The 239,828-nt window shown below is 54.3% G+C and overlaps 6 protein-coding genes and 1 pseudogene across 19 annotated transcripts in view; 3 read left to right on the plus strand and 4 right to left on the minus strand.

Annotated features, from left to right (window-relative positions):
- SLC25A33 (solute carrier family 25 member 33) overlaps positions 1 to 7,462 on the plus strand; it is a 64,451-nt gene extending 56,989 nt beyond the window's left edge. Inside the window, exon 6 of the transcript XR_009246834.1 lies at positions 7,444 to 7,462. The gene's annotated coding sequence lies outside the window, so the exon portion shown is untranslated. The remainder of the gene's footprint in view (positions 1 to 7,443) is intronic.
- The window catches only part of PIK3CD (phosphatidylinositol-4,5-bisphosphate 3-kinase catalytic subunit delta), a 40,360-nt gene extending 7,200 nt beyond the window's left edge, over positions 1 to 33,160 (plus strand). The window contains exons 2-24 of one of the 3 annotated variants that reach the window (XM_058674832.1): positions 11,209 to 11,324; positions 23,811 to 23,983; positions 24,937 to 25,165; positions 25,245 to 25,474; positions 25,781 to 25,960; positions 26,089 to 26,238; positions 26,509 to 26,598; positions 27,507 to 27,728; positions 28,194 to 28,290; positions 28,373 to 28,503; positions 28,871 to 28,921; positions 29,009 to 29,176; positions 29,259 to 29,380; positions 29,474 to 29,617; positions 29,764 to 29,863; positions 29,962 to 30,140; positions 30,221 to 30,333; positions 30,443 to 30,521; positions 30,734 to 30,901; positions 31,762 to 31,885; positions 32,067 to 32,212; positions 32,500 to 32,632; positions 33,020 to 33,160. In XM_058674832.1, the coding sequence (XP_058530815.1) occupies positions 23,843 to 23,983; positions 24,937 to 25,165; positions 25,245 to 25,474; positions 25,781 to 25,960; positions 26,089 to 26,238; positions 26,509 to 26,598; positions 27,507 to 27,728; positions 28,194 to 28,290; positions 28,373 to 28,503; positions 28,871 to 28,921; positions 29,009 to 29,176; positions 29,259 to 29,380; positions 29,474 to 29,617; positions 29,764 to 29,863; positions 29,962 to 30,140; positions 30,221 to 30,333; positions 30,443 to 30,521; positions 30,734 to 30,901; positions 31,762 to 31,885; positions 32,067 to 32,212; positions 32,500 to 32,632; positions 33,020 to 33,157 (3,135 nt within the window). In that variant the 5' untranslated portion in view covers positions 11,209 to 11,324; positions 23,811 to 23,842 and the 3' untranslated portion in view covers positions 33,158 to 33,160. Of the gene's footprint in view, positions 1 to 11,208; positions 11,325 to 16,712; positions 16,828 to 23,546; positions 23,685 to 23,810; positions 23,984 to 24,936; positions 25,166 to 25,244; positions 25,475 to 25,780; positions 25,961 to 26,088; positions 26,239 to 26,508; positions 26,599 to 27,506; positions 27,729 to 28,193; positions 28,291 to 28,372; positions 28,504 to 28,870; positions 28,922 to 29,008; positions 29,177 to 29,258; positions 29,381 to 29,473; positions 29,618 to 29,763; positions 29,864 to 29,961; positions 30,141 to 30,220; positions 30,334 to 30,442; positions 30,522 to 30,733; positions 30,902 to 31,761; positions 31,886 to 32,066; positions 32,213 to 32,499; positions 32,633 to 33,019 lie in introns of those variants that run through there. The other 2 variants (XM_058674840.1, XM_004596066.4) reach the window with 2 other exon arrangements.
- Positions 33,161 to 35,098: 1,938 nt separating this feature from the next.
- On the minus strand, positions 35,099 to 85,626 carry CLSTN1 (calsyntenin 1). Of its 3 annotated transcripts, XM_058674845.1 has the most exons (19): positions 85,299 to 85,626; positions 57,547 to 57,669; positions 49,148 to 49,177; positions 47,864 to 48,059; positions 46,753 to 46,961; positions 45,491 to 45,640; positions 45,221 to 45,406; positions 43,516 to 43,764; positions 43,133 to 43,254; positions 42,192 to 42,354; positions 39,792 to 39,848; positions 38,663 to 38,820; positions 38,293 to 38,441; positions 37,923 to 38,149; positions 37,485 to 37,655; positions 37,141 to 37,286; positions 36,303 to 36,438; positions 36,026 to 36,210; positions 35,099 to 35,681 (listed from the first exon to the last, which is right to left on the minus strand). In XM_058674845.1, the coding sequence occupies exons 1-19, from the start codon at positions 85,390 to 85,392 to the stop codon at positions 35,487 to 35,489; spliced, it is 2,946 nt and encodes a 981-aa protein (XP_058530828.1). In that variant the 5' UTR covers positions 85,393 to 85,626; the 3' UTR covers positions 35,099 to 35,486. The 3 variants fall into 3 exon arrangements, with proteins under 3 accessions (XP_058530828.1, XP_058530831.1, XP_058530833.1); XM_058674848.1 differs by lacking the exon at positions 49,148 to 49,177; XM_058674850.1 differs by lacking the exon at positions 39,792 to 39,848.
- On the minus strand, positions 57,548 to 151,875 carry CTNNBIP1 (catenin beta interacting protein 1). 5 transcript variants are annotated; one of them, XR_009246835.1, is made up of 6 exons: positions 151,583 to 151,875; positions 121,995 to 122,078; positions 117,954 to 118,074; positions 117,364 to 117,454; positions 91,162 to 91,247; positions 57,548 to 57,669 (listed from the first exon to the last, which is right to left on the minus strand). XR_009246835.1 is itself a non-coding variant. In XM_058674871.1 (5 exons), exons 3-5 carry the CDS (start codon positions 118,047 to 118,049, stop codon positions 104,750 to 104,752), a joined length of 246 nt encoding a protein of 81 aa, XP_058530854.1. In that variant the 5' UTR covers positions 118,050 to 118,074; positions 121,995 to 122,078; positions 151,583 to 151,867; the 3' UTR covers positions 104,501 to 104,749. The 5 variants fall into 5 exon arrangements, 4 of the variants coding, with proteins under 4 accessions (XP_058530854.1, XP_058530871.1, XP_058530881.1 ...); XM_058674871.1 differs by lacking the exons at positions 57,548 to 57,669; positions 91,162 to 91,247 and adding an exon at positions 104,501 to 104,808 and having other exon boundaries at positions 151,583 to 151,867; XM_058674888.1 differs by lacking the exons at positions 57,548 to 57,669; positions 91,162 to 91,247; positions 151,583 to 151,875 and adding exons at positions 104,501 to 104,808; positions 139,851 to 140,053.
- Positions 151,876 to 176,756: 24,881 nt separating this feature from the next.
- Positions 176,757 to 207,949, minus strand: LZIC (leucine zipper and CTNNBIP1 domain containing). Of its 2 annotated transcripts, XM_058675007.1 has the most exons (8): positions 207,939 to 207,949; positions 193,967 to 194,012; positions 184,362 to 184,488; positions 182,502 to 182,637; positions 181,544 to 181,642; positions 178,318 to 178,413; positions 178,071 to 178,152; positions 176,757 to 176,952 (listed from the first exon to the last, which is right to left on the minus strand). In XM_058675007.1, exons 3-8 carry the CDS (start codon positions 184,460 to 184,462, stop codon positions 176,894 to 176,896), a joined length of 573 nt encoding a protein of 190 aa, XP_058530990.1. In that variant the 5' UTR covers positions 184,463 to 184,488; positions 193,967 to 194,012; positions 207,939 to 207,949; the 3' UTR covers positions 176,757 to 176,893. The 2 variants fall into 2 exon arrangements, with proteins under 2 accessions (XP_058530990.1, XP_012785476.2); XM_012930022.3 differs by lacking the exon at positions 207,939 to 207,949 and having other exon boundaries at positions 193,967 to 194,100.
- Positions 181,698 to 182,263, minus strand: LOC101533133 (cytochrome b-c1 complex subunit 6, mitochondrial-like; annotated as a pseudogene).
- On the plus strand, positions 194,057 to 211,178 carry NMNAT1 (nicotinamide nucleotide adenylyltransferase 1). 5 transcript variants are annotated; one of them, XM_058674977.1, is made up of 7 exons: positions 194,057 to 194,205; positions 195,800 to 195,934; positions 198,288 to 198,396; positions 206,045 to 206,215; positions 207,453 to 207,636; positions 209,924 to 210,063; positions 210,616 to 211,178. In XM_058674977.1, the coding sequence occupies exons 2-7, from the start codon at positions 195,875 to 195,877 to the stop codon at positions 211,029 to 211,031; spliced, it is 1,080 nt and encodes a 359-aa protein (XP_058530960.1). In that variant the 5' UTR covers positions 194,057 to 194,205; positions 195,800 to 195,874; the 3' UTR covers positions 211,032 to 211,178. The 5 variants fall into 5 exon arrangements, with proteins under 5 accessions (XP_058530960.1, XP_058530973.1, XP_058530966.1 ...); XM_058674990.1 differs by lacking the exon at positions 194,057 to 194,205 and adding an exon at positions 194,452 to 194,570; XM_058674983.1 differs by lacking the exon at positions 194,057 to 194,205 and adding an exon at positions 194,505 to 194,797.
- Positions 211,179 to 239,828: the final 28,650 nt, after the last annotated feature.

A 239,828-nucleotide genomic window follows, 5' to 3' on the forward strand; every position in this document is an offset into this window, starting at 1 on the left:
GAGTGTTCCAGTGACTCTGACGTCACTGCGCAGTGCAGGTGGGACTTGCAGCCGCAGCAGGTGTATCTCCAGGGCTGGGAGACCCCTCCGGTTCCTTTGCTCCCTTTGTCATTTGGAAACTGGGGTTTGCAGACTTGTTGATGGTTTTCTGAGTGCCAAACTCGTCCTGGTGAGTGGTGTGTCCCTTCATGTGGTCAGAGAAACTGCAGCAGCCTGGGGGAAATTGCTGAGGGAACAACTTAGGGCTTGGGCATGGACTGGGGGCCCGGGACGCCTGCTGCTCTCGAAGCCCCTTGTTCCATCCCCGTGGACCCCAGGCAGCGCCGAGTAAGGGTCCAGGATGTGTTGCACGCATGGGTTTTCCTTAGCATCGCCCGCTGGCCACTGAGCAGGAAGTTCACACAGCCAGGATCCGTGTCTTGAAGCAGTGGCTTGGTGAGAAAGTTCCTCTGGGGGAAAAACACCAAAAACCCCAGCTTTTCCCCTTTCCCGCCCTTCTGAGACGATTCCAGTACTCACGTTTCTCGTGTTTCAGAGCCAGCGAGAGGATGACCTCAAAGAGCACACTCCCCATTTCTGAGCACCCCCCTCAGTCCAGGAACCGAATCCCTGGGGCGTCTGAAGGTGTGGCCTGCGTTCAGGTTCAGCGCAGTGCGTTCCATGCGCGGTCATGTCTGAAGCTGTGTGTGGCTTTGTGTTTGTGACAGGACAGGGATTGGGGTGGAGGGGGAGCAGTTGTGTTCGTGTCACAGCGAAGAGCGTGGCCTGCCAACGAGGATGTGTGCATCCCACGGCACAGCTCTGGCTCCCGGCTCCTGGCTCCAGCTGCTGACACACGCTGCAGCGGTGGCCCAGGCGTGGAGGTGCTGGCTCCAGCCTGGCCGCCACCTCGGCCGTAGTGAGCTTCAGGAATGAAGCAGCACTCAGAGCCCTGGGTCTCACTATCTCCGTTTCTTACTGTCTCTCTGATCTCACACACACACCCCCTCTGGTGCCCTGGCACTAACCTGCAGGTGCCCTGGAGGATGGTGTAAACCTCTGGTTCTCACCTGAGCTATCTTTTCTCTGGGCTGTTGGGATGCTCAGAGAGTGAGCGACCTGTCGTAGGTGCTGGGCACTCCAGACGTTGCAGCGTCCTTTTTTTTTTTTAGATTTATTATTATTTTTTTTTTTGTTAAATATTTATTTATTTTTATTACAAAGTCAGATATACAGAGAGGAGGAGAGACAGAGAGGAAGATCTTCCATCCGATGATTCACTCCCCAAGTGAGCGCAACGGCCGGTGCTGCGCCGATCCGAAGCTGGGGACAAGGCACCTCCTCCAGGTCTCCCACACGGGTGCAGGGTCCCAAGGCTTTGAGCCGTCCTCGACTGCTTTCCCAGGCCACAAGCAGGGAGCTGGATGGGAAGTGGAGCTGCTGGGGTTAGAACCTGCGTTCATATGGGATGCTGGCATGTGCAAGGCGAGGACTTTAGCCGCTAGGCCACGCCGCCAGGCCCAGATTTATTTATTTTTATTGGAAAGTCAGATATACAGAGAGGAGGAAAGACAGAGAGGAAGCTCTTTTGTCCAATGATTCACTTCCCAAGCGGTTGCAATGGCCAGAGCTGAGCCGATCCAAAGCCAGGAGCCAGGAGCTTCCTCCAGGTCTCCCATGCGGGTGCAGGGTCCAAAGGCTTTGGGCTGACTTCAACTGCTTTCTCAGGCCACAAGCAGGGAGCTGGATGGGAAGTGGGGCTGCCAGGACATGAACTGGTGCCCATATGAGATCCTGGTGTGTGTAAGACGAGGACTTCAGCTGCTAGGCTACCGCACTGGGCCCAACGTTGCGGTGTTTTGCCCTTGGGTGCGTGCCTCTTAGAGGCCCATACTGGGGAGACGATGATTTTTTTAAGACATATTTTTTATTTTTATTGCAATGTCAAATATACATAGAGGAGGAGAGACAGAGAGGAAGATCTTTCATCCATTGATTCACTCCCCAAGTGGCTACAACAGTTGGAGCTGTGCTGACCCTAAGTCAGGAGTCAGGAGCTTCTTCCGTATCTCCCATGCGGGTGCAGGGTCCCAAGGCTTTGGGCCGTCCTCAACTGCTCTCCTAGGCCACAAGCAGGGAGCTGGATGGGAAGCAGGGCTGCCGGGATTAGAACCAGTGCCCATGTGGGATCCCAGTGTGTTCAAGGCTAGGACTTCAGCTGCTAGGCTACCACACCAGGCCCGGGAGCCGATGATTTTAAGTGGCAGGCACACACCACGTGTGTGGTGTAGGTTTGCTCTGTTCTGTTGCCTCTGCACAGATGACTCACGTGGAAGGGGTGGAATGTGGGTGAGTAAGTACTTGCCACTTCGCAGTAACAGTGAGAAGTGCTGGGGCAGGTGCTTGGCCTGGCTGCTGCGATGCCTAAGTACTGTACAGGAGTGGCTGAGTTTGAGTCCCGGAGCCCAGATTCCTGCTGAAGAGGCCGCGGGTGAGTGCTCAGGTGCTTGGGTCCCTGCACCCACGTGGGGGACTCAGGGGCGGTTTTCGGCTTCCGGCTTGAGCGCTGGCTCTTGAGGGCACTTGGAAAGGGAACCTGTGGTTGGAAGCCCTTTCTGCTGCTTTGTCTGTCTCTCATTGTCTCTGCCTCTCAAGTGAATATTTTATTATTATTATTATAGTAATTGCAGCAGTAGCCTTAACTATTACAGGCCTTTCTGCTCCGGCTTTCCCAGCCACTGCTCCAGTCGGAGGAGATGGGCTGTGCTGTCCAGCCTGCAGTGGCCCAGCCCAGCCATGACCTTGCTTTGAAGTCTCACGCTCTATTTTGAATTTCATGCTCTGCTCCGGGCTGCTGCATGTTTATTTTACTGTGAAAAACAGCTCCCCTCCCCTTCCCCCTCCCAAGGTTGGTGCTCTGGGAAATGTCTGTGTTTTTTTCCCATGGCTTCTGCTACTCCCAGCCCAGTGACTCCAGCCTTATTTCAAAAAATGCAGATTCGCACAAACTTACAGAATGAACAAATAAATGTGATAAGAAGAGCCCTTTAGCCCAGGTTTCTGTGGGTAAAGAACAAGGAAAATGCCTAGGCTGCGAACTAAGCCTTTGACCTTGACCTGAAGCCTAGCAGTGTCCCTGCTTCCCTGCTCTGTTGACATGCAGCCAAGGGCTCTCGTTGGAGCAGGTGTGTCCTCGGGCACTGTACACCAGCACGCTATCACTCTCTATCCAATGTCTTTTTTAAAAAAAGATTTATTTATTATAAAGGGAGATATACAGAGAGAAGGACATAAAGTTCTTCTGCCCACTGCTTCACTCCCCCCAGTGGCCACAATGGCCAGAGTTGAGCTGAGCTGAAGCCAGGAGCCAGGAACTTCCTCCAGGTCTCCCACACAGGTGCAGAGTCCCAAGGCTTTGGGCTGTCCTTGGCTGCTTTCCCAGGCCACAAGCAGAGAGCTGGATGGGAAGTGGAGCTGCCGGGATTAGAACCGGCGCCCATATGGGATCCTGGCGTGTGCAAGACGAGGATTGAGCCATCATGCCAGGCAAGCTGTCTTTTTTAATTGCTGCCAATTAAAAAAATTAATTTGCCTCACCTGGTCAAATTTGATGATACATTGGCTTTAGGACTTGCCTTGGTTGGGTTCCTGAGGTATTCGGCTTTGATGTAACGGTCACCGGCCTTTTTTCTCACGCTCACATCCTGTCTGTGTGAGAACTGTACGATGTCGTAGGAGGCAGCAGACAGGCACTGATGCAGCCCCACGGGGCCGGGCCTGACCCCTGGCACCTGCCGTGCCGGCCCCGTGGGGCTGCTGTTGACACAGCAGGTCAAGAGGTTTGCAGGGGGCACCAGTCACCCCCCAGAGCTCCTTCCTGGACACTCAGAGCCCACTCCGGGGACAGGGAGTCTTTCTCCCATGGTGGGTGGGTCCTGTACTGAGTTGACTCACCCGTTTCCTCTCCTAGTTATAGTCATAGCTGCTGGCAACACTCCCTGAGGATGGGGTCTGAGCACCTGGAAAACATGAAAGCTGCTATGAAATACAGCACCATATAAAAGTTTGTGAACACATACACTTAAATGACAGGTTGTTTTATTCTTTTTTTTTTATTTATTTGAAAGGCAGGTTTACATAGAGCAGGCAAAACAGAGAAAAATCTTCCATCTGCTGGCTCCCCCTACACATACATACATTGGCTGCAACGATCAGAGCCGGGCCAGTGTGAAGCCAGTAGCCAGGAGCTTTTTTTGGGTCTCCATGTGGATGCAGGGTCCCAAGGGCTCACACCACCATCCTCCACCACTTTTCCAGGCCATAAGTAGGGAGCTGGATTGCAAATGGAGCATCTGGGACATGAACCAGCGCCCACATGAGATGTCGCCACTTGGAGGTAGAGGATTAGCCCGTTACTCTACCACCGCACCAGCCCCAACAGATATATTTTGCTGCAAACAAAATGTCTGGAATCCATTCAAAGTGTTTGCATAACGCACATCCCTGGGAACTCTTTGGGAATCCCTCATACATACAGATGGATTTGGGCGCTGCAATAAACAGCTCTTTTAATTCCCAATCCAAGGACTTTTTGAAGTGCCCTGTATGAAAGCAATTCTTTTTCGTGATGCCCCATGTGATCAGTCAGTCCTGCTGTGATGCCCACTGGACAGCTGGGAGACCAGGATGCAGAGAGCGCCCCTCGGCCCTGCACGGTGCTGCCTTCTGGGAAGGGAAGTGCTTAGCTGCAGCTGGAGAGATCTTCGGAGCGCCACCCCCTCCTTCCCTCTGTATCCCCCCCCACACCAGGACATAGTCGGGCTCCTGGGCGATGTCCCTGTTCTTCAAGGTCGCAGGTGGGGTTGGCTGCCCGACTCTTGATTCTGTTCAGTGGGTGGCCAGGAGCATGTGGCTTCAGTTCCCCAGCCCTCCCCTGGTCTGGCTGGGTGGAGAAGCAGGGCCAAGCCTCTCACTGGCCTCCTTGCCCAGTTTACGAAGGCTCAGGGGGGCGGGGAGTTGACCTGGCAGTCTTGGGTGAGCAGGTGGCACATCCAGCCCATTTGCATTGGCCTGAGAGAGGTTGTGTGGCAGAGTGGTAGGCACAGGCTCCGGAGTTAATTTAACTCCAAACCTTGCCTGTTCCAGCTTGCTCGCTCTCTTTCTCTGTCCCTCTCTCTCCCTCTTTCTTTTGCTCTCTCTCTCTCTCTCTCTGCAGGTATAACCTCCTGTGGCTGGTAACCAGAAAAGCCAGTCTGAGGCCCTGGCACGAAGCATCCTTGAGAAAACTGACATTAGGCCTCAGGGGTGGGGCTGCCTGTGGCACCAAGGGCAGATGTCATCTGTGGTCTTGTTGGGGTCAAGGTCTGAGCTGATCCCCAAGGCCGAAGTGGCCGTGGGGACCTGCTCTGAGAAAGGAAGGAGGTGGCTTGGGGGCCTGCCTAGAAGTGGCTGGAGTGTCCAATGCACCTTGTCCCCAGGGCCCTCCTCCCTTCAGCCCTCACACGCCGCCAGCAGAGCTGGGGTCTCCGGGGTCGTGGCCATGTGAGCCAGCCTCCAGGTGGGGAGGGAGGACAAGGGCAGCTGCTGGACAGAGCCCAGGAGGACAGGGGACCTGCCCTTGAGCTGAGTCCCACATCCATCTCATCCCTGAAGGGGAGGGAAGTCAGGCCAGGAGAGGGGAGCTGAGGTTCAGGCTCAGAAGACAGGAACTGCCTGGGGGTCCTGAGACGGGGTGGCCGTGTCTCATGGGAACAGCGACTGAGTGTTCAGTGTAGACTGGTGTGTGCTCCGTGTCTCACGAAGGTATGTGTGCCCACGTGACCTTTGTTATTCAGACAGGTAAGTGAGAATATATCTCTGAAATACAGATTTACCCAAAGAGGAAAAATGTCTACCGCCTTGAGATCGGCACGTTGGCTCCACTGGCTAATCCTCCACCTCCAAGTGCTGGCATCCCATGTGGGTGCCGGTTCATATCCTGGTTGCTCCACTTCCCAGCTAGCTCCCTGCTTATGACCTGGGAAAGCAGTGGAGGATGGCCCAAAGCCTTGGGACCCTGCACCCGTGTGGGAGACCTGGAGGAAGCTTCTGGTTTCTGGTTTTGGGTCGGCTTGCCTCTAGCCATTGCAGCCATTGCAGTGAACCAACAGATGGAAGATCTTTCTCCTCTCTCTGTAAATCTGCCTTTCCAATGAAAATAAACTTTTTTTTTAATCACCAGCTGCCTACCTTAAAGTCCCAGAGAGTCCCAACCCTTTTACCATTATTTTTTTCAAAGCATTTCTGTTGGTTTGAAAGGAAGAGAGAGAGATTTCTCTCATTTGCTGGCTTACTCCCCAAATAGCCTCAACGCCCAGGGCTGGAGCAGGTTGAAGCCAGAAGCCTCACTCCACCCAGGCCTCCCATGTGGGTGGCTGGGGCCCAGGGACCAGGAAGCTGGCATCAGAAGGAGAGCTGGGACTTGAACCCACGCACTGTGATAGGGAGGTTTCTTGGGCAGAATTGGTTCATGGACAGCAGGTCGGCCTGGCCTTCAGGCAGCCACAAATCCCTGTTTTGTGTCTCTGCATTCGGGATCCTGGCTGGGACATGGGGAGTCTCCTGGAGAGACAGTGAGGGGGTACAGTGCTGGCGTGTAGATGGCAGGGTGTAAGTGGGGGCAGATGGCTGGAGACCTGCTAGGAGAGAGAAGCTGTTCAAAGCTGCCTTTGGCAAAGTGAGTGGGGCTGGAACTTCGCACACGCCCCCTTACACACAGCCTGCTTATCTCTGACGGGTTTTTAAAATATTTGTTTTTGAAATGCAGTGCAGCACAGAGATCCATCTGTTATTCCTGGAACGTTTGCATCAGCCAGGGCTGGGTCACACTGAAATCAGAGCCTGGCGCTCCACCCTGGTCTCCCGCATGGCTGACAGTGGCCCAAGTACGGGCACTTTCTGCTGCTCTTCCAGGAGCATTCGCAGGAAGTGAGATCAGAAGTAGAGTAGCTTAGACCGGAATCAGCAATCCAGTACGGGATGTTGATACTGTAGATGGTGGCTTAACCTGCTGTGCCCCTGCAACAGCCCCTTCTTGATTTTACTGTCTCATTCACAAATCGCTCCAAATGTGGCCGTTGGGACAACGGGAAGCTCCTGCCTCACGGTTTCCAGGCTTCAGGAATCTAAGAGGGGCCCATCTGGATACTTCTGACCCAGGCTGTCTCCCTGGGGTGTGGTCAGGCTGCTAGCTGAGGCTGCAGGTGCCTGGGGCTGGGCTAGCTCAGCTCCTCTCCACGGCGCAGCTCCAGGGCCCTTACACATGGCTGTCGCTTTGGCCCAGAGCTAAAGAGCAAGAACCCAGGGCAGATGCTCAAACCTCAGTGTGACGGGGACAACACCAACCCGCTCCCAGTTACTCAGGGTGAACCTTGCTGTGGGACTCACGCCACACCGATTGCCGTCGTCTTGGATCATCTATTAAAGGTATAGGATGTCTGAGACTCCATGTCCTCTCAGAAGGAAGGACCCCATACTTGATCCGGCCCCTAGGACTCGGTGGCAGGGAGGGGTGTGGCCTGGCCCCCCACACCCCAAGCTCTGGGGAGATTAGGACACGCATCCACGGGCAGGTCCAGCTCCTGCCCTCCTCTGGGAGACTCGTGGAGCCATCCTCCAGCGCCTGTTCCCTGTGGACGCACACTCCTGCCCAGGGTCACAGCCTCCACACGCCTGGAGAAGGCAGGCTTCCCATCTCAGCTGGGAGAATTGTCACAGAAGGTAGGCGGTGTCGGGCTCCGATGAGCTCTGTAACTACAGATGAGCCACTTTCTGTGCTAACTGGGGTGAGCGTCTCAGAGGATCGGGAGCTCCTGAGGGCAACCAGAGAGCAGCGCCCTCCTGTAATTAGGCTCTCCTCCTTGCACGTTGAGAATAAAAATATCAAGGGGACAAAACAGAGGCAGCGCAGGACGCATCCCCTTTGACAGGGCCGCTTTCCGGAATGCTCCTGTTTGCCACGACACAGCGTCCTCTTGTGCTGCTGCACCGCCTTGTGGCTTCCCAGTCCTCACTGACCCCATACCAATGCTCAATGCAGTCTCAATGGGAAGAGGAAAGTGGCCGGGGCTGGGTGCAGGTGGGCAGCCAGGGGAGCTGGGCGTGTCCAGAGAGGCAGTGGGATCCTGTGACCACGCCTCCTCCAGGGCTCTTGGGATGGAGCCAGCCACCAGGGAGCTAGTGGTCAGGGCATGTCAGTCTGCAGAAGTTAACACAAGAGCCTTGGGATGGATTAGTTCTCTGCTTACTGATTTGTCAGAAGGTGAAATTCACCATGGAAACCCTGAGTTGGTGGCCCCAGTCTCCCCTGGCTTCAGGGAGGACTTGAGAAATCAGGAGGTTGAGTTCTGCCTTGGACCCACCCCCCGATTGCTCCTACACCACCCCCTCACCGTGTTCTAGAGAGGCCAGGGCCTGGCACACCACCACTCCCCCGCCCCGCTGGAGCCCCAAGCCAAGTCTTTGAGTTCCATTGCTAAGTGGGACCTTGTGTTTGAGCTTGATTCTGACTCAGGAAGTGGTGAGGGAGACAAGGGGGCGTCTCCAGGCTAGGGACCATGGCAGGCCCTGGCTGGTGAGGAAGAAGGCCCCCATGGTGGGGGAAGGGGCCCCCTATAAAGTCAGGGGCTGCTAAGGATACCAGTCCTCCGTGCCCAGGGCGGCTGGCACAGGACTCCTAACTTCTTCAGCTTATCCAAGGGGTGTGTGTGTGGATTTCTCGTGAGAACCCCTCCCCCACCTCTGTCCCCCTGCCCACAGGGTAGGGACGGCCTGTTGGCTGAGTCTGGCCTGCAGCGCCATCAGAAGTTTCCTGCCATACTGCGACCCCACCGCGGGCTCCCTGGGGACCTCACGCGGCCGTAGAGCACCCCCTTTCGCCCCTCCCAAGTCAGGCTCCCCTTCCCCAGAGATTGCCCCAGGCCTGGTGGGTGTATGGAGTGCACATGGAGCTCTGGCCTGTGCCGCTTACCTGACGGAGCCTGCACGCATGCGTGTTTCCGAGCACCTGTCCACTCATGTGCGACATCTAAGGATGCCTAGGTGGCCCTGCCACCCTCTCAGGTCTCTCTTCCTGGGGTGCCTCGGGCACTGGGACCCCGTCCAGGCTGCTGGATGCTGGGGCAGGCACAGGCCGCCCTTGAGGACAGGGCAAGTCCCTGACCAGGGCTGCGGCCTTGGCCCTCTCCTGGAGCAGCAGCCTCCTGGGGAGCCTGCCTTGGGCCCCACCCGCAGCATTAGGGCCACGGAGGAGTGATCAAGTCACTCCCCCACCCTGGGGGCAGGCAGCCTTCTTCCTCCGCAGCCAAGGGCATGCAAGGGCCTTTCAGGACCCAAAGGACACGGGTTCGGTGCCGGCCCCCATAGACCCTGGGTGCTGACAGTGCGGGCGAGGGGCTGACCGGTGCGTGGTCTGCAGAGAGCGCGTGCGGGGCAGGAGCACGGGTTCCTCCAGGGAGAACATGGCCCAGCCCCCCTCCCACCCCCGCCAGCAGGGAGAGCTGCAGGAAACGGGAGTCCCCATTCCAGCGGGGAGACCCGCGTGGTCACTGCGGGTCTCTAAGCGCGCGCGCAGCTCGCTGTCAGCAGCGGGCCTGACCGGCGGAGCGGCCAGGTCCTGCCCCAGCTGGGCGAGGAAGGGCCCGATCGGGGCTCCGGGGCTGGGGGACCTGCCGGGCTCCGCGGACGATGGGCGCTGGCTCGCCAGGCAGGCCACCTCGGAGGAACCGGCCGCGCCCCGGCCTCGGGGCGAGCGCTGCGGGGGCCGGGGAGGATGTGCAGCGTCTCCAGGGCGCGGCGCGCCTGCGAGCGCTCGGCCGCTTCGCCTGGCTGCGCCTGTGAGAATTTGCCGACGGTGCCCGCGCGCGGCTGGCCCCGGGCCTGTCCGCGCCGCCCGGCGTCCCCGGCCCCGCCCCGGGCCGCGCCCCTGCGCCGATGCCCGGGTGTCCGGCACCCTCCGTCCCGAGCCGGCTCCGCGCCGCCGCCCGCAGGCCGGCGCCCTCGGGTCACTCCGGGATCCGCGCGCCGCGTCCCCTGGGCAACCGTCTCCAGGGAGACCGGGCCCCGCCCCCGGCACCGGCACTCGGTACGAAGTCCACCTGTGCGGGCCGTCCGCCCCGCCCCAGCGCTGGGCTTTGTCCACCCGGGCGGGACGCGCAGGGGTCGGCCGAGGCGGTGGCGGGTGCAGGGCGGCGGGGGCGGCGGGGATCGCTGGGGGCTGGCCGTGCCACGCCGCTCCCTCTCCCCATCTGAGTGCATCCTTTTGTGCCCGCGACGGCGATGGGGAACCCACCGGTGGTCGGAGCTGCCCCAGGCTCTCCGCGAGCTCCGGAGCAGCTGTTTCCCCCGGGGTCCCGGCCGAGCGTCCCCGCGCATCCCCGGGGGCGCTCCCTGTGGAGCTCTGTCCGGCTCGGCGGATCCTGACCCGGATTCCGGAGGACGCGCTCACCACCCGCCTCCCGGCGCTGTCACGCCTTTCGCTTTGTCCGCCCTGTTTGGAAAGCGCTTTCGCTGGAGTCCGGTCTCCCAGCGGCTGCTAGGGACTTTGGGGGTCCGCAGCGGGAGTTGGGGCATCGTTATCCCTGGGCGCCTGGACCCTCGGGCCGCCCGGGAAGTCACCCCCTCCTTCCAGGGTTGGAGTGGGCTGCCAGGTGGGCGCCGACTGGGGCCTTGAACGTTGTGTTCCTGGAGCGCGCACCTCCTCTAGCGCCTCCCGGGCCGCTGTCCTTCCTCTCCCAGAGAAGCCCTTGCCAGCCCAGCTAGTGGGTTCCAGAGGAGACCCCTCTCCAAGGTCGAGGTGGCCATGCCCAGCGCCTAGGGAAGGGAGAAGAGCAGGTCTGCCCCACTCGTGCACTCTGCTGGATCAGATCCTGGGGCTGCAGCGGAGAGGTGCGGCCCGACTTGGGACCTTGCTGTTTGTTTAATTGGTTTTGGACAAACAAGCTCTCAAGTTTGTGAACTGCTTTTGCTGCCACGAAAAGGAACCAGAACCCGGACCAGGCTCGGCACAATCCGTGTGCTTTCTAGTCACCTGTGCGTGTCATGCCACCACAGGTGCTGCTGGGATGGGCTCCACGCCTGGAAGGAAGAGGCAGGTGGCATCGTGACCCATGGTAGGAGGGCCTATGGGCAGCACGCAGGCCTTTTGAGGGTCACTCGTTGTAAAACATTTTCTCCCTTTTCCTTTTTTTCCAGATGGATAAGGAGCTCAGAGGCAGGTGAGGGCAGGGCTGCCACTAGCCCTGAACCCTCCCTCCCCCGCCAGGCAGAGGGGCCTTTCCCAGGGGTCTGTCTTGCACCATCCCTGAGAGGTAGGTGGAGGGAAGGGGGCAGGTGCTGCGGGAGGAGGAGGAGGTGGTTTGTGGGTGGGCTGAGTTCCCCCCTAGGCCCGCCCTTGGTCTGCAGGCTGGGTAGGTCTTACCTGAAGAAGGAACCTGACCCAAATCAGGATGGGAGGGTGTGGGACATGACCCTGACCCAGGCCGCAGCTTCCCAGGGGAGGGAAAAACATGCAGTGCTGAGCCCCTTTTCCAGCACTTGGCACCTGCCATGCTGTGGGCCGGGGCTGGCCCGTGTCCTCCAGGAGAGTTGTGTGACTTGGTGCTGCCTCCCATGAGGTCCCGAGGTTGGAAGCAGGCTGGGGGCAGGTGCAGTCCCTGTACCTGACCCAGAATGCTCTGACCAGCCCACAGGACATCAGCTTGGGAGCTGTCTGCTTCTGTCACTGTGTGGATGGGCAGGCTGGTGCCCTAGCCGAGCACCCCTGTGCAGGCACTCAAAGGTCCTGGGGCAGCCAGCTGTGGCTGTCCTGTGCGTCCCCTTGAGAATGATGCGAGCACTCAGCATGTTCTCTGTACACTCAGAACCCTGTGTGTAAGCAGCTGCCGGCACTGCTATGGGGAGAGGGGCTGGGTGAGGGCAAGGGGCCATCCTGAGGCTGAGCTCCATCAGAACCTTCCGGACATCTCTGTTGCTTGTGAATGTCTTTAAATAAATAAATAGACTAGCCTGAATCTGGACCTAGCCAGCAAGTACCAGCAGAGCCACTGGTAGTCCTGACTAGCCTAGAATTCCCGCTCAGTGCTGCACACATCTGCTGCTGGCTGGGGAAGCCCAGGCCCCTACCGGGGAGTGGGCAGGACCATCCTGGGGAAGCAGAGCAACTTCTTAATGTCTGCTTGAGCTGTTTCCATCAGCAGGCCAAAGCCTCAGACATAAAAGAAACCATTTTCCAGTTTTGTTTTTTTTTTTTAAAGCAGAGATATACAGAGACAATTTTCTCCCCAAATGCCTGCAACAGCTGGGACTGACACAGACTGGAGCCAGGAACCTGGAGCTCCATCTGGGTCACCTGGGTGGGTGGCAGGGACCCAACAACTCAAACCATGAAAAGCCACCTCTCATGGTGTGCAGTTGTCGGAAGGGAACTGGCTTGGACAGGGCACACGGATATCCCGGGTGGCTGCGCTGCTGCCCCACAACCTCCCGAAGATGCATGTTCGTGATCCCGGCATGATGGCTCAGTGGCTAAATCCTCACCTGGCAAGTGCCAGGACCCCAGATGGGTGCCAGTTCGTATCCCGCCTGCACCACTTCCCATCCAGCTCCCTACTTGTGACCTGGGAAGGCAGTAGAGTACGGCCCAGAGCCTTGGGATCCTGCACCCATGTGGGAGACCCGGAAGAAGCTCTTAGCTCCTGGCTTCGGATCAGCTCAGTTCTGGCCATTGTAGCCATTTGGGGAGTGAATCAGTGGCTGGAATATGATTTTTTTCTGTCTCTCCTTCTCTCCATAAATCTAATCTCCCTTTCCAGTAAAAATAAATCAATCTTTCTTTCTTTTTTTTAAGATGTGTATTTGTTTTCGTTTGATTTTAGGTAAAGAGAGCTATTCATTGCTGGTTCACTACTCAAATGACCCAAGGGCTGTGGCTGGGCTAGGCTGCATCTGGAAGCCAGAAACACGAGTAGGACCGAGCCTTGCTCGTGAGCAGTGCCGTGCTGCCTCTAGGGCTGCATTAACAGGACGCTGAATTGGGAGTAGAGCCGCATCCCATATGGACACCAGTTTGTGTCCCGGCTGCTCCGCTTCCAGTCCAGCTGATGCACCTGGAAAGGCAGCAGAGGGTGGCCCAAGAGCTTGACCCACTATCACCCACCTGGAGACCCAGACGGAGCTCCTGGCCCCTGGCTTCACACGCACCCAGCCCCTTATGTTGCAGTTATTTGGGGAGCGAACCAGAAGATGGAAAATTTCAATATCTGCCTTCCAAATAAAATGAATAATTTTTAAAGTGTCCTTAGTATAAAATTTAAAACGAACCTTCCAGCTCACATGACGCTGACCTCAGGTGGACAGATGCTCAGTGCCCACCCTGGCGGCATGTCCGGGCCGGGAGCGTGACCCCAGGAGGACAGGGCGGGGCCAGGACGACACACAGCAAGTGGATTAATCCTGACTTCCCTTTGAAGTGACTCACTCACACACCCTGCCGTGTTGCTTCAGCTAGGAGAACCCAGCGACTGGAGCCCCTGCCCGGTCACATGTGGCCATCGCTGGTGCCCACCTCCCGAGGGCAGCCGATCCGCACAGCGTGGTCTGAGGACCCCGAGGCCTCGTCCTCCCGCCCATCTTGGCACTCACAATGTCCCGATGCCCTTTCCTCAACTGTGGGTCTGCGTGAGGCAGAATTTCCTTCATCCAGGAGAGCACCTGGCCGGCCGCTCTCAAGTCAGACAACAGAATGCTGGAAACGCGTGAACGTTTGTGTAAGACTCTTCCTTCAGCCCACCCTGGCAGGTGATGGCAGACTTCTTGAAGCAGGTGTTCGCAGGTGCAGGGAGGGTAGGGAAGGCCCCCATTGAGAACAGGAGGACTCAGTGGAAGTTTGCATGCTCTGCCGCGGGGCCCAGTGGTCAAGATGGTTGGGTGGCCATGTATGCGTGCCTTGCTTCCAGTTGTGCCCTCAGCCCTTGGCTCCAGAGTTCTGTTACTGCAGGCCCTGCACGGGAGTGGCAATGGCTCGAGGAGTTGGGTTTGTGCCTGACGTGGGAGACTCTGGTGTGGCCCAGTGCTGGCTGGTGCAAGTCCCTGGTTGGGAGTCCCGTGGTTGGGAGTCCCTCCGACACCTAGCCCCTGCCTCTCAAATACTCAAATGCAAATGAAAAATGTAAGATCTATCTATCTATCTATCTATCTATCTATCTGGAAGGCAGAGCGACAGAGGGAGACAGAGATCCACCTGCTGTTTCACTCCCCAGACAGTACAACAGCCAGGGCTGGGTCAGGCCAGAGCTAGTAGCTGGGCACTCCAACCAGGTCTCCCTGGTAGGTGGCAGGGACCCAAGCACTTGGGCTATCACCCATTCTCTCCTGGTTGCTTTGGCGGGGAGCTGGATGAGAAGCTACACACTCCAACGTAAGATGCGGGTGTCCCAAGAGGTGGCTTAACTCAGTGTGTGCCACAATGCCTGCCACAAACAGTAGTGGAGCCAGTCCAGTGGGTGCCAGAACAGGGCAGCCTGTCCAACTCAGCCCCTGGGCACAGCCTTGCAGATCACCCCTCTGAGGAAACGGAGCTCTTGGGCACATGGCCCTGGGCTTCTGCCACGGAGGAGACCCTGCTGTGTGCCAGCTGTGTTCCTTCAGACACCGACTGAGCAGTAGCAGGTCTGGTATCTCCTGGATCCACTTGGGTGGCCCAAGGTTCTCCCACTGATAGAAGGCTGCCGGATGTGAAAGGCAGAGATCCATATGGGCGACTCTGGAAGTGTCCGACGTGGTAGAAGTGGCGGTGATGGTGATGAAAGGTCGTGGGTAAAGCAGGCAGCTGGTAATTGCAGTGCCCAACTCCTACCTCCTGAGAGGCGGAAAGAGAGGGGAGAGATGGAGAGAATTTTCACCTGCTGGTTCACTCCACAGCTGGCTGCAGTCAGTGGTCAGGGCAGGGCCGGAGCTGAAGCTAGAGCCAGGAAGAGCACCCCAGCGCTGCCGTAAGGATGATAGGGGTCCCGGCCCTGCTGCTTCCAGGGTCGGCACTTGCAGGAAGCTAGAGTTGGGGGTGGGAGCCTGAAGTCGAACCCAGGTACTTTGACACAGGATGAACATTCTTTTAAAAGTAGTATTTATTTTCACTTTATTTAAATGGCAGAATCAGAAAGACAAAGAGATCCTGTTACATCAGCTAGAGCTGGGCCAGGCTGAAGCCAGGAGCCCAGAGCCGCATCTGGGTCTCCCATGTGGGTAGCAGGGACCCAAATACCTGGGTCACACACGCCTCCTACATTAGCAGGAAGCTGGATCAGAAGTAGAGGTGCCATGGCCTGAGCCAGGCACACCAGTGTGGGGTACAGGTGTCTATAGTGGGATATGAAGCATCCCAAGGGACGATGTCACCCCTGCACCCAACACCCACTCCAGGATGCACCTTAGCCACTGTGCAGGCTGGAAGGCAAAGCACCAACTGTGCACCCATGGGGGGCCGAGGAACAGGGAAGATTGCTGGGGACAGGGGGTGCCAGCCCAAGCAGTCAGACCACAGGCCACAGAGCATTTTGAACAAACCGTCGGAGGTGGCTTACTCTACTCCTTGCTGCCTCACGTTCACTGCTACGTCTGTCCCCCTGAGTCTAAGCTGGGAGGTTGACTTAGCCTGGGTGTCATGTTCCCCTGATCCTTCCCTGTCTCCCAGTGCAAACCCGCTGGCATCCAGCTACATCCTTGGCTGTCCCCATCTCATCTGCTAAATAGAGCTTTTAAAATGTTTGCAACTCACTACTTTATTTGAAAGCCAGAAAGAGAGCTCCCTTGTGCTGGTACAGTCCCCAAATGCCCACCATAGCCAGGGCTGGACCAAGCCAAAAGCAGGGCCCACAACTCCATGTGGGTCTCCCATAGGGGTAGCAGGGACCCATGAACTGGCTCACCTGTGGCCTCCCGGGTGTTCGTTCCTAAGAAGCTGGGGTCGTGGTGGAGCTGAGACCCAGGCACTCCGAAGTGGGATATGAGTATCCTGCATGGCATGTTTAACTGCTGTCCCGGGTGCCCACCCCATGCCGCCCCTGTCTCAGGGATCCAGTGACGCTCAGTGCGGCCCCGCCTCCTCTGGCCTCCACAGCCGCTTAGTTCCCTTGCTTCCACGTCTACCCTCTCCCTTCCCTCAGTCCTCCGACTTAGATGAAACCCAACGCCCAACCCCTTCTGAGGGTCCAGGGGAGCTGGCGTTGTGGCTCAGCAGTGGGGTGATCTGTAACCTGTGCCACCAGCATCCCTTGGGAGTGTCCTCTTGAGTCCTAAGTCCCGGCTGCTCCACTTCCAATCCAGCTCACTATATATGTGCTTGGGAAGGCAGCAGAAGAAGGCCCAAGTGCGTGGGCCCCTGTCGCCCACGGGGGAAGAGAACTCAGAATTCCAGGCTGCTGGCTTCAGCCCAGCCCAGCCCAGCCCAGCCTGGCCCTGCCCGGCCCGGCCCAGCCCTGCCCAGCCCAGCCCAGCCCGGCCCCTGCAGCCATCTGGGGAGTGAAGCAACGGGGAGGATCTCCTGTCTTCCCCCATAGGTCTGCCTTTCCAATTAATGAGTTAAAAAGGCCTTGAGATCTTAAGCTTTCTCAGTATGCTCACTCCATTTTATGGAATGGAATGTTCTAGGATGGAACATGTTCTAGGATCCAGTTCTAGAATGGAAAAGGAAACCAGGCAGGATCTTTGTTGAAAAGAGTGTGTGGTAAAAGGCAAAAGATTTATATGATCTGAAGAGATGAAAGTGTAGCAGAAATTGATATGTTCATAGATGGAAACAGAAATATATCCCCACGCGTAGGGATGGACTCACAGAGAAGTGGCTGATAATCTCCTACATTGTTGGGAGACGCCTCAGTGGCAACATGGTAGACTTGAAAAATTCATGAAAGACACCTATTGTAAGACTGGAGGGGAGGGAACTTGGGGAGGGAGAAGGAAGACCCCAGTGCCTATTAAACTGTGTCATAAAACAATAATAATAATAATAAAGTATGGGCTACAACATTGTGGTACAGTGAGTTAATCTGCCACCTATAACATTGGCATCCCATATAGGTGTCAATTCAAATCCCAGCTGCTCCACGTGCCACCCAGCTTTCTGGAAAAGAAGTGAAAGTTGGGCCCATACACCCGCGTGGGAGACCCTGGTGGAATTCCAGGCTCCTGCCCTCAGCCTGGCCCGGTCCCTGACTGTTGTGGCCATCTGGGGAGTGAGTGGGTGGATGGAAGATCTGTTTGTCTCGCTGCCTCTCCTTCTTTCTGCGTTTCAAATAAAATAAATCTTACAGGCCAGGCCGTGTTCAGCGTCCCTGGCAGACCGCCTCGTGGGCTCGCCTTGGCCAGTCTGAGTCCATGGCCAGACGCCACCACTGGCTTCCTCATTTGGCCGCAGCATGTTGAGCGTTGTAAATGGATCCTCCAGGACTCGTGGCTGTCCCCCAAGTTTCAAGGCAGAAGGAAAGCTGTTAGCAGCTTCCCTGCAGAGGCCTGGCTCTCTACTTCCGGTCCCCAGGGAGTGGAGCAGCAGGTGACATGATCTCTGTCACTCTGCCTTCCCCAAAATAAACAAATCTTGAGAAAAAACCCGAGCGAGGAAGGCGCGGCCTGGCCATTCTCGGGAGGAGGAAGCTCAAGTGGATGTGGTTTTACCATCAGGAAGTGGACCCTGGTGGTGGTGGCCTAACCCACATAGGGTGACTCCCAGCTCCCGCTGTCCCCAGCAACTTCCGTGCCCAGCAAGGCTGAAGCCGGACTGGTGCCAGATTTTTAAGGCTTGCTTATTTATGTTAAACACAGAATGACAGCGAGCCCCGAGTCTGCAGCAGCTGGGGCTGGGCCAGGTCAAGTCCAGGAGCTCCAAACTCCGCCCGGGTTTCCCTCATGCTTGGCAGGGACCCAAGCACCTGGACGTTCACCTGCTACTCCTAAGGTGCTTCAGCAGTGAGCTGAATCAGAAGTGGAGCAATGGGGACACGAACCAGGGCCCTCATGGGATCCCAGCACTTGCAGGGGAAGGATTAGCCAATTGAGCCACTGCGCTGGGTCCCAAGAGTAAACGTTTCTAACTTGTTTAATCAGCAAAATAATGGAATCGAGAACATACAAAGATATGCAACAAACCAGTAAAAATCCTCTAATCAGCTTTTCTGCCTCCAGCCCCCAGGCAAATGCACAAAGCTTACAAGCTGGATCTTTTTTTTTTTAAACATATTTGTATTGCATTTCATTTTTTTTAAATTAATTACATTGCATTATGTGATACATTTTTTTATGCACCGGGATTCCCCCCGCCCCTCCCCACACCCTCCCCCCACGGCGGATTGCTCCACCTTGTTGCATTTCCATAATTCAAATTCAGTTGACATTCTTTCATTGGAGGTATTTACCAAGCATAAAGTCCAGCATCTTATTGTCCTGGTTAAGTTCAATGGTTTCTTGGTGAGACCATCTCTGGTCTGAAGGTAGAGCCGGCAGAGTATCATCCCAATCAATTAAAAGCCCCAACATAATATTTCCAACCATTTACAACATTGTGGCATTAATTGACATGGTATTGATTAACCAATATGTTAATAGGAAAATGCAGGTTCTCAACCACAACCTGTGACTTGTTCATAGACATTTCAATTTTGGTTTATATTCAACCGTGTTCTATACACCTTAAAATGGCTTAGATTGCTATTCAGCTGTCTCATGCTTATTTTAATTTTAGTATTTAGCAGTTTATAGCATTGAAGCATGTTTTCGCTGAACCTGGCTGTTTTTCAGGTGGTCTAACTCTATAATTCTAACAGGATATATGTCAACAGTTTAGGTGAGCATGTTTAGGAGGGGTGTGCAGAGAAATCTTCCATACCCCAGTGAGGAGTGACTAATCTTTGTGTCCCACCCAGTGAGGTATAAGTGCATCCCCGCTGACCGTTTCCTGTCTGTTTCTAAGCTTTCCTTGTTGTTCTCTGTCTATCTATTCTAGTTTGTTTTGTTTGTTTGTTTGTTTGTTTTGAGGGGTTTCTGGAGCGCTCTTGATGGTTATTACGAGAGGGGGTGGGGACCCAAAATTGGAAGCAGGCAAGGACCAGAGAAAGCTCCTCTCCCTAGTCCCGAAGGAAGTTTACTGTTCTGTTTCTGCGGACCGCTCAGGGATCCTGGTTGTTGTTCCGATGACCTTGGATCCTGCAAGGCAGGATTTGGGCTTCTTCCATCCCATGTGGTAGATCCAGTTGGGGGTGGGTGACCTCAGAGTTCTTGGTCTCCGAAGGCACTCCATTTCCCCGTGGTCTCCTTGGCAGTAGGGATGTAGTCCTCGGTGCTCCTACTGATACTCCTTGGTGAAGATCTAGGAGTCTTCAGGTTTGGTATAAAAGCCTCCTCCTGTCCGCCTGCTCCACTCTGGGGTCCCCCCTCTGCTCTATGCATATGACCTCCTGTTAAGAGGTTGTTAGGATTACTCCTGATTCCCCCATTTGCCTTTGTAGTTTTGCTATTGTCTAATGCCAATTCAAGTCTGTTGTCTATGAGTTACCAGTTATGATCATGATAGGTTATATTACAAGCTGGATCTTTACAGAAGGAAAATGCTTTGTGGAAAATCAGGAAACTGCACATGGGAACCACAAGGCATCCATCCGCATCATATTGGCCAGAATGAGCAGAGCGGCTAGCCCAGTGCTGGCCAGGGTGGTGCGATTGCTAAAGGGCACCAAGCCCTCGGGGGACACTCAGAGAACAGCCAGTCGAGTTCATGACGTGATTGTAGCTACCACACCTGCGACTGTTAGCACCTGAAGCGTACCTGGCATGATGGGGACGTTTTAGGACATTCAGGTTGAGGTCATTTGAGGTTTAACATTGAGCCGTGATTCTTGCACTGGGGGAGTTTCTGGTGTGCTTGGTGGGAGCTAGGTCTGGGGGCACACCTTCTGCCTGTTCATTGTATGAAGTCTACCTACAAATCAAGTATATTTGACAAATATCTCGAAATGATATTTGCAGTGCACCCCAAGTGTCAAATATACACCCGACTCAAAGACTCAGTGCCAAAAAAGGAATGTAAACTGTCTCATTAGGACGTCTGCCATATTGATTATGTGTTTTTTAAAAGATTTATTTATTTTATTACAGTCAGATATACAGAGAGGAGGAGACAGAGAGGAAGATCTTCCATCCGATGTTTCACTCCCCAAGTGAGCTGCAATGGCCGGTACGCACCAATCTGAAGCTGGGAACCAGGAACCTCCTCCAGATCTCCCACGCGGGTGCAGGATCCCAAGGCTTTGGGCCGACCTCAGCTGCTTTCCCAGGCCACAAGCAGGGAGCTAGATGGGAAGTGGAGCTGCCGGGATTAGAACTGGCGCCCATATGGGATCCCGGGGCTTTCAAGGCGAGGACTTTAGCCGCTAGGCCACGCCGCCGGGCCCTGATTATATGTTGATATGACTGATCATTTAAGGACATATTGGGTGAAATAAAATAGGAGACTTCGGGCCTGGCATGGTAGCCTAGTGACTAAATCCTTGCCTTGCATGCCCTGGGATCCCATCTGGGTGCTGGTTCATCTCCCAGCTGCTCCACTTCCCATCCAGCTCCCTGCTTGTGGGCTGGAAAAGCAGTCGAGGACGGCCCAAAGCCTTGGGACCCTGCACCCACATGGGGGACCCAGAAGAAGCCCCTGGCTTCAGATTGGCTCAGTTCTGGCCATTGCAGCTACTTGGGGAGGAAACTAGTGGATGGAAGATCTTTCTGTCTCTGTAAATTTGCCTTTCCACTAAAAATAAATAAATCTTCAACATAAGAAAGAACTTCAAAAGGTTCCTGGACAGGGGAATACGTTTATCTTGCTGCAAACTGTGTGCTGTTTTCTTCCTAAGCTACGTTTCCATGAACTTTTCAAAGTTTCCACGCACCTTACGAAGCTTTATTTAAAACTGGATTTTCTCACCCTCTGGAATGGGTGCGAGTGTCTTCCACATTGTCGCTTGGTCACAGTGTATTTCTCTGGGCCAGCACTGAGGGAGCTGTGGACCATGAAGTGTGGATTATAACTGGAAAACACTGAAGCAAGCCAAGGGTTCAGCAGCAAAGGGCAGAGGCAAATGCTCTGTGGCTTCTCACGGGAAAGCACCACGCGGAATGACAATGGCTGAGCCACGCTCGCCAGGAGCCCCGAGCAGCCCCAGAGCCAGGCGTTTCCTCCAGGTCTCCCACACGGTGCAGGGTCCCAAGGCTTTGGACTGCCCTTGACTGCTTTTCCAAGCCACAGACAAGGAGCTGGATGGGAAGTGGAGCAACTGGAATACCAGCACCCATATGAGATCCTGCTGCACGCAAGGCAAGGCAAGGACTGTAATCACTAGGCTGCTAAGGCAGGCCCAGGAGCAAAAATATGTTTGTGGACACACCTGAGTAGAGTGAACATGTAAAAATGTGCATGGATGTTCTTGTTTCAGTGATTTATTTATTTCAAAGTCAGAGACAGAGAGAGAACTTTCATCTGCTGGTTTACTCCCCAATGGCCATACTAGCCGTAGCTAGTGGTCTGCAACCAGGAGCCAGAAGCTTCCCCCAGGACCCCCATTCCATGAGTAGGGGGAGCCCCAGGCACTTGGGCCTTCTTCTACTCATTTTCCCAGGCCATTAATAGACAGCTGGATAGGAAATGGAGCAACTGGGACTTGAACCGCTGCCCATATGGGATGCCATCACTGCAGGCAGTGGCTTTACCCACTGTGCCACAGCCCTGCAGCAGCATGGGCATTGTAAACCACTGGATCCTCAGCCTGGACTGGGAGCAGAGGTAGATAGTGGACGTGAAGGTCCTTTGGTTTGTTTTGTTGTGTTACTCACCAGGGATAGGCATGACAGGGAACTCCGTGCCACTGAGCTGTTTCAACATTGGTAGATGCTAAAGTCATTGTTGAACCATTTGTTGCTCTACTTTTGATTCAGTTCGTGGCTAAGGCACCCGGGGAGAGAGAGAAAGATGACTCGTGCTTGAGCCCAGTTCCGCTGTTGCAGTTACTTGGGGAGTGAACCAACAGATGAAAGCTCCCTCTCTCTCATCCCGCCTTTCAAATAAATCATTTCATTGAAGATTATTTATTTTTATGTGTCGCCTCCCTGGGCCCAGTATGTCACTTTTCTGGGTCCTATGTGTCACCACCTTAGGTCCCATGTCACCACTCTGGGTCCTGTGTCACCTCCCTGGGTCCCGTGTCACCTCCCTAGGTCCTCTGTCACCACCCTAGGTCCCATGTCACCACCCTGGGTCCTGTGTCACCTCCCTGGGTCCCGTGTCACCTCCCTGGGTCCTGTGTCACCTCCCTGGGTCCCGTGTCACCTCCCTGGGTCCTGTGTCATCTCCCTGGGTCCTGTGTCATCTCCCTGGGTCCTGTGTCACCTCCCTGAGTCCCATGTCACCTCCCTGGGTCCTGTGTCACCACCCTGGGTCCCATGTCACCACCCTGGGTCCTATGTGTCACCTCCCTGGGTCCTGTGTCATCACCCTGGGTCCCGTGTCACCACCCTGGGTCCTGTGTCACCACCCTGGGCCCCGTGTCATCACCCTAGGTCCTGTGTCACCTCCCTGGGTCCTGTGTCACCTCCCTGGGTCCCGTGTCACCACCCTGGGCCCTGTGTCACCACCCTGGGTCCTGTGTCACCTCCCTGGGTCCTGTGTCACCTCCCTGGGTCCCGTGTCACCTCCCTGGGTCCTGTGTCACCACCCTGGGTCCTGTGTCACCTCCCTGGTTCCTGTGTCATCACCCTGGGTCCTGTGTCATCACCCTGGGTCCTGTGTCACCTCCCTGGGTCCCGTGTCACCTCCCTGGGTCCTGTGTCACCACCCTGGGTCCTGTGTCACCTCCCTGGTTCCTGTGTCATCACCCTGGGTCCTGTGTCATCACCCTGGGTCCTGTGTCATCACCCTAGGTTCTGTGTCAGCTCCCTGTGTCCCTAAATGGCCATAGAAGCTGGAACTGAACTGGTCTGAAGTCAGGAGCCAGGGGCTTCTTCCAGATTTCCTACGTGGGTGCTGAGTCCCAAGGATTGAGCCATCCTCTGCTGCTTTCCCAGGCCACAGCAGGGATCTGGATGGGAAGTGGAACAGCTGGGACAAGAACCAGCGCTCATATAGGATGCTAGTGTTGCAGGCAGAGAATTAACCTGATATCTCACCACACAGATGGCATATTTTAAAATGAAAAAGTGCAAAAAAAAAAAAAAGCTGCAGCCTTGGTCTTTTCACAAGTTCCTGGTGGGTGACCAGAGCTCTTGCCAACTCCTGGCGTGCCAGCCCGTGGCCATGGTGGGGTGGCCAGTGTGTCTGTCGCACGGGAAAATGACTTGGTATGGGCACTGCTGAGTTCCTACCTGCCTGTGATGACTCAGTCCAGCCCAGACATTAGCCTGGGGCGGGGGGCCACAGACCACCCTGGACAGGAGAAGGCACTGAGGGAGGGCCAAGACCCTGCCCCCTGCACCTGCCTCCAGGTCCTAATCTGTGGGTGCCCTGCTAGATCTCCCTAGATCTCTGCCTGCTACCTGGTGGGTGTGACTCACAGCTTACCTGCCCTTGACCTGAGGCATGGCTCCAGCCGTCTAGGGTGAGGCATCCAGGAACTATGTCATTGTTGGGTAAAGGGACTGTAACCTGTGTAAGTTGTTGTCCTCGGTGGTTCTTGCAGCTCAAGAACCCTGCCAACTCATTCCTTGGTGGCCTCGGGCCCTGCTGGCAGGAAAAACCTCCCAGACTAACCCATCTTCCTTTGTCTCTTTTGCAGGAAAGCTCACATCCCAGGAGCAGCGGAGCAGGATGCCCCCCGGGGTTGACTGCCCCATGGAATTCTGGACCAAGGAGGAGAATCAGAACGTGGCAGTGGACTTCCTGCTGCCCACAGGCATCTACCTGAACTTCCCCGTGTCCCGCAATGCCAACCTCAGCACCATCAAGCAGGTACAGGCTTGAAAGCAATGCTGTCCTCTCACCTGGGTGCCCAGAGGGGCAGCCAGACTGGGGGACGCAGGCACAGTTTTTCAAACTCGGTGTTCTCAGATGGGAATTCTGAAAGATACATATTATGTCTGTGAATTGTTCAAAAATGTGTCATTTGGAAGTCACTTGTTATTCTGAAATCAGCTTCCACCGCAACTCCTCAAAAAATTGATACTTGTTTGAAAGGTAGAGAGACGCAGAGCAGAGATGTTGCGGCCACTGGTTAACTCCACAAACATGTGTAATGGCTGTCCTGGGTGGAACTGATGGAGCTAGGTGGAAGCCGGGCACCTAGGACTCCCTCTGCGTCTCCCATGTGGGTGTCAGGGGCCCAGGCATGTGGGCCATCTTCTGGTGCTTTCCCAGGCACATTAGCAGGGAGCTGATGGGAAGTGGAGCAGCTGGAACGCAGACCAGTGCTCACACATCGTAGGTGCGGCTCAACCCACTGCGCCGCAAGGCCAGCCTGAGTCTCTTCTGCTTTAACACATATCCTTGACTAGATTCTCAGATGATGATGCCCCCATTTCTAGCCTGAGACCCCTCCATGCTCCCATGTCACCTACCCTGGGTCCCGTGCCACCTCCCTGGGTCCCGTGTGTCACTTCCCTGCGTTCCCTTGTCACCTTCCTGGGTCCCGTGTGTCACCTCCCTGCATCCCATGTCTGGCCCCTCCATGAGTGACACACTTTTGAATCTGTCACCAGGGCTGAAAGATCTGAGTGGTGAGCCCCAGAAGTGAGCGGGGTGATCCCCGGGTTCCGAGGGACCGCCTGCACAGCCCCAGGTCGCCAGGGGCAGGGCACAGACACCCCCTGGCCAGCACCACTCATGGGGTGGGCCTTAGCTGTCCGGGAGGGTGGTGCCAGATTGGGCCCTCGGCCGGGCTGATGGCCGCGTCCCTATCCCCGCAGGTGCTGTGGCATCGCGCCCAGTATGAGCCTCTCTTCCACATGCTGAGCGACCCCGAGGCCTACGTGTTCACGTGCGTGAGCCAGACGGCCGAGCAGCAGGAGCTGGAAGATGAGCAGCGACGGCTGTGTGACGTGCAGCCGTTCCTGCCCGTGCTGCGCCTCGTGGCCCGCGAAGGCGACCGCGTGAAGAAACTCATCAACTCGCAGATCAGCCTGCTCATCGGCAAAGGTGCCCTGCCCTGGGGGGCCTGGGCTGGGGTCCCAGCTGCCGCCGCTGACCCCGCTAACCCCGTTGCTCGTGCCCTCAGGCCTCCACGAGTTCGACTCCCTGCGTGACCCCGAGGTCAATGACTTCCGCACTAAGATGCGCCAGTTCTGTGAGGAGGCGGCAGCACGCAGGCAGCAGCTGGGCTGGGAAGCTTGGCTGCAGTACTGCTTCCCGCTGCAGCTCGAACCTCCAGCACGGAACTGGGGCTCCAGCCCCCAGCCCACCCCGAGCCGGGCCCTGCTGGTCAATGTCAAGTTCGAGGGCAGTGAGGTGAGCCCACCCACATGCCGAGTCTGTGGGGGCCTTCTCCTGTGATGCTCCATGGGCAGCATGACCCCCCTCCCGCCAATAGCCTCATTTGGTACCTGACCCGAGCCAGTGTGTGTGCCCAACACCCCTCCAGGGCACGTTCAACAGGCAAACCAGGGTCGGTTCTTTGCCTGTCGTCTGTTGAATCAATACCCTCCAGGTGCCTGCATGAGTGGGTGCCCTGCTCAGGGAAGGGGGCTGTCCCTGTGCCCCCAGTGCCCATTGGGCCTCAAGGCCAAGGGCCTGACCCCCTCCTCCTCCTCCCAGGAGAGCTTCACCTTCCAGGTGTCCACCAAGGACATGCCCCTGGCACTGATGGCCTGCGCCCTCCGGAAGAAGGCCACAGTGTTCCGCCAGCCCCTGGCCGAGCGGCCCGAAGACTACACACTGCAGGTGAATGGGCGCCATGAGTACCTGTACGGCAGCCACCCCCTGTGCCAGTTCCAGGTGAGACCCCCACGGCCCTCTGCTGCGGGGCTGCCCACAGTGCACGCACCGTCCCGAAGCCTGCACCGGGCAGTGCTTGACGGCGGGAGGGAGGGCAGAGCTGGCCACTCACTCGAGCCCCTCCTCAGTACATCCGCAGCTGCCTGCACAGTGGCCTCACGCCCCACCTCACCATGGTGCACTCCTCCTCCATCCTGGCCATGCGGGATGAGCAGAGCAACCCTGCCCCCCAGGGCCAGAAGCCCCGCACCAAGCCACCCCCTGTGCCTGTGAAGAAGGTAAGGCGGTGTACCCCTCCCTCGCATTCCTGTCCAGCCCAGCGCCCACGGGTGACCCCGGCTGCACAGTGGGTGACTGTGGAGAACCAGGCCCTGCGTGGAGATCAGATGGCCAAAGGGCGTCCCAGCTGAACGGCTCCAGGGTGGGGTGCTGTTGCCGGGTGCCTGCACAGCCCAGCTGGTGTTGGGGCCGCCTGTGAGCGTGTCCCCGCCCTCAGGGGCCTTGGGCATGAGCTGTGCTGTGCCCTGACGGCCCCTCTGTGCCCCCAGCCCTCCTCCGTGTCGCTGTGGTCCCTGGAGCAGCCCTTCTGTGTGGAGCTGGTCCAGGGCAGCAAGGTGAATGCCGATGAGCGGATGAAGGTAGGCGGGGGCGGGGGTGCTGGGGGGAGCGGTGTTGTTTGCACAAACAAGGCGGTTGTGGCCTGGGATGGGGGGCGGGCAGCAGAGGAAGAGGGGCGCACGCGAAAGCCACCCAACCGCAGTACCGGCGTTGCTGCCTGGGCGGTTGGGAGATTCTTCAAAACAGGAAGGGGGGGCAGCCACGGGAGAGGCCAGTTCGCAGAATCCGGGGCGGGCTGAGTTCTGGGTACTAGGCCTTGGTGCAGAGCGCGGGGCCAGTTTCCATGAGGGATCAGGCTGGGGAGGTGCCAGGCCCCAGGAGGAGGAGGTGTTCCTGCAGGACTGGGGGAGCTCCCCCAGCGGGTTGGGGGGAATGGCTGGTGCTGTAGGTGCCTCAACCCTGAAACCTGTTCCCACACCCGCCTGCCCCGCCTCCCCCTCCTCAGAGCAGCCCGGGAGCTGCAGGCTCCCTTGCCCCATTTGGGCGACATGGGACCAGGCAGTCATTTACATGTGGATGTGGGAGGGGCTCTGGGCGACAGGGACTGGGCATCAGGTGGATGTGGGCGAGGGCTTGTTTAGGTGCACACACCTGCCCCACCCCCCAAAGAGTAGGTAGCCTTGGGAGGTTCCAGCCAGAAGGGCCCTTAGAGTCCTGAGCCCTGAATGGGGAAAATGAGTCCAGTGAGGGGAAAGGATGTGTCCCAAGGCATGGAGACACGTGCATGCACAGGGCCACCTGCTCTGAGCCTTCCGTCGGCAGGACCCCCTCCACATGCGACCAGGGTTCCGAGCTGTGAAAATCAGGATCTTTAGGGAAGAACTGGGGAGGTCTTTCCAAGGGAGGGAGGGAGTTACCTGGGGGAGGGCAGGGGGCTGGGCGGCAGCTCTCACTGGTGTCCCACCTCCCCTCCCCTGCCCCACGCCAGCTGGTGGTGCAGGCCGGGCTCTTCCATGGCAACGAGACACTGTGCAAGACGGTGTCCAGTGCGGAGGTGAGCGTATGCTCAGAGCCTGTGTGGAAGCAGCGGCTGGAGTTCGACATCAGCGTGCGGGACCTGCCACGCATGGCTCGGCTCTGCTTCGCACTCTACGCCGTGGTCGAGAAGGCCAAGAAGGCGCGCTCCACCAAGAAGAAATCCAGGAAGGCGGTGGGTGGCCCCAGCCTTTCCTGGCCCCAAGGCCTGGCACAAGGCAGAGGGGACGGCGGAGGCTGTTCTGGGATGGAAGGATGAATGCAGTCTCCTAGTGGGGCCCAGCAAGGCCCAAGGCAGCAACTGGCTGGCAGTGGTAGCTGGGCCTGACTCACCTGCCCCTCGGCCCTGCTGGCTTGGGCAAGCTGGGGGCTTGCGTGGTTGGTGCGGGGCTAGCAGAGTGGGGATGTGGGCAGGAGCAGCAGGGGTGGGGAGTGGGGGTGTGGGTCCCCACTAGGAACGTAGAAGCAGTGGGTCATCCCCCTACCTCACAGGGTCTCCCACAGGGCCTGGTGACCGTGGGTGGGATGTGGGACGGCTCGGGGAGACCGATGGGCTCAGGCCAGAGAGTGATCCCATTGCGCAGGTGGGCAAGAAGAGGTGTATGCTGGGCTGGCCCTGACTTGCCGTCTGCTCCCTCAGGACTGCCCCATCGCCTGGGCCAACCTCATGCTGTTCGACTACAAGGACCAGCTCAAGACGGGGGAGCGCTGCCTCCACATGTGGCCCTCTGCCCCAGGTGGGCCCAGCGGGGGGCGCGGCTGGGGGGTCCTTGAGATGGCAGGCCTCCCCTGGTGCAACTCCATCTGTCCCTGCCCCAGATGAGAAGGGAGAGCTGCTGAACCCCACGGGCACTGTGTGCGGGAACCCCAACACTGAAAGCGCCGCGGCGCTGTTCATCTGCCTGCCCGAGGTGGCCCCCCGCCCAGTGTACTACCCTGCCCTGGAGAAGGTGAGCCAGGACCCCGCCCGGGACTGTGCTGGGGGTCACTGCGAGGTGACGGGGGTGGCTGGGTCACCGCACGGGACAGGGCCACCGTGTGGGGAGTGAGGTTATCACACCGGGCAGGGTCTGGATGCCCAAGCACTGTTCATACCTGCCGTGGCTCTGCCACCTCAGGGAGCCGCATGCCCAGCGGGTAACCATGGGCAGTGTCTGATGACATTTTTTGGGAAGGACCTGGCATTTTGGAGTGGAGGCCAGCATTGCCGCTGCGTGTCCTGTGGCGCAGTGACCCGGGGTGGAGACACCCTTTCTGGGGCTCTGCCAGGGCTGGTCCCACCAGGTGGACACCTTAGAGCCAAGCCACTTCTTGCAGATCCTGGAGCTGGGACGGCACGAGGAACGGGCACACATCACGGAGGAGGAGGTGAGCATGGAGGGACTGTGGTGATGGTGAGGGGAGCACGGGTGGGGGCCCAGCCAGCAACCAGAGTGCCCCCCACTGGCCCCTCAGCAGCTGCAGCTGCGGGAGATCCTGGAGCGCCGGGGCTCCGCAGAGCTGTACGAACACGAGAAGGACCTGGTGTGGAAGATGCGGCACCAGGTCCAGGAGCACTTTCCGGAGGCGCTGGCCCGGCTGCTGCTGGTCACCAAGTGGAACAAACATGAGGATGTGGCCCAGGTGGGTGAGAGGATGCCGGAGGGCAGTGGGGTGGCTGTCCCCTGCTCCCACCATGTGCCGCCCCTGACCACTGTCCCGGCAGATGCTGCACCTGCTGTGCTCCTGGCCTGAGCTGCCCGTGCTGAGTGCGCTGGAGCTGCTGGACTTCAGCTTCCCCGACTGCCACGTGGGCTCCTTCGCCATCAAGTCCCTGCGGAAACTGACGTGAGTGTCAGCTGGGTGACCCCTGGGGTGGGCACTGGGCACCCCCTCCCGCTGCCATGGAACCCAGGTGCCAGCCAGGCCCTCTGCCTGCAGGGACGATGAGCTCTTCCAGTACCTGCTGCAGCTGGTGCAGGTGCTCAAGTATGAGTCCTACCTGGACTGCGAGCTGACCAAGTTCCTGCTGGACCGGGCCCTGGCCAACCGCAAGATCGGCCACTTCCTCTTCTGGCACCTCCGGTAGCGGTTGGCCCCTGTGTCTCCCTCTCTGGCTTTTGGCATTGCCTGTCGGGGGTCACGTCCACCTTGGCCTCCCGGGGGATAAGGGGTGGAGCCTTGGGGCCTTGCCCGTCCCAGCCCGGCTCAGCCTCTCTTCCTCCCTCCAGCTCCGAGATGCACGTGCCGTCGGTGGCCCTGCGTTTTGGTCTTATCATGGAGGCCTACTGCAGGGGCAGCACCCACCACATGAAGGTGCTGATGAAGCAGGTGAGACCCCGAGCACGGGTGCCTCTTCCTGCCGGCATCACTGGGCCTAGAGTTGGCTCCCGGGTCCACGGTCGCCCTTGCTCTCTCCCTGCCACCAGGGGGAAGCACTGAGCAAGCTGAAGGCCCTGAATGACTTCGTCAAGGTGAGCTCCCAGAAGACCACCAAGCCGCAGACCAAGGAGCTGATGCACCTGTGGCTGCGCCAGGAGGCCTACCTGGAGGCCCTCTCGCACCTGCAGTCCCCGCTCGACCCCAGCACCCAGCTGGCCGAAGTCTGGTGAGCGCCCCTCTGCCATCCCCAGCCGCGGTGGGGGAGCAGGTCGAGGAGACCCAGCTGATGGCGCTCTGGCCCAGCAGCGTGGAGCAGTGCACCTTCATGGACTCCAAGATGAAGCCGCTGTGGATCATGTACAGCAACGAGGAGGCGGGCAGTGAGGGCAGCGTGGGCATCATCTTCAAGAATGGGGACGGTGAGCCCGGCCGTGGTCCTGGGGTGCCCGGGGCCTGGGCGGAGCTGGGAGTGAACGCACGCCCCCCATGGGAAGCTCATGCCTTTGCCTTGCGGTCCGGGCTGTGCAGACCTCCGCCAGGACATGCTGACCCTGCAGATGATCCAGCTCATGGACGTGCTGTGGAAGCAAGAGGGTCTGGACTTGAGGTGAGGTGGCGTGGGCACAGCGGAGGGACCCTTCCTGGATGCAGTGCCACTTTCCCTTGGTGCTTTTTTTTGTCTGTCCCTGGCTTCCCACTTCGTCTCGGGCTGCAGCAGCTCCTGAAGTCCCCGTTGGGCACCTTGGGCTCCCTCCTGGCGATCGAGTGAGTGGTCCCAGGGGCTGCCCTGCATCTGCCCGCCCCTCCTTCACCTGCCAGGATGACCCCCTATGGCTGCCTGCCCACGGGCGACCGCACGGGCCTCATTGAGGTGGTGCTGCACTCCGACACCATCGCCAACATCCAGCTGAACAAGAGCAACATGGCAGCCACGGCCGCCTTCAACAAGGATGCCCTGCTCAACTGGCTCAAATCCAAGAACCCTGGGTAGGTGTGAGGGCCCAGGAGCGACTGCCAGCCCCACCCCCCCACCCCGGCTCCCAGTGCAGGGGCGGGACTCACAGTGATTTTCTGAGGCTGGTGGCAGGAAGGGGCCTGGGGAGGAGTCTGTTGGGCTCACGATTTTGGAGAGATGCAAGTTCTGACAGCTTCTTCAATTTGGCCTCTGTGAGGCCCGAGGCTACATGTCATCCCCTTGGGAAGCAGGAGGGAGTGAGCGTGTTCCACAGGAAGCCAGAAGAACTGGGTCCCAGCACTGTAAGTCCCCGCCCCGGGACCTGTGGGTCCCGCAGGAGGCCCTGCCTCTGAAACATAGACACACACACAGCTCACTATGCTACACTGAGGACCCTGTGACAAGCCACAGCAGAGGGGCTGGCCTGGGGGCCAAGGTGAGGGCTAGGGTCAGTGACCATCTCAGTGAGGACCAGCCTAGGTCTGGAGCCAGCGGCGGGACTCTGCTTCCAACATCACATGTGTACACATCACAGCGTTTGTCAGTGGCTCACGAATCTGCCACTTGAGCCAGGTTCTGCTGTCTGGCTCTTATGCTGGCCTTGCTTGGAACACCCTATGCACCTGCTGTCAGCCCAGTGTTTTGCCTGAGCCTGGAGGGGCCGAGTTGGCCACGGTCATACGCATTGGGCCCTGGCGCTGGCTATCAGCTGTCTGTTCCTCTGGCCTCAGTGAGTAAATGACCCTAGGAGACCCTCCCAGGGGAGCCTTGAGCATCTGTGAAATGTCTTCTGGCCTGGAACAGGGGCCTCATGTTCTGTTGGTCAGGGGCCAGGGTCAAGGGAAAGAAGAAGGTAGACAGAGCTGCACAATGGACATCTTGCCCCTACCAGGGAGGCCCTGGACCGCGCCATAGAGGAGTTCACGCTCTCCTGTGCGGGCTACTGCGTGGCCACGTATGTGCTAGGCATCGGTGACCGGCACAGTGACAACATCATGATCCGCGAGAGTGGACAGGTAGGGACAGCTGGGGGGCTGACCGAGGGTGCCTCTCCACAGGGTCCCCCAGCCCCACTGCCAGGCACACAGCCCCCGATGCCTGGAGCTGCCTGGCTGCCCCCCTCCCCAGGGGCTGCTGGGGTGTCAACAGCTGCCCTTTCTCTGATGCCATTTTGGTCTCTGCCCCTCCCTCTGTCAGCTTTTCCACGTGGATTTCGGCCACTTTCTGGGGAATTTCAAGACCAAGTTTGGGATTAATCGGGAGCGAGTCCCCTTCATTCTCACCTATGATTTTGTGCATGTGATCCAGCAGGGCAAGACCAATAACAGCGAGAAGTTTGAAAGGTGCGGCTACCTCGGCCCCCTCCCCACCCGGGACCAGGATACAGGGATGGGGCCTTAGCCCTGAGCCCTGCCCCTGACCCCCCACTCCACACTACATGCCCTGTGGGTCGTGTGCTGGCAGGGTGGGGGTGGAGGGCTCCTGGGCCAGGAAGGGAGGGGCTTAGTGTGCACCTGTTTCCAGGGCAGTGGTGGCTGCTAAGTGGGCAGGGGGGCAGATGTGGTCAGATACAGACTAGGTGTGGCTGAGGGAAGCTCCCCACTCCTTTGTGCTCCACCAAACCCTGCAGGTTCCGGGGCTACTGTGAGAAGGCGTACACCATCCTGCGGCGCCACGGGCTCCTCTTCCTGCACCTCTTCGCCCTGATGCGGGCGGCAGGCCTGCCAGAGCTCAGCTGCTCCAAAGACATCCAGTACCTCAAGGTGGGCAGCAGGGACAGAGCCGGGAGGGGCAGTAGCTCGCAGGTGCTCAGCCTCCCAGGCCCCGCATGCAGGCGTGCACAAGGTGCCCAGCCCAGGGGGTGTTAGATCTTCTTGTCTACATCTTCATATTGTGGGACCGGGATGCGGAGCCTCCGGTGCCTGCCAGGCTTTCTCCTGGTGCTGTTCCCAGGGGAGGCTGCCAGGCCGGCCACCCCCGGACAAGGGGACCGGGCTGGGTGGCAGGAAGTTAGGCCAGAAGAGTGAGCTTTCCCACGCACACGGGGCCCGGCTGTGCCCAGATGCCTGCCCGCAGCTGCCCTTACCCCTTACTGGGGGAGGGGGCGCGGCAGCCCAGTTGCCACTCACGCCCCCTGCCCGTGTTCTCAGGACTCTCTGGCCCTGGGAAAAACAGAAGAGGAGGCGTTGAAGCAGTTCCGGGTGAAGTTTAATGAAGCCTTGCGGGAGAGCTGGAAAACGAAAGTGAACTGGCTGGCCCACAACGTGTCCAAGGACAACCGACAGTAGTGGCCCCACAGCCGTCCCCGGGCCTGGCGGCCCCGCGGGAAAGGACCTCCACAAGCGCATTTTGTTTACACTGGTTATTTATTTTCTGACTTTAAACGCTCAAGGAACTGAACAGCCATAACCGGAAACGCATCCTCCGAGCCCCAGCTGGAGCCCTTGGGGGCTGTGGTCGCCTCATGTCTTCCAGGGCTGGGTTTTGGCCCGGCATTCTCTTCCTCCCTGGCTGCCTGGGTCTGAGCACCCAGCAGCCTCCTGGTGTCTACAGGAAGCCCCCCACCTCCGTGCCTCCTGCACAGAGCCAACCCTGGGCATCTGGGGACGCCGGTGGCCGGCAGGAACGGGATGGGGCACGGTCTCCAGATTCAGGGATGTTTGTCCATCACTGAAAGTGACTCTTGGTACGGGGTTCCCCCCACTCTACTGCAGTTGTATCTGCAGGTTAGAAAGTTTACAACCCACCCCCTTGCTGCAGGTCACTGGAAGCAGGTCACACCTAATCCATCGCACAGCACCCCACCCGCTGCTGCCCGAGAGCGCAGGTGCAGGCAGCCGCAGGACCCTCTCTCGCCCAGAACCAGAGAGCCTGCTGCCCGAGGCTCGCCAGGTGCTGGCAGCGTCTTTCCCTCCTACAGTGCCCAGCTTGGAGGGGTCCAAGCTTCACCTTGGGCTTCTCACAGACGTGTGTGGGCCTTGGGAAGCCCACGAGTGACACTCCACTGATGATCACCTCAAGACCTCCCAGAGGTTGCTCCTGGACTCCCCAGAGTCTCTCCAGATGTCAAAGCTGGTGCAAGGGCCTGGTGCCAGCCCCGCCCGTGTTGGGCTCGGTGACGGGGGCTACCCCAGGGCACCTGCCAATGCTCCCCCCGCCCTGATCCGTGTCACACCGCGTCAGCCCAGCTGTGGGCTCTGTGTGCGTGTTTATTTATTGGACCCGAGCTGAAGACTTGGTAAGCCCTTGGCAGTCTCTGGCTGGGTCTGTGCCACGTGCCTGGTGAGATACCCTCTCCCTCTTTTATTATGATTATTTTTTACATTATTTCAAGTTTCTGAGGAAGGTGAGTTCATTACTGCTGATGCAGCCAAGACCAACATTCTGTGAAAGCTTGCAAGGAGGGAAAGCCCGATGAGAGGAAATAAAAGCCTTTTTATGTTCCTATGTACTTGGCTCTGAAAGAAAAGACGGGAACACACGGTTCAAACACACAGACTCCACTCCGACTGGAGTTAGAACCAGAGCTTTATTGTAGCGGATACACATTCCGACCTATTCAATACACAACTGAACAGCATGGACCTCCGTCCTTGTCTGCACGGAGCAGCCATGGGGTGGGCGGGGCAGCAGCTAGACACCCAGAGCCGCCAGGAGCCCCGTGCCGCTGGCCACACACCTCTCGTTCTCCTTCCTGCCCAAGCCCTAGGCTCTGGGGGCCTGGGCTCTGCTCCTCAGGCTGGTGGGGGCATCCCACAGGGACATGTGCCCTGGGGCCCTGGGGTAGTTCTGGGTTGAGAGGCCTGGGCCCGTTGCCTGGCGGCCAGCACCATCACTGTCAGCTTTCACAATCTCTACATCTCTGTACCAGCACAGCGGGCGGGGGACACACACAGGTTAACAACAAACCACAGGGGTGCACGCTGTAAGTCCACGCTGCTGGTCTTCAGGGAGTGTGGGAGGGGCCAGGGGCCCTGCCAGCCCCACTCCCCGGTGCCAAATTGCAAACAGGTGGGATCCCCAAGGGGAGACCCCTGGCATCTCCCAGCCTCCAGAGAGGCCCCTGCCCCTGGGAGGGCGGCACCCACGGCACAGCGGAGCAGGACCCTTCAGGCTCTGCCCTGAGGCCAGTGTCCTAATCCTCACTTTACATTCCAGTCCTGGGTTCGGCCAGCACAAACAACACAGAGAATCCCGATTTATTTACAAAATATTAAAAAGTCAGTTAATCGTCTACATATTAATCCCCGTTTTTGCCATTTTGTACATGCACTAGTTTGGAAAAAAAATAAAAACTTCTTTTTTAAAAAAAGAAAACATGGTTACCAGGTGGGAGTGAGCCGTTTCTACCTTGGTCAGGGGGCCTTGCAGGAGGTGCCAGGCCAGGCCCTCACGTGGGCTCAGGGGACCGTCCAGGAGGGTGGTGGGCAGGCGGGCGGGCAGGCAGACAGGGCCTACGGGCTTGGACATCAAGCACAGGCGGCGATCGGCAAAGGGGAAGGGTCTGCAGACCTACTGGCCAAATGACTGTATACACCATGGACCCGCAGGGCGGGAGCAGGGACGGAGCAGCGGGCGGGCAGCAGAGGGACGGGAGCAGGGACGGAGCGGCCAGCATCAGTAGCTCAGTGTGGAGTCATCCCACTCCAGCTGCTGCTGCCGGCTGGCGCCCTGGGTGTCCCCGGGGCCGCCCCCTTCCTCCTCGCTGCTCTCCGACTCGGCGCTGGTCATGTCCTCCTCCTCCTCCCCGTCCTCACTCTCTTCTTCCTCTTCCTCCTCCTCCTCCTCGCTGCTGTGCTGGTCCTCGTATGTCTGGCCCGAGAAGATGACAATGTGAGCCCAGCTCCTGACCCCGTCACCCAGGGTGCATCACCAGGAGCCGCGGGAAGGAGGAGTGCCCCAGTGGGGGAGGCCAGAGTTGGCCCGGAGCCTTGGCTCCCGGACAGCAGTCCTGCCTGAGCTTACAGCCACACCGCCGAGGCAGGGGGGTCTTCCACAAGGTCTCGCCAGGCCTCGGCTTGCCCAACTAGGAAACGGGGACTGGACCCTACAGAGCTACTGTGTAGGCCCCGTGGTGCAGGCCTATAGAAACAAAAGGGCTTTGGCACACTGTTCCCGAAAGGCGGCCTCTCGCTGGGGCCGGCACGACTTCCTACCTCCATGGGGTTCACGGTGATGGTCAGGGCAGAGTCGTCCCAGTCCATTTCATTGTCCTTCCCGGCGTCCTGGTCCCGCACTGTTCGCTGGTGTGCGGCCCGAATGCGGAACACGCCCAAGATGATCATGAAGACCAGGAAGCTGACACACACCACGATGACCACAGTTGCCGTGCTAGGGACCACTGCCCAGCAGAGGGAGCAGTGAGCCGGGGTCTGGCCGGGCACTTCCCGGAGAGGTGTTCCTGCCCTCGCACACCACGCCCCGCCGTCTTACCTGCAAAGGGGTGAGGACTGGCCAGGTTGTGGCCCGACAGGTCAACGAAGGAGCGATGCTCGGGATGAACGAACTGCGGCTGCGCGGCCATGTGGCTGGCATGCTCGACGGGGCTGGATGTGTGGATCACGTTGACCTGTGGCAGGGGCGGGTCAGTGGTCAGCGCTCCCAGAACCCATCCATGACGAGGACAGCCGGGGAACACCCGCAACAGGCAGCAGGGTCTGGGGAGTCATGGTGACACTGCCAGATGGCCAGGGGACATGCTGACCCAAAGAAGGGACACGCACAGAGACCACAAGCCCAGCCCCACCAGACACGGCCCATTGCCTGCCAGGCCAGCTTCCCTTCCGCTCAACTGCAACACCCCTGGGTCCTGTGCCTGGGTGAGCTCAGCATCCTGCCTCCAGCAAGGTCACAGAGCAGGCGCAGCTGCTAACACCCCCTTCAAGCCCACAGATTTCTGAGCCTGGGAGCCATGGCACCAGCCCTGGTCCAGCCTGGTCCCCATGCCAGCACCTATTGCTGGGCCACAGACAGGGGTCCCATGGGCTGGCACAGCGAGATTCCAGCTCTCTGGGTGTCACTTATTCTGGAACGGCCCCCTGCAGTCCCTCTGGCGGGTACAACCTCAAAACACAGCCTGGCCCCACCCTCACTGATCTCAATCCTACCTGCCCTGCAAGCAGCTCTGAGCTGAGCCTCCTGGGGCTGGCCCAGCCTACACGTCCCATCAGCCCTGACCCACACGGGTGCCCCACGCCATGGACACCAGGCCAGCCCAAGGCGGCTGCAGATGTCTACAACGTTGGCGTTCCTGGAGCCCTGTGACACTCACCTCCACCTGGAACTCGTTGCTCATATAGCGGCCATTGAGCTCTGAGCAGCTGAGCTTGAACTTGCGTTCAAGCAAGGACCTGGTGTGCCAGTTCCGATAGCGCAGGAGGTGCAGTACCTCCTCGTAGCTGGCCATGGTGTCCACGCCTGCAGGGCAGAAGTGAGCAGACAGACTGCTGGGTGGCCTCAACCAGGAATGTGGGCAGCTCAGGCCTGCAGCATGGGATGCCCAGCCCAGGGGCCCAACGCTGGTGGCTCCTGACAGCAGGGTTGAGGGCAAAGTCCCACAGAATACATTTCTTCCTCAGCAGGGGGTCTGTGCTCTCGGGGTCCCCGGCCCCTCACCTGTGAAGACCATGCCCAGGGCAGAGTGACTCATGTCGATGCTCTTGTGCTGCATGCGGGCGCTGTCCACCTCCAGGCTCTCCTGCTCGGGGTTCAGCTCCTCCCCTTCCACCGTGACCTCACAGGTGTCCAAGTCGTGCACGACCTCCTCCGACACTAGGGACTCTTGAACTGCAAAAGCCGCCGACCAAAGGTCACTGTGGCCAGTGGGGTCGCTGGCACCACCTGGGGGTCTTCAAGGAGCAGTCTCCTGGGACCGGGGCCAGGGTGCCAGGTTCTCAGCCGTGAGCCCCTCCACTCAGAGAGTGAAGCAACAAGGAAGGGGCCTCACCAGTGTGCGAAGTCACAGCCCCAACTTCAGGTCAGATTCCGGGAGCCACCCTGGGACTCTGCCCCCAACCCACACACAGGTCAGGGGCCGTGGGGCAGGGCTGTCACCTGTGGGGTCCTCGGCTCCGTCCCCCTCGGGCTCCACCTCCCTCGTGATGGTGCTGATGATGCGGAGCTCCGGGAACAGGGCGATGCCCTCTGCGCTTTCAAACTCGGAAGCAGCACGGGCAAAGTGGTGGACGCCGCTCAGACTGATCCTGGGCTCCTCGGGCTGCAGGACCATCACGTAGCCGTCCACTGGAGGTACAGACATGCAGGTGGCCTCGCCGACACACCTGCCGGCGGACAGCAGAGGGCGGTCAGGACTCTGAGAGCCGTGTGCGCCTGGAAGGGGAGGGGACAGGGCACTGCGCACACACCACCCGCACTTTCCTCCCAAGTCAGCAAGGGGAACCCCTGTGAAAGAGCGCAGCCCTACTTGACAGTGGTGGTGATTGTGAGCCTCCGGATGCCGGGCGTGGGGAACTGCCGGGCGTTCACATAGGACACGTGCTGCAGCGCCTTCTCCAGCTCCCCCACATCCTCCCCCGCCACAGTCAGCGTGGACTGCCCGGGTTCGCCTTGGACCTGAAAGCAGCCCAAGGACAGGGTGCTTAGGGCAGAAGCTGCCACTTGGAGGCCCCTGGCCAAGGGGACAAGCCAGGACAGATCTGTCCTGGTGATCTTCAAGCTCGCCCACATTCCCTGGCACCCATGGTGGCATCTAAGGCATGGATGTGGCCACCACCGACCCCTCCCACACTCCACTGGCCCGACTGTGGTCCAGCAGCCTAGGAACGCTCAGCTACCTGCACACCGCGGCCACTGTCCCCGGGGAGCTGCAGGTCCAGCCCCTCTTTGCAGGTGTACAGACAGTCGATGACATTCTTGTGCGCAAGCTCCCCAGAGCGGACTGTGAGGCCGGCCAGGTTCCCACGGAAGAACTGCGTCATGCGCAGGTCGCCGCCTGGGGAGCAGGGGAGCACAGCAGTGAGGCAGGTGGCCTGGGCTGGGCGGGCGCCCCTCAGGGCAGTGTTACTGCTGGTGCAGCTCGGTGGATGGACATGCAGGTTAGTTCACGCCAAACCCTGTTAGCCTTGCAATCTACATGGGAATGCGATGATTGCGTTAAGTCATGTATGATCATGCATGTGGCCTGCAGAAACGAGCGGCGGGAGTCCCCAACTTGAAGCCAAAGGTGCCATGAGAGTCCCTGCCCACCCGGTCATGCCCTGGTGAAGATGGGCCACATCCTCCGAGCTAGGTACATTCAGAGGACAAATGAACATGAAGTTGAACCTCCGTGAGGATGGCTGGGCAGGCAGGGACGCTGGGAGCCAGCCTGCTGAGTGTTCCCATGGAGGCCGTCAGGGAGCCTAGCGCCCGCCTCCACGTGCAGGGAACATGGGAAGCAAGGGTGTGGGGGAAGTGAGAACTGGAGGTGTGGCGGGAACTGGAGGTGTGGTGGGAAGTGGAGGTGTGGGGGGGAAACAAAACTCAGCTCCAGGCGCACCTCCACCTGCTCCACGCAAGGGTGGGCCTCCCTCTAAGGCACCCATTCCTGGGAATCGTGGACCGGGATCACTATTTCTAAGCAGCCTCTGCTTGGAATTTAGCATCAGGACACAATATTTGGACGCGGGTCTTTTCCTGACCCGTGGTTCAGCCCACAAGCGCCGTGGGTGGCCCAGGAGATGGCAGCACGGGTGGGACACGGCGCACAGCTCGCAACCCCATGAATAAGTCCCATGCCCGGGGTCAGATGGGCAGTGGAGGGAAATCCCAGGAAGCAATGAGGGGAGCAGAAGGCAGGGCAGCAGCCTGGTGGGGCCGGGGCCCCGCGTGCATCGGGGCGTTTCATGCGACAGGTGGGATGAGTCACATCTCATCTTGAAATGAAACACAAGGGTGAACTGTAAGGAACAGAAATCCAGCAACCTGCCGAGGCCCAAGTCACAGGCTCAGGGTCAGTGTCATTTTCAACGCCTGAATACTCTGTAGAAAAGCAAGACAGAGAGAATAGGAGAACCAGAGGGTTAGGGTCTGGCAGCAGGGCCCGACAGTGGGGCGGGGAGCTCCGAGGGGCCCCCCACCCGTGAGGGGGACCCCCTTGAATGTGAGTACCACCTAGACGCCACCCCCAGTGCTGCTCTGTATTCTGTTCCAGCTTCCCACATCCTCCTTGCCAAAACACAGGTCAGACTCAAGCTGAATAAAAAGCACATGAGGGGCTCTTGGAGCCCCAGACCTGGCACTGCCAAGAAGGTGCCAGCCAGAGATGACTGAGGTCCTTGGTGTGCAGCCAAGCAGAGGGCATACCAGGGGGCCAGCGCCTGGTACCCGGGAGACACGCAGGCGGCCCTGCCTCTTGGCCGACCAGACTTCACCCTGATCCTTGCCTGACAGGAAGACCACGAGCTGCAGGGGTCCTCTCCTACGGTGGGCTTAGGAACCTCAACCGTCTACCGCTCCTACAGCTCGGAATGTGATGTGCAGGGACGCACACGCTGTGACCAGGTCCACAGCACCACTTCCCAGGTCCCACGGAGGGGAAGCGCTACCCACTCCACCCAGTGGCAGAATGCAGTGAGACCTGCCTCCCGCTCCTGAGGTGTGCCCATGACACGCCAGGATCGGGGATGGACCCCGGGGTGGAGACGAAGCCCAGCTCCCTTTCTGCCCACTGAGCACCTGGCTGGATTCTTGTGGATAAGGAGGTGGGGGTAACTGAAACAGAAACAGGATGGACAGAGGGTCACCGCTGCCCGCGGGCAGACAGGGACAAGGAGGGCCACCGCTGCCCGCGGGCAGACAGGGACAAGGAGGGCCACCGCTGCCCGCGGGCAGACAGGGACAAGGAGGGTCAGCACTGCCCGCTGGCAGACAGGGACACGGGCGGGAAGCAAAGCGGCGGGGCAGGCTGAGGCGGCTCCCATGGCCAAGGTGCCGAGGCCCCCACGCACAGAGAGTCTGAGCTTTTCACTCGCGCTTCTACTGTCACTATCACAGCGTGTATTCAGAAATCACCGTCTGACCTGGGAAGCAGGCATTTTGGCAACACTGGCTGAAATCCTACATCCCTAGTCATGTTTTTCTCGTCCCATGGGCTTAAATGAATGAACCATCACCAAATTCCAATCAACGAGGGCCCCCTGAAGGGATGCACCCCACCTGCGACCTCCCTCCTTCTCAGAAAGCCGTGACGTCCCACCCTCCCACAGTGAGCAAGTCTGTCCTGGGCACTGGGCTCCTGCCCAGGTTTCTAACCCAACTCTGTAAGAGGGAACCCAGAGGCCACTGTGATGGGGACGCCTGTGCAAGACGCCAGCAGCATCAAGAACTGGGGTGTACCAAGAGCCCCACGAGCCTGCGTGGGGAAACCACACGCTGCTTCCCCACCTCCCTGGACCCGGCTCCTCCTATGGTGCTGCCGCAGGCTGCGGGAGGCAGGGCCTCAGTACTCGGATGCTGCAGCTCACTCAGAAGAGCCCGGGGCAGCTCCTGCCTCTGGCCTCCAGCCTGTGCACCCCCCGGGGGCCGAGGTGCTGGCTCAAACACCCACCACAGAGGAGTCCTAGACGAGTGCCACGAGTGCCAGGTTCCCAGCTCTGGCCCAGGACAGCCCCAGCCACGCGTGACACGTGGGCAGTGAATCGGGGTGGGAGTTCTCAGTCCCTCTGTCTCTCCACCCTGGTGTGCACCCACGCTATAAGGCTATGAGTGGGTTTCTGCCTCTCGGTGTCCGCAGGAACTGTGACTGGTCACCAGTGGAGACCACATTGGGTATTGCACATCATGACGTCCCATCAGGAAGCCCCTCCTGCCCGGGGATTCTGGCTGCACGGGGCTGCTGTGAACCGGGGGCCTCTCATGAGCTTGTCTCCAGCACGCCGCTGACTCCTCCCACGGAGCTGCCTCTCCGTGGGGTCACGTGCACGCCATTTTACAAAGTAAAATTACTCCGAAGAGGGTTTCCTCCTGGGGCTCCACGCTCTGGGATTAGTCAGCCAGGCGGCCAGGGACTCACTACCTCCACTGTTCAGTGACACGCAGCAGGGCCACACCCTGGCAGGGTTCCAGGCGCAGCCCTCATGGAGCGCGTCCTGGTCCCCTGAGTGCGCAAAGCTCTCAGAGCCGCCCTGGACTCCAAGCGCTCACCATCGCGTCCCTGTAGCCACCAGATGCTCCTTCCCGGGTTTCAGGACAGGAGGTGCTGTTTACTGGCAGCCCTGAGACAGTCGCTCCAGTTGACAGCACCAGCGGTGTCCCCCAGAGAGGTGACGCACAGAGCGCAGGCAGGGCGACGTGACACCCGCCCTCGCTGCCCATGGCTCTCACCTTGCCAGCAGGCGCCCACCACAAGCTGCGTGTCGATCCTGGATGGATGCAGTGGGTAGTCCTCGGTCACCGAGAAGGGCTCGTGAGCCGTCCCGTCCACATACAGGGTCACACTCGGGAACTCCACGTTGAGCACGTAGTGGTGCCACTGCTCGTCACAGACCTGTCGGGCGCGAGGGGACTCAAACTGTCAGCCACTCCCCTGGAAGGGGCTTCTGCCTGCAGAGACTACAAACACAGAAACCCTGCGTGTGCGTGTCCCGGGCAACATGCTCCCACTCCAGGGGGCCTCTGTGTCTCTGCCAACCATTACTCTCTGCAGTGATGCCCAGCTCCACTAAGGCACACGTGCTGCCTGTGCGCCAATTTACAGCACCAGCATTCCACATGGTGCTAGCTAAGCACCCCAGCTATTCCACTTCTGGTCCAGCTCCCTATTGATGATCTGGGAAAGCAGTGGAGGATCTGGGGTTTCTGCACCACGTGGGAGATCTGGGGGAAGCTCCTGGCCCAGCGCTGGCTGTTACAGACTTCTGGGAGTAAACCAGCTGGCGGGTGAGTTCTCTCTCTCACTCTTACTCCCTGTTTCTTCCTCTCTTTCCATAGCGCTTTCAAAACAAAACAAACCAAACCAAATGTAGTATGATGTGTTAGCGCATGTGGCATCCCACGGCAGCAGGACTGGCGGCCTCCCTTACCTGCCGAGCCACAGGCTAGGAGTCACTGCCCTGCTGACAAACAAGCCAACGCCAAGCTCTCCGGCCTGATAGCTAAGTAAACGGCATATAGCTCGAAAGGCTGCCACATCCTGTGCCCACATTTTCAGTACAGAACAGGCAGGTGTGGACAAAGCCAGTGCATCAGAGACTAACAGGCCTGACGTGCTCCCACAGACCCCAGAAGCCACGGCCCAGTGGCGGGCAGGCACCTGCGCAGCTCACCTGGTTCAGCTTCCAGTGAAACTCGGCAGGCGCGTGCTGCTTCTCGCCGGACGGGTCCTGTCGCAGAAGGAAGCTCAGCCGGCAGCCGTGCAGCGAGAGTGAGTAATGGTGCCGGTTCCTGTCTGCAAAGACAGCTTCCGTGGGCTCGGGGCCAGCGTGGCAGGGCAGGGCGGGTGGGCTCCTTCCCTTAGCCGATTCTGAAGATACCACAAGCGACCCCTCCCAGCAGGGCTGAGGCAACCGGACTCTGGGCCAAGAGTCCAGGCCAGCCCCTCCCTCAACACTGCCGACAGGGCTGCATGTAAGAGGCAGGGAGGGGGCGCTGTCCCGGCGACTGTCCCACGGGACCCGGGAGGAGGATGGCATTCAGACCCCCCATCCACCTGTCTTGTCCGAGCTGCACAGAATCGTCTCCTTCCTCCGGCCGAAAGGCCCGTGCCTCATCCACACAGACACCGTGAAGGGCTCCCTGGGCTTGACGGACACGACGCCATCCGGGATCCGCACCGCCTGGGTGCCGTTGAACTCAAACACCTGGTCGCTGTCGTGGCCGTTGTCGGTAGGAAGGCCCAGGGTCCAGTTCAGGCTGCTGCTGGGCGGTGGGAGCAGCTCGGCGGTGCCGGCGGCGGCCCCTGCAACCACAGGTGGGGTTAGTGCCACCCAGCATGCACGGACGGAAGACCATGCTAAGAGACTGCCCTCAACTTCCGGCTACTAAACTCGTTCATTTCACTTCGCTTTGCTTCCAAAATAAGGATTTTTATTAATATATATACATGTACATATATGTATATTAGTATGCATATGTTACATAATCATTTATATACAAAACATATAACCATTCACTTAGATGACACCCTTGGGATGTAAGCGCGTTCTTTCTTTACAAGCACAGACATGGAGCATGTGTCTGTAACGACGGAATGTGTTAAGCACTTGGCAACACAGACAGGCCCGCCACCACCTTTCTGTGCGTGCCCAGCGGAGGCTGTCCCATCCCCACATGCCGACGGGTCTCAGGATAAACACCCAGAAAACACTTTCCAACAGCTGCCACATCTGGCCAAGTCAGGTGTCCTGTTAACATCTGTCTACTGCTGCTCTGCCGGCCGGTCCCAGGCTCTTCTGCTCTCAGGGGCAGGGGGACCCTGTCGGCTGCCTGGCTGCAGGCACCGTCTACCGGTGTTCTTCACACTGGCCAGCCTGCGGGAAGGGCCGCGTGAACACTGGGGCATCGCACTGCTGAGAAAATGCTCCCTGGGGGCCAGAAAACCCAGTGACACTGAGAGAGAAAAGTGAACAGAACCGGTCCAAAAGCCCTGAGCGTGCGCGTGCGCAGGTGCAGGGGCCTAGAACTGGGGGCTGAGGGCTGGGGAGGCAGGGGCCAAGTGCCGGGGGGAGGCAAGGGCGGTGGTGGGGGGCAGGCCAGGGGCTGAGGCCAAGGGCAGGACGTGGGGAGAGGGTTGAGGGCTGGGGGCAGGTGGGGGCTGAGGACTTGGGGGGCTCCTCTGCCTCCCAGGAGGAGCCCACAACGGGCAGCTCTCAGCCCGCTGACTGCCAAACAAATCCCAACTACCTGTACCAGAACGTCAGCTGCCCGCTCCTGGTGGCTGCTACCACTGGCCTCTACAGCCGGGGCCTCTGAGAGGTCTCAGGGACCCAAGCTCCCTGCCATGCTACTGCCACTCTGCTCAAGCCCCTAAGGCCCTCCCTGCCAATGACGTCACTGCCATGGGCACCAGGCAAGGAAAATTAGAGTCCCTGCTTTTCTTCCTCAGACAAGCCAGAGAACCGCCCATGGTCAGTGGTGAGGACTGGGGCAGCTGCTGCTCTGGGCTCCTGGCACTCCTGTCCCTCACCCGAGATCCTTGCTGGCAGCCGGCTGAGGCCCTGATGCCTAGGACAGCCCAGGCTTGGCATTGCCACTTTGGGTCACACAACACTCATGGCACTTACAGAATCCCCGTTCAGGAACGTCTCAGTGTGTGTGACTGTCTTCCAGTCAACTGGTCAATGCGGCCGCACAAGGCTGCCCCGAGGCCCTTGCTCACACCCACACACGGAGCGCAGCAGGCAGCCCCCTCTTACCACACAGCCGCTGCAGGGACTTCTCCGAGTAGGTGTCTCGGTCGCAGCCCTTCCCGATGTGACTGGTCTCCAGCCGCACAGTGGCCTGCACCGAGGCGACCGGCTCGCCGCACGTCTCCAGGTGGAGATTCGGGAAGACGGCCAGGGCGCCGGTGCCGGGCTCGTACTCCAGCCTGTCGCTCCAGCCTGGGGCGGAGGGGGGAAACACACGTGAGGCTCGTGGCCCATGCTGGCCGGCAGGCCGGGCGCGGGCAGAGGCGCGGCACTCACCTTGCCAGCCGGGGGTACAGGTGGGCTTGACGCTGACTTTCACCAGCACGTCCTCCGTGGCTCTCTTCTTCCCGCAGTCGTAGGCCGTGACTGTGAGCTTATACTGACGCTCCTTCCCGTAGCTTAGCTTCTCTGTGTTTTTTATGTAACCTGCCAGGGGCAGAAGAAAATGACCCTGACACCTGACACCCAGGCTGGCGTCTTCGCTGCTGCCGTCCTCTGCCAGAACACACAACAGGGCTTCAAGCGCTGCAAGTGCTAGCTCAGAAGCAAATTGGGCTCAGGGCGGTCGGCCGGCCAGAATGAGTTGGGATATGCACAGCCCTCCCGTCTGCAGGCAGCAAGCAGAGAGCCAAGGCCAAGAGGCCTGCCTGCCACATGGTGGAACCATTTCACACTTTCCTAGCTGGTACAAGAGAGAACAAAACTACTAAACAATTGAAATAGTCCAATGTCTCAAGCTGCACTAAATACTCCTGTTACAAGTGTGTGCACATGACGGCCAGCCAGAAAGACCCACAAGGCCCGCCCTTGACGGGCACAAAGACACTCCATGCTGTGGAGAGTGGGGTGCAGGCGAGAGCCACAATTCTGTCAGAGTCAGGGCTGTGCGTCAGGGAGTGGCAGACATGCCACGCTGAAACAAGGAAGCTCCAAATAAACACACAAATAAATAAAAGAAAAAAAATCCAAATAAGGAAGCTCCAGGCAGAGCTGTTCTGCCCACTGCCGTGCACGCCGGTGGCCTGGCAGGCCAAGGAGGCAGCAAGCCTTGTCTCCCAGGCAAACAAGACTCCAGCTCAACAGCGGCCAACTGGAAAGGTGAGATGAGAAAGAAAAGCACGCCGGGTGGACACGGCTGTCTGACCCTGGTGGGAAAGGAAACAGCAGGGAGGTGACACTCAGCCTCCAGAGCAGAGGCCACCAGGGACAGAGGGAAAACTCGAGCATGGAGCACGCGGCCCGCGAGCTTCACCGCCACTTGGCCTGAAGGCTCTGTCCGGGGCTGCGCTTTGTCCGCGACTCCCAGCCCCAGAACTTGACTCCAAATTTACATGGTAGTGGGCTGGGGCGGGGGAACAGGGTAGGGTGAAGTCATGAGGGTGGTACTCGAGCCCTGGCGTCAGACCTGTGCAGGGGCATCTGCTGTCCCACCAGGTCAGGTCTGGGCCAGAAGGCCCTTGCCGGGTGCTGGACAGACGCAAGGACTTGGCTGCAATCCTGAGGGAGAACGGTGGGCTGGGGAGTCCGCCCCGGCTCACCATCCTCGTCCACGGTGAACGGCACATCCGGGGTGAGGATCTCGTAGCTGCAGATCTGGCTGAACTGGGGGGAGCAGTCGGCGTCCACGGCCTCCACACGCAGGATGTTTCCGGGCGGCTTCCCCTCCACGACCGTGGCCTTGTAGGACTTCTCCTTGAACATGGGCGCGAACTCATTCACGTCGTTCACCTGGATGTGCACGGCTGCTCTGCACCGAAGGAAAGGAAGACAGCCGCAGCTCCTTCGGCCTCTGTCCTGCCCCGAGCGGGGGGCTGCTGTTTGGAGCCCCCTTTCACAATCTACACAGTGCGGACAGAGGGACAGCCTGGCCCCCCCGCCGTCCGGAACTCAGCATGGGCATGGTAGAGGCTGGAGGCTTGAAGCTGCCTCCTTGGTATTCAGGGGCAGCAGCGAAGGGGTGGCCGCAGTTGGCCACTCCTGAAGGCCAGACGGGCAGTGTAAGAGCTAGCAGCAGAAAAAGGTGGGCAAGAGTAAAAACTGGAACAGGACCTGGGGTGTCCATGAGGCTCTGTCCAACTTCTAAGGACAGGGGAGAGGCCGGGGTGGCCTGTACGGGGAGCCCCTCCCCGCTTTCCCTCACCCCAGCCTCATTATCAAGAAAACTAAGAGGCCAGCGGAGCAGAAGACAAAGCAACCCAGGGGTTCCGGGGCCACCCATCGGGGAGGCCAACAAGCTCTTTGGTAAAATCATGGTCTTTCCCAAAGGGAACTGGATCTCCACCCCACCCCACCCCCCAAGGCAAGGGGCACTGTGCACCTGGTACCCCAACTGCTCCCCACTGGCCTCTATAGCCGGGGCCATCCCACACAATTCTTCCTAAGTTGTCCTGGGGGGAATCTGAGACCCTCTAACATGGAGCTCACTTCATGCCCAGAGCCCAGGCAAGGCTACAATTGTGAACCTGCGCCTTAGCCTGCATGCCCAGCCAGCCACCGGCCTACTCAGCCTTCCGCCCTCGGGACAGATAGCAACGGGGAACTGCCTGGGAGCAGGGCCTTGCTGGCTGTTTCTCTAAAACAGTGCCTTCCCATGTCTAGCCTAAGTGCTTCCTTAGTGCCCCCAGTGCCCATGTGCCCCTTGCAGCTTACTTGTGAGACTTTTTGGCGTGGCTGCCGTCGGGCCCCTTCCCACAGTCGTAGGCCTGGATGGCGAAGGTATAGTCCTTCTGCAGCTCACAGTCCAGCTTCTCTTTGGAGCGGATAAGCCCCTCACCCGTGGACGGGTCCACAACCACCGCATCAAAGGGGACGTTCTGCCCGTGGATCTTAAAGCCACAAATCTCACCTGCGGAGGTGAAGGGGAACGGGTCAGGATGGCTGCCACCGCAGGTCCGTGCCACGCTGCCCTCCACCCGTCTCCCCACCGCCAGAGAAAATAAAGACAACAACTTCGCAGCCAGGGGTCAGGGGGCCCGTGGACAAAGCAGGGGCGCACTGTGCTTGGACACGGTAAGTTCTGGGCTTTAGTTAAAAAAAAAAAAAAAGAAAGAAGCGGCTCTGGCTTCCCAAGCAACTTGGTCACTTTGCATCCACTCATGCAGGAATACAATAGAGAGAAGGGGCATAGACAGGCATTCCACAGGAGCACTTAAGACAGCTCGGGGTACGGGAGTCCCGTTAGCAAACAGCCAAGGCCCAAGCCCCCAAGCCGCCTCGGCGCCCGGGGAGGGCAGTTCTCCGGGCCTGGACCAGAGAGGGGCCACACACAGAGTTAGGTGTTGAGAGAGGAAGCAGCGTGACATATAGGATCAGCACCACCATTACAGAAATTCTGTCCATAGAAAAAAATCAAAGTGACAAGTCTTCCTGTGCAATGCGCCTGGCTAAAATCAGGGAATCAAAACAGATCACTGGATGAAAAAGGTAGAAATACCAGCTTCTCAGGCATCCATTTAATGACTTGCCCGGTCCCCACCACGGGAATATGCCCGCTGGATTCCCTTCTGGATTCCCGCTTGGACTCCACCGGCCCCGGGAAGGGACCGCATTGGAGTGGGTTTCTGAGTTTCCCTGGGGGTGGCGACTATGTGTGCTGTCACCCCTGCCTGGGGGACAGCAGCCAGAAAAGCTGCCCATGGGGAAACTTGGCCAGAGCTTGCCCCAGCACCCCGCGGCTGGCGAGGCGCTGGCGGGCAGGGTCCTCGTGTCTGTCCCATGGGTTCAAATGGATGCCTGACGTCCCGGTATTTCTAACCGGGGGGTCTTGTTACAAACAATCTCCATCCACGGATTGAAAACAGAAGCAAGGTGGGAGAGCCACGGGGGAGGGGGACAGAGCGCAGCGGCTCTTCCATCTGAGGGCTGATTCCCCATTTTGCGGACAACGTTAGTGGGTTAATATTCGTAAGGGGGATAGAAAGAACCCTTTATCACCTTCTTTGGTGACTGTCACCTCAAAACTCTCTAAAGGAAGAAAAGATAAACCCATGTCAGTAATACAGGCAAGAACGAAGGCAGAACAATAAGGAAAACATGTCAGAGGTGCACCTGTCGCATAGAGCTGGACATGGACTGTAGCAGTGGACTCGGCAGGCGGCCAGGAGCAGCCCAGGGTCACTCGGGATCCAACGCCCACCCCGACTGCACATTTAGGCAGTCATTCTAACTCAGGGTGAGACGCTCTGGGAGGTGACATTTCTCTCGTAACAAGCACCTGGATGATGACCGTTTGTGAGTTAATGTATTTGTCTCTGGGGTTCTCAGGTTTCCTTTTTCAAACTAAACACAGCTGGATCCTGGCGATATTAGACTCATCACTAGAATGCAAGGGAGCAAAGCTGGGTAACAAAGGGCTTCAACTCAGTCCCTGAACAGAACCAACAGCGATGTTTTTGATTGAAAGCACACGACTAGGACGACACATAAACCTTTCTGCCGGGAGACACCTGCCTAACCGAGTGGGAATGAAGCTACCGCAGCAGTTGTCCTGCTGTGGAAGCCTGCCAGGAAGGGGGCAGGGGAGCAGACCCTACTGGCACGGATCTGCCCTGAGCAGGGGCGCCTGGTTTGCTTGCTTGTTGAAGAGGGCAGGCGTCACCCCGTCAAGGCTCCTATGGCATCAACCCGTCAAGGCTCCTGGGACTCCACCCCGTCAAGGCTTCTATGACGTCACCCCGTCAAGGCTCCTGGGACTCCACCCCATCAAGGCTCCTATGACATCACCCCGTCAGGCTCCTATGACGTCACCCCGTCAAGGCTCCTATGGCATCACCCCATCAAGGCTCCTGGAACTCCACTCTGTCAAGGCTCCTATGGCATCACCCTGTCAAGGCTCCTATGACATCACCCCGTCAAGGCTCCTATGACGTCACCCCATCAAGGCTCCTGGGACTCCACCCCGTCAAGGCTCCTATGACGTCACCCCATCAAGGCTCCTGGGACTCCACCCCGTCAAGGCTCCTATGGCTTGCTCACCCTTGCTGGCACATGAGGCTGCATCTGCTCCCCCACCACAACCCATAGCGGCAGGAACCCAGCGAGCTCAGACATGAAGTACTTTGAAGCAGTCCCTGGGCTTGGCACACCATGTGGCCAGGCCTCACCTCCGGCCTCCTGCTGCCTGTGAGCAGGGCCATACACGAGAGGCTGCTGCCCAAGCTTTCTGTGGCACACCCACCCCGCAGACGTGTGCTGCGCAGCACGTAGGCAGCAGCAATGACAAATACCACGAGTCCCCCTACTCAGTCACACTGGCCACAGCACAGTGCTGGACAGCTCCGCAGGGCTGGAGAGGCAGACCCAGGCCCACCCCTTCTCCCCCTGCCCCACCATTACTGCATGCTACGCGGGGCCGATAGCTCAGGACCAAGGGTCTGCAAGCAGCGACCTGCAGCGCGGCCTGTTTCCGAGGACAGCTTCTGCCTTCTGAAAAGATGTTCTGTAACATGAGGAAGTCAAGTGCATGCCCATGTCCGCTTCCACCTTCACTGGACGTAGTGACAGGGCATAACTAGAACGGGTTTATTTACTTGTTTATTTAAAGTCAGAACTACAGAGAGAGAGAGAGAGAGATCTCCTATCACTGGTTCTCTTCACATAGCTCCATGGCCTGCATGGGGCCGGGCTGAGCCCGGAGCCTCCTGGGGATCTCCTACCTGGGTGGTAGAAGCCCAAGCCCCTGAGCCGTGTTCTGCTGCTGTTCCCAGGCCACTGGCAAGGGACTGACTCAGAAGTGGAACAGGTGTCCATGTGGGACGCCACGCTGCACAACACCTACTCCAGCAGGAACTCTCCTCTCCCTGCGCAGTGACGCAGGTGTCAGCTGGCTATGCCTGCCTTCCCAGAAGGCACCGTCACATTTCTTCCCCACCCTGGTGGCACTGGGGCACCACCCCTTCCTTATACAAAGACGGGAGGCAGGGAGGAGAGCCATCCACGTGGGGCCCCTCCAGTCCCTCGCTCTCCTTCTCCTCTCTGTTTCTCCTCTTCAACCCACACGTGATGGGTGTTTCCTAGCATGGGCTACCCCACACTTGCACACGGCTGCGCTTCCTCCTTCACTGTTCAGCTCTGTTCCTGTGTGCACGTGACATTAGCCTCTGCTTCGTGCTTCTGACCTCTGTGGGGGACAAGAGCCTGGACTGGAGAGAGAGACCCTGGAGGCCTCAAACATGCAGCACGCAGCCCAGTGCCTGTGAGGTTCTCACAGCATTTCCCAAGGTGGGCTCAGCTGCCACGTCAGGCCCGAGGCTTCCTGCGAGGATTCCTGCTGCGTGATGAAGACGTGACTGGAGGGACACTCAAGGTGCCCGGCCTGAGTTCACGGGAGAGGCTCAGTCCTCAACCTGCAGCTTTCTGTTCCCAAGAACATGCAGAATCTTAAATTTCAGAATCCTAAATCGAAATCTATGCACTAAATCAAACTTCAGAATATGTATTATGAAAAACCTACATGTAGTTTTCTATTTATTTATTTTGCATCAAAATAACCTTGTCTTGGTGTTTAACTGTGGGTCATCCCACATCTAACCAGGGAGTACCTGGGTACAAGGCTCACTGAATCTGGTTTTCACAAGGGGGCAGTAGTGACCATGCGGTGAATGGCTGGGTTCCTGCCACCCTGCATTGAGACCCGGATGGAGTTTCCAGGTCCTGGTTTGAGCCCCAGATCAGTGTGGGCACCTGGAGAGTGACTAGCAGATGGGAGTTCAATCTCTCTAATAAATTTTTAAAAATAAAGAATCTTTATTTTATTTTATTTTTGTAAAAGATTTATTTATTTTTATTACAAAGTCAGATATACAGAGAGGAGGAGAGACAGAGAGGATCTTCCGTCCGATGATTCATTCCCCAAGTGACCACAATGGCCGGTGCTGCACCAACCCGAAGCCAGGAACCAGGAACCTCCTCCGGGTCTCCCACACGGGTGCAGGGTCCCAAAGCCGTCCTCCACTGCTTTCCCAGGCCACAAGCAGGGAGCTGGATGGGAAGTGGAGCTGCCGGGATTAGAACCGGCGCCCTTATGGGATCCTGGCACGTTCAAGGCGAGGACTTTAGCTGCTGGGCCATGCCGCCAGGCCCAAAATAAAGAATCTTACATTGAGTTCAAGTTCCCCCCATGTTCAGGGGCACCCTTCTATGTTCCATTCTGGAAAGATGCATCTGATTACTGTGCCCGAGTAAGGCCGTGAAGGGCAAGGGTGGCTACTGGCCAGTGCCAGGGTGGACGCCGCGGCTTGGACAGCTCGACTGGTGCTGCCCTGTCAGCGAGAGCCGCTGGGTCAGAAACAGGAACAAGCCCTGAGTGGAGGCACACAGCTGGGCTGCAGCCAGTTAGGGCATGACCTTGGCACCGTGTCTCCAGGCTGCGACACCAAATGGAAGATTCCTGACAATTTAGAAACTTGCCATGCACCCCGGGCTGCTCTCTGAGCCTGGACCCAACCCACGGACATGGAAAGCCAAGACGTGCGTCTTCCCCACACTCCTCCAATTCCGAAATTCAGGCTTGCAGAGGCTGCCTGGGGGCCTTGGTGCCCCTCAGCTACGGGTCCTCGCCAGGCTGCTGGCCACACCGTGTACCAGCTGGGTGACCCGCGTGTAGAACCCAGGGGTCCGCCACTTCATGCAACCCCGGCACGGAGTTTAGGGAGGACGGTGTGTCCTGGGGGGGGGGGCAGGTGCATGAGGCCAAGTGTCAGCGCTGAACAGGGCAGCCCCAGCAGGGACCCTAGCACTGAGGCTTGGGGACAAGGCCTTTGTGACAGTAGAATGGAGGGAGGAAGCCTGGGACCCTGGGTTCCATGCAGAATGAAGGCACAGGACAAGGGGGAGGTCCGTGAGGAGGCCCAGTGCTCCGCAGACCGCCGTAACAGCCAATTCCCGCTCACGTATCTGACACGGCACTGGGGCTCCTGGCAGGGGGCGTGTGATACGGCCACAGGCAGCAAAAAGGGACATTCCTCAGACAGTGTTACTGGTGAAACCCCTGGCCTCAGTTGGAGTTCTAGGCGGTCATGGGCTTCCTGGCTGGCTGCCACCCTGCTGCACAGCTCCCCAAGTCACAGCATCCTCTCACAGAGAGAGAGAATGCCCTTCTAGGACGGCCAAGGTTTCCCAGGCCTTTCCAGCCCCCCCTCTGTAAGATCCAATGAGACAGCGCAAGAACGGCGCTGAGGAGCCAAAACAGAACTTTACTGAGGAAGTTTTTAAAAGTGGAATGAGGGTCCAGCACAGTAGCCTAGTGGCTACAGTCTTGCCTTCTGGAGCAGATGCCACCAGCCCCTTCACGGGGACATGAGCCCTGTGTCACCTTCTTAGCCCCCAGCGCCTAAGCCCTCATGCGGTACAGGATCCCGGCGTCCAGGCAGCCTGGCCACTCCGCCCGTGTGGCCTGGTCCTCCCACCAGGGCATCAGTGATTTGAGGACAGGGAATGACGTGGCACCACAGCCTCCTGTGTAATCCCGGGCCCTTCCGAATGCCCAGGCCCAGACTCAGCACCGCACGCTGGCAGGTCACTGCCCTTGGTCAGCCCGTGAGACATGCCACGTCCATGTGCAGACACGGTGGTGTCACGTGGACCAGCCTCATCATCCTACTCAGTGCTGCCCACAGCGCTGGCTCAGGTCACTCACTGAAAAGGCCAGGTGGGCAGGGGCGAGGCGGGTGACCCCTGCCAGTCGTCCTTGGGCACACAGGCCACAGGGGACAGAGGCCACAGGGGAAAGTACCCAAGAGCTGCCTGGCAGCCCTCTTGGATTCTATTACACGGCAACTGTTCAACCAACCTTGCAGAAGAGCCCGACCGGGAAGGCAGGAAGTGGGCAGGCTGGGCAGAGGCGCACCACCACAGTACCCAGCCCCAGTGTGGGCAAAACACAGCAGCTCGTGCCAAAGAGCCCAAGGCCACACCTTCAATGGCCAACACACCTGCCTGCCCACGGCTACCGAGGCCTTAGCACAGTCCAGGAAACAGCCATCATTTAACATTCCTGAAATGCCTAACAAATACCAAGACACACAGTTTCATCCCAAGAACACTGTCTGGACACGACCATCCAGTAGGACCAGCCGACCAGCAACCAGACTACACGCTAGGCACCCGGGAAGGCTCCCACACAGGCGCCCTGCGGTGGGAGAACTCTGAACCAGGCTGGGGTCAGGCTGCCTGGCCCAAAGGCAGCTCCGGCACCCCTGAGCTGTTTCACTGAGCACAAACTCACCCACTCCTCCACACGTGTGCCAGGGAGTGAGCCAGGGACTGTGGACAGCCGGGGACTAGGCGGTCGGCCATGCTGCTGACAACACAGCAGTCTGCTTCCCTAACCAGAGGACAAGACTGGTGACGTGCCCGCCATGTGAGACTGCCCTGCCAGTCGGACTCAGAGGCCTCATCTAGAGCGCACCCTGGGAACATGCAGCCAGCACTGGCACCTGCCATGTCGCTGCCACCACGTCACCCTCCTCACCACCACTGGGCAGAGCCAAAAGAGCCAGACATGTGGCTCGGCGTTTAGGCTGCCTCTGCAGGGTGCTCAGGTTTAAGTCCTGGTTCCGGCTGAGACGCACCTGGCCTGGGGATGGAAGCTGCTGACTGCAACCCCAGGTTCCTGCCAGCCACGCAGGAGGCCCGGACCGAGGCCTGGCTCCCAGCCTCCTGCTGGCCTGGCTCCGGCTGCTGCAGGCCAGAGGCGCAGGAAATCAGGGAATGGATGGTCGCTCTCTTTCTACCTTTCAAGTAAAGTTAAAAATAAATTTGTTTTTTTTTTTTGTTTTTTTTTTTTTTTTTTTTTTTATCCATTTTATTGTATTGTTGTTGACAATCTTTACATAGTTAACTATAGTTGAAGGAAAATCAAGAAAAAGATAAAAATAAATTTGTTAAAAACTAAAATAAATACCACTGTGAAACCAACTTAAGATAAAAGCAGGCCCTGGACCTGGCCCATCTTCTTTAAAAAAAAAAAAAAAGACTCGTGCGACTGAGAAAATGGAATAAGAACGAAGATGGAGAAGCACCTCTCACTGTTCAGTGCAGACAACATCGTCCTTAAAAATTACAAAAAGAAAAAGCCTTTATTTATGTATTTGAAGACAGGAGCGAGCCAGAGGCCCTCCCTCTGCGGGTTCAGTCCTCAAAGGTCGCAGTGTTCACGACTGAACCAGGGCAAAGCCAGGAGCTTCTCCCACATCTCCCGCCTGGAGACGGGGGCCCAAGGACTTACACCATCTGCTGCTTTCCCAAGCACAGCACGGAGCTGGGCCAGCGCTGCAGCAGAGTGGGTTAACCTGCTGGGTGGTAGGCGGGTGCCTCGGTCCCTGTCGCTTGGCTTCAGCCCAGCTCAGCCATTCTGATACAGCCATTTGAAGGGGCAGGAGATGGAATATTTCTATTTGTCTCTCTTGCTGTTTCTCAGCCTTAAAGAGTACGGTGGCCACCATGGCAGAGCAAATTAAACCTCTCCCTACGGTGCCAGTATCCCAAATGGGTGCTGACTCCTGTCCCAGCTGCTCACGCTATGGAGGCCAGCTCATGGCTGCACACTTCCCATCCAGCTCCCTGCTTGTGGCCTGGGAGAGCAGCAGAGAATGGTCCAAACGCGTGGGCCCTGCACCACGGGAGACCCGGACAAGCTCCCAGCTCCTGGCTTTTTTGGCCTGGCCAGGTCCAGCCGCTGAAGTCATCTGGGGAGTGAATCAGAAAACACAAGACCTCTGTGTCCCTGCTACTCTTTCTGTAACTCTGCCCTTCAAATTAAAAAATAAATAAATTCTTTTTTTAAGGTTTATTTTTTACTGGAAAGGCAGATTTACAGAGAGAAGAAGAGATAGTGAGAAAGATCTTATGTCTGCTGGTTCATTCCCCAAGTGGCTGCAATGGCTGGAGCTGAGCCGATTAGAAGCCAGGAGCTTCTTCTGGGTCTCCCATGTGGGTGCAGGGTCCCAAGGCTTTGGGCCGTCCTCAACTGTTTTTCCCAGACCACAAGCAGGGAGCTGGATGGGAAGTAGAACTGCCAGAACATGAACCGGCAACCATAAGGGATCTCAATGGATGCAGGGTGAGGATTTAGCCACCAGGCTATCAAGCCAGGCCCATAGATCTTTTTAAAAAATGCATGAAATGTGTAATGGATCTACTTAAAAATATATGTTACACAATCTCACCAAAACAGTCTACACAGCATGGCATATGAGTGTGCCCATGGATAGCGAGGTGCCCCCATGGATGGCGAGGTGCCCCATGGATGGCGAGGTGCCCCCAAGGCCACCGCAGGCCACGACAGTGCAGCTGTCACATGTGCATGTGTGAGCACTGTGTGTGCTCTGCCGCTCGCAGTCACTGAGCCACCTGAGTTCCTTCCTTGGCATGGGGTGCCACGCCTGTACTGACGCTCGGACACCTGCTGTCACCAACACGCCACACCACACTCAAAGTGACGTTAAACCTGGGGGTAGTAAAAACGGCAACCAAAGGAAGCGTGGCTGCTGGACACACCCCTGGTCACAGTGCACGGGCCATCCTCCTGTCTCCTGGGAGCTCTCTCTCAAATTCAGTGAGCAAGAACCTCTGGGAGGTGTGGTTGGTGCCAGTCCACACAGAGGCCGCACGTTGGATTGTGTGACATGTCCTCGCATGGAAGCAGGCACGACTCATTGTTCACATTGCGCTCCCGTAACAAGCCCACCCCTGCACCCCTCGCCGTGCAGTGACGACCACACTGCTCTATTCGAGGCCGCGTGCTGTCTTCAGGAGCCTCGGCACGCGAGAGCTGCCCTTTGAGACTCAACCCGGCGCGCTGCGGGTGAAGCAGCAGCGTGGAAGCCCCCACGCACAGGTGCTGCTGTGGACGGGCGACAGCTGTGATGAGCCAGCACCCCTCCAGCACCCTCCCTCAGCACCCCTCCAGCACCCTCCTCGGGCTCTGCGCTGTCAACACACAGGTCACGATCACAAGAAGGAACTTGTCAAACATTAATCAAAAATGTAACTAATGCGCAGAGTCCCCCTGGGTAAAGGCTGGTCAACTCTCACCAGAGTCTCCACAGGGAACGCACGCAGCGCAGCCGGTGGCACCTGGTGGCCGGCAGGACCTCGGGCCTGCACCTGCTACACTACTCCCCAGCTGAACGCATCTGCAGTACCACGGGCATCTACTCCCCAGCTGTGATCTCACTACCTCGAGGTAAGGAACATAATGGTGCGATTCAACTAAACATCTTGTCCTCAAGGGACACAGACGGGTGTCGAGCAGCTACGCCCACAAATCAGAGGGAAACGTGATGCCAGAGTGCCCCACAGGCCCTCGGCCCACAGAGCGCTTCCCCACGTACCTGCAAAGCGCAGAGGCGTGTCCTTGTCCACGGCAATCAGCGGCGGATCGAGCAACACCGTGTTGTCATTCTCCGTGACGATGCCGTGGTACGTGGGCTCCAGCCACGGCTTGTGCTTGTTGACTGTGTTCAACAAAAGCAGGGAGAGAAGGAAGACAGACAAGCTTAGAGTGGCCACTCTAAACTCCACTGCCTTGAAGACACACACACACACACCCATCACTGATGAGTGGAATTCACTAAGCTGTCCAGCAACACTCCGGCTTTAATTGCAAAGTTTGGTATCAAGACTTACCTGAGATGAAATTTTAGATTCTGGAGAAAAAAAATCACCAGGGCCCATGAAGCAACCAGGCGTCAGACAGACACTGCTCTCAGGCAGGAACTGTGGCACTCGGCTTAGGCTGACACTTGGGGTGCTCACAGCAGTGAACAAACTGGTGCAAGTCCTTGCTCCGTTTCCTATCCCATTTCCTACGAGGGCACCTGGAGACGCAGCCCGAGAGCCTGGGCCCCTGCCACCCACGTGGGAGACCCGGACGGAGTTCCTGGCTCCTGGCTTTGGCCTGGCCCAGCCCTAACTGTAGGTGGGCATCTGAGCCCAGCTCACTGACTGCCCTCTTCCTTCGGTGTCAGAGCCCGGGCCCCGGGGAGGTGGACCCTCCCTTCCCCAGCGTCCTCAGCAGCCAGGGCTGCAGGCAGGCCGTCACACCCTTTGCCTGCCTGCAAATGAACAGCGGCCCCTGCTTGGGCAAGCACTGCACTCCAGGGTCCGTGCCAGGCGTGCCCAGCTGCCCCTGCCCACACCCTGCTCTTCATTCGTTCTTTCCCTGCAGGGGTGCTGGCAGCTCTCAGCACCCCTGTGGGAGTCACCTGAGCTGGGGACTCCTCCAAACCACCTGCAGGAAAAGGAATGGCAGACAAACTGCAAGACCCTTTCCCAAATAATCTTGGGTTCCCTCCTGCGAGCTGGATCCACTGAGCAGGCTCTCCGGACAGCATCACCAGCATGTCCTGTGCCCCTGGTCCCTTGATCTTGGGTTCCCTCCTGCGAGCTGGATCCACTGAGCAGGCTCTCCGGACAACATCACCAGCATGTCCTGTGCCCCTGGTCCCTTGCAGGTCACACACAGCATGGTGCTCCCTCAGACCACAGAGCCCATGGTCATCAACCCCGCACGTAACGTGCTCTGATGTGTCCACCACAAGGAAAGCACCCAGCGAGTGACACTCTACTGTCCTTCTCTGCTGGGCAATGGCAGGATGGTGTACCCGCCTGCGACAGGCACCTGGGCCTCACCTGCCTTCCTCCCCAATGCAGAGGTCAGGCCAAGACAGGAAGGGGACAAAGACGAGAAGCAAGCTGCCAGGCAAGTTCCCACCGTGGCCCATCCCCAGCAAAGCCCTGCCCTCACGGCAGCACAGGCCAGGGCTACTGAGCATGGCAGCTCCAGCTCCCTGGATGAGAGAATTCCAGGCTGGGAGACCCTGCAGCACCATGGCCGCACGCGGCTGAGCGGGAAACACGGTCACCCACCCACGCACACGGCCCTTTCACCTCCTCCACCCACCTGGACAGTCACGCGGGCCAGGTGACCCCCTCGGCCCTGGCCTGCACCCACTCCACCCAGTAGTGCCAGCAGCTCCAGGACAGACCTCACTGTCAGGGCCCCGGCCGGGTCTGTCTACCCATACCTCTCCTGGTATGGACTGTATCAGAAATCAAAGCCAAGAAAAATGTCAGGAATTATTCATTTACCAAAAATGGGAGTTGCTGGTGCACGGGGTAAAACCCTCCATGTGAGACGCCCACACCCAGGCTGGAGCCCCAGCTCCACCCCGGCCACTTCCGGGGGGCAATGGGTGAGGGTGACCCAAGTGCCCGCGTCCCAGCCACCCACACGGGAGGCCTCGAGGGGACGCTGGGCTTCGAACTTCTGCCTGGCCTGACTGCAGCTGCTGCAGCTAGTGAACCAGCAAAGGAAGATTCGTCTCGCCCTCTCTGCCACTCTCTCAAATACAAGTAAAAGAACGAACAGTAACCGAGGCAGCACTGTGGGGCAGCTGCTGGCACCCACTTGGCATGCTGGCATCGCACACTGGAGTGCCTGGCCTTGAGGCCTGGGGTCACGTCCGGCTCCAGCTTCCTGCTCAGGCACATCCGGGAGCAGCAGCTGATGAGGGCCCAAATACTCCCTGCCACCCCGTGGGAGACCTGGATGGAGTGCCAGACTCCCACCTGGTCCAGCCCCAACTGCTGTGAGCCAGCAGACGGGTGGGGGATCTGTCTGGGTTGCCGCTCTTCAAATAAATACAAACAAACTGAAAATGGGGGAACACCACTGAAATATGAAACCCATTGCACAGGAACAGAAATGACATTCCTACTTCGAGAACCCTGTTTTTGAGCCAGGTCACTAAGAGGAGTATCCACACCCAGCTGCTGGCTGCAGACCCCCCAGCTCACCAAAAAACAAAGCTCAAAGAGCCAGAAACATCACGAAGGGGCAGATGTGCGGCACCGAGTGGACACCACTGCCTGTGGCACCACGTCAGAGCATCTGGTTCGAGACCCAGTTACTCCACCGCCCATCCAGCTTCCTGCTAAGGGAGGCAGCAAGTGATGGCCCCCATCCCTGGGGCCCTGCCACCCACACAGGTGACCGGCTTCAGCCTGGACTGCGGCCTGGTCCGGGTATGGCTGTCGTGGGCATTTGGGGGAATGAACCAGCGGATGGAAGATCTCTTCCTGTGTGCCCTTTCTTCTCTCTCTAAATCTGCCTTTCTAATAAAATAAATAAATGAAATTTTTAAAAATGGTATTAGAGGACCCGACGTGGTAGCCTAGTAGCTTAAGTTCTTGCCTTGCATGCACCACCTGGATTCCCAATGTTTTTTTTTTAAAGATTCATTCATTTTATTACAGCCAGATATACAGAGAGGAGGAGAGACAGAGAGGAAGATCTTCCGTCCGATGAGTCACTCCCCAAGTGAGCCGCAACGGGCCGGTACGCGCCAATCCGATGCCGGGAACCTGGAACCTCTTCCGGGTTTCCCACGTGGGTGCAGGGTCCCAATGCATTGGGCAGTCCTCAACTGCTTCCCAGGCCACAAGCAGGGAGCTGGATGGGAAGTGGAGCTGCCGGGATTAGAACTGGCGCCCATATGGGATCCCGGGGCTTTCAAGGCGAGGACTTCAGCTGCTAGGCCACACCGCCGGGCCCGGATTCCCAATGTTTATGTCTTGGTAGCCCCACTTCCCATCCAGCTCCCTGCTTGTAGCCTGGGAAAGAAGTCCAGGATGGCCCAGAACCTTGGGACTCTGCACCCATGTGGGAGACCCTGAAGAAGCTCCTGGCTCCTGGTTTTGGATCGGCTCAGCTCCGACTGTTGTGGCCACTTGGGGAGTGAACCAGCAGATGGAAGATCTTTCTCTGTCTCTCCTTCTCTCTGTAAATCTGACTTTCCATTAATGATAAATAAATCTTCTAAAGAAAAAAAAATGGTACTAGAATAGTACTGGTCCCTCAAATCCCACCCGCGGCCTCACAGGGAACCCCTGGGCCACGGTTCTTCCAGCCCCTCCTGCTTTTCCACACTCCCTTGGTTCATCCGGAGAGACGGGCTCCTGCAAGCCAGTTTCCTCATCTGTGCGACGCGGCCAGCAGCTCCCCCAACAGCGCACACCACAGCTGGAACACTCAAGAACTCGGATGTCCAAACACCTCACTGTGCGTCTCTCTGCTTCCCTCCTTAAACCCCCAACACAGCCGATTCCCTGCGAGTGTGGCCTTCCAGGTCTCTGTGCTGACACCCAGCACTCAACACTGCTTGGCGTGTGGAAGCCCATGGGGTATGAGGACTCGGCGCCACAGGCTGGCCCTGGCACCAGGAGCTGGAGCACAGGACAAGCTGGGGCTCCCAGCCTGGGGCAAGGAGGACTCACTCCATCAGGTGGCTAGCAGGACCAGGGCAGCGCCTGGGAGATGGGACGGGGCGGTGCCCTGGGACAAGAGCTCTGGCCAGGGAGAGGAGGGAGCTGGTAGCCGTGAGCCCAGGCTTTAGTGTGAGAAGCCGCGTGGGCCACACGGCTGACCGCTCCAGCGGGTCACCGGCATGCAGGAACCACCTTCACAGATGCCCTTTTCCCATCAACCACGCAATGAGGCAGGAACTGACCACACCGCTCCCAAGAACGGGCTCCAACCACACTGCAGGGCGTAGCAGCCGGGATGACCCTGCCGGCGACCGCCACACTCCACACCAGTTTGTCTTGATGGTTTAAGGTCTGATTAATAAAATGCTCCATATGGGGTGGGTGGGTGCTGTGGCTTAGGGGCCCACAGCACCAGATCACATACGGGCATCGGTTCAAGATCTGGCTGCTCTACTTTCCACCCAGCTATCTGGTAACACACCTGGGAAAGCAGCAGAGGATGGCCCAAGCCCTTGGGGCCCTGAACTCCCATGGCAGACCCCAAAGCTCCTGGCTCCTGACTTCAGATCAGCCTGGTTCTGGCCACTGGAGCCATTTGGGAAGCAAACCAGCAGATAAAACATTCTCTAACTCCATCTTTCAAATAAATACACTTTTAAAAAACAAAAAACATAAAAAGCTCTGTGCAATGAACACAGAACCTGAAGACTGAGTATTTCAGTCCGTGAACCTGCCGAGACTCAGGTCACCTTGCTGCCCAGGCTGAACCCCACGGCAGCCAAGGCAGGGCGCCTGGGGGAGGCCACTCACCTGCAGAGCACCACCCAGGGTGGCCACCAAGGAAAAGCTGCAGCCCAGGACAGCCCGAGGCCCAAGGCGGAGATCAGCTGATGTCCCCCACAGTTCCCGTTTTGCAATTCAAAACCTCTGAAATGCTCCTTTAACAAAGCCGGCTGAAGTCCAAAGCTGAATGCTTCAATATTTAATGAATGATATTTTTAATATTTCATCGCACTCAGTTTGTAATCTAAAACCTTTACCGAAACAAGCGAGTGCTGTCTGCAGCCGCCCCCAGAAAGCCACAGAGCCCACCAGCTGCACACCCCGAAGGGGCTGCGGCTCAGAGCTTCAGCACCACTAAGGGACTGGGGCTGCAGCACAGCAGAGAAACCCAGGATCCCATATGGGCACTCATTCATGTCCCGGATGCTCCACTTCCCACCCAGCTCCCTGCCTGTGGCCTGGGAAAGCACGACTTGGGCCCCTGCACCCGCGGGGGAGAGCAGGGTGTGGCTGGGGTGCATGCTGATTTTCAGATGTAACTAGCCTTTGGTGGCTGTGGAAGATCTTAGTTGTTAGGAATTGAAGCTGCTTTTGGTATCATGCAAGAACGCAGGAACACCAGGGCTGGCTTCACTAGAGAAGGCCCAGGCACAGCCCACAGCAGGGCTGTGGGCGGCCCTCGAACTCTGCCCCTGGCTCCAACCATGTGCTCGCACATGCTGCGTGCTAACACATGCCGCACGTTAACACGCCATGACGTGTTTGCCGACATGTGCAGCACACTAACGCACGCCACATGCTAACATGTCATGTGCTAACACGTGCTGTGTGACAGGCGGTGAACTAACACGACAGTACAGTTACTGCTGGGAACACAAGGCCGCCAACGGTTCCCTTCCAATTCATTATCAGCAGAAACTGGCTAGTCTCACACAGGAACGGAATGTGCACCTCCTACCATTTTAACACCTGGGTGGGTCAGCTAGGAACCCCAGATCCTATTAGGAGTTTAGTTTGCAGGTTCAACTTCTAACGTGATTCTCCTAAGGGAACTGCAATTGGAGAATGATGCCACCAGGTGGCGACAGTTGCCACAGAGTGCCCACTGGCACAATGATTGGTCAAACTCCCACCAGAGGACACGGGTTTGGCAGGGCGCCTGAGACTGCGGCGTCCAGGTGGCAGTGCCTAGGTGTGAGGCCTGGCTCCACCGTCCTGCTACCGCAGATTCTAAGAAGCAGGAGGTGACAACTCATTAGCCACATCCCTGCCACCCACAAAGGAGACCAGCCCCAACTGCTGTGGGTGTCCCGAAAGCAAATCAGCTCTATTAAACCGAAAAGTAACTAAGTGAATAAACATATAGGTTTTTAAGAAATGCTTACTTATTTTTATTGGAAAGGCAGATATACACAGAGAAGGAGAGACAGAGAGAAAGATCTTCCATCTGCTGCTTCACTCTCCAAGCGGCCACAACGACCAGAGCTGAGCTGATCTGAAGCCAGGAAGCTTCAGGAGCCTCTTCCAGGTCTCCCTCGTGGGTGCAGGGTCCCAAGGCTTTGGTCGTGCTCAACTGCTTTCCCTGGGCACAAGCAGGGAGCTGGATGGGAAGGGAGCAGCCAGGATACAAACCAGTACCCCATGGGATCCCAGCGCATGCAAGGCAAGGACTTTAGCTCCAACGCTACCACTCCAGGCCCAATAAACAGATATTTTTAAAATTCTGCCACTTTACTTAAGGAATGTCAGTAGGCCTTGTGTTAAAAATTGTATTAACGGGCCTGGCACAATCTGGGTTTCCCACAATCGGCAACATCCATGCACTTGAGTCGTCAGCTGTGGATGCTCTCCCAGATGTTAGAAGGGAGCTGGGAGGGAGTAAGCAGCCCCAGCTCAGACGGGCACCAACACTGCAGACAGTGGCTTAAGCTGCTGCACTGCAGTGCCAGCCCCACACTACTGCTTCTTAAAATCTCCAGGGTGTTTTCTTCTTCAGCAAGCCTTTGGAACACATACAGCCATCTGGCTCCACAGCATGAAAAGACATGGGCGGCCCAGGCATGGATTCCTGCATTAGAACCTCGTCATCAGGGCCAGTGTCACGGCTCTGCACAATAATCCCTCAATGCAAGCACCAGCATCCACACGGGCACGGGTTCGTGTCCCAGGTGCTCTGTTTCCCACCCAAGCCCTTAGGCCTCCGCAGCCCTCATGTCAGCTCTTACCATTGCAGCCACCTGGGGAGGGAACCAGAGAGACAGAGCATCTCCCATTTATTGGTTCCCTCCCCAACCCCAAAGCCTGCACCGGCTGGGGTCGGGCAAGCCAGGAGCCAGGCACTTCATCCGCATCTCCTACCTCATGAGCCATCACCTGCTTCCTCAGAGACCTGAACCCGATTTCAGATAACGGGACATGCATATTCCAAGCGACATCTGGGCCTCCATGATAAGGTAGCTAACCCAAAGCGATTGCTCTTCGTTAGCCTGTTGAGAAGTGGGTTGCTGATTCCAGAATGTGGAATAAACCCCATCTCATCATGGTATATATAGTATTGCTCTTTTTTCAATACACTGTTGCATTTGATTTACTACTGTTTCCTCAAGAATTTCTTTGAAACAACTTCATTAATCTATTTTGAAAAATGTTTGCCACTGCAGGCTGGAGCTTCAGTTCTTGGATTTGGCAGGACCAAGCCCCGGCAGCTCCAGGCAGCTGAGGTGTGAACTAGCAGGTAGCAGACACTGCTATCTATTTTTCTCTCAATGAACTCATGTTAATATATTTCAACTCCATTTATTATCTGAAAATCCTACTGGCTTGAATGTGTGCGGTTTGTATTTTTAACATCGCCGGGCACCGAGTGTGCATGTGACTTCACACCCACGGACACACTCACCAAGGCTTTAGCTGCGGGACTGGGCAGGAGGCGGCAGAGTCATGGTGTTATTTTGGAGAAATCAGGGTGTGATGATGTGCTTTTAACAATTAGGATAAAAAAAGCCAAGTGGAATGCTGGTAAATCTGGCTTAAATATAGCAGCCCCGGCCTCAGGGATCTGATGTCTGTCATTACACAGACAGGCCCTTCTCCCAGCAAGGTCACGGCCTTCCCAAATTGTGGGTTCCTCCGGGAGCCTGACAATAGCTGTCAATTTTCTCCCATCCCCCACCAAGGATGTAAAAAATGCCGGGGTCGGGGGAGAGTGGTGAGACGCCAGTCCAGGTGGAAAACGACCCAGGTTTCTGTGGCTGGTGCCCAGAACGCATGTCTTCCCGCGGGACCTCAATGTGAGCAGGCACAGAGCCAAACATCCTTCACACCTACAGTCCCTCATGCCACCTGGGGAGTGAGCCCAGGAAAGACACGCAGTCGGAGCAGGTACCTCTGCCACAGGGCAAAGAGAGGCCAAGAGGGCCTGCAGAGGTGGGTCGGTGTGTGCGGCGTGTCGGTGTGTGAGGCATGTCAGTGTGCAAGGCACCTCAATGTGCGAGATGTGTCAGTGTACAAGGTGCTCGGTGTGTGAGGCGTTTCGGTGTGCGAAGCATGCCGGTGTGTGAGGCATTTTGGTGAGAGGCGTGTTGGTGTGCGAGGTGTATCAGTGTGTGAGGTGTGTTGGTGCGAGGTGTGTCAGTGTGCGAGGTGCAACGGTGTGCGTGGTGCGTCGGTGTGCAAGGTGTCAGTGTGCAAGGTACGTTGGTGTGTGAGGTGTGTCGGTCTGTACGGTGTGGCAGTGTGCAAGGCACACCGATGTGAGAGGTGTGTTGGTGTGAGAGGTGCATCAGTGTGCAAGGCTCACTGGTTATGAGACAAGCCAGATGTGCAAGACACACCAAGTATGCAAGACCTGCCTGCCATGTGAGACGCACCGGGTGTGCGAGACATGCTGGGCACAGGAGCCCACACTGGGCAGGCACTACCCGGGCACCCACGGGTGGCTGTCTCGTTTAATCTCATACCAGCAGGAACACATGTCTATTTCAAACAAGTCAGTGAAGTTTTAAAAAAAATCTATCACAAAGGTGATACTTGTCACAAAGCTGATACTTTCTTTACTTACCAATTACCTTAACTTATTCACAAAATTTCTAGTAAGCACAGAACATGCTGGGGGGGGGGGGCAGAAAGTGTGGAAGTTACTCCCAATTTCAATGCCTTTTTACTGATGGGCCAGCCACCACCCAGAACCCAAGCAGCAAGTTCAACAGCACCGCAAGCCACCAGTCACCTGCTGGCCTTTGCAGCAACTCTCCTGGGCACGGTCACCTGCTGGCCTTCGCAGCAACTCTCCTGGGCACGATGGGCGCCTGTGCTTGTTACAGGTTTTATTTACCATTGTTTGCTTGTTTGAAAGGCAGAGAGATTCCGCCACCCTCTGATTCGCTGCACAGTCAGGGCCCGGGTCAAGCTGATTCCAGGAGCTCCACCTGAAACTCGCACGTAGGTGGGCAGCGCTAGCACAAGCTCGTGCAGCCGTCCTGTGCTGCTTCCCAGTCGTGTCAGCAGGCAGCTGGATGGGAAGTGGAGTAACACGCATACGGGACACACGCACAGGAGGCTTTACCTGCCACGTCACAACACCAGCCCGGCAGCCGTTCAACATCACAGATGTGACGCGTAGCCACTCCTGCATGGGAGCCTCGCCTCCATCTACATCCAAGAGGGCTTCCAGAGGCAAATGCTTCACCCGTGCCAGGCAAGGCGTGTGGGGGAGGTCACTCACTGGGGCCATGGCTGCCACCACAAGAGACACCAAGCAGCAGCACTCTGGGGTCACAGCAACACGTGTGCCCAGGACACAGGTTCCTGCCCTGGTTCAGCAGCCAGGTCCTTCACCACAGCACCCGCGGGCAGAGCAGATGCAGAGCCAGAAGGGCAACGGTCAGGGCCAGTGCTCTATAACCCTATCTATCAAATCTATGTATTAACTCTATTTCTCCAAAATTCATAAAATTTACCATCATGCATTCAGTAGGGGAACCTGCGGAGGAAAACCGGGGCGGGGGTAGGTGGGCACAGCAGCTAAGATGCCACCTGGGACACAAACACCCTGGATGAGTGCCTGGGGGTGTGGCCTCCTGCAGCCCCGGCTTGATCCCTGCCTCCCAGGCAAGGGACCCAGACAGAGTTCCAGGCTCCTTGGCTTCAGACTGGCGCAGCCCTGACTGGAGCCAGAGGAGAGGATCTCTCTCACACACAGTTAATTCTGATTTTCAAATGAATGCTGGATGAAAAATAAGCTTTAAAAAAGGCGGCTAGGGCCTGGCACAATGGCTCAAATGGCTAATCTGTGCTCTTTAAGTGACAGGATCCCACTCGGTTACTGCTTCACACATGTCCCAGCTGCTCCACTTCCCATCCAGCTCCCTGCTTGTGGCCTGGGAAAGCAGTCAGGGACGACCAAAGCCTTGGGACCCTGTACCTGTGTGGAGACCTGGAAGAAGCTCCAGGCTCCTGGCTTTGGATAGGCTCAGCATGGCCGTTGCACTCACTTGGGGAGTGAATCAACGGACGGAAGATCTTCCTTTCTGCCTCTCCTCCTCTCTGTGTATTTGACTTTGCAATAAAAAATAAGTAAATCTTAAAAAAATTCCTGCCTTGGGGCGGCGTGCTGTGTGCAGGACGTTGTCGGCAGGGCCAGCAAGGGACCACTCAGGATCTCTGCAAACCATGTGAATCCTGGCTGCTCCACTTCCAAGCTGAGCTGCGCCTCGGGAAAGTGCCACAAGTGAGCAAAGCCATGTGTCTGGTCCCTGCCAATCCCATGGACACAGGGTTCAAGGCCCCTGCCACACCCACAGACACAGGGTTCCAGGCCCCTGCCAATCAAATGGGCAAAGGGTTCCAGGCCCCTGCCAATCCCATGGACACAGGGTTCCAGGCCCCTGCCAATCCCACGGACACAGGGTTTCAGGCCCCTGCCAATCCCACGGGCACAGGATCCCAGGCCCCTGCCACGCCCATGGGCAAGGGTCCCAGGCCCTGCCACGCCCACGGACACAGGGTTCCAGGCCCCTGCCATGCCCACAGGCACAGGGTTCCAGGCCCCTGCCACGCCCACGGACACAGGGTTCAAGGCCCCTGCCACGCCCACGGGCAAAGGGTACCAGGCCCCTGCCACGCTCACGGACACAGGGTCCCAGGCCCCTGCCACGCCCACGGACACAGGGTCCCAGGCCCCTGCCACAGGGTTCCAGGCCCCTGCCAATCAAATGGGCAAAGGGTTCCAGGCCCCTGCCACGCCCATGGGCACAGGGTTCCAGGCTCCTGGCTCTGACCTAGCCCAGCCCCAACCCTTTTGAACATCTGGGTAAGCAACCAGGGGATGAAAAGTCTCCTATGCCTTTTCCTCTCTTTTCTCTCTGGAACTCTGCTGCCTTCCAAATAAATCAATCTTCAAAAAAAAAAAGGCAGCTGAGTGAATTATTTGTGAAATTGTACACAGTATAAGAGGAACAAATGCACCACTGAGCCCTCTAAAACATACCCAGTGAGTAAGCAGTACACCTCAGGCCGTCAGCTAACACTCAATGCGAGTCAGTCGGAAACCCACTTGCGCAGTGAAGTCCACGCCAACACTTCCCTGCAGCTCCCACTCGGCCACGTTATCAGCAGCCGCAGACCTGGCCTGTCCTCTGCGTTCTTGCCCGGAGTCTACAATGGACGGGGCGCTGTCCTGAGTCATAATAGTCCAGGAGCATGAGTGTGCTTTCCTGGGCTCCTAACCTTCACACACAGTGGACAACTTCAGCACACACACACACAGAGTTCACAAAGGCCACATGATATCCAGACCAGCTGACTGCCCTTCTCGATGCCAGGTTCTCCAGCTGTCGCCAGAAGCGCCGCCCTAACTGGGAGTGCCACGAAAGCTGCTCAGAAAAACTCCGGCTCTGTCCTGGCACACCCACACCTTCACAACCTTACAGCACGGCTGCCGGCGAGACGGCAGCTTCCCCGGGGCGCTCCTGCTAAAGGAACACATGGCACAGGGTGGGCAGCCGCTCGAGTTCCCCGACTCAGGACCTCTCAGAAGGTCCATCCGTGTCCACCAGAATGCAGAACCAGGGTGCTGGTGCCAACTCAAGCCCCACACCACGAAGGGCATGCTTGGCCCGCGGGTGCTGCACATTTTCAGTTCCAGGCCAGGGGACACTGAGGGCCTTGGCAACCTAGTGCCCTTGGGGAACCATCAACTGGGATGCAGGAGGAGCAGGTGAGCGTGACACCAGTTCTCGCTCCCACATCCACCTGGAGCTGGCGACATTATCCACGTTTGTCCTCTGAGAAGGCTGTGAGGGGGAACTGGACAGCGCTGGAGGGGTGACCACATCAGGTGTCATCCATGAAGGGACAGTGGGGGTATGGGGACCCTCTTCCAACCCTGGAAATGGGGTCTGAGGCAAGAGCCGGGAGGGGCAGAGACACCTGCTGTCTGCCTGGGACCAAGGACGAGACGCTGAGCCAGGAACTAGACACCAGAAAAGATGGGGGGCCGGCGCCCAGTGACAACCCTGCACTCGGGCAGCCATAGGACAAAAACCTCGCAGAGCCAGGCACAGCCCTGTGAGCCTTTTAAAGGGCCTCCGCCTGGGTTCACTCCCTATAACCACTACGTCAGACCTAAGTGTAACGGGAAGCTGCAAAGGCCAGACAGAATGTGGGGTCAGGATTCAGAAGCGATCAACAGAACGCAGCAGAGGGCCACATGCAGCGAGAGGAAACAGGACGGAGAAACAGCAAAAACCTGTGCGAGAACAAACCGTGAGGGTTACGGACAAAGGCGGGGGCCGGTCACCAGCAGGTGGGCAAGGAAAAGTCGGGGTGCCCAGGCCACACGGAGGGATCCCAGATGCTCAAGAGCAGCTGCTGCCTCATGGAGGCAGCCAAGGAGAAAGAAACCAGGCAGGCTGGCAGTGAGCATGCCAATTACGTGGCACAGAGAAGGGTAGACAGAACGGGGGTGATGGCGGTAGGGGAGGAGCAGGGACCACCTCTGCGGGTAGGAGCACAGACTGGCCTCTGGACCCAGAGTTCTGCTCCTAGAACAGCAGAAAGAGCTGGAAACAGGCTCAAGGGGCAGGGCAGCAGCTGATGAGGCAACAACACCCTGGGGTCTCCACACCACGCCACCAAAGGGGAAGACACACTGTGGCTCCCGGGTGCATGGACCTCCAGACACGGGCAACCCCAGAGCATGGCCCAGACGCAGTAGCCGGCCAAGCTCCTGGGACATGTCACCTCATTCACAGGAAACACCCAGAACAAACGACTCCAGAGACCAAGACAGAGGCTGGGGGAGACAAGAGGGAGGAGTAGGGTAACTCCACGCGGAGCCATCTCGCCGTGAGGGATGTCTACACTTGCGTCCCCCTATCAGAGTGTCCGGACCCGTGCCCAGCCCCTGTGCTGACAACCCAGTTTCCCGATAATGTGCAGCCCTGGGAAGAAGGCCCAAGCGTCCCTGCTAGCCATGAGAGGCGCCCAGAAGCAGTTCTAGCCTCCTGGCTTTGGCCTGGCACAGCTCTGACTAATGTGGGCATTTGTGGAGTGAACCAGCAGGTAGCTCTCTATCCGTTTCTCTGCTTTGTAATAAATTGAAGAGCTGGCGCCATGTTACAGTACACTACGCCTCTGCCTGTGGTACTGACATCCCATATGGGCACCAGTTCAAATCCAGGCAGCTCCATTTCCCAACCAGCTCCCTGTTCATGACCTGGAAAAGCAGCTGAACACGGCCCAAAACCTTGGGACCCTGCACCCACATGGAAGACATGGAAGAAGCTCCTGGCTGGCTCCTTGCTTCAGACTGGTTCAGCTCAAGCAGTTGCAGCCATCTGGGGAGCGAATCAGCAGATGGAAGATCTTTCTCCCTCCTTCTCTCACAATAACTATGCCTTTCAAATAAAAATAAGTAAATATTATATATTTTTTAATTTTGAAAGAATTTTTTTAAAGACTTTATTTTTATTAGAAAATCAGATACACAGAGAGGAGGAGAGACAGAAAGATCTTCCGCCTGCTGATTCACTCCCCAAGTGGCTGCAACAGACAGTGCTGAGCCAATCTGAAGCCAGGAGTTAGGAGCCTCCTCCGGGTCTCTCATGTTGGTGCAGGGTCCCAAGGCATCGGGCCGTCCTCGTCTGCTTTTCCAGGCCACAAGCAGGGAGCTGGATGGGAAGTGGAGCAGCCAGGATAAGAACCGGCGCCCATATGGGATCCCGGTGTGTGCAAGGCAAAGACCTCAGCCACTAGACTACCGCGCTGTGCCCCAAGAATTTTTTTAAAATGTGTGAGGTTTCTTTCTCAGGGGTGACAGAGACATTTTGGATTCAGACAGGTGCAGGGACTGCACAGCACAGGAGTGTATGAAATGCCTTTGAAAGGCCTATTTTAAAACATGTGGCAACTTCCGGTCCCTCATGTGAAAAGCCTGGAGAGCGCCACTGTGACCTGACAAGAGGTAAAAACGACCCAGCTCAACAACAACAGATCAGACCCACCAGGGAGACGACGTCACACAGCACGCGGCTGCCTCGCAGACACAGGGACAGACTCACACCTTACAGAGCAGAAGCTTCCGGCAGTCAGGGCTGAGCAGGACAACCCGAACCACACTGCACGCAACTGGCACTCAGCACCCGCCCCTCCCACTGCCAGAATTCCAGCCACAAAGCTCAATTCTGCTAATGGCTGCTTCTTTTTTAAGTTTGGAGATTTAAAAAAGGATTTAAGTGGTTGGCACTGAGGCACAGGGGGCGCTAGGTGGCCATCTGCAACAATGGCACCCAATATCTGAGTGTTGGGTCAAGTGCCCATTGCTCGGCTTCCTCTCCAGCTCCCTGCTAATGAGCCGGGGAGGCAGTGGAGGATGGCCCACCCTGAGGGAGAGCGCTGGGCTCAGGGCTTCAGCCAGGCCCAGGACAGCCACTAACAGCTCTGAACCAGTTTATGGCGAAGACTTCTCTCTGGCTCCTTGCCCTCTTGTGTCTCTCTACCTTTCAAATAAATACATTTTTTTAAAAAGATGCATTTATTCATATTGCAAAAGCAGATTTACAGAGAGGAGTGGCCGCAACAGCCAAAGCTGAGCCAAGACAGGAACCAGGAGCTTTTCCCAGGTCTGCTACACAGGTGCTTAGGCGTCCTCCACTGCTTTCCCAGGTCACAACCAGGGAGCTGGCGGACAAACTGAACAGCTGGGACATGAACTGGTTCCCATATAGGATCCCGGCGCATGAAAAGCAAGGATTTAGCCACTGAGCCATCATGCCAGGCTCTCAAATAAATAAACCTTAAAAAAAAAAAAAAAGAATTCGTAAGATTCAAAGGCCCACTGGGGACCCAGGACCCGCGCAACATGGGCCAGCTCCCCACTGTCCCCTGACAAGATGACACCTACACGTACAGGCCCATGCATCCCATTTCCAACATAAAAGAAGATTCTGCCGAAAACCCCAAAAGAATGTTCAAAAACATAAAGTGAACAGGGGCACAGGCTTATTGTTCTGGTAATTAACAAAGTATTTCACAATGAAGTCAGCTATTTCAGGTATCAGAAAGTACAGCAATTGAGCAAAACCAAAAACAAGAAACCTAAATAACTGAGCTGAACACGGGAAGAGGGGGACGGGGACTGGGCACAGGCAGCTCGGGACACGTACGTCCTGTACTGGGCTGTTGAGGTCAAGTCCAGGCTGTTCTGCATCCCGCCCAGCTTCCTCCCGGTGCCTGCCCGGGCAGGTGGCGGTGACGGTGCAGGCACACCGGCTGCGGCTCTCCACACGGAGCTCTGGACTGCCAGCTACTCTCTGGCCAGCCTTGAGTATTGCGGGCATGTGAGGGTGTGAACAGTGCAGGAAAGATTTCTCTCTGCCTTTCAAACAAAATGAAATTTATTTTTAAAAATTGTGATTATTTCTTTTATCTCATTAAAGTACCAAGACTTTCAAATCTTGTGGAAATATCAAGAAAGTGAATACTCCCAAAGAATAAGTCCAAATAAACCAGATTTGGACACTTCTATATGTATTCTTCACGTATTCTCGCCTTCTTGGGGCTGGTACTGTGGCACTGTGGGTTAAGCTGTCCCCTGCAGCGCAGGCATCCCATAGGGGTGCCTGCTTGAGTCCCGGCTGCTCCGCTTCCAGTCCAGCTGATGCACCTGGAAAGGTAGCAGACGATGGCCCAAGAGCTTGACCCACTATCACCCACCTGGAGACCCAGACGGAGCTCCTGGCCCCTGGCTTCACACGCACCCAGCCCCTTATGTTGCAGTTATTTGGGGAGCTAACCAGAAGATAGAAAATTTCAATATCTGCCTTTCAAATAAAATGAACAACTTTTTTTTATATTACAAAGTCAGATATACAGGGAGGAAGAGAGACAGAGAGGAAGATTTTCCGTCCGATGATTCACTCCCCAAGTGACCGCAACGGCCAGTGTTGCGCCAATCCGAAGCCGGGAACCAGGAACCTCTTCCGGATCTCCCATGCGGTTGCAGGGTCCCAAAGCCTTGGGCCATCCTCGACTGCTTTCCCAGGCCACAAGCAGGGAGCTGGATGGGAAGTGGAGTTGCTGGGATCAGAACCGGCGCCAATATGGGATCCTGGCACGCTCAAGGCGAGGATTTTAGCCGCTAAGCCATGGCGCCAGGCCCATAAAATGAATAATTTTTAAAGTGTCCTTAGTATAAAACTTAAAACGAACCTTCCAGCTCACATGACGCTGACCTCAGGTGGACAGATGCTCAGTGCCCACCCTGGCGGCATGTCCGGGCCGGGAGCGTGACCCCAGGAGGCCAGGACGACACACAGCAAGTGGATTAATCCTGACTTCCCTTTGAAGTGACTCACTCACACACCCTGCCGTGTTGCTTCAGCTAGGAGAACCCAGCGACTGGAGCCCCTGTCCGGTCACATGTGGCCATCGCTGGTGCCCACCTCCCGAGGGCAGCTGATCCGCACAGCGTGGTCTGAGGACCCCGAGGCCTCGTCCTCCCACCCATCTTGGCACTCACAATGTCCCGATGCCCTTTCCTCAACTGTGGGTCTGCGTGAGGCAGAATTTCCTTCAGCCAAGAGAGCATGGAAGGATGTAGGACCTGGCCAGCCGCTCTCAAGTCGGACAACAGAATGCTGGAAATGCGTGAACAATGCCCCTCTTCTTCCTACAGGATCCTTCCGCTTTGGAAAACATGGTTATTTCCATTAAAAAAAACGTTGTCTGTCGTACATATAGGCAAGCATGGGAACCAGGGCAGGGGGCAGGCCTGGTGGGGGTTATTGTGGGTCGCTCCGACTAGGCTGCAGCTCCCACTGGTTGGCATGAGGGCCGAGTGTGTGGCGGGCAGAATCAGGCTGGACTGCAACACCCATTGGTTTGTGTAGAAGACAGGGCTGGAAACAGAACTGACCCAGCAATTGCAAGCAGGTGATTGGGGTGACGGACTGTGCCGGACCCTGTACTGGCAAGCACACACAAGAATCTGGTCTGGGATCACCACAGACAAAGTTTCTTTGGGGATCCCTCCAACTAAACTGCTGATCTCAGAACCCTAACCATGAAGAGAAGTGCAAGTGTCAGAGCCGAGCCTCCTCAGCGGCTTAGGCAGAGCAGTGGACAGCATTCCCAGGTGCACAGGAGGATGTGGCAGTCCATCGGAACCTGCAGAGGACACCTGGTACCACACAGAGGACAGCGGACAGAACAAGCCAACTTCCCCAACCATGTGCTGGCAGTGAAAATCTGGGCAAACGAGACCATAGGGTGGACTGTGTCAGCCAACGGATTCTGGAGCAATTTCATCATGCTTGGAATGGTGAGCTTGGCAGCAATTCAGAACTGTTGAACTATCAAAACCACTTGAGCAGGACCCTCGAACATACCCCGCATGGGGGAGCTGGGATGGACGGGAGGCTGGGTGGGGCTTCTCCCTTTATCTTCCCCCTTACCCCAGATAGAGAAAAATAATAATAATAATGTGGAAATAATGGTCTTACCCACTTTCCTGTAGTCCTTGACCCTTTGTGCATTAATCAACTATGTGAAGATTGTCAAAATAAAACAATCACATAAATAAATAAATAAGTAAATAAAATGTGTTCTTTAATGAGCTGGGGCCTCAGCACAGCGGTTAATGCGCTCGCAGCCACATCAGCTGCTCCCCTGCCCAGCCAGCTTTCTGCTGATTGAGCACCCTGGGGATGCCACACCCCTGGTCCATCCTGGCCCAAGCCCAGCTCTTGGGTCATCTGTGAAAAAGCCAGAAGCTGGGAGACCTGTGTGTTTGTATGGGTCTCCCCTTCAAACAAAAATAAATTTTTTAAAAAGTACAATGTTATTTTAAGTCACCACGTAATGAGCTTATTCTTGCTATTTTAAACAAACAATTCAATCAGATCCCAGGATAGCTCTCAATAGGGAATGCCTTGGGGTGTGCATTGCAGGGTAGCAGGGGCCCCTACTGCTTAGGATGCCCCCATGCCACACTGGACTCCAGCCTCCAGTAAGGGGTCACCCACATGGGAGACCTGGAGGAAGCTCCTGGCTTCTGGCTGCAGCCCAGCCTAGTGCTGGCTGTTGTGGTCATTTGGGGAGTGAACCAGAAAATGAAAAATCTCCTTTTACTTCTGTACCCTACCTTACACATATATATCTTTGGAGAAAAAATATAGATAAATTTGCACAGGGGAAAAAAAAACCTAGAAAGACATCCACAAAATGTTAACACAATTGCCTTTAACAGACAATACTTTAAGTCACTGGCACAGAGACAGGGAGGGGGAGATCTGTCCACTGGTCCACTGCCCTAGATGCCTGGGCCAGGCCTCTGTTCAGAACACAACCCAGGTCTGCGGGGTACAACCATCTGAGCTACGCCCTGCTGTCTCCAAGGGTGCCATCAGCAGGAAGCACAGCCAGGACTCGAACCCAGGCCGTTTGTGATGCGGCTTTGCCAAGTGTCATCTTACCTGCTGTGCCAACTGCCAGCCCTTGGTCACTTCACCCAGTCTTTTATCGGAGGCATACTTTCCTTTGCCACAGGAAGAGGGCTGGGCAGGGGGCTTGCTGGAGAAGCAGCTCCCGAAGACGCTCCAGTGAGAGGTCAGGGTCAGGCCGGCTGGGTAGATGCTGACTGAGTACCCTGCTTGGCAAGTCCTACACACGCACAAGCACACAAACGCTTCAGAGGAGTCCTGCAGCAGTGGCCTGTTCACGAGCTGGTCAGACCTCTTACACCAAGTTACAACACCCAGCCCGGGGACCCCCTTAGGGAGATAGCCGAGAGACCCGCCAGGCCCCCAGGGACCTTCAGAGGAGGAAGCCTGGGCCACCCTCTCCTGCCCTACCAGGACATAGTGCAGTTGGAGGTGTCTGGGCGACAGGTCTGGCTTCAGTGCTGGCTACCCTTCCCAGCTCCCTGCTGATGTGTCTGGGAGGCAGCGGATTCGTCACCCACATGGATCCTGGCTTCGGCCTGGCCCAGATCTGACTGCTGTAGGAATATGGATGAAAGACGCCCTCCCCTCTCCCCTACAGTCTGCCTTTCAAGCAAGTAAATCTAAAAAAATAAAGGTACTTAAGAGTTATACTACACTTATTTTGGTGACTTATCTTTATGAAAGTGTAGCTCATACAGATTTAGGTACTTGCAAAATCCAAGGAACAGGATTCAAGAACAATTCTCAAATTACTGGGTAAACCCATGAAGGGCACCTGACCAACCCCTTCACACCTGTAGGACTCCCAGAAGAGGGACCACCAGCCACGTAGCTCCCATGGAGCAGGCACCTGCTCCCTGCCTGGCCTCTCCACCCAGACAGCCCAAGAGGGAGCAGGGAACGGACGGGCCTCTTGCCCTCCTTGCCCTCTCCTTGGCTCAGCACCCCATCACTCAGGGCACCTGGCCCCACCCTTGTGCCCTCTCCCTTCGGAGTCCCTCTCAGCCCGTGCAGAGCCTGGAAGGCCTAACAGAATCCCCTAAAGCCACCTCCAGCACAGCACTGAAACAGCTAACAGAAAAGGACAGCTGGGCCCGGCGCCATGGCCTAGCGGCTAAAGTCCTTGCCTTGAATGCACCAGGATCCCACATGTGCGCCGGTTCTAATCCCGGCAAATCCACTTCCCATCCAGCTCCCTGCTTGTGGCCTGGGAAAGCACTCGAGGACGGCCCAAAGCCTTGGGACCCTGCACCCACATGGGAGACCCGGAAGAGGTTCCTGGTCCCGGCATCGGATCGGCGCGTACCAGCCCGTTGCGGCTCACTTGGGGAGTGAACCATCAGACAGAAGATCTTCCTCTGTCTCTCCTCCTCTCTGTATATCTAACTTTGTAATAAAAATAAATAAATCTTAAAAAAAAAAAAGGACAGCCACCACTCCTGGAGCTCCTGGTCGAGCCCAGAGCACAGCGGCCCAAGGGGTCCTACCGGCAGAGCTGGCTCTGCAGCCCTGCCCGAGGCTCAGGCAGCTGGGGCTCAGATAAGCAGGTCTGAAGCTCACAGCCAGATGGCCTGGCCCCAGTCCTCACCAACTTTCCCTCTTCACCCCAAGAAGCCCACCACTGTGCCTCCCTCTTAGCCCCCACCAGCCAGCAGAGGTGCCCACATCCTAAGCCAAGGGGATGCCACGCCAGTCAGGATCCAACCAGCATGGGCTCCCCCTGCAACCAGGGTCTGCCTGATCCAGCACAGGCCCTGGCAACCAGCCCTCCAATGTCCACAGTGGACAGCTCTGTCCACACCCTGATCTTCTGAACAGCATGACTGGCCTCTGGGTCATGGCCAAGTACTCTTCTCTGTCTTCTATGACCTCCGCAATGCACACGGAAGACCACTGTAACTTGGAACACCTCCTCCTCACGTCGGCAGTCCCAGCCCAGTCCTCCAGGACCCCCAACATGCCCAGGGCTCTCAAAAGAGAAGGCAACAAGGGCACAACCCGGACACTTCTGCCATGGCATTTCTTTTTTTAAGCTGTGCTAAAAATAACAATAATAAACTCAAGACCTTTTAAAGATAGAATTCTTCTAGGAAAAAAAAGGGGGTTCACAGACTACCAGTTGAATAAGCAAACACATATCATAGGCTGGGGCGTGAGTGACCACTCTAAACCGCACTGCAGTACGTATTAACATGTGGTCAGCACTGAGGGTACCAGAGGCGGGCACCACAGCCTGCCAGCCAGCTAGCCAGCCAGCGAGCCACAGCCTTGGGTGACGACACCTCACAGCAGCCCGGTGCAGTCTGCGTAAAGGGCAAGCAGAGAGATGTGTGGGAGACCCAAACAAAGATAAGGAAAAGGAGGAGCTGGCGACCCGGCTAGCTTGCTCTTCACTGTGGCTATCTGTTAAAATATTGCACCGAGTCCCACAAAACCCTCTCAAAATGTTAAGGCTGGTACTGCAGCATAGAGGTAAAAGCCTGCACCTGCCATTTTGGCAGCCCAGATGGACGCTGGTTCATGTCCCGGCTGTTCCACTTCTGATGCACTTGGATAAAAGCAGTGGAAGACAGACCGAGCACCTGAGCCCACGCTGGGAGGTGGTGTTCCCAGCCCCCAGCCTCCCAGGCAGTGAAGCAGCACACACAGGCTCTCTCGGTCTCTCTCTGCCTCTCTTTAACACTTCCAAATAAATAAACCCTTCTTTTTTTCTTTTTTTAATGTAAAAGGCCATCAGAGGTGGAGTGATACAGTGATCCCGGTGGCTCATGTTCCAGCTTTCACGATGTGTTTCAGTGGTGCTTAGCCAAGCAAGACGGCCTCGTCCACCTGCCACAGGCTTTCTTAAGCCCAGCCGAATGAGAACGTGTCACTCACGTGTGATGAACAAGGGGCCAAGAACGCGTCCACAGAACTCGGGGCCTGGTGACCCAGTTCCCACCTGTCCAGCACTAGTGAGAAATGGAGGGGCCAGAACTCAGAACAGGGACGTGTGTCATCGCATACGAGCTGAGCCACAGCCTGCAATGCTGGCACCCCACGTTGGGGTGCTGGCTCAGGTCCCGGGTGATCCAGCTCTCCACTGATGCACCTGGGAAGGTGGCAGATGACGGTCCAAGTACTTGGGGACAGAGATCCTGGCTGCGGCCCAGACCAGCCCGTCATTACAACCATTTAGGCAGTGAATCACTGGATGGAAGATTTCTCTCCCCCTCTACTCTTCAAACAAATTTTTTTTTCTAAAAAATTAGAAGAAATAGGGCTGGCATGATGGCTTAACTGGTTAATCCCTTGCCTGCAAGCACCTATATCTCATACGGGCGCCATTCTTGTCCGGGCTGCTCCACTTCCCATCCAGCTCCCTGCTTAGAGCCTGAAAATGCAGCAGAGGATCGAACCCTGCACTCATATTTGGAGACCCGGAAGTAGCTCCTAGATCCTGTCTTTGGATCGGCTCAGCCTTGGCTATTGCAGCCACTTGGGAAGTGAACCAGCAGACGGAAGATCTGTCTCTCCTCTCTGTAAATCTCCCTTCCCAATAGAAACAAATAAATCTTTTTGTTTTATTTGAGACTATCCAGATCTCCCACCAGGATGGCCCTGCAGACCCTGTCTGCTGGTCCCAATCCGAGGATGAGCTGTCACCCTCTCCGGCTGGGGCTGTGCCCTGGGTGGGGACCCCCGTTAGACCCAGGCAGAGCTGGCCTCCAGGTTCCAGGGCAGCGCTGCACCTGCCTGAAAGGGGCTGCCAAAGACGCTGCCTTTCTTTTCTTTTTTTTTTTTTTTTAAGATTTTATTGTTATTGGAAAGCCGGATATACAGAGAGGAGGAGAGACAGAGAGGAAGATCTTCCATCTGATGTTTCACTCCCCAAGTGAGCCGCAACGGGCCGGTGCGCGCCGATCCGATGCCGGGACCAGGAACCTCTTCCGGGTCTCCCACGCGGGTGCAGGGTCCCAAAGCTTTGGGCCGTCCTCGAGTGCTTTCCCAGGCCACAAGCAGGGAGCTGGATGGGAAGTGGAGCTGCTGGGATAGGAACCGGCGCCCATATGGGATCCCGGGGCTTTCAAGGCGAGGACTTTAGCCGCTAGACCACGCCGCCGGGCCCAAAGACACTGCCTTTCTAAAACCTACAGCTACCTTGGAAAGTGGCATTACTTCCTCAACACAAATTTTGGTGATAAGTGACTAAAAAGTGTGCTTTGTTAGAAAGTACATTCTTCAGTCTGTTTCTTTAAATTTGTTCTTTGACTAACTGTTCTTTATTTAATCAATCTTCAATCATTACCTGAAACACTTAGCACTATGTTTTCAAAGTGAATTTTGAAACAGTAAAGTGAATGTCATGTGCTGAAAACCCAGCATGCATTTGCCCCGAGCTCTCTCTTATCCTTGAAGCGATTTTTTTAGATGTTCCTTTATTCTAAAGCCACCTGGAGACTCTGAGGGTCAAACATTTAGGTCGAAGACAGGACACTTTGGAATGGCACGTGGTCATTTCCAGGGGCTGTGATGGTGTCACATACAGCTCTGGCCCTTGTCCTGCTTTCTGGCATTCCTTGGACTCGACCGAGCCATATGTCATCTTGCATGTATCCAGGAAGCGACTGGGGGCTGGTGGCCTCTCCAGCAGCCTCAGGACAGGGCTGGGTCAGACCAGGAAGGGATGCCAGGGTGACATCTCCAGGGCACGGACAGGGACTTCAGGGCACTAGCAACTGGTGACGTCACCTGCCCAGAACCTCCGTAAAAAACCTCCAAAAAAACCTCCCAGACAGAATTCAGGAAGCACCCAGTCCACTGCTCAGGGAGCACCTAGAACCAGCTTAAGGAGCACCCAGCCCACCGCTCAGGGAACACCCAGCTCATGGTTCAGGGAGCACCCAGCCCACCGCTCAGGGAGCACCCAGCCCACAGTTCAGGGAGCACCTAGAATCAGCTTAAGGAGCACCCAGCTCATAACCCAGACAGAGCTCAGGGAACACCCAGCTCATGGCTCAGGGCTCAGGGTGCACCCAGCCTGCTGCTCAGGGAGTACCTAGAATCAGCTCAGGGAGCACCCAGCCCACCACTCAGGGAGTACCCAGCTCATGGCTCAGGGAGCACCCAGCCCACCACTCAGGGAGCACTCAGCCCACCACTCAGGGAGCACCCAGCTCATGGCTCAGGGAACACCCAGCCCACTGCGCATGTGCTCCAGCTGCTACAGTCATCTGGGGGATGAACCAGTAGAGGTATCAGTCTCCTTTCCACCGTTTCTGTTGCTCTGCCATTCCAATAAACCTTTAAGAAAACAAAACAGGGGCCAGTTCGAAGCCTAAACTGACTAATCCTCCACCTCCAACTGCTGGCATCCAATATGGGCAATAGTTTGTGTCCCGGGTGCTCAGCTTCCCATCCAGCTCCCTGCCTGTTGCCTGGGAAAGCAGCAGAGGCCAGCCCAAAGCCTTGGGACTCTGCAGCTGTGTGGCAGACCAGGAAGAAGCCCCTGGCTCCTGGCTTCAGATCAGCTCTGTTCCAGTCACTGAAGCCATTTGGATAGTGAATCAGCAGAAGGAATATCTTTCTCTCTTGGCTTCTCCTTCTCTCTGTAAATCTGACTTTCCAATAAAACTTTAAAAATAAATTTAAAAAGAGAGAAAAAGAAAGCCTGGCATTGTCCAAGTCTCGCGCAGTATGTAAGTCATCACCCACTGCCTTCCCAGGCATCTCAGCAGTGAGCTGATATTAGAGCAGCTGGAACACAACAGCCAGTGTTACAGGTAGTGGATTGACCCACTGTGCCACAACCCTGGCCTCAAAAAAAAAAAAAAAAAAAAAAGATGACAGGAAAGATAGGAAAGATAATCTTTTGCCCTAAACAATCAGTGAAAGTTGAGCTCAAGGCCGGTTTAAAAAGCAAAGGGTTCAGTAGCTGCTCTTATTACAGGAGAGTGAGGCTGCTCCAGATGGCTGATGGGTTACCATTCATGCCTGACCAAAAAGGTGATCAAGGAAACCACCGCCCTCCCCAGCCAGTGCCACCGCCCACGCGCCTCTCACTGCGGGAACCTTCAGATGCGCTGTGCAGGCTTCTGAGAGGTTCTAAACTTGGCTCCTTTGAGGTAGCTGAATCTTTGCCAAGAACCTTTAAAAACAAAAATGCCGTGGCAACAGATCTTGGGAGGATGTTCAGTCTAACTCATCACATCCTAAAGCTAAATGAGCAAAAATAAACCTGCAACATCTCACTCCTAGGAGGTGGCAAGCTGGGGGACCGCCACCACTGGGGACTCAGTCCTTGGCCTCTCAGGTGGCATCCAAACGTCACCTGAGAGGGAGTCATGAGCCAGCACAAGAACATGGCACTCATTACACTTCTACCAGTCCTGGACCCACAGGAAGCCTGACCAAAATCTCAATTTCAGAGCGAGCTCACATTTTCAATTTCAATGATGAAGTCACAAGATTTCTTCAAGCAACCCCTACCAAACCACAACCCAGAAATTCCAAGTGATGACCCAGACCTCAACCACACAGTCTGCCAGCCATCTTCCCGCGATTCCTGGCGTGACCCACTCTCCATGATGGTCAACTGCTCTGAAGCAGTTAACAAAAACAACTCAATCCTCTTTTTGCTTTTTCATGTCCTAAAATGTTAACGAAACTCAGGTTCCTCACTACATTTATTTCTATCTGAAAGGCGGAGAGCTAAAGCGAGCTCTCCCATCTCCCGGTTTCACTCAGATGCCTATGACAGCAAGGGCTGGCCAGGCAAAAACCCGGAACCCAATCCAGTTTGCCCCTGAGTGACAGGGCTCCAATCACATGGGGCATCACCAGCCCTGCCAGGTAGAAGCGACAGCTGTGTCACAACCGAGGCCTGAGAGGTTCCGTGCTGTGGTACCCGACCCTCACCTGCCAGGTGAACATGACCACTCACCCCACCCCCGCCCCACGCTGGAATACGCTGTGGTCAGTCTCTCAATTGCATGGCAAACTCTGGGTACCAATGGGGCATAGGCACCAACAACCCCCCCCCCCGGCCCTCCAGGGGCATACATCCTGCTGGAGCAATGTTTGCCTAGGAAGGCTGATCCGAACCAGGAAGGGCTGTGGGTAAGTGAAAGGTAGAAGCAGGGCAAGGTAGATTCCAAGGTTTGGGAGAGATGACATTTCAAATCGCAAGGGGAGGACAACCCCCCCCCCAAGAAAGGAAAAGTAACAGTGACAATTCCCCATGTGCTTCTGGATGGCATTTAAACAGTATCCCTGGAAGCTTCTTCCTAGGCTCTGTTCCTGCTGTCCGCTTCCGGGTGAGGTTTCCCAATCCCCATTCCAGGGAGAAGCAGGCCCCGGCAGCCACAGCCCTGCGGGCGAGTCCAGTCCTCCTGGTACTGCAGGTCACTTGACTGCTTTGCCAGTCTTTGGAGAACTGCAGCTACAAATAAGGTGAAATCTGCAAACGACCGTTCACAGTCAAAGGCAAACTTTCATTAGGAGCCTACCATTCTCTGCCATGGTTCACACAGGCTCTTTACCCTGCTCATCCAGGTCAGAAATGGCTCGAGTGGGAACGGCAAACAGGGCCCGTCGTCCCCACAGTGACCAGAGAAAGACCGCAGGCGCTAGCTGCAAGGACCGCCCTTGAAAACGAGCCCCCAGGAAGCGGCTCCACAAACCGCCCCTTTACCGGGAAAATACAATAGCAATATTTCAAAATGAAATCACCTTAGTAGCGTTTGATGCAGCCTTCAGGAAAAATCCAAGGACACCGATGAGTTCAGGCTGAAGCCAGCTTTATTTTCAAGTACTGAGATACTACACCTGTACTAAGAAAGGCTCGGAGCATCCGAGCACACGACAACACACTGTCACGTGAGCTTTCTGCCGGATCCCTACAATTAAGGCGTTCAGTCGTGCACATTTATGCTGTCTCATGATCACCAGTCAAAATCCTCACACAGGGACCAAGGGAACTGGCAAGCAGGAAAAATCCCAATTCTAACGAGATGTTCTTGGTAGGATCCCTGAATGAGCCCCCGAATCTCCAACCCACGCACGCATTTTTAAGACATGTGAGTTTTCCCCCAGCAGAACCTGGAGACCCCCACCCCACATCCTGCAGGAACACCGCAAGTTTGACAGAACTTTTTCAAAATGCAAGGCAGAGCGCCGCGACCAGACACTCGTGGCCGAGCTCTGAATGCCAGCAATCAAACCCCATACAGGAACAAAAGCCACATCGCCTCCCTGCCCTCCAACTTGAGGACACCACGCTTCCCCCTCCGCCAGCCAGGCCCAGTGGGGGCTTAAATGCGTCCAGCACGGGAGACCCTCCCAAGCCCGCTGGGCATCCATCAATCCTCCTCCTTAAAATCCTTCTTGACAGAAAAACCCGAGCAGGTTCAGGTTTGCCGTGGCAGGCACCTGGGTCAGCTCGCTCCAAGAGAGGCCGAGGCCAAGGTTTTCGGCTTCGGGATCCGCGGAGAAGCGAACCTCTGCAATGCGTAAGCTTTCCACGGGCAAGGCCAGGCAGCAGCCGAGCCCACGCAACATTTCCAAAAAAAAAAAAAAAGGTTAAACGCGTGCAGGTTCAAAACCACACAGCATCACTGATCTTTCCCCAACCCCCAAGAATCACTGCTTGCCGCCTAAACGCAAGGTGATTTCGCACTGATTTTGCACTCGCGGAGAGCAGGCGTCCGAGGGGCTCCCGGTGGCCGCAGCCCACCGAAGCCTCGCGCGCCCACCTTCGCCGCCTGAGAACCCGCGGCAGCCGGGGACGCCGGCGCGCCAGGTGGCAGCGCGGCCGCAGCCCCCGCCCCGCTCACACCTGGGGGTGCAAGGGGTGGGAGGCGGGAGAGAAGTTTCTGCCTTCGGGCATTCGGGAAACAGATGGCCATTTGAGGGACCCCTTCGGGGAGGGGCGGGGGTGTCCAGGGAGAATGCGGGGGTGCCGGCTCTTATGTAAGTCCCGCAAGCCGGGCGTGCGCCCCACCCCCGGGGGGCCCTACGGGAAGGGGGCCTGCACCCCGCGGCCCTCACGCCCAAGGCCCAGGAGCCGCGCCCGGGCTCCCTCTCTCTCAGAACCCCGGTCCCGCGCTTACCTCGCGAGGCCCAGACGCCGCCGCCGCACAGCAGCCCGGCCAGCAGCAGCCGGGCGGCCGGGGCCAGGGCGAGCGCAGGGCGGCGGCGCAGCATCGCTCGGGCTCCCGGCAGCCGCGGCCGGCGCCCGACGCGGGAGCGGCAGGGAGGCGCGCGGGGACGCCGAGCGGGGCTGTGGCGGGAGCGGCGGGCACCGGGGTGCGGGCAGGAGCCGCCGCCGCGGCCGCCGTGACGCTGGGGCCGCGCGCTCGGCCGCGGGCGCCTCCTCTGCTCGCGGCAGCGCCTCGCTGGAGGCTGCGGCGGCGACTAAGATGGCGGCGGCGCTCTCTCTCGGGTCCGGCGAGGGTACCCGGCCGGGGGCGGGGTGGCGACGGGCGGGGCGGGGAGGGGAGCGACGGCGGGCGCGCGCGCGGGCCGGCAGGGAGGGGCGGGGATGTGCGCGCGCGGGGTGGCTCCCGGCGGCGGGGAAGGGCCTGGAGGGGCCTGGGGGGGACCGCATCCCCGGCCCGGGCCGCAGACCCAGAACACCGATTCCTGCTGCCCCTGCCCACGGGCGCCCGTGGGCTCGTGACGCCAGGCGCACCGGACCTTTCTCCAGCCTGCATCCCCGGGGAGTGCAGATTCCCCCAAGGGAAGGTGCCTCTGCGGGCCAGCCAGGACAGTGAAAGGTGTGCAAGCGGCTGAGGCACCTGCTGGGTACCGCCTTGGCTTGCCACGATATGGGGGGAGGTACGTGTCCCCAGGGAATCTGCCGTGGCCTCTGAAGGTGGCTTGTGTGTCTGTTGGATCTGCTTGACTTTCACGTCATGTGACAAACTGAACAGGCCCAGGGTGTCCCCCAGGGACTGTGCAGTCCTTCCCTCTTCCTGCGACCCACCTCCCCGCAGCTGGGTACCTGGGGCAGACCCACCCTAGAGAAAAGGACTGGAGCGTCAGTGCACAGGCCCTGGATGTTGGGCAGTACTGGGGGCTTCACTCGGCAGATGGGGAAACTGAGTCGGAAAGGGCCACCTGCACAGGGGAGGAGACCAGAGAGCAGCGGCCCTTCCCCACCGAAGGTCTCCAGCTCCATGACTGTGGCTGGAAGGGCTGCCCATGGGGCTGGGGGCCAGCTTTTCCTGAGAGGCCTGCTGCAGTGGGGGCGGGGTGGGGCTGTGTGGGAGCCAGCTGGGCTGGGGCTGCAGAGGGCAGGCAGTGCATGCGGTCAGGTGAGAAGCCTGGGTCACAAGGATCTGTGTGGGAACAATTGAGGGTCTTGGGATTGATCCTGCTGGCAATTGGAAGGCAGAGAAGGGCTGGGCTGGACCCCTCAGGACAAACACCCTCTTCCCCCTACCTGGCAGAGTCTCCCCTCCCCTGACTGTCCCCTGGGTTGAGGAGAACCAGTGGCCCCAAGCTGTACCCTTCCCGAGGTCCCTGCCCACTCACCACTCCCTGCAGCCAAGGCTTTGAGGTCCACCCTCCCAGGCCTTGAGGTTCCCTGCCAGCTGGCCCCTGGGCACAGAGGTGGCCTCTGTCTTCCTGCCAGGGCAACATCTCCCAGCACATCCTCCCAAGCCTGCCTGCAGCCTCAGGGTGTGTCCTCCTTCCACAGCCTCTTCTTACCTGCTCTAACCAGACAGTGGAAGCTTTGTCAGCAGTGTCCCGTCTGTGTTCCAACAGGAAGGACCCAGAAGGCACAGTCCCCAGATGGGACTGGGCTGGACTTGTGGCTCCCACTGTGCAAAACGACCTTGGACGAGTCAGGGAACTGTCTGCAGCTCTTTCTCCACCTGCGAAATGAAATAAAAGCCTGTGCTCCAACACCCCCAAATCTGGCCAGAAGAATTCCTACAGCTGCCTCGAAACTGGGTTCCCTCACCTGTCACCAGGTGACAGGCCTTGGGAGGGCCCTAGGTTTCAACACCCACTGTCCAGAGTGGAGAGAATTAAATGATGCAATTAAGGTGCCTCCCCAGCCTGGTATACACATCCCAATGATACAAAACACAGGGTGGGACTAAGTTCCTGGCCCAGAGTGCACAGCAGGTGCTTGGCAAAGCTCAGGGATGAACTGAATGAATTGTCAGGTGAGGGCTTTCTTATGATTACCGAGCCGACACCGCAGAGGATACTGCTGGATCTGGAAGGTTCCCCAGGCACCTCTGCGATTTACAAAACATTAAATCAGAACAGCAGAATCTCCAAACCACCTCTGGGATCAGGAGGCTGGAGGGAAGATGTAATGAATTCAGTTCTGTTAAAAACACAAACAAAAGCTCTTCAGTGCCTGCAATCCCGATCCGCTCTCTGCTCACCCTCGCAGCCCCATCCCTTAAAGAAACAAAGAGACAAGAAGGGCCCGAGACAGGTGGGGCAGCACACAGATGGCTGGTGTACTGTGGGCAACCTGGAGGGCTGAGAGTGGGTACAGCTACCATGCTCAGCCGTGGCCCCGGCCGTGTTGTCACTTCTTGTGGTCTCCCTTATGATGGGTTAGTTAACCCTCAAAGTGGTCCTGGAGTGCATCAAGGGGGACAGGGCAACGGTTGGCAGAGGCGGGGCTGATCCCAGCTGAACAACTGTGTCCAGCAACAGTGTCCAGTACAAGGGGGGCAGTGGGAGTGGGGCATCACCCATGCCCATCCCTTGCCAGGAGGTGGCAGCTTTGTGAGCTGGGCAAGGGAAACTTGAACCTCCAGAGGCCAAGGGAGCACTGGAGCCAGCAGGGGGAGGACACAGGGCGGGTGTTGGAGGAGTCGTGCCTCCTGAGCTGACGGCAGCCCTGGATGAAGCTCTTGGCCACAACCGGCAGAGCCCTCCTGCATCCAGGAGCCAGCGGCAGGAGCAGCTTTCCGTGTCCGTGTCTCGCAGCTGAGACAAACATCAGATCTGCTCAAACGCATTGCTAGAAAGTAGGACTGCTGGGATTCCATCTCGTGTGTGTCTGAACCCCAAAGGGTGCGTCTCCCCAACTGTGAAAATACGCACCCTCCCACCTCAGCCACCCAGACTCCCCAGCTCTCAGCAAGCCTGCTGTACACCTCAGAAGGCTGTGCCAAGGCCAGAATCTTCAGGAAATCAGATCACAAAGTCCTGCAGCTGCCAGGACCAACCTCACAGATCCCTGCAGCCCCAACTGGTGGGAGGTGTGGCCCCACTCAACCTTCTAGTGACTGGGCAGGGTCACTTCCTTTCTGTTAGAAGGCGTAATTAGGGGCTAGCGCTGTGGCACAGCAAGCAAAGCCACTGTCTTTGATGCCAGCATCCGATGTGGGCATTGGCCTGAGCCCTGGCTGTGCTACATCCGATCCAGCTCCCTGCTAATGGCCTGGGAAAACCTGGAAAGATGACCCAAGGCCTTGGGCCCCTGCATTTACGTGGGAAACCCAGAAAAAGCTTCAACCTCCTACCTTCAGATCGGCTCAGCTCTGGCTGTTGCAGCCGTTTGGGAAGTGAACCAGCAGATTGGAGATCTCTCTGTCTCTCCTTTGCTCTGTATAAATCTGCCTTTCAAATGGAAAAAAAAATCAATAAGTCTTTAAAAAGGGGAGGTAGGTGGGTAATTAATCAGAGCCAAAGCTTGGCCTAGGAGCAAAGACCCTGGTTGGACACACCTGGGCTCAAACCCATGCGTACCAGTTTCCTTCCTCTTTCTAAAGTTTGTTTAATTGTGTCCTCCAGTTATATAAGTTGTGCCAGACTTTATCTAGAAAGCAAGATGTTCAGAAAATCCTAACTCCCTCCTCTCCTCCTCCCCTCCGAGGTCCTCCCCCCGCCCCTTGTGTCTGTCTGCCTCAACCTTCCATAGGGTCTTTGTCTAAAGGAAAGCTCATACTTGTAGACACTGTTCTCTTCCCTTTCTTTTTTTTATAGAGTTGTTTATTTTTATTGGAAAATCAGATACACAGAGAAGAGAGACAGAGAGGAAGATCTTCCATCCATTGGTTCACTCCCCAGCGGCCACAGTGGCCAGAACTGAGCCAATCCGAAGCCAGAAGCCAGGAGCTTCCTCCGGGTCTCCTACACAGGTGCAGGGTCCCAAGGCTTTGGGCCGTCCTTGACTGTTTTCCCAGACCACAGGCAGGGAGCTGGATGGGAAGCAGGGCTGCCAGAATTAGAACCAGCGCTTATAAGGGAACCTGGCATGTGCAAAATAAGGACTTTAGCTGCTAAGTTACCATGCCAGGCCCTCTCTTCCCTTTCTTAGCCACGAGGCAGCAAATCACACTTGCTGCATTCTGGAGAAGGTGCCCCAGCAGCAAGCAAACGTGGGTTCCCCGCCTTTTCTCAGCTGTGTAGTACTCCTTTGGCCCATGCTGCAGCAGCTTTAAAAAAAAAAAGATTGGGGCCCGGCGGCGTGGCCTAGCAGCTAAAGTCCTCGCCTTGAAAGCCCCGGGATCCCATATGGGCGCCGGTTCTAATCCCAGCAGCTCCACTTCCCATCCAGCTCCGTGCTTGTGGCCTGGGAAAGCATTCGAGGACGGCCCAGTGCATTAGGACACTGCACCCGCGTGGGAGACCTGGAAGAGGTTCCAGGTTCCCGGCATCGGATCGGCGCGCATTGGCCCATTGCGGCTCACCTGGGGAGTGAATCATCGGATGGAAGATCTTCCTTCTCTGTCTCTCCTCCTCTGTGTATATCTGGCTGTAATAAAATGAATAAATCTTAAAAAAAAAAGATTGATTTATTTGAAGGTCAGAGTTACACAGACAAGGAATAAGTGTGAGAGAGAGAGATTTCTGTCTGCTGACTCACTCCCAAAATGGCTGAAAATGGTAGGAACTGGGCTGACCTGAAGCCAGGATCCAGGAACTTGTAGATCTCCCATCAGCTCTGCTGCTGTCCCAGGCACCTTTGCAAGGAGCTGGATGGGAACTGAAGCAGCTGGGACTAGAATCAGTGCCCATAGGGAATACTGGCGTTGCAGGCGGTGACTTAAACTGCACTGTGACTGCCCCAGGCCCTGCTGCAGGATGTTTCCCTAAGTCCTCTGACATGTGAGAGTACTGTGGTGAGCCTTTTCTGTATGTTTGGCCATTTGTGCCACATTCTGCCTCTGTGGTCTTGGGTGAGGTCCTGGACCTCTCCAGCCTTAGCATGTCCGTCTGTTGAATGGGCACAAGGGTGGCTGTGAGGAAGGAGCACAAGTCAGTACCCACAGAGCTAAACATCCGGGTCCTCCCTTAGGTCAGCGTAGTGAGCATTTGCCTTACTGTCATTCCCTGACAGTCTCAGCCCCAAGCCTGAGCCATCCTGGCAAGGGCGGGAGCCATGCTACAGGGAGGTGGTCCCCATAGGCTCCAGGGAATCAGGTTGGGGCCTGTGAGCTGTTTCAAACTCCTTCTGGGACTTCATATGACCCACCATTTGGAAAAGGACTAAGATTTCCCACACCAGTGAGACCTTCCAGGGAAGCAAAATCTGCCCTTCCCCTGGAAGGCAGCTCACTCCCACACTCCAAAGGTGGGACAAGGACTGGTGCTTCCTTCCCGGAGGGCAAGCACAGCACGAGCCCCTCCCTGCTTCTTGTGGGCAGCCAGGGGAGGCACAGGAACCCCTCGCCTGGCATGCTGGGGTGGGTGGTGGTGGTGGCTATATTCTGCAACACAAATCACTCCCCCGTGTACCACACAGCACACGTGTCTTCCCCACGCTGGGAGGTCACACACGCCAAGCCTGAAGGGCCCGGGTATGGAGCAGAGTCAAGAGGAAAAGGCCTGGGCAGGAGCAGGCACAGCTGCCCAGCCGTACTGTTGGGGGTTGGGGGGAAGGCAGCCGTCTCTGTGGCAGCGATCTTGGCATCAGGACGCCTAGCTCCCACCAGGAGCTCCACCAGATTTCCCGCACTGGTTCATCAGACAAGAGAGGAACGTCTTACTCACGTGGTTCTGATGCAGGCGGACCTAGTTCCGGTTCCGGGCTGAGAAAAGCAGACCAGCCTAGTGACTGTGTGCCTCCGTCTCCTCGCCTGGAAAACAGGCACATCATCACGATGACGGCCTCAGCTGGCTGTGCGGGGACCCAGGAGGGCTCAGGTCGGCACGCGCAGGGGCTGCCCTGGCGTGCAGGAGGGTGAGGGGGCTTTACCAGAGGGCTCAAGTGGGCTTCATGCACCCTGCTTTGCCAAAGGGCATCTGTCTGGGGCCTCCCAGGTGCCACCCAGGAAGAGATCTTGATTCACCCCACGGAGCTGTGGGAAGCAGGAGGCTGGAGGAGTATTGAACCAGTCATTAAGACCAGGCCTGACACCTGCAGCCCACATCGGAGTGCCTGGGTCAAGTCCTGCCAGCACTTCTGATCCAGTTTCCTGTGCACCCGGGGGAGCTGCAGGTGACGGCGCAAGTACCAGAGTCTCTGTCACCCACGTGGGAGAACAGGATGACGGAGCTCCTCGCTCCTGGCTTCAGCTGGCCCAGCCTTGGTCAGTGCAGCCGTTGGGGAATCATTAGATGGAAGATTTCTCTCTCTCTCTCTTGCTCATCATTCTGCCTTTCAAACAAACACAACTTAGCAAACTGTCAAAAGACCACCAGCTTGGAATAGCCAAGCTGGGTCTCGGAAGAGACTTCTTTGGTATTTGTTTTTTGGTTTTTTGCACTTACTCTTCCCTCTGCCTTGATGCTCCCTAAGCTAGCAAACTCCTTAGGAATCTGCGCGTCAGCCTGGACAGCTTCAGGCTCCCCCAGATTGCTAAGGGAGCCCTCTTTGTGCTCCTCTCACATCCACGGGGCAGGGACTCATCAGCCCCCAGCCAGGAGGAAGCCAGGAGTGCAGTGGCCATGCAGCGTGCTGCGGCCATGCAGCGTGCTGTGGGCCAGCCCCACGTGGCGTGATCCGCATGCACTGGCTGCCCTCCTGCTGGCAGCAGGCTCATGCCCTGACCACCGCTATTCTCCCCCTTCTCCAGGGGAGGGACAGGGGCTCAGGGAGGTTCAGTGATTTGCCCAGAGTCCACTCATCCACGTGGCGACACCAGGATTCAAACCTGAACTTGTCCGGCCGTCAGACAGAGGCATTGGCACCCCACCTCGGTGCTCTGATGGAGAGAGTTGCGGCAAAGCCAAGAGAGGTGCCAAGGCAGGTGTCGTCCTGGCTCACCTCCCCACACCCATGACTCCAGCTCCAAATGGTAAGGTCAAGATGGGCTGGACACTGCAGGCAGGGAGGGACGGTGTACTGACCATCCCTGGCCAGACCCTGCCCTCACACAGGGGCACCCACAGAGACTCCCAGACTGCAGTGTTGCCACGGCCACTGCCACTGCCCACCTGCTAGGGACCACGCATGCCTCAGCCCTGAGAGCTCCCTGGGTGGTCAAGAAGTAGCAGTTGTTATTCTGGTTGGGACTAGGGGGTGCTGGTCCACCCCTGTTCCATTCCTGGCTTGTCATCCCTCCATATCCTCCTCACCCCCACTGCCACCACAGCCCTACCCAGGCCCCAGGCTTTTGAAGTCTGAATCAGGCTCCCGACCTCAAGGTAAGCCCCGGTTCCTATTGAACCCCGGGGGTGGGGGCTAATCAGGGAAAGGGACCAGGTGTGCCTGGGGAGGAGAGGGAGGGCAGCCTCCGCTCATGCTCCTTTGTGTGGCCTGCAGCCAGGGACTCCCAGGGGCCTCCGGTTTCCAGTTCCCCTCAGGTCTCCTGGGGGCAGCTGGCAGGGAAGACGCTGCCTCCTCTGCCCCACAGGCCTCACTGAAGTGGCAGTGCGGGGACTTTGATCATCCAAGGGCATCGATCTAGGGCTGCACACAGAAAGGGAGAGCCCCGCCCCCACCCTGGGCCTGCACTGAGAGCTCCCCCTCCAGCCAGGGAGGGGATCCAGAGGGGCCTGGGCAAGATGGAGAGGCCCCTCTTCCTCTGCCCACTTGCCAGAAGGGAAGGTGTGGGGGCTGCTGAAGAGTTCTTGAATCCCACTCCCCTCTTTGCCTTCCTCCCCTTGCCCCAGCAGCACTGGCACAGCTGGGAGCTGGGATGGCTAGGAAATTAAGAGCCTGAGCTGCAGGCACTGGGCTCTGCTTGTCCTGGGTCTGTTGCAGCAAGGCCAGGGCTCCAGAAAAAGGCAGAGGGGAGCCCCTGGGGAAGGAGGGAGGGGAGGCCTAGGGATCCAGGGTGGGGGGCTCTCCTGGCCACAGCGCAGGGCAAGGAGGCTGCCTGCTTGAGATTAGAGCTCATGTCAGTCCCAGGCCCGAGCAGGGAACCCTCTCGCTGAAGGAGAGGAAAGGCAAGGCAGTGTCCAGACAGCCTGGCCCAGGGCTACAGAGCACACAGCAGGCTGGTCTGCATTGGAGATGGGCAGGGAACAGGGCCAGGGAGGTGCAGGTGTATGGGGGTGAAGAGGGGGAACCGTGCCCTCAGCCCCAGCCAACTGCTGCAGACTTCACTGCCACTCCAAGGACAGAGAAAGGGAGGTGGCACGTAGTACCCAATCCACAGCTGCCCCAGGTGGGAGTCATGTCACACGGCAGAGAGCCAGTCTGCAAACCCTGAGCATGGGCACGTCCATCTGCCGGCATCTCGTCGGGGCCCCAGCCAGACTGCCACAGTGCCAGGACCCTCACTCCTTCTGCTGGCTGGAAGCCAAGAGGCCCTTCTGTGTGGGGCTGAATCTGGAGGTCCCCCAGCACCCCTATCCCCAGGCTCCCCCATGACACTACCCTAAGCAGGCTGAAGGGGAGGACCAATGCGGTGTGTTCCTTTTGCTAATTTGCAAAGGCGTGGGGGAGGGGTCTGTCTTCAGCTTGGTGCGCTGAGTGCAATGGCTGTTTGTCCCCAGGGTGCAGGTCTGGGACGATAGCAGTTAACACAATGATACGCTCTCTTTCTTAATCAGTAGCTGCAAGTCTAGTGGTTTGGGCCAAGGATGAAGGGGGGTGCCCCTGTTCTCACCTAAATTGGGTACCCACAATATTCATGTGTTGAAATCCTGAATCCCAGTGCCTCAGAGTGTGGCTTTATTTGGAGTCAGAGGTCATCTGGCTACACTGAAGCCATCAAGAGGCCTCAAGCCAGGTGACACGGATTCAGACGCAGGAATGGGAAACCTTAGGAAGCTGCACGGGCCAAGGAGAGGGGTCTGGGATACTCCCACCTCACTACCTGAGAGACCTCGCCCGGGAGATACCTCTATCCCACACTTGCCACCTCTAGCGCTGCAGGACCATACACTCCTATTGCTTGAGGCCCAGTCTCATGGCAGCCACACCAGACAAGGGGGTCACTTCTGTCTCCAGTAGGGCCCACCAGGGGGACGTGCAAGCCTGGGTGAAGGGCTGCTTGTGTGGAAGCTGCCGGAAGGATCTGCTGCTGCCTTAGCCTCTCCCTCCCCAGCTGCAGTGCCCAGGCTCCTCAGACCATCAACACCGCCTCTATTCCAAGTCTCCGTCTGCTCTGCACTCTTCTCTAATTAGTCACCTGGGTGCGTCCCTTCCTTTCCGTCATCCTCCTAACGCTAATGCCAGAGGGCTGGCTGCTCCCCTTGTACAGTAAACACAGGGCATGTCGTTTGCAGATTAAACCTATTAGGATTTCAAGCTCTGGAGAGCTTCTAAGATCAGGGGCCAGTGCTGTGGCGTGGCACAGCATCCCTCGTGGGCGCTGATTCGAGTTCCAGCCAATCCACTTTCCACCCAGCTCCTTGCTCATGTGCCTAGGAAAGCAGTGGAGGATGGCTCAAGTCCTTGGGCCCCTGCACCCCGGGAGACCTCCTGGCTCTTGGTTTCAGCCTGGACCAGTTCTGGCTTTGCAACCACTTGTGAAGTGAAGAAGCAAATAGAACATCCCTTAATCTCTTTGTCTTTTCTCTCTCTCTCTCTCTCTGTCACTCTTTCAAATGAATAAATCTTTTCTTCAAAAATTAAAAGAAAAGTACAGATCTGTTCTCATTTTACAGTGATAATAGCCCTGGGGGGGTTATAGCCTATTACACAGAGAGGGAACATGAGGCATGGAGAAGTTGTGCAACTGAATTCGGACTTGGACCTCAGCTCTTGGTGCTTTCTCTCTCCAGCAGCAGTTCTTGGTGGCACTTCCATTAAATAGTAAAACCAAACAAAATCAAAAAAACTAAAACAACAATTCTGTGACCCGAGAAGGGAAGAGCTGAACGCAATGAGCGTCTTTATTGTAAGTTGCCTTAAAAGCTTCAATATACTGTGACACTTGCTAAACGGAGTATAACATGCCCCAGCTCATCTGCCACTCTAGGCAGGGTCACATGTCACCACAGGGCCACCCCTGAACGACAAAACAAGGTCTATACTGGGACAGGCATCTGGTTCAGACCTTAAGATCCTGCCTGGGGACCCAGTGCATAGCCTAGAGGCGAAAGTCCTGGCCTTATATGAGCCAGGATCCCATATGGGTTCATGCCCCAGCTGCTCTACTTCCCATCTAGCTCTCTGCTTGTGGCTTAAGAAAGCAATCAAGGACGATCCAAGGCCTTGGGACTTTGCACCCATGTGAGAGACCTAGAAGAAGCTCCTGGCTCCTGGCTTCGGATTGGCTCAGCTCCAGCCGTTGTGATCACTTCGGAAGTAAACCAGCAGATGAAGGACCTCTGTCTCTCCTTCTCTCCGTAGTAAATAAATCTAAAAGAAACCTGTGTTAAATCTCTTTTAAAAATACCCTGCTTGGGACCACGTGTGTGGTGTAAGCTGCCTTTGCCTCTGAGGAACCAAGGCAGGTAGCAGACAAAATGAGAGAAGGATGAGAGGAGATAAAGAGGCTAGTGGGAGCCAGGCCCTTGGCCTTGGGCTGCAGGCAGGGAGTGGAGGCTGAGCCCTCAGAGACCAGGTCAAGCTTGTTTGGAAAGCCAGGAAAGATGTCCCTTGGACCTGCCATGTGTCAGGAGTATCTCCTGCGAAGGTGGGCTCAGGGGTTGGGGAGCCCGGTCCAGGCCTTCCTCCCTCGAGCAGTGGCGGGGGCTCTGCCAGGCAGGGACATCACAGAGTAACTTGGACAACTCCCTCCATGGGACCCACCAGCTCTGCCCTCTCGTGACTGGCCAGAGGGTGAGGGCCTTTGTTAATGAAACGGAGCCAGTGACATGCAAGCCTGTCATTTGCCAGGAAAGTGGGGAGCTGGGCATGCTTGGGGTACAGCACTGAGGGCGCCCACGTTCTCCTGGAGTCATCCAAAGTGTGGCAGGCAACTGGGTGGCAGACACCAGCCGCAGCTCTGGCCCAGTGTTCTCTGCATGTCTGTGCCCTGCCAACCTGCCCACGGACCTTTGGGATCCCAAGCTCCTACACCCTCTGCCCTGCACATACAAGCAGCAGGTCACCCTGCCAGCACCTTGGAGAAAGGGCATGGTGGAGCAATTTCTTGCCTCTCCTCCTCTGGAGTGGTGGGAGTTTCTCCAGCACACACAGTGGCGGCGCAGATGGGGGCCCCTCCCCCACCCCTGTCAGCAGCAGCAGCAAGGACCCCATCAGGGCTAGGGAGGGTGACAATACCCAGGCTAGTCCTTGGGCATCTACCAGTATCCAGCCCAAACTCCTGTCTATCCCAACACATCAGCCCTCAAGCATTTCTGGCTTCTTTCTTTCTTTCTTTAATTGGAAAGGCAGATCATATTTACAGAGGGTAGAGACAAAGAGTCTCCATCAGCTGGTTTACTCCCCAAATGGCCACAATGGCCGGAGCTGAGCCAGTCCAAGCCCAGGAGCCAGGAGCTTCTTCCGGGTCTCCCATGGGGGTGCAGGGTTCCAACAACCTGAACTATTGTCTGCCACAAGCAGGGAGCTGAACGGGCAGTGCAATCGTCAGGACATGAACCAGCACACATATGGGATCCCGGCGCTTGCAAGGTGAGAACTTAGCCACTGAGCCATCATGCCGGGCCCTATTTCTGGCTTCTGAAGCAGCTTCCCAGGAAGTTTTAGCTCCCCTCTTTCAGCCTGGATGCCAGGGAGAGGCCAGGGCCACCCAAGTGTCTGCCATCCCCTGCCCTAGTCTGGCAGCCCCTGTGAGCCGGATGGCCAGGCTGGGAGGATGGCCTCGTGGGTAGCGACACATGCCCCAGGGCCTCCCTGACTGCCTAGGCTCCCTGAGAGTAAGTCTGGGTCTACTGGCCCAGTCTGGCTTCCGCAGAGACAAGGCTGTTCCCCTCTGCAGGACCCAGTGAGGCTGCTGCCTGCTTCCAGTGCATCCCGGCCACTGCAGACAAAGGGCTGGGCGCTCCACCTCTGCCTCCCAGGCCAGCAGGCAGCAGGCCCTACTCAGCAGTTCCTGACAGGCCCAGGGCCTGGCAGGGCCCCAGCTGGCACAGCCGAGGCTGGAGGAGTCCTGGATGCCAGCCAGGTAGTACTGCGGTCACCTCTGAAGCCAACTGCGGGAACCAAGGGAGCTTCGAAGGAAGGTTCTGGACAGAACCCCCACCTTCACCCCAAGGGCACAGGCCAGGCAGCCCCTCACAGGGTCTCATCCCTCTGCAGCAGCTCTCTAGGTGAGGGTGGGGAGGCTCGATCAGAGCAAGGTACGCCTGGGCCAAGCCCTAAGGACTGGCTCCCAAGGGTGGAGAGGGGAGCGGGGCAAGACAGCCAGCCCCCCTCTGCAGGGCCACCCCAGGCAGACTTGGGACTGGGGGTTGAGCCCTTAGGCCTCCAAGGGAGCTGCTGTTTGGGACCACATAAGTGGGTGGGCCTGACCCCTTACCCTTCCCTTGTCCACCAGTCCAGCTCCTTCCACAAGCCCAGTCTCCCTGGCTCCTCCCCCACTCAGGACACATGGGGATGTGCGGCTTGCGGTAAACAAAGGGCTATTTTTACCACCTCATTATTTCCTCTCTCAGCTTCCTACCTCTGCAGCCAAGGTACAACCCAGAGCTCCTCCCTGTGCACCACAGACCTCCCCGCTCCATGGGCTCTGCCCGGCCCCCAGTCCCTTCCTCAGGGGTCACCTGGGTGCAGGAGTTTCCCCAGGGGTATCATAGTCAGTGTCTCCTAGGCGCAGCACCATCCACCCACCCCCAGCCCAGCTCCTGTGTGCAGAGCCGGAGCTCTTGGAAATGCTCCCCAAGCTTGCACACCAGCATGCCCACGCCACCCTTGGTGTCCCACTGTCAGAGCTCACACATTGCATCCACATGACTGCCAGTGCTGCGGGCACCACAGTTGCCCCCGTGTTCCAAATTAGGAAGCTAGGGCAGGGGAACACTGTGTGATTAGCCCACGATGCTGAGAACCAGTAGAAGCTGGATTCGAACCCTGAGGTGCAGTGTGGGAGCCCAGACCCTGCTTCCTTGGGCCTCCCCCTTGCTGACAGCCTCTACTCCCAAGGCTTAGCCTCCCCAGCCAGGGAAGGGGGCATCAGGGTCCCGGGCACTGGGGGCGAGGGCAGTAGGAGAAGGGACAGGCAAAGTGGGAGGCTGGACCCTCGGCAGTTTCCCCTTCTTCCTGCTCTTGGTTTTCGCTCTGAGGCTGAGTCCAGCCTGGGGGTGGGAAGGAGCCTCTGGCAGAAATAGGTTTTTTTTTTTTTAACCACTTGATCATGATTGAGGGTTTAATTTTATCCCCTTCCCTCCCTGGCTGAGACTCCATCTGGAGTTGAAGCACACGGCAAGCAGAGCAGAAGGGTCCCTGGGAGGGAGGACGCCCACCCTGCCCAGGTCCCGCCCGGCTGTTCTGTGACAACAAAACTCACTGGGCACCGAGCTCTGTGCCACAGGTGTGGGGAAGGCTGAGGGACTCTGTTCCAGTTAATGGCCTCCCCACCCCACCCCTCAAAGCTCCTTAGCAGAAGAGAGGCTCAGGCAGGGGGCGGGGAGCGGGAGGCAGCTGGCCTGGCTTCTACCAAGGGATCATCTCGGCTCTTTCATCTCCATCAAAAGCGCCTAATAAGCACCTAATTGGACCTGGGGCTGTGCCGCTCCCCAAGGCAGGAGCTGCAGACCAGCTCTTCCTGCAAGTGATGTAGTAGGAGCTGAGAGCCAGCGTGGAGGTGCAGGGACACCCACTGTGGTGACAATGACCATCTGTCCTGGCCACCCACTGTGCACAGGGCACTAAGCTAAGCTTGTCACAAGCATGACTTCATAATAGCCTCACAGGACACATTTTTTCCCCACATTTTTTACATTACCCATACATTAGCTTACCTGCCCATGTCACGGGCGGCTGAGAGGCAGACCTACGCTCTAGCCCTGGAGTTCTCACAATAGAGCATGAAGTTGCCCAGCCCCCAGCCACGGGGACAGGAAGATTTATACCACAGCAGCAAACGGCAGAAACCTGGGAGATTGCCAAATGCAAGAATTTCTAGAAAAATCGTTTAGCCTGCAGGGGTGCAGCTGGGTCTAACGGTGTGAAGAGTGAGGCGGCCCAAGACAGGAAAGGCCAGGGAGTCTAGTCGCTCCAGATGTTGTCGACAAAATGGCAGCCAGGCGACTCTGCCATTCACACTGGGATGTGTAAGTGCAGGTGCATGTCTGAAGAGATGCCTGCACCCAATGCTCCAATCCACCAGCAGGGGAGGCCTCAAGTACTCAGGTCCTCCTCTCTCCGACCTGCAGGGGGGCCCAGACTGAATTCCTGGGTCCCACCTTTGGCAGAACCAGCCCAACTACTGAGAACATTTTGGGAGTGAACCATCTCTGTCCAATACATATACTTTGGGAGGGGGTGGCCAGACTTCTACACAGGGGCCCGCACCATGGTATTTAGATGAAGCCTCTGCCTGCAGCACCAACATCCCATAGGAGTGCCAGTTTGCGTCCCAGCTGTTCCACTTCTGATCCAACCCCCTGCTTGTGGCTTGGGAAAGCAGCAAAGTCCTTGTGTCCTTGCATTATATGGGAGACCCAGAAGAAGCTCCAGGTTCCTGGCTTCCAGGGGCCCAGCGTCAACTGATGCAGCAATCCAGGGAGTGAAGCAGAAGGTGGAAGATCTGTCTTTCCTTCTCTCTGTAACTATCTTTCAAGTAAAAAATTATAAAGACTGGGCCATGGGGGACAGTGATTGTCTCAGTTTCTTGTTGCTACAGCAAAATAACACCTGGTAATTCATCAAGGACACAGGTGCTTTGGCTCCTGGTTCTGCGGCCCAGGAGGCGCCTGCCCAGCAGCAGCAGCTGCTCAACACCCAGTGAGGGCCCTCCTGCTGTGTCACTGCACTCTGGAGGGAGCTGTGTGTGCAGACCTAGGTCAGACCCCCCTCTCCCCGCCTCTCAGGCTGTGGTAAGGGCCACCCTTGGGCCTGGTCCAGCCCCGATCACCTCCCAGACGTCCTATCTCCAAATACCATGAATGCATGAACAAATGTGGTGCTTGAGTCTCAAGCCCAGGAGGTTTGGGCAGACACAAAACACAGCAACCTGTACAGATGCTGATGGGAATTTCCTCTACTGGAAACAGCAAGTTGAGGGCCAAGGTGGAGAAACTATGGGGCTGTACAGCTGGGGTGGGTGCTCACGCGTGGTCACCCGAGGCCCACACTCTTCTTCCTGAGGTACTCCAGCAAGGGGAGGTGTGCAGAGTGTGGCTGGCTTCTAAGTCAGGGGCTTTCCTGATGTCCCCACTGGGCAGGGCAGGGCAGGTGCCCCTGGACTCCTCCATGACAGGGCAGTTCAAGGTGAAGGACAGAAGCAGGGGCAGGATTCTAGCTGGTGCCTGGGCACTCATTTCACTACTCTATGTCTTTCAGAGAAGCCTTCAATGGGGATCCCCTGCCTCGAGCCCCCAAACTCCTAAACCACCCAGCTGTCTTGCAGGAGCGCAGATGCTTGGACTGGACAGCATGGAGAGACATGAACGCTTGCTAATGTGATCTTAGGCTGGCCTGGCTCCAGGTTATCTCAAGAGAGCAGGGCAGGTGCCATGGCAATCCAGAGGGGAAAGCACAGGAGGGGCAGCTGGGTGGTACTAGAGTCCCATGGGGCCCACATAGCTTCCTGGCTCCGGAAGTTGACTCCTGTCTCCACCCTTGGACCAGGTACCACGGAGGGAATCGTTTTTCGCTGGGACAAAGGACCCTGTTCAAAGGCTGAGATAGCCCGGATTCTCACAGTTGCTATTCACCTGGGTGGAAAACAGAGCGCTTCATTCTTTCTCTACTGTCCCTCCACCCCCTGATGCCTGGGAGACACCAACAACAGACAGGGTACTGTCCCATCCCAGGCCTCCCCCAGGCTCAGCCTGGTCCCCAGCTGTCTCCAAGCTCAACAGTCCTGCCCTTTAGGGTCACCAACACTGGGTGCACCTGCACCCTGAAGGTTGTCCGCTGTGTGGGCTGAGGGGTCCTCAAAGTGCCTACAGTCTTCGTTTCCCCCCACTGAAGCCGGTTCCTTTTACCTCGGCTGGGTTGATGTTACAGACCTGACAGGTCAGGTGACTCCCAGGCTAGGGTTCCCAGCTTTCTGCACAGGGCAAGGGAGGGGGGCGGGAAGGACTGAGCCCTCAACTGATGCAGCTTAGAAGAGATTAACTCAAGGTTGGCGACATCACTGGGAACGCAGCCCTGCCCTGCTCGGGTCCTTCCTTAACCATGTGTCCTCACATCGCTTTTGGCCAATGCAGCCGCCTTTGCTTTTCCCTCAGTGACTGCAGACTCCTCTGCCTGCACAAGGAAGTACAGAGGAAGACAGATCAGCTCCATTCGGGGATGAACCAAACTGACCTGGAGACAGAATGGGCTAACGTGTGAGGGAGTAAGTCCTTGGGGAGGGGCCCAGGGCGCCGGGACCACCGACAACCCAGAGGGGTGTCCACAGTGCTGCTCAGGAACCCCACAGCACACAGGGCCCAGGGCAGTTCTGCAAAAGTTAACAGACAGCGAGTCGTGAGGGAAAAATGACCCACAATGGACTGTGATGTGTGGGAAGGACAGTTTCTAGAAACTGCTTCCAAAGCAAAAAGCTCTGCAGCTCCCAGAACTCGCAGCACAAAGCCGGACACCACTCACTCCTCTGCAGCAGACAGGAAGGCAGCTTTGAGGCACAGGCTTGCTATGGTCAGTGCCACCACGGGAGAGCAGAGCTCAGCACCTGCTCACCGGCCCAGCGGAGCAGCACTAGGTTACAGAGGGGATCCACTTGGCTAAGCAGCTGCTCACTGGGGACACAGGCCCTGACGCTGCAGGTGCTGTTGTCCCTTCAGGCCGTGCCTACTGGGGAGGGCAGCCCAGTGGCAGCAAAGCCCAGAGGATGGGGGATGCAGCCAGGGCCTGACACAGAGGGAGATGCCAGCTCAGTGCACACCCAAACTATAAAAAATCTTTTACTGTGAACTCTTCTCCACCAAACAGATTTCGGTCTGAAATCTGAAGTCACAGTGACACCCAGGCCCTCTCTCAGATGAGCAGACAGGCCAGTGCTAGAAAAGCAAGGCCCATGACAGTGACCAGGACAGGCGGGGGCAGAGAACACACTGCCCAGAGGGCTCGGGTCCCTTCTAAGAATGCCAGGTGGAGAGTGAGCCGCCAGCAACCCGATCCTAGAGTTTATGACCCCAGGAGGAGGAACAGAAGGCACCTACCTTTCCCCGGGCCTTAGCATACGCACGTGTGTGTGCACACATGTGGCACCATGTGCACACACGTGACAGCACATCTCATGCAATGCCCCCGACAGAGAGGCTGGCCGCACCCCCTCTAGGGTCCACTGTGATGCCACTCTCTCCGCTCCTCATCCCCTGGGAATGGGTGGCCCTGAGGGACTAACTGCCAGAGGGCCAGGGCTCCAGAGCCCTGCCTGTAACACGACTGCCGACTCACAAGCACAGGGGAACACTCTCCGTGGGCGAGGCTGGTCAGGGTGTCAGCCTGTGGCACACTGGCATCTATTCTCACACACTCCACCACGTCCAGGAGCCGCAGAGGCCCTCAGCCCCAAGCCACGAGCCTGGGCACAAGGCCTGGCTCTCAGTGTCCCCTTAGCTCTGGCTATCCAGAGTCAGAATGGGGTCCCCATCTTTCTCCAGCCTCCCTGGCCCCATGGGCAATGGATGGAAGGGTAAGGGAGGCCCATAACTTCCAGGAGAGGTCACCCAGGGAAGGCCCCAGCAGCTGCCTCGGTGGACACTTCATAGAGAATGACACTTCCTGTCCCAACTGACACAGGAGGGGCCGACCAGCCCAGGGTGGGTACTGGGGGAGCCTGGCTGGGTAGGTCAGAGCTTTTTTTTTTTTTAAGATTTGTTTTTATTGAAAAGGCAGAGAAGAAGAGACAAAAAAGATGCTCCATCCACTAGTTAACTCCCTAAATAGCTACAACAGCCAAAGCTGAGCCACTCTGAAGTCAGGAGCCAGGAGCTTCCTCCAGTCTCCCACATGGGTACAGCATCCACAGCCTGAGACATCCTATTGCTTTCCCAGACCCTAAGCAGGGAGCTGGAGCACCCAGGACACAAACTGGCATCCACGTAGATGCTTGCAGACAGAGGATTAGCCAGATGAGCTATCGCGCCAGCCCCTGAGGTTGGTGTTTGAAAGCCCAGATCTGCTGGGCCTTGGGAGCCAAGCTGGGGCTCTTATGTAGGTGTGGTGCTCCAAAGGAGAGACCCTTACAAGGTGACCAGGTGACCTCCAGAGCAAGTGTGGTTTTAGCCAGAACTATCAGCAAGTGGGACAAGTAGGGGCAGGCAGGAGGAGGGAGCAGCCCAGCCTGCTCCTTGGTTGAGGGCAGTGTCTGGGGACCCAGCTCCCATGGAGGCTCGTGGCAGCAATGGACATGAAGCCAGCCCCACAGCCAGCTCGATGCTCTGTGCAGCTCGTTCATGGTAACATGGAGCTCCTGGCTGTGGACCCTGACTGGGGTGCGTGGGGTCCCCTTGCTGGTGGAGGCAGGTGTGGTCACCAAAGCGTTCTCCAGGTGGACCCCCAGATCCCGGACAAGTGGCAGAGTGGGGGTGAATCCATGGCTATGGGAATCCTGCGTGAGCCGCTCAGACACAAACCCGACACGTGAAGGCAGCAGCAGCAAGCTCTTCGTGTAATAAATATTGCAAAACATACTTGGTTCTTTTTTTTTTCAAGTCAAATGTAACAACCAATGTCCCAGACCCTGTTTTCTGCATTTGACATAGAGAAGCTGTTGATATCAGCAGAACACCTGCAGCTGACGAAAGAAAACAAAAAGTTCCCACTAACCAACCAATCCTTTTCCTGTTTAAGCAGCCAATCAGATCTCTTCACATTCCTAAAAAAATGACTGAGACAAAGCACCAGAGCTCGGAGAGCTTCCCGGGAAGCTAGACCCCGAGGCGCAAAAAAAAGTCAGAAATGAAAATAAAAGGTTTCCATTGGTCAAGATTTAAAAATGAAAAGGTTTCTTCCTGCAGCCAATCACAAGTCCTCAGCCAGTCATAAGCGCACCACGAGTGTCTCCCCCAGTGGCAGCCCCGCTGAGCTGAGTGGCCATGGGGCGGGCAGGGGGCGGGCAGGGGGACGGGAAGGGTGGTCTCCTGTCACTCGGCTGGCCGAGGAGCTGCACCGATCTTGCCCCTTGACAGCTTCCAGGGTGCTCCAAGGGGTTTGCAGCTACTGCCTCCGGTCTTCCGTCTCCGACCTGGAAAACGCCATCACCACATCCTCTGCACCTGCAGACCAGGGACAAGAATCGCTGATGGGGTCTCACGGCCAGGAAGCTGCGGGCCCCCAGGCGGAGCACCAGCCCCCCAGTGTGCTTGCCGAGCACGGCACACTGCCAAGAATCGCTGATGGGGTCTCACGGCCAGGAAGCTGCGGCCCCCAGGCGGAGCACCAGCCCACCAGTGTGCTTGCTGAGCACAGCACACTGCCAAGAACGCCCGCCTTCTCCAGTCTGCCTGCTGCCTGCCCAGCACTTGGGTAGGGATAGGGTAGTGGGTGAGGGAAGGGCTGCTGCACAGAGGTTGGCTCAAGACCATATGGCTCATATGGGCACAAAGACTTGGGGTCCTGGGTGGGCTCTGCTCTGCTCACATCCAATGTTCCAAGGTCACCAAGATCCCAAAGGGCTGGGGGGGTCTCCCTCCTCCTTTCCAAGACTCAAATGCTGACCCTTTTGGGGGCATCTTGCTCTTTCTTTTTTAAATGACTGCTTGTTTATTATTGATTCATTGTCTTCCACTTGAAAGAGAGAAAGATCTTCCATTCACTGGTTCACTCCCCAGGTGTGCACAGCAGCCAGGGCTGGGCTGAAGCCAGGAGCCCAGAACGCAATCCAGGTCTCCCACCAGGGTGGCAGGGCCCTTGGGTGGGCTTCTGCTGCCTCTCAGAATGCCTCAGCAGGAAGTTGGACTGCAGGGGGAGGTGCCTGGCTCCACGTGCACCCCCCCAACCCACTGTGCCCTCACTCTGACCTCAATGGCTGTTCCTCTCGGCTGGAACCCCGCATCTGGGCTGAGGAGCCTGGCCAGGCCCATCCAGCCCGCTATCGGCCTAGCTCAACGCAGGCAGACAGTGCACACAGCGCATGTCACAGACTCCCTTCATCCTGACGGTGCAGTTGTGGGCCATGGGTCAGGCTCCACAGTTACCCTTCCTTCTGTTTTCCACACAACATGCTGGCTGGACAGGGAGCCACACAGGGCTGCAGGGAGAGCGAGCAGCCTGGCTTCCTGCAGGTCCCCTGTCCTCTTGTCTCTGACTCCCGTTGTTGTCTCTCCCTTTTTTAAAGCACAGCTGTCTTGTGCCTAGACAGTACAGTGGTGTGTGGCCTTGCTGGCATATTTTTCAGCTGTGCCACTGCAGGAAAGCTTCTGGGGCAGGTGGGAAGGACAGACAGGAAGGGCCCCGGCGGCTGGCTGTGGGAGTGTCCGTCCTCCACATCACTGGCAATGCTCACTGCCCTGCCACACAGAGGAGATGGGCACACAGATGGGAGTGCCCAACCATGAGGCTGCAGGCACGGACAGGCTCCTCACCCAGCACAACCCTGATTCCTATAAGGGGGATCAGGAAGTTTCGGAAGGGAACCCCCATTGTCAGGAAACATTACCAATCCCATCCAGCTCCGCAGGAACACCTTGCTCTTGCCTCAATCCTGGGGCGCGCAGAATCACTACAGGCAGAATTTCCCTAGCAACCATGAAATCCAAGATTACATCACAGCCCTTATGGCTGCTGAGCTGGTGACCTGACTCTGTGCCTCCCCAGCTCGCGGAGCGGGAGGGAACTGGCAAGCGGAACTGTCAGCACCTCCAGGCGTTCCTCCCTCATGACTTTTCTTGCTGTGCCCACCCTCCCCCCCGCCTGGGCCTCTGGAGGAACTGCAGATGGCAGGACAGCACTGACTGTCCCTGACCCTGCTGCCTGCCCAGGCCAACCTCCTGCCCTGGGGTCAGTGGCAGGAGGGAAGTACCCTTCATGAGGTCATGCAGGGCCTTTGACATTTACTACACAAAACACACGTCCACACTGCCAGCTGGCCGCCCCCATGCTGGCTGGGAACCCACAGCTGTCACTTACAGAGCTTCCCACCGTGTGGCAGGGGCCCTCACAGTCACTGTGCCCCCTTGTGCCCCTGGAGGGCAGGGCTATGCCGCCTCCCAGGCCTCTCCATGAGAACCTGTCTGTCCTTCCCTCCCCCACCCTCCCTCTGACCACTACAGACACCTGAGCTCTGAGTGGCTGGTCCCTGTCCACCACATGTGGGGAGCACAGGAGGGAGGTAGAGCTCAGTCTCGCCCCCACCTCCCTGATCCATACCATGGGACACACTAAGAGACAAGGACAGTGAGAACCAGCTGACGAGACCCCCCAGAAAAGAGCGTCTCTTATATAGTTGCAAAAATGTTCAATAAAATGCTAGCAGGCTGCAAATACAACATCTAAGACAGATTACGGATCCAGCCAAGTGTCACTTAGCCTGGGAAAGCAAGGTTGGCTTAACATCTGAAAACCGGCCTGTGTACCACCTGTCAACAGAACAGACATCTTCACTCACAAGAATAAGGCACCTGACAAAATTCAAAGGCATTTCATGACTTAAAAAAAAAAAAAATAACCAACAACCAACATCTCCCACTAAACCAGGAATAGAGAGAACTTCTCCAACAAGATAACCAGCACCAGTAAGACCAGAAACCTCCAAGGTGAAAACTCCCCACCCCCAAGGCACCCCAGCACAGGTGCAGCCAACTGATCCTCCACTCTGTGGTGCCAGCATCCCACAGGGGCGTCAGTTCACGTCTTAGCTGCTCCACTTCCCATCCAGCTCTCTGCTTATGACCTGGGAAGGTGCCCGAGGGTGGCCCAAGTCCTTGGGACCCTGCACCCACGTGGGAGACCCAGAAGAAGCTTCTGTCTCTTGGCTTTGGAGCAGCTCAGCTCTGGCTGTGGAGGGCATTTGGGGAATGAATAAGCGGATGTAAGATCTCTATCTCTCCTTTCTGTAAATCTACCTTTCCAATAAAAATAAATAAATTTTTAAGAATTGGCAAAAGACATTTCTCCAAGGAGGCTATACAAACAGCCGACGAGCACATGGAAAGATGCCCAGCTTCTGGCATTATGGGAATGTGAATCAGAGCCACAGGAGACAGCATTTCACAGCCACCATGATGGCCCACTCAGCAGCTTAGCCACAGCCTTGCCCAGCCCTGGCTCAGGCCCAGAGCCCTGGGATCTTGCTGATAGAAGCCGTACATACATGACCCCGGATGCGACCAGGACGCCCTGGGTCCCCTGCCGTTTCCTCACCCACCCTGGTCTTGGCACACTGCCACCGCCTCCTCCTGGCTGGACTCTCCAATTCTGGTTTCCTGGATCTCCCTGCTAGGCCCCTGCACACAGCAGGCAGGTCAGCTTGATGGCTCAAGGCCCACCGGAAGCCTCTTGCTCCGAGGCTTTTCATCACAGCTGCTGGAGCCTGAATGTCATGTGGCTCCCAAACTCACAGGGGTCTGCTGCCCCCAAACCATAGGTCACTGGTACTAAACATACAACCTTTAGCCGATTACGGTGCTTCGGTGTCAGGCTTGCTGGCACAGCCTTAGCTCACTGAGGACTCTCCCAAGAGAGTAGTGACAGAACCTCTCTAGAGTCCAGCTCCTCACCCCCATTCCCCTCTCCCTCTACCGCTTGCAGCCCCAGGGAAGCTTTCTCAGCCCATGCAACCCTACCATGGTCATCTGCCAAGACCCAAAGCAACACAGCTGCCCAACCTCAGAGCAAGAGCCAAAATCAACCTCAGAAGGGTTCTCTACTATATAACCAAAAGCTGATGAACTAAGACAATACCCAAAGTAAATGCCAAACCTGACCCCCCAGTGACCTGAGCTGTGGCTGCCCCCTATCTCCTTTCATACAAGTCCCACTACTCTCTGTTTCTGCCATGTGAGCCTCAGGGCTGCTCTCAGTCTGGGGACCATGCACCCCAGGACCTTTGCACCTGCCACTTCCTCGGCCTTGATGCTCTGTGCTGTTCAGTTCATAGACCTGGTGCTGCATGGAGGTTCTCTGTGACACCATCTTCTAAAATGGCGCCCCCATGTCTCAGCCCCACAGTGCCCTGTGGATCTGCTGTTTCCTGCTAGAACGTCCGGGCCATGCCACCAGGGACTGGGTCTTGTTTTTCAACATTTCCAGTGAACAGGAGTCTATCTTTCACACATCCCCAAGCGTGCCCTCACTTCTCCTAGGCACTCTGCCCATTCTGCCCCTCCTACCCGTCACCAGGGCCCTGGAGGCTGGCGAGGCCCCGTTAGAGTCTGCGCCCGTCAACTCCCATCTCTCTGGGAATTACAGATAGCACAGCAGTCCAGGGAGGCCTTGAAGAAAATTCACCATGGCAGCCGTGGGAAGTGGGGAAGGGCGGGCAGGGGCTGGTGTTGGGCACAGCAGGTAAAGCAGCTACTTGTGACACCAGCATCCCATACGGGTCCTGGTTCATGTCCTGGCTGCTCCACTTCTTATCCAGCTCCCTGCTAATGGCCTGGGAAAAGCAGCAGAAGTGTTTGGGCTTCTGCCACCCAAATGGGAGACCTGGATGAAACTCCCGGCTCCCAGCTTTGGCCTGGACCAGCACTGGCCATCGTGGTCACCTGGGGAGTGAATCAGTGGATGGACATTCTCGCTCCTTCTTTCTCTCTGTGTTTATGTGTGTGACACTCTGACTTTCAAATAAACAAACTTTAGAACAGACAAAGCAGGAGGAATGACCTGGGAGGGGCCCTACCTGGCCCTGCCTCATCTCCACACTCTCTGTCCTGCCCTGCCCATGGTTCTGCTGGGCACCTCATGCCTAGAAGCAGGTCCTCCCACCCGACATTCAACGCCAGCCAATGCCAGCTTTGCCTCTGTAACAAGCCAGCAGAGTGACCGGGGAGACAAAAATGACAAATATGCAGGCGCCCACGAATGGGAGACTGCCTCCCGGGTGGGGCGGGTGGGAGACAGACAGTGGGGTCACTGGCCGAGCAGCAGTCCAGCCCAGGCCCAGCCCAGAGCCAGCTCACCACAGGGAACTGCATGGCTTGGAGAGGCCCTGAGTCTGTTGAGGATCCTGGCCAGCCCGGGCTCTCAGCAGAGGCCTTCGAGTGGACACCTGGGGCAGCTGCTTCCTGTACCACCACAACACATGTTCATTGGCCACACAAGAGAGCTGGGAAGTGACAAAGGGTCAACAAGCAGTGAGAAAAGAATGTGGTGCTGTCCTAGCTCTGAAGGTGGAGGTATGGCTGGACACAGATCTGGCGGAGCCCCTGCCCCTTTCCAAGGCATTCCAGTGGAGCTTAGCACTGCTCTAGCCTCTAACATGCACACGAGGGGCAGGCCTGTGATCCACCTTCAGCCTGTCCCACCTCCAGGGAGGCACAGGTGGGTCCTGCTTTTCCAGCTATGATCAGGGCTCTGGCCCAGGGCAGGAGGGATGAGCTCACCCTCAGAGCTCTCCCAGCTTGAGCTGGATCGCAAAGCCAGACTCTACCCAACACCCTGGCAGGGGACAGAAGGCCTGGCTCAGCTCCCCAGCCTAGGGTCCTGAGTCTCACAGATGACAGGGCAGGGACTGGCCAAAGTGTCACAGCTTCAGCCACAGGTGGGCACCCCCACATCACAGATACAGAGCCTGGGCTCTTCCAAGGCCAGCCCCGTCAGTCATCCGGAACCACTGAAATCCCAGCATGCCTAGCTGCCCGAGGCTTCCCAGGACAGTTTCATCTAAGACCTTCTGGGGTCAGGGACCTGGTGACCTCTGAACTTCCCCAAAAACCTTACCCCTTCTTGAGGTGGGTACATTACTGACACCTGCCAAAACTCAGAAGTCTGGAGCCTCAGACTCGCAGTATTCATGGCTGGAGGGGCTATACCCTTTGCAGGCCGCCATCAGTGTAGGACATGCACTGAATCATCCAGGGAACCCACCTGCCAGAGCCTACCTGCATGGGCAGACCACGGGGGACACCTGCCTCCCAGACGAGCTCAGCGTCTTGCTGTGCGCACCACTGGCGTCTACTCCTTGACCCCCAAGCTGCGGTGGCTCAGCCACCAGCTCTGGGGAGAAGCAGGTCCCAGACGGCTTCCAAAGGGAAGGATTTGCACAGGGGCAGGGCTCGGGCACCTCCTTGGCCTGGGCCTCCTCCTGGACACACAAACCTGCTGGGCAGCCTGCACTGCTTTTAGCAGCCAGGGCTGCATGCTGAGTGTTTGGCACAGCTCAGCTCTGATGTCCCAGGATTTCCAACGGATGGCCTTTAACCAGACATAGTATGACACCCCAGTTACCATGGGAACAGTGGTCACTGATCCACCAAAGTGGTGGGGCCTGCTGGGCTCCAGGCCAGGGTCATCATAAGTCCATAAGAATGTTCCCTGCAGAAGCACTGAGTCTGCTGGACCAGCCGAAACAGTTCAGGGAGTGGCCAAAGGCCTTGCTGGGCTCCCTCAGTGTCACTGATCAGTGGTCACTGATCCACCAAAGTGGTGGGGCCTGCTGGGCTCCAGGCCAAGGTCATCACAAGCCCATAAGAATGTTCCCTGCAGAAGCACTGAGTCTGCTGGACTAGCCGAAACAGTTCAGGGAGTGGCCGAAGGCCTTGCTGGGCTCCCTCAGTGTCCAGACCCAATGGGTGGGACCACCTTGTCTCCCACATCCAGCCTCAATTTACTCATCTGATTCAACTGCCCCACCCCCCGGCCACATACAGTGTCATAAGCAACATGCCAGGGTGTCCTAGTCTGGGTTCTAATCCCACCGCCCTGTGTCCCTGCCGGCCCCCATGGTGGCCAGTTCCCACACCACCTGCCTGGTTCACTTTCTCACTGGGAGTGCTCACACTCTGCAGCAGAATTCCTTGGCTCCCCTAGACCACAGAGCTTGCCCCCTGCCTGGGAGCAGTGTCCTGACATGTTGTCACGTCAGTCACCTGTGGGGGATGGAGAACGCGGAATCAGGTGCTCTACCCCCATCTGCCCACTCGCTGTGGCCATAGGCCCCCCAGCTCATAGCACTCACAAGGACAGAATCATCCAGCTGCCAGCCTGGGGAGGGCCCGACAGCCCACTCCTCAGCAGTGTCCCCTCCCCTCGCGGTAACGGGAGGGTCCGTAGAGTCGGCCATGCGAGGAGCACCAGTTCTGAACAACGGAACCTCCACAACGTAGGCAGGGAAGTTCTCCTTCCCCTTTCGACAGGCACGAATTATAGAGCAAACCCTTCCAGCGACTGCTGCTTGAGTCCCTGCACTTGGGCTTGCAGTTGGCGCCCTCGTTACTGGGTTACAGGTAATCCTCACGTCAATGTTGATTACAGCGAGCAGCAGCGAGCTCCCTCCCACCACTGGTCTCCTGGGCCGGCCTGCAGTTTCACAGCAAAGGCTGTGACGGCCTGGAGCTGCTGGGAAACGCCTCAAGGCCACATATGTGGGACAGCAGACCCAGGAACCTGGGCAGCTCATCCCCACAGGCCAGGGCAGATGCAGAGGAGGAGGGGGAAGTAGGGGTGGAGGAAGAGCAGGAGGAGGACTGCTCACAACAGCTCAGTCCCTGAGTTACTACAGCAAATGCCCACTTTGGCCCAGAGGTCAAGTGAGAGATGGATGGGTGGACAGGGACACGACACAGACCCTGTCCCAAGACCCCCCACATACGGTGGTGAGGGTTCCAAGGAAGGAAAGACGGGCACAGACTCCAAAAGCCAGGGAGCATGGTCTCCTCGGGCGGCAGGGAGCTGAGGGAAGCACTCCTGGAAGGGGTCCAAGTGAAGAGCAGAGGCCAGGAGTGGTCAGAAACGATTCTGGGGCATACTTCCCACCTGGGCTGTGGAAGCGGAGCTCACGGCCCCACCCGTCCACTGCTGCGCCAAGGAAAGGGCCCCAGGGCCAATGAACTGGGAGCAGGGGTTCTAGCCATCCTAAGAAGGCTCTCAGTGAGACCCTGGGACAGCAGCACCATCTTACGTTCTCAGAGAGCAGCCTTGGTCCTGAGGGCAGAGGACAGCAGAGCCCCAAAAAAGTCTCTAAGGGCCAGTGCGATCACGTTGAGGCCAGGACAGGACTGGGGAGCTGGAGTGCCTGCCAGCACACAGCAGGGGCAACCCAGAGCACCTCCTTGGAGGTGGGGAGCCAGCCGAGGCTCCTTGACAGAGGAACCCTGCCTGCGCTGGGGAGCTGCCAACCCAGGGGCGCCTGGAGACACCTTGGGCTCTGCATCAGGACAGCCTGGGTAACTGGCGGGAGCGTGGCCTTTGTTAACTGTGGGCCTGGAAGTGGTGCCCTTGAGAACACGCCGATCAATGGTGCCTGCAGGGGAGGAGCCCAGCAAAGAGGGCAGGAAAGCTGCCCCCTGGCTGTCTTGCCTCCTCCTGTAGCACCTCGAAACCTGCCTAGGTCATATCTGTTCTCAGATACAAGGCTGTGCCATGAGTCACCCCTGGACCCATGGAGACTGGCTATATGGCCTCAACTTCTTTCAAAGAACTGATTTATTTGAAAGGCAGAGTGAAAGAGGGGGAGCTCTTCATCTGCTGGGCTGGTTCACTCTCCAACGCTTGCGACAGCCAGGGTTGGACCGGGCTGCAGCCAGGAGCCGGAAGCTCCAGCCATCTCCCATGTGAGCGATGGGACTGTGGCAATGTGGACCATCGTCTGCTGCCTCCCAGCGGGAAACTGGTCTGGAAGTGGACCAGCTTCTGGACTGGAGCCCTCGTGTTGGATGTGGCTGCCTCCAGCGACAGCTTAACCTGCTGTGCCTCCACCTTGACCTCCGTGACCCATTAGGAATGTATTCTCATCTTGAAAGAGGGGTGCAAGCCAGCATCTCCCTCCCAGGGCTCTGCTGTAGATTCCCTGGGTAAGTCTCCTGGGTCACCTGGAAGGGCACAGTCCGAAGAGTTTAACGAGTGTTTGCCACGGCCACAGTCAACAGTACGACGAGGAAGAGCAGCCCCGTGGGAAGGGGCTGGGTGATAAACTGCAGTCCAGATGCGTGGCTGTCTATTGTGTAATTGTTTAAGATGGCGGTAAAACAACTGAAAGTTACCACAGGTACTAGGATGTCGGCAAGGTATGGTCCCAGCTTGGGGGGCAGAACTGTGAATGTACCTGCAAAAGGCTGCTGGGGACCCGAATGCCTGTCTATGGGACCCTGGAACTTGCTGCTGCCTTCAATGCTCACGGCTTTCCCACCACCTGGAGAACCAATCAATCCTTGTTCCGGGGGAAGAGCACAGATGAGAGGGGGCTCAAGGCAGTGTGTGCCCGCCTCTCGAAGCAGCAGCCCTCTCCCAGAGCACCATCGGCGGCCTCTGGTCCACAGCTGAGCCCTGCCTGCCTGGCAGGTCCCCCGGCCACCCTGGGCACCAGGGGATGACACACTCTGAGAACTTGCTATCTCTTTGTCAGACCCTGATATATTCACATCTGTGTCCTAGCATGCACTGTGGGCCTGGTGGTACCCAAACACAAGAACGGAAGGAAGCCACAATTGTAATCTCGAACCTAGCCCAGAGACCAGGAGGCAAGGGAGGGAGTGGGGCATCAGGGCTGGGTCAGGCCCCAAGGCACTCGCCGTGAGGGTGCAGTGACAGCCTCTTCCTGGTGGCTGTTCCAGGGCCAGTTCTCTTCCTAGCAGCTGTTTGCAGTGAGGTCCTGGCGTAGGGAGGGCCGGGGCATTGTGTTCGTCCTGCTAAGGGGGCTGGATTTTACCTAAAAGGCAGCAGGAAGCCAATGAAACATTGTCAGTGGGGGAAGATGTATTAATGTCACCGTGAGCCTTCATGAGTCCCTCTGGCCATGGAGGATGGTGGGCCCCAGTGGGGCAAGGTGAGGAGTTACTCAGGGATGGAGCTGTAGAGTGAGCACAAGCACTACCGGAATCATTTCCAAACAGCTCGTAGAAAGAAATGATAAACGGTGGAGACACCAACCTGCTACTGCCCTGATCTGACTGTAACACATGACACACGTGTGCTGAAATGCCTCACTGTAACCCGTAATTAGCATGTGCCAAATAAACATAAAGAGGCCAGCATTGAGTATAACGGGTTAAGCTGCTGCTTGAAACGCCAGCATCTCATTTTGGAGTACAGGTTCAAATTCTAGCTGCTCTGCTTCCAGTCCAACTCCCTGCAAGGCACCTGAGGAGGCAACGGATGATGGTCCAAGCATTTGGGCCCCGGTGACTCACATGAGACCGGCATGGAGTTCCTGGCTCTTGGTTTTCTCTTTGCCCAAACTTGGCCGTTGTGGCCAATGGAGGGAGTGGATCAGCAGACTGAAGATCTCTGTCACTCTGCCTTTCAAGTAAATAAACCTTTCAAAAGAAGTAAATCCCTACGGACTCCAAGATGAGACTCATACAGGAGAGGACGGCAGAGATGGGGGCCCTCAGGCAGGAAAAACACCTGGTGGTCAACGGGGTCCCTGCGGAAGGATCAGGCTGGGCTCCAGGCACTAGGCACTTGGTGGTTCCCAGGTCTGAACAGATACACGGCAAAGGGAAAGACAACATCAGAGCTAAGGGAGCCGGCGGCGAGGCTGGAGCTGCGGAGTGAGGCACGGCCAGTAAAGTGTTGGGCCAGAGGATTCTGAGCCAAGGCTGTGTGTCTGGGCTCACTAGGGCACAGCTCTCCCAGGGAGGAGGTGAGAGACTGGAATGGCCTGGCGGTCAGGTGAAATATGTGCAGCCCTAGGGTGGTGGCCAGACCCCAGGACCTATAGTGGTCCTGTCCTGTGGGTTAGGCCAGGAGAGTTGGGTACTTCCTGGGTCCCAGGCAAGCCTAGGGTGGAGCAGTCTGGAAAATTTGTTGAGACAGCGCCACCTAGTGGGACGAAGCGCTCATGCCAGGCTCCAGGCCTTTGGGGCTCTCAGAGTCCCTGTGCTGTACCCAAGGCGACCATCCAGGCTTGCGCAGCTGCAGCTGGCCAGCACCTGTGCCTCTAATTGATGCTGACAGGAAAAGAGGGGAGGTTAGAATTTTAATACAGATCCCTTTGTCTCCACAGAATGGGCGGAAATGCAGGCTGCTGGGGCTGATTTGTGCCTCAGTGGCTTAAGCCTCTCCCTAAAAGGCTGTCATCCCTTATCAGAGCATGGACTGGAGCCCAAGCTACTCCCCTTCCGATCCAGCTTTGTCGCTATGCACCTGGAAAGGCGGTGGAGGATCAGATGGCCCATCCTGGCGCAATAGCCTAACAGCCAAAGTCCTCGCCTTGCATGCACCAGGATCCCACATAGGTGCTGGTTCACATCCTGGCTGCTCCACTTCCCATCCAGCTCCCTGCTTGTGGCCTGGGGAAGCAGTGGAGGATGGCCCAAAGCCTTGGGACCCTGTACCTGTGTAGGAGACCAGGAAGAAGCTCCTGGCACTGGCTCAGCTCTGGTCACCCGCCCACTTGGGAGTGAACCAGTGGATGGAAGATCTTTTTCTCTGTCTCTGCTTTTCTCTGTAAATCTGCCTCTGTTTCAAATAAACAAATAAACAAATCTTTAAGAAAAAGAAAATATTTTAACCTTCCCTTAATACAAATGTATATTTGATGTGAGAAAGTCAGTTTTACACATATGTGCTTGTTGGGGCTCTCTTCTGGCTTCCATGTGACACAGAATTCTGACTTGGACTCAAGTCTCTCCATCAGGGCATCCCATCAGACGCACTGCCGCTGCCCCAGCCCAAACTCGGGTCAGCTACCGCACCAGGAGGAAAGTGAGGCCCTGAAACCTAGAGGTGCGACCTGCCTCTGGAGCCAGGAAGACCCACATGTGGGCCCAGGCTATCCCCACCGGGCAAAAACCCTCCTGCCAGGGGCCCTGGAAGGGTGGGGGCGGCTCTGTGTGCAACAGGCTGCCGAGGCAGTGCAGTGGGGTGGGCAGGCACACATGAGTACGCTGTGTTCCCAGGCTGCCAAAACGCAAGTGTCTGGGACTTGTCCCTGCATCAGGGCAGAGCCCCGTCACATGGGGGAACAAGGACAGCCACTCCACATACCAGACCCACAGCAGACAGCACACCCATCGGCAGCACCCAATGGCAGCCTGCTCCCGGAAGCCACAGGCTGCAATATCATACAGCCAATGAATCTAACAAAACATGAAGAGGATGGCCATGTGCGGGTACTGTTCATGATGCTGCCCCAGCGGCAGGAAGAGCCTTCCGGATGCTGGATCTCAGCACCAAGGCCAGGCACAAGCAACCACCCAGCATCCAGGCTGCGGGTTTGGCTCACGGGGCGCCAGAGTAGCCAGAGACAAAACCAACACAGCGACTAGCTGTGTTGGTCTGCTGAGTGGAGCAATACGGACAGTGTTACCCACAGTCAAGGGGGATGCGTGAGAGGTTAACAGGCCTGGGCACAGTGCCAGTACCACAAAGACTGGCTGGGGTCACTAACCCAGTCAGAACTCCCCAGGCACAGTAAGAGGCTCACGGCATCCCTTCCGGCCAGAGGCCCGACCACAGAAGCCACCGTGTGTGTAGCCTGTACCCAAACCCAGAGGTAGCCCAGCAGGGCAGTTCTGCTCCCAGAGCCTGCAATTCTGAGGGTCCCCAGAGGTTCCTTGGGCTATCTTGGGGGGCATCCTGCAAAGAGGTCCAGTCAGGTGGCACTGAGGGGGAAGGGGCAGAGCTGTGGCCCCTCCTTGACTGCTCCCAGTCCTCGGGTCACCCTCCCAGCTCTCAAAAGGAACCAGATGTGACTCTCTGGAGAATGGCAGCGGCCCCGGGCCTCGACTCACCCTGATCGATGGAGTGCTGTGGCAGCTGGCTGAGCTGGCTGTGGACCACGCCCGCGTAGGTGCGCAGGAACTCTTCCTCGCTGGCCGTCAGCTGCAGGGCGGGAGAGCCGAGGGTGAGGGCGGTGGCACCTGCTCCATCTCCGTGAGGCCTCCTCTGCTCCCAGGCCTGATTCCTGAGCTCTGACCCCTGGGCTCCAGAGTAAGCCCAGCCCCCTCCCAGCCCTGGAACGCGGCCCAAGGGGCCCACAGGCCTTGTCACTCACATGGAATCTGAGACGAGAATCTCAGCTTGTGCTGGGCGCTGGAGGACAGGCCCTTCCCAGGGAGACTGAATCCCTCCTTCTCCTGGAACACATCCCCCAGTCGCATGCCTGCCACCCACCCAGCACCCCCGGGGGGTCCCGGGAAGCCAAACAGGAGGAAAGGAAGGTCTTGGTCGAACACAGTAGGGGTGGAAAGACACTCCTGGTAGCAGCCTCAGACCTACACACAGAAGGATCTGTGTCTGGGGCCTGAACAGCCACAACGCCAAAGGCCAGACCTAGCACCCCAGGCCCTCACGGCAGCCCCCACAGCCCCCAAGCACTCACGTTGGATCCCATCTTCCTCAGCATGAGCAGCACTCGCACCTTCTGCTGAATGTACACCTCCTCCGGACTCTTGCCGGGAGCTCCCTCGCGGTTCATCCCCCTGGCCCAGCTCTGGGAACTCCTGCAGGGTGCGAGGCAGCATGGCACGGCTAGTGGTCAGACACCTGCAGGGTGTCCCCCACTCTCCCCACCCAGGGTCCTGGCTCGGCCACACAGAGCAGCACTAGCCCACAGCAGGTACCCTAAGGCCAGCTGGATCTATCCCTGCAGTGAGCCAGAGATGTGCGTGCAGTCCAACAGGTCCTGGGGGTCCAGAGCAAGCAAGAGCAATGTGAACTGGGGCAGCTGGTCGGTGCCCAGCACCCAGGCAGCAAGATCGCTCCCTGGGCAAACACCCCCGCCCCCAAACACCCAGCCCACCTGTGGAATGGTGGCTCCTGCCAGCAGCTAAGCAGGCCAGCAGCTGTACCCAGGTGTCGTGGGGACCTGAACTGCACCAAGCCCCGGGAGAGAAGCCCAGGAGGCACTAGGGGCGAGGCAGCAGGCGTGGAGGGGCTTGGGTTACACACTATCACTCCTGGATGAGTCAGAAATAACACGGCAGCTGGGGGGGTGGAGCCTCGGCGGTCCTAGTGCCAAGGAGCTGTGCATGGAGAACCAAGAACTGGGCTGGCGGGTCAAGGACACTCCGCTCCGGGTCCACCCTCAGGAACCAGCAAGCCCTGGACCCTTGGGCAATCCCAGGCAGAGCGGCTCTCAGCACTAGGGAGGTCTGGATGGCAGCTCTCCGAGGACTTTGTCCGCGGCTCGGGCCCCAAAGCTAATGGAGCTCTGCCTTGAAGGCCCATACCAGAGGCTCAAACCCTGGCCAGCTGGGGCCAAATGCTGCAGCGGTATGCCAGCTACAGCACAGGACTCCTTCCAGAACCTTCCTGCCCACTCCCAGAACCCCAAACTGGTCCATTCCTCTGCTGTCTGCTTCCCTTACAGCATCTCAAGAAAGGGCCCAGGGATCAACTGCACACTGGGAAGAGTGGTCAGGTACCCGGACAGGCACTCGGACACACGATGGGTCCTCACTTCTCTTCCACCGACTTTTCACACTCCCTTCCCTTTCCCCAGCGCCACAGACCCTGCAGGTAGGCCCTGGACCCGTTTGGAGGATGGGTGCTCTGGCTGGGAAAGCCATGGTCCAGGTCCTCATGGCCTCCTCACACCCCTTCCTTGCCCAGCAGCCAGAACCGCTTCCAAGAAAACAGGGCAGATGACATCAGCGCCTGCTGAAAGCTACCTGAGAATCCACTTGGCAGCCAAACCACAAGGCCCGTGAGTCAGCCGCGCCCTCCTCACCTGCTCTTCCCTTCACCTGCCTGGGCCCTGGGCCGTTTCTAGAATGTACCCACAAGCTCACGTCCCTGGCAGTCTTCACACTGGGGGTTTCCTGGGCCATAGCTGCGTTCTTCTCGTCCTGTATTTTGGCTTGAAGATGAGTCCCCTCTGTCACACAGCCCACACTGCCTCGTCCTGACTTCATGCACAGGCCCCACGGGAGCTGGCGTGTGTCTGCTTGGTGTCTCTCCCCACCCTGCTGGGCACCCAGGGTCAGTTCACCTTGCTCGCGGGGTCCTGGCCGGGTGCTGCATGACCCCAGCTGGCGGACGGAGGGAAGAGCATGACTGCCTCTGTGTCTCAGCTCCCTACCCCACCCTCCAAATCAGCTTGGGGTAACACGCCTCTGTTAAAGAGACTGAAGTGCTGAATCCCATTTCCCATAACCCAACTGGGCTTCTGCAAAGGGTGCTCGTTTCCTAAGGGGGGGAGCCGCCTCCCACACAGAAATCCGTCCCACATCAGGACCTCCTGTGAGACACACGGCATGCGAGGGAGCGGCCACTAGGTGTCGCCACACACAGCACCCTACAGCAGCCTCTCAGGTTGGCACAGGCTCCGAGGCGCTCCTGACCCCCAGGGGGAGCGGTATGCCCCAGCTGGCTGCTCTCATTCTCAGCCCCCATGCCCAAACCACATCCCAGTCCTGGGGTCCCACTCAGAGTGAACCTGGCCAGGGGAGGGGTCTCATGTCTGCCCAGTGGCCCTGGGACACAGGGGTCCTAAAACACAGGTGTCTGGGAGGATGTCACAGGAATATTATGTATGGAGCCTACACAGGCTTCTGTGTCCCAAGATGCACGCTCCGTGAGATGTACGTCCCAGTGTCCCTGCTGTCAGTCTCATTCGGGTTCCCATCCTCTGCTGCCATCACTAGCGGCTTTTGGCTATAGTTCTGGGCTTGGCTGGCAATGGGGCCTGAGGGGTCCTGTGCCCAGGTGACTTCCATGGGGCACTCTTCCCCGGGACAGCTTCTTTCTATGGCTCACTCAGACTCCCGTCACCTGAGGTGCCTCAAGCTCTGGCCTTGCCCTGCTGCCTGACAGGGAGGGAATACGCAGGGCTGGATCTGGGACAGCTGGTGGCCAGGAGCACACGCCCCCAGCCCTCACCACCAGCCCCAACGCACAGGCAATGTTGGGACTGTTTTACATAACCCCACCCTCACTGGCAGCAAGGGTGTCAATGCAAGGAAAATTAATCACCAAAGAGAATAAGCCCCTGCCTGTCCCAACAGCACAGGCGTCCCAGCTGCTGCATGCAACAAGTGTTTATCCAAGTGTGCTTGGCGTTGCTGGCCAAGCAAACGTGCTATTACGTTTTCATTACAATTCTGATGAGCATCAGACTGACTTCACTTCCCATTTCCTGTGCAGGGACCGAGGACCGGGCTCCCACAACAAGTGCTCCAGTGACACAAGCCCAAACAGCAGCTCTCAGAGATGCCCATCCTCGGGGCTGAGCACACATGTTGGCCCTGCCCCCCCAGCCATCCCCATCCGACCTGGCCATGCCAAACCACCCTCGGTGCTAGCCACCAGGAAAAAGGGACAGGAAGAACAGCAGGCAGCTGGCAACCACACAAGGAGAGGGACAAGAAGAGGTCAGGAGTCACACTCTAGGTGAGAGACAGCCTGCTGTCCCACACGGGGAAAGTGGGCGCCACTCCAGAAAACTACAGCAAGCACGGCAGACACAACACAGAGACACACAGCTATGCCTGTCTGCTTCACGCACTCACGCAGCACATGCGCCCACGCGGGCACACACCAGGCTCTGCTGCCGTGCCGGTGCTGAGCCTGTCTGTCAGGGAGGGACAGTGAGACCGAGGTCCCCGGGCACTGTGAAGGACCTGTCACGCTACATATGCGACCCCAGAAGCCCCGTCTACTCTGTAAGGGGCACCACCGATGCCATGCTCCTGATCAGCCTCCACAGGGACCGAATCGCGACCACCACATGATCCCTGGCATCGAAAAGGTGATCACATGTCAGAAGACCTGGGAGGTGGTACAGAAGGGTGTGAGATGGCTGTGCTCCATGTGGCAGGAGAGGCAGGGGCTGGCAGGCTGGGAATCGCAGGGCATCCCAGGGAAGTGTGAAAGCCAGCCTCCCCTTGACAGACATGGTGCTCCACCTCCCAAGAGCCATCAGCACTTGCTTATTTTTATAAACATATAGTGAATGTTGTTTGAACATTCACAGCTCTATAAACCAGGGTGCCCTCCATTTACAGCCAGAGGAACCTTGCACCAGGGGACACAGAGTTGGCTTGGGTTGGGTGGGCAGCCAGGCGGGCACACAGGCTGCCACTGACCCGAACTGAGGTCCTTGTCAGACGTTCTATCCCTTGTGAAAACACACCGCTGGCTGTAAAGCCTCCCATTTCAGAACACACGCGTGTATTTTCACAATGCTTGCGCTGCACAAAAGTACCACACCGTGCGATCCTGTGATACAAAGTACTAAGTCGGGGTCTGCGCAGGCCCAGAAGAGTCCACCAGTGCCTGCGACACTCCCCACCAGAGCCCACACATAGGTCACCAGGGCAGTGGGCTCCAGGGTCAGCCCTTGAGCCCTTGCAGCCTGGCCTTCCCCACCCCACACCCCACTGCTCCAGGCTCACTGGACAGTCTTCCTCCAAGTCCTTACCTGCTCCTGGAAATTCACTCAGGCCAATAGGTGCTCTACTATGAGGAGAGGGCAGTGGCCAGGGAGAAATAGGAAGGTGCCGCCCTGCGGAAACAGAACACGGGTCATGGGAGGAGCCAGGAGGGCCTCGGCCACTGCAAGCGAGACCCATGGGAGCTCATGGGGACAGGCTCTGCCACTGTCCAGAAATACCTGTGTGTCAGGTGGGCCCACGAGACCTGCCCCGACACCCCCGGACAAGAAGCTGACTGTGGCTCCCCCAGCCTGTCATTTCCGGCCAAAGCAGGTCAGCCTGCTCCATGCCACACCCCCGCCCTCCCCTGGGTTAGTCACCCAGTCTAGAAACATCACGGACCAGAATGAATCAATGCATCGTGCCGAAACATGAGCTGGGCAAGTCCCACACCTATATGGGACAATGCACCCCACCAGGAGGAGGAGACAAGCATGGCTTAGGGCTCTGGGCATCGGCCCTCCTATGCATGTCCAAGGAGCACCTGTGGCTGGGTCTGCACACACAGCTGTTCACACACCTGCCAGCCCGGCCCTATCTACCAGCCCCCAGCATGCATCCCCTGTGGATCAAGGCACACCGTCTTCTCTTGGCACCTGCAGCTCCCCCACTGCGGTGCAATTCAGGGGAAGAGGATGCCAAAGGCCTTCCCTAAATGCAGGCTTGGCCTCCGGTCTGGGGCCCCTCCAGCCAGTGGCTGCCAACCATCCCCCCCATGGCTCCACTACCACACTAGTCGGGAAGGAATGAGAGGTGAGAGAGAAGTGTTCTTTCATTCTTCTAGGTATAAAGCACCAACATACCAAGGAACCCCGGGGAATCTTCCACCCAAGCTCCCCGTGGTCCTTGCAACACAGAAAAGCAGACCCCTCTGGTTTCTGAGGGCCTCTGAGTCCTTCAGCCACCATGACAGCCAACGATGGCTGCTGTCCAGAGATCTCTGGCTTCCAAGAAGCACAGAGGGACCCTGCATTCACTTTAAGGGAAGGACCATGAGGATGGGTGGGACCAGGGATTCAGGGTCACTGTCATGTCTGTCACTTCATCAACAGGTCAGTGACACAGAAGCCCAAAGTCAGCACAGGACGGGTGGCACACTCTGTCCCTGGTGAGCTAAGCTAGTCACTGCCCTGTGCAGCGCACTTCACCACCTGGAGGAGATCACACCCTCCACCACGGCTTCTGGCAGACACAAGACCAGGGCTGCTCTGAGGCAGTCAGGCTCAGGCAGGCTCACAGGGTCACACGCTTGCTTTAGATTAATTTGAGGACCAGGTGTGATAGTCTAGTGGCTGAAGTCCTTGCTTTCTATGCACTGGGATCCCATGTGGGCGCCAGTTCCTGTCCCGGCTGCTCCACTTCCCATCCAGCTCCCTCCTTGTGACCTGGGAAAGCAGTCAAGGACAGCCCAAGGCCTTGGGACCCTGCATCCACGTGGGAGACCTGGAGGTAGGTAGCTCCTGGCTCCCGACTTTCGGATCAGCTCTGGTCATTGTGGCCACTTGGGGAGTGAGTCAGCAGATAGAAGATCTTTCTGTCTCTCCTCTCTGTAAATCTGACTTTCCAACCAAAATAAATAAATCAAAATAAAAAAACAAAGGAAGGAAGGAGAGGAAGGGAGAGAGAGAAAGAAGGAAGGAAGGAAGGAAGGAAGGAAGGAAGGACGGACGAACAAAAAGGACCTAACTCCCTGCCTGTGGCCTGGGAAAGCAGTGGAGGACGGTCCAAAGCCTTGGGACCCTGCACCCCCATGGGAGACCCAAAAGAAACTCCTGGTTCCTGGTTTTGGATTGGCTCAGCTCCAGCCAGTGTGGCCACCTGGGGAATGAACCAGTGGGTAGAAGATCTTTGTCCGTCCTTCTCTCTGTGTATATCTGCCTTTTCAATAAAGAAAAATAAATCTTTTTTTAAGATTTATTTATTTTTATTACAAAGTCAGATATACAGAGAGGAGGAGAGATAGAGAAGAAGATCTTCTGTTCGATGATTCACTCCCCAAGTGAGCGCTACAGCTGGTGCTGTGCTGATCCGGAGCCAGGAGCCAAGAACTTCCTCCAGGTCTCCCATCGGTGCAGGGTCCCAAAGCTTTGGGTCGTCCTCCACTGCTTTCCCAGGCCACAAACAGGGAGCTGGATGGGAAGTGGAGCTGCTGGGATTAAAACCGGCGCCCATATGGGATCCAGGCATGTTCAAGGCGAGGACTTTAGCCACTAGGCCACCGCGCTGGACCCAATGATAAGTAAATCTTTAAAACAATTTATTTAAAGGGCAGAATGACAGACAAAAAGAGACCTTCCCCCTGCTGGCTTGTTTCCCAAATGCCCGCAAATAGTCAGAGCTGGGCCAGGCTGAAGCCAGGAGCCAGGAACTCCATGTAAGTCTCACACAGGGGTGGCAGGATCCATAAGCTTTCACCTGTTTCTTCTCTAGTACATCATCAGAAAGTTGGATCAGAAATGGAACAGCTGGGGCTACTGCTGTGGCTAACGAGTTAAGCCGTACCTGCAACCCGGCATCCCATACGGATGCTGGTTCAAGTCCTGGCTGCTCCATTTCTGATCCAGTTCCCTGCTAATGTACCTGGGAAAGCAGCAGAAGAGGGCTCAAGTCCTTGGGCTCCTGCACCCACGTGGGAGACCAGAGTAAAGCTCCAGGCTCCTGGCTGTGGCCCGCTCCAGCCCCAGTTGTTGCAGTCATTTGGGAGTGAACCAGCAGACAGAAGATCTCTTTGTATCTGCTCCCACCCCACCCCACCCCTGTCACTTTTTTCTTTCAAATTTAAAAAAAAAAGGAAACGAAATGGAGGAGTGTAGACTTGAACCCACTCTGATAACATGGGATACAGACACCCCAAGCAGAGACTTAACTCCCCAGGCCACAGAGCCTGCCCACAGCCCCCATGCTTGGTTTAATGTCCCGTTGTCCCAGTCTTGAATCCTGGATCCCACAAACTGCACAGCTGGTCCAGGTGGGGTGGACCTGCCTGCGACACCTGTATCTCATGGCAGAACACCTGGGTTGGAGCCCCTCCTCTGCTCCCAGCTCCAGCTTCCTGGGGGCAGTGGGATGGCTCAGGCAGCTGGCCACTCATGCTCGAGTCTCAGCCTCAGCTCTGGCTCTGCAGGCTGACCCGGCCTCAAGTGTTCCATGAGGTTGCTGAGTGAAACAGCACCTGGGAAATGTGCCTGCTTGTCTCTCTTGGTCACTCTATCAAATACAATTATTCAATAATAAAATGGTTAGTTTAGAGTGAGTATTGTGGCAGGTGGGTTGAGTCTCAGCTCCTGCACTTCAGCTCGGGCTCCCTGCTAATGGGCCTGTAAGGCACCTGACGATGGGCCAGTGCTTGGCTCCTGCCGCTTGCTTGGCCGATCCAAAGAGCTCCTGGACCTTGTTCTGAGCCTGGCCCAGCTCTGGTTGTAGTAGCCATTGCGGGAGTGAACCAGCAAGAACAGCTCACTCATTTGCCAGATCCTTCTCCCACACGTCTCACTCTGCATAGACAACCCTTAACAAGAAACAAAGGAAAGGAGTCAAACTGCCCAGGTCCCTGCCTCCCCCCACTCAGAGGGGACTGACTGAGACATGGCCCTGATCGGGACCCGGGACTGGGGGTCCCTGGGAGTGGGGCTGCCATGCTGAGCCCACCTCCCAGGAGATGGTGGGAAGGCTGAGGACACCACCGTGCCCCAGGGAAAGGGAGAGCAATACAAAGACGATGTGATGATGAGCCACACAGCATCACGTCAAGACACATCAAGCTACGCAGCTGGGCCATGCCCTGGGAAGCGCGGGACCAGCTGCCAGAGTCTGGGCAGTAGGGCCTTGCAGAGGGCAGGAGTTTGCTGTCCGGAGAAGGGACAGCTCAGGCACTGTCAGCCACCAGGTGATTCAGTACTTGCAGTGCGCCTGGTGTGAGCAAGGCAGCCACGGCCACAAGCACCACCCCAAACCCCAATCCAGTCAGGCCACGACAAACGGCACAAGGAGATGCGCCCGGGGCTGGCAGATGTGACAGCACCAAGGCATGGGCGTGTTAGGGGCGCAGAAGCAAGAGTGAGGGCGGCTGTACCATGAGTGCCAGCTCCACAGGAGTATCTGCAGGGGCCTGGCAGGTACCTGGGCAGAATCCATGCAGACACCTTTAGGAATAAAGGGGCAGAGTAGGGGTTGGGCAGAGAGCAGCAGGAAGGACAAGGGAGGGCCTGGGCCCCATAGCAGGGCAGTGCTAGAGAGAGGGACAGGGACAGGCCAGCAAGGGGCCTTGCATGCTGCCAGGGGATGACTGTGAGCAGAGCGTGGTCTTACAAGGACAAGAAGACTCTCAAGGGCCTCAGTGGAGCAGCAGGTGACATCCGAGCTGCTCTGGAGAAATGACAGGGACAGCAGAGAGCCATGACCCCGGTCAGGCTCCACATGGGCGCCTGTCTTCCCATCCCTCCTGGGCTTTTACCTGTGACTGTGGATGAAACTCTTTGGGCCCTCACCAGTGCTCACTGCCCTGTGGATGCACAGAGCCCTGCTCAGCCCCTAGTGCTCATTGCCCTGTGGATATACAGAGCCCTGCTCAGCCTCCAGCACTCACTGCCCTGTGGATATACAGAACCCTGCTCAGCCTCCAGCACTCACTGCCCTGTGGATATACAGAGCCCTGCTCAGCCTCCAGCACTCACTGCCCTGTGGATACACAGAGCCCTGCTCAGCCTCCAGCACTCACTGCCCTGTGGATATACAGAGCCCTGCTCAGCCTCCAGCACTCACTGCCCTGTGGATATACAGAGCCCTGCTCAGCCTCCAGCACTCACTGCCCTGTGGATATACAGAGCCCTGCTCAGCCTCCAGCACTCACTGCCCTGTGGATATACAGAGCCCTGCTCAGCCTCCAGCACTCACTGCCCTGTGGATATACAGAGCCCTGCTCAGCCTCCAGCACTCACTGTCCTGTGGATATACAGAGCCCTGCTCAGCCTCCAGCACTCACTGCCCTGTGGATGTAGAGCCCTGCTCAGCCTCCAGCACTCACTGTCCTGTGGATATACAGAGCCCTGCTCAGCCTCCAGTGCTCACTGCCCTGTGTTTGTACAGAGCCCCACTCTCTCCTACCCCCCAGTGATCACTGCCCCTGTGACTGTATACAACCTGCCTCAACATGCCCTCTCCAGTTACCATTGACCCTGTCATTGTACAGAGCCCTCCCACAGTGGTCACTGTCCCTGTGACTGTGTCCACAGTCCCGCCTACTTTCGCAGTCAGCAGTACAGGAGGTGCTTTGGGAGCCATAATCACAGTGCCTACTAGTCCAGCCCCTGGTATAGCAAGCAATCAGCAATGCCCCACATGGGCCTGCAGGTCCTGACCCTTCTCAGTGTTCTCCTGGGACATCTGTCCCCACCCAGGACAGGACAGGACAGGACAGAGAAGGGATGAGGGATGACCCCACCCTGGGGGTCAGGGTTTAGGGTGATGGCTGCAGACCAGAGGGGAGATGAACCAACATGCGCATCTCTCCTGAAGACTGCGCCCCCGATGCAGAGGCAGAGAGGCTGGGACAGCCCAGCAGAGGAGCTGGGGGTGGGGGCCAAGGGGCAGTCTCCCAGTGAGAGGGCTGGGGAGAGAGAAGGCGCAACTGTGGTCCCTGACCCTGATCACTAGCACTGCCCTGACTTAGCTCTAGCCGGATGCTGGCCACCTGGGCAAGAGGGGAGGGAAGGAGGAAGGGAGGGCGCAAGCACACAGGCCTATCTCTGCCAGATTGTTCCCACACAGGCACACACTCAACTCCCACCACCCATGTAGCCCCCTCTACTATGGACTGGGGCACCTCAGTCAGAAAGCCACTAAGCAGCCAGATTTCCCTTCTCAGACGGCAGAGGGTGAGCAGGGCTTGGCACAGCATGGCCTGGTGCGAGGGAAGGGGTGAGCTGGGACAGAGCTGGATGGTCCTACCTGGGTCCACCTGTTAGGACCGAGGCAGGCACATGAGCCAATCATTAGGGCCTCGGAAGCCTACTTGAAAATACGGCTCTGACCTGTGGGCCAGGGCAGCATGCCTAGGTCTGACTCAGGCAAACAGGCACCCAGAGAAGGAGGGGCCAGAAGCAGAGGCCAAGACAGGAACACAGACAACATTGTGGTGGTCTGGAACCTGGAGCAGAGAGGGGACATGCGGGGTGCAAGCAGCTGCTAGTTCCCATACTGATGAAGGCAGGGGTGAGGGTGATGTGCATGTGGGCAGCCCCCGAGGCTTACAGGAGTGTTGCGGGCAGAACGGTGTTGGGGGAAGACTGAACCTCAGACACATAGCACTCAGCTCTAGGCCCTGACATCCTGCCCTGGACGTGGGGGTGATAATGGCATCTGCTTCTGAAGTGGGCTGGGGAAATTAGAGCAGCAACATTTGGAGAGTGCGCTTGGCCAGTGCCTGGCACACAGCGAGTACTCAAAAACGTCTCGGCTGTCCCGGGCAGTAAGATGGTGGAGCCTGCCATTTTTAACTACAGCACAGAGGGGAGCATTGTGATGCAGGGGGGCAGGTGGCTTTTCGGGGCACCAGCATCCTATATCAGAATGCCTGCGTCACTCCCGGCTGCTCGGCTGCCAATCTGGCTTCCTGGGAAGCAGATGGTACCTCGAGCACTGGACTCTCAGCCACCCCTGGGAGAGACTTGGATGGAGGCCTGGCTCCTGCCCGGCACGTGGCCCAGTCCTGCCTGTCGCAGCCTGTATGACAGCCAATAGACAGAAGATGTCTTTCTGTCCCTGTTGTGTTGCCTTTCAAATAAACAAACAAAACATACACTCGTGAATTGAAAGCATTAAAATTCTTGTAGTGTGTTTTCCCCTCTTCACTCTCAGTTCAGCATCAACACCACACTGGCTTAAGGGAATGAGAGAGAGAAGAGCTGCACAAGTCCAGGGCCCTGCCCTCCATTCCACACCGGCCCCCGCAACATCAGGACCAGACAGTCCCTTGTCAAAGGGCTATCCTGTGCTGGTGGGACATCGAGCAGCCCCCTGCCCCTTCCCACTAGATGCCAGCAGCAGCCCCCTTATGGCTGTGCCAACCAGAGTGTCCTTGGTTGCTGCCATGTGCTGGGGTGTAGAGTCCACAGCTGCACCTGTTTGGGGTGTAGAGTCCCAGCAGCACCCAGGAGACATCACAAATGAGGACATGGTAGGGATGCAACTTGCCAGCAATTACCCAGGTGGCCACCGTGCTGCAGGACAGGAACCCTGGCTGTCCAGTCCTTACCCCCCAGCTCCTCTGCTGTCACAACACAAGGCAAAAGACAAGAACTCTCTCAGAGCTGGCACAGAGGCGGGACTGAGGCCTACCACCTGGGTGGCAATGCAGGTACCTGGGTGACATCAGAATTGGGGGTGGTCACAGAGAATTGCCAGACGCTTCACAATCAGTGATTAAGCTGTAGCAACTTCAGGGAGCAACGGCCTTAATTATCAAATTCCACCCAGCAGCCTTCTCAACCCTGAGCACAGGCGGGCAGGCAGAGCACAAGCAAAACCGGTCCCTGCCAGCCTTACTCAGCCAGGGAGCCGTGGGAGGTGGCAGCACCCACCGTGCTGCGAGGACGAGCGTGGGCTAAGGAATGTGTCCTGAGGTCGCCAGACGCAGCCCTGCCCGCCGGCTCCTTCCCGTGCCAGTCACGCTCAGTCCATTGTTTCCTGTGATGTTCATCCTCCCAAGCCTGCAAGGCAGGAATCATTCCCATTTCACAGATGTAACAATTGAGGCTCAGGGAAGGCAAAAACCTGCCCAAGGCCATGGAGCTACGAGGGGCAGAGCCCGTGCCAGTGTACATGATTTCCTGCTGTGCCAGCAGCCGCCGCCTCAGAGACCAACAGAGGCACCATCTGCTTTAAGTTCAGTTGAAATGGCCTCCACTGGACAGGAGAAATAAGAAGGTCACAATACATGCTAACTGCTACCTGCAGACCAACCCGAAAACTTCCTAGGTCATAGCATGACCCCCAAGGACACAGCACCCAAGGGCAGAGAGAAGCCCTGCTGGACCAGGAGGGACAAGGCAGGAGCCAAAGGCCAGCGCACGAACACAGAGCGGGGAGCACAGCCAAGACACAGGTGGCCAGCAGGCTTCTGAAGTGTGCTGTGGTTGATGCTACATGGCATCCGGTTCTTCGGGCCATGGGTGGGAAACGGTTCAGGAAAAAGCACAAGTGTGTGCTCACATATGTGACAGAAGAGCTGCAAGACACAGCACACAAACACAGGGCTGCTGGTGGGCGGGACCACGAGCAGCACAGCAGTGACAAGCAATGCTGCTTCTGCTTCACTGAGAGCAGATGGCCAATCGGCCCATCGACCACTGACCGCCATGTTCCCTCTACAGTGGCAGCTCATGACGGGGCCATGTCATCTGTTCTAAGACACACCTGGCAATATTTGGCCACGTCTGGAGCCATTTCTTCAGTTGTGCCTATAAGGAAGGGCCTAGCAGTGCCACAATGAAGAATGAGCTGGCTTTGTGTCCCGGCTGTAGAGGGTGGGTGTCACCTGGGTGCTGTGGACCACACCAGGCTCCTTCAGCACCTCTGCACCTGCTCTTTCTTCAGCCTGGAGCATCTTTTCCTTCCCAAGGGACCAGACCAAGCTCTCCCGACTGCCCTCTGCCCAGGCTGGTCTAGGCCTCAGTGTGTATACTTGGCAGCTACCGCCCCAGCACCTCACCTCATGGAGGCTGGGACACTCTAGGAGCACAGACCAGGGGAGTGTGGTGCCCCTGGCAGCCTGGCCCTACCTCACTCCCTAGAGAGGCAATACACTGTATCACTCCTTCAACACAACTCTCAGAAACTCATCAGAGGGACAGTAAGCAGGTCAGTTCAAAGTTACTTTTCCTTTTTTTTAAAGATATATTTATTTATTTTTATTGGAAAGGCAGATATACAGAGAAAAGGAGATACAGAGAGAAAGATCTTCCATATGCTGGTTCACCCTCCAAGCAGTTGCAATGGCCAAAGCTGAGCTGATCCAAAGCCAGGAGCCAGGAGCTTTTTACAAGTGCAGGGTCCCAAGGCTTTGGGCCGTCCTCGACTGCTTTCCCAGGCCAGAAGCAGGGAGCTGGAAGGAAGTGGAGCAGCCGGGACCTGAACCAGCACCCATATTGGATCCTGGGCATGCAAGGCAAAAACGTCAGCGGAGTCACCACTTCCGCTGCTTCCTCCTTTGACCGTTTCACTGTTGCAGTTTTTAAAGAAGCGTGTTGTGTGAGCCTGGTGCAGGGGCTAATCCTGCCCTCTGCAAGCGCAGGGATCCCATGTGGGTGCTGGTTCATGTACTGATTGCTCCACTTCCCATCCAGCTCCCTGCTTGTGGCCTGGGAAAGCCGTGGGAAACAGCCCAAAGCCTTGGGACCCTGCACCCTTATGGGAGACCTGGAGGAAGTTCCTGGCTCCTGGCTTTGGATCAGCTCAGCTCTGGTCATTATGGCTGTTTGGGAAGTGAACCAGCAAACAAAAGATCTCTGTCTCTCTGTATACCTGCTTTTCCAATAAAAATAAATTTAAAAAGAAAAAAGAAAAAAAAAAAAAGCTACTGTGCTTGGCCTGAAGTTACTTTCCTTTTAAGAGGAGACAGAATAAAACCTAACTGATGGATTCACATTACATTCCTTCAGGTTTCCTCTTTGAAAGGATTTATGTACGTACATAATCGAGAGTAAGAGCGACATGGAGGGAGAAACAGAGCAGGAGATCCTGCATCTGCCGGTTCACTTCCCCAATGCCCACCACCATCAGGGCCCAACCAGCTCAAAGCCAGAAGCCTGAAACTCAGACGCTGCGCACGGACACAGCAGCAGGAAGCCGGGTCAGGAGCGGAGGGCTGGACTGCAGCCAGGCGCTCTGCTCTGCCATGTGGACATCCCCAGCACCAGGAGGCCACCTCCTTTCCTCCTGCAGCACTAAAGCCAAGGGAGCCTCTTTGTCAGCCCAGTTGGAACGGGCATGCCTGGGAAACACAGCCACAAGCTCTAATCCTGACTTCTCAGGAAGTCCGGAGGCAGTCTGCTTTTAGCTCGGAGACATACAATGTCTGATGACTCCATTTTTATTTATTTTTCCTGGTCAGCCAGTGCCTTGTGCAGGAGCAAAGTCCAAACAATGACTTGCTATAGGTTTTATTTAGCACCTTGGATTATCCATAAAGATTATCATACACCCTAGCAGCCTGTTTGTACAAACAAGACATTCATATGACTGTACCAACAGAAGGCATCCTGCTGACATCTTATGGTCTAAAATGTACATCTTGTGATTTTGGCCCCACTGGTAAAACACACTGCCCAGAGCTCACTGCCCTTTGAGCCCTGCCTTGAGCACAATCCACCTCTTGCCAGCAAGCCCAGGGAAACAGAGGCCAGGCCCAGCACAGAGCTCTCTGGATGGGGCTCTTAGACGCCTGGTTCCAAACAGGAGGATCTGGGGGTGGAGGTTTCATCCGTGCCCAGCAGCAGAATAGAGATAGTGAGAGAGAGCAGCTTCTTTTGGCTCAAAAAGGGATTTTTTTTTCTTCCTAGGGAACAGTTGGAGCTCTGAAACCTGGCCAAGTCACAGCCCTGGGACCTGAAGCCAGGAACCAGCACGCCTACAAGATCCGGCTCCGGATCTTCCTCCAGTTTAGCCTACTCAGGCCCTCCAGCCTCAGGAGAGCCCTGTGCAGGTTCTACAGGGGCTGGAATCCTTAGCTCCCGGTCCCAACTCCCTTCCCACAGGCTGTGCACCTGCCAGGAAGCTTCCTGCACAAGGGTAACCAGGAACCATCTACCAGGTGATGGCAACAGGCCCCTTCCTCTCCTGTGACCCAGACACCCCTGCTTGCCTAGCCCCCACCAAGGGTCATTTCTCTTTGGCCAGCTTTAGGGTGTAAGTCCCAATAATCCCAGGAGTCCACGTGACCGCCAGAGAAGGAGGCCAGATGGAAGTCTGAAGCCCTGGAGTGGACAGCCATGTCAGGTCATGACTGGCCAGTGCTGTTTATTGGCCAGGAAGAGGCCACTTAGCACCTCCACAGCTGCACAGCCCCACGTGGCAGCCTCCCCCGCAGGGACTTATTCCCCCAAACATCACCTTCTTCTCAGAGACAGGTCTGGCTCTGACCCAGCCCAGACCTTGCAGTGCCCTAAGAGCCGTCCAAACCTGGCTCCAGAATCACTCCCCTTGGGGCTGGGGTTGTGGTGCAGTGAGTTAAACAGCCACTTATGATGCTGGCTTCCCACACTGGAGCACCAGTTGGAGTCTCAGCCACTTCACTTCCAGCCCAGCTCCCTGCTAATGTGCCTGGCACAGGCAGCAGAAGATGGCCCAAGTGCCTGAACTCCTGCCCTCTGTTCGGGAGACCCAAATGAAGTTCTGGGCTCCTGGCTTCAACTTGACCCAGCCCTGGCTGTTGTAACTACTTGGGAAGTTAATCAATATATCTCCTCCTCTCTCTCTTTCTCTCTCTCCCCCTCTGTCACTCTACCTTTCAAAGAAATAAAGCTGAAAAAAAAAAAAGAACCAGGCATGCTGCCCCATGTTCTCTCCATTGCTTCTCCCTTCTCCCTGTAACTGGCTTAAACAAACCGGGCTCCTGGGCCCAGCACAATAACCTAGTGGCTAAATCCTCCACCTTGCATACACCAGGATCCCATACAGGAACCGGTTCCTGTCTCGGCTGCTCCACTTTCAATCCACTTCTCTGTCTGGCCTGGGAAAGCAGTCAAAGACAGCCCAAAGCCTTGGGATCCTGCACCCATGTGGGAGACCTGGGAGAGGCTCCTGGTTCCAGATGAGCTCAGCTCCGGCCACTGCAGTCACTTGGGGAGTGAAGCAGCAGACAAAAGATCTGTCTCTCTTCCTCCATATATATATCTGTCTTTCCAATAAAAATAGATCTTTAAAAAGATAATAAACAAATAAACAAATCAGCCAACAAACAAACCAGGAGCCTTCAGAATCCTAGGACAGGTGAACCCTTCTGCTAGGAGGAGGGCTAGGTCATTAAACTGCTCCAGTGGCCTGCAGGATGAATGAGGGTTCGGTGTCCTGTAATGCGTCCACTCCTACACCCCCGCTGCCCAGCACAGGGAAAGGCCATCCTGGGGCCCAGCTGAGCGCCAGGTACAGCCTCCTGGACAAACTCTCCCCAGGCAAGCTCCCAGCAGCAGGTGCTCTGCCCATGATCTCTCAGCAGACACGCTTGGTCTGCAGATGGCAGCTCAGCTGTGGGCAGACCTTGGGTTCCTCTCCTGCCTGGCTACATAATCCAAGGAGGAAGGAAGCCTGCTCCCCGAGACGCTGCTAAGGACGCCCTCTTCTTCCTCCCCTGGCATCTGAGGGACTGACAGATTCAAGACGCTTCTCACAAAGCTGCCCCCATCTCCCCTGCATGTACCCATAACTTGCTGGGGGAAGCGGCATCAGGATGGCAACTCCCGCCGGCTCACAAGGGCTCATCCAGGCCCGGGCTGAGGAGGCTGCTAGCTGGAGCCAGGGCCAGAACTGGAGCTGGGGAAGAGCAGACAGAGAGGAAGGGCAGCGCCTGGCACAGCCCTGGGAAGGCTTGCTGCAGGCTGAGACCATGAGGGGGGAGCTCAGAAGAGCAGAGCAATGGGTGTGGAGGCCCAGAAAGCACTGGGAAGGCTCCAAGAGAGAAGCTGTCCCCATTCCTCCCAGCTGGTGCAGGCAGAGACACCCAGAACCAGGCACACCCTGGCAATCCAGTTCAGGAGCCAAATCCTCCTCGCCAGTGTAATGACATCCTCCATCCCAAAGCCACAAAACCATTAGTCACCAGGCCACGAGGCAGCAGCAGAAGCTCCCGGTAGAGCTGGCCTGTGGAGACGCCTGGTTTTACAGGTCAGCGACTCATCTGTCAGGTTCCACAAAATGCCACCCGGGGGCTTTTTCTCAGGAGCCCATCACCACTGCATGCAGGCAAGGCCAGGCCACCGTAAATCTCAGCTGACAGTAAACTGCTTCCATCAAAGGCTCTCCAGGCGGGACATACATACAACCATATTCCCGAAGGTGGAAACTCTGTTTATATCCCAGGAACTCAACTTCCTTGCAAACATACTTGGTGCACATAATACAATGCTAAGAAAAAAAGGGAAAAGAAAAAGGCACAGCACTAATGGGCAGGAGGAAGCACGCTGGCTCTCACCTGCTTTCAGAACAGTTGCTTGCGTCTGCCAGAAAGGTATTTCATCATAAAAACTCCCAAGCCTAAAAACAGGATAGCTCAACTATAAACGTCCCTAGGGGAAGAGAAAACCAGATGCCTGTGCTCACTGGAAAGGGGAGAGAAAGCAGCAAGCCAGGACAAATGTCACAGCAGGCCCGGAGGCCCGGAGAGGCTGGGGGAGGCCAGGGGCAGGCCGGGGCAGGCCAAGGGCGGCCCGGAGAGGCCGGGGGAGGCCCAGAGAGGCCGGGGGAGGCCCAGAGAGGCCAGGGGAGGCCCAGGGAGGCCTGGAGAGGCTGGGGGAGGCCAGGGGCAGGCCGGAGGAGGCCAGGGGCGGCCCGGAGAGGCCGGGGGAGGCCCAGGGAGGCCCGGAGGGGCCAGGGGAGGCCCAGGGAGGCCTGGAGAGGCCGGGATCCACAACCAGCGGAAGTATCAGATGGCCCCAGTTATTCTGCTCCTCTATTTTTTCTCTTTCGAGAAATTACAAGGCCCCAGAAGCACTCCAAGTAGTAACATGGAGAAACAGAACTGAAAGTTTATTTTCAGTGAAAAAAACATGCATAATTTTTTCATCAAGTGCATTTCCACAAGCTTTATGAAGACTTCCCACAAAAAGGGCGCCCAAAGGCCCTGCCCCTGGAGCCATCATTGGGACCAGGACCATCACCTCAGGCCTCTGTGTGCTGAGCACCAGCGGTGCACGTGGGGGTGTGGATACTGTTTCTTTTCCTGAGCCTTCTCTAAGTTGCAGGCACCAGGATCCTTTGCAACACACCTGATCTTGAATCTCCTACTCTAAAGCCAATCTACCATAAGCCCACTGTCATTATCACTCACAACTTCTTATTTAGCCAGTTATTTATTTTTACTTATTTGACAGGCAGAGACAGATGAACTCATGGCAGGGACATGTTCACTCAGGCTGTCACTATCGCCTCCAAGGGTCTGCACTGCCGGGGTGCTGGAGTTAGGAGTCAAAGCTGGGAGTTAAACCCAGATTCTCTGCCTGCAACATGCTAAGCCGAACGCCTGTCTGACCCCAGGAATTTAATTTTGACTCAGTGGTATCTGATGAACACCCTACTCTTACAACTCTCCAACCTGCTGCCACCTCTGCATCTGGCCTTCACTGGTTTCTAACACAGGATTTGATCAAGATCTCAGCTGCATTCAGCAACCACGGTCTTCAGCCCCTTGGTCCAGGAGAGCTTGCCAGTTCCCCTTGCTTATCACGATGTTGTAAGTATCAGAGGCCAGGACCACTGTCTTCAGGATTTCCCAGTTTGGATGTGTCCAATGATGGCTTAGAATTAGATTAATTTTAAACATCTTGGCTAGAAACCACCACAGCTGATGATATCCTAGCGGAGGCTCAAGGCCAGTCTGCCCCACGTCTTGGTGACTTCTTTGACATCTAGGTTAAGGGTCAAAGGTCTATAGACACCAAGTAAAATACTAGAGGAAATGTGCAAAACATCCTGGATGGAAAAAATAATATGGAATAAAGCCACAGACAACTAAAATCAAAACTGCACGAGAAACCCCAAGGTAATGACAATCTGGAGGAGAACACGTGACAGATGCCACAGTCTCAGGACGAACGGCAGCAAGGTAAAAGCTGAAGGGGCAGGCACTGGGCTCTGGGCGGGTCACCTCGGGGATCTCAGCATCCCGCACTGGAGCGCAGCCTCACGCTCCTCACTGCTCCCTCTGGTGCACACCCTGGGAGGCAGCAACGAAGGCTCCCGTCCTCCAGAACCTGTCACAAGACCTGGATGGAGTTCTGGATTCCGGGGTCCCATTGGGCTGTCACAGGCGTCTGGGGAGCGAACCAGTGGATGGAAGATCTCATCCCATCTGCCTCTCTCTCTTTCAAATAAAATGATTTAAAAGTTGTTTAAATAAAAACACACAAAAGAAGAGGTCACACACAGGTCAAGAAGAAAAAGTCTGCCAATCTAAGAAACAAATGGGCAAAGGATACAACTGATTGTCCATAACGGTTGCTAAAGGTAGAACATGATGCTTCACTTCGCCCTAAGGAGAATGCAAATAAACACCACGATGAGCACTTCTCCCCTACAGATTAGTAACATACAGAAAGCTGGTAATTCTGGGTTGACAGGGGCAACTGGCATTGGACCATGCTTGCTATCTTGTGGTAGCTGTAGTGGCACCATAGATCGGGCTAAGCCTGGGACACTGGCATTCCATACTGGAGTGCCCGTGTGGCATCCCGTCTCAGCTCTGCTGGCTTCCTGCTGGCACACACTCTAGGAAGCTCAGGTGACTGGGTCACTGATGTTCACAGTGGAGACCACTCAGCTCTGGGCTCCTGCTTTGGGCCAGATCCACGCTGGCTGCTGTAGGTATTGGGGGAGCGAGCCAGCCACAGATGGTATCCATCTCTCTCTCTCTCTGCTGCCCAAATTTTAAAAGAAAAGGATTCCTTTTATTTTTTTTTAAGATTTTTTAAACTTTTTATTGCAGTCAAGTGAGCGCAACGGCCAGTGCTGGAGCAATCCGAACCCAGGAGCCAAGAACTTCCTCCAGGTCTCCCATACAGGTGCAGGGTCCCAAGGCTTTCCCAGGCCACAAGCAGGGAGCTGGATAGAAGTGGAGCTGACGGGACTAGAATCGGCGTCCATATGGGATCCTGGGCACATTCAAGGCAAGGACTTTAGCCGCTAGGCCACCACGCTGGGCCCAGAAAAGGATTCTAAAGTATGCCTGTGTTGTCTATTATCTCATTCATCCAGATTGGTTGGTTGGTTGACTGATTTTTTTTTTTAATATTCAATTTACAGTTTCAGATCTTTACATTCTTTTTTCTTTTTTTAAGATTTATTTATTTTTATTGGAAAGGCAGATATATAGAGAGGATGAAGACACAGAGGAAGATCTTACGTACATTGATTCACTCCCCAAGCGCCCGCAATAGCTGGAGTTGAGCCAATCCAAAGCCAGGAACCAGGAGCTCTCCCAGGTCTCCCACATGGGTGCAGGGTCCCAAGGCTTTGAGCCATCCTCGACTGCTTTCCCAGGCCACAGGCAGGAAGCTGGACGGGAAGCGGGGCCGCCGGGATTAGAACCAGCATCCACATGGGATCCTGGTGTGTTCAAGGCGAGGACTTTAACCACTGTGCTATCGCACCAGGCCCTGGTTAACCGATTTAAAAGAGAAGTATACAGAAGGATCTTCCATCCATTGCTTCACACCCCAAGCAACCCTTACAGCCAAGCTGAGTCAGGCTGAAGCCAGGAGCTGGGAACTCCTTTTGGTTTCCCACATGAACGGCAGGAACTCACGTACTTGTGCCATCTGCTGTTGCTTTCCCAGGAGCATTAGCAAGCAGCTGAATCAAAGATGGAGCATGGGCCCGGCAGCATGGCCTAGCAGCTAAAGTCCTCGCCTTGAATGCGCCGGGATCCCATATGGGCGCCAGTTCGTATCCCGGCAGCTCCACTTCCCATCCAGCTCCCTGCTTGTGGCCTGGGAAGGCAGTCGAGGGCGGCCCAATGCATTGGGACCCTGCACCCATGTGGGAGACCGGAAGAGGTTCCAGGTTCCCGGCTTCAGATCGGCGCGCACCGGCCGTTGCGGCTCACTTGGGGAGTGAATCATCGGACGGAAGATCTTCCTGTCTGTCTCTCCTCCTCTCTGTATATCTGACTGTAATAAAATAAATAAATCTTTTTAAAAAAATGGAGCAGCCAGGACACTAACAGGCACCCATATGGGCATCACAGATGGCAGTTATACCCACTACATCACAACGCCAGCCCCTGTTTATATATTTGAAATGAACAGTGAGAAAGAGACTCATTTACTGGTTCACTCCCCAGATACCAGCAACAGCCAGGAGGGGACGCTCACAGTCAGGCTCATGGGGGTGGGAGGCTCACAGCAGGGGCTCACAGCAGGGCTCATGGGGGGGTGGGCACAGCTGGGGCGCACAGCAGGGCTCACATGGGGGGCTCACATGGGGGACTCACAGCGGGCGGGGGTGGGGCGGGCTCCAGGAACTCAAGCTGGGTGTCTCACGGGTGGGACTCTGCTGCCTCTCAGGGTGCACGTGAACAGGAAGCTAGATTTGGAGCAGAGGTGAGAACTGAACTACCACCAATGAATGATGGTATCCTAAATTGTGGTTCAACCTGCTCTGCTACAATGCTGGTCTACAAAAACAAATGAGGAAAAAAAATATATATCAAACTTAAATGCTTACCAATTCAGAACTGGTTTTTAAAATAACAGTTAAGGGGGTTTAGCACAGTAGTCTAGTGGCTAAAGTCCTTGCCTTGCATACCCAGGATCCCATATGGGCGCCAGTTCTAATTCTGGTGGCCCCGCTTCCCATCCAGCTCCCTGCTTGTGGCCTGGCAAAGCATCTGAGGACTGGCCAAAGCCTTGGGACCCTGCACCAACATGGGAAACCCAGAAGAAGCACCTGGCTCCTGGCTTTGGATTGGCTCAACTCCAGCTATTGTAGCTACTTGGGGAGTGAACCGGCATATGAAAGATCTTCCTCTCTGTCTCTCCTTCACTCTGTAAATCTGATTTTCCAATAAAATAAAATCTTAAAAAAAAAAAAAAAAGAGTTAGGGACCCAGCGTGATAGCTTAATGGCTAAATCCTCACCTTGCATGCCGGGATCCCATATGGTACTGGTTTGTGTCCCAGCTGTACCACTTCCCATCCGGCTCCCTGTTTGTGACCTGGGAAAGTGGTAGCGGTTGGCCCAAATCCTTGGGACCCTGTCTGTATGGGAGACCTGGAAGAAGCTCCTGGCTTCAGATCAGAAAAACTCCGTTGTGGCCATTTAGGGAGTGAACAAGTGGACAGAAGATCTTCCTCTCTGTCTCTCCTTTTCTCTGTAAATCTGACTTTCCAGTGGGAATGGATATACTTTTTAAAAAAAGTGTTAAAATGCAGTCAATCAGTAGAAGATCATGGAACCATTTTAAAAAGTGAGCTACTCTCTCTGTAAATCTGCCTTTCAGGGGCTGGTGCAGTGGCTTAGCACGCTATCCACCGCCTGCTGCACCTGCATTCCACATGGGAATGGACTCAAGTCCCAGATGCTCCATCACTGATCCAGCTCCCTGATGATGGCCTAGGAAAGCAGTCGAGGACAGCCCACATCCTTGGGTCCACACGCCCCTTGGGAGACCCAAAGAGGCTCCTGGCTCCAGGCTTCGGCCTGGCCCAGCTCTGGCTGTAGCAGCCATCTAGAGAGTGAGCCAGTGGGTGAAAGATCTCCTCTCCCTCCCTCTTTTTTACAAACATAAATAAATCTTTTTTAAAAATTAAAATGAGTGAGGTGGTTCTAGGCAAATGACTTGATTTCTCTGTGCCTGAACTTACTGAGCCACCAACTGTGGCTGGGACAGTGCTGAAGCTCCAGGCACACAGGAAACACTCGTGACATGAGTCGAATGACAGCAAGGACAATGATAATGGTTCGGATAATGGTCTGATGCCTAACAAGCAGGTACAATGCAGAGCATCGCACTGCGGTGTTGGGAAAAAAACACCGATCTCAAGTGTGTGTGTTAGAGAGAGACATCAGGGCTGAAGCTCAGGATGGATGTTTGTGTGTGTGTGTGTGTGTGTGTGTGTGTGCACAGAGACACACATCTGGTCACACCTGTGGAAAACATGCTTACAGAATGTAAGGGTTTCTGACTAACCAATACTTTGCTCCAGAGGCTAGCACAGTGGGTAAAAATGCCACCCATGTTGGTGGCATCATGTGGGTGCCAGTTCATGTCCCAGCTGCTCCACTTCTGTTCTAGTTCCCTGTTAATGGCCTGGGAAGGCATCAGAGAATGGTCCAAGTGCTTGGGGCCCTGCTCAGGGCGGGAGATGAGGAAGAAGTTTCTTGCTCCCGGCTCCAACCTGGCCCAATTCTGCCCCTGTGGTCTTTGCTGCCAGCAGGGGAGTGAACCAACAGACAGATCTCTGTCTCTTCCTCCAACCCTCTCTCGAACTTTTTCAAATGTTAACAGTGTTGGCCCAGCATGATGGCTCAGTGGCTAGATCCTCCTCTTGAACATGCCAGGATCCCACATGGGCACCAGCTCGTGTCCTGGCTCCTCTGCTGCCCATCCAGCTCCCTGCTTGTGGCCTGGGAAAGCAGTGGAGGACGGCCCAAAGCTTTGGGACCCTGCACCCGTGTGGGAGACCCGGAAGAGGTTCCTGGTTTCTGGCTTTGGATCAGCACAGCACTGGCCGTTGTGCTCACTTAGGGAGTGAATCATCGGACGGAAGATCTTCCTGTCTGTCTCTCCTCCTCTCTGTATGTCTGACTTTGTAATAAAATAAAAATAAATCTTTAAAAAAATAAAATTTGTTAATTTTTAAAAAGATTCATGTATTTCCTTTGGAAAGGCAAATCCATAGAAGGAAGGAGATAATAGAAAGATCTCACCAAGTGGCTGCAACAGCCTGAGCTGAGCCAACCTGAAGCCAGGAGCCAGGAACCTCTTCTGGGTCTCCCATGCAGGTGCAGGGTCCTAAGGCTTTGGGCCGTCCTCCACTGCTTTTCCAGGCCACAATTAGGGAGCTGGATGGGAAGTGGAGCTGCCGGGATACGAACTGGCGCCCATATGGGATCCCAGCGCGTTCAAGGCGAGGACTTTAGCTGCTAGGCCATGCTGCCGGGCCCAAAATTAACAAATTTTGAAAGATACTGTATCTAGAGTGTATGCATGGAAACACACAGAGCACCTGGGAGATCCACGGGCCCTGGTTAACAGCAGGCACCTGGCAACCCAGCGAGGCCTGTCACCACACAGACCAGCCACTCTTTGGATTCTGCACTTGTACCTACAAGGTGAGAGTAGAGGAAGGAATGCGCTTTTGTTGTTGCTGATAAAGGAAGAACCGGGTCAGAAGCTCGGAAGAAATGAAGGGTCTTTATCTGGGTGGTCAGGCCAGTCCAGCGCAGCGTCTGATCCCGGGCCCTTCACGCTCCACCTTCTCCGGAGGGTCATGGGCCTCTGAGACAAGGGCTCTGCACAGACTATCAGCAAGTGAGAGCGGACAGCCGGGCAGGCCAGCCCTCGGGAGGCAGCGGCAGGGGAGGGGGAGGACATGCCAAGTGTGCACGGTCCCAGGCAGCTGCACTCCGCTGCATCCCCCCACAGGCTTCGCGCAGGAAGTGAACAGGGGGGTCGGGCGGGGGTGCTGGCAGAGACATCCCCGGAGCCAGCACACCTCACCCCCACCTGCTTAGCACTTAGGCGGTCAGCCAGAGGCAGGCTGCATGCTCAGCGGTGCTGGCACTCAGCAAGGAGGGGGCCTGCCTCGGGGAAGCTGGGTGTCAGGATGTGCTTGCATAGTTGTACAAGAGCTGACCTTGGCAGTCGCCTTCCCCTCCCTCCCTGTCCTCCCCCCAAACACAATAGGTCCTTCCAGGGCTCAGAGCCATTACTTTTCCCCCAGTTATCCTGGCAGCACACACAGCTTCCCAGTGCAAATCAGCCTTCTTGGAGAAACAAAAATTATAAACGGGAAATCATTCAAATGCCCTCCACCTGAAAGAGGGCTAGAGGCCCAAAACAGGTGTTACTGTGTATTCCTGCAGTAGAAGAGTACCCCACAAGGCTGAAGCCAGGGTCAGGATGGTCTCCAGGAAAAGCCAGGGCAGCCTGGGCCAGGACTGGGTGGGAAGGTCAAGGCTATCCCAGCTCCTTGAAAACAGGCCCACAGTTTGCCCAGGGATTGAGCAGGAAGAGGAGGGGTGGGGCCTGCATTGTGAGAGGCTTCTGATCTGTCAGCGACCCTGATCTCCGCGGGAAGCCCTGCCGGCAGAACGCAGGACTGTGGAACAGCCAGGCCACGGACCACAGGGTTCCAGCAGCAGGAAACACGTGGGCTGGACACTTGGGCAGTGTACAGGCCTGAGAAAAGCTTAATTGGGGCTGCTCTCAAAGCCTTCCATCCAGCCGTCCCCCAAGGGAGGAGATGGAAGTGGGTCACATTCTCCCAGCCAGACTGCATCCCACAGGCTCTGGGCACACTTGAGGAAGTCCAGGTGCACTGCAGGCCCGGGCTGAGTGACCCTGCACCACTGCCCAGGAACACCACATGCAGGGACATGTGTGAATCTGGGGAAAGAGGTCATTGCCCAGGGATATGCCACATTGTCCTGGCTCTCCCCGCCCCCTGCCTCCACTGGTGGGACAGAAAGGACACCAAATGCTTCTGCATAAAATGTTGGGCCTCCCTGACCTTGGTCTTTAAAGATGCTCCAAGCTGGCGCTGGGCAGCCCAACTCTGCAGGCACTGACCCCAAATGGGGCTCAAGGACACAGGTGCCCACAGGCATGAGTTCCTTCAGGAACCTCTCCACACATGTAGCCACCACTTGCGGTCCAAGGCTGGCAGGGGTAGGGCAGCTCTGGAGAAGCAAGGTCTGGCAGCTGTTACTTAAACGCACCAGATCGGTGGCATCCACGCACAAACTCTGGGAGACACAGAGACCCACGGCGTGAACACGCCTCCCCCCAAACTCACTCTGATGGCCACGACCACTGCGCTCATGGCTTCTTTTTCTTTCCTTTTTTTTTTTTTTTTTTTTTTTTTTCATTTTATCTGAAAGAGACTTCCTCTGCTAGTTGACTCCCCGAGTAATTCCATATGGGTCTCCCACAAGGGCAACTGAGTGGGGCCCAAGGACTGAGCCATCCTCTGCTGCCTCCCAGTTGTGTCAACAGGAAGCTGGATGAGAAGCAGAGTGGCCAGGACTCAGACCAGCATTCTGATAGTTATAAGTGTCCCAGACAGCAACTTCACTGCTGCCCCAGGGTGCTCGCTGCTCAGACGCCCACACCGTGCACAGCTGTGTCACATGTGGCCCCGAGAGGCTCCTTGACCCACCCCCACCCAACGTGGCGGTCGGGCGAGGAAGCACGGGGACCAGCATCTACAGATTTCTCTCCTGACTCTCCTGAGAATTCAGGACGCCCTCACCCACATGTCCTCTCTTCATTCATGTGAGCCCGGCTGGGCAATGAGTCCAGAGGGTCTGACCTGCCCAGCATCATCAGTACTCCCCGGACTTGTGATGGTGCTCACACAGTGGAACCCCCACGCATGCGCCGTGGCTGGCTGAGCCAGCGGAAGAAAGGGGAAGGAATGGAGTACCGACAGAAGACAAGCAGCACTTCTTGGTTCCTGGGCGACCTGGGCTTCCACTACATAGAACCCCAGAGCAAGCAAGCCATGTAACCATTTTTTTTAAAGATTTATTTTGGTTGGAAAGTCAGATTTACAGAGAGGAGGAGAGACAGAGAGGAAGATCTTCCGTCCGATGATTCACTCCCCAAGGAACCGTAAAGGCTAGAGCTGAGCCAATCTGAAGCTAGGAGCCAGGAGCCAGGAGCCAGGAACTTCTTCCAGGTCTCCCACACGGGTGCAGGGAGGCTTTGGGCCATCCTCGACTGCTTTCCCAGGCCACAAGCAGGGAGCTGGATGGGAAGCAGGGCTGCGGGATTAGAACTGGCACCATATGGGATCCTGGCACATTCAAGGCAAGGACTTTAGCCACTAGGCCACCACACCAGGCCCCATGTAATTTCTTAGCCCTGCCATGGGTGGGCCTCGGTCATGTTCTGAGGCTCACATGTGCTCACAGAAGCATCTCCTGCACAGTACAACTGTGAAAAACAGACAAAATCTCCCTGATCTTCAAGCCTTAAGGAAGTTCAGAAATGCAGAACAATGTTCCGGCTGGGCTCTGCCCCCTGGGAGGATCCCCTTCCTGCCAGGGATTGCTGCCTTCGCCTGGGCTCTGCCCCCTGGGAGGAACCCCTTCCCACCAGGGATTGCCGCCTTCGCCTCTTAACCAGGCTCCAAGGAGGACCCAGGCATAATGGGTCTTTAATAAGTGAGTACAACTGCAGTTGGTGCCCAACTGCATTTCATAAAAAAGTTCAAAAGCATGTTGGCTCAAACATCACAGCACCGCTGGGAGCCACAGAGGTGCAAGTATCATTATCCCCATTTGCAGCCAGGGAAAGTGAAGCAAAAGAGGGGCTGCTAATTAGTTTGCCCAAGGTCAGAAAAGGCAAGGAAAGCCTCCCATTCAAACCTCAAATCGTACTCCCACAGGGGGAAGCCCAGCTGTCCGACCACGGCCCCAGGCTCAAGGCTGAGCTGTCTTCAGAGTCATCTCCATGGAGACACCACCTGGGACAGGCCTGCAGAGTGCCTAGGCAGCTACTCCACCTAGCTTGGAACCCTAACTCTTCCCAGGCAGCTGACCCTCGATCACTTAGCAACTTCACCCTGCCAGGCTTTGACTTTCGAGCACTCCCCACAGCACAGAAACTGTAGGGCTGACTCAGGGAGATGGCACGCCGTCACCATCCACCTACCACCTCACCTTGTAGATAGAGGAACATCACTTCCCTGGTAAGAAAGCCAGTCACCACACTGGTGCGTGCCTCAACCTCCAAGTGCCAGCATCTCATAGGAACACAAACATAGGTTTGTGCCCTGTTTGCTCCACTTCCCATCCAGCTCCCTGCTTGTGGCCTGGGAAAGCAGTCAAGGATGCCCAAAGCCTTGGGACCCTGTACCTGCATGGGAGACATGGAGGAATTTGCTGGCTCCTGGCTTCAGATTGGCTTAGCTCCAACAGTTGTGGACGCTTGGGGAGCGAACCATCAGACGGAAGATCTTCCTCGCTTCTCTCCTCCTCTCTGTATATCTGCCTTTCCAATAAAAATAAATGAATCTTCTTGTTAAAGATTCATTTATTTTTATTGGAAAGGCAGATTTACAGAAAAAAGGAGAGACAAAAAGATCTTCCATGTGCTGGTTCGCTTCGCAAGTGGCTGCAGTGGCTGGAGAGCTAAGGATCTGAAGCTGGGAACCAGGAGCTTCTTCCAGGTCTCCCACGCGGGTGCAGGGTCCCAAGGCATTGGGCCGTCCTCCACTGCTTTCCCAGGCCACAAGCATGGAGCTGGATGGGAAGCAGGGCCGCTGGGATTAGAACCGGTGCCCATATGGAATTCTAGCGCGTTCAAGGCAAGGACTTCAACTGCTACGCTATTGCGCCAGACCCAAAAATAAATGAATCTTTAAAACAACAATTTTGTTTTAAAAAGAAACAGTTCTTTAATGCATGAGAAGAAGGCAGAGAAATGGGCAATCCCTCTATGGAGGACAAGGTGCTAAGAGACCCTCATCTGACTCAATGTTTGAAGAGAACTTTCACACTCAGGGAATACAGCAAGCTCAATGTAACCTGCACACATGACTGGCCCCTTGGCCAGTCCTCTGGGGTCCCAGGCCTAAGACTTGAGTGACCTGAGGAGAAACAACTTAGGCCTACTGGACAAAGCCCAGCAGCCTGCTCTTGGTCCTCGTCTGGACTCGAGTCATCTCTGAGGCCCCAGGGAAAGCTTCCAAGGAGCGAGACCTACTGTCCAGCACCAGAGAGGGAAACCCAAACTCCTCCCATGCCACACATCTGGTCACACGTCTGGCCGCTGGTGACTCCTCCTCGTCTGCCACACTTCAGGCCCACTCGCTGTCCCTCTGGGTTATCACCCAGGTGTCACTCAAAAGGGACCCTCCCCTCAAGGTTAGCTGATGCCATTCTGGTAATTCTCTGTTTGGTCCCAACCTCCATTTTTACAAAATCTACTATCTGATAACCAGAGTGATCTTCCATCTGCTGGTTCATTCTCCAAATGTCTGAAACAGCCAGAGCTGGGCCAGGACAAAGCCAGGAGCCTGGGCATCATGCCTGCTCTCCCACTTCGGAGCCATCATCTGCTGCTTCCCAGGATGTACACCAACAGGAAACTGGACCAGAAGCAGAGCCGGGCCCCAAACACAGACTCCCACATGGGTGACAGCATCCCAAGTGGCACCTTTCTTTTTCATTTGTTTTACTTAAAAGTCAAGAATTACTGAGAGATAGAGGGAGAGACAGAGAATTTTCCAGCTGCGGGTTGGCTGCCATGGCCAGAGCTAGGCTGGTCCAAAGTCAGGAGCCTTGTCCAGGGCCCCCACATGGGCACAGGGCTCTAAGGATTTGGGCCAGCCCCTGCTGCTTTACTAGGCCACTGGATCAGAAGTAGAACAGCTGAGACTAGAAACCATGCCCATATGGGATGCCGACACTTGCAGGAAGAGGATTAGCCTGAATGCCACCATGCCAGCCACAGTCTGCCTCATTGTACAGACAACAGTGTGTGTGGCAGCTCACCTACTTCCTGTCTGCCCCACTTGGAGAGAAGCTTCGTTAACTGATGGCACTCGATTTTTTTGGCTATGCCCCCAGCATCCCCAACAGTGTTTGGCATTCACAGAGTCCTCAAAAAGTCCTTGGATTTGATAAATACCTACTGAGTGAGTGCCTGGACTCGAGCAACAGGCACAACACACTGTTCCCACAGGCACAAGCACTGGTGGGAAGACAACCACTGCTTCAATGAAACACACGCTAGGTGCCAGGTGCTGCTCTAAGTATCTAGCAGGTAAGGGTTATCCTAGCAGGTAATGGTTACTCTGGCAGGTAATGGTTACTCTGGCAGGTAATGGCTACTTGGCAGGTAATGGTTACTCTGCCAGGTGATGGTTACTCTGGCAGGTGATGATTACTTGGCAGGTAATGGTTACTCTGGCAGGTGATGGTTATTCTGGCAGGTAATGGCTACTTGGCAGGTAATGGTTATTCTGGCAGGTGATGGTTACTCTGGCAGGTAGTGGTTACTCTGGCAGGTGATTGTTACTCTGACAGGTGATGGTTACTTGGCAGGTAATGGTTATTCTGGCAGTTAGTGGTTACTCTGGCAGGTAATGGTTATTCTGGCAGGTAGTGGTTACTCTGGCAGGTAGTGGTTACTCTGGCAGGTAGTGGTTACTCTGGCAGGTAATGGTTATTCTGGCAGGTAGTGGTTACTCTGGCAGGTAGTGGTTACTCTGACAGGTAGTGGTTACTCTGGCAGGTGATTGTTACTCTGGCAGGTAGTGGTTACTCTGGCAGGTGATTGTTACTCTGGCAGGTAGTGGTTACTCTGACAGGTAGTGGTTACTCTGGCAGGTAGTGGTTATTCTGGCAGGTAGTGGTTACTCTGGCAGGTAATGGTTACTCTGGCAGGTAGTGGTTACTCTGGCAGGTAGTGGTTACTCTGGCAGGTAGTGGTTACTCTGGCAGGTGATTGTTACTCTGGCAGGTAGTGGTTATTCTGGCAGGTAGTGGTTACTCTGGCAGGTAGTGGTTACTCTGGCAGGTAGTGGTTACTCTGACAGGTAGTGGTTACTCTGACAGGTAGTGGTTACTCTGGCAGGTAGTGGTTACTCTGGCAGGTAGTGGTTACTCTGACAGGTAGTGGTTACTCTGGCAGGTGATTGTTACTCTGGCAGGTAGTGTTTACTCTCATTCTTCCAGCAGCACCGTAAGGAAGCACTGTTCTGTCACAGATGGGGAAATAAACACGAGAGGTTAAGTTCCCCAGTGAAGCTCGCGAAGTTCACAACAGCATTGCCAAATGCAAACCCAGACACTCTTGGCACAAAGTTTGGGCTCTAACGAAGAGCTATACCTCCTATTTGCTGAGTGCTGAATAACTCCTTGGCCAGCACCCTTTGCAGCTGTTCCCTGAATGCAGGGAAGAAGAGGGGGCAGCCCCAGCAAGGCATGACCACCCTCTACCTTGGGGACCTGAGACTCCACAGCTGACCCCCAAGTTGGACCCTGCAGGGGAGTGTGCAAAGGAGTGAGGTCTGAGGGAGAAACAGAGCCTGGGCCAGGACCCCTTGTTTCCAGGTAAAGGTACAGTGAGAGCTGCAGGTAAGCCAGTCAGTGTGCAGTGACACATACGCTGTGCAGGCCGGGGCCTGGCCACTACAGGAAACCCAAGATGAACCCAGGGACGACTCAGCCTCTAAGAGCTCAGACTCCTGCACAGACACAGGGGACAGAAACAGAGGCAGGGAGATGTATACACCGCAACAGGACTTCCAAAGAGTCACCCATGTCCGCCCACCCCCAGAGGAGGGGCCTGACAGCACCCACTGGGAGCACTACAGAAATCAAGTTTTATTCTGGGTCATGGCTCAACTTGACGGCCACTGAGTTGTTCTCCACCTCCTTTGAGGCCAAATTCAATCCTGTGATCCTCGTGGGCATTTTGGGGCGTGGACAGGGCACTCGTGCCTCTGCTTAAACACTGAAGGAACCGGTCCGCCACGCTCTGCCCGTCTCGGTCCCTGACAGATTGTTAAACTCACAGATCTCTTGGATTGCAACTGCAGAGCACACAGTTCCAAGGTGCACACCGCTCTGAGGTAAGCCACAGGGCTGACCACGGGACTGTGAGCTCAGACAGGCAGCCCACCTGCTTGCCATCCCACTCCCAGACCCTCCACACTCTGAGTCACAAGAGGCTGAAGCAGGTTCGCTGAACTAAACCTGAGCGTGGAAACCCTCGGCTAGACACAGAGGTCCCACTTGGTGTCCCCCCAAGTTTAGCTGTACAGCTCTCAGCCCCCGCCCCCAGGGGGCAAACTAGCCCCACGGCCTCCCTTGTGCCCTGGCCCCTGAAGCCACCACCGTGCCCTGTTGGGCAGCAGCGGACGTCTTCTCCCTATTATCTCCGCCTCTACTTTCCTCTGCCCAGTCTGCACGCAGCAGCCACCACAACCTTCCAAAACTTGAACCAGATCTTATCACGCCTCTACTCAAACCACTCCCGTGGCTTCTACCCACACTCGGAATAAAAGCCAAGCTCTTCATCACAACCTACACAATCTTTTGTGTGTGTGTGTCTACCAATATTTGAAAATTTTTGAATGCTTATTTTTTTTCCATCTATTTGAAAGACAGAGTGAAAGAGACAGAGGAGGGACCAATCGTCCCTCGACTATTTCACGTCATCAGTGTCCCCAGAGGCCACGTCAAAACTGGGAGGTCGGAACCCGGACGTGGGAGGCAGGGGCCTGAGAACTGATGTGGTCATCTGCTTCCCCCACCAAGCCTTAGCAGGAAACTGGATTGGAAGTGGAGTAGCCAGGCTCTGAACCAGCCCAACTACATGGGGTGTGGGTGTGCCAGCCGAGCGGCTTACCGCAGTGCCCCACAACGCCCACCCCATGGTCATGTTCAGGCCCGCACCTGCCTTCCCAAGCACAGTGCACTACTGGAACCACCCACTTGCTTCTTACTGTGCATTGCCGGTCCTTCCCCTTTAGGAAGTTGCCTGCAGGTGGCCAGAGCCCTGGACTGGCCATCTTCCTTGCTGTGGCTTCCGTCCCTGGACCGCTCCAGGCACTCACTACCACAGCAATGGAGGTAGCTTCAAGGACCACTATAAGTCCACCAGGAAACCCTGAATGACGCACTGGCATTCGACAGCTGGCACCACACGACTCCAAGTGCTGATTTAAATCGGTGCAAGCTGTCGGTATCTTGGCCACGCTAGTGGCACAAGAGATCAGTTACCAGCCAGGGTCTGAAGCCAGGGACCAGAGCCCAGCGGTTGTAGCAGGGAGCAAGGAGCCAAGGATTGGGAACAGAACCTCAGGGCCAACGCTGAGCCTGCTTCCAAGTCCCTGCCTTCCACACCCCAGAGCCGGCCAGGCCTGCTTTCTCAAAGTTCTCTGAGTGACAGGACACAAAACGATTAGCTAGCAGCTGCAGCACACTCCGATAAGAAGTGCTACTTCTCATTCACATCACCCCGGGCCCCCTTGGCCTCCCCGGGGGCTAACCTGACAAGCTCTGCACCCCAAAGACACGTGGCGGGGGGCGGCGGGGGAGGTGTGGGGCCTAGCAGAGCCTGGGCGTCCAGACACGCGGGTCTCAGTCAACCAGGTTCCAAGAAAGGGAAGGTGGCTGGTGCCAGGGTGATGGAAAAAAAAGGCGAGGAAGTGCAGTTCTGGGCTCCAAGTGGTTAATTATGCAGGTTCATGTATACACGCCCCCGGGCCGGCCTTCCAGGTGAGACCTGTGTCTCCAAGGTGTCCCTTCCAGCAGAGAGGGCTGGCACTGGGGAGCTCCGCCACCGGACTTAGAGGGGAGCGTGGCTCGGGGCCAGAGCCCGGCCGCGTCGAGTTTGGGAAGACCTGGATGCAGTGTGCTGCGCGCAGGTGAGGGCTAGCACGGCGGCCAGGCGATGACACACATCCCCGAGGACGCGGAGGGGTGAGCAACAGGGTGGGGGGCTCGGACACCTGTGGAGGCGACCCTCGGGCGGACGCCGCGGCGCCCGGGCCAGGCCGGTGGGGCCGAGCGGGGTCGGGGGCGCCCTGCGCGGCCCCTCCCCAGGAGACAAAGGGCCGGCGGCTGCCCTGAGCCCCGGCGCGGAGCGGGCCCCGGCGCTGCGAGCGCGGGCCGGCCTCGCGCTTACCTGGGCCGCCCGACCCGGCCGGGCCGGCGGCGGCTGCGGGTCCGGAGCGCGGCGCGCGGCGGCCTGTTCCGGGGCGCGCTCAGCCCGAGCAGCCGGCGGCAGCGGCGTTCGCAGCAGCAGCAGCAGCAGCAGCAGCAGGAGCGGCCGCCTCAGCCTCCGCCTCCCGCTCCGTGAGTCACCGCGGCGGGGAGGGAGGGAGGCGCCAGGCCGCCGGAGGAGGGCCCGGCGGAGGGGGCGGCAGCGGGCTCGGCGCGGGCGGCCGAGGCTGAGGCGACGGCTACGCCCCGGAGAGAGGCAGGCCGCGGTGGGCCGGGCGCCGAGGCGGGGCCGGAGGGGGCGGAGCCAGTGTGCGCCTTCGCATTGGCTAACTCGGTCTGAGAGGCGGGGACTGTGCGGCGAGGGGCGGGTCTGAGAGGCGCTTGGGAGACACTGATTGGGCTTCTTGGGGCGTGGGCGGCACCAGGAGGTGGGCGGGTCGAGCGAAGAGGTGGTAGTTGCGGAGTCCGCGCGGAGAGCCTCCGGGAGGAACGGGTGTGGTGGGTCGGGGGCTGCCTGAGGGAGTGCGGACGGAGTGGGCGCGACGGTGGGCGACCCTCCCTGGGCTTCGCCGCTCCGGGACCCTAGTGATGGCGTGCAGAAAATGGCCTCTCAGGCGCACCAGTCTGTGCAGCAGCGAGGGAGCGTTAGCCTGCGGCTGCCGAGCGGCTCGGGTGTGGAGCGTGGGCTCCTCGCTGGGTCTCGGCCTGAGGTCCCGGGCCTCGAGGAGCAGTGGCCCGGGGGCCGAGCGCGTTTCCGGGGGACGGGGGTCAGTGTATGATATGCTTGAGCCGAGGCTGTCCCCAGGAAGGGCGCGAGTGTCCTCTGACATCCGCTTTCCTTTAAAGGGTCACTCGTCTCTAAGCGTGGCCTCGTTTTCCTCATTGCCACTTTTCCGATTACATAAGGTGGCCCCACCCCCATTGTCCCCAACCTTTGTACCCCCTTTCTAATCTATACTTTTCTTCCCCATCCTTTTGCAAGACCAGGGCACAACTTTTTTTTTCTGTTTATGCTCTCCCCCGTCCTCACTCCCTCAGGCAGCCATATTCCTGTTCAAATAACTGTATTCGAGTTATTAGGGACTGGGGAGATTGTTAACTCTAAAGATGAGAAATGCGTCAGCCCTGTTGGTGTCCTGGTCTGGGCTCAGGGCAGCCCCTGCCATCCTGGCAAGGTGGGCAAGGCCCGTGCACAGCTCATGGTCACAGTACTGTCTGTAAATGTGGCGTTTAAGCAAATCAAAACTGAGTATTTTGTTTGGTTTTCAAGATGTGATTGTTTTTTTGAAATTTAGGTCTGGTGCCCTGGCTAGTAGGTTAAGCACCTGCCTGCAGTGCAGGCATCCCATAATGGCAGCTCCAGTGGGATAATCCTCTACCCTGTGGCAACAATATCCCATATGGACACCATATGAGTCCCTTCTATCTCCCTGTTTGTGGCCTGGGAAAGCAGTAGATGGCCCAAGTCCTTGGGCTCTTGCACCCATGTGGGAGACCTGGAAGAAGCTCCTGGCTTTCGATTGGCTCAGCTCCAGCTGTTGCAGCCATTTGGGCAGTGAACCAGCAGATCTTTTTGACTCTCTTCTCTGTAAATCTCTTTCTAATAAAAATGAATAAATCTTTATTTAAGTAGTAATTTCAGCACAGCTAGTCCCTGAGCTGCCCCATCACCTCTGAGTTAGGAAACCGCATTTGTAGGCAGCAGTGTTAGGTCGGGATTCAGGCAGGCTCTATGCATCTGTGCGCTCTCAGGGAGAGAGCACCTCTGCCAGCATCTCTGCCCACCCTGGCCCCGGGTGCTTGCTGAGGAGGCCACTGATTGCGATGTCCGAGGCCTCCCTGCCAGAGAAACTGGTTGGAAAGATGGCAGGCCAGACATCGGCATCTTGGCCCAAGGTGGAGTGGTTCACGCACTGCTGTATTGGCGGGACTGTTGGCCACCAAGCAGGATGTGACCCACGCCGAACCTAGCGTCTCTCCCAAGGGGCCTTCCAAACTGGAAATGAAGGGAAACTTGCTTCCCCATTAGATCAAGCCCTGTAACGGTGACCCCAGAGGGCTGTCGTTGTGCTGCAGTGGGTTAGCTGTGGCTTTAGAACTTTCAACCCTTATTAAAGTGTCTGTTGGCGTCCCCGAGCTGCTTTTGATCGAGCTCCCTGCTAATGCGCCTAGGAAGGCAATGGCAGAAGAGCCAGTGCTGGGGCCCCTGCCACCTGTGTGGGAGGCCCAGCTGGAGCTCTCAGCTCCTAGATGCAAGCAGCTGGGAAGAGAGCCAGGGCATGGTTCTGTGTGACGCTTTGCCTCTCAAAGAATTGTTTTTTTAAAATGTGGCCTCTACCACCTGGGAGACTCGGAACAGGCCTCTGGTTCCTGGCTTTTGCATTGCCTTAGCTCCAACTGTTGCAGCCATCTGGGGAATGAATCGGTGAATGGAAGATCTTTCTCTGTCTCTCCTTCTCTACCTAAATCTGATTTGCTGTTCCAATAAAAGTAAATAATAATAATAGAGTGGAAAAAAAGTGTGGCCTCCAGGGTTCAACCTGCCGTCCACACTCCCAGAACTCGCCACGGGAAATTGTCACAGACCTCATCCCTTCCAAGAGACCACAGCACCTTGAGACCCAGGATGAGCACAGAGCCACGTGACCGGGATCCGCAGTCTGCCACCCAGCAGAAGCCACTGGAATCTCCCTTGGCCTGGTCACCTTGCTCAGGAGACTCAGAACACGATCCTGAGGCTCGTTTTGGCAGAGCTGCCTCTGAGAACCACCCTCCTCCTCCTCCTGGCGACCCCCAGGGGAAGCGCCCTGGCTGCTGGCAGTGGATTCGTTCACTGTGGATCGAGGCGGCACAGCCGCTTTCAGCTCCCGAGAGCTCAGAGACTTCAGCCACGATCGCTGTTCTGTGGGGTTCTTGGTGGGGAAGCTGAGGCTCACGCAGGGCTTGAGAGATGAGTTTTGGGAGCTGGGTCATGTCATTTGGTAGTGCCAGGCCTCCTGGGCCAGGGGACAGGAGGAAGAGTTTGCTCTCCCATCTGGGTCTCTGGTAAAGGAAGCACTGTTTCCTGCATGTGTGGATAGTCTCATAAGTCTTATTCTAACTTTAATGATGCTGTTAATCAACTAAGATAATGTAATTCTCTTAGATTGTTTAGGTATGCAAATTATCATGTATTGCAATATCTGTTCTTCAATAAAGTTTGATGATGTTCCCCACCCCCGCCCCGAAAAGTGTGGTCTCTAGAATGGGAACATGCCTGTATATGGTCCACCAACTGTCTGAAAAATCGAGAGAGTGAGGCTGAACAAAAAATGAAAATCTGGAGGGTGAAGAATGGGGAAAGGGAAAGAAGAGAGGGGAAAAAAAGATTCCCAATTTAGTGTGTGTTCCTCAAATTCATGCCATGCATGCCAGCTTGCTCACACCATTTCACACTTTACACACTGATGGGGTTGCCCGTTTGCCTCCCCCCTGGTGTCACTCATTAGTAACTGGAACCATTGTCCACCCAGTTGCTTACACTGGAAACTTGGACGATCCTTGACATCACTCTTTTTCTTATTCATTTCCAGGCCCTACCCCCAAAGTGCAACCTGAACCCCCTGTCTTCCGGCCACCCACACCTCCTCCCCTTTGACTCCAAAGTGAATTCCCCAGGGAGCCTCACACTCAGACTCTGCCTTCCACGTCCTGCCTGAAGCCACACACAACTACAGCTTTCTAAAACTTAGCAACTGTGTGGCTTGGTGCAGTAACTCAACAGGCTAATTCTCCACCGGCGAGTGGCAGCATCATGTATGGTTGCCAGTTCATATTCCGGCTGCATCACTTCTAGTCCAACTCGCTGCTTATGGCCTAGAAAAACACTGGAGAATGACGTTCGGGCCCCCGCATGGGAGACTGGAAGAAGCTCCTGGCTTTGAATTATCCAGCTCCAGCCATTGGGACCAAATAGGAAGTGAATCAGCAGATGGAATGTCTCTCTCTGCCTCTCCTTCTCTCTGTAAATCTGCATAACAAAAATAAATAAATCTTTTAAAAAAAAACCAAAACAAACAAAAAAATACCTACTGCTGCCTCCCAGGTGTGCATAAGCAGGAAGCCACAGTGAGGAACAGAGCCAGGACTTGGGTCCAGGCCCCTGGGGCGGGACGCATGGGTCCCAGGCAGCACCGTCACGGCTGTGTCAACCGCCAACCCCTCCAGCCTGATCTTTCCTATTTTTCTTTTAAGATTTATATATTTTTATTGGAAAGGCAGATATACAAAAAGGAGGAGAGACAGAGAGGAAGATCTTCCGTCCATTGATTCACTCCCCAAGCGGCTGCAACAGCTGGAGCAGAGCTGATCCAAGGACAGGAGCCTGGAGCTTCCCTGGGTCTCCCATGGGGGTGCAGGGTCCCAAGGCTTTGGGCTGTCCTTGGCTGCTTGCCCATGCCATAAGCAGGGAGCTGGATGGGAAGCAGGGTTGCACCCATGTGGGATCCCAGCATGTGCAAGGTAAGGCCTTTAGCCACTAGGCTACCGCAAGGAGCCCCAGCCTGATCCTTTTAAAGATTAATTTATTTGAGGGCCCAACACGGTGCCCTAGCAGCTAAAGTCCTCGCCTTGCACGTGCCAGCATCCCATATGGTCACCAGTTCTAATCCCGGTAGCCCCACTTCCCATCCAGCTCCCTGCTTATGGCCTGGGAAAGTGGTGGAGGACGGCCCAAAGACTTGGGACCCTGCACCTGTGTGGGAGACCTGGAGGAGGTTCCTGGCTCCTGGCTTCAGATCGGCGAGCACCGGCCGTTGCGGTCACTTGGGGAGTGAATCATTGGGCAGAAGATCTTCCTCTCTGTATATCTGACTTTGCAATAAAAATAAATAAATCTTTAAAAAAAATAAAATAAAGATTAATTTATTTGAAAGCAGAAAAGGACATAGCCAAGGGTCTGCCATCACCTGCTTCACTGCCTCAGCCAGGGCTTGGCCAGGCTGAAGCCAAGAGCCTAGAACTCCATCTGGGTCTCCCACACAGGTAGCAGAGCCATCTTCCATCCAGCCTGGTCTTCAACTACTTTTCCAACTGGACTACAGCCACACCCAGGCCTTCTGCCCCTGCTTTGACCACCAGGAGCCCCTGGGTATTTCAAGTGTGCCCTTCCTGGAGTTTCAGTGGCCCCTTCACCTGACTGGATATCTGGTCTTAGAAAAGACTTGCAGGGCCCAGCACGGTAGCCTAGTGGTTAAAGTTCTTGCCTTGCACGTGCCAGGATCCCACATCGGCGCCGGTTCGTATCCCGGCAGCCCCACTTCCCATTTAGCTCCCTGCTTGTGACCTAAGAAGGCAGTCAAGGACAGCCCAAAGCCTTGGGACCCTGTACCTGTGTGGGAGACCCAGAGGCGGCTCCTCGCTCCTGGCTTCAGATTGGCTCAGCTCCAGCCATTGAGGCCACTTGGGGAGTGAATCGTGAGACGGAAGATCTTCCTCTTTGTCTCTCTGCCTCTCTGTATATCTGACTTTACAATAATAAAAATAAATCTTAAAAAAAAAAAAAAGACTTGTAAATGTGTACCAGCCCAGGCCAGCAGCATGGGTGTACGTCTGGGAAGGCAAGGACTCTATCACAGGCCCGTGTCCACCCAGAACAGCACTGCAGGAGTCGGTCCATGTCCCTGCCACCTCCAGCCCCTCCCTGCTGCAGCCAGCTCCCTTGCTGTCCCACCTCCCCTCCTTGGGGCTTTCTCACTAATGTCTGCTATGTTTCCTCCTTGTAACTCTGGAGATGGACTTCCTGTGGCCCCGGAACATAGACTATCTTTAAATAGTTGCTTTTTGGAGCAAAACAGCTGTTTCAGTATCAAAGGGATAACTGTCACAGTAATGTGTTCAGGCTGAATGCGGAACAATGGGAGCAGGCCACAGGGTGAGAGCTACTTCAGAGCCGCCGGGCCAAGGGCAGCGCTGGGCCCCACAGATCACCCCGGAGACAACCCTCCTGCTGACCGTTGAGCAGGTACAGGATGAGCAGTGAAAGTGGGAGAGACTTGTCCTCAATCAAAAAAAGACAGTTCTGTGTTAGTGAAGAATAAGAACCAGGGGCTAGCTTTTTGGCACAGCATGTTAAGCTGCCGCTCGACAATGTCAGCATCCCATACGGAGTGCTAGATCAAGTCCTGGGTGCTCTGCCTCTGACCCAGGTTCCAGTTAACCCACCTGGGAGGGCAGTGCGGGAAGGCCCAAGTGATGAGCCTCCAACAGCCACGATGGAAACCAAGATGCCGTCCTGGACTCCTGGCTCGGCCTGACCCAGGCTTGCTGATGTGGCCATTTGAGGAGCAAAGCAGTCAATGGACAAACAACCAATCTCTCTCTTGCTCGCTCATTCTACCTTTCAAATAAAATAAATCTTTTTCAAATGAACCAATACCTTTTGTTTTCTGAAAACCAAACTGTAAATAATAATTCATAATTTCCAGTAATATTGGAAGGATAAATTAATTTGCTTTAGCTCCTATGGTTGTCATCCTGCTTGGTGAGACTCTAAGGTCCCTGAGGACAAACTCTAAGGTCTCTGAGGTGGCTGGAGGAACAGCAGCAGGAAAGGACTGCTGTCACATGCCATCCTCACGTGCTGGACCCTAGCATGTTATCTGATTGTATTTGGAGGTAATAATGAATTATGAAACACTGCGATAAAAGTGTTTTGTCAGAGTCTGGCCTGATAGCCTAGTGGCTAAATCCTTGCCTTGCATTCACCAGGATACCATGTGGATGCCAGTCCGTATGCCGGCTGCTCCACTTCCCATCCAAAGCCCTGCTTGTGGCCTGGAAAAGTAGTAGAGAACAGCTCCAAACCGTGCAGCTGCGTGGGAAGTGAACCCTCTGTGTATCTGACTTTCCAGGAAAAACAAATAAATCTTTCAAAAAAGAAGAAGACTGAGGTCTAACTGTGCCTTGGAGTGGGAGGCACCTGGGATTCTCATTTGGCGCACTAGAGATGGTTGGTCTAAGGGAACATGTCATTTGTTTCCTCCGCCCCGCCCCGCCCCGCCCACACCTGCTTCCTCAAGACCATGCTTCCAGGAGAAGGTTTCCCGTGTTTGCCCCCAGCTTGTGAATCGGGGGGAGGAGGAAGTCCCTTTTTCATGGTTAATAAACACTAAAGGCTGAGGGTGGCAGCTTTACGCCGTGGTGTCAGCTAAACATGGGCCTCACACGGAAGCTGAAGCAAAAGGGGACCCGCCTGACACAAGTGTTGGCTGCGGAGTTGCTGACTCTCCTGCCACAAGCCGCAGAGCAGATAGTAATGATTGTTAATTGTTTAAGCACAGAGCAGGAGAGCTAGCCCAGGCGGTTCCAGGAAAAAATGGCAGCATGCTGCAGGATCCGCTGATGAAGCCCCTTCAATTAGCATAAGCTATTGGAGCCAAGGGAAAGAAACCAGGATACTTAATAGCAAATGAGTGTAACATTTTTTTTTCTACCATTTTTCCTTTGTGTGCGAGAGTTCATGGGAGCCAGGGTGAGTTCAGGCTTGCTTATATACACTGCTAGAAAATTAGAATTTGGATAGGAAGTTGCTTCGCTGGGTTCCCCTATGTGACAGCCCTCTAAGCAAGGGGGATTGGGGTGGGTGGCTGGGAGGTAGTATAAAACCTTCAGGGGATTTTCACCCTCAGTCTCACATCTGGTGCTACCCCGATGCCATTTTTATTTTCCTTGCATATACCATGAGCCAGAACAGCTCTTCCCGTTAGGGAAGTGTGATGCTATTTTAGAACCCAAAGGAGGGGTTGGTGCAATGGCTCAGTGGCTAATCCTCCATCTAAAAGTGCCAGCATCCCATATGGACACCAGTTCATGTCCTGGCTGCTCCAGTTCATATCCAGCTCCCTGCTTGTGGCCTGGAAGGGTAGTGGAGGATGGCCCAAAGCTTTGGCACCCTAAACCTGTATGGGAGACCCAGAAGAAGCTCCTGGCTCCTAGCTTCAATCAGCTCAGCTCTGGCTATTGTGTGGCCAGTTGGGGAATGAACCCATGGACAGAATATCTTTCTCTCTGTATTGCCTTCTGTCTGTAAGCATGCTTTTCCAATAAAAATAAATAAGTCTTTAAAAATATTTATATAAATATGAGGTTGCTGGGGCCAACATGATGGTTCAACTGGTTAATCCTCCACCTCCAACTGCTAGGATCCCATATGGGTACCAGTTCATGTCCCGGTTCCTCGACTTCCCATCCAGCTCCCTGCTTGTGGCCCGGGAAAGCAGCGGAGAATGGCCCAAAGCCTTGGGACCCTGCACCCAAGTAGGAGGCCCTAAAGAGTTTCCTGGCTCCTGGCTTCAGCTTGACTCAGCTGTAGCTCTTGCAGCCCTTTGGGGAGTGAACCTGCACATAGTTCTTTCTCTCTGTTTTCCCTTCTTCCTGAAAATCTGCCTCTCTAATAAAAAATGAATAAGTCTTTAAAAGCAGAAATTGAAAGGATTAAAATACCTATAGTGTCGGGCCCGGCAGCATGGCCTAGTGGCTAAAGTCCTCGCCTTGAAAGCCCCGGGATCCCATATGGGCGCCAGTTCCAATCCCGGCAGCTCCACTTCCCATCCAGCTCCCTGCTTGTGGCCTGGGAAAGCAGTCGAGGACGGCCCAATGCATTGGGACCCTGCACCCATGTGGGAGACCTGGAAGAGGTTCCAGGTTCCCAGCTTCAGATCGGCGCGCACCGGCCCGTTGCGCTCACTTGGGGAGTGAATCATTGGACGGAAGATCTTCCTCTCTGTCTCTCCTCCTCTCTGTATATCGGACTTTGTAATAAAAATAAATAAATCTTTAAAAAATACCTACAGTGTCTTTTCCTCCATCCTCTCCTCCCAGTTCAGCATCAACATTGCACTGGCTCAAGGAGATGGGAGAGGGAAGAGCTGCGGAAAGCTGGGAGCTTCTTCCAGGTCTCCCACACGGGTAAAAGACTGAGCTTTTCCCTGCTGCTTCCCAGGCCACAGGTAAGGAGCTGAATTAGAAGTGGAGCAGCTGGAACTTGAACTGGAGCCTGTATGGGGTGCCAGCGCTGCAGGTGGAGGATTAGCTTGATAAGCCACCATGCCAGCCCCTGAATTCCATTTCTTACACAAAACTTTTAAAAGTACATTTTTAAACTTCAAAAATGTGTTTACGGTGGGCACGTGGCTCTGCAATTAAGACACCACTCTGAACACTTGCATGCTATACTGGATTTCCTGGGTTCAAGCCCCAGCTCCTCTTCCAAACCAGCTTCAATCTAATACACACTTCAGGAGGTAGCAGGTTGGGCTCAAGTACATGGATGCCCTTCCAGCAACATGGGACAGGAAACCTGGAATGAGTTCAAGGCACCTCGCTTTGGCCTGGTCCATTCCTAGCTGTTGTGTTTGGGAAGTGAACCAATGCGTGGAAGATCTCTCACCTTTTCAAAATCTATCAATAAATATTTTTAAGTTGTGTGTTAATTTCTTTGATAGACAGAGAGATCTTGGCTGCTGGTTCACTCCTCCAATGCCCTCCATGGCAAGAACTGGGCCAGTCTGAAACCGGGGGCAGAGAATTTCCAATCAGGTCTCGCATGGAAGCGGCCAGAAACCCAGGTACTTGAGTCATCACTGCTGTCTCCCGGTGTTTGCTTTAGCAGAATGTGACAACCAGCAGCAGAGGCTGATGGGACAGCCACGTTAGACATCTTAGCAGTCAGGCCAAAGACCCGGCCCCGCCCCTCACTCACTTTGCAAAGTCCCTCCTTACCTTGCAACTGTAGTCAGGTGCTAAAGGCTGAAATACAGGGGGCTGTGAGCCCACGTAATTATGAATCTAACTTTGTGCTAGGATCCAGGAGAGATCCTTAGGAAAATATCACCTAAACTTACCTTAGAGGTTCTAAGTTGCAGCTAATCAAGCAAAGGGTAAGAAGACAGCAGACAGTGTTGTCATAGGGAGCCAAGAGAACGTGGGAAGGTCACACGGGAGGCCAGGGTGGTGGCAGGGAGGGCAGACACAGTGGGGAAAACAGCTACAGGAGGCCGGCTGGACCTGCAGGCTGCACGGGTCACGTGGCACATTGATCTTCCTATTGCGGAGTATGAAGATGTAGCATCGGCAGATTTGTATCTACATGGATGGCTGTGGTTGTTACATGGAAAACAGACTAGGATGGGACAGGGCCACAGTACAACATGTAGCTGTTACTGCAGTCATGCTGTGTAACCAGTCACCTCCAAAGGGAGAGGCTGTCTCTTGCATGAGTGTGCACCCGGATGCTGCTGGGTTTAGCTGCACACTGGCATCAAGTCTGTTCCACGACGCCTCTTTCTCTTTGGACCACACGTTAGCCATGGTTATCCCTCCTTTGTTTGTCCCCCAAGACTTTTTATTTATTTATTCAGAAGGCAGAGTTAAAGAACTTCCGTGTGCTGGCTCACTCCCCGAATGTCTGCAACAGCTGAGCTAACCTGAAGCCAGGAGCTTCATCCAGGTCTCCCACTTGCGTATAGGGGTCTGGGCACTTGGGCAATCTCATTAGCAGGGAGCTGCATTGGAAGTGGAGCAGCTGAACCAGCACCCATCCATATGGGATGTGGGCTCCGGGGTATAGTCCTCGTAGGATGGGCAGCAACAGGGCATCAGGTCTAACTTGGAAAGCGCATGGAGGCCCCTCCAGGAGTCACTTGCAAAATTTCCTTGGTCAAATCCTGTCATGGCCAAATCCAGGATGCTGGGGCGAGGAAGCATGCTTCTCACCAGGGCAGGGTGGTGGGTAAATGTGTTCTGAGCTTCACAACATCAAAGCAGCTGTAGGCGAGGCATTTTACATCCCCATGGAAACCAAGGGAGTGGTGGAGTCTATTGCTGTCCTCATCTAAGCCACTTTGCTCTAACACCCAAAAACCCTGCTTTAATTTCCACAAAGCCTTTGACATATGAGGTAGATTATCAGCTTACAGTTTCTTTGATGGTTTCAAGAACAGTTTAGGATGTTTGAGCTCAGATTTTCCATTGAGTTTGTGGATGCAATGTGTGTGTGTGTGTGTGTGTGTGTGTGTGTGTGTGTGTGTGTGTGTGTGATTTCTGGGTTCCAGAAGCACGTGCTGCAACAACAAATGCAACTGGGCCTGGCATGGTAGCCTAGCAACTGAGGCCCTTGCCTTGCACACACCAGAATCCCATATGGGTACTGGTTCTAATCCCAGCAGCCCCATTTCCCATCCAGCTCCCTGCTTGTGGCCTGGGAAAGCAGTTGAGGACGGCCCAAAGCTTTGGAACCCTGCACCTGCATGGGAGACCCGGAATAAGCTCCTGTCTCCTGGCTTTGGATCAGCTCAGCTCCAAGCGTTGCGGTCACTTGGGGAGAGAATCAGCAGACAGAAGATCTTCCTCTCTGTCTTTCCTCCTCTCTGTATATCTGACTTTCCAATAAAAATAAAATAAATCTTGGGGGGAGGGCTTGGGGGAATCACAGAGACTATGAAACTGTGTGATAAAATGAAACAATAAGAAAAAGAGAAAAAAATAAATCTTAAAAAAGAAAATGCAGCTGCCCCAGCTAAAGGACAGGAGCTGGCAGGCAATCTGGACCTTGTTTGTGCCAGCATAGTTGCTCATTTTTTTCTCCTTTCCAAAAAAGTTTGTTTTAAAAAACAAACAAACAAACTAACAAGCAAAACAGTAGGTAGGGAAGACAGGGAACCGTGGGCTGGAACACACTACTCTGGCCCCAGGTCTGAGGGGTGCCAAATTGCCCAGGGAAAATCCGGGGACATAATAGAGTGGGAGTTGCTTGAGGGTGTGTTTGACAGGGCAGAGACTCCTGAGGTCCTCCATGGACCAGGCCACTGCACTCAAAGGTAAGCCAGGGAGGTGAGACGGAGTAGTTTATAGAGGGAAACTAGGGATAAATCTGGGTCAGGCCGAGGTACCACCCACCTGGGAGTCCTGGGCTGGGATAAACAGCATCACCCACTGCACACTGGCACTTGCAAAAGCTGGAGCTGGGGGACATGCCTGGCTGGACAGGGCTGCAGTACCTACCCACGAGCGTCAGAGCAGGGAGTAGACCATGTCAGGCTGAGCCGCAGCACCCACCAGAAAGCAAAAGAACCAGATCTGGGGGAAGCTTCTATAGGGGAGTTGTGGGCTCGTATCTATGGGACTGTAGCACCCACAGGCTTAGGCAGAGAGCTGGGGGTGGTGACGGGCTAAGACAGAACTCACCGAACAAAAACCCCCTGACAGTCACGGGAGCCAAGGCTGGGAAAGGCCCACTGGGCCAGGCTGCAGCACCTCCCGACACATGCAAGGGCAGACAGGGACAAGCAGGCCACTGCACTCACCAGGGCTGGAAGCAGGCCTGGTAGGAGAACTTGGGCAACTCCTCTACTGGGTTGCAGATCCCACTGGGTAGCACAAAAGCTGGGGCTAGGAGTAGGCCAGGATATGCAAAGATGTAACACTCATCAGCATTTGTGTGGGCTGGGTCTGGGGACAGGCTGGGCTGTGCCAATCCGTAACACTCACTGGCCTTTACAAGAGCCAGGACAGGATGTGGGCCATGCCAGGCTGGGCTAGGCTGTAACATCTACTAACAAGAACTGACACTGTTGGTGGCCCATGCCAGGTTGGGTCGAAGCACCTACCAGCTCACACAAGACCCAGGGCTGGAAATGAGACCAGTAGGGGAACTCTGGGGACTCCCATGCTGGGCTGCAGTTACCACTGGTAAGTGCAAGAGCCAGGGTTGTGGGTAGACCAGTCTGGGCAAGGTTGCAGCACCTATTGGCATGCATGTGGGCTGGATCTAATGGGAGGCCAGACTGGGCAAGACTCCAGCACCTGCTGGTGATTTGCAAGAGCCAGAATGGCTGTGGGATGGGCTGGGCTAGGCTGTGGCACCTGCTGAGTAACATGAGAGCTGGGTCTGGGGATGGGCCAAGCTGGGTTAGGCTACAACACCCATTGGTGAAAGCTGGGATGGGTTGCAGGCCAGTTGAGCTAGGCTGTAGTACCCACTGGTAAGTGCCAGGACTGGGCGCCAGCCATGTCAGTGTAGGTAGTGGCACCCATTGGCATACATGTGAGCCAAATCTGGGGGCAGGCAGGGTCAGTTCATAGCATATACTGGCATGAATGAGAACCAGGACATGCTGCAAGCCAGACTGGGTTGGACCATAACACCTATCAGTTCACATGAGTGCTGGTGCTTGAGTGGGCCAGGCTGGGCTAGACTGCTGGACCCACCTTGACTGCCTCATCAGAGGATGGGAAACAGAACAGGTTGTTCAGTTCTCCTGGTCAAGCTTTGCCATATGTTCCTGAGTCTGTGGATGCACTAAGGTGGACATTGTCATCTAGTAGGCCTTGGAAAGATTTTCTCAACCCTGGAGCATCGAAAGCAACAATTCAGAACTATCAAAACCATTCAACTAACACCCTCAGAACATTCTTCTCCACTTAGGGTCTCTAACGCGTCCACAAATGACCATCCCCTCATTCCCAGGTGCTGATGGACTGTGACAGCAAGGAGCGGCTCCCTGCCCCTCTTCCCCATGGAAACAGAAGAGAAAAAAAATAACCTGAAATATATGTCCCACCCACTTTCCTTCTTACCTGAAACCCTCCACCCCATCAGAGGTCCACATGGGCATGTGTCCCTCAACTATGTACACAATATTAAAAAGAAAATTTAAAAAAAAATACAACTGTGGGCCCAGCGGCGTGGCCTAGCAGCTAAAGTCCTCGCCTTGAAAGCCCCGGAATCCCATATGGGCGCCGGTTCTAATCCTGGCAGCTCCACTTCCCATCCAGCTCCCTGCTTGTGGCCTGGGAAAGCAGCCGAGGACGGCCCAATGTCTTGGGACACTGCACCCGCGTGGGAGACCTGGAAGAGGTTCCTGGTTCCTGGCATCGGATCGGCGCGCATCGGCCCGTTGTGGCTCACTTGGGGAGTGAAACATTGGGGAGTGAAACATTGGACGGAGGATCTTCCTCTCTATCTCTCCTCCTCTCTGTATATCTGACTTTGTAATAATAAGAAAAAAAAATAAATCTTTAAAAAAAATACAACTGCAAGTTGTTGTTGTTGTTGTTTTGAATAAATCACCGCGCCTCTGCACACCCCTTCTTCTGTGTCAACAGGAGATGATGCAGGGCCGGCTCCCCTTCCCCAGGAATGTCCACGTGCTGTCCGTGGTTACTCCAAGGCTGCCACCGCTGCAGTGGGTCCCATGGGAACAGAGAGGCACTCCTGTGCCGGGCTGCATGCTCAGTCATCTTCAGACACAAGTTCTTGCTGAGAGACAATCCCTTTCTTGCTCCCTTTCTTGCAGCAGGGTGTGCACTCAGCAGCTTTCCTAGGTCTTTAACAAGTCGCTAGTCTTGCTGGGGACAGCAGTGTTTGTGTTGGGGCTGGGGACCCAGGAGTGCCTAGAACTTGGGTCAGCCCTCTGGGAGTGAACCCCAACCATTTTTAGCTGAATTCAAGTGGAGGCAATTCACTTAAGGAATCCAGGGGCTTAAGCAATATCTTAAATTGACTTTAATGAGTAGTTAGCCTGAACTAGCTATGCACTCCAGGGGGTAGAGCAAACCTATTGCTGGCCTCTCCAGGGAGATAAAAAGGGGCTTACAAAGCTCCCTTCATGAAGCAGTGTCAGCCCTGCCCTGGCATGGGCTCAGCATGGGAGCATTGCTGCTCATCTTATTAATTGGTGGCTATGTAGGGACAGAAGAGAAAGGGACGCTTATTTCTCTAAGAAGCAGAAAAGCGTTCTTAGGAATGAGAAGACAGGCTCACACAGGAAGGGGAGGAGGTCTGCGAGCTGACATACAGGTGACGTTTAGGACTTAAAAAAATAACCGAGAATGTAATTTCCATCTAATTTCCTTCCTGAGCAGCAGTGTGCTACAGGGGCTGCGGAGTCTGGAGAAGATAAAGGGACTGGTTTAAATTTGCTTCCCGTTTCTCCTGCTAATGACACCCTGCTGAGACAGACTTGCAGTGTTAACATACGAATTCCCACAAACTCAGTTGAGCATTTTGTTACTGGGATGTATCAGGCTATTATACAATCTCTTTGGCCCAACTTACATCATTAACCGGCAATACACCAGAAAAGCAATTTGCTTCCCTTGCAAGAAAGGAAAAGATAGAACAACAGAATTACTGGGTTTATCTTTTCTATTTTTTTAAAGATTTATTTTATGTTTATTGAAAAGTCAGACATACAGAGAGGAGAGACAGAGAGGAAGATCTTCCGTCCACTGATTCATTCCTCAAGCAGCCATAACAGCTGGAGTTGCGCTGATCCGAAGCCAGGAGCCAGGAGCCTCCTCCAGGTCTCCCACGCAGGTGCAGGGTCCCAAGGCTTTGGGCCGTCCTCAACTGCTTTCCCAGGCCACAAGCGGGGAGCTGGATGGGAAGTGGGACTGCCGGGGTTAGAACTGGCGCCCATATGGGATCCTGGTGTGTGCAAGGCGAGGACTTTAGCCACTAGGCCACCGCACCAGACCCTTTAATAAACTTTTAAAACAATCTCCCATTGGTTGGTTCACTCTTCAAATTCCTGGAACAGCCAGGGCTAAGCCAGACCAAAGCCAGAAAGCAGGATCTCCTGCCTAGGTGGCATGGGGCCAGATGACTTAAGCTATCACTTGCTGTCCCAGCTGTGCCTGTAGCAGGAATTGGATCTGCAGTGAATCAGTTGGGACTCACAGCAGAGACTCCAGTGTGAGAGGTGCGCATTCCAAGCTATGCCTTAAAGTGCTGCACCAAATGCCTGCCTCACGCTATAGAGAATGTAACAAAAAAAGGACAAATGATGCCCACACATATTGGCATTCAATACATTTCCTTAAAAAAAATTACTTTTTTTTTATTGGAAAGACAGATTTTACAGAGAGCAGGAGAGACAAAGAGAAAGTTTTTCCATCTGCTGGTTCACTCCCCAAATGACTGCAACGTTTGGCGCTGAGCCAATCTGAAGCCAGGAGTTAGGAGTTTCTTCTGGGTCTCCCAGGTGAGTGTGGAGTGCCAAGGATTTGGACCAACCTCCAATGCCCTCCCAGGCCACAAGCAGGGAGTTGAATTGGAAGTAGAATAGTCAGGACACAAACTGGCACTCATATGGGATGTGGGCACTTCCAGGCAAATGTTTAGCCGATTGGACCATCGCACCTGCTCCTCAGTAAACGGCTGCTGAAGGATTGAATGATGTCCCGACCGGGGGCTGCTCTGTGGCACAGCAGCTCAAGTCCCACCTGCCACACGCATCCCAGATTGGAATGCTGGTTCAAGTCCAAGCTACAGTTTCTGATACAGTTCCTTGCTAATATGCCTGGGAAAGTGCCCAAGTGCTTGAGCCCTGCTACACATGTGGGAGTTCCTGGCTCCTGGCTTCAGCTGGGCCCAGCTTCAGCCACTGCAGCCATTTGGGGAGTGACCAACAAATGGGAGATCTTTATCTCTGTGTATGGTGTGTTTGTCCACCTGTCTAATAAATGCATCTTTTTTTAAAAAAGATTTTTTTATTATTATTGGAAAGCCGGATATACAGAGAGGAGGAGAGACAGAGAGGAAGATCTTCCATCCGATGTTTCACTCCCCAAGTGAGCCGCAACGGGCTGGTGCGCGCCAATCCGATGCCGGGACCAGGAACCTCTTCCGGGTCTCCCACGCGGGTGCAGGGTCACAAAGTTTTGGGCTGTCCTCCACTGCTTTCCCAGGCCACAAGCAGGGAGCTGGATGGGAAGTGAAGCTGCCGGGATCAGAACTGGCGCCCATATGGGATCCCGGGGCTTTCAAGGCGAGCACTTTAGCCGCTAGGCCACGCCGCTGGGCCCATAAATGCATCTTTAAAAAATTATATCACAGGGCCTAGCAAGATAGTCTAGTGGCTAAAGTCTTTCCTCTGCATGCACTGGGATCCCACATAGGCGCCGGTTCATAACCTGGCTGCTCTGCTTCATCCGGCTCCCTGCCTGTGGCCTGGGAAAGCAGTCAAGGACGGCCTAAAGCCTTGGGACCCTGCACCCGCGTGGAGGCATGGAGGAAGTTCCTGACTCCTGGCTTCGGATCAGCTCAGCTCTGGCCATTGTGGACACTTGGGGAGTGAACAAGCAGATGGAAGATTTTTCTCTCTCCTCACAGTGAATCTGACTTTCCAATAAAAATAAATAAAATCTTTATTAAAAATGACATCATAACCAGAGTAGGTAGGAAATAGAAGTTTCTCCTACTCCTAAATAGTAACATCTTCAAGAATTTTCCAAAACATGTTTTCTTCTGCTCAATTTCAAACACCTAATCACTAGCAGTAAAAGGCACATTTTGAGTTTTTTTTTTAAATTTTTTTATTCATTAATTACATTGTATTATGTGACACAGTTTCATAGGTACTTGGGTTCTCCCCACTCCTCCCAAAACCCTCCCACCATGGTGGATTCCTCCACCTTGTTGCATAACCACAGTTCAAGTTCAGTTGAGATTCCCTCATTGTAAGCATATACCAAACATAGAGTCCAGCATCTTATTGTCCAGTCAGGTTCAACGGCTTCTTAGGTATATCCTCTCTGGTTTGAAGACAGAGCCAGCAGAGTATCATCCCGATCAATTAAAAGCTCCAACATACCATCAGCAAAAATTTACATCATTATGGAATTAATTGACATAGTAATGAGTAACCAATATGTTAAAAATAAATGCGAGTTCTTAACCACCTTCTGTGACCACCTCATTGACATTTCAATTTTAGTTTCTACACAAAGATCTTCCATCCACTAGTTCATTCCCCAGTGCTGGTTCACAGCCACAATGGCTAGAGCTAAGCTGATCCAAAGGCAGAAGCCAGGAACTTCTTCCAGGCTCCACACTTGGGTGTGACCTCCGCTGCTTTCCTAAGACAGAAGCAGGGAGCTGGATGGGAAGTGGAGCAGCTGGGACACAAACTGGTGCCCATTTGGGATGCTTGGCACTTTAATGAGAATTAGCCTGTAGAGCCAACGTGCCAGCCCCATCATTTTGAGTTTTTCAAGGCTAAAGAGCCTCGTGGCTCCAATTTGTCAAGAACTGTTAGCATAATTAATCAGTTGCCATGAACCTGCCACTCTGGCACAAGCAGCACTCATAGGGGCGAGGAGGGGCAGTCAGAAAGGCCTGGCAGGAGCAGAGAGGGTGCCCCTGACGCGGTCTGACCCTGGGAAGAGGCATGCTCCCAGGAGGCAGGATATGGCGCGGGCCTGCTCACCTTGGCACAGCCCTTGGCTCTCCCTCGTGGCAGTTTCTAAGTTGTCTGTGCAGACTCCCTCAGGGTGGAGGTGGCTGGCCGAGGGAACAGGCCACCCATCCTTCCCAGGGCCGTGTGGACGGAAGTGCCATAAGGCCAGGGGTAGGGTCCGAAAGGACCATGCTGGCTCCAAAAGCACAAACGCTCTTCCTGAGTCCACACAAAACAGAATGTTAGATAAAGACATACTCATCGCTTCTTGGACTTTTGGCAAAGATCAAGTGTAGATAAAGATGTCTTGAGCTTTGTAAAACAAACCCAAGGTGGGAACTGCCAAGATCTATGATACAATTTGACATGCTAACAATTTCTTTTTAAAATCTGTGTCACAACACACTTTCTAAGATCATGGCCAGGAATGGTAATCAGTAACAGTCCAATCCAGGGCCTGGTGCTGTGGCCTAGAGGCTAAAGTCCTCGCCTCACATATGGGCGCCGGTTCTAACCCCGGCAGCCTCACTTCCCATCCAGCTCCCTGCTTATGGCCTGGGAAGGCAGTCGAGAACGGCCAGAGGCCTTGGGATCCTGCACCCGTGTAGGAGACCTGGCGGAGGTTCCTGGATCCTGGCTTCAGATTGGCGCAGTACCAGCTGTTGTGGTCACTTGGGGAGAGAATCATCGGATGGAAGATCTTCCTCTCTGTCTCTCCTCTCGGTATATCTGACTTTGCAATAAAAATAAATAAATCTTAAAAAAAAAATACAGTCTAATCAGTCAAATATTTGCTTGCACTTAAACTTCCTGCCCTCTCAGCTGAGAGGAAGTGCCAGGTACAACCTGCCTAGTTAATGAGTATTAGAGGAATGATGCCAGGCCTAAGGGAACAAATTTCAGCTTTTTCACAAGCCAAAATAATGATAATAAAATGAAATAAACTCTTAAAGAACCACTTCATATGACATTTAAACACTGACCAACAACAACAAAAAATCCAGCCCTCTAAGACTCTGAGTTCCTTACTTAGTTCCTTAAGTCTACTTACACAAGTTCTATAAAGACAGCTTAGTTTCTTAGGTCATGTATTAAAAGTTTATTATTTTTTAAAGGTTTACTTATTTTTATTTGAAAAGCAGATTTACAGAAAGAAGGAAAGACAGAGAAAGATCTTCCATCCACTGATTTACTCCCCAAATGGCCACAATGGCTGGAGCTGAACCAATCCAAAGCCAGGGGCCTAGAGTTTCTTCCCGGGTCTCTCACACAGGCCCTGGGTCCCAAGCCTTTGGACCATCCTCCACTTGCTTTTCCAGGTCATAAACAAGGAGCTGAATTGGAAGTGGAGCGACTGGAACACAAATAGGCACCCATATGGAATCCTGGCACCACAGGTGCCAGGAAGATTAGGCTGTTCTGCCACGCATCAACCCCAAAATTAATTTAAATATTTGTTTTGTTTATTTGAAAGGTAGAGTTACAGAGCGAGGAAGAGACAGAGAAAGAAGTTTCCATCCGCTGGCTCACATCCCAAATAGCCACAACGGCTAGCCTGGGGTAGGCAGAAGCCAAGAGCCCAGAGCTTCCTCTGTGTTTCCCAAGTGGACGCAGGGGTCCAACCTCTTCTGTATTCCAAGGTGCATTAGCAGTGAGCTGGATTGGAAGTGGAACATCTGAAATTTGAACCTGTACCTGTATTGGGCACTAGTATTTCAGATTGCAGCTTTACCTGCTATGCCACTACACTGACCCATGTATCACAGTCTGGACTGGTATCCCATATGGGTCTGCAGGTTTGAGCCATGGCTGCTTCTCTACCTCTGATGAGGAAGACCCATGTGGAGCTCTGGCCTCCTGGCTCGGGCCATTTAGGGGAGAGATCTTTTTGTCTATTTAGCCTTCTCTGTTATGCTGTCTTTCAATTAATTCAATCTAAAAATTGAGGCTATTATAACACAGCAGGATAAGCCACTGCTTGGGAAACTCAACTCCATGTGGCACAGGTTCAAAATCCCAGCTGCTCCTTTGTTTGTCTGTTTATTCAGTGACAGGCAAAGCTGAAGGTGGCTCCACTTCCGCTCCAGCTCCCTGCTAACAGCCCAGGAAGCAAAGGCAGATGCTCCAAGTGCTGGGACCCTGCAGCCCACGTTGAAGACCTGCAACTATCTCCTCTGCTCTTGCTGCTGCAGGCATCTGGGGAGTGAGCCAGCACATGGAAGACCTTCCCTCTCTATCTCTGTCTCTGTAAAATCTGCCTCTTAAATAAAAATAAGTAAGTCAGGCCCAGTGCGATAGCATAGTGGCTGAAGTCCTCACCTTGAATGCACCGGGATCCCATATGGGTGCCGGTTCGTATCCCAGTGGCCCCGCTTCCCATCCAGCTCCCTTGCCTGAGGCCTAGGAATGCAGTTGAGGATGGCCCAAGGCCTTGGGACCCTGCACCCATGTGGCAGACCCAGAGCAAGCTCCTGGCTCCTGGCTTTGGATTGGCTTAGCTCTGGCTGTTGTGCTCACTTGGGGAGTGAACCATTGGATGGAAGATCTTTCTCTCTGTATATCTGACTTTCCAATAAAAATAATAAATAAATCTTTAAATAAGTCTATCAAAAAATATTATGCAACAGGTACCAAGATTAAGCCCTTGCCTACTATGCTGGCATTCCTTATGAGTGCTGGTTTGAGTGCATTCTACTCCACTTCTAAATCACCTCCCTGATAATGTCTGGAAAAGCAGAAGGTGACCTAAGTTCTTAGGCTCCTTACAGTTATGCAGGAGACACGGATGAAGCTCCTGGCTCCTGGCTTTAGATCAGCCCAGTTACGGCTGCTGTGGCCATTTGGGGAGTGAACCAGCAGATGGCAGAGCTCTCTCTCTGTAAATCTGCCTTTTGGAAAAAAAACTTTTTATTAAAGATTTACTTTTATTGGAAAGGCAGATGGATAGAGAAGGAGATGCAGAGAGAAAGATCTTCCATCCACTGGTTCACTCCCCAAATGACCACAATGGCCAGAGCAGAGCCAATTCGAAGCCATGAGCCAGGAGCTTCTTCCAGGTCTCCCACACAGGTGCAGGGTCCCAAGGCTTTGGGCCGTCCTCCACTGCTTTCCCAGGCCACAAGCAGGGAGCTGGATGGGAAGTGGAGCTGCTGGGATACGAACTGGCGCCCATATGGGATCCCAGTGCATTCAAGGCGAGGACTTCAGCCACTAGGCTATCATGCCTGGGGTGGGGGGAAAATAACTGTTTTGCTGTTATTTTCACTGCAGCCAGTTGTCTGAGACTATAAGCACAAAGATTCCAGGGGCGGATCTCTTTGGAATAGCGGGCCCTTGCACTGTGAACTCCTGAGAACGGCTGAGGCCTGCGTGATACAGTCTCCAGTTGGCTTTTATTAGTGTGATCGACGAATCAGATTTCAACAAAAATGTGAGTTAGGATGTCAAAAGGCTGTAGTCTGGGAGAACCTACAAAAGCCTTAGTTTTTCTACTATTTTGCAACTTGATTAAATACTAGTTCCTCCAGTTTGTGAAATCTCCTTAATCCCAGGGCCCGACAATGGAGTCAGCTGTATCTTGTAACTTGCGCACCTAGGCCTGTGGCAATGCGGATAGATTCCACGGACACACTTATGCAGGGAAACATGTTGAGAAGAAAATAAAACATCCCCTGGGACAGCAACGAGCAGAGTAAGAAAAAAAACAAACATGGACAGGAAGGTGCTCCAAAGATTAGGCAATACTGTGTTCCTTTATTGTTTTTCTCATAACTCCAAATTATCCATTATTCACTGTAATAAGATACCATTTCAATGGTAGAGTAACACGGCCTTTTATTTTGCTAAAAAATAAAACAAAACATGGCATTCCCATGGCTAAAAGTCAACAAAAGATCTAATAAAGGTTCTAACGCCTTTGTCCCAACTCGAGCTTTTTCCTAAGAATCATGTCTCACTCGACATTGAAGTTTCCTCCTGAAAAACCACACCCAGAATAGCTATCTGACCTCTCACAGGGTAAACACAAAACACCGAAACACAGGAACTGGTTTAAATTATTAGACTTTCACTCAACAGCCAACCTGGACATCTGCCCACTGGAACTTACTCTGTGTCAGTCCCATTCCTTCAGAAACGCAGGAATATTTTTTCACCAAAATATAAGCATGTTGGACAATTAGCTGCCTTCCCTTTACTGCAGCCTTCAGACTCCAAAGACATATAAAAACCTAGGAGATTAAGTGTAGCAAAAGATGAACAGCTTAACACAGTTTGTAAGTCGTTTCATACTCATTATAATTGCATAGAATTTACTCACTTTTCAACTTATTTTCCTATGGCGCTTAGAAGAGTTAAGTGGTGGGTTAGCTCCAATGCAAAACTTGTCTTCTGGATGAAGGAAAGGGGACTGAACAGCAGTTGTTCCTATGAGGTAGGTCTTATAATCCCGAGGCTCAAACACAGGAAGCAACCCATCAAAGCTCACACGGCCTGTGTCAAAGGTCACGCAGTTGTGGCTGCCAGGGTCTTGCTGGACACTGCAAGCTTGGCGTCTTTTAAAGAAAGAGAATTTTACATGGAATGCTTACTTACAAAATGAACACATAGATGTGGTCAATGACAAAATACTTCACTGAGGCAGGTCTTGGGAGAAATTCACGACACTCCAGATCCGCAGGCCCTTTTTTCTGATATAAAATCATCCCGATTTTCCTGGTCTACTATGGCAGGGGGAGGAGTTGGTGTAGGGGAAGAAGAATCTAGCTATAGTTAAACACACACACACACACCTTCCACTACAAGATGTACAGCACTATTCACAACCAGCAAAAGGTGCAGATGAAATGGCTAAACAAAACACAGTATCCACACCATGAAGTCTTATTTGCCATGGAAAGAAATAAAGTACTGACACACATTACAATATGGGTCAACTTTGAAAGTACTCTACTGTAAAACACGCAAAAAAGCCACAAATGACATGACTCCATTTACAGAAAACATCTGGAGTAGGCACAGCCAGGACAGAGTAAACGGGTGGTTGTTGGAGGGCTGAGGGGGGAAGAGAATGCAGTGTGGGCTCTCTGGGGCATGCACTCGGCCCTGTGATCAAGATCCCTTAAGCACAGAATGCCTAGGTTGGATCTGCACCTCTGGCCCCCCCACGATGCAGAATCCTGAGCAGGAGGGTCCTGGGAAGCAACTGTGTTGGCCCAAGTGACTGGGTACCTGCCATGGGGTGGGGAAATCCCACGAGCTTCCTGAACAGGTTGCGGTTGTTCTAAGGAAAGCGAACACATGTTACAATATGGGTCAACTTTGAAAATACACTACTGTAAAACATGCAAAAGAGCCAGAAAAGACATGACTCCATTTACAGAAAACATCTGGAGTAAGCACAGCTGGGGATCTGGAAAGCGAACAAGTGAATATGAGCGCTTGGGTCTGTACCTCTCGCCTCTCAAACGAGCAACAATAAAAAGCCATCTTTAAAAGGAGGATGGGACCGGAGGTGTGTGGGAACTAGATAATGGTGATGTTTGTACAATTCTGTGGAAGTACTAGCTTTTATTGAATTGGACACTTTATTTTGGATGTTTTTATTTACATTTCCTTGAAAGGCAAAACAACAGAGAAGACAGAATCTTGAACCTACTGGCTTCCTCTTCAAATGGCTGGAAGAATCGGGAGGGAACCAGGTTGAAGCCAGGAGCCAGGAGCTTCGTTCAGGCCTCCCACCAGTGACGGATCACCAAGGACTGAAGCCATCAGCCTGTCTCCCTGGGTGTGTCCGCAGGAAGCTGAACGCAAAGCAGAGGAGCCGGGCCTTGAACCGACACTCGGATTGGACCGTGGGTCTTGCAAGCAGCAGCTTACCTTGCTGTACCCTGCCTGCTCTGAACGTTTAAACAGTGAATTCTGTGTTGTATGAATTTTAGTGTCATTAAAAACAATAATGATAAAACGATGACTGATCATAAAGTCATACATGAAAAGCAAGCAATGTGCACTTTTTCAGTTGGTCACAATTTCAGTGAGCTGTTGATGGTCCTAATCCAGTACCTTAGAAAACAGCGCACTGTAGCTTCCCAATAAGGCATGCCTGCAGAGGAGGCCTCCTAACTTGTTCAACTGGCAAAGCACCTAGCAGAGCTTACATTATTTAAGAAACTTTACAAAAAGCTTTTAATTTGTACAAAGTCAAAGAGTATATTGAGAAACACTGAAATGGCCACAGCTGGGAAATAAGAGGCTATCCCCGCACGCAGGCCGAGCTGCGGATCACGTCGTGCAGACATAAACACCCCAAGAGAAACTCGTCTTTCCTCACACCTTACTTTGTGTTTTTCCCCAGCTTGGAGAGCAGACAGAAACTGACTGTTACCGCCCTCCGGGGCTGGAGCAGGTCCCACCCAGGGAGGGCTTCCCTGGTGACCCGTACAGGTCAGTGTATCCAGAACGCTCAACAGCGCTCCATTCTTTGAGGCTCCAAGGCCCTCAGGAGAGCCAGCTTCTAGCTGGGACATTAGATTTTCAGAAACACTCATCTGCACAAATATGTGTTAATTATTTAAAAAAATAAAGGTACAGGAAAAAAAAGCTTAACAGACATGAAAGTCGGGATGCATTGAGTCTTATTCCCAGTTCTGTCTTCAGTGTGACGTTCAGAAGTGCGCTGCTCTGAGCTGGCTTCCTTGTTTGTAAAAGGACAAGGACTTCTCAGATGGCTTAGGGCTCTAAACGTCTGCGAACATGCCTGAGGCTGATCTACCAGTGCCACCAGGAGCTCGGAGAAGCAATGAAAAACACGAGGCCTTAATAACGCCAGGAAGTCCATTTTCTGTTTTCTCTCTTCAGCAGCCCCTCTGTCCCACCCAGGAGGCAGCCCCACACGAAACACAGCAGGAGGCACACAGGCAGAGGTCAAAGGGTGTTTTTATGTCACGCTTTCCTAGGCTATTAATGCACGCTGGGAATCTATTGCTTTCAATGACTCAATATTCTCAGGAAGAAAACAGAGTGAGACGGAAGAATGTCACGGGCTTCCGTGCTGGTCACTTTTTGTTTTTTTCAACTTCAAAACTTGCCAAAGCAAGGACTTTATCTCCAGATCCTGAGGAGAAAGACACATAATAAACAAAAGGGTTATTTCAGACCTCAGGTAGAGAGGGGGAAGTGACCCCTGTCACACACATACACAAACAGGAAGCAGAATTGGCTTCCGTGATCAGCGGATTAACCCCTGGGCCTACACCGCCATCACTGCTCCTGCCTCTGTACAATCTGGCAATGCAGGTGACACACTTACAAATCCTTACTCCAGCACTAGTTATAAAATACAGCATGGAAAATTTTAGTTCACTGTTACAGCAGAATTGGGAAACAGTCTGCAGTAACTTCACAGACTTACTGAGAGAAGGACAGACAGAAAGACTTTCCATCCGCTAGTTCACTGCCCAAGTGGCCACAATGACTGCAATTGAGCTGAGCCAATCTGAAGCCAGGAGTCAAGAACGTTCTCCAGGTCTCCCACGGGTGCAGGGTCCCAAGGCTTTGGGCCGTCCTCAACTCCTTTCCCAGGCCACAAGCAGGGAGCTGGATGGGAAGCGGAGCAGGTAGGACATGAACCAGCATCCCATATGGGATCCCGGGGCATGTGCAAGGTAAGCATTTAGCCATTGCACCACTGCGCCACTGCACCAGGTCCACTTCTTTTTTTGTTTGTTTTTAAACAAAAAGTGCTGGGGAATAAAGACAATACGATGGATTTATAAGGCAACAATCATGGGGGCCCAGCATAATGGCTCAACTAACTAATCCTCCACCTCCAAGTGCTGGCACCTCATCTGGGCACCAGTTCATGTCCCAGCTGTTCCACTTGCCATCCAGCTGCCTGCTTGTGGTCTGGGAAAGCAACAGAGGATGTTCTAAAGCCTTGGGACCCTGCACCCGAGTGGGAGACCCAGACGAATCTTCAGATTCCTGGCTTCCAGCTGGCTCAGCCCCACCTGCTGTGGCTACGTGGGGAGTGAACCAGCTGATGGAAGATCGTTCTCTTTGTTTCTCCTTCTCTCTGTAAATTCGCCTTTCCAAGGAAAAACATAAATAAATCTCTAAAACAAGGACACCATCCTGGTCTCACGCCTCACTCCAAAGCTGCAGCTCGGGGAAGGACGGTGTGCAGCCAGGCCCTGTGTCCACGAGCGCGGAAGGGCGTCCAAGGGCACTCACCCAGGTCCGCAGAGACTCTCTCAAACTGGCTGAGCAGCGCGCTTGCGTTGGCTGACAAGAAGGCCTCGTCCTCGGCAGTGAGCTGAAAACCAAGCAAGGCCCAGTCGGGGCGTTCGAACGGTGCACGCGGTTCCAGGAACCACAGTCAAGGATGTCTCATGCCCAGAGCTGCGGGCACGGACGGAGAACCTCTGCACAGATTTAAAGGCTTTTCCTCAAGGCTCATGTAGTAAATAAAATGCTATACCTTCTCTCCGAGTTTCCTGAGAGCGGTCAGGATCTCCACTTTCTGTTGCGTATACAGGTCTCTCTCCAGTTTTCCCACCATCAGATCTCTGTCCATCTACAATGAGGAAAAGCGAGGCCTTTATCAACCAGTGAAAGGCATACGGTGCATCCGATCCAGCTTTTCAGACTTGTTCCTACAGGAATCCCCCACCTGACGAAGAACTACAGAAATCATCGGAGGGAAGCACGATATAAATGCTTTTGTTCTGCCATTCTACTGAATCCTTTCTTTAACATGGATTTCTTTTTATTAGATTTACAGAGAGAAGCAGAGACAGGAAAATTTTCCATCTGCTGGTTCACTCCCTAAGTGGCCAAAATGGCCGGAATGAGCCAATCTGAATCCAGGAGACAGGAGCCTCTTCCAGGACGTCCTTGTGGGTGCAGGGTCCCAAGGCTTTGGGCCATCCTCCACTGCTTTCCCAGGCCACAAGCAGGGAGCTGGATGGGAAGTGGAGCAGCCAGGATACAAGTCAGTTCCCATACAGGCTCCCAGAGCATGCAAGGCAAGGACTTTAGCCACTAGGCTACTGTGCTGGGGCCTCTAATGAATCTTAATACTACTCATAACTGTTTTGTTTTAATATTCATTTTATTTTTATTGGAAAGTCAGATATACAGAGAGGAGGAGAGACAGAGAGGAAGATCTTCCATCTGATGATTCACTCCCCACGTGGCTGCAACGGCCAGAGCTGCGCAGATCCAAAGCCAGGAGTCAGGAGCCTCTTCTGGGTCTCCTACGCAGGTGCAGGGTCCCAAGGCTTTAGGCTGTCCTCAACTGCCTTCCCAGGCCACAAGCAGGGAGCTGGATGGGAAGAGGGGCTGCTGGGATTAGAACCAGCATCCATATGGAATCCCGGCACGTGCAAGGCAAGGATTTTAGCCACTAGGCTACCATGCCAGGCCCGAAATTTTTTTTTTTAAGAGATTTATTTATCTGAAAGGCAGATTTAGAGAGAGACAGATAGAGAAACAGATCTTTTATCGTCTGGTCACTCAAATGGCCGCAACCAGCCAGGACTGAGCCAGTCTGAAACCAAGAACTTAGAATGTCTTCTGGGTTTCCTGTATGGTGCAGAGGCCAATGGACTTGGGCCATCCTTCATTGTTTTCCCAGGCCATTAGCAGAGAGTTGGATCAGAAGCGGAGCAGCCGGGCCTGGCGGCGTGGCCTAGCGGCTAAAGTCCTCGCCTTGAAAGCCCCGGGATCCCATATGGGCGCCAGTTCTAATCCCGGCAGCTCCACTTCCCATCCAGCTCCCTGCTTGTGGCCTGGGAAAGCAGTGGAGGACGGCCCAATGCATTGGGACCCAGCACCCGCGTGGGAGACCTGGAAGAGGTTCCTGGTTCCCAGCATTAGATCAGCGCGCACCAGCCCGTTGCGGCTCACTTGGGGAGTGAATGATCGGATGGAAGATCTTCCTGTCTGTCTCTCCTCCTCTCTGTATATCTGGCTGTAATAAAAATAAATCTTAAAAAAAAAAAAAAGAAGCGGAGCAGCCAGGTTTCAAACCGACATCCTTATTCAGCATTGCAGGAGCAGGCTTAACCTATTATACCACCATGCGAGCGCAGAAATCATTTCTTTAAACAGAGTGTGGTCTGTACATGATATAACTGGCTTCAAATGGCTGGGATTGACATGGACAACCACCTCCACTCAGGCAGCATTTAGTCTTGTGGCCAAGACACGGGTGATGACACCTGCAGCCCCCATCAGAGTCTCTGGGCTCAACACCAGGCTCCCACTCCTGACCACAGCTTCCTGCCAGTGTTGCAGGTGGTGCTCATGGCTCGGGTGACGGGGTTCCGGTCACTCACATGGGAGACGTGGAATGAATTCCTGGATTTCCGGCTTCAGTCTGGCTCAGGCCAGGCCACTGCAGGAGTTTGGGAGGATGGAGCAGTGGATAAGAGCTCTACACACATCTCTCAAATAAATTTCAAAAGTAATAATTACTCCTACCACCAAAAACACTAATAATACATTCTATACATTGGTACTCTAAGTGCTTTAGCACATAATTACTTCATTTAATACTTATAATCATCATTTTCATACACAGAAAACTGGTATAAGAGGCTGAATAAAATAACTTGCCCAAGGTCACATACTTCAGACTGTGGAACAGGGATTGAAATACAATCAACCCGACCCAAATCCATGCCCCGTCTTAAGAAAAAAAAAATGTATCTTCTTTTTATATGAAAGTCAGAGACAGATCTTCAATCCAGTTTCATCTTCCAAATGTCCATGACAGACAGGCTCGGGGAGGACAGGCCACGGCCAGCAGCCCGGCACTCAACCCAGGGCTCCCTGTGCGTGGCAGAAGGAGGGCAGGATTGGAACGAGGCCCTCCAGCAGGCAAGGCAGGCTCCACAAACTGTGGCTCAGACACTGCACCAAATGCCTGCTTCCTCGTGCTGTTAATGACTATGTTAATGAACTACATGCAGGTACAAATAATTTCTGAAAGATTTATTTATTTGAAACTCACAGTTATATATTGAGTGGGAGAGATAGGGTGAGAGAGAGATCTTTCATCCACTAGAATACTTCCCAGATGGCTTCCAAGGCCAGGGCCAGGCCAGGTGGAAGCCAGGAGCTTTTTCCAGGTTGTCTCACAAAGGTGACAGGGTCCAAGTACTTGAGGCACCTTTGGCTACCTTCCCAGGCCACTGGGAGGAAGCTGAGCTGCAGAATAGCTGGGACTTCAGTGGGCGCCCACATGGGATGCTGGTGCTGCACGTGGCAGCTTTATCCATCATGCTCATCATGCTACAACACCGGCCTCTTACTTGTTAAGTCTTAATTATTGCAAGTCTATAAGATTTCTGGAAGTATGAGGTTTATAAAGATGCTTGAAATTTTCAGATGAGACAGGCCACACATGTGTATAAAAGCACTGCTGCCGATGGGCTCTCAAAGGGACTTGGAGTCGGGGTTCCAGAAGCAAACGGCAAAGCATCAAAGGCGGAGTCCAGGCGGATGCAGTTAGTGGGCACTGGACCTGTCTGGCTGTTAAACCTCCACATTCATGATCAACTCCAACTGTCAAAGTGCTCACTGCGTCAGAAAACCGTGAGCTGCAGCTCTAAAATCAAGTGACCAATTTTTAAACTGCCAATTGCTGGGCTGGGGAAAACAGCACACACAGAAACTAGAACAATTTAAAGAAACCTTACCTCTGCTAACCTCGTCCGAAGCTGACCCGGCTGTTTCTTTGCAAACAATCTGATGACCTCTGGAGTTTTGAAGGCCTGGCTGATGGCCGCCTGAATAGCCTAAAGAAACGTGAAGGCAGAAAAGCTGAGGCGCCAGAAACGGCAGTCACTTGCAGAGGGGTCTTTTTTTTTTCACAGACCACAGGACTTCATTAAGATGGAATCACTGCTAATTACATAGAAGCTACTTACTAAGCCAAAGTCCATGAGGCCGACATAAACTCACGGTTATACAAACGGGAAACAAATGGCTTATTCAAGACCACAGGGACATGTCCTGATGCTCACGTGATGAAGGCTGGAGTAACTGAGTCTGCACATTCACTTCAAGCTGTTGAAGAGTTTATGGACCACACAGTGGTGCCCTGTGTGCAGACAGTCAAAGAGCTCCTCCATGCAGTCCTCCTGCCTGTGACCGGGAGGACACGCTCCCCACAGAGCTCTCCTCGCTCCCGGGCCTTGACACATTTCTCCAGCTGCTCGCGCTGCTCTCTCGCTGTGCTGAGGGGACCCACTAATTCCTCCTCTTCCTCTCCTTCCTCCTTGGGATCTCCGGCCCCTGTCAGCACTTTTTGCTCGTCCTCCAGGCCCATGTCTGCCTAAGGTTGTGGATTTAACTCCAGCGGCCACACAGTATCCACTCCACTAAGGACTTGCAAGGGTCACTCGGCGGCTATCCGGCAGCCTGCAGAGGGGTCTTTAAGCATCAGTGCCTGGTGCATCTAATACAGTGACAATTTCCATTTTCGCCTGTTTCTGTGCATATCACAGGAGCCGACACACCGCTCGGTGAAGATGTGCTGTTTATGCATAAGCAGACACTCACAGAGTGAGAGCCCAGAAAGGCACATTTTCTACACAAAACACATTTACCAAGAAAAGAACTACACGATCACTGAAGCAGGTGACGTAGGCTTACCAGCTGCATCCCGCTTAGTTCATCAACCAAAGTCATGTTTCCAGACATAATTTTCTTCAGTGAATCATTAAATTCACTTAGCTGCTCCAGAGTTTCCTTTTTGGTTTCCTCATATTCATCTGTGTCAAGCTCCTCCCTGAAGCACAGTGCACATTGGAATATATAAAGATACACAGTTCCAAGGGAAAAAGTGATCATAGTCCTTACACACTAAAGAGTCTGGCGAGGAAGACGGCGCGGCCAATGACAGATGTGTTCAGAGGGAGTAGTGCAGGCACGTTCCTGCCACACAGCGAGGCACACTTAACAAAACACCTCGTAATTTTCCTTATGCAATCAATGACCTTGGGCAAGATGCTGAACACAGCCGAGCTTCAAGGTCTTTTATCTATAGAACTTTGGAGAGTGATGCCACCAACTAGCAAGAGTTGCTAGGCACATGAAACAGCACGGAAAAGGCTTGGCATAAAGCAGGCACGTGCTGAAGGCTGCTGACACAATCACCAGGCGTGGTAGGACACATGATGTACACCTTGTAATCTAACAGCAATGAGGCACTGCCTTCCAAGAACAAGTCATCTATAAAACACTTATTACGACTCCAGCTCCCTGAGATGTGCCTGGGAAAGCAGCAGAGGACGGTCCAAGTGCAGGAGCCCTGCCCCCACATGGGAGACCCAGAGGTTCCTGCCTTCAGCCTGGTCCACCTGGGGCTTCTGCAGGCATCTGGAGAATGAGTCAGTGGATGTAAGAGCGCTCTCTCTCTCTCTGACTTTTAAATAAATAAATCTTTAAAACGAGAAAAAAAAAAGTAACAATAACCACTGTGTTTTGAATGCCTATCCACGGTCAAGTACAGTGTGGTTCCTTCATTTACATTATCTGCAACAATCTTACAAGTTAAAAAAAAAAAAAAAACTACAATGAAGGGGTGGGCATTTGGTACAGTGATCAGACACTCTGCGATGTGTGAATCCCACAGGAGAGCTGAAGTTTGAGTTCCAGCTCTGCTACTGACACCAGCTCCCTGCTAACACACACCCTGGCAGGAAGCAAGGCATGGCTCAAGAACAGGGGCTCTACCACCTGCGCGGGAAACCCAGGTGGAGCTCTGCGTTCCTGGCTTCAGAGTGGCCTATCCCAGGCTTCTGCAGGCATCGGAGAGCCGATCATGCCATGCAAGATCTCTGTCTCTTTTTACTTTTAAAGGAATAAAAATAGGTAAACCAAAAAACTGCAAGGAACGGTCTTGGTTCAATGAGCAAGGAAGGTGAGGACCACACATCAGAAGTTCAGGCAACATCTTCTCAGCTTGAGACCAGGCAGGGATATTTTGTTTGGTTGTTGTTTGAAAGTCAGAGATACAGAGAAGACAGAGAGAGAGTCACACACAAAGACCTTGCTCTGGGTCCCCACATGGCTGCAGAAACATAAGCATTAGATTTGTTCTCTGCTGCTTTCCCAGGCCCATCAGCAGGGAGTCAGATGGGAAATGGAGCAGCTGGGACTTGAATTGCTGCCCATGTGGGATGTCAAACTCATAGGTGTGGCTTAACCTGCGTTGCCACAATGCTGGCCCCCAAGATATTTGAAATACTGTGCTGAAAACTAGGTAGGCGTTATTATTTCTACCTGACAGATGTTAGTACTTTGCCTAAAGTTCATATGCACTTATTAACTAATACAAAGACACTCACATCCCAGTTGTTATTACTGCAAAGCACATAGGGAGGTCACCTCTCCCACTGACAGAGCACCAGGAAGGGCCCAGAAGCACCACAGGGCTGGCAGCCAGGGGCTTTAAGAGCAGCTGCACAGCTGAGCCATTCCACAGCATCCCAGCCTGCCACGCGCCATCACCTGCACTCCTCCAGATCCTGCAACTGCTGCATCAGTCGGTCCAGCTGTTCTTCCAAGTTCTGCTTTAATTTGCTTGTCTCCGTCTTTCCTCTGGAAGCCATTTCAATCTCTGGACAGAACAATAAACCTACACAGAGGATAAATGTTATTTGAAGAAATTAAACATTAGTCATTCCCAAATTAAGCTAAACTATTTCTTAGATATAGGCATTAAAAAGATAATTATGCAAAGAAAATCCCAACATAGATATAAAATTTCAAATTCATGTGGCAACAAGACTACTCAAAAATGCCTGGCAGTCTTTTTTTTTTTTTTTTTTTTTTATTTTTATTGGAAAGGCAGGTTTACAGAGAGGGGAAACAAAGATCTTCCATCTGCTGGTTCATTCCCCAAATGGTCACAACAGCCAGAGTTGAGCCAGGAGTTTCCTCCAGGTCTCCCACACGGGTGCAGGCTTCTAAGGCTTTAGGTCATCTTCCACTGCTTTCCCAGTCCACAAGCAGGGAGCTGGATGGGAAGTGGAACAGCCGGGACACAAACTGGCATCTATATGGGATCCCAGGCATGCAAGGTGAGGATTTAGCCACTGAACCACCACGGCAGTCCCACCTGGCAGTCTTCTTACTTGGATTGACAAATTAATCAAATGTTTTCACTTCTTGCCTATCTTAAACAAACTGAAAGGGCCAGTGTTGCGGTGCAGTGGGTAGTTGTCACCTGTAACATCTATGACATCCCATGTCAGAGCTGTTAAGTTCCAGTTGCTCCCCTTCCAAACTAGCTCCCTTCTGGGAAAGCAGCAGAAGATGCTCCAAGTAACTGGCTCCCTACCATCTACAGGGATTCAGATGGAATCCCTGGTTCCAGGCTTTGACACCTGGGGAGTGAACGAGTGAATGGCGGATCTGTCTGTATCTCTCTCCTTTTCACTGTCACTCTCCTTTTCAAATAAACTTTTTTTTTTAAAGATTTATTCATTTTATTACAGCCAGATATACAGAGGAGGAGAGACAGAGAGTAAGATCTTCCGTCCGATGTTTCACTCCCCAAGTGAGCCGCAACGGGCCGGTGCGCGCCGATCCGAAGCCGGGAACCTGGAACCTCTTCCAGGTCTCCCACGCACGTGCAGGGTCCCAAAGCTTTGGATCGTCCTGGACTGCTTTCCCAGGCCACAAGCAGGGAGCTGGATGGGAAGTGGAGCTGCCGGAATTAGAACTGGCACCCATATGGGATCCCAGGGCTTTCAAGGCGAGGACTTTAGCCGCTAGGTCACGCTGCCGGGCCCTACAAATAAACTTTTAAAAAAGATTCAGGGGCTGGCATTGTGGTATAGCTGGTAAGGCCACTGTCTGTAACACTGAGCATCCTATATGGGTTCCAGTCCAGTCCCAGCTGCTTGACTTTCAATCGAACTCCCTGCTAATGCACATGGCAGGCAGAGAAGAAAGAAGTTCCTGGCTCTTGACTTCACACTGGCCAAGCTCTGGCCCCTGCAGCCATTTGGAGATTGGAGGGTGAACCAAAGGATGGAAGATCTCTCTCTCTCTCTTTAGATATATTTTTTTAAAGATTTATTTATTTTTATTACAAAGTCAGATATACAGAGAGCAGGAGAGACAGAGAGGAAGATCTTCCATCCGATGATTTACTCCCCAAATGACCACAACGGCCGGTGCTGTGCCGATCTGAAGCCTGGAGCCAGAAACTTCCTCCAGGTCTCCCACACGGGTACAGGGTCCCAAGGCTTTGGGCCGTCCTTGTTCTTTCCTAGGCCACAAGCCGGGAGCTGGATGGGAAGTGGAGGTGCTGGGATTAGAACCGGCGCCCATATGGGATCCCGGGGCGTTCAAGGCGAGGACTTTAGCCACTAGGCCACGCCGCTGGGCCCTCTAAATCTTTCAAATAAAAATAAATAAACCTTTAAAACAATTATTTATTTATCTCGAAGACAGAATTATAGAGAAGGAGAGATGGCAAGAAAGATCTTCCATTCACTAGTTCATTCCCTAAATGGCTGCAAATGAGCTGATCCAAAACCAGGAGCCAGGAGCTTCCCACATGGGTACCAAGTCCCAAACTTGGGGCCATCTTCAACTGCTTTCCCAGGCCACACAAGCAGCGGGGCTAGATGGGAAGTGGAGCAGCCATACGGGATCCCAACACTTGAAGGTGGAGGATTAGTTGAGGCAATCACTGGTCTCAAATAAGGAAATATTTTTTTAAAAACGGGGGGGAGGGGAGAGACAGTGCTGTGACATCAGCAGTTGCAGCATCCCACCTGGGTGCCAGTTCAAGTGCCACCACTTCGGATCCAGCCCCTGCTAATGGGCTGGAAAAGCAGCAGTGGACGGCCCATGTGCTGGACCCTCGTAGCCACGTGAGAGACCCAGAGGAAGCTCTTGACTTCAGCCTGGCCCACACCCCGACATTTCAACTACTGGGGAGAGAATCGGTGGAAGAGACATCTCTCTGTCTCTTTCTGTTTGTAACTCTACCTTTCAAATACAAAATAAACAAATCCTTAAAAATGAATAAAAATTTTAAAGAGATGTAACTGTTTTTACAAATAGCTTAATTGGGCCCGGCAGCGTGGCCTAGCGGCTAAAGTCCTCGCCTTGAACGCCCCGGGATCCCATATGGGCGCCAGTTCTAATCCCGGCAGCTCCACTTCCCATCCAGCTCCCTGCTTGTGGCCTGGAAAAGCAGTCCAGGACGGCCCAATGCATTGGGACCCTGCACTGTGTGGGAGACCTGGAGGAGGTTCCTGGTTCCCGGCTTTGGATCGGCACAGCACTGGCCGTTGCGCTCACTTGGGGAGTGAATCATCGGATGGAAGATCTTCCTCTCTGTCTCTCCTCCTCTCTGTATATCTGGCTTTGTAATAAATAAATAAATCTTTTAAAAAAAACCAAATAGCTTAATTACAACATTCTTTTTTTATTTGTGTAAGACTGCACACTTGATTTTGGAGTGCTAGTTCAAGTCCTGGCTCCTGCATTTCTGACCAAGTTTCCTGCTAAGGCGCCCGGGAGGCAGCAGATGAAGGCTGGGCCCTGGGTCCCTGCCACCCCTGTGGGAGACCAAGGCGACGATCCGGGCTGCTGACTCAGTCTAGTGCAGTCCTGGTCATCACAGGCCATTTGGAGAGTGAACCGGTGGATGGTGGATGAAACTTCTTTTTGTCTCTCTCCATCATTGTGTCTTTCAAGTAGATAAATAAAAAAAAAAAAAAAAAAAAATCAGGGCCTGGCGGCATGGCCTAGCAGCTAAAGTCCTCGCCTTGAACGCCCCGGGATCCCATATGGGCGCCGGTTCTAATCCCAGCACCTCCGCTTCCCATCCAGCTCCCGGCTTGTGGCCTGGGAAAGAAGTCAAGGACGGCCCAAAGCCTTGGGATCCTGCACCAGCGTGTGGGAGACCTGGAGGAAGTTCCTGGTTCCCGGCTTCGGATCGGCACAGCACCAGCCACTGCGATCACTTGGGGAGTGAATCATCGGATGGAAGATCTTCCTCTCTGTCTCTCCTCCTCTCTGTATATCTGACTTTGTAATAAAATAAATAAATCTTTAAAAACAAAAATCACAGTCAGGGCAGGTGTTCAGCGTGGTAGTTAAGATGCTGGTGAAGACACCTGTGTCTCATATAGGAGAGTCTGGGAACACTGCCCAGCTCCAACTTTCGACTCCAGTCTCCTGCTGATGCAGGCCCTGGGAAGTCCCTAGTGATGGCTCCAGTAACTGGGTGCTGTCCTGCAGGGGACACCTGGATGGAGGTCCTGGTCCCGAGCTTCAGCCTGGCCCAGCCCTGGGTATCTCTGGAATGAACCAGAGAATGGGAACTGTCTCTTTTCTCTCTCTACCTCTCAAGTAAACCGAATTGTGAGAAACTATTCACTGTTTTGATCCCATAAAATACACAATAAAAGTGACTTAAGGGTCCTGCATTGAGGCATGGTGAGTTAAGCCATGTCCTGTGGTGCTGGCACCTCACATGGGCACCAGTTCACGTCCTAGCTGCTGCACTTCCAATTCAGCTCCCGGCTAATGTGCCTGGGAAAGCAGCAGAGGATGGCCCAAAAGTTGGGTCTCCCATTTCTCTGGGCTCTTGTCCTCAGGTGGGCCCAGTCCTGGTCAATGAAACCATTTGGGGAGTGAACCAGAAGATGGGTCCCTACCATTCATGATGAGGTCTCCCATCTTCTGGTTTCTCCCTGTCTCTCTATAATTGTCTTTTAAGGAAATAAATATTCAAAAAAATTTTTTAATTATGAAAAAGGGGAAAATTCTGAGTCTTCCTATCAAAGATTACCCTGTTTTACTGCCCTAATTTTTTTTTTAATTACAAAGTCAGATGTACAGAGAGTAGGAGAGACAGAGAGGAAGATCTTCCATCCGATGATTCACTCCCCAAGTGAGTGCAACGGCCAGTGCTGTGCCGATCTGAAGCCGGGAACCAGGAACCTCCTCCAGGTCTCCCACACAGTGCAGGGTCCCAATGCATTGGGCCATCCTGGACTGCTTTTCCAGGCCACAAGCAGGGAGCTGGATGGGAAGTGGAGCTGCCGGGATTAGAACTGGCGCCCATATGGGATCCCGGGGCGTTCAAGGCGAGGACTTTAGCCGCTAGGCCATGCCGCCGGGCCCAAGCTTTTTAATTCTAGTTTCCGTAATGAGATCTGATGGGTAGCATGCTGGGTGGAAGGTGGCCGCAGCCTGCCTGCTAATGCACCTGGGTCAAAGACTGCCGCTCTTGGGTACCTCGCTCTGCGCCAGGGCCTTGTATGATTGACAGTTACATTCCAGCAGCTTCCCTGCCTGGGAGATTCCCTGGCTTGGCACTCTCCTCCTCTATAATAACGAGTCAACCAAGTTTACATCCTGCAGAATCACACAGAGAATTTGTGGCTGGGAGGCAGCATCAAAGGGGAAAGGCCCCAGAATCAGGCCCACTTCTGGGGTGCTCCCTGCCTCTCATGTGGACTGAGCAGGACTGCAGGCAGGGGCTGAGGCTTCAGCTACGAATGAGGGGATCTCCAAGACAATGAGCAGCATGAGGCTGCTGCGACCAGGAGGGCAGTTTCTGAAATCACCATGCACGTCCTCATGATAGTCACCAAGTCATTATGTGCGCGAGGGCGGCGCCCCGTGGCCATTCGTGTGGAATCTCCAGGATAAGCTGGTGAGACCCCAAGGAACTCCCCCTGGGAAATTCTGTGTAGTCCCTCCCTGGCATAGGAAGGAGGAGGATGCAAAGGCAGTACCTAAGGTGCAGTGTACTTTTAAAAACCTGAAGATGTATTCATTCCAAAGGCAGAATGACCGGGAGGGAAAGACACACATCTTCCATCCACTGCTTCGCTCCTCCGATGCCGGCAATAGCTGGGGCTGGGTCAGGACAAAGCCAGGAGCCAGGAGCTCCATCTGAGTTCTCCGCCAGGGTGGCAGACACCAAGGTACGGAGCCTCATCCGTGCCTTCCCAGTCACGTTGGCAGGAAGGCACATCAGAAGCGGAACAGCCAGAACTCAACCCACCACGGGAAATGGAATGCCAGCTTCATGCTGCATCTTTAGTTCCCAGTTTTCCAGGTGAAAACTTCATTTTCTGAAAGGAAGATGTTCAGACTGAACCTATCCAGTGAGGAACCAGCTAGAACCGACACTGACACGTACTGCAGAGTATGCGTTACGCAGCACCACTTCAAGTCAGTGGAACAAAGAATCTGGAAAACTTTATGGATTTATCGAGGCATCCCATCCCACCCTGGGAGCTATCACGTCTCCCTCACTTCAGATACTCCACAATCTTTGCTTCCTTCTCTTACCCTCTCCCCTCAGAAAGCAACACAAGGCTGAGGCGAAAAAATCATGATCTTCAATTTTTAAAAAAGCATTGTTGGGTCTGGCATGATAACCTAGTGGGCTAAACTCCTCGCCTTGTATGCACCGAGATCCCATGTGGGATCCCATGCAGATGGCAGCAGCAGCCACGGCGGGGCCAGGCCAACGGCAGCAGCCAGCTGCTTCTTCCATGTCTCCCATGCGACCGCAGGGGCCCACGCTCTTGGGCCATCTTCCCGTTTTTCCCCAGAGCGTTATCAAAGAGCTACATCACATGCAGAGCAGCCAGGATGCGACCTAGCACCTAATGTCAGCATTGTGGGTGGCAGTTTTATTCAGTATGCCAACCCAATATCTAATTTTTATTTCAAAGACCAAGATCTTCCAGCTACTGGTTCACTCCCCAGATGCCTGAAGACAGGAGCTCAACCCAAGTTTCCTAGCTGGGTAGCAAGGACAGAAGCACTTGGGCAATAACTATCTCACAAGTACACATGAGCAGAAAGCCAAAATGAAGTGGAGATGGGATTCAAATCCACCGGATGTGCGTGACCTAAGTACCAAATGTCTGTCTTTTTCATTCCTGGTGTAGAGGAAAGTTAATGATTTTAGTGCTCTGATTCTGTATCTCATTTAGAAAAATCAAACATACATTCATTTTAGGAAACACCTAACATCAGGTGTAGCCACACATCAAAGCTCCGGTTATAAGATCTTAATGCATTTTTAGACTTTCCTACAAATGATGAAATCATTACCAGGTGATACCACGTGTGAACTTCCATGGAAGTGATGCCCCTCTCACTGTCTGAAAGTGAAGTTACCAGTGAGGATAGCTTTACCCCGCATCTATGTGTTTGGGTTGAATTCCCGGTATCCTGCCAGTGAGCACCAGGGAGGTTCATGTTTTTGGGTTACTGCCTTACAACAGGAGGCCTGGATGGATCTCCTGGGCGTCAGCTCTGCCCCCTGTGAGTGAGTGACGGGATGAGAACGCTCCCTTTCTCTCTGTCCACCTCTCAAATAAATAAGAATTCAACAAAACACACAAGATAATCAGGGCTCGGCAGTGTGGCCTAGTGGCTAAGGTCCTCGCCTTGATCCCATATGGCCGCTGGTTCTAATCCCGACAGCTCCACTTCCTCTCTATCTCTCCTCCTCTCAGTATATCTGACTTTGTAATAAAAATAAAATAAGTCTTAAAAAAAATCTTCTCTTACTTTTAAAATTGCCTTAAATCATCTACAATCATCAATAACATGCAAATATCTTTAAAGCTACATTGAAGTCAGAAGAGTTGCTTATTTGTAAGACAAGAGACAGAAGCAAATAGTAACACAGAGAAATTTCCCACCCACTCACTGTTTCCTCCCGATATATTCACAACAGCCAGAGCTGGGCGGGCTGCAGCCAAGAGCCCAGAACTCAATCCGGGAGAGGACCCCCCTCCCACCCCCCAGCCAGCAACGGGCCTCCCAGGGTCAGCATCAGCAGGAAGCAGAGATGAGATCAGACTCAGAGTTCAAGCTCAGGTGCTCTCATCCCCTGACCACAATGCCAAACACTTGCTACAGAACTGAAGTTCATCACAGCTACATTTCATGCATAAGAGGGGAGAGTTTCTCTTGGAAATGTCCATTTTAATTTCATTTTAACTCTGCTGTCGTGTCTAGTGAAAATCAACGCAGACCCACGGTGAACCTCAACATATTTTTTTCTGTTAACTTCCTAGTGTGCTGTTCCGAAAGATGCCCTGGCACTGTCTTCCTTCTCTGAACCTGATTTTTTTTTTTTTTTTTTTAAAGATTTACTTGTTTACTTGAAAAGCAGAGTTACAGTGAAGGAAAGAGAGAGCGTTTCTAGTCACTGATTCACTCCCCAAATGGCCGCAACTGCTGGAGTTGGGCAGGTCGGAAGCCAGGGAGCCAGGAGTGCCTTTCGGGGCTCCATGTGGTACAGGGGCCCAAGTGCTTGGGCTATCATCTGCTGCTTTCCCAGGCCATTAGCAGGGGGTTGGGTCAGAAGTGGAGCAGCTGGGATTTAAACCATGGCACTGCTGTGGGGTGTGAGCGAGATCATACCAGACATGTCTAAGGTTTATTAAGGAGCCTTTATTAACCAAGCTTGATGATAATAGAACACACTAAAAACAGCAAATCACAAGTACCAATCACAATCCAACCAAACTTCATCCAATCAAACATAATCCCCAAAGGAACAAATGGTCATTATCCTTAAGTCCATCCATTAAGCTGAAGACCTATGTCCCAGCTTCCCCAACAATATAAGCTATCCCGAGACACATGCAACGAATAACCTGGACACACTCACAGAGCTGCAGACATTCACCTTGCCCTGGCTTCTCTGCCCACAATCCACTACTGCCAGGCCTCACCTCTCCTGGAACTCCTGACAGCACACAAACCAGAAACATTATTATATCCATTGTCCCATCGAAGCAGTACACAGGGACCATGCTCAGGGGATTACCTGTCCTGGGTCAGCCAAGAGTCAAGGTACCAGAATGACAGAAGCACCTGGCCAGAGAGCGAGCCAGCCCCTGCTTCATGGGCCTTTTAAAGGGGCTTGTGAGGGGAGTGGTTACACGACAATGCAATACCGTCCCCTCTCAGTTGATAGGTGAGTCACAGGTGGGCAGCAGCGAATACCTAAGTGTTGTGGGCTAAGGAGTTGATTAGTACTCCTTGGGATGGGCAGGAACAAGAACTGGGCTTATAGCTAAAAACACCTAGAATAATTGGATTTATCTGCATCCAATATCCTGGCTAAATTAGGACGTGGAGGGAGTGGTTGAGGATGGAATTATCATTCCATTGCTGTTAGAACCCACCTTCAGGACAGAGGGTAGGGGCACAGCCACATTTCATTTGCCCACTGTCACTGGCTATCACTGGCTGCACCCATAACAGGCACCAGTTCCCTGTATTTTCCCTATCGATCCATTCTTCGAAGAGCAGTTCAAGTGTCCCCTTCTTCCTTGATTTCCTCCAAGTGCACACGCTGCAGACTCCTTGGAGATGTGGCCCTACCTTTTATTTGCACATCAGCATGTAGTCTTCTTCTGCACAGACTGGATGGACAACTGGTAATTTAACAATGCAGTCCAAAGGTTATTCTCTACAGAAGTTTCCTTTGCCTTGTAGCATACGGAATTCTATTGTATCATTTTTCTGCCTTCCTCTCCTAACTTAACTGTGGACCTCAGGAGAGGCATCTGCGCTTGTCTTCCCCTTCTTAGCCCCCAATACAGAATGGATCTCTGATACAGACTTGGGGCCCCTGCTGTGGTCCAGCTGTGATGCCAGCATCCCATATGGCTGCCAGTTCAAGTCCCAGCTGCTCCACTTCCTATCTAGCTCTCAGCTAATGGGCCTGGGAAAGCAGTAGAGAATGGCCCAAGTGCTTGGGAAGCTGCTCCAAGCTTATGACTCCTCTTTTCAGCCTGGCCCAGCCCTGGCTGGCACAGTGATTTAGGGAGTGAACCAGTGGATGCAAGATCTCTTAACTCTTTCAAAACAAGTAAAATTTTTAAAAAGTATATAAAGGCTCAACAGCTTTTAAGGAGATGAGGTTCTTCTGAATAAATTTCAGGGAAGATGGGGAGCACTTTAAAAGCTTTAACCTGGTGGTGCCTGCTGACTTACCCCGGAAGCATCACCTCGCAGGTACCAACTAGGATTCAACAAAGGTGGCGCGTGTTGCCCGACACCCCAGAAACAGCCAATCCAGAGTCCCTCAAGCTCACCTGTCGCTCAGAACCGTGGACCTCACACCGTGCTGATGCGTCCCGACGGAACCCGCCCACAAAGCCCGCAGCCCCGAGAGTCATAAACCGGTCATCGGGACTACGAGAGGCTCAAAGTTCAAAGTCGGCGGGAGTCGGGGTGACGCTGGCTGGGAGAAGGGAGGCCATCAGCATTTACTCCACGGGCACCGCCACGGAGCCTTCGCGGCTCGCCCACTCCGGTCCAGGGCACGAAGAAGGTGAGCACGGAGAGCACACCTTTCCCGGCTGGCAGCAAGGCCCAGCCCACGTCCGCGGGGGACCGGACACTCGGGTGCACCCGCCGGGCCCCGCAAGGCCGGCTAGGGTCAGACGCCAGCCCACCTGCTCAGGCCCATCGGGGTCCCCTCTCCAATCCCCTCCGTTCCTCCCTGTCCCAAAAACGGTACCTGGGAGCCCCGCCTACCTGAGGCTCGCACCCGGCGGACCGCGCCGGAGGAGCACTTCCGGCGGACGCAAGCCCTTCCGGTCGCTGGGGGCCAATCAGCGTGCGGCCGCGGTGTTCTCCGGGCCGGTGTCCGGGTCGCCGGAGGACGCTGTCTGTCTGGGCTGCCCGGAGCTGGCGGTAAGCCCCTAGCCCTGAGCTTCCCAGCGCGGTCCCTCGGGGCGTCAGTCCGCCCGGGACTCACGCTCTGCTTCCACGCAGTGGACAGCCCGAGGTGGCGTGGGCCTTAGGGTCGAATGACACGGCCCCGAGGCGAGGTCAACAGGTGGCAACCCCCCCAAACATTCGCCACAGGGAACTCCACCCTGAGGGTTCTGCAGGTGGGCACCCCTGGATTTGGCGATGAGGTGATTGGGTGACAGAGAGGAATCTTGGGTTCGAATCGACGTTTTCGTTACGTGTCTTCCAACTCTGCAGAAGACTAGATCCGCTTTCCTGCAAGCTGTTTGACACGTCTTTTTTCTTTTTTGTTTTAATGAACATGTCTTTTCGCTTACTATATGTGGAGACAAATGTGGGTTTTAATTTTAAAAGATTTCTTCACTTTTAGTTGACAGTCAGAGACAGCTCTGCTGTTTCACTTCCCAAAAGGCCGCAAAGGCCAGCAGAAAGGAGTGGTCAGAAGCTAGGAGCTTCTTCAAGGTCTCCCAGGCAGGTGCAGGGGCCCAAGGACCTGGGCCATCTTCTGCCTTCCCAGGCGATAAGCAGAGAGCTAGATCAGAAGCAGAGCAGCCAGGACTGGAACCCATGTCCATTTGGGTTGCCAGCACTAGAGGCACATGCTTAAGCTGCTGTGTCATAGCACTGGCTTGATACTCTCTCACAGCTCACCTTCGGAAAGTAGCTTAAGAAAAGTTACCCAGAAGTTGGAAAGGTTTCTTGAAAAAAAAATTTTTTTTAATTTTTTTTACTTTTCTTTTTTTTTTGAAAAGCAGAGAGAGAACTCCTTGGGTTGGTTCACTTCACTAAATAGCTCTGTCAGTTGGGTACAGCCCAGCCTGAAGCCAGGAGCCTGGGAACTCAATCCCTGTTTCCCATGTGGGTGACATGGACACAAGGGCGAGGACTCGAACCCAGGCACTGTGTTGTGGGGTGCTGGTATCCCAAGTGTCATCTGAATCCCTGTGCCAAATTCCCACCCTGGGTGGAGATGTTGTCCTAGGACCAGGAATCCATGGGGCAGCATCAGATACAGCTTTATTGGTCTGGTGTGGTTGCTGGCGTGACGTTGCAGGTACCCAGGACAGACTTGCAGCTTCAGTGATGTCGAACTCCTCCACCAGAGAGAATAGTTCCTGTCACTCTTGTCAGATCCTGGAATTTCTTATCCCCCATGCACTGTTTTTCAGAACTGCGCTTTGGACATGAAGTCGCTTTTCTAGCCCACCTTAGGGAAGACTGTTGAATTCCAGCCACACGTTGGAATGGTTCCAGCAGCCTCTCTTTGCAAAACGCTTTCAATTCAGAGGATTTCCTTGGTAAAAGTAAGTGCCAGTTACCTTTCATTTTTGCTAGGTGGCAATGAGGGGACACATCGATGCCTGGATAAAGTGGAGCTCAGTGGCTCACTGTGCCAAACCAAACTGGAAAATACGAGAACTGTTTGAAGAATGTGCTGGATGAGCACTTTTCTCACAGTGTTTTTCCCCAATGTTGATAGTCTGTCATCCTACCCAGGCATTTGTGCTGGATTTTGCAATTTTTCCGAAAGGCAGAAATCTTTGATCCATGAATTCACCTGCCTAGTGCCCACAGCAGCCGATGCTGTGCCAGGCCGAGCCTGGTTAGGCTGAAAGCCAGGGGCTGTGAACTCAGTCCAGCTCTGCCACATGGTGCCAGGACCCCAACTGCTCCTGCCTGCCACCTCCCAAGACACACACACGAGCAGGAAGCTGGGATGGGGAGCGGAGCCAGGTCTCAAGCCCAGATGCACAGTACGGGACTGGGGGCATCCCAAGGCGTGTCTTGCCCACGTGCCAGAACCCTGTGTCATTGGGCCATGGTGAGGATCACATGAGTGATTAGCCCAACGCTTGGCCCATGGAAAGAACTCAGTGAAGCCTGTTACCATCATCATCATCATTCTAGTCAAAGGAGCGTGATGAGATGTAGGCTGCCAAGGAACAGACACATCCACACGGGGAGTACAGGTATCCCTGCTCAGGGAGAGGCCAGGAAGGAAAGGGAAGATTCCGTGAGCAGGAGCCTCGTGTCTGTCTGCCTCTGCTGTCAGGTTAGCACACACAGCTCGGGTGAAGGCAGCCACCCGTCTGTCTTCTGGTTAGGGTCTCGTAGAGGGAATCCCGCAGTGTCTGTGCTTTTGTGCCTGACTTCTTTCACTCAGTATGCCTGTGAGATTTATCTGTAATTTATTATTTGTTGCTTATTAATATTCCAATCTATATAAGTAAATATGTAAGTTTGCTCATTCGTCCATATATTTTTTTAAAGATTTATTTTATTTTTATTACAAAGTCAGATATACTGAGAGGAGGAGAGATAGAGAGGAAGTGGAGCTGCCCGGATTAGAACCAGTGGCCATATGGGATCAAGGCGAGGACCTTAGCCACCAGGCCACGCTGCCGAGCCCATGTCCATATATTTTTAAAAAGATTTCTATTATTTAATTAAGTTATTTATTTAACATAAAGAGATAAAAAGAATTCCATCTGCTTTTTTTTTTTTCCCCAAGTCAATCAAGGCTGTAGGGAGCAAGGTAGAAAGTTCAGGGAAAAAAGAAACTTCCGGTAGAAATGCTGTCATAAGGTAACCTGAAGTGTGTCTGATATGTTAGCGTGTTGGCGGGGTGAAGTTCAGAGTGTAAAGTTTGTGTTCACAGACGTTGTTGTTTCTGATCCCAACAGAGAGGCTTGAGGAGTGCTTCGCTGTCAGGAGGTTGGAAGCAGTTAGGGCAAGCTCCTCTTCTGCTAGCACTACTAGTACTCTGCCTTTTTTTTTTTTTTTAAAGATTTATTTATTTTATTACAAAGTCAGATATACAGAGAGGAGGAGAGACGGAGAGGAAGATCTTCCGTCCGATGATTCACTCCTCAAGTGAGCCGCAACAGGCCGGTGCGCGCCGATCTAATGCTGGGAACCAGGAACCTCTTCCGGGTCTCCCACGTGGGTGCAGGGTCCCAATGCTTTGGACCGTCCTTTCCTGCTTTCCCAGGCCACAAGCAGGGAGCTGGATGGGAAGTGGAGCTGCCGGGATTAGAACCGGCGCCCATATGGGATCCCGGGGCTTTCAAGGCGAGGACTTTAGCTGTAGGCCATGCCACCGGGCCCTAGTACTCTGTCTTAAGCTAATGTGATACAAATGTCTTCCTTCCTCCCGTAGTTTTATAAAACTTGAACTAGATTTCAAATAAAATCTGAACAGAAAACTAAAAAGATCCAGCTGGAGCTTCTCATTTGGAGTAAACGTGCTCAGGGAACCCCATGTTTCAGTTCCTCCTTATCCACTGTCCTCGCTGGTTAATCTGTAAAGGCAGCTTTCTTCCAGATGTCTGACTCGAAGTGCTTCCTGTTACGTGCTCTGTTGCCAGCTACCATTTCCTTAGGAATAGCAGGCTAGGAGACAGGGTCAGCCTGTCCAGGTCACCTCTGAGAGGCAGGAGGCCAGCAGGATTCAGGGGGCAGCTTCAGGCTGTTGGCTTGGCCTCTGGCCTTGGACAGGCCACCCTGCACAGCCACAGAATCCCCATGCCTGAGAGAAGCGCTGTGGGATAGAGAGTGGGCGGTGATGAGCCAGAGGGGAGGCCTCAGAGAGGGGCCGCTTTTCACACCCACTCTAACCAGCCCGACCTCCGCTCCTCTGCTCTTCCTGTCCCTCAGGTTCTTGGACCCCCTGTCCTGAAGCAGCCAGGGCTTCTCCGGACGGCTTACCAGCCGTGCTGGGGTTCTTACGTTCCCTGCAAGACTGGTAAATGTTGGACAACGACAGGTTAGTCGGGGAAGTTCTTTGCTCACCTGTGGAAGCCAGACTGCTGACTGACAGGAACACAGACAAATAGTAAAGTTCGGGGGTCGTTTTTTCCTATATTTGAGAGGAGAAAGAAAAACACAATGAGAAATGCTTTCTTTGTCTTTTATCAGAACATATATCAGAAATGCTGACACATGTAACGATTTAGTAAGAGCCGAAGGTTTGCTGCTTGGTGCACCACACTCAGCCCAGCAGCGCTGCTACCGAGGAACACTGCGGTCACCTTTGCAGATGTTAGGAAAGTGGAGCTCATCCACGAAAGGAAAAGTTTCTGGTGGGTTCTTTTTTAAACTTCCCTCATAGAACTCTCAACTGAGGCACATGTCTGATTAGGAATTGCACTTGTACAACCCTCTGGTTTGAGTGCAGGCAGAATGTAAACCCTGACGACTACTGGTGTTGCTCTCGGCTAAGCTTACGTGTCCAGAGTGAGTACGTACGCAGTCGGAAGCCAGAGCCGTGAACACCACAGTGCAGACTCCTGCTGCGAAGGATCCCACCCCGAGGACCGAGAACAGCCCCCTCGGGGCCTGGGGCACTGGCTCCGTGTGAGTTAGCAGCACCGTGAAGCCTGAAGGGACAGGGAATAGCATTGGCTTCTGGGATGAACCATGTCAGGAACATGTTGTTCTCACCTTTTTTTGAGTCAGTGCATCAATGACAGGGAGAAATCTTCCATCCACTGGTTCACTCCCCAAATGCCCTTAACAGCTGGAGCTAAGCCAGGCCTAAGCCAGCAGTGAGGCACGCCCCGTTGTTCTCCTGTGTGGCAAACAGGGGTCCAACCACTTGGGCCTTCAGGCTGTGCCTTCCCAGGTGTGTCAGCAGGAAGCTGGAGTGAAGGCAGAGCAGCGCTGGGATAGGGATGGTGGGACCACGAGCAGCACTCTACAGTACTGACACTGCTCCCTCCCTGTGTTCTTAAAAGGAAGGCAGATACTGCCCATTCACAAGTGCCTCCTGTTTGCAGGTCCACTCCCCAAGTCAAGCCAGGAACCCAGCTCAGTTCTCCCACACCATCCATCACTGCCTGCCCCCAAGCTCCACGTTGTGGGATGCAGGTGACCCTAGCCACCAGGCAAATGCCTGTCCCACGTCTCCCACCCCCATTCCTCAGGAACTTTTTAAAAAGTTCTCTTTAGGGGATTTTTAATATGAGGTTTTTTTCTTATGTTTTAGCCTGTGAGTTAAAGAACAGAAATCCTGTTTTTTAAATTAAGAAGCAGAGAGACAGAGTTCTCTCAGCCTGTCCCCAGATGCCTGTAGCAGCTGCAGCTGGGCGTGCAGGCCTCCCAAGGAATGGCAGGAACCAAGTTAACTTGAGCTGTCACTGCCTGCAGGGATGTGCATAAACAGGAAGCGGGAGTGAGGGTCAGAGCTCACTGGTGTGGGAGGCAGGTGTCCTGACTGATGTCTTAGCCACCGGCATGGACGTCTGCCCTGGAAAGCCCCCAGCTTGGTCATTTTTGTTCTAGCAGTGTCTGTCAAACGGAAGACACTTCACAGGTGCTTCCCAGGGGACTGCACGCTTACCAGTTGTGAAGAGCGTCAGGATGATCTGACCAACCAGGTTGGCCAGGAGAGGTTGACTGCAGTACCGGGAAGAACGGGGCCTGAAAACCAACACAGTGGACGATAGCTTGATTTAGTATTATTCTGGGAAACCAAAGCATCCACTAACCCTGAGGTCTTTTATATATCTATATTGATATCGATATAGATATTTATTTATTTGAAAGGTGGAGAGACAGAGGCAGATGAGAGAGAGAGAGAGAGAGAGAGGTCTTTCACTTGGTGAGTCTCTCCTTAAATGGCCACAAGTGCTAGGGCTGGGCCAGGCCAAAAGCAAGAGCCCAGAGCTGCTTCTGGGTTTCCCAGCTGTAACCCTGGTAGCTTGTCTCTGACCAACTCACTTTTCTGTAGAACTTTGCCTCTTTTACCATGAGTGCAAACTAATGCTTGTAAAAGTCCATAAGCAACAGTCAGAGTTGTTCATTTTCTTAACTGATGGATAAATGATATTTACAGTTTTTCTAATTCATTCTAGGTCAGTATTTTGGGGAAAATTATTCTGTGTCCTTTTTTTTTTTTTTTTTTTAAGATGTATTTATTTGAAAGGCAGAATTGCAATGAAGGAGGACTAGAGAGAACGCTCTCCCACCCACTGGTTCACTCTCCAGATCTGCAATGATCAGGGCTGGGTTAGGCCAAAACCGGGAGCTGGAGCTCCATCTGGGTGTCCCACGTGGGTGACAGGCACCCAGGCACACAGACCACCCTTCCTCACTGCCAATGACATGTTAACATGGAGCTGGTTCTGAGGTAGATCAGCTGGGACTCAAACCAATGCTCAGATGGGCTGTCAGTGGCTTAGCTGACCCTGGAATTCAGGCTTTCTTGAGTGAAGAAATGTACCGTCCTGGACGTAACCTTGCCATAGTAGAAGCTGGCCAGTTTGACTAATTGCAGGGGAGCCACATTTTTCCTACCTCCTGACTAATTGGAGTCTCAATTCTCAGATATTTTTGATCAGTTCTACATTGTTGTGTGTGTGATTTTTAAATTTTGAATGAATTGAGTTGTATTTGCCTATTTTTCTCAGTGACAGATGTTAACACTGTTTCTTGCTGCCCAGCACAGAGTCTGTGGCAGCCTATGGAGGGAGGCTGGCCGGGGGCGGTGTGCTTCTGCCTTCCTCTCCCCTGCACGTCCTTGGGGGCCTGTGCTGCAGGTGTTAGCACATGGCCTCTGGGAAATCCAGTGCAACACCGGTGCCCTCATTGTCTACCATGTAATAGCTTCTTACACTGTAAGCAGTGGGTGTGGCCTGAAGCCTAGACTCCATCTGCCCAGATCTCTGGTGTCCTCCCTGTGATAGATTTTTGACTTTTCAATGCACTCAGGTAATGACAGCGGTGTCAGAAACTATGGGGCAGGTTGCAGGTAAGCAGGTGCCAGGGACCCCAGCGAGCTCCCACACCACAGCCGCAGGTAAGCCACGCGCACTGGGCTGCTTGCCGGGGGCGGGGCTCACCTGAGTAGGACGTAGAACTGCAGGACCAGGATGGCGATCCCAAGCAGGAGCACCGTCACCTGACTGCAGGGGACACAGCGCATTAGGGTTTTGTTCCTTGACTCGTAGAGGTTCTGTTTTGTGATAACATGATGTTAAACCACAGAAGGAAACATGGCAGACAAGTTGAGGTCCATCCTTTTGGAGCAGAGTTATGGCTAATGATAACTACTTCAGTGAGAGTGTTGGTTACCACCGTTCTGTCAGCCTGTGCCATGTAGCAGGCTTTCTGGATGCTGTATCCTGGGGACTCATTAGGCCCCAAGTTGCATCACCGTGACTAGAGTTGTGTGTGAAGCGGCCCACAGTAGTATTCATCATGATAGGTGATCGGATGTGTCAGCATTTTGTTATGTACCATCTCATTTAGTAAGCACAGAACTCTATTAGAAAGAGATAGGAGTTGCTATTTGGCAAAGAAGGAAAGTGAAACGTCTTGTCCAAGGACAAGCAGCTGGTAGAAGTAGGTGGTGGTCCAGCTAGGACGGGAACCCACAGCGGGGATTCTCAGCCACACCCCTGTGCTCTGCCAGCTCTGCCTCCTGCCACGGGATTCGCGTTGAGTGATGAGCTGCGACTTCACCTGTCTGCTGCAGTCCACACAGCAAAGCGGCTGCTCTTACTGCTCAGCTGACATGTTTCTTCCCTGAGTAGATGTGTGCTCATGATTACATGGCATATTAGAAATTCTTCCTTATTAACTGATAGCTCTCTCTCTTCCTTACCATAAACTGTTATTATTCACCTTGACTGTTTATTAATTGGCTTTAGTGCTGAATGACTAAAGAAGTCAAATATACCATATAGGACGAAGATGTATCTTCAGTGACAATATTTAAAAGAATATGTAGTATCAAAATATATCATCCCAAGAATACTTAAAACATAGGCAGCATTGTTAGGACAAGGATAGAGCTAGCTACAGGCTTCAAGTTAGAATCATACAGGCCGTAAACATCCCTTTAGAAGGGAAAATGCTGGAAGGGCCTGACCAGTCCCTGGCCCAGTTGGCTAGTATATGTGTCATTGTACTGTGCGTCCTGAAATGAGGAAAAGAAGGCCACGCAGAATTCACCTTGCTTCAAGAAAGGCTGATGCTTAAAAACTGGCTCGGAGTGTACAAAATACCCATTAATATTTATACTTTAGTATTTTTAAAACTTTGAAAGATCAGTGATTTTAAAATTAAAAGTCAACTGTAATTAAACTTGAGGATATGGCCTGTGGGTCACCCGGGAAAGGGAGGGACACTTACAGCCTGAGCCAGTGAGATCTCGGCAGCCGGCAGTGCACGTGGTAGGCAGAGTGGGCCAGGCAGAAGTGAATCATGGGAACACAGGTCCTGGAGCGCCCGGAGTGAGGGAGGAAGAGCCAAGGCCGTCCGTGGAGTTCTGGATGTCTGCAGCCATTTGCTCTCTGCCCGTCCCTTTGTGCGCGAACACCTGCAGGAATTCAGAGGGAGTGCTCGCAGTCGCACAGGGCACAGGGCCTGGCCCTACTGCTGTGCAGCCCACCCTGGCTGCCCTCACTCCTCTTGGTCCAAGCTTGAGTTGCCTGTGTGCACAGTGAATGAACAACACTGAACAGGATATTGGAGACCACTTGGGCTTCCTTTGTGCTGGGTGATCAGCTTCCCTGGCCCTTCCCCAGCCCCTGGGGGATGGCCTGGAAAGCTGATAGCTGCTGGGGAGGCCCTGTGTGCCTTCTCCGTTTCAGACCTGAGGCAGCTTGCTCCCTGCGGGCTGATCCCCGGCTCTCTGCCTAGGCATGCTCCCATCTCACTGTCTCGGGGAGCGGTGCCTGATGTCTGAGCTGAGTGGGGCCGGGACTAGAACAAGTATCGGTGGATCCCAGCCCCTCACCGTGGTCCTTCAGAGAATGCTCTGTCACTGGCAAATGGCCTGATTTCCCTGTAGAGCCTGAGGCTGCATTAACTGCCACTCTGTAACAGTGTGTAGAATTCGGGGACGGTAGTGAGTGATGGGGGCAGTGTGCGCCCTGGTATCGCCCTGGTATCGCCCTTAGGATGACAGCTGACAGGTGTGAGGAGGAAATCTCTCTTACCCATGCATTCCTGGATGCCGTGCTGGGCATGGGGCTTCCTCTCAACACTTGGCACTGTCCCTTTAACCTCTGCATGGTGTCTTGTTGGAGAAGACCTTCAAAGTGTGTTCAAAAAATGAGTATTGTTTCCTTTCCCATCAACACTTCATAAATCGGGGCTTACCCTCCAGGTTCTCTTGGTTCCATCTGGCCAGTGCTGTGACGTCTGTCCTGGGCATCAGCCCTCCCACAGGGAAGCGCTGCGCTGGAGCGCCATGCCAGGCCAGCCTGACAATGCCGTGCCCCAGCCTGGCCTCACTTTGCTGTGGCCCAGCCTAGCACTGCCGGGATGGGCTCCCTCATGATGCCCTGCTTAACAGAGGAAGAAGCTAGTGAGGATTAAGTGATGCAGTCAGGTGCACATGACCAAGTGAGGGGTTCAAACATCCATGTCATTGTTTTTCCAGACCCTGTTGTCAAGTCATTGCTCAGAAGGTTTCAGTCCCCACGCCTAGGCGATTGAATTCATATTCAGCTCCTTAGCTGCACGAGGGCATTTCCCATCTAGCATGCCCCAGTTGATCTCCTGTTTCCTTGGAGAGAGAGCTTAAGAGCCCAGAAACCTGAAATCCAGCGCTAGCTGTGCTGCTCAGTAACCTAGACCAATGAAAACACAAAGTCTGAACAAGAGCTACTTGATTGAGCCAGGAACCATCCCAAGAACTATTAGGGCAGCTCTTCATTAACCTGGTCTTTTTGTTGTTATTGTTTGTTTTGCTTTTTAAGATTTATTTATTTTTCATTGCAAAGTCAGATATACAGAGAGGAGAGACAGAGAGGAAGATCTTCCATCCGAGGATTCACTCCCCAGGTGACCGCAATGGCTAGTGCTGCGCTAATCCAAAGCCAGGAGCCAGGAACTTCCTCCAAGTCTCCCACATGGGTGCAGCGTCCCAGGGCTTTGGGCTGTCTTCAACTGCTTTCCTAGGCCACAAGCAGGGAGCTGATGGGAAGCGGTGCTGCCGGGATTTGAACTGGCTCCCATATGGGATCCCAGTGAATGCAAGGTGAGAATTTTAGGCACTAGTCTACCGTGCCAGCCCCTGGAAGATCTTCCTCTCTGTGTACCTGACTTTGCAATAAAAAGAAATAAATCTAAAAAAAAAATGCCCTCCAGAACTCTCCAAAATATTTTTTAGTAGAATTGCATTGCTACTGTTATAAGTTCTCAGAAGGATTATTTTGAACTATGATTTGCATATGTATTAATTATTTTTTTAAACTTAATAGTGACAGTACTATTTCATTGTTCCCTGGTAGGGAGCACTTACCAAAAAGAGAATGCAGAAGTGAGCGATTCGGTGTGAGACGGGACGGTTCCCTGAGTAGCTGGTACAGGGAGTGACCCCCACTAAGTCACATGTGCTGTAGCTTCAGAGTACTGAGGGTTGACAAATGTTCTCTGCACATCTTTCCCAAAGCAAACACAAGTGACACAGAACAAGTCAGAATGGCATCAGACTTTTCAGCAGTGGTGTTGCGTGCTGGGAAACAGTGCAGTACCTATATTGCTGTAAAAGGAAATAAACTCAAAACTATTGGAAATTATTGGATTGAAAAGGATTTTCTTAAGCTGTCTGTCACTGAGGGAGGAATGAGGACATGATCAGACACAAAGAAGCTTTAAAAAACATTTGTAGGGCCCGGCGGCGTGGCCTAGCAGCTAAAGTCCTCGCCTTGAAAGCCCCGGGATCCCATATGGGCGCCAGTTCTAATCCCGGCAGCTCCACTTCCCATCCAGCTCCCTGCTTGTGGCCTGGGAAAGCAGTCGAGGATGGCCCAATGCATTGGGACCCTGCACCCATGTGGGAGACCTGGAAGAGGTTCCTGGTTCCCGGCTTCGGATCGGCGCGCACCGGCCCGTTGCGGCTCACTTGGGGAGTGAATCATCGGATGGAAGATCTTCCTCTCTGTCTCTCCTCCTCTCTGTATATCTGACTTTGTAATAAAAATAAATAAATCTTTAAAAAAAAAAAGTTTGTATTTGAAAGGCAGAGTTACAGAAAGAAAAAGAGAAACCCTCATTCATTGGTTCACTCCCCAAATGGCTACTGGCTGCTGACTGCATTGCCTGGGCCTGGCCAGACTGGAGCCAGGAGCCTGGCATTCCACTCGGCCTTGGTTTGAGCTCAGGCTGCTCTGCTTCCAGATCAGTTTCCTGCCAGTGTGCCTGGGAATGCGGTGGAAGATGGCCGAAGTGTTTGGGTCCCTGCCATTCAATGGGAGACCTGGGTTTTCTGCATTTCCAGGGGTCTGACTGTAACTGACCTAGCCCTGGCTGGTGAGGCATATGTTGCATGAACTAGTCAAAGGACGATCTTTCTGTATATCCTCCTTCTCTGTCACTCTGGTTTTCAAATAAAATTCTTTTAGTTTTAGTTTTTTTCTTTAAATGATCTATAACTGAGCCTATTTCCTTTTGCTTTGTAGATAACACGGGAAGTTCTGGAATTTTCCATTTAGAGCAACAGCTTCCAGTTCTGACCATGGCCAACTCAGAGAAGACAGAAGTGGTTCTCCTTGCTTGTGGTTCCTTCAACCCCATCACCAACATGCACCTGCGGCTGTTCGAGCTGGCCAGGGACTACATGAGTGGGACAGGTAGGCACAGAGCCAAGAGCCGCTTACGCTGGAGGACCTCTGCAGCGAGGTGGGATGCCCAGCTTGTGATCTGGGCACAAACCTGCAGCCCGACTTCCCGTGCGGGCCCCCATGGTGAGAAGAGTAAGCTGTGTCTACGGGAGGATTCAGCAGCCAGCTAACTGCCCATAGAAACAAAAATGCAAATCCGTCAACTTGGAGTGCAACAGAAAGAATAATGATGATTCTGAAATCCTCAAAACAAGTTGTTTATTTATTTGAAAGGTAGAGCCTTAGACAGAGAGATTGGCCATTAGGTAGTTCACTCCCCAGATGCTGCCAACAGCCAGAAGCCAAGGAGCCTGGGACACCAGCCAAGTCACCCATGTGGGGTCAGAGACCCACATGCGGGGGCGTCAGCAGCTGCCTCCCAGGGCCCACTTTTGCAGAGCTGGGTCAGAAGCAGAGCCAGGACTTGAACCCGGGAGCGCCAGTGTGGGTTGCAAACATTCCAGGCAGCTGTAGCCACAGTGTTCATCTGAAATTACACAGTGACTAAAGCTTTTAATAAGGTAATTTGGTAATATCAATCCAAATGTAAGCTGTACAGATGCAGGGAGAGCTGGTGTTTAGCAGTTACATTAGTTAGCTCTGCATTACTATAAATGACTGGCACAGGCTGACTAATGAAGGCTGTTTATTTTGGCTCTCAGTTTGAGAGGGTCGCAGTCCATGTTCCACTGGCTCTGCTGGGTCTGGCCAGCTGGTGAGGCCAGAGGAAAGCAGTGGCCAAGTGTGTGCAGAGGGGCAAGCACGTGGCTAGCCCTGAGACACAGAGCAGCTCGACTTAAGGAACACCATCTCCTGCAGACTGTCTACCGTGAGCCCTCCCCCCAGTGACCTGGGGCCCACCTTAGCACACCACACTTGAGTCCGGCCTCCCAGCACCACCAGCCTGTGGCTTTGGGGTCTAAAGGTCTGTGTGAATTCAGGAATTGACTCCTGTTCACACTGGAGCACAGAGTTTCCGTTAGAGAAGACAGATGATGACAGTAGTGTAGTGTGTGTGTGTGTGTCTGTGTGTGTCTGTGTGTGTCTGTGTACCTAATAACACAGAATAACCAATTTTACGTCAAACCACCATTTCATTAATCAGTAAGGGAAATCTCTTATAAAGAAACCAGAGTTGTGATTCTAAATCAGTGTTGGTCACAGAATGGCCTGTTCCACCCAACATCAGTTCTGACTTTTTCTGCAGGGAAGTATAAAGTCATCAAAGGTGTCATCTCCCCAGTGGGTGATGCATACAGGAAGAAAGGCCTCATCCCTGCCCACCACCGGGTCATCATGGCAGAGCTGGCCACCAAGCACTTGGACTGGGTGGAGGTGGACACCTGGGAGAGCCTGCAGAAGGACTGGGTGGAGACGGTGAAGGTGCTGAGGTATGTGGGGTGACCGCTCTGTCCGTGCTGTGGGCTGGGCCGTGAGCCCCACGTGCTGTGTGCCTGCACTCTGGAGGCCTTCGTGAGGGACGGAGGGTGTTAGCTGTGCCCTTCCGGGGTGAGGTCATCAGAAGCTCAGCCATAGCAGCCAAGGGCTGTCCTGGAACCTTCGAGTTCCTCCTCATGTTTGCTGAGGTGGGGCATCTGATAGGAAACAGAGGAAGGCCCCGGGCTGGCTGCGCCCCAGGTGCCAAGGGCCCAGTGGCAGGAGGATGCTCCCTCCTGTCGTTGGTCTTCCTCTGTGGAAACCCGAGGTGGGGACCGGAGGAGCAGCGTCGGTGCTGCTTGCCCACAAGCAGGCCTGAGCTTTTGAGTTTGCGGATCGTGGCCGTGACAGCATTTGCGGGGTTTCCACAGACCCCTCTGCTTGTGGCTATGAAGCAGCTCAGTTCTGGGTTCAGAATAACATGTAATTATTTCTTAGATTATCTTGAGTATAAGAGGTTTACTGAAAAATGTTTCTGTCTAAAGTCTGAGTGTCCAGGACCTTCCAGTTACTGTGCTGGATGGGGTTTGATACGAAGAAGGAGCCACTTTGGGTGTTTTTGAAGTTGTTGGGTGTTTTCTAAGGGTGTTTGCAGCAGAAGCAATGGGAACATGCGGGCAGCAGTTTCCACTGGCAGTTGGGAACCGGGCTGCTCGGCTGCACCTGGAGCTCAGGGACCTCACCAAGCCTCAGTCCACTGGTCCTGCTCCAAGGCCTCGCAGACAGATGGTGGTCCTGGGCTCTGGCCCTTGGTGTCAGGGAGCACTGGGACTGGAGCTGGGGTACAGTGGCTATAGCCACCATCTGTAATCCTAGCATCCCATATTGGCCCTGGTTCAAGCCCTGGCTGCTTTCCTTGCCCTCTGGCTCCAGGCTGATGTGCCTGAGAAAGCAGCTGAAGATGGTCCTTGTTACACACCCACATGGGGGACCCTGGCCTCCCTCTCGGTAACTGCCTCTTTGCCTTTCAAATAAACTTTTAAAATCTTTTTAAAAAGGAATCATCAGTAGTATATTAGTAGTGGTAGCAGTAAGTAGTGGTGGAGTGGCCAGGGCTCCAATCAGTACCCATATGGGATGCTGGCATTTTAGGCGGTGGCTTAATGTGCTGCACTACAAGGCCAGCCATTCTTCTTCTTCTGCTTCTTCTTCTTTTCCTTTTTCTCCTTCTTTTTAGATTTATTTATTTTACTTAAAGAAGTTACAGAGCGGGGTGGGAGAAACAGAGATTTTGTCCATCCGCTGATTCATTCTCCAAATGGCTGCAGTGGCTGGAGCTGGGCCGATTGAAGCCAGGAGCCATGAGCTTCCTCTGGGTCTCCCATGTGAGTTCACCATCCTCTGCTGCCTTGCCAGGCCATGAGCACAGAGCTGGATCGGAAGTGGAACAGCCAGGACTTGAACCAGTGCCCAGATGGCACAACAATGCCACAGGCAGAGGATTAGCCTGATCATGCCAGTCCCCAGTCCTTCTTTTTTATTTATTTGTTTTGAGTTAAAAGGTAAAATGGCAGAGAAGGAAAGACAGGTCATTGGCTGCTGTACTTACCAAATGGCTGTAACAGGCGAATCGGGGGCAGGCCAAAGCCAAGGCCAAGGCCTCCAACCTGGTCTCCCACATGGGTGGCACTTGGGCCTTCTGCCATTGCCTTCCCAAGTGTTGATAAGAAAGCTGGATTAGCAGCAGTGTAGCCAGGACTCAAACCTGCTCTGTTGGGGGTGCTGGCGTCACAAGCAGAAGCCTAAGGTGCTGCACCGCCATGCCGGCCCTGATAGAGCTGCTCTGTAGTGACCAAGGCAGCCGTCACTCAGTCCATTGTCTTGGATGTCGCCCGTGCTCCGGAGGCTGTGTGCTGGGGTTGCAGCTCTGAGCCCCTGCTTCTTCCACCATTGTGAGGATGACAGTATTTCCCATGCTCAGTGTTAAGATTTGGATGGGATAATCCCTGTAAACCATTTAACTTGGTGTACTTGGTGTACTTGGTGTCTTGTCAGTGTGACAGATGCGGATCCTAGGAGCCACCGTCTCCTGAGCTCTCAAGGACCCCTCCTTCCTGTCCCTGCTAGCCAGTATCCAGCCCTCCTGGGAAGGGCCGTTCCAACTGTATGGGCACGGGTACTTGTTGTTGGTGTTTCCGCCCCAACTCAGACATTGGAGTGGAGCCTCTTGGGCATGGCTAGAGGGCTGTCATCCCTGAGCAGCATCAGGAGAAGCAGGGCCCTGGTTGTGGTGTTTTACAGACACCATCAAGAGAAGCTGGCGGCCAGCTGGGGTCAGCAGCAGAGCTCCCTGGGGCTGGAGAGGCCTGGGCGCAAGAGGAAGTGGGCGGAGCCAAGACCAGATCCCGGTCAGAAGAAGCCAGTGGAGCCAAAAACAAAAGGTTTGTGTGTTTTACCAGGACTCTAGGTTAGTGTTGAGAAGGTTCTGGAGCTGGGCCCACCCCATTTGTGTGTTCAGGTCAGATTCCGTGCATGGGGGTACCTGGGAAACGCCCCTTGCTCCTTTCCTAAGCAACAGCGTGTGAGCTTGTTTCTCCTGTAGTGGTCCTTAACTTTCCAGTTGTCATGTATCTCCGTTAGGAGTCTCAGTCTGCTGAGTGAGCATCCTCCTTCCCAGAACACGCGCATGTGTTGACGTGGGGTTGTTAGAGTAAACCCTGGGCCAGTTGTGTGCAATGAGCTAACCCCCACCTGCCATGCTGGCACCCCACATCAGAGTGCTGGCTCCAAGGCCTGGCTATTGGGCTTCGGTCCCGTTTCCTGCTGTCGCGCCTGGGAAGGCAGCAGATGGCCCACATGGGCTCCTGGCCCAGTCCTGGCTGTTGCATCCATTTAGGAGGTGAATCAGTAAAGGGAAGATCCTCCCACCTGCACTGTCCCTAACTCTATAAAGAGAAAATCCAGGCCTGCAGTGGCCGTCTTCCTCTTGGCAGGTGTGCCCAGGGTGACACTGCTGTGTGGGGCCGACTTCCTGGAGTCCTTCAGCGTCCCCAACCTGTGGAAGAGAGAGGACATCACGCGCATTGTGGCTGACTTCGGGGTCGTCTGCATCACCCGGACTGGCAGTGACGGACTGAGAGCCATCTACGAGTCCGACGTGCTGTGGGAGCACCGCAGCAACATCCACCTGGTGAACGAGTGGGTCACCAACGACATCTCATCCACGAAAATCCGCAGGGCCCTCCGGCGAGGCCAGAGCATCCGCTACCTGGTGCCCGATCCTGTCCGAGAGTACATTGAAAAGCATGACTTGTACAGTTCTGAGAGCGAGGACAGGAATGCCGGCGTGGTCCTGGCGCCCCTGCAGAGGAACACTGCCGGGGCTCAGGTGGAGGAGGCCCGTAGCTGATGGTTCGCAGCTCCCTGGCAGGATGGGGACAAATCTGTGCATTAGTAACAGGAGGCAGAATTGTGATCCTGTATCATGAACTAAAGCTCAGAAGTTGGATGAAAATCAGGAAAAAATTAAAATCAGATTATTTTCATTTTATCAGAAGTTGCTAAGGTGAATGTATGGTATTTTTTTTTTGAATATGCAAATGTCTTTTGAAACAAGTACCTTAAAGGCCAGGGAATTTTCAGCACAACTCACTCCAGAGAAGTCTCCAAGACCCTTGGCACTGCCTCATAAGAGAAGCTGCAGGAGAACCCCCAGGGCTGCAGGGGACTTGGGATTCCTGGCGCTAGGCTTGTCTGCTGCTGGGCAGGGATCCCTCAGAACAGACAAAGCAGAGGCGTGTTGGTCGCAATTTTTGATTTACACATTTGAGAGACAAAGACACAATAGACAGCTCCCGTGCACTGCTTCTCTGCCCCAGGCTGTAACAAACCAGGAGCCTAGAACCCAGTGCTGATCTCCCACATGGCCGCAGCCACCGCACTTGAACCGTCCCTGCTGTTCTCCCGTCTCCAGTAGCAGCGAGCTGGAGTCAGAGCAAGACCCAGGAGCCAAATTCAGGCACGCGGGCTTCTTAGCAAGCCTTCGTCCACAAAGCGGTGTTTAAACTAGTGGACTTGTGAAAGGATTAACGGTCCCCACTGTACAATGGAAAGCTTGTGACTGTGCCAGCAGGGGCATTTTGGTTATGGTGGGTTCTCTCTGGACATACCAGGATGACCAGTTACGCTTTCCTGAACCAGGGCCACCTGGAGCCCCACCTTTGGAAGCAGGGCATGAGGCCCAGGCCTACAGAATTTGGAAATGTGTATGTGTGTGTGTTTGGTGCAAAGGAATAAAAGAAGTTTGCAGAAATTCTATGCTAGAAACAGGGTTAAATTTCTATTGTACATAGAGATTTTATCTTGTTTTTAAGATTTTTAATTTTTTTTATTGCAAAGTCAGATATACAAAGAGAAAGATTTTCTATCTGATGATTCACTCCCCAAGTGACTGCAATGGCCGGTGCTGAGCCAATCCAAAGCCAGGAGTCAGGAACTTCCTCCAGGTCTCCCACATGGGCGCAGGGTCCCAAGGCTTTGGGCTGCCCTCAACTGCTTTCCCAAGCCGCAAGCAGGGAGCTGGATGGGAAGTGGAGTTGCCGGGATTAGAACCGGCACCCATACAGGATCCCAGCACATTCAAGGCTAGGACTTCAGCTGCTAGGCCACCATGCCGGGCCCAAGATTTTATCTTCTTTTTTTTTAGAGAGATTTACTTATTTTTATTACAAAGTCCGATATACACAGAGAGGAGGAGAGACAGAGAGGAAGATCTTCGGTCCGATGATTCACTCCCCAAGTGAGCCGCAACGGGCTGGTGCTGCGCCGATCCGAAGCCGGGAACCAGGAACCTCTTCCAGGTCTCCCACACAGGTGCAGTGTCCCAATGCATTGGGCCGTCCTGGACTGCTTTCCCAGGCCACAAGCAGGGAGCTGGATGGGAAGTGGAGCTGCCAGGATTAGAACCGGCGCCCATATGGGATCCCGGGGCTTTCAAGGTGAGGACTTTAGCCACTAGGCCACGCCGCCGGGCCCGAGATTTTATCTTCTTATAATTTATACGTGATACCACCAAGCACCAGGGGTGATTCATTGGTAACTGCATATAGTTATGCAGTTGTTTAGGCACAGCTGAACCTAGAGTTTGGTCAAGGAAGACGTTTAATAAAATTGAGATTATTTTTTGTAGCTCTTTTTTTAAAAAGATTTATTTATTTCAAAGTCAGATATGCAGAGAGGAGGAGAGACAAAGAGGAGATCTTCCATCTGATGATTCATTCCCCAAGTAGGTGTAATGCCCAGAGCTGAGCCGATCAGAAGCCAGGAGCCAAGAACTCTTCCAGGTCTCCCACACGGGTGCAGGGTCCCAAGGCTTTGGGCTGTCCTCGCTGCTTTCCCAGGCCACAAGCAGGGAACTGGATGGGAAGTGGAGCTGCCGGCATTAGAACTGGCACTCCCCACGAAAAAAAAAAAAAAAAAGAACCAATGCCCATATGGGATTGGAAGGCAAGGACTTTAGCCACTAGGCTACCGTGCCGAGCCCTCCCAATTTGATGTTACTAAAGCCATTAGGCCAGAGCCTGGCTCACAATAGGCTTCACTGCACCTGTTGGAGTTGATGAGTTTGATATCAGAAGCAGGTGAGGCTATCAAGACGGTATCTTTTGGGCAGTCAAGGTTGGTCCAAAGCCCTGGGACCCTCCACCCACGTGGGAGACCTGGAAGAAGCTCTGGGCTCCTGGCTTTGGATCGACTTAGCTCCGGCCATTATGGCCACCTGGGGAGGAGTGAATCCTCAGACGGAAGATCTTCCTCTCTCTCTTCCTTTCTGTATATCTGACTTTCCAATAAAAATAAAATAAATCTTTATTAAAAAGATGCTGTCTTTTAAAAAAATGTTTTATTTGTGATGTTTATGTAGTTGAGAAGGATGCAAGCCCATGTGGATCACTGAACAGGCTGGGGAGGGTCAAGCTTGGGGAAAGGTGAGTGGGACAAATGCTTCCAATTTTTTTTCTTTTCCTCCTGTAGCTGGAGTGGGGTGTGGGAGAAGGGCCCGCTCCCAGCTGCCAAACTACATCAGCACCCAGGGGTGGGTAATGGCCTCTTGATGTCATCCTAGAAGCTCCAGTGTGGAGAAGAATGTTCCAGATACTGCTTGAGTGGTTTTGATAGTTCTGAGATGTGTTGGTTTCCTTGCTCCAAAGTTGAGATCTTTCCAAGGTCCATTGACTGTCATAGTCCACGTTAGTCTATCCACTTCTCAAACACTTGGCTGTCATTCTTGGCCAGGAGAGTTGTCCAACCTGTTCTGCTCTCCATCCTCTGACATGATATTCAACATCCTCTGTAGGCCTTGATAAGCTGGCCGTCATGTCCCCCAAGTGCTTCTGGCCATGCTGTTCACTGCACAGGCATCAGAAGCTGAGGAGGCCTGGTTCCAATACATGGGTTCCAGGTTGGACCACAAATCCTGTGATTTTTTTCCTGTGGTTGGAGTTCTAGTCCAACAGTCTAGGTGACAGAGGGGTCTCCAAGAAACCTTGCCTGGGATGACTCCAGACCTGACTCCTGAGAGTGCCAGCTGCTGTGGGTTCCAGCTCAGTCCATTATACACACACTTGTGGTTGCAGTCGCCTGGTCAGCTCTTTTCCCTAGCCCCATCTCTTAAGCAAGCCAGTAGATGCTGTGATGCAGCCCAACCCTCCCTGACGCAAACCCTGCCCTTACACACATCAACAGGAACTTCAGCCTAGTTGGGGTGACCCCCATAATCCCCACCAGGCCCATTCCCAGCCCTGATCCTGCATGTGCCAGTATGGGCAGCAGACTGATCCAGTCCATCCGGCTCTTATAAGGGTACTGCAGCTTAGCTCAGCCCAACCTACCCTATGACCCAGTCCACACAGGTTCTGCTGCCTTGTCCAGCCTGGCCCGCCCCCCAGCCCTGACTTCCATGCTCACCAGCAAGAGCTAAGGCCCTTCAGGGGTGCCCAGTTCCTCTATTAGGCCTATTTCCAGCCCCATATCTTGCACTTTGCAGGGGGTACTACAGTCCAGTCTAACACAACTTGCATCCAGTCCCAACACTAGCTGACAGATGCTGCAGCAAAGCCCAACCAGTCTGTACCGATTCTAACTCATTGTGCCAGTGGTCCGGCTCTCCTGCAGGCTGATAGGTGTTGTAGCCCTGCTCAGCCAGGTCTGCTCCCAACCCCAGTTCTCATGCTCACCAATGAGAGCAGTAGCCCTGTAGGGAGCACCTCGAAATCCCCTACCAAGCTTGTCCCTAACCCAGGGTCTTGAGTGTGCTGTGGGTGCTGTGACCTTGTCTGGCATGGCCCACCTCATCTCCGCATTCACCAGAGGGTGCTGTGGCCTATCCCAGCCCAGCCAGCCCCAGTCCCAGCCCTAATGTGAACTGGTTCATGTTTTGGCCCAACCTGTTCTGGCTTGTACTCCAGCCTGGCTCTCACACCTGCCAGTGGGTGCTGTGGACTGGCTCAGCCTTGCCCACCCCTAGATCTGACCCACGTATATGCCAACAGGTGGCCTGGGTCACCACCAGCCTGAGTCCCATGCTCACCAGTGGGGACTGCATCCTAGCAAAGGAGTTCCCCAAGCACTGTATCTCATTTGTACCAGTGGGTGCTCAGCCTGACGTGGCCCATGGCATTAACTGGCAGATACTGCGGCCTTGCCCAACCAGTCCACATCTATTTTGTCTTACTGGTGGGTGCTACAGCCCAGCCCAGCACCACCTGGCCCAACCCCAGATCTGGCTCTCCTGTGGATCAGCAGGTACTATGACCTAGCCCCACCTGTCCCAAACCCACACCAGCTCTTGCAAGTGACAGCAGGTGCTGGAGCCTAGCCCAGTCTGGCATACCCCAAGACAGCCCACACACATGCCAAAGGATGCTGGAGCCATGTCCAGCCTGGCCTGCCTACCGTCCCGTTCTCACGCTCACCAGTGAGAACCACAGCCCAGGAGGGGAGTCCCTTTAGCTCCCCAACCAGGCCCACTCCCAGCCACAGATCTCACATGTGCCGGGGGTTGTTCTGACCCAGCCCAGCATGGCCCATCCCCCTTCTTTGCTCTTGCAAAGTGTACCTAAGGACTGACCCTGTTGCATCAGATGCTGCAGCCAAGCCTGGCCCGGCCCACCCCAGGCCCAACTCTAGCTGGTGGATGTTGCAGCTTAGCTTGCCCAGCCTGCTCCCATCCCTGACGCTCATGCCAATTGAAAAGTACGGGAGTCTAGCCCTGCATGGCCCACACCCCGTCCTGGCTCCCATGTGTGTCAGTGACCTTTGGCTTAGCCCAGCCTTTCCCAGTCGGTCTCCCGGCCAGTCCAAACATCTTCTGACAAGTGAAGTCACCTTACCTGATCTGGCCCATACCTGACCCCAACTCTTGTGCTCACCAGCAAGAGTTACAGTCTAGTAGAGGAGTTTCCCAAGTTCCTCTACCAGGCTCACTCTAAGACCTGGATCTCACACGTGTCAGCAAGTGCTAGGGCCCTGCGCAGCATAGTCCAGCCCCCATAGTTCAGCCTTTGTATGTGCTAGTGGATGCTGTGGCCCGGCCTGCCCCACACCCAATTCTTAGGTACACCTGTGGGTGCTGCAGCTTGGGTAGCCTGGCCTGCTCCCAACCCCAGGTCCCATGAGTGTTGGTGACTTCCGTGGCCATGCCTAGCTCAGCTCATCACATCCCTGCCCTCCCTCCCCACCTCCACCCCAGTCTGCCACACACAGAATTCTCAAGCAAACCAGCTGTGGGGCCCCGGGCCTGGTCTTCTGGAGGGGTGGCCAAGATGGTGTCTTTATTCTTTTTTTAGATTTATTTTATTTATTTGAAAGGCAGAATTAGAGGGAGAGAGAAGCAATCCATCTGTTGGTTCACTGCCCAATGGCCACAATGGCTAGGGCTTGGCAGGGCCACAGCCAAGAGCCAGGTACTTCATTCAGATCTTCCAAGTAGGCATAGAGGCCCAGTACTGCTATTGCTTTCCCAGGCGCCTCAGCAGGGAGCGTGTTTGGGACTTGAACCAGAGCTCCTATGGGATGCCGTCATTCACAGACAATGGCTTAACTAACAATGCCCCAGCTGGAACTTCAGTGTCTTTTGGAAAGCCACCCCTGGCATGTCATGTGATCTGTACAATGGACCCAGGGCCGTATGTGTCCATCGTACTGTTCCCTAGCACACACACCCTGCTCAGCCATGAGTGCCTTGGCCTCAGGACTCACTGGGGGTGGCATGGGGTGGCACGAGGCACCTGTGTCTAGGGACTGACCCTGTTGTTACACTGTTTATGTGTCAGCAGCTCGATGCACAGGACCTGCTGTCCAGCGAAGAGCTAGTGTCCTAGGGAGGTCATTGTTAGGCCGGAGGACCCAGGGGCAGGTGGAAAGTTCTAGGTGGCGCCAAAAGTTCCCCCCAAGAATAGCTGCCCCGCAGCAATTCATAACTGTTGAACTATCAAAACCACTTGAGCAAGACCCTTGGAGCATGTCCCACATCAGGGACCTGGGAAGGGTGGGACACTGGATGGGGCTTCTCCCTTTACCTCCCATTTTACCCCAGATACAGGAAAAAAACAATGTGGAAATGATGGTCTTACCCACTTTCCTGTAGCCATTGAACCTTTTTGCCCTAATTAACTATGTAAAGATTGTCAAAAATAAAGGAAAAAAAAGTACAAAAAAAAAAAAAAAAGACTAGCTGCCCCAGACTCATTTAGGTGGAGCGGACCAATCAGAAGACAACACTTCCCTTTACGTCAAGCCCCTTCATCACCAGTTCCCCCGAAGGCTCTGCAGACTTGACTCTGCAGGGCCTGCTCCAGGCATGTCAGCCAGTAGTGACCACTGCCCTGCTCCCCAACACTGGCCACCCTATGGCATCTGCCTGTCTGCTCTTACATCTCTTAAAGTCAATGTTCTGATTTGAAAATCAAAATTACAGAGAGTTTCCATCCATTGGTTTGCTCCCCAAATGGCCGCAATGGCATGGACAGGGCCAGGCCAGAGCCAGGAGCCAGAGGTAGGTGCAGGGATCCAGTCACCCAAGTGCTGGATCCTGGCTTTCCCAGACACATTAGCAGGGAGCTTGATCAAAATAGGAGCAGGGGCCCAGCGTGATGGTTCAATCGCTACATTCTCACCTTGCAACCGCTGGCATCCCATATGGGTCCTGGTTCATGTCCCGGCTGCCCCACTTCCCATCCAGCACCCTGCTTGTGGCCTGGGAAAGTAGTTGAGGATGGCCCAAGCCCTGGGATCCCTGCACCCGTGTGGGAGACCTGGAAGAAGCTCCTGACTCTTGGCTTCAGATCAGTTCAGCTCCGGTTGTACAGCCACTTGTGGAGTGAACTAGCAGATGGAAGGTTGTCTCAGGGCTCTCCAGAGGAACCGAGGCTCTGGGGACATGCGCAGGTGGAGACACGGGGGGGGGGGGGGACCTTCACCTCTGGACTCACAGGTCACAGAGGCTAGCAAGCCCAAGGTCACCTGACCACACAGGGCTGACCACCGGCAGCCTGGTGTCCAAGTGTGGATCAGAGACAGGGAGGGGGTCGGGAAGGCCAGGCAGCTGGGAAGACTTCCCCCTTCCCTGGGGTCTCAGTTGCATCTGGCCATCGGCCGACCAGATGACGCCCAGCACCTGGTAAGGGCGCAGCGTGGGTGCTCAGTCCACTCGGATGTGGACGCCCACCTTGAAGTCAGGACGCTGGCACACAAGATGCAGCTGTCTCCACTGCGGGTGATTACGCCCAGGAGGAGAGGGCAGCGCGACCCCCCACGGAGAGGCAAAGCAGGGAAGCCCCAGCGTGGTGGGGAGGGGAAATGCGTGGGTGGGAAGGCTGCTGGAGGGCCTTGAATGCGTTTTGGGAAGAACCATCCATCCATTCTCCCTTCTTCCCGCCCCACACATGCCCAGGGAGAGGCGCGCGGCGGCCGCCAGAGGGAGCGCGTCGCTGCCCAGGTCGGGCCGAGCTCCCCGCGGCGCGCGCCTGTGCTCCCCCAACTTGGGGGTGGCCCGCGCACGGAGCCCTGGGGGGGCCGGGACAAGGCTGTGGGAGGGGATTGGTTTCCGGCAGCAGGGCAATGGGGGCCCTGGCCAGTGGCAACGAGGCCCCTTGAGAGCCCAGACGCGCAGGACCCCCGGATGTTCACGTTTCCCTTGCGTGGGCGGCCTGGAACGGGGAAGGGAGATTTTTTTTTTTTGAAAGAATGTGAGAGAGTGATGGAGAGACAGAGAGCCTCCATCTTAGGGCTTACCCGCCCCAGATGGCCACGACAGCAGGGCAGCAGCCAGGAAACAGGAATTCCATCCTGGGTGTGTAGCAGGAACATACAGACACACACACACCTAGGCAACCACCTGCTGCCCCCGAAGCCCATCAGCAGGAAGCCGAGAGGCCAGCCAGCTCGTGGCTGCAGCCCCTTTGTGCACCACCCGCTGTTGAGGCACGGTGGGGTTCTTTCCATCTTTTGGTTATGGTGAATAGCACTGTCACTGACATTCATGTGCCACATTGGATTAGCATGTATGATTTCAGTTATTGTGGGTATATGCCTGGGTGGGGTCAGGGGCACCATGGTCATTCCGTGAGCCGTGGTGATGGTCCCAGAAGCAATGTGTGAAGATGCCCATTTGCCACAGCTTTGCCAACACTTGTCATCTTTCCATTTGGAGGATGGTAGCCATGCTGGCATGTATGTCCTTGGTTGTACTAGGAGGAAGGCAGGACAGAGACGAGACAGGTCTGGTGAGTCTCCTGAGCTTTTCATTTGTGCTGCACTGGTGCCCGAGTCTCAATTCCAGGGGAGTATCTTGGCCCACGTGGCCGTGGCTCGGGTGGGCTCAGGTATTGGCGTGAGCCAATGCTGCTGGAGGGACAGACTGTGTGAGGGCTGGCAGTGTCCTGGTGACATTAAGTGTGCAGGCTGGTGGCATGGGGGAGCTGTGGGGGTGTGCCCCTGCTCCTATACCCGCACAGAGTGGGGGTCTCAAGCAGGGGGTGGCTACAGGGTAGTGCCTGGTAGAGCTGTGTGTGTGAGAGACCATTGGTGAGGCCTCAGAACAGGAGGGCCTGGAGTGCCACCCAAGCCTGGGAGAGCTGCCAGGTGCACCTGTTAGGAAGGAAAGTGGACGTTGACATCTGTATGAGAGAGACTAGGGGAGTGGGAAGGCGACCAGCCATTCCTGTGGTTGAATGAGGAGTTCTGATCAGACCCAATAACCTTCCTTATGGGTGCCAGCCCTCCCTTTGGGACAACGCCGCACCAGGGTGCATCTGATCCTCTGCCCAGGGATGGTGGGAGGGCTGAGACCGTGACAGGGCCGTCTTTTTACTGGCTGCTTTTGGTTTCATAACCTTCAGCTGGGAGCAGTTGGCCTCAGGATGAATCACAAAGTCTCACATGACCGCTGGAGATGAGACTTTGCACATTGGACTGTGAAGGTGCTGCTGGAAGCCACAAAGCCCCTGGGGCTGTTGGGATGGAATGGGCGTATTTTAGATGTGAAAAGGACTAGGGTTGTGGACAAGCAGGTACAGGACATCAGGTGGACATGCGGTTGCGTTTGGGAATGGCCTGTAGAGGCGGGGTCTGGGAGAGGAGGTTGGGCCTCGGCTGCTTCGCCTGGTCAACAGATCAGTGAATGATCAGGACAAGCTCCTGATACCCCGGCCTGTCCTGCTGCCCCACTGTGGCCTGCCTTCAGCTCAGTGAGTGTGCTGACCCAGCACAAAAGCCCGCCCCAGAGGACAGCACCTTGCATTTAATTTGTCTCTCTGTCTTTTTTAAGGACGCAAGCAGCTTTTAAAACATTTTTTTTAAATTTATTTATTTTGTATGTTTTTTTTTTTTTTAAAGATTTATTCATTTTATTACAGCCAGATATACACAGAGGAGAGACAGAGAGGAAGATCTTCCGTCCGATGATTCACTCCCCAAGTGAGCCGCAACGGGCCGGTGCGCGCCGATCCGAAGCTGGGAACCTGGAACGTCTTCCGGGTCTCCCATGTGGGTGCAGTGTCCCAATGCATTGGGCCGTCCTCGACTGCTTTCCCAGGCCACAAGCAGGGAGCTGGATGGGAAGTGGAGCTGCCAGGATTAGAACCGGCGCCCATATGGGATCCCGGGGCTTTCAAGGTGAGGACTTTAGCCGCTAGGCCACGCCGCCGGGCCCTATTTTGTATGTTTTTTAAATGACCTATTTTTACTGCAAAGGCATACTTTTACAGAGAGAAGGAGACATAGAGGGAAAGTTCTTCTGTCTGCTGGTTCATTCTCCAAATGACCTCAGCAGCCAGAGCTGAACCGATCTAAAGCCAGGAACCTCTTCTGAGTCTCCTACACAGGTGTGGGATCCCAAGGTTTTGGACCATCCTCCACTGCTTTCCCAGACCACAAGCAGGTAGCCGGATGAGAAGTAGAGTAGCCAGGACATTAACTGGTGTCCATGTGGATCCTGGCGCCCATGTGGGATCCTGGTGCTTGGAGGAGAGAATTAGTGCTGACCCCAAGGTTTATTTATTTTGAAAGTCAAAGTTACAGAAAGTTGAACAGAGAAAGAAACCTTTGATCTATTGGTTCACTACCCAGATAACTGCAACAGCTGGGGCTGGGCCAGGTCGAAGCCAGGATCCAGAAACTTCTTCTGAATCTCCCACATGGGAACAGGGGTCCATCCTCCACTGCTTTCCCAGGTGCAGCAGCAGGGAGCTGGATTAGGCGTAGAGCAACCGCGATGCCAACATGTGGCCATACGGCATGCCATGCTGGCCCCATAAATTAGTTTTTTTAATTACCAAGTTTGTGATATTCCCTTAGTCACACCAAATGGACTAAGGCAGCTCTTGCTTGTGCAGACCCTTATTAAGACCCCCAGAACTTGGAACTTCATTCAAGTTTCCCATTTGGGTGGCAGGAACCCAAGTGCTTAGGCCATTATCCACTGCTTTCCCAGGAACATTAGCAGGGAGATGGTTTGGAAGTGGAACAGTCGGGACATGAACAGGAACCGACATAGATGCCAATGATTGTAGGTGGAGGATTAGCCTTCTACGCCACTGCATTGACTGCCCATGTAGGGCAGAAACAATATTACAGTTGAGCTGCATGGACAAGAACCGTGGCCACCAAAGACCACCTCCACTGAGGCACACCCACCACCTGCTGCACCAACCCCTGTGGGCAGTGGCTGACCCCAACATTTTCAACACAAAGGCTCCCCATTTCTTCTTTAACAAGCTTGTCCCAGCCCAGCCTCCTCAGCTCTGCCCGTGCCTGTCGCTGTTCTGCAGCGATGGACTTGGTACACAGAGCTGATAATAACACGCGTGGACTCTGACTGATGGTCAGTAGCCGAAGTTTATTAGTGGCATCAGACTTCCTAGACCGAGGGTCATATACGATAAGGGAGGTATTGAGTTTGTCTACGGAATCCAGCAGTTGTTTCCATACCCTTGTTTGGAGCTCTTGATTTGTATGTCCCACCAAGTGTTCTCACTCACGTGCTGTCCACTCAGCTGTTCTCATACAAGTGATAGCCAATGAAATCAGTTGTAATCCTGTGCTTGCTGACCTTCCACGGTCACTGTGTCCTTCTGCATGTGCCCCACCATGGCCCACGTGGTGCAGTTTGCCCTGTCCCTCCTGGATGAATTTCTCTCTGTGGCTGTGAGGGGAGGGGAGAGAGCTTGCTACTCTGCCTACAATCTGGAAAGACCCTTAGTGTTGGTTCAGTAGGACAAGTGAGAACCATCACAGTTCAAGTCTTGCTGACATTTCAAAAGATAGACCATCCAAAAGTATTGTGGTACGATTGCTAAGGGTGAATTCAATCCAGCAAATATTTAAAAAATATTTATGTATTATTGGTGAATCTACAGAGAGAAGGAGAGACAGAAAGATCTTCCACCCACTGGTACACTCCCCAAGAGGCTGCAACAGCTGGAGCCAGGCGAAGCTAGGAGCTTCTTCTGGGTCTCCCAAACAGGTGCAGGATCCCAAGGCCTTGGGCTGTCCTCCACTGCTTTCCCAGGCCACAAGCAGGGAGCTGGATGGGAAGTGGAGCAGCCAGAATGCTAACCAGTGCCTATGGGAGATCCCGGTGCTAACAGGCAGAGGATTAGCCTGATGTGCCACCACATCAGTCCCTCAGCATACAATTATAAAAATTTGAATTACTCCTAGGTCCTGAAAAAAGGAACGCACCGGGATCCCAAATGGGTGCCAGTTCTAATCCCGGTGGCCCCACTTCCCATCCAGCTCCCTGCTTGTGGCCTGGGAAAGCAGTGGAGGATGGCCCAAAGCTTTGGGACCCTGCACCCACGTGGGAAACCCAGGAAAAGCTCCAGGCTCCTGTCTTCGGACTGACTCAGCGCCAGCCTTTGCAGCTACTTCCAGAGTGAATCAGTGGACAGAAGATCTTCCTCTCTGCCTCTCCTCCTCTCTGTATATCTGCCTTTCCAATAAGAGTAAATAAATCTTTAAAACAAATCTATAAGAAGTGAACTATGAATTCAGTATATGTTGATCTGACATTGAGAAGGGAATTAGAATGAAAACACTTTGTAGGTCATACCCAAAGCATTTACTCAAGATGAATAGGGTTTGGGGCCCAGCGGCGTGGCCTAGCAGCTAAAGTCCTTGCCTTGAACATGTCAGGATCCCATATTGGCACCAGTTCTAATCCTGGCAGCTCCACTTCCCATCCAGCTCCCTGCTTGTGGCCTGGGAAAGCAGTCGAGGACTGCCCAAAGCCTTGGGACCCTGCACCTGTGTGGAAGACCCGGAAGAGGTTCCTGGTTCCCGGCTTCATCGGCGCGGCACCGGCCGTTTCGGTCACTTGGAGAATGAATCATCGGATGGAAGATCTTCCTCTCTGCATATCTGACTTTGTAATAAAAATTAATAAATCTTAAAAAAACAAACAAACAAAAAAGATGAATAGGGTCTTGAATTGCCTGATAATATACAGCATTAAAGAGAATGAAACAAAAGATTCGGATTTGTGGCTCTTCTACAAAATACTAACACCATCGGGGTTAATATAAATCATAAACAAATTTGTTAATTCACACCATTGACTCACAACATTTCTATCACTCATAACGGAAGAAAACTCAAGATGCCCTGAAATCTTACAATTAATTTTTCTGAAACTCTGTAGAAGTATTTTGAAAGTCAGTTTTGGAGTGAGAGATCTTCCACCTGCTCCTGCACTCTCCAGATGGCTGCAATGGCCAGTGCTGGTCCCAAGACCCTGGGCCACCCTCTACTGCCTCTCCAGGCCACAGGCAGGGAGCTGGATAGGTGAAGATTAGCCACGAGCATCGTTCCAGGCCCAGATTTATTTATTATTTTTATCGGAAGGGTAGATTTTGCAGAAAGAGAGCTCCTCATCTGCTGATTCACTCCTGCAGATGGCTACGACAGTCAGAGCTGGGCTGATCCAAAGCTGGGAGCCAGGACATGAACTGACGCACACATGGAATCCTGGCGCTTGCAAGGTCACTGGTCCACCGTGCCAGATCCTGAATTTTTTTTTTTTAAGATTTATTTATTTGCATTGGAAAAAGCAAAGCCACAGAGACAGAAGGAGGGACGGAGAGAGAGCTAGCTCCATCTGCTGGCCTATTCCTCAAACTGACGCAGCGTCTGGAGCAGAATCAATCCAAATCTGAAGCCGAAAGCTTCTTCCAGATCTCCCTTGAGGGCCCAGGGTCCCAAGAACAAGGCAGCTCTACTGTCCTCCCCGGCCGTAAGCAGGGCGCTAGATCAGAAGTTGTTACGGAGTGCGAGTGAGATCATACCAGGCATGTTTATTAAGGAGTCTTTATTAGCCAAGCTTGATGATAACAGAACACACTAAAAAGAGCAAATCACAAGTACCAATCACAGTCCAACCAAACATACCCCTAAGAGGAACCCCTGAAGTCCGTCTGTTAAGCTGAAGACCTATGTCCCAGCTTCCCCAACAATATAAGTTATCCTAAGAGACTTGCAACAAATAACCTGGACACACTCACAGAGCTGCAGACATTCACCTTGCCCTGGCTTCTCTGCCCACACTCCATCACTGCCAGGCCTCACCTCTCCTGGAACTCCTGACAGCACACAAACCAGAAACAACATTATTATATCCATTGTCCCATCGAAGCAGTACACAGGGACCATGCTCAGGGGATTACCTGTCCTGGGTCAGCCAAGAGTCAAGGTACCAGAATGACAGAAGCACCTGGCCAGAGAGCGAGCCAGCCCCTGCTTCATGGGCCTTTTAAAGGGGCTTGTGAGGGGAGTGGTTACACGACAATGCAATACCGTCCCCTCTCAGTTGATAGGTGAGTCACAGGTGGGCAGCAGCGAAGTAACACCTAAGTTGGGGGAGTGCTTGAGGGTGGAATTATCATTCCATTGCTGTTAGGACCCACCTTCAGGACAGAGGGTAGGGGCACAGCCACATTTCATTTGCCCACTGTCAATGGGTGCTGGCTATCACTGGCTGCACCCATAACAAAGTGAAGCGTCTGGGACTTGAACCAGCGCCTATATGGGATGCCAATGTGCAAGATACCCAACCTGCCATACCACCATGCTTGCTGGCCCCCGAGTTGGATTTTTGAGCACTGTGCCTGTCGCGAGGGTGGATGCTGAGTCAAAGAGTAGGATGGGGGTCTCCAGGTGGGAAATCACTAGGATGAAGCATCAGGGGGCACATAGCAGGATTTTTGTTGAGTGCAGGCCGGGGTGGTATGTGACAGTGTGCAGTGGGCAGCACCTCATGGCAGTGGGCAGATGCGATGTCGTTTTGGTTCCTTGACTAAGTTTCAATTGCAGCTTCTTCTTGCTAGCTGATTGGGTTAAGGTGTGGGCTTGGTTAAGGTGTTGATTGGATAGTTTGTGTTATGTACCACCTAGGTTGAGTGGATGATTTGTAATGTGTCCCAACCAGAATGTGGTCTGCCGATTGGATGGTTTAAAAAGAAATTTCCTGGATACTGTGCTCCAATGGGAGCTTAAAAGCTCCTGACTTTGGCTACGCGGTGTGGTATTTCCTGGAGTGTAGCCGGAGCTGCTGTCGCCAAGCTTGGCTAATAAAGAATCTTCCGCACAACTTATGCTTGTGTCCGGCGTGATTACGCTTGTTCTCTGCAACAGGTGGAGGATGACTCATCAGATATCATGGGGAAGTTCTTGCTAAACCGACTCAGCAGGTGCTTGACTGTAACAGAAAGATGGGCCAGAAAATGCAAAATCTGCCTCAATCCCATGTACTGGTACTTACTAAAATGCAACCTTGTCATCCTAATTTAGTCACTTATTTCTTACAAGAAGCTCCATTTTAGCTTTCTAACAATGGCCATGATAGTATGTGCCTTTTTTTGCGGGGGGTGGTTGAGTTCACTTGGATTTGATTTTTCAGATGACTGTGGTCCCCGCGGTCCTCACACAGGTGGGTTCTGGGATGACAGGAGAAGCCCAGCTGTCTGTCTTGCAGGACAGGGAGGAGGATGTTGGACCCATCGCTGGACAATGTAAACTCATTTGTAAGAGAGACCCTGCAGACAGCAGTGAACCAAGCCAGAGGAGCCTTGGGGTGCTGCTGAGCCTGCAGCGTGAGCTGGTCCTGAGGCTACCTTGTGCACCATGCCCTGACGTGGAGCCATGGTCCACCTAACGGTTGGAGGGGGACTCACGTGAGCCTGTGCCTTCCTCACAGCACCGTCCAGGGAACTCCTGGCGCCACAGACCGACGGACAACTGTCCTGAACTTTCTGGAAGATGAGGAAAAATATGCACCAATGTCCTCAATGCAGGAACATGGGCAAGAATGCAGATGTGACACGTCAAGAAATGAAGCCAGAGGGGGTGGAGTGATGGTTCAACCCGCTAATCCACCACCTGCAAGCACCAGTGTCCCATATGGTCACCAGTTCATGTACACGCTGTTCCATTTCCCATCCAGCTCCCTGCTTGTGGCCTGGGAAAGCAGTGAAGGATGGCCCAAATCCTTGGGACCCAGCACCTATGTGGGAGACCTGGAAGAAGCTCCTGGCTTCGGATTGGCTCAGCTCTGGCTGTTGTGGCCATTTGGGGAGTAAACCATCAGATGAAAGATCTTTCTCTCTGTCTCTTCTTCTCTCTGTAATTCTGATCTGCCTTTCAAATAAAAATAAATAAATCTTAAAAAAAATCTTCCCCCCACTAAAAAAAAAAAAAATCTTGAAATGAAAACCAGATGGTGGTGTGTCAGTGCCCGCAGTTGGCCAGGCTCCTCGGGGCAAATGTCTTCTATCACCCATACATTCTGATGTGCTTCAAGGAAAGAGGAAGAAGAGAAAACGGCATCTCACTTGTGTTTATGATTTTAAAAACAGATGTAAGCTCTTGGGGTCCCATGCTTGTCAGTGCCTTACAGAGGCATCACTGGCGCCACCACATCCTCCATGGTCAGCATCATCCATAACTTCAGTGAATGGGCACAGTTGTCCAGCGTCCCCACCAGCCCCTCTCCGAGCCTGTCCTTCACTCCAAATCATCCCCAGGAGCCCATGGGCTGACTGCTCACCGTCTGTGAGAGAGGCACTTGACAGATGTGTTCCTAACGAAGACTTCCTGTGCGTGTGCTCAGTGCAGCCGTCTTGGCTTCCCAACACCTCTTGTAGGAGTCTGTTTTGCCTTACTTTCATCCTCTGGAAGTCTCCGGTTCTCCACAGGTAAAAGGCTTGTTTTTGATTTTTATTTGATGTGCTCATCAGTAGTTAATGATAACCACAGGAAGCAATATTTTGAGCTCTTTGCAAAACAGCCTTTTGGTTAAGGCCTAAAGGAGCATGCGTGTTCCCAATGCTATTCCTTCCATAAAAACAGTGTCTGTGGGGGTAAGAATCAGCAGTCATTCATCACAGGATAATGAGCCACCCATGGCCCAGAGCCTCATGGGATTCTGACTCCCAATTTTGGCTTGCCACGGCCCCACTTCTTGTGGGCACTGGGAGGTAAAAGAGAACATAGAAGATTTCTTTCTTGCTCTGCTTTTCAAATAAACAACTTAAAAAAGAACAGAAGCAGATCGCAGTATGCTGGCTAAATCCTTGCCTTGTATGTGCCAGGACCCATGTGGGAGCTGGTTTGTGTCCCATCTGCATCACTTCCCATCCAGCTCCCTGCTTGTGGCCTGGGAAAGCAGTAGAGGATGGTCCAAAGTGCTTGGGACCCTGCACCCACAGTAGAGACCAGGAAGAAGCTCCTGGTTCCTGGCTTCGGAACAGCTCAGCTCCGGCTGTAGCAGCCTAAAAGGAGTGAAACAGCATATGGAAGATCTTTCTATTTCTCCTTTCTGCAAATCTTTCAGATACACTTTTTTAAAAAATTTACTTTATCTTTATTGAGAAGTCAGATATACAGAGGGGAGAAGAGACAGAGAGAAAGATCTTCCGTCTGATGATTCACTCCCCAAGCGGCTGCAACGGCCAGAACTGAGCTGGTCTGAAGCTAGGAGCCCGGAGCTTCCTCTGGGTCTCCCACTCAGGTACAGTATCCTAAAGCGCTGGGCCGTCCTCCGCTGCTTTCCTAGGCCACAAGCAGTGAACTGGATGGGAAATGGGGCCACTGGGATTAGATCCGGCACCCATATGGCATCCCGGCCTGTGCAAGGCGAGGACTTTAGCTGCTAAGCTAGCACGCTGAGCCCAGATACATTTGTTTTTAGTCTTTAAAAAAAGTGAGAGACTTTGTGATCTTCTAGTAAAATAAAAAAAATGAAAGCAAATGTTTAAATAAGTCAGGATACAGAAACAAAAATTGCATAAATGTATTATAATTGCAAAAACCTAGAAAGATACCGTAAGATATTCATCCATTGTAATATATTCAACCATGGGGATACACCAGTGAACACATTTCACCAATGCTAGCAAACATAGTGTGGGGGTCTTCCTGTGTTGAACCAAAAAGAGTAACATGCAAAAGTACAATAATGTTACTTCATTCTTTCTCTTTAAAGATTTATTTATTTTTATTGCAAAGTTAGATATATAGTGAGAGGAGGAGAGACAGAGAGGAAGATCCTCCGTCTGCTGATTCATTCCCCAAGCAGCTGCAATGGTCAGAACCAAGCTGATCCGAAGCCAGGAGCCAGGAGCCTCTTTGAGGTCTCCCAAATGGGCTCAGGCTCCCAAGACTCTGGGCCGTCCTCGATTGCTTTCCCAGGCCACAAGCAGGGAGCTGGATGGGAAGCGGGGCTACTGTGACACAAACCAGCACTCACATGGGATCTTGGCACATGCAAGGCAAGGACCTCAGCCATTAGGCTACCATGCTGGGTCCTGCAAACCCAGATTTACAGAAAGAAGGTGATACAGAAAGATCTTCCATCCACTGGTTCACTCCCCAAATGGTTGCAGTGGCCAAAGCTGAGCTGATCCAAAGTCAGGAACTTCCTCTGGGTCTCCACATGGGTGCAGGGTCCCAAGGCTTTGGGTTGTCCTTCGCAACTTTCCCAGGTCACAAGCAGGAAGCTGGATGGGAAGTGGAACAAGCAGGACTCAGGTGCCTATATGGGATCCCAGTGTGTGCAAGGCAAGGATTTAGCCGCTAAGCCATTGCACCATGCCCTGTTTTCATTTCTTTATAATCTAAAGGTAGGGAAAATCTAAACTCTATAATCTGGGGACTCATAAATAACTGATACAATGACAACATGAAGCAATGAAATGATCAGCGTAGAGTCAGAGCAGCCACTCCCTTGGACTTGAGGGATGGGGTCGTGATCAGGTGGCCCTGGGGGCAGGAATGGCCGCCAGGTGTCCTGGGCCTGGCTCCTTGGTCAGGGCAGTGACTGCGGGATTCCTGATGAGCTCTTTGCCTTTCACAAGCGTACTATACTTCATGACACCTTGTTCGTCTAGAATACACAAAACGAGACCAGCGAGACAGAAAGTTGGGAGTCTTCCTTGGCTGGACTTACTGCCGCAGCCGTGTTCTAGAAACATGGACACTGTCTCTGTGACGGGGTCCAGATGCCAAGAAATGGCCCCAAATCTCGTTCACAAAGCCACTTCCCAGAACTCCACAGGCTTCCACCGCCCCCTGGACCTGCAAGATGGTCAGCTGTGAGGTAACTGGACAGTTGCCGTGTGTACCAGTAGAAGTGACCGTTCTGCTCTCCTCCACTTCCTAATGGAGGTTCTCAGGGTTGAGGCTGGAACCTTGTCTTCCGTGGTCACCACTCCTTCAGCGATGCCACCTGTCTCGTGGCTTCATATTTCATTAATGCCCAAAAGATACTCAACTGATGGCTCCCTATACTACGGATTGGTGCAGCCACCTGCCTGCTGACTTCTTCACTGGCTAACAGAGGCACTCATCTTTCCCTCAGTCGCTTCCAACCATTGTCCACATCTCAAGGGATGGTGACCTCATTCTCCTGTTACGTGCTAGAGCCATCTTTGGCAGCCCCCTCTCTCTTTACATCCTCACAGTGTGGCAGCCATGGCTATTGTGTCTTCTTTCCAGAAAAATCTAGAACCCAACCACTTCTTCACTGCTGCCGCTAGTACCTCATGGCTGGAACACTGCACCGCTCACTTGGAACCCGAGCTCCGCTTCTACTTTTTTTTTTTTTTTTTTTTGCTTTTTCTTTCCTGTGTCAACCCACTGGGGGACTGCGGCTGGCTTTTAGTAGAGCAGCAATTCATGTTCACAGTTCCAAAGGCTGAGGAGTAGCAACCAGTGCCAGCTGCCCTGGAGTCCAATGAGGGCCTGTTTCTTACAGGTGGAGCCTTCTTGGATGCCCTTATGAGGCAGAAGCGGGAAATGAACAGGGAACTCTCAGAAGGGCTTTGATCCAAATCCTCAAGGCCCAGTCAATTTCCCAACGCCCCCCACCTTTTACCACTACCGTGTTGGGGTTGAAATTACATCATCTGACTTCCAGGGGGACACGTGTTCAAACCGCAGTGTTCCGTGAGGAGCTGCCTTCAATGCAGCAGACAGAGAGCCTGCCGCTGCTCTGTCCCAGCTCGTCCACAGCGCCGCCCACGCTCAAGGGCCAGGGATGTCATCTGTCTCCCTCCGCAGCACTCTGCCTGCTGCAGCCCGGTGGTCTCCTGGCGGGCGTGCTCACCGCTCTCCGTCTTTCGGTTTCCTATTTTCTCTGCTTCCCCTGTATGTGGCTCCTTCTTCCCTCCCAGCAGGCCTTTTCCTCAAAAGTCACCTGCTCAACAAGCCCTTCTCCGAACACCCTGGTTGAAACAGGACCATTCACGTGCCGCAATATGCCCCTGCCTGGGTCAGTTCCAATCTGTGACACTGGTTCGGTCACTTTTCTGTTTCTATAGCGAAATAATCGAAATTGTTTCTAAGGAATAGGATTTTTTGGACTCCCAGTTTCTGGAGGCTGGAAAGAACATGGCACTGGCATCTGCTTAGTATCTGGCAAAAGTCCTGTTCTGCGTTATAAGGGGCACAGGGCCTAACATTGTTTTTATTTATTTATTATTTTTTTTAAGATTTATTTGTTTTATTGGAAAGGCGGATATACATAGAGGAGGAGAGACAGAGAGGAAGATCTTCCGTCCGATGATTCACTCCCCAAGTGAGCCGCAACGGCCGGTGCTGTGCCGATCAGAAGCCGGGAACCATGAACCTCTTCCGGGTCTCCCATGTGGGTGCAGTGTCCCAATGCATTGGGCCGTCCTGGACTGCTTTCCCAGGCCACAAGCAGGGAGCTGGATGGGAAGTGGAGCTGCCGGGATTAGAACCGGCGCCCATATGGGATCCCGGGGCGTTCAGGGTGAGGACTTCAGCTGCTAGGCCATGCCGCCGGGCCCGAGGGCATCACATTGTTACAGGGAATGGCACAAAGGACAGAAATTACCTAGGTTCTTATTTCACGTGAAAGAATACCCAGGAGAGCAAATTCGCAAAGCGAGATGTGTTCAAGTCAGACCTCCTGCTGCAGTAGTCTTAAGTGGAAGATGAAGCAAGGTAAGTTAGCAACCCACATGAGAATGGGGACAAAACCCATCAGCGGACCAGGATTGTAATCCTGCCCAGTTAGCTCATGTAACACAGAAGCCGTCAGAAGAGTGTGATTCGTAACTTTTTGGTTTTCTCCCGATGAGCTGAAACTCAGAAGGTGGGGTGACTGTCTCCCGTGCTATTCTCATAATGATAAAAGCAGAAGTTCAGCAGTGGGGTTGATATTTTGTCTTTCAGAAGGCTGCTGCTGGGTAGAAGTGCGGGGTCTGTGCAGTGGGTGTGGAAGACACGAAGGTGTGAAGAGTATCGTTCCATTGCTGGCAGGGCTGTGAGGAATTTCCCGCTACATGGCAGGGCCTGGCAGATGTCTCTACAACCACCTGAATGCAGCTGCACCTCCCTTTGCACGGACACCTGGACACACCCGCTGAGATTTCTGTAATCTATTTAGTCATTGCCACTTCGGAGTGGGTCTTTACTATCAATGTGAGCTTGGAAGCTGATGTTACTGATACTGTTTTAGCGAAAGAGCCTTTTATTATTGCTGTCTGGGCTGCCCCCATTGACCATATACTAATCAAGAGTGTTAAGTCCCAGGTGTAGTGGGAATCCATTCTTTCCCTCTTTCCTTGATCTTTAGGTCCTTCCTTCTGTGATGCAAGACTAAGTTGTAGAGTGAGGATTGTAGTAGGAACTTCCTGGCCTCAGGGTTAGGATGGCTGATATCCTGCCTCAAGGTGGAACAGTTGGTAGAACTATGCTTAAGAATGTCCACTTGACCAGGTATGAAGTCTGTGCCAGAGCTTGTGACTGCTTCTGTATAAATAAAGCAGACAGCTTTCTCGCATTGTCCATTATGATCCTGGAATTGTAGTGGTCCATTTTTTGTTCCCCTTTGCGCCTCATCCACATGCTCTTCTCGAGTTCCGAACTCAGCTGGAGCTGGACTCTGGCATAAAAGCAAGCATCTGGTACATTTTAAAGAGACACACCCTCCTGGTTGGGCTAAGCCAGTCCACAGCACACACTGGCACAAGGAAGAGCCAGGATGGGGTGCAGGCCAGGGTGGGTTGGACAGCAACTCCTGCCAGTTCGCATGAGGGCTGGTGGTGGATGAACCCACTAGTGAGAGCTGGGACTGGGGACAGGTTGGGCTAAGTTGTGGGAGGACCATCCCAGACCGGGCCGAAGCACCAACTGACACACGCAAGACCCAGGGCTGGGAGTGGGCCTGGTAGGAGAAACTTGAGGAACCTCCTGCTGGGCTATTGCTTCCAGTGGTGAGTGTGAGAGCTGGGTGTGAGCCTACCTGGGCTAGGGTGCTACACCAGCTGTTCATGCATGAGAGCCAGAATGGGTGCAGGCCAGCTAGCAAGTGCTAGGACTAGACGCAGGTTATGTCAGGTTTGACCACAGGACCCCCTGGCAGGTACAAGATCTAAGGCTGGGAGCAGGCCTGTTAGGGGAACTGTGGGCACTTCCCTGATGGGCTGCAGCTCTCACTGGTGTGCAGTAGAGACCCTACTCCTGGCCAAGCTTTGCAATAAGGGTCTGGGTCTGTGGCTGCATAATGGGGTGGACTTGGGCAGTCCATTGACCTTGGAAAGATTTTCTCAGCTGTGGTGCAATGAAGTTGACAATGTCTCAAAACTATCAATACCACTCAAGAAACACCCTCAGAACACTCTTCCCCACATTGGGGTCTCTAAGGTGTCATCCCCATCCATGGGTGCTGAAGTGTTCTGACAGCAAGAAGCAGCACCTCCCCTCGCCCACTCTGCAGACACAGGAGGATATAAACTGAACTGAAATAAATGAACTGAAATGCTTGTACCACCCACCTTCCTCCATACCTGACCCTCCCCGCCCCAATCAGAGGCTCACATGGGCATGCATCCCTCTCCACTATGTAAACATTATTAAAAATAAAGAATGACACACCCTCTTTTCTCATCCCAACAGGCACCTCTCCTAACAACCTATTTGCCCACGTAATTGTCACAACATAGTAAGTCACAAGCATAGTAAGCATGCTTGGGCCCCCCCTTTTTCTTTTTTTAAGATTCATTTATTTTTATTGCAAAGTCAGATATATAGAGAAGAGGAGAGACAGAGAGGAAGATCTTCAGTCAGATGATTCTCTCCCCAGGTTACCGCAACAGTGGAGCTGCGCCTATCCAAAGCCAGGAACCAGGAACTTCCTCCAGATCTCCCACATGGGTGCAGGGTCGCAAGGCTTTGGGCTGTCCTCAACTATTTTCCCAGGCCACAGGCAGGGAGCTGGATGGGAAGCTGATCGGCTGGGATTAGAACAAGCGACCATATGGGATCCCACTGAGTTCAAGGTGAGGACTCTAACAGCTATGTTATCGCACCGGGCTCTCCTTCCCTTTCTTAATCCACCAGTACTCATCATGGAACTCTATACTGGAGTAGGGCTTGCCTTCCTAGTATATTATAGTAAGGAGAGTCAACTAGAAGTTCCATTCCCTTAAGGCTGGTAGGTCCGGGGTAACACAGGGCGAGGTTATCAGGTTACAACGAAAAAAGCGAGATGGTACTAAATCTAGCACACTTTTCATTTTTTTTTCAGAAGTTATTTTTATTTAAAAGACAGATTTGGGCCTGACGTGGTGACCTAGCAGCCAAAGTGCTCGCCTTGTATGTGCCAGGATCCCATATGGGCACCGGTTCTAATCCCGGCAGCCCTACTTCCCATCTAGTTCCCTGCTTGTGACCTGGGAAAGCAGTAGAGGACGGCCCAAATATTTGGAACCCTACACCCACCTGGGAGACCTGGAGGAAGCTCCTGGTTCCTGGCTTCTGATCGGCACAGCACCGGCTGTTGCGGTCACTTGGGGAATGAACCATTGGATGGAAGTTCTTCCTCTCTATCTCTCCTCCTCTCTGTATATCTATGCCTTTCCAATAAAAAAATAAATAAATAAAATCTTAAAAAAAAAAAACAAGAGTCAGAATACATAGGCTTCATAGACCTTGAGGACCAACTGGGCAGGTGAAGTGACAGAATCAGATCATTGTCCGGATATCAGAGCTATGGGGGATGTTATTTCCTCAGGAAACTCACAGGATTAGAAGGAATATATACAGTCCCGAGAATCAAGATGGCGGAATAGGGTAAGGACACGTTTAAACGAATGGAGAAACATTTAATCAGTATGAAAGAGAGAGGACACATTCCAGGAAATAAGAGAGGACAGAACAACAGCAGAGGGGTACTTGGAGACTGACAGACACAGGCAAGCAGCGGACACAACGGTGTGGTGTTGCAGTGACTGATACTCCAGCAAAATTGAGCTAACACAATCTGGCCCCCAGCACCATCCAGAACTCCACCAGCAACCAGGTGGGAAGGGACTTTCACTGGGAGCTTGGGAAGTGAACCCAGACATAGAACTGTCCGTCCTGCTGGTCTGTTTGATTTGACCAGGAGCAGAGACAGAGCAGCAGATCCCAGATGGGCAGTGCAAGAACAGGGTGGATTTCATAGCCCAGTCAGCCCCCTAGAGCTGAATTGGGTGCCATTTTGCATAAGGAGGCAAAGGCAAGGGAAAGGACTGAGCATATGCTGAGCTGGGAGTGGACTCATTTCTGACTCAGTGAACTGCATCAACATGGCATTCTACAGGTTCCACCCAAGACAGGTCTAGGTAGCCCTTGACCTAACAGCCAGCAGATAAAGAACTCTGGTAGTGGTACGTCAGGCGCCATTTTGTACACTGTGTCAATAGCTTTAGGACTGCAGGGGACAACAGTGAACTGCGCATGTGCTGAGCTTGCAAAAACTCACTGAGTTCCATGGGTTACACTTGTCCCACAGGAAAATAATACTGACTGTGGCATCGTACGGGTCAAAAGAGGTCCATGTGGTACCCAGACCTAACGTCCAACAGGTTCCAGCAAGATCAGTGCCACCAACAACCTAGCTATATAGGACACCTGGGGTCTCCCTAATCCTGGGACCTGCTCCAACCGGAAGTGGGAGAAAGGTTGTATAGACAATGGTGCAGCCTCAGCACAGTATCATAGGAGGTGGAGAGTGGTGAGCCAGGAGTTGAAGCTATGGAGTTCTTTGTGGAAATCTAACATAAGAACCCAGGAACTCACTGGAGAAAGTGGCACAATTGGCTGCAAGCAAAGAGTTGTGTACCAACTGCAATAAGTTAAATCAAACTTGAGACCTGTGGGTGACAGAGCTTAAAAACCTGCCCCAAGGAGAAGACTCTGCTGACCAGAAGTACAATGACCAAGAGCAAAAGAAGAGACAAAGGCACAATGAATATTACTGAAAACTCTCCTGCAACGGAGCAAAACCCTATGCCAACCTCAGAGTTAACTGAGGAAGACGTCAAGAAAATGGGGGACACAGAATTCAGAAAACTCATTTTAAAGCTTCTGATCAATAATGAGAAGCACATACAAGAGTTCAAAGAATTTAAGGAATATTTTTCACAAGCAATAGCAGCAATAAAGCAAATCAAGACTGATATATCAGAAATGAAGAACACAGTAGAGCAAATTAAAAGTACAGTGGAGAGACTCCAAAATAGAATGAAGCAAGCAGAAGAAAGAATCTCAGGATTGGAAGGTATTTCCTGTCATCAGGGGGGAACAAACAAAAAGCTGGAAACAGAGCTGGATCAGGCCAAAAAAGTATTCAAGAATTGAAAGACACTATTAAGAGGCCTAATATAAGAATTATGGAAGTTCCAGAAGGTGCAGAAAGAGAAACTGGTTTTGTAAATATATTTAATGAAATAATAAAGGAAAATTTCCCTAATCTAGAGAGAGAATTGGGAAACAAGATCCAGGAGGGGCACAGAACTCCCAACAGCCCTGATCAAAAGCGATCTTCACCAAGACATATGATCATCAAGCTCTCTTCAATTGAACATAAGGAAAAGATCCTTAAATGTGCACTTGAAAAAAATCAATTGACATATAAAGGAATGCCAATTAAACTCACAGGAGATCTCTCACAGGAAACTCTACAGGCAAGAAGAGAATGGAGTGACATATTCCAGATTCTAAAAGAAAAAAATTGTTGGCCCAGGATAACATATCCAGCAAAGCTTTCTTTTGTCTTTGAAAATGAAATAAAATTCTTCCACAGTAAAGAAAAGCTAAAAGAATTTGCCTCTTCCAAACCTGCCCTACAAAGGATACTTCAAGGTGTTCTCTTGGCAGAGAAGAGGAATAGCACCCAACGAAACCAAAGGCAAATGTGAAGAACATTCCAGTAAAATGACAACAGAAGACTAAACCAATGAACAACCCATTCCTAAAAGGACAGGACCAAAGTACCACCCATACATATTAACCCAGAATGTAAATGGCTTAAGCTCAATCAAATGTCATAGATTAGTAGACTGGATTGAAAAACAAAACCCATCTATTTGTTGTCTAGAAGAGACATATTTCACCAACAAAAACCAGTGGAAACTATATCGCATGGGTTTTGATGTTTTCTGTTAGTTTCTTCTCTTCAAAACATTTTCTTCTGATTAAGTTCTTCAACGACTCATAGATAATACAGCATCATCATTTTCTGCAAGAAGGTTCTTGATTTTTCATTTCTTCACCTACACGTTAGTCATTTAGTAGCATATTATTTAACTTCATGTTGTTGTTAATTTCTTTTTTCTCCCTGATGTTGATTTTGTTTTGTGGCTTTTCATTTAAGGGGATGTATAGTAGCTGTGTAATGGAGACTGTCATATCTAGTAATATGTCATTTAACTTCATGGCATTGTAAATTTCTATTTTTCTTTCTATTGTTGATTTTGTATTGTGACTTTTCATTTGGGGGGATGTACAGTAGCTGTGAAATGGAGACTACCATCCAGATGTGAAGGTACAATGCACTATGCATTTCCACTTCCAGACAAAGATGGTCTTACAATGAAACTGTTTGCTATATCTTGACAATAGGATGCTGGACTCTCTGCCATTGTCCATGCCCACAATGATGGACATACAACTGTGTATGTGAACAATATGTTAGTAATGATATAGAAGAACTAGGTGGTGGTGTGGGAATTGGGGCTGGGATAAGGGAAATACCAGGAGCCTATGGAACTGTATCATAAAATGATGATGATGATAACAATAACAACAATAATAATAATAAAATGTAAAAAGTGAAAAAATAAATAAATAAAAAATATTTCCTGGTTAAAAAAGAAACAAAACAAGAGTCAAATCAGAAGTGAAGCAGTCAGGACACGATGTTTCCCATATGGGGTGCTAGTGCTATAGGGTGGAGGATTAATCTATTGAGCCATGGCACTGGCCGTATAACACACTTTTCTTTTTTTGTTTAATTTCATTTTAAATATTGTTTACATAGTTGAGAGGGATGCATGCCCATGTGAGCCTGTGATTGGGGCAGGAAGGTCAGGTATGGAGGAAGGTGGGTGGTACAAGCATTTCAGTTCATTTATTTCAGTTCAGTTTATATCCTCCTGTGTCTGCAGAGTGGGCGAGGGGAGGTGCTGCTTCTTGCTGCCAGAACACTTCAGCACCCATGGATGGGGATGACACCTTAGAGACCCCAATGTGGGGAAGAGTGTTCTGAGGGTGTTTCTTGAGTGGTATTGATAGTTTTGAGACATTGTCAGCTTCATTGCACCAGAGCTGAGAAAATCTTTCCAAGGTCAATGGACTGCCCAAGTCCACCCCATTATGCAGCCACAGACCCAGACCCTTATTGCAAAGCTTGGCCAGGAAAATGGTCCAACCTGTTCTGCTTTCCATCCTCTGAGGAGGACTTGACCTTCTCTGATGACCTTGATGAGCTGGCTATCATGTTCCCTGTGTGCATCTTGGCATGCTGTCCACTGCACAGGCATCAGCAACTGAGGTGGCCCAGTCTTGGTACGTGCACTCCAAGGTCAGATCACATATATTATGGATTTTTCCCTGTGGCCAGGTTTTGAGTTCAGCAATCTAGTTGGGGAGTTCCCCAAGAATTTTCACATGGGGTGACCTCAGATTTGACTCTTGTACACACCAACCAACGCACATACTTATGGATGCAGCTGCCTGGTTAATTCCATCCTCAGCCCATCTCTCACATTAACTGATGGGTCCTGTGGCTTAGCCCACCACAGACCCGGTCTTCATGTACACCAGTGGGTGTCATGGCCTAGTTGGGGTGACTCCCAGTAATCCTTCACCAGGCTCACCCCCAGCCCTTGCTTTATTGTGTGTGTGCCATGTGCTGCAGCCTAGCCCATCCCATTCCACATTCCATCAGGTTCTCATGCATACCCACGGGTACTGTGGCTTAGCTCAACCTGACCCGCTCCCAGACCTGGTCCACATATATACCCATGGGTGCTGTCACCTTGTCCAGCCTGGCCTGCCCCCAACCCTGGCTCTTGTGCTAACCAGCAGGAGCTGTGGCCTGGCAGGGAGTTCCCCAAGTTTCCCTACTAGGTCTGCTCCAAGTCCTGAATCTCATGTGACCCAGCCTAACTAACACTCAGTACCCAGTCCTAGAACATGCCAGTTGGTGCTGTGTCCTAGCCTGGCCAGCTTGCCTCTGTTGTAGTTCTCCCCTTTAGTGGGTGTAGCAGTCTTAGGCCTGCATCCATTCTAGTTCTCGCTAGTGGGTGTTACAGCCTAGTCTAGCGTGCTATGCCTCCCACCCCACCCCACCTGACACCCCACCCGACACCCCACCCAACACCCAGCCCTGGATCTTGTCCATGCTTCTGGATGTTTCAACCCAGCCTGGCAAGGACTACCCCATGTCTCAGCTCTCATAGACATTCAGCCTAACCCCACCTGGCAAAGGCCACACCCCGTCCTGGCTCTCATGCATGCAAGCAAATGCTGTGTCCTGGCCTACACTACGTACAGCTCCCACAAGTGTTGATGAATTCTGTGGTCCAGCCTGGCTCAGCCCATTACTACCCCTAGCTGTCACACAGATTGGCAGGTCCTGCAGTCCTACAGAGGTGAGCCCACAACTTCCCTACAGAACCTGCTCCCAAATCTGGTTCTCTTGCATTCTGGTGAGTGCTGTGGCCCAGCTTGACATGGTTTACACCCTACCCCAACACTTGTGTGGAGGTGGGCACTGTGGCCTAGCCCAGCCAGGCATGCCCAGATTTTGTGTGTGTGGTGGGCAGTGGGCAATGCTAGTGATCCCAACCAAGGTCTTCCATGT

This window comes from Ochotona princeps, chromosome 2, assembly GCF_030435755.1.
Source record: "Ochotona princeps isolate mOchPri1 chromosome 2, mOchPri1.hap1, whole genome shotgun sequence".
NCBI lineage: Eukaryota > Metazoa > Chordata > Mammalia > Lagomorpha > Ochotonidae > Ochotona > Ochotona princeps.

What these genes read in the sequence shown, in the direction of transcription:
- CLSTN1 (XM_058674845.1), bottom strand. Translation starts at nt 85,392, where the DNA reads ATGCTGCGCCGCCGCCCTGCGCTCGCCCTGGCCCCGGCCGCCCGGCTG. An exon ending in GGTGACAGTCACCAAAGAAG is followed by an intron (nt 48,060 to 49,147) that starts GTGATAAAGGGT and finishes TCACCTCCGCAG; the next exon opens with GTGAGATTTGTGGCTTTAAG. An exon ending in TTCACTGGAAGCTGAACCAG is followed by an intron (nt 42,355 to 43,132) that starts GTGAGCTGCGCA and finishes CGCGCCCGACAG; the next exon opens with GTCTGTGACGAGCAGTGGCA.
- CTNNBIP1 (XM_058674871.1), bottom strand. Translation starts at nt 118,049, where the DNA reads ATGAACCGCGAGGGAGCTCCCGGCAAGAGTCCGGAGGAGGTGTACATT. An exon ending in TGAGGAAGATGGGATCCAAC is followed by an intron (nt 117,455 to 117,953) that starts GTGAGTGCTTGG and finishes CCCGCCCTGCAG; the next exon opens with CTGACGGCCAGCGAGGAAGA. An exon ending in ACAGCACTCCATCGATCAGG is followed by an intron (nt 104,809 to 117,363) that starts GTGAGTCGAGGC and finishes CCTGGTCTGCAG; the next exon opens with GTGCAGAGGATGTGGTGATG.
- LZIC (XM_058675007.1), bottom strand. Translation starts at nt 184,462, where the DNA reads ATGGCTTCCAGAGGAAAGACGGAGACAAGCAAATTAAAGCAGAACTTG. An exon ending in TTCGGACGAGGTTAGCAGAG is followed by an intron (nt 178,414 to 181,543) that starts GTAAGGTTTCTT and finishes TCCTCATTGTAG; the next exon opens with ATGGACAGAGATCTGATGGT. An exon ending in TCAGGAAACTCGGAGAGAAG is followed by an intron (nt 178,153 to 178,317) that starts GTATAGCATTTT and finishes CTTGGTTTTCAG; the next exon opens with CTCACTGCCGAGGACGAGGC.
- NMNAT1 (XM_058674977.1), top strand. Translation starts at nt 195,875, where the DNA reads ATGGTTCCAGCAGCCTCTCTTTGCAAAACGCTTTCAATTCAGAGGATT. An exon ending in AGAGGATTTCCTTGGTAAAA is followed by an intron (nt 195,935 to 198,287) that starts GTAAGTGCCAGT and finishes CCTGTCCCTCAG; the next exon opens with GTTCTTGGACCCCCTGTCCT. An exon ending in AGTGGAGCCAAAAACAAAAG is followed by an intron (nt 210,064 to 210,615) that starts GTTTGTGTGTTT and finishes TCCTCTTGGCAG; the next exon opens with GTGTGCCCAGGGTGACACTG.